This window comes from Ammospiza caudacuta, chromosome 4 (assembly GCF_027887145.1).
Source record: "Ammospiza caudacuta isolate bAmmCau1 chromosome 4, bAmmCau1.pri, whole genome shotgun sequence".
Classification (NCBI taxonomy): Eukaryota; Metazoa; Chordata; class Aves; order Passeriformes; family Passerellidae; genus Ammospiza; species Ammospiza caudacuta.
The window spans coordinates 796809-1040601 of NC_080596.1; the positions used below are offsets into that span (position 1 = coordinate 796809).

General features: G+C 43.2%; 5 protein-coding genes and 1 long non-coding RNA gene across 8 annotated transcripts; 3 read left to right on the forward strand and 3 right to left on the reverse strand.

Moving 5' to 3' along the window:
* Positions 1 to 28447: 28447 nt before the first annotated feature.
* On the reverse strand, positions 28448 to 34501 carry LOC131557219 (uncharacterized). The gene is made up of 3 exons (XR_009274712.1): positions 34188 to 34501; positions 33724 to 33818; positions 28448 to 28583 (listed from the first exon to the last, which is right to left on the reverse strand). It is a non-coding gene; the product is annotated as an uncharacterized LOC131557219 (long non-coding RNA).
* A 700-nt stretch (positions 34502 to 35201) lies between these two features.
* On the forward strand, positions 35202 to 37452 carry HAND2 (heart and neural crest derivatives expressed 2). The gene is made up of 2 exons (XM_058804066.1): positions 35202 to 35756; positions 36695 to 37452. The coding sequence occupies exons 1-2, from the start codon at positions 35202 to 35204 to the stop codon at positions 36791 to 36793; spliced, it is 654 nt and encodes a 217-aa protein (XP_058660049.1). The 3' UTR covers positions 36794 to 37452.
* A 78192-nt stretch (positions 37453 to 115644) lies between these two features.
* On the forward strand, positions 115645 to 123335 carry SCRG1 (stimulator of chondrogenesis 1). The gene is made up of 3 exons (XM_058803533.1): positions 115645 to 115680; positions 120233 to 120498; positions 122038 to 123335. The coding sequence occupies exons 2-3, from the start codon at positions 120260 to 120262 to the stop codon at positions 122090 to 122092; spliced, it is 294 nt and encodes a 97-aa protein (XP_058659516.1). The 5' UTR covers positions 115645 to 115680; positions 120233 to 120259; the 3' UTR covers positions 122093 to 123335.
* Positions 123336 to 124986: 1651 nt separating this feature from the next.
* On the reverse strand, positions 124987 to 132439 carry SAP30 (Sin3A associated protein 30). Its single transcript, XM_058803532.1, has 4 exons — positions 131856 to 132439; positions 130504 to 130626; positions 127787 to 127885; positions 124987 to 125746 (listed from the first exon to the last, which is right to left on the reverse strand). The coding sequence occupies exons 1-4, from the start codon at positions 132162 to 132164 to the stop codon at positions 125624 to 125626; spliced, it is 654 nt and encodes a 217-aa protein (XP_058659515.1). The 5' UTR covers positions 132165 to 132439; the 3' UTR covers positions 124987 to 125623.
* Positions 132440 to 143416: 10977 nt separating this feature from the next.
* HMGB2 (high mobility group box 2) lies at positions 143417 to 145814 on the forward strand. Of its 2 annotated transcripts, none has more exons than XM_058803715.1 (5): positions 143417 to 143641; positions 144062 to 144231; positions 144399 to 144544; positions 144632 to 144806; positions 145283 to 145814. In XM_058803715.1, the coding sequence occupies exons 2-5, from the start codon at positions 144082 to 144084 to the stop codon at positions 145430 to 145432; spliced, it is 621 nt and encodes a 206-aa protein (XP_058659698.1). In that variant the 5' UTR covers positions 143417 to 143641; positions 144062 to 144081; the 3' UTR covers positions 145433 to 145814. The 2 variants fall into 2 exon arrangements, with proteins under 2 accessions (XP_058659698.1, XP_058659699.1); XM_058803716.1 differs by lacking the exon at positions 143417 to 143641 and adding an exon at positions 143644 to 143651.
* Positions 145815 to 154715: 8901 nt separating this feature from the next.
* GALNT7 (polypeptide N-acetylgalactosaminyltransferase 7) lies at positions 154716 to 226336 on the reverse strand. Of its 2 annotated transcripts, none has more exons than XM_058803404.1 (12): positions 226155 to 226336; positions 195035 to 195489; positions 180579 to 180745; positions 173595 to 173725; positions 173282 to 173361; positions 170529 to 170711; positions 167467 to 167584; positions 165423 to 165545; positions 163171 to 163389; positions 160938 to 161036; positions 159536 to 159664; positions 154716 to 156917 (listed from the first exon to the last, which is right to left on the reverse strand). In XM_058803404.1, exons 1-12 carry the CDS (start codon positions 226278 to 226280, stop codon positions 156780 to 156782), a joined length of 1968 nt encoding a protein of 655 aa, XP_058659387.1. In that variant the 5' UTR covers positions 226281 to 226336; the 3' UTR covers positions 154716 to 156779. The 2 variants fall into 2 exon arrangements, with proteins under 2 accessions (XP_058659387.1, XP_058659388.1); XM_058803405.1 differs by lacking the exon at positions 170529 to 170711 and adding an exon at positions 170849 to 171031.
* Positions 226337 to 243793: the final 17457 nt, after the last annotated feature.

Consider the following 243793-nt stretch of genomic DNA (forward strand, 5'->3'; position numbering starts at 1 on the left):
AGAAGAATTCATTGAGCTGTGATGTCTCTTGATCACCAATGAATACTTCAAAATAGACTCAGGGGAGAGCTAAGAGTTAACTCAAGCATTCATTGTACAAATGTTCTAATAACAATGAATTATAAATGAAACAACCATGGATGGACTCATCTAGCAAATGATATATTTATTAAGTGTACCACTTGGGTTTTTTCATAGGTCAAGGTACCCCACCCCTACAAGCAAAGGTGGTAAGCTTCTCAAAGTGTCCTTAATCATTATGCTAACTATGTGACAGCACATTTGCTGAAAGCTATACAAATGGAGCATTGTGCCTGAATGGCAAATATATGCTTTCAGCACAAACAAAACTAATAGATTTTAAGAGTGACTTTATGCCTTCACTAGCAACTAGTCTTTAAAGAGTACACATCCTTAGCACAAATCCTGATGATGAAGTATGCGCAAGCAGAGCTCTTAAAAAGAGCACATTTGAAAGAGACTCTGCACAGCACAGCAGATTTCCTATTTGCTGTGCTTTCAGTTCACTCCTCTAACACCTCTACACAGAGATTTCACAGCAATATGCATTCACTTGAAGAATAAAGTGGGTCTATAGGAAATAAACCATAAATATATTTCCACTGTTGCCATTGTTTTGTAGGGAATGGTAGAGCTGATTGATAGCACCATTTTTTTGGCTCCTGACAATTTTTCCTAGTAAGTGCCACTGACTTCGCAGAAAACCCATAGAAGCTGGTTGGCAGCTGGCAGGCTAGATTTGTAAAGTGAATTTTGGGCAACTGTGTGCATACAGTGCTGTGGGGCCAAACTGAGAAGTACAAAAACCTATGCTCTCATAGAAGTCATGAATTTATCAACAGGGAGATTCACACCAATAAATTGGGCACATAGGCATAATACATACAATTAACTTTTTAAAAAAATTAACCAGAAGTGAAAAACACCTAACCTGTACTATTAATCAATGAAGGTTGATGTTGCCTTTCTTCTTGTTTGTTTTATTTCCTTATTAAAGTACAATGGAAAGGCTACTGCTTTACTTTCAATGTCATTAAAGCCTGTAATTCATTCCCCTGAAACCACAAAGTTTTCCTTTCTCTTTTTTTTTTTTTTTTTTTTTTTTTTTTTTTTTTTTTTTTTTGTCTGAGGGTGTAGATGTAAAACTAATCATCCAGTGAAGGCTTTATCCTTGTATGGTATGAGGAGCTGAGCTCACCTTTGGGTTGTGTCCAAAGAAAAACTCTACAGGGCAGAAATGTATTCCTGAGAGGCTATTAAACTTGCTCTAGGCATTAACATTGATAGTATGTTGATTTAGCTTCTGTCCTCTCTACTGCCCTCGTTAAAGTGACTAAAAACCTTTCCTTCATCAGATCCCACTCCTTTTTACTGAAATCCCTGCTACCTTCAAGATGTGGGAACAAACTGATTCTTGAAACTCTGAGCTTCTTGAAACTTCCTTCACTTTTATCCCTTATGGCTGAGTAATAATGCTTTCCTCGCTTTCTCCTCTTTTTTTGCAATAAAAAATTCCACAATGAGACTCAATGACTATTAAGACCGAGGCTGTCTTTTGTTCTCAGGACAGAAACCAGGAGGATTTTAGATATCTCATCTCTCAGTCATAGATTGAGAAATCCTACTTTTAAGCACAGCCTAATTCTGAAGGCTCCTGAGTCCAACCAGCAGCAACTCCACTGTGGATCACAGAGTTTGTCCTGGGACAAAAGTTCCCCACTCAAATGCACCCTAACTTTAGCTAATAGTGGCTGTTTGCCCTCTGCCTGCCCTTTGGGGCAGAGCAAGCAGTGGCAGCTGCTCAGGAACCAGGCACCAGCCTTTTTCCTCTCAAGATACCATTCAGCAAACATCTCTTTCTACAGGAGACATCTGAATGAGACCAATAGCTCTGAGCCATCTGCTCCTGACCTCTGCAATGTCCCTGTCCTGCCCTGCACTTTTAGGCTTGGAAATGCTGCTCGGGCTGTGCTGTTCCCCCTGAGCCCTGCACACTGGCATTGACCTGGCTGGGCCTGGCACAGAGACATCCCAGGGACAGAAGGGATGGGTCTGCATGCACCCAGACAGAATGAAGATGGCCAGGCTGCTGGGTGGCTGCTGGAAAAGCAATAGGAGCCAACCATGGGCAGCAGAGCAGCTCATGGGATCATATTTGATGTGAGGCCATGGGACACCCTTCCCTTGCTTCCAGTGAAAGTAGGCATGTTACATCTCTACATTCTCCCCTTGGCTTTGTCATTTTTCTTGCTTAATCCATTACATTGACTTACATCCTCCCAATCAACCACTTATGCTCCTTCTCTTGTATCTCTTTCTCAGGCAAATCCTAGCCCAAAATTCAAGTCCAATCCCTCCATCTTTCCATGTGAGTACCTAAAGCTTTCTCCAAACCTCCTGACCTTATCTCCCTTCACTATAAAGCAATTCACATTGAAAATAATTGTTGTTGTCTTATCTGATACTCAGCTCTTCCAGGCTGGCCAGGTTGACCCGCACTAATTCTACGTTAGATTTCTAACATCAGGCAAAATAAGCAGAGCATAACCCTGTGCAGAAGAGGAGCTGAACTCCTGCAGCCGACATCATCCTGCCATGGACTAGAGCAGTTTCCCAACGGCAAAAAGGCCTGGAAACAGCCCAGTTGGCTCCTGACTCACAAAGGCAAGGATTCAGTTTTTAGGGTGTCTTCTCTGCACACTTCAGGATTAATTATTGCCAATGGGCTAAAACAATATTAGCCATGGAAGAGGTATTCTAGATTGTTTTCTTTTAATGTCAGTTAATGATTTAACTTTTTCAAGGGCTTATGAGAAATGGACTCTTTATTCTGGAACAGGTATATAAAGTGATTTACTTTTATGTGTAGAACAGAAAAAAAAGACTTTTCATACAGTCCAAGTACAAATGTGCCTAACCCACATTTGGTGCCCCTCCTGCCTGTTCTTCCTGTGTAAGACTTAGTGCGGCATCATCTACTTTAATTTTTAAGGTTTTGGGGTTTTTGTAAGAAGAGCAACCAAGGGATATAGAAACATTCACAACTGAAACAAACTCTTTTTATTCTTGACTGCTTTAATCCCAACCTCTAAGAAAAGTCCCTCAAGCCAAGGTTTATAGTCAATCACCAAAAAAGTGGGGGGTCTGTTACCTTCCCCTTTTAATTGTAGGGCACAGGCCTTTAAGTTTCCATGAGGCTTTACCAAAATTTCTTCTGGGCAGAATTTCCTTGAACCTGGTAATTAAGACCACAGGATATGTGTTAATTGGCTTTGACATGCAGAATTATCTGCATTTACCCAAACTAATAACATCACCACAGACATGCTGTTTTTTAAACACATGCTTTAAAATCATCTATAAATTTAATTACTCTTCACATAATGCAAAGATTGACAAATGCTAGAAAAGCTGAAAGAAATTAAGGGAAATACACAACTTTATCCTTGATTCACTCTGTTTGAAATCCATTTTCTGAAAGACTAATAAAGCTTGGAAAATCACTTCTTTTTATAGTTTCTGTTCTGTTAAGATACAATTGCACTGGTAAAACATCAAGTTGCAGTCTTAATTTTGAATGGGATTGCTTCTCTGGGCTAAGGTCAATAATCTTAATAAAGCCAACATTTTAGTTGCCCTCTACACATTTTTTCTTGGTGTCTAGATATACAAAATGTCAGAAAGGAAAAAAAACATAGAAGAAGTACCTTGTATAATAGTAAAGGTAGAAACAATTGGGCATAGATGTCGAGAATAAAAGCATCTGTAAACATCTTAGTTTTAATAGTTTTTAAGTGTTTATATAACTTCTAATTTGAAAGAATATCATAGCTGATAAATCTTAACTAGATATGGGTAAGTAATAGGCAAAAATACTTTGACACAATTCAATTTAATTTTGTCTTTTAAATTAATCCACAAAATAGATGTTATTGATTTAAACAATATTCATTTCTCAAAATTACTTGATTAATATTATTTAAAATTCATAATCTGTTTTCTTCACCAATTACTTAGTAAGTTTTCCACATGTAGCATGTAAAACACAAAACTGGAAGCTAGTGTGGTTATGCACCAACCATATTTTTATGACCAAGCTGCATGATTTGATACGATTAACTTACCTTTCTTTTATGATTTATTATAATTTTTTGCTTAAGAGATCTATTTGTCTTTGCTTCATCTTCTCATTTCCATGCATATCTTAAGTCTTGTCTTACACTATTCTTGTGTGATGTAGAGGGATGAATTTTCCATACTTTATACAGCAAAAAAAGGCTTCAGTTAGAAGCACTGCAGTAGTAACAATGTGACCTGATAGGTGATTACAATTTTCTGAATTAATTTATCATGACAGAATTTCACATCCAGTTCTAAAAAGTTGTGATTATTGAATAATTTTCACTTTAAGAAGCCATCTTTCAGGAAATATTGTTCGTTAGAACATCCCCTGGAAAATGATACTTCAGTGTGGAGGCTGTGTAATGGGTCTGTGTATCTGTCTGGTCAGAGCTTCCATGTAGGTTTAATTGAAGGAGAATTAACAGTGTGATGTTTATTCATGTAAACATCAAAGCCAGTTATCACAAGGGGAAAAAAATTCAATAATTGTTAAACTTTGGTAATAACTATGGTGCTGCACTGCCTTGCCCAGTGTCTTTTCCCCTGCTCTAAATCAACTGGACAAAGAACAGCACACACTGGCATTTTCTTTCCTGCAGTAATTCTGTGCCTGCCACACTGAGTTGTGCCATTTACTGTGGCAGCAGCTGAAAGCCTAATGAACAGCTTTCCAATGTGCAAAGAGGAATGATAGTATGAAGATGAAGGAATACTGTAAATTGAATATTGCAGGACTTAAAGAAAAGATTAAAGAAAAAAGAGAGGTTTAGAAGTGAAGTAACAAGTAAAAGTTTCTGAGATAACTTTTTAATCAGAAAATTCTATTTCTTGGCAAAAAATATGTCGATTGCTAGGTAAGAATGTGAATAGGTTTAAGCACAAAATTTGAGCATAAATATGAAAGTAAGTAAATACTTTCTAAATGTTCTGCTGGGGTTCTGCCCTTGGGTTAATCAGCCTCACCAGAAGCTGGTTTGGCTGGAAATCCATAAGCCCTGGTACAGATGGGTGCCCTGTCCTGCCCTGTGAGCCTTCCATTTGTAGTTCTGTTCTGTGTTCTGATCCTTCCTCGTGTTTCACTCATACCACAAGCAGGCACAGCACCTTGACATGCCAGCCAGTGTCATTGGTAGAGCTGCTGGGAAAGAAGAGGGCTGGGAGAGGGAATGAGTATGTACTGACACACTTTGCCCTTGGTCTTCTGCCCTCATTTTTTCCTTCCTCTTCCATGATGGAGCTGCCTAACCTGACAGCTCCACACTTCACTGCCTTCAGATGTCTCTAAACTTTCCTTTGAAGCTGTGAAAATCATGCCATGAATCACAGCAGTGATGAGACATGAGTGCAGACAGACAGAAAAAGAAGTCTGATTGCCAGTCCTGTGCAACAAAAGACCCTCCCAGGTCAAAGAGGTGGATATGCTTTTCAGCAAGGTAAAACTAATGGGTGAAACCTTCAATTAAAAGCAGAGATTTTCCTCTGGATCACAGTGCTTAGGGTCGTAATCATCTCTCACAGTACTGGCCCCTCTGACTCCAAAAATTTAGACTGTGGTGCCTAAAGTGACCTCAGCACAAGGTGACAATCTTCACTAACTGTCAGAAGCCCAGATTTTAGTGCTTTTGTTTGGCCAACTTTCCCTTCAGCTGTAATCCTCGGGTTTTATCTATCCTTAAATTTGGTAGATGCAATTAAGAAGATGTTTAAAAATTGGTCATAGAATCATCTGCATCTTGAAGCTTTTGGTACTTCAGCACACAACTTCGAAAAGGCTGGGTGGCTGGGCCCAGGTTTGCATAAAACCAAACAGGTAGTGCACGACTTTGCACTGTGATGACTAGTTATAAATATAAAATATATATATATATTATGTAGATATGTATATTGTATGTGAATATGATTATATGATATATAAATTGGGAACTGAATACCCTAAAGACAGTGGAAAGAGGGGAACTGGCATTTGCAGAATATATTTCTATGTGCAAAGTGTAGTTTTGAGAACACACATCAAATTGTAACTTCCAATATCAATTAGTGCTCCTCATTTGTATAATAAAGTTCAAGGATAAAGCAACTGGAAACAAACCAAGTAATGTTTACATTTTGCCAGAGTTTTATAATCAATAAAACATATTTGCTGCTATTTACATAGTTGAATGGCACTACATTTATACCATGCAATTTTCTGTTATTTCTGTGTAAATATTTCTTTAAATCCAGACGTAAGTTCAAATTAGTTGTGAAAGAAACACTAAAATAAAATAAACTTCCATTTGGAGCTGATCACAAATTACTCTAAAACTGAAGAGCAAGCTTGTTAAAATGCAAAGTGAAAAGCAAATATTAAAACAACCTGAATAAATGAGGAAAAGTAATACACAAGGATGCCTTAAAAAAGTTTACCTTATTGCAATCGATTTTGAGGATTACAGGTAAATTAAAATTTGATAGGAGTTTTAATTTAAGCAACAAACATGAAAAGACACAGGAGTTTAGCACACCTATACAAGATCTGAAATTCCTACTAAAACAACTAAAAGCAGAATTTACTTCTTCTTCCTCTAGTTCTAGTTAAATTGTAATAGGTAATTTCATTCTTCCATCCTGTTTCCTCCTTGAAATCCTCTGCCAAAACACACACTCCCTCAGAGAAAACCCTGCCAAATTCTACATCATTTAAAAGCAAACTGTAAAACAAAGAATGGAAAATCACAATCTCAAATCAACCAGCTCATAATCTTCTTTCACTCCTGTTTGTCTGACATCATGTATCTCTCTCAGATGCAATCTTGTACCTAATTTAGACTGAAAAATCCCCAATGGTAACGACGGTTTATACCTATTTATTTTTCCATTCCACAAACATTATTATGTACAAATAATTAGCCAAATCTTCCAAAGTGCATGAAAGTCCTGGGGAACTGCAGAGCTGAGGTACAAAAGCTGAGCATGAAAAATCTTCTTCAGTTTGAGCTTTTTACAGAGTATGTTTTCAAACCACTTTATCTGGAAATTTTCATTAATCACATGGTAGATGGGTGTTCATTTCCCTGCATTCCTGACTTTTAGGTTTCAGTGGCTGGAAAATGGTATCCACAGAATAGTTAACAATAGTTTGTTTTGCAAACAGAAAGGTGGATCAAGTGGAATTCTGAAGAGATTCATCCAGGAATTGATTCTTGTCAGCCCTTCATGAGTTATCCAAATTATAAATTAAAGAATATGCATACACTTCTTGCATATATTTTATACACAGAAGGTGGCATCAAGCTACCAAGAACACAATGTAGATCAAAGGGCAAGGCTGGAATTCAAAAGTATCTCAATAAAATGAAGATGTTGTTGGGGAGACAATAGAAAGTAATTACACTTTTCTGAGTAATCAATTGCATAATAAGAAGGTGATATCCCAGACTGGGGAAACCTTTTAGGGAATGATTTGCTGGTTATTGTGGAACACAGGCTGAACATAAACTATCATTATCGAGTTACCACTAAAAAAAAGAGTGAGTAGATATTAACAAACATGCGGGCTATAACACAGGTGAGGTAAACCTCCAATTCTGCTCAGGGCAGGAGAGGTCACACTAGCTACACTGTTTCAAGAAATACAAGTACAGCTTAATTAAAGCACCAGGAAAACACACTAGATATTTCAGAAGTGTAATAATAATAATTATTAAAAATAAAACATTCGTTTTCTTGTGTAGTGGTGCACAGAAAAGAATGCTAAGGAAAGGCATGCTAATCAAATACATGGAAGGCATACATAACGAAGAAAAGAATGAACCATGCTCCATGTTGACAGCAACTAGAAAACAAAATGAGCTTCAGTCACAGCAGCAGAAAACTCAGTGAAAATTTGGAAACAGCTATTGCAAGAGAGAAATAAATATTGAAATAAATGTGCTTAAATACTTAAATAAATGTCCTGTAGAAGAAAGGAATAATCTCCGGAAATCTGTGAGTATATAAGCCACTGCCAGGAATGCTGGTTTTGATAGTTGAAAATATCTTGCACCAAAAGGTGAAACACTTGCCTCTTCAGACACCATCCAGCCTTGTGTTTCCTCTGGCTCCTTTTAGGCTTTACAGTGTAAGCTGAGATACCTTGTCAAACCAACTTTAGCACTGGCAACTTTAGAGTCCAATCTTTCTTTCTGAAAATGCTCCAGCTTTGTTTGTTTGAAAATTGAAGAGGAGGACTATTTTGGCATGGTGATAGCATAGTCAACATTTTCATAGTAAAGAAAAATGAGATTGTCATCATTTTCTGCCCATATATCCAACACATTTCTTCAGCTACCTCTCAGTCCCTGTATAAGTATTAATTTTGAACAGGCTCTCTGCTCAGGGTCATGCCCAGCTCAGAATAAAGTTCTCCAGCAATAGAAATCACTTGATTTCATTTTATTATTAAGGCACTCTCTCATGAAGGTGAGGGGTTAATGACACACCAAAGTATACAGAAATTTCTTTAAGGAAGAGATTAATCTTAAACCAACAGCTACAGAGAAGAACAACGATTGATCTTCTCACCACTCAGCAGCATCAGCAAAGCTACAAACATTTATTGTTCTTACTCCTCTGGGAGTTATTTATTGAGCAAAGGGAGGGTGGATAGCACTTGCTTTGAAGTGAAACATCTTTCTTGGATAAGGAGATATGTTGCATGAAACGAAAGTAATAAAAAGACAAAATGCTTTATTAAATCTTCTTTATCACAATATTGTGTTCCAATAACATGATCTAATTAAAGACGTATATGAACCTCTTTTCATCTGAAGATTAGTTCAGAGATCTTAATTTATTCTGAAACAAACATGCTGCTGAAATGTTTCCAAGATTTCCAGTGATGTATTCTTTCCATTTTCTCTAACAGGTGTTGATGCTTTAACTACCTCTTCAAGATTTGTTGTACAGGGAGGAAATAGAGACAGCACTTTTTGAAAGGAAGAGACAAATTATTTCTTTATTGTCAAATCAGCAAAAAATATACTGCCTAGTCATTTAATACAGAAAAACTTCATAAATTTAATAGATCTAACAGTGGATAGCTCTGAGAGTGGATCTCATTGCTTGCAAGTTCACTTCAGCTCTTTCCTTCATATGCAAGATGTGAAATATCAGATGTTCAAAGACACCTCATATAAAATATCTTTTGGAACATTGGGCTCCTGTGCAATTCCCTTAAGATCAGCATGTCTCACAAATAAGATGAATGAAGGACGATTCTAATTTCCCTTAGAATGGTACAAGCAGAAAATATTTTGCAGGTTACAGCCATTACCTTTCTCTTGAAGGACTCTACTAATTTTCCCCTAACACTTGCAGTTGGCTTAGCCCTGAGATAATAGCTACAATAAAAAGGTCTTCTTTTACTTACAAAATCAATTTCAACAAAGATTGTTTCCATTTCATGGTACTTGTGGTTCTGCCATGCTCGGTATAAAACAAGAAGATAAATCTGATTTATCATATTCAACAAATGTTAATTGTAAGAGCACTATAATATATTGCTTAGGTGTAGTATAGTTCAAGTCTCTAATAGTAAAAATTGAATGACAAATAAATGCACCCATTGCTACATACAGTCATACCTACATCCCAGTAATTTTTATGCTATGGAACTGTAAAGTGTTCATGAGAAGCCTGACTATGTATTCTGTAGCAACAGCTTTGCAGAGTGTTTGAAACATTTGAAAAATATTTTATGTTGCTCAGAATAGACCTAGAGGAGGTTATTGCCAACTGGAAGCAAATGTTTGTCTCCTTTTTTTACTTTTTTTTCTTGCCTAAAATATTCTTCTCCCTATCTTACACGTTGTTCCTCTTAATCAGGAATTAATTTTTTTTTTGCTCTCTGCATTCAACAATCAACAATCATTTGTAATTTTGTCCATGAAGATTCTACACTGAGAATAAAACTTTGGTGTAGTTTTTGTTTACTTACAGTCACAAGTATACTCCTAGTTCCCCTTTTAGCCCTTACCCACCATCATCAATCCTGCCTTAAGTCCTTTACTCTTCCTCTGTAATCTTTTGTTCTTGCTGATATTAAATATCCACGAGCTCCGTTCCTCCCGCTAAGCCCTCTCAGTGAATTCCTTATTATTGTACACTGTACTCCTTCTTGCAGTCAAACAGAGATCAGATCTGGCACACTTAGGACCTCATCCAGGACCATCTGTTTTATCGCATCTTTTATCCAACCTTATTAAGCCATTATTTAAAAACAGAAAATGGGGATGTATTATTAACTTCTGTAGTAGTCAGAAGGAAGACAAAAGCATTTTCTGCTTGAAGTGGTACAATATATCCACGTGCCAAGGCAATTGGAGTTACTGCAAACCCCTTTTACATAACGCAAATTAAAGCTCACCTACAGAATGTGTGAAGCTAAACAATTTTGAAAAAAGCAGACTGAATGGACACTAGAAGTCAAAGGAGGTAGCATATTTTTGGGATGATGAGTTGGTTATTTGTATTTCAAAAGTAGATTTTGTAGTTGTAATAAAAAAATAGGCTACACGTTACAATTCTGGGGAGAATTAACCACAAATAATATCTACATTAGGATAAGAGTGAAGATAATTCGACAAAGGAAAAACAGACATATGAGAAGAATGGGTCTTCAAATGTATTTATGTAGTTCTGCACACTGCAGAATAACTGCAAAAAAATAAAGCCCAGAAATATTTAGACTAGTGCTGAAACAAATGGCAGATTTAACTAATTATAGAGCAGAAAGTTACAGAAGTAGTAATTTCATACTGTTACCTTTTAAGCAGGTGAAATTACAATAAGTCACTTTATCCACACATACAAGTTAAACTTGTATTTTTTATTTCTTTTCCCATGCCCATCACCCAATGTATGTTCTTGATTTAAATATATGCCTTTGTTCTTGATGAATCTCCCTATGGATCCTGAAGCATGCACCAAAGTTAGTCTCCAAACTTCTGCAGAAGGTTGCTTTCACATATTGCATTAATTAATTGATTTTTGGTCATCAAGATGTATCAGGCACTGGGCAGTCAAACACTGGACAGGTACAGTCATCACTGGTCATCTCTCTGGTTGGATGGCCCAGCCCAGAGAGTGGTGGTGAATGGATTCACATACAGTTGGTGGCCAGTCCTGTGTCCTGTTTAATATCTCATTCAATAAGGAAAAGTGCCAAATCCTGCACTTCAGTCACAACAACCCCAGACAGAGCCACAGACTGGGGCAAGAGTGGCCCAGCAGAAAGGAACCTGAGGGTGCTGGCCAACTGCTGGCTGAACATGAGCCCGTGTGTGCCCAGGTGGCCAAGAAAGCCACTGGCACCCTGGCCTGTATCAGCAATAGTGTGAGCAGCAGGACCAGGGCAGTGATCTTCCCCCTGTATTTGGCATGGGTGGAGCCACATCCTGAATCCTGTGTCCAGTTCTGGGCCCCCCACTGCAAGAAAGGCATTGAGGTGCTGAAGTGAGTCCAGAGAGGCACCAAATGAGCCGGTGAAGGGTCTAGAGAGTAAGACATGAGGAGCAGCTGAGAGAGCTGGGGGTGTTTAGTCTGGAGAAAAGGAGGCTTAGGGGGACAGTTTATCACTCCACAACTCTCTGAAGAGGAGATTTAGCCAGGTGGGCATTGGACTCTTCTCCCAAGAAACAAGCAACAGGACAAGACAAAATGGCCTTGAGCTGTGCCAGAGGAAATTCACTTTCGTTATCAGGAAGAATTTCTTCACTGTTAGCATGGTCAGACATTGGAACAGACTGTCCTGGGAGGTAGTGGAGTTACCATCCCAGGAAGTGTTCAAGAAATGACTGGACATGACACTTAGTGCCATGGCTTTGTTGACATGTTGGTGATCACTCAAATGTCAGGCTCAATGATCTTGGAGGTCTTTTCCAACCTTAATGATTCTGTGATTAAAGGACACTGTACCACCTACAGCAATCCTGTCTATGCCACTTCCTACCAAACTGACGTGCCTTCACCCAGCTGGCCTGATGAGACATCTGGATTTTAACAGAATTGCCAATTTATTTCTGCAAATATTTTACTGTTTTCTAATATTAAAACATTGTAAATCTCAGTCAGCGAAACATTAAACAATTACTAGCACAGATAAAGAGTTCCCAAATGGTACTGATATACATCAGAATGGCAGGTTCAAAGACACGGGAGAACTTCAGTACATTTGATCTGTCATATGAGAATAGTGGTTCCAGGAAAAAAATCATCCTATCTCTTGCCAGTAGAATATCATACATTTATTACAGCCAGTGCCAAATTTACATTGCATTTACAGATATATGAAGAAAAGCAGTTATTGTCCCAAAACTGTTCCAGCTGTAGCGAAACAGAGAAATACCTTTTGTCAGGGAAAAAGAAAAGAGAATGACCTAGGCTTGAGGACAGCATAACCATAGACACAAAACTGGCAACAGATTGAGCAGTGGATTAACAAGTTCAGAGCTAAAATGAAAGCTGAAAAGAGATTCCTTTGAGTACATTAAAGACCTCAGCAGCATCTACAGCAAACCAGAGTAATTCAAACAGTGATTAAAACTCAGGAAAACTAAATAATCAGTGTTCCTATTTGTTGGTCGATAAGCATAGCCTAATAACTTCTCACTGGATTTTGGTCACTGGGCTCACAAGAGGAGAGGTCAATAGAGAGAAGTCAAGCTTGCACCTAGCCTAGGAAAAATAAGCATAAACATTTTTGTATGTCTTTTTGTGCTCAGCTCTCAACACATACCTGAAACACCATTTATATATGGCAAAAAATGGGAAATTTGTGTAGACACAAATTCATCACATTTCTAAAAGCTGAAGAAATGAAAGAATTTTCATCAGGCCACGTGAAAAACACAGTGCAGGTTCTCCAAGATCTTAGACTATTTTGGAGTAAATACTTTCCATCTAGACCCTATGAAATGTTCATTTCTCTCTCAGTGGAAGAATGGTAGCTCATCCTGCCCAAGAACAGGCTAATCCTGCAGCATGCCACAGCTGCCACTGCGTGCTCCCTGGGTGCTGCTGTTTGTCCAGCAGTGAGATGGATGCTGGTCAGCCTGACTTTACCAAGCCTTCAGCTACTCCACCACCATGCTTGCATGTCGCTGACGGACACAAAAGAACACAAGCACACCACCTCTCTCAAGGTGAAGGAAAAAAAGGGAAGTTTTATTCTCTGACTCCAATATTTATAGTTTTACAAAAGTGACAGTGGATTGGAAGGTGACAGTAACACCTCTGCAATGACACAGGTCAAACCAACAGTCCATCAACTCTCTCCTCCTCCATAAAGGAATGAAAAACAATGAGTTATTTACAGAAAGTGTGTGAGAAAGTTCACTACAAGAATGTCAACATCAGAAGGCTTAGAAAATCTCAAAAAACCAGGGCGACACTTGCATGCTCTCTTCCCCAGGCACCAGTAGCCAGGAGAGCAGAGAAACAGGGCAGCTCCCCAGCCTCCAGCAAAGCAAAGGGAAAACAGCCCTGAGCTTCAAGGGGCCCTTTCAAAAGGTTTGATGTCACCCTCTGGTCATCAGTGGCTGTTGGAGCAGCTTCAAAGTGCCTTAGAAACTGAAATGAAAAACTATGACAGAATCCTACTTCTACAAAAAGTACAAGTCTAATACTGAATAACTTGCACAGAAAAAATAGGGTTTTTTTTTTTAAAGTCCTATTAAAAATTGTATCTCTTCTTCACCGTAAAACCAGTCTTCATGTTAACAAATGAGCTTTTGCTTTACAGAAATTTTCCCATTTAAATTGTTATTTCCTGCATCATTTATTGTGTTCTTTGATCTTGGCCTGCCCCTTTAAATCTATGTCATCTTCTCGGGCTGTTTAGATAAATGTAGCTTAATAACTTCACAGTTTTATCTTTAAACACAGATAACTATCACACAGTCAGTTTGCTGCTAAGTTGGGAACAGCCACAAGATGCTATTTTTAAAACTTCAAAAAAGCCCTGCAAATAGCTGAAAGCACTGAAGGGATGCTACTAGTGGCTCTCACTGTGATTGTAAAAAAGACCTATAAACCAAGGTGAGACATCTTTTGTTATTTGAAAATCAGATATCAAAGAAAATATCATTACTTCATAACATCTCAGCTATTAAATAACTGCATTTCTTGTGCATCCAAATCTCAGATTTTATTAGTCAGTCTTCCAAGCGACAAATTAGGTCCCTCTGGTATTTATACATGACTTCTAAAAACATCTTGACCTGTAAATCTCATCACAAACAGTAACAAATATGTGAACAGAAGAACTAATATATAGCAAGGTAATTTTAAAATAATTATGCATTAAGCATTAACTTGAATTGTTTATTTTATAAAAAAAAGTTAGAGAGCTTATGAGTAAACTACTGAGTGAAAACGAAGCACCATCTAGTCTTATACTAGAGACAGGATTTCACAAAGAGGAAAGTTTTGGTGGCTGTATTACCTAAGATTTTCTGACATTAATGCACTCCACAAATGCATAAGAATCGAAAAAGAAAGGACTCAAAGCTTAGGTGCTAAATTACAGGTTGGAAGATTCTGCTCCATGTGGTTTCCACACATGCAGTGTCTTACACAAAGCTCTGTCATGTATTTTGAAAGCACTACATGGCACACAGGAAAAAAAGTTTATTATTTTATCAAATAGAATCTTTTGTTCTGACCTTTTTAAAAATCATGTTTGTGAATGGGCAGATTCAGTTAGTTCCAATTAAACAGGGTTAGGCTCCTGTTTTCCCTAGCATCACTAATCATTCTTCCTGCTACAAATAAGGCCAAATATACCAATCCCGACACAGATGGTCTCAGGAGGCAGCTTATTTTGAGGAATATATCTGCTGTACTTACAGAGTGAGAGAGATGCCTGCACTACCTAGATCTAGGTGCCCTTTCTGACAAAACTAAGCAAGACTCAGTGGTCTCTTCTATAATGTGTTATACTCCACAAATAGTAACCAGCAAGATGAGTCTGCTTCCATTCAGAGTGAAGGAAATGTTCAGCTGCAGTAAAGTATCTTTCTACTAGGTGTAAAGTAGAATAAAAAGTGAACATAAATACAATCCTCCCACCTCTTTGTGAGATACTCCTCTTGTTATGTTGTAAGGATTAAAAAGTTGGCATGATGGAGATCAATGATTTTGTTTACCTTGGTCACCACAATCATTTAACAAGCTGAATGACAATGGTGTTTCCTGGTACCCTCTAAGTTGTTATGTTCTGGGTTCTGAGTGAGAGTAAGCTGGCTAGATCAGCAGCTGAGCAATCCCAGAAGCACAGGGCAGGGGAAAGAAGAAAAAACACCTCTCAAATTAGCTTAGCCTGGTTCATGTACTCAAGTTCAATGTATTTCAAGCTGGCAAATCTTACCATTCTGAAATGAATAGGAGAATATAGAGTAATAGCACAGCCAATGAAGACACCTCTGTCCAGGAAAAGGGCACCAAAACTATTTCTTGAAGAGGACTGAAGCACAGGATGTTCTGGATGTTGTGGGCAAAAAAGAAGATATTAAGAGAGTTAAACAGTGGGGTGGGTTGAGCAAGGAAGATGTGCAGTCCGTTCTCAAGGGTTTTCAGGCCCAAGTGGACAAAGCCCTGAGCATGCTGTTCTGCCCCCACAGTTCATTCTGCCTTGGGACAGAGTTTGGGCTACAGAGCTCCATAAGCTTTTCCAGCCCTGACTCTTCAAGTCATCTGGTTGCAGATGACTGCAGATAGTAGCAATCAGTAGCATCTCAACAACACAATGATCATGAAGAAATCTCAAGTCATCTCAGACAATTTATAAACTCACTCACATGGGAAACGAGGAAACAGGTCAGATGTTTCACAGATTTTCCATCACATGCAAGCAGCTCACTTGGATGTGCAGGAAGAAACAATAATGCCCTGAAAAAAATCTAGCCTTGAGAGTATTTGTCTATTTGTTGGCATACCATTCTTTCTACAATGATTCTACAATTTGTTTACTTTTCACAGGACACTATAATTCCCATTTTTAAAGCAGAAACTAACAGCTGACTTTGTAGGAGTGCTGTTTGATTTTGAAGTGGAGAATAAGCAACGAGTTAGAAATTCATTTAGAAATTAGGAATTAATTTTTTAAATTAATTTCAAAATTAGTTAGAAATTATTTTTTTGTTTTTGCCTCTGATAAAGATTTGGCTGTAAAAGGAGGCATTGCACAATGGAAAAAAAGTTCAGAGACCCATCAGTTTGTAGTGAAGAGGTCATTTCTCAGTTCTTCTTGTAGCCTCAGCTTTATGGCAGACATTGTGCCATCCTATTTCCATGTGCAAGACTGCATCAAAATTACTGCTATGTTTTTCATATCATAAATAAATAGTAAACAGTATCATTTTTTTTAGTTAATCAGATGTGTATTTTAAATTTTGCTAATCCTTCACTGAGATTAAGGAATGCTGCTTGCCAACCTTTTAACAATATACAGCAACGGAAATATTCCATAATAAATACATATATGGACCCATTATTTCCCATTGGCATGCATATGCTTTCCATCATCTTATCATCCTGATAATCTCTCTCTGCCTTACTTAAACTATGTTTACTGTTATAAAAGGTGATACTTTTGTATGAGACACAGATAAGGCTCTCAGTTATGGCATGAATAACACACAAAATCAGCTTTCAAAAAGCCCATATTGTCAGAAATCTAGTCCGCCCAGAGGCAATGGAGCTGGATCACCTGCTACATAGGATTTTTTGAGAACTTGACTCTATCTGTGATTAGACATGCAGAAAAGCAGCAGAACTACCAGCTAAACTTGCCCTCTTGTCTTTTAATTTTTCTTCTGCTTCTTCTGCTTCTTTTAATTTTTCTTCTGATTCCTGAATCTGAATCTTGGTGGTTTTGCACTCACAAACACACATATACACACACAGATGCACACACACACACATGCACATACAGAGAGGTAGAAATGAGTTAAACTGTTTGAATAGACTCATTTGCTCCACTCACATTGAAACACCCCCGTGGTTGTTTTACAGCTTCCAGAAGAGACACATATCTGGTGTCTGCACACTAATTAATATATTTGTCTTCCCTTCCAGTGTTACTAATTGTTCCTTGGGCTTAACCTTAGACAGTGACTTAGTTAAATGCTATATTGAATTTCACCACTTCCATTTGAACTACCTTTCTGGTAGTTCACTGAAGGGTTTATAGTTATCATGAGTGACCAAAGCACTTGGATGTGCGTACTTAGGTCAGTGTATAGGCCTATACATGTGGGATGGGGGTGAAATCTTTTAAAATAAAACAGCTGCAGAAGAAATGGTCAAGCCATTGAAGGCAATATGATAGCTGCTATTAAATCCCACTTTGAGAAACTTCCTTTAGCTTTGATGATTTTTTTCTTCTCAAAAGTTGCTATCAATTTTTCACTGACCTCAGCTCAACCTCAAAGAATCAACCTAACTTGTAGTCTGCTCATTTTTCTTATGTGGGCACAAAAATAGTAAAACAGAAATAGCAAATTGTATTGGAACTGAAGGTAATCAAAAGTTGGGACGGTTTGGGTTTAAAAAATTTCATTAATTTTATTTTTCTTTTGTAAAACAAATACTCTGAGGTGGTTCACATCAGGATCCTTTTTTGTCTGAAGTTCAGGAAGGTAAGAATTAGTAGTTGGAGACTTTCTCTTTAATTGTAACCAAATGCTACCTTATAAGGGGTTGAGGATTACCATAAAGGTGTTCTCAGCTTTTCAGGCACTGTTGCTGTTCTTGAAATAAAAATAATTTGTATAGTGCCTACTCAGTATGAAATCCAAAAGACTCATAATCTTTATTTATGTTAACAGCATTTTATTAGGCATCCTTGTTATCGTGAACCCATATATTCCTGTTCAGAAGGGAAATTTCCCCATAAATGGATCGATGCCACAGAGCAACGCAAACTCTGCATCTCCTATAGCTGCAATGCCTACCTGATAGAGGAATCTGAATCTACCAGGACAAGTCAGGCACTGAGCATCTTTTTCTCGGTGCACATGGAGCACCTTGCAACAAGGTCGACAGAAGCGCCGTGCCAAGCAGCAAGCTCCCCGTGGCACTCGTGCACTACAGACCTTAGGATTTTGCCCCTCATCAAGACCTGAGTGCTTGGCCAGCATAGAAATCCCACATTTCAGCCTGAGAAATCTGTGCAGCGTATGTGCTCTCCACGCCACCCTTCAGGAAGCAGCACGTCCTGTTGCACATGCAGCGTTTCGCTGCTCTGCGGATTCCCCGTAAATCTGACTCCCAGAGGCTTTTCCGTGCGTGTTCCCAGGGACTGGGCAGCACATGGGCACCAGGGCCATCAGACAATCCCCAGAAGTGTGAGTCTTACTGTGCAGGCATGCAGTGACTTCATCACATGTGCATAATAAATATGAGGCGCTCTTAAAGTGTTGGCCTGACTATGAGGGCTCTTGCAGGCTTGTGGTTATCACCAGGCTGAATACAACCTGTTGTAGAGCATCCTGGGCAGAGAATCTGACCTGCCACAGCTTCCAAACAGCTTGAAATGGTAACAAGTGTATAAATTTATCAACATCTGCCCAGACAATGTTTCTGGGCTGAAAAAGAGAATGTGTTCAGGAAATCCAACCGTTTGGTAGCCTTTAGACTACAAAGCCTAAATTTACTAGGTTGTCCCTTAAGTTTACAGTCTCCTCTTGAGCCCTTGCACTTGCACCTCTTTTCTCACCCTGGGATAAGCGGCCCTCTACCCCCATCTCCATTGTCTAAACACCATTTTGGGGAGTGAAGAAAGCTGATTTTTCCCAGTTTGGAGGACATTTCTGAAAAATAACATCAGTGGAAGGATTGGCAACTCTTGCATTCAAATAAATACCTACAGCACTTGTTCAGGACTCTGCCTAATTATAAACTAAGAATGATTTCCAGGCTAATAAATATTGGCTGGAGAATTTAGGCTCTTGTATTTTGGCTTGCCCAAAGTGGCGCGCTCATCCCAAAATAGCAGAGAATCTCTGGAGCAGAACTGGAGTGTCCCAGGCTAACAATTTTGTTGCCCAAAAGACCAAGCAATTTTCATCTTGTCTCCTGTATTAGACTTTTCAGCAGGAGATTTTTAATGCTATTTTGTTTCTAAGGCTACATGTGTTAAGGGGTGAGATCTGAAGGAGCAAAAAAGGAAGGAAATTTTATATATTAGAGCTGGTGGGTTCACCTTTCTGATGAACTTTGTTGCTGTGGAAACAGTTCTCACAGGAGTCTCTTGCCCAAGAAAACTCTGCCTCTTCCACAGACTAATTTTCTCATCTTGATGAAAATCAGCACCTCGGGTGAAGGACTGAACTTTCCTGGAAGGCTGTCTGTGCTGGAGTTACCGTCAGTGGTTCTGCTGCAGTGCCCAGAGGTGTTCGACCATGGTTGTGCCACTGCCCAGGAAGCCAGCAAGGACTGTGCACAGGGAGTGGGGGGCACAGTGGAGATACTGCTTTACTTCATGTGGCAGATAGCAAAGCTCTGTGTAAGGGAAGAGGAATCACCTTCCACAGAATCAGACAGCCAGAAGAAATGTTAAATACTTGTACTGGGCATATTATTAATGGTTCTGGGACTACTCTGAACCAGCAGCACCAGATACAGTGGATTATCCAAGGACTGAGGAATTACAATGACTTGAAAGAGGGCCCACAGAAGGAGTAGCAGTGGTGATTGGTTTATTTCATTGCTAATACCAGTTCCACAGCACCACCGAAAAACAGAAGCCAGACTGTGGATTTGTGGTTCTCAAGGTGGGAATGGTCTTTGGTGTCCACAGTGGTGACCTTATCAGAGCAAGCATAGAACTGATAGAGCTTACAGCAAGGGCCAGCCAGGTTTCAAATAGGAAATGCTGCACAGCAGCTGCCATGGAGCTGGGACACAAGCAATCAGGTGGGTACACAGACCAGGGGCCCAGTGCCCTGTGGCAGGCACTGTGTGAGCAGGCTTGCCCAGTATCCCATGGGCACACCCAGGTAGGAGCAGCTTAAGCCTTAGCTTCAGCTCTTCATCACTTCCCCCACTTTTCCCAGTTTTAACACCATATCCTCTTCCCATGTTTCAGATCTTATCTATATTTTTCCTGTCCTTTCCTTATAGCACTTTAACTTTTCTTCAGTCTTCAGTCTTTGCTCTTTTCTCTCTTTATTCTTATTTCCTCTTCCTTTTTTTGACTCAGTTTCTGTCTCCAACTCTCTCTTCAAAGTCTGTAATCTCACTACCACTCAATAAATCAATTATTTTCTGCTCCTTTCAGTCTGCACTTTAATTACAATTTTGGCTTTCACCAAAATTCGTAATTTCTCTGTTTTGCATCCTCAAGTCTCATTTTTTAAATTCTAAATCGTCACACTCTACCCAGTTCCAAATGTCACCTTCTTCTCTACTGTTATGGTATGTGTTCATCTGATGGTGCCTCACTCACAACCTGCTCTGCTACTCCATCCCCTCAGTTCTTAAAGGAAACAGCATGCCATGATAAATTTACTCAAAAAATCTTCAAAGTTGTCATCAAATCCTCTGCAGTTCTCTTCTGTGCCTTCCCCATCAGGAAAAATTTATCTGTTGCCTACATTTTTTAACCTCCTGATATGCAAGAACTCTTATTGGTCAAGAAGTCTAAGACAAAGGCAATTTTGCCATGGAATTAATCAGGAATCCTATGTATTTTCTGTCTGGAATTGAAGGGGTTTGATTATCACAAGTATTTTCTGCTATAAATGTTGTGGAATAATCATTCTGTTGCAAAATTAACAGTAGATATAGAATGGGGAAATAATTATATTTTTCTAACCAGATTGTATAAACTTGGGAAAACAAAGCTTTGAAGTATATATGGCTTTGTAAGAAATTATCTATGAACAAATTTTAAGTCTGCAACTTTTCAATTGCATATCTTTCCATGGAGGATAAGAAAAACACCTGTTCATACACCTGGTGTTTTGGAGACCCTCCTCAGAGATGCCATGTAAAGTGTTGATGCTTGTAGTTCAGTGTGTCTGCTGGTAACAATGTGACATGAATCCATAGAAATGCTGCAAGAAACCAAGCATCTGACTCCTCATCCTGATAGGATCTTGAGTGCAATCCTTGATTTCTAAAAATCATTAGACAAATCAGATGTATTTGACAGTCTCCCTCAAAACCCTTTAGGAATATGATTTATCAAGTCTTGTGGGTGAAAAATGTTTATCTGCCTATGTCATGTTCAACCACAAAACCTTACCCTTTCTCTGCTCCTTCTCTCTGATACCAAATAATTCCCCTGGGCTACCATACCTCTCCTCTAAAATTAGAAATAAGGAGAAAAATCACTCATCTTTTCTAGATTTCTTGCTATTTGACAAGAAATTCTTAGATGTGTAAAGAAGCCCTTAATCATTCTTGATTTTTTTTTTTTTTGTGAGAGAAAACAACAACAGAGTGTAATTTCTGCACTTCTCTCAGATCAAAATCTTATCAATAATCAAAATTCACATTTCTTTTTGAAAAGAGTGATACCATTTTTGTGCATTCAGACTTCTTGTTAGAAATACAAAGACTAGATTTGTCCAGATAGAAGACACACCTGCTTAGAAGGGAATGTGAATTTGATGTTTATTTATGCTTCATAAAAATGACACAATTAGCAATGTAAATATGAATTATACTTTTCTGTCTTAACTATATAGAGGGTAAAATGAAAACTATATAGAAGGTGTAATTGGATGATGGTTGCATAGTGACCATTAGGATGTTTTTTATCTAGAAATGCATGTCAGGAATAACTGCAGAAGCTGCTGAAAGTATGAGGATTAAGAAAATGCTAGACTATCAAGGAGGTAGTTGCCTATTTGCAGACCAAAAATCAGTCATGAGTTCCAAATAAGAGTTTGTAAATGTCTATCTTCTCTTTCTTTCCCATGCAAGAGCAGACAGATTGTGCATAGGGAATAACAAGACAGGAATGTGAGGAAGAGTGGGGAGAGGCCAGTTTCAGGCGGGGATGCACACCCAGCTCCTCTGCTGTTTGCCAGATGGGTTTCTCAGGGCAGGTCCTGCAGCAGAGAGGAAGACTGAGCTCATTGGCACAGACTTTGCTTCCTGCTCAAGAAGCCTGTACACATGCTGCTGCAGCAAATCCACCAAACACACTCGACATAAAATGGAGGGGACTAGGACTAGCAACACAGAAATGAAAGGCTCCATTGTCCATTCATGGCCTCATAAACTATTAACTCCCACTTGAATTGTTCCATTCGATTCCCACTGTAAAATCTTCAGCTTTCTTTTGGTCTTTTCCCTTCACTTTATCCAACTGCTTGTGCAGGATAGCATTTTAGACATGTAATATTTTAAGCTGAAAGGTGTATTCCTCTGGAAATTCAAATAGATTGTACTGTAGGAAAATATTTCACAGCAGGCATGTGTTGTGTGCTACAGGGAGTGCAGTGTTTGCCTGAGTCCAAAAGATTTGTATGGAGACTAAGTAACAGAAAAAACATTTAGGAAAATATTTCTTAGTTCTTATAACATTGATTCTTTGGTAGGCAACTTTCTTGGTTTATGAAGTAATTTAGCAAGTGCTGTGTTGTAAATTACAAAGTACAGTACACAGCACTCAGGGTAAGGGCAGTTTTGTTATTATGACTGCCCAAGATCTGATAAACTATTATATCTGACTTTATAAACACTTTATTAAATATCACACTATCACAAACCAAAGAATGTTGTATAAAAGCAACTTGAGCAATTTGACATCCACTTTTTGTCATAAAAAAAGAAATATTCTCTTGATTAGTTTCTATGAAGCATAATATCTGTAAAATAAACAAGATAATCCTCATGTAAACAGCACAGGGTACACAGAGCACAAAAATGGACAGAGGCACAAAGAACATTCTTGGCTCTAAAGCCTGAAAGCAAATTTCTGCTTCACTTAATCTAGTTTAATAATGGTTTTAATTGTAGTATTTTTAAGTCACTGAAAAAACTTTTTTTAATTTTACCAAGGTTTGGGGTTTGGGGGTTTTTTTGTTTGTTTTTTTTTTTTAGTTGAATCTATCCTCCTAGATAGCATCCCCATGACTGCAGTGAATCTGCGTGTTCATGGGCTCCACTCACAAATAATTTCTGATACACTCAGATTTACAGAGTGGCAGATTTCTAAGGAATCTGAGTAAGAAAATGACATTAACTGCTATTATTCTGGGTAGCACCATGCACGCTCCTATGTCACACAATGCTTTCTCAGTCACACACTGCGTGTAGTTTAGGGAAATGTCCTCCCCTGGATTATCTTCCATTTTTCTTTATTCCCATATGATCAGAATCGATACTTCCCATTTGCAACCCCCCGTTTGGTGTTTTTCTCTGTTTAGAGTCAGCGTGACGGGCAAAAGCGACAAAACACCTCATGGAAATAGCACGGTACTCGCCGCAGCTCCACCTCTGACATTGGTGGCGCTCATGTCGTTAGCGCAGCAGTCGGGGCGCTGTGTGGCAGTCAATACACATCATTACTCTTTCTCAAACAAGCATGCCCAGCTCAGCTTCAGCGTTAGGGAGGCCGACACAAGCATCGAGGATATTCCCAGTGATCTTTAAGGGGCGTGCGAAAGGGAGGGGTTTTCTCTCACGTGGCTTTGCGGAGGAATTTGTAGCGCGGGGCGCCTTTAACCAGGATTAGGCGATGGCATCTGAGGCACGGGCAGCTGGGGCTCCGCTCGCCGCTCCCCTCAGCTGCAAAACCGCGTCGGTGAACTGATAACAGACAAGCGCTTCAAATCCTATTGCAGGCACAAACCCCTCTCCTCCTCAGTAGCTGTCTTGGCGAGATGGGGTGAACCCTGCCCAGTGTGCAGGGCAACAGGACTCCCATTACCTGCAGGGGTATTAGAAAAGTGTTCCCAGATGAAAGCCTTTATCCAATTTCAATTGTCCACTGAACAGCAACAACATTAAGAGCGACATTGTTCCGTTTGCTTCTGTGTCAAACAATAAGACGACTGTTTAGCATTACGTTTTGTTTCCCTGAGTAGCTGAAACTACTGTGGGAGTAGAGAAGTATTTACATCCAAAAAATCTGCATTCCTCGAAGCAGATGTTTTTAATTTTAATAACATCAGCCTATAGTAATGAATATCTGAAATATTCTGATCACTGAGTGCATGTTGCTGTTGAGGAGTAACGCTCCATCGTAATGGGTTTGCAGAAAACATCAGGAGCAACCAGGAGAAATAAACTTCTAACTGTGCTACCAAGAACATTTCTACATTTTTTTTTCTTTGAAAGCCATTTAAAATGTCCTCCTGTGCAGGAGAATGACATTTTCTTCACTGTAGATGTGGTATTATAGACCCATAGACCCATACTTGGAAAACTGCACATGTAAAATTTTTTGCAGTGTGTGCCTTTACTTTTCCACACATGCAGCCCAGATGTGCGCACGCACATATCACACAAAACGGGCATGTACTGTTTTTACAAGCTAGGACATATCTTTATGAATAGCACACAAATGGAGAGAGGGGAAGCCCTTTTGGACTGCAGGGTATGCAGGGCAGAGTCCCTGGACTCCAGGTAAAACAAGGTGCCTGCATGTGCAGTGCTCACTGTTCCCACTACTCTGTCCACAGTGCAGGCTGCTGTCGCCGTCATTGAAGTGACTGCAAAAAAGTGATTGCAGTCCTTTAGTGTAACAGAATGGAGCTCAGTCCAGGCTGCTTTTCTCAATGGAAAGCAGTAAAACCAGCCTGCACAGTGGTCTGCCTTCCCAGGCAAGACTGGTAATGGTAGATAGGCTAACTTGACTATGTACGATTTTTTTTCCACCAACAGTAAGCACATGCAAAACTTCAATTCATACAAATAGGCGCCACTCTGATGAAAAGTTGTCCTAAGCAGAACAACTTGTACTGATGAGGTTTGTATTTGTAAGTTTTTGTGATCTTTTTCCCATGGATGTCTTTTGTAGATGTTGTTCCACACATTATTTGGATTGAATTTGGATTGACATATCTGAACTGATTGTTCTAAAACATTTCTTAATAAAATCAGGGCTCTGAATCCACTTACCTCTTTTATTTAAATTTAAAAAAAAAAAAAAAGAAAAAAAACCCACAACTCACAAACACGGGAAAAAAAAAAAAAAACAATGTGACTTTCATTTAGCTTTATGTGAGAAAAAAAATTCAACTAAAAGGACTTATTTGAAAAGAATATGTTTAACTGCATATGCTGCATCTGCATTCTGCTTTCATAGCTGCTAGGCTTCAAGTGACCAATCTCTTAGAGTGCCTACTTTGTGCATGTGTGCAGGCTGAGATGGGAAAAGCTCGGCACTGTGTGTTGTGGAGCAAGTGTTTCAAAATCTACACTCCCAAATCACTGCAGCCCAGCAGCAGACCACTGGACCTACCAGCCATTCCTTGATCTCTAGGTGACTTAACCTGCATCTAGGTGCTCAGGGTAAGCAAAATCAGGAGTTAGTCATAAGAAGGAACTAAAACAAGGCATGGAGATAGGTGAAAAAAATATGCTTAGCACCTTAGATACAAATATGTTTGCATTATACAAAACACTTTGAGGATGTATTAATGGTTTTGGGTTTTTACAGTGGAACATGACTCTGAAAAAACATATTGGATTTAAATCCTCAAAGTGCAGAACTTGCACTTATTTCAAGGAACATTCGACTCTTTGCCACTTGGAAATCCTCTCCCTGAAGTACCTATCTTTATTTTAGCATGTGAATCATTCCCATTAAAAAAAAAAAAAAAAAGTCTCTTCAAAACTAAAGGTGTATTTTAGCTCTATGGATGCACCAATTATCTCAAACCTTAATAGTACTAGAGTAACTAGAAGGAAAGCAGCCTGATGTGCTCATTCTGAGAAGGAAGGTGGATCATTACTTCTGGCTAAAAGTTTTGTGTATCAGTAAACTATGAAAGGGTAGTGCCAGTGGCACCATAAATAATCAAATCACATCCGTGCAGTGATCAGATGTAAACTCTTGTGCCAGCATTGCTCCCATGGAAATCTCAGGGAATTTCAGTTTAATTTCTCATTGAACTGAAGGGCACAGAGTTGGATTTCTCTGTTCCAGGGGAGCTGGGAGGGGGACTATGGATTATTCTTTTCTCTGTAGGTATCTTTACATGTACCTGCAAAATAGTTGAGCCATAAAACCGTTGAATCCTTAAGTTTTGCTGCTAAAGCGAATCCATAAAAAGAGATTTATTGTCATATTTCCTCTTTGCGTTGCACTGTTACACTCCACCATAAAATATTCTAGCCGGTTTATAGCAAAGCAAATATAGCAGCTTAGTTCATAAACGCCAAATTCTTCTCTGTTACACTCGGGCTTTCAGACATGATCGAATTAGCTCCGACCTGTGCTGATGCCGCCGTACCGAGGCTTATCGAGCCCTGCGTGTTCAGAGGGGTCCGAGGGCAGGCACCGAGGCGGACCCGCACCGCCCGCAAGCCTGCGGGAACCCGCCCAGGCACTCCCAAATTTTATTCTTCCTGAGGAACATTTAAAGCGGCTCTGTACAGCAGCCAAACTAGAATAATCATCTGTGGAAAATACAACAAATCCTAAGAGGGGTTTAAGGCAGAGAGAGGGAGCGGGTGCGGCAAACGGACCCGACTGCTCGGGCTGCCCTGCGGGGACAGGCGGGCCGCCCGCCGGCTCCCTGACCCCGACATGAGCGGGCAAGGCGGCTCTGGGGAAAATCCCTCCCGCTGGAAAGATAGTGCCTTCGGAGCAGAAGCTGCAAAACACGCCAAAAAAAAAAAAAAAAAAAAAAAAAAAAAAAAAAAAAAAAAACCAAAATTTTTTTTTTTTTTTTTTTTTTTTGGTCATCATTTAGCCGGGGAGATTGCGGATGATTTTTTTGTTTTGGCGGACACCGCTGGCTCGGTGGCTCCCGCGGGCGGTGCCGCTCGGTTCCCAGCGCAAGGAAAGGGAAAGGGAAAGGGAAAGGTGTGTGCGGGGCCGTACGGCCGAGCAGGGCAGGCAGGGGCGGGCGGGCGGTCTGGCGAGGGGAACTCGCCCCAGCGCGCAGGTAGCCACAAGCCAGGCTCTAATTACTAAGCAAACAAGGTGAAATATCGAATCGGCCTCGCCCGTGACAAGATCTGCTCTTTTTGCCGCCAATTTGTTTGTGGAGCTCTATTTAAAGGCGCTTGATTGAGGAAACGTTGAAAATAGCAGTTAGGGTTTCCCTAATGAGACCTCTAGAGGAAAGCAGCGGCATTCAGGGGGCTGCAGCAGGAGGAGGGGAAGCGCTTAACCCTTTCCAGCCGCCCCCAGCCCGGCGGTGCCATGGGCAGGGGCCGGCCCGCCGCCTGCCCCCGGCCTCTGGGAGGGGTGCCGGGCCGTGCCGGGCCGGGCTGAGCATCCCCGGCGGCTCCCGAGGGGCGGCCCGGGTCCCCGAGAGGGGAACAGTGTCGGGGCCTGACCCCCCGCGCCCTTTGATGCAGTGGGCCGGATCGCCGATCTGCGGGCTGGTGCTTCAACACAGTAGCCCAGAGGCGGGCGGGGCAAAAAAAAAATTCCAAACGGCCCTTAGAAATGCCGAAAAGACAGGGAACTTACTGAATTAATAACGAGATGTGTCACAGCAACACGCCCTGCGCGGGGGCCTGTGGCACTCCTTCCCCTCCATCCGTCGCTCCCATTTCTGCTGCTGTGCGAGCCTGCCCCGACGCTCGTTCTCGCAACCTCGCACACGCTTCGGGCTCAATTAGCGCCTGTCTGAGCCCCGCGTTACACACGAACGAGACCTCCGCTAAAAACGTCCATGATATTTTGAAAGGCGCTAATGCCTGTGAGGGAATGTGGATCGCAGCCCTCTTCCGCAGGCTGCTTTCTCAATGTGCTAACACTTGAACCACATTGATATCTCCCCGTTCTCGATTTTATAAGTCAGCTTTAGCTCCGAACAACGGGGCTTGGCTTTGCAATGAGTTGCCTGCAGCCTGTAGGGCCCTGGGATCTTACCTAGAGCATCTGAACGCCCCTTTTCCCTGGGTGTCAGCCTCTGCTCACACGTGAACCTCTGCCTGTTGATTGTATTTATGTGTGTGCATGTGTGTATATATATATATGTGTGTGTGTGTGTGTGTGTGTGTGTGTGTGTGTGTGTATACACACACCTGGACGGAGATCAAAATAAACTTTTAGGGAATACCTAATAAAAAGTGAGCACTGTCTCTCCCTAGAGGAAGGAAAAGGTGAGCTGCAGAAAAACAAAGTGTTGACTTAGTAAAATAAGTTCTGCAGGGTGATATAAAGTATTTATTTTTGTTGTCGCATTTACACCCACTCCTTTTGGCCGCAGCTCTGTTCCCCTCCAGGTCTGGGGAGGTACATGGCATTCACCTCTCCCTTTTCCAGCTTCTTAACTTTCCTGAAAAGAAGAATAAAGAATTATATTTTTTTTTCCTTCTAAAGCGCAGCAAATAAATATTTGGTGTATCCACAAATAGGTTGTACCATCGCATCATCTGAACGAACAAATTACGGTATGCGGCCGTGCATTTCTAGTAAAATCTCCTATATTCTGTTTACATGATACCATTTCTGTTTGTAATTATTTTATTTTAATTTTATGTCACTTTTAACACAAGCCAGACCGGTTTTCCCTCCGTGTTTTGTACACAATGCTCTCTTTCTCGATAAGATGTTCTGTCCTATCTTTTCGCTTTTTTCTTTCAAAAAATGTTTATAGTTCCCCAAGAGCAATTCTCCAATATTTCATTCTTGCATTTTAAGGACTTGTCCCTGTCTTGCTTTATTTGTTTGTGTGAAATTTAGTTTGAAAGGAGATCAGAGAGAGCAGGAGGGGTTTGTAATAAGAGAATGACCAAGTGACCTAAAGGCTGATTATATGTCATTAACTGGAGACTTGGTGTATCCAAATTACCAAAAAGACCTCACTCAGCCAGATCAATTACGCCGAGATACGCATATAGGAACTGCCGCACGGGCTGATGCTGGCTCCCAACAAGTGTGCAGCCGGCATTTGTGGGACTCAGCTGCTGAATTTTCGGACGAGCCCGTGTGCCGCAGCCGAACCCGGGCAGGCGGGAGCGGGCGCAGCGCTGCGGGCACGCGGAGCGAGGGACAGCGGCAGGACCACAGCGACATTTTGGGGGTGTAGTTAGGGCCAAATTGCGGCTAATTTTCACTGCTCCAGAGGGATTTTTCTCCTAAACCAAGCGAGGTTACCTTTGATCTATGAAGGCTCCCTAAACCCCAGCCTCGTTAAATGGAGACTTTCCATGAAGAATGACAATAGAAGTGTTGATTTTTGTTAACCTAAACACAAAACGATGCCAGCCTAGCCTTCTCCTTCCTCCACCGTCTGAACTTCAGATGCTGGACGACAAAATATTCGTTAATGAAGGCAATTACATTCGCGAGCTATTTCGTCAGAGTCGAGCTCAAGAGCAAATTAAGATGTTATTTCCCGGGAATACAAACAAATATTAAGTGGGAAAATAGCGTGTTTGTCTGTTTGCGTGTTCGTGTTTATACACACGCGTGCATGTGTAGGAGATGCACTTAACAATTCCAATAAATAGAGACACACTGTGTTCACTGCAGACTTTTGTAAGGTCTTTATTACTATTCTTCTGACAAAGAAGGGCTCTTGGTTGGAACTCGTTATGTTTTCCTTTTCTTTCCCTGATTCCTGTCCAGGGTCTAAATGCAACTCTGGATGCTCAGTCACAAATATAAGCAATCCTCGAATAATTGCTTGCACATGCAGTGGTAAAACGCGTAGGGTCCTGCGCTTACTGCCAATCATTGCAACTTACGAAATGATCAGTGTCTTGGTGTCTTGTTTTTTCTCATCCCTGGTCTTCTTTTTTTCTTTTTTTCTTTTTTATTTTTCCCTCTTTTTTTCTTTTTTTTTTTTTTTTTTTTTTTTTATTTTAATACACAACGGCTGAGAGATTATCATGCCTGAAATATGTGGGCGTTCTTTACCGATAATAGTAACGTAAACCAGGGTTCCTTCACCTCCAAGGGCAGCGATTAATTCGGGCCTGCTGGGCCCGATCCCGCCCTCTGCCCAGGGCGTTGAAATACAGGTTGTGTGAGCACAAGAGAGGGTGCAAGCCAGGCCCATTAGGCGCAAGTCCTTTTCATTAACCCGCACTGACAGGTTGACCTCCAAATCATATTTCTCCGTGCCTCTTTTCAAAAATGCCTTTTCTTGTATGTTTATGCTCTTTCACGAGCTCCTAAGCGACGCCCCAGATATAGGATGCATGGCATCCCTGGGACACGGGATGGTCCAGCATCCCTGAATCCACCCGAGAATGATACCCCCTTTTCTGATACGCTTGGTCCCGGGTCAATGACATCATGCACTCTATAAATTCAAACCCGTCTCGGCTTTTCAAGCCGAGCACCGGGCGGCTGAGCGATGCGGTGGGCAGCCGGGGGAAAGGGAGAATCGGCACCCGGGCACTCAGGGAGCTGCGGGAGGGAGAGACGCCGAGGGAGCAGCACGGCCAGGGCAGCGCATCAAAAGCACAGGACGGGGTGTCCTTGGGGTGCTTCCGTGTGTCTGATTATTTCTCGGCTTTAATGAAAATTGTGGAGGGACATCCCGGTGCTGCTGCACGGAGCAGGGATGGGTATGTCTGGCGTAGGTACCGGGCACCTCAGCGGTGCCTGCGGCTCCCGCCGCTGCCCTGTCCGCATCATTGTCCCACGGGTTTCGGGCGCTCCTCAAAAGGAAGGTGCGCTCCAGCAGCAATGAGCGGGCTCGCTGCCCAGGCACCGGCGAGGCGCCTCTCTGCCCCTGGCCTGCTGCTCACAGGCCTGGCCCGGCGCAGTGTTCCCAGGTCAGCCAGCCCGGGAGTCCCCAGCAGATGTGGCTTTCCGACCACCCAGCGTCGGCATCTCTTCCCCGTTTCCATACGGTTTTCCCCGACCGATTCGGAGAAATTAGCTTAATTCGCAATTTAGCTTAATTCACACAAGCCCGGCGGGGAGGAGGGGGGAGCGCGGCTCTGTTGTTCTGTTATCCCAGCTCCCACCCCGCTCCCGGCCCGGAGCAGAGGAGTGACCTGGCGATAAGCGGCGCGGCGGCGGCGGCGGAGCGCCGGGCCAGGGCAGGGCAGGGCAGGCCAGGGGCGGCCCCGGCGGCGGGAGCGGAGCGATCCCCGGCCCCGCCGGCCCCGCCAGGGCTCCGGCCCCGCTCCCCGGCACACACCGGGGCCGAGGGCAGCCCCTTCCTCCCGCCGGCCCCGCCGAGGGCGGCAGGGCTCGGGGGGCGAGAACGCAGGGCACAGCTAACGATACAGCCCCCACGCGCACCGATTCCCGAAAAAATAAAAGAAAATAAATTCTAAGCAGCGGGTAGAGGAAGAGAAAACCAGCCTCGGCACAGTCTCCACCGAAATTTCTTTATTATAGCGGGCTAGGAGAGTCCTGTTTGGCAGCAGAATCCAAATAAATCGCCGCCTAACATGCAACTATTTTGGCAGGGAAATAAACTGACATAAGACTAAGGTTTCTTTTTCTTTTCTGTTTTTTTTTTTTTCCCTTGGGTTTTTTTTTTTTTCTTTTTTTTTTTTTTTTAAACCATATGATTTGTGCACGAAAAAAAATCTAATCAAATCAATAAGTGTAAGATTGGTATAAATGATGGTGCTTTTAGCGGACTTTGAGCATAGTATCGGGAAGGGTACTTTGAGCTGCAGCGTTTTTCAACGTTTTTCCCATCATGGCTTGTAGCCTTTTCCCAACAGAAAAGGCTATAACACATGATGGGAAATCCTGAGCATTTAAAAACTGAGGGAGGACAAGAGAGTTGCATTTGCTCTGAAACTCGCTTAATAAAACTCATAAATAACTGCTGGGATAAGAGGGAAATATATATATAAGATCCTTCTGGGTGCTTTATCTAGACATCCTCTTTCTCCAAAGTTAATTAAGCAATCACGACTCTAGCTTTGGAGACTGGTGTTCTGATCGATATCTCCTGTATATTTTATTACTTTTTCTCTGTCTCATGTTTTCCGTTTCCTTCATCATTGGAGATGCTATCAGAGCGACCGTAGTGTCTTGTCACAGAGCCTGTCACAGTTGCAGTCTAACCTGCAGTGTGTCGCAAAGCTCGTACACAAGCAGGGAGAGTATAAAGAAACACACGCCCGTTTACAAGCCAGTATAACTTTCCGGCCTCGACAAGGTCCAGTTCTTCTTCCCATCAGGAATATATCGCAGCAAAACAAAGCTGGAGAAACAGGGTGGGTTTCCAGGCTGCGCCCTGGAGACATATCATCCCAAACGGCGGGGACACGCTGCCTGGCCGCTCCAGGGCTCTGCCTGCACGGTCTGCCCACGGCCTTCCTTACATTTAAAAATCCACACTGCAGACACGTCCTTTCCTCGGGACAACACAATAAATACACGTGTGCTTGTGCATATATAGATACAGATATCCATCAGCTGGCTACAAGCATGTGTGTGTACGTATAAGATATATGTGTATATACATCAATTCTACATCTGGACTAGTTTTTCACTTTCGTACTCAGTTTACACCCAGACGCTCACACATATGCGTATATGCTTATAAAAACCTACGCCTGCATGTCTGTGCTCCGTGCGCGTCTCCCCTTTGGGTCCGGCTCCGCGCTCCCCGTTCTTGCCGAACCGCGGGGCCAGCACTGTCCCTCGCCTTTAGCATTCCCCCGAGGAAGCAGCCCCGGCTAGGACAGCAGGCTGCTCCTTGGCTGCCGGCCTCACCCGCGGGGACCGTCCGCTGCCTGCAGGGCATTCCCGGCCGGGAGCCGGCAGACGCACCCGCAAAGCCCCCGGTCCCAACAAGCGGCCCTGTACCAAGCAGCCCTCTCACACCGGGACCGCCCGAGCTCAGCCTGCCTCCTCTCCCCGGGCATCGAGCTGATTTTCGCTCTCTTCCCAACACCCAGCTCTTCCCCCGAGGCACCCCCGCAGCCTCTGCAGAGGGGCCGGACAGCGCCTTAAGCTGCTGCAGAAATTGGACCACAGTTCTTGCTGCCTTCTTTCGCAGACTCCTCCATCTCTATCTTTCTCCTTCTTTAATTTATGACCTCTCAGCTCCTGTTGACACAGTTTTCCACACGGCCTATGTTGCAGAACTGCGTTACAATATACGCCGAATCAGCCCAGGCGTCAGCCAGCACAAATAAGAGTGGGTATTTGGTATTTCGCAGCTATTTAGTAATGCTCTGCTCCATCTGAGGATGGCAACAAATGCACCTCGCCTCCGAGTTATCCATGAGCTACAGCTTGAGATTAATTTTTCTTTTGTAATATCTTCAAGCTTACTAAAGCAAAGCACCTAAATAGCTACAGGAGATTTCCTCCTTGGCCTGGATGCTAAGCAAACATTTAACTATTCCCTTTCGATAACATCTGCTTTCCACAGATGCTGGTCTTTTTATCGCAGAAGCAGGAATGCTGAGAAATATTTATATATTTGTTAGTAAAAGCTAGAAAATTAGCTCGGAACATGCTGGAAAAAATATTCGGTTACTTACCGATCATACCAGCTCAAAAAGCATGAGACCGACTTCAGGCGATTTTTGAGCCACTCGCGTGAAGGCTGGTGGAGGTGCACAGGACAGGCAGTAAACTGGAAAAGAATCAGTTAGAGTCGGGCTTATTGTTATTGTCTCAAAACAATTCTTACAGGGCCACCCCCGTCCAAGCCCCGAGCGCTCCCTGCCCCGGCCAGCCGGGTCGCCAGGCGGGTGACAGGCGAGGCAGAGCCGCTCCGCCGCCCTCCTCACGGAAACAGTGATCTCGTGGTGTGCATTAACAGCGATACGGCCAGGAGCCGGAGGGCTGCTGGGCATGCCTGCAGCAGCCGGGCACCGATGAAGTGCCCTCCGAGCCGGTTTAATTTGTTCCTCCCGGACCGGCACAAAACGCTTTGCCGAAGCAACCTCAGAGCCCATTCACATAGACTTTTGCCAATAAACTTCTGGGATCCATACTGTACCTGGTTTGAGATTATCCGATATTTAAGTTTAAACGAGTTTGTAGGGGGGTTTTGTTGTTCGGGGATTTTAAATTTTTTTTAATGCAGATTTTACTGTAAGGCATCTGCTAAACACTTGCATTAACCTCTGCCTCCATGATAATTTTTCCCCCCTTGTTTTAATTACATTAGGGATGCGGAGGGGCAGCCAATCCTAAAAGAGGAGCTCGGCAATTAGCAGAGCGAACATCAAAAAGTTTTATTGCGGAGGGCGGCGGGCTCCGCCCCCGCCCCGGCCATTGGCGGCCGCCGCTTCTGACGACATATATTAACCCGAGCGGCCCTAAACATGTAGCTGTACATGGAGATCGGGCCGGGGAGCCCTGCCAGTGCCCCGCGCCGCGCCGAGCCCCGCCGCCGCGCCCGGCCGAGCGGCGCGGATGCCCCAGAGGAGCGCGGGGGCGCCGAGCAGCGCGGCGCGGCGGGCAGGGATGCGAGCGCCCGCCCAGCACTGACGGCCCCGCCGCCGCGCAGGGCAGAGCCAGCGCCGCCCGCCCCGAGCCGGGGGCGCATGGAGGGGGGCCGCGTGTAAGTACCACCCGGCCGGGCCGCGGCGGACTTGGCGAGAGCGGAGGGAAGCAAGAGGCGAGGAAGATCCCAAGCTGGGAAGCCAAGCCGTTTTTGTTTTGGTCGACATCTCTCCGTAGTTTTGCTCTTTTTTTTTTTCCTTTTTTTTTTTTTTTTTTTTTTCTGTGCGCGCTTCCTCGAAGACCCGGCCCCGGGCGAGGAGGAGGAGGAGGTGGAGGCACAACGCATGAGCGGCGGCGGCGGCGCCCGGGGAGGGGGGATCGCTCGGGCACCCGCGGGGACTCTGCAGCAGCGCCCTATGGAAAGGCAGCGGGCAGCGGGGCAGTGCTGAGGGGTGAGCGGCGGGCAGCATCTCCCGCCGCTGCGACGGGGTGGGGGGCGGGCGGGGAGGGGAAGCCTTTGTTTTGGGGCCCGGGGGGGCGGGGTGGGGTGCTCTAGGGAGCGGGGATGAGTCTAGTGGGCGGCTTCCCCCACCACCCGGTGGTGCACCATGAGGGCTACCCTTTCGCTGCCGCCGCCGCCGCCGCCGCCGCCGCCGCCACCCGCTGTGGCCACGAGGAGAACCCCTACTTCCACGGCTGGCTCATCAGCAGCCACCCGGAGATGTCCCCCCCCGACTACAGCATGGCTCTGTCCTACAGCCCCGAGTACGCCAACGGGGCGCCGGGCATGGACCACTCCCATTACGGGGGGGTGCCGCCCGGGAACGGCCCGCCCGGGCTCGGGGGGCCCCGGCCGGTGAAACGCAGGGGCACGGCGAACCGCAAGGAGCGGCGCAGGACTCAGAGCATCAACAGCGCCTTCGCGGAGCTGAGGGAGTGCATCCCCAACGTGCCCGCAGACACCAAGCTCTCCAAGATCAAAACCCTCCGTCTGGCCACCAGCTACATCGCCTACCTCATGGACCTGCTGGCGAAGGACGACCAGAACGGGGAGGCGGAGGCTTTCAAGGCAGAGATCAAGAAGACAGACGTGAAGGAAGAGAAGAGGAAGAAAGAGCTGGTCAGTGCCTCGGAGCGGTTCGGGGCGGGACGGGGCGGGGGAGCCGCGCAGGGGAGGCTGCTCGGTCGCCCTTCGGCGCCCCATGCGAGCGCACCCGGCTCCTCTCTGGGCAGAGCCGCCGGGGAATGTCCATGGGGGACACCTCGGTCCCCCGGCCCCTGGCCGTAGCTGCGAGCCTAAAGCGGGACCGTGCACAGCCGGGAGCGGCCGTCGGCTGAGAGCAGCCGCGGGGAAAAGGCGGCCGCAGTAGGGGCCCCCGGGGAGGCTGTTCCCGGGCTGCTGCTTGTCCCGTATCCCAAACTCTGATCTCGCAGGAGGCAAGCCTCTGCTCTCTTAAATGGAAATGTGTCGGCATGATTACCTGCTAAGCCCAGCCCGGCTTTAAGCCTTCGGCAAGTCCGAGGTTCGCAGCGAGAGGCTTTCCTGCCTCTGCACTCCGCGCTTCAGCCTTTTCGATTTTTAACGGGAGGGTCGGTTTAGGCCGGGCAGCGCAAGCCCAGTTCCGTGCAGGCCCCGCGGCGCGCTCGCATGCGTTACCGGCTTTGCCCCGGTGCATACCGGTGCCCAGCTTCTCCCCGCACTCAGGGAGAGCCTGGTTTAGGGGAGGCCTTATCGCAATCCCCGTGGACGGCTGGCGCTTCTCAGCCCCCAGCCCCGCGCTCCGGCCCGGCAGAGCAGCGGGGTGGCGCGGAGCGGGAATTGCCCCGCCACGGGCCCGGCGGCGGCTTCTCCCGCGGCGAGGGGCCGTGGATGGAGGTCCCCGTGATGCCTCTCGAAGCCCGAAGGCCTCGATGGGCTCGGGTCTCCTCGTAGCTTTCGATGTCGAAGCAGAGCAGATGCGACCTAGAAAGGGGAGGAATATATCTAACTTTTTTTTCTCTCCTCTCCCTCTTCTGTTTCTCTCTCTCTCTCTCTCCCCTCGCATCCTGTCTCCCCAGAACGAAATCTTGAAAAGCACAGTTAGCAGCAACGATAAGAAAACCAAAGGGAGGACTGGCTGGCCGCAGCATGTCTGGGCTTTGGAGCTCAAGCAGTGAGCACGGCAGGACTGGAGGAGCCGTCCTCTTAGTCTCGGTAGTGAGCTCTCCTCTGAGGACTCTTTGTATTTGGAATAATCCAGTTTATTTATGTGCAATTTCTCCCCCAACCCCCCAAAATGTGGATATTTGAAGGAGAGGGAAAAAGCATTCCATATATGAAGAGGAAACTCCAGCTTGGTAAGGGGTAACGTCTCTAAATGTTTCATGAATGTTATTTGCTCTGTATAAAACACGTGGGGAAAACAGAACCGTAGAAAAGGAAAAAAAAAAAATCCCTCCCTGGCATTAGTGTGTATGTGAAGTGTATCTTTAATACTTGGCCTTTTGGATATAAATATTCATGGGATTATAAAGCTATATTTCAACAAAAGCAGTTGCACCAATGTTTCGATTGACTCGGTATTTAGTGTTGTAATTTTGTTGTGGTCGTTCAGTATTTGAAGATGTTTTCAACAGTTATTGGTTATGTGCACTTCCGTCCGTAAGGGAAAAAGTGGAATCTAATTAATATTGAAGGTGTAAACGTTGTAAGTACTCAATAAACCACTGTGTGTGTTTTTTACAAAACAAAAGCAAAAAAAAAGAAAAAGGAAAAAAAAAAAAAGAAAATCCAAATCTTTTTATGTTTTATACCTCAAAATGTTTTGAATAACAGCGTTGTTTATGGCTTTTTTTTTTCATAATATTTAAAATATTCGGAAGTAAACTAAATTATAAAGATGGCTCCTAATTTTATTTTTAAGCAAGTGACTGAATGAAAGGAGGGCTAGAGGGAGGGACGTCTCAGCCCCCCGTGAGTGTTGAACAGAACCCGGCAGTTCATCCGAATAGGAATTCCTTGTGGTGGTGTTCTCCATGCAGGGGACCCACTGGGAGCGGGAAGCGGACCCGGGCGCAAGCGGCGGCGGCTCGGGGGCGGCGGAGCCGCGCGGTTTCCGTGCGCGGAGCGCGGGCGGCCGCGGTGCCCGCACAGGGGCCGGGGCAGGCCGGGGAGGCTGGCGGGCTGAGCGCGGAGTGCTTGTGTAGCAGGGAATTTTACGTTAAGGAGGAAAGAGCGAACAAGGCAAGGGATTTGCGGGGGTCTGGGGGGGAGGTGGGGAGGGTGTGCTGTAGGGAATAGGTAAGATTTACAATGAGCTACGATGTACTTAATATTAACTTTGTGGTTCCTAAAACTCTCCTGGGTTGCACGTTTCCAGTACGCCACAGCGAGTATAATTATTTCTAACCTTTTTTTATCCAGCTGCAAACTGCAGCAGCTCATGCTGTCTCTTTTTAGTACGTTCATTGCTTCGCCAACAGGATCTTTCTTCCCTTAAATATTTCTCCCTGTCTATCGACTCCTTTACAAGGATCCCGGTGCCAGTCTGATGGCTTTTCTGCTCCTCAGTACCAGGGCGAGCAGCAGAGTTCAATGCTGGGAAATGCATGGCATCCTTCTGTATCGTAGGCATGCAAGGAGAAAATGAATGGTTTTCACTAAAGGAAGCTGGTCTAGGTGTTTTTTGTCCATTCCTGATTAAGGGGAATGTTTTCCACCTTTTCCGTAATAACATTAGGGCTCGTATTTTAACGTTTTACGTAAATCACCTCTGCTTAAACCAAGCTGGGTCTCTCTCCAGGTCCAGGGCTGCATACCTGCTGGCCTTCCCGTGCCACCGCGCCTAAGGAAGTGGTTCCAATCAGACCCAGCAGTAAGCGTAGGTAGATGTGCAATTGCCCATAAAAAGATAAGGGAGCCCCTGCGCCGCTTCGCCGCCCCTGCTGACAGTGGGGAGGTTGCGGGGTTACAACAACCAGACAAAAGTGATGTGCCCTCCCTCCCGTCGGGTCAGGCAGCCCGGCTCTGCTATCCGGCCTGGGTCTGTGTTTACAGACACTTGCCTCTGTTTATAACACTTGGGGAGAAGAATCTGCCCCCTTGTTTGCTTTTCCTTGCCTATTAGTTGCCCAGCTGATGATCTGGAGCTCCTCGCAACTCTGCGTTCCCTGCTCAAACAGGTTTTTTGTTTGGTTTGGTTTTGGGTTTTTTTGTGGCGGCACAGGAAAAAATAAAAGGGGTGAGGGGTGGCTGCGAATGCTGCGGTGGGGCACCCCATGGGCAGCCTCTCTGCAAATGCTGTGTCTTCCTTCCCTCGACAGAGTCAGCGGGTTGCAACTCCCCCGGGGGGTGCGCGGTAGGGCTGGCGGACGGCTCCGGTATCCAATCTCCGAACTGGAGAGAAATCGCCTGTCCAATATTTCCACATTAATAATTTTATGGTTTTGTAACGTCAGTTTATCAGAACAGGGAGCCCCTCTGAATCCGCTAAGGAGGATTGCTCTTAATTGCTCACTAACGAGGATGTTGCTATTTTCCCAGGAGCAGCCATTCCCGCAGCTAAATCACAGGAGCCCTAGACAGACCGGAGCCGACAAAAATGTAGGTTTTGACGTTAAAAGCTAAATGGGGAAGCAGACGGTAAATTGATGGTAGATGGGGATGTCAGTGCCCTGGCCTCAGCTCTGCGCCGGCGGAGCCGGGGCCTGATAACAGCGGAGAGCTGCGCTCCGCATCCTGCCCGCACCGGGGGCACCGGAATCCCGCCCGTCTCTCCGGTGATTCCTCGGGGCCAAAATATTTTTGGGAGCTTTTACCGAGGTTAAAGGCACGTAAGAGGAGGGATAGCAGCCTTTCCCACCCTGCAACTTTTCTCTGTGGGTGCAGGGAGGAAGAGAGAAGGGAGGGCAGGGTGGAGAGCACCCGTGTCGCTGAAGCCCTGTCCCCTCAGATTGACTCACGGATCCGTGTTTTAGCCTTGTAGCCTCTTTTCACGGCGAAGGGAGCGAGGCCCTCTGCTATCTTTCAAGAGAGCACAGCATTTTAATTTTTTTCTCCCCTTGGAAAGGAAGAGAGACCCAGCTCCCCCGGGTGCCGTCCCTCTCCCTTCCCTCCCGGGAGCGGCCCCTCGCTTCCCGGGGTGCGGGCCCGGCTGCGGCCCCGGAGCGGCGCCGTCACCCCTCGCAGGGGGCAGGGACCCCCCCAGCGGCTGCGTGTCCCCTGGGGCCCCGAGGCAGACAGCAGCCTGGATTTTAGAGCTCGTCGGGATTTTGGGAAGCGGGGACGCAGCGAGGGGCCCGGCGCCGCGCCCCGCTGCTGGCAGCGAGCCTATCGGGCGCTGGCAGCACCGAGTTTTGGGGGACTCTGCAACACGCGGGACCTCGTTGCTATCGGATGTGTACGCCATGCCTGCACCCCGGCAAGCAAGAGAGAAAAAAATGTGGTGAGGCTTTTTTTTTCCTTCGTTTTGCTTAGTTTTGTGGTCTGGGGAATTTTTTTCCACACACACTCCCCTCTGCCCCGTGATTCCCAGGAGATCTTCTTTGCCTCAAAAGACTATTGCAATAATTATTTCTCGTTTGATATCGTTGTCAAAGAGGTGCAACGGGGCCTCTCGGCCGAGCCAGACACCCCCAGAGCGAGCGCTGGGCCATGGCGGGATATAAACAGGACTGGGGGATGCCATGGAGACAGCATGAACTTGAAAGGTGGGCAGGGAGGTGGGGAGACAAGGTTAATAGTGAAACTTCTAAGCAAAATATCCTCCTTTTGCGCTTGGAAAACTAACCTTAATCCTCCTTTTCCACACGTACTCTCCCAGCGACTCACAAATACCCCCAGAAGAAATCTCCAAGTAGCAATGGGAAGGAAGCGCGTTTTGCACGCCTACAGACATAATCGCCTCTGCTGTAACAAAGGCTTATCAATGTTTTATATATTTTTAATTTGGGATTTTTCTTTTTCCCGCGGTCCATGAAATACATGCCTTTGCAAACTAGCTCCCATCTTTTCTATTTCTAATTGGCCAATTACTGTTCAGCTGTTTCAACTTGTCACATACAATGGCGAGTAAAGCAGAGTTGTTATCTGAATTATATATTCACATAAATTTTAGCAAAGCCGAGTGATGCGCGGGGCCGGCGGATTTCTGAGGTTCCCTGCGCCTGCCTCCTTCCAAACCAGCGTGGTGTGTGTCTCCCTCTTCCTCAGTTTTCCCTCCCCCTACCCCGTTTTCCTCTAGAAATACCATTGCTTTGATGATGCGATTTTAGAGCATTGATTACAAATTTATTCTCAGACACTATATAAGTCTTTATATCTGCTATTAGAGACATCTGGGAATGATTAGAGCCGTCCCTCCCCCGGCTCTGCTCCCTCTATCTTGCAGCGAGGAGCGAGAGACATGTTGACGTCAGATCAGACGGCTCGGAGCCATCCTGCTCTCCGCTTGGGTGTAATCACGGCCGCGCTTTCCAAGCCCGGCCGGGCCGCGGCACCAGCCGGGATGCGGGATGCGGGATGCGGGATGCGGGATGCGGGATGCGGGATGCGGGATGCGGGATGCGGGTGCGGTGGGACGCGGCACTCCGGCCCCGAGGCTCCTCGGCGCATCCCGGTTCTGAGCCCCGAAGGCTCCGACTCCTCTGAGTTTGTTTGCTGCCGAGGTTGTTTGTTTATTTGTCTGTTTGGGAGCTCGAGAAAGCAAAAGCCGTGCATTCCTGCTCCCCATGCACCCCGCTTCCCCAGCCCCCGGGCCAGCGCTTGCTTTATCTCAGCCCGATTTCTCCCAGCGCATTCGCTCACGGCGCTGTCTTCCAAAATAAATATCGAGCCCGGCACATTTCCACCTTGTGTTTTGGCAGGGAGAAATTAGCCAAACAAAGCGCAGCGCTGGCGTGCGGGCAGCCGCAGGCGCGCCGACACCCCGTTATCCCAAGCGGTGCTCAGGTTTAGGAGGAGCCGGGAGAGCTGGAGGCTGCTGCGAAACGAGACTGTTCCTAGCCAAGGGCAGTGCTGCTGGCAGGGAGATGGCTTTGCACCTGCTATTAAATCCTAATGAATCGCCTCTAATTGGGAGCGGGGGCTGGCTGACGGTCACGCTGAACAGCCAGCCTTGGCTCAGCGGGACACAAAACCATGTTCGATGCGCTTATTTTGACAAAATTTTTATTTTACGATTTTTTTAATGTTTCGTATCACTCTATTTTTTCCCCCCGAGGAGATTAAAAAAAAAAAACAACTGAATAAATGCAACTTAAGCCTCCACTGGCTGTCCGCAGTCTTGGACGGCTGACACTTGTCCAGCTGTACATCACAATCAGTGCTACTAGCAGGAAGGACGGGCGAGGGGGTGGATGAGAAAGCAGTTGATCTCGTCTCCAGAGGAAAAAGATAATGCTAGACAATTTATCTGAAGGATTAAATTCTCGCGGTAAAATACGCTTGCCAAGAGGAGGGAGAAAAGAAAAACAAAGCCCCATGTGACCCTAAAAATAAATTTAAAAATACTTCCATTTCTTTGTTCCAGCAGAATAAAATAAAATAAACCCCCTAAGATACCGCAACGCTCCTCTGTGTCTATCTGTAAATCTCGAAAGGAAAAGGAACATTTCCTTTCTGAATCAGTGCGAACGGTATGCTGTGGGCTCGGCTTCCCACCACAGCCGCCGGCCCAGGGAGTCGGGCGGGAGTAAGTGAATTTTTAAAATGCTGTTGAAGTGAAGGGAAAAAAACCAAAACATACAAAAAATATAACAAAAAAAACCCCAAACAAACAAAAATAAAACCACAGCAAAATCCTCTTTCTCCCTCTGTGGGAGACCCCTGACTGGTGGCGGCTCTGCGGCGGGGCTGGGGCTGTGGTCCCGGCACCTCTCCCCGGGGAGTCAGATCCCTGTCCCGAGGCAGGAGCCGTCTCCGCGCCGGGAGAGGCCGTGCGGATCCTGCCCGGGCGAGGGGCGGCCGCCCCGGAGCGGCCCTCTGGGAACAGCAGCGGTGTGTGAGCGGAACAATGGGGATCAGCGGGCCCGCATCCCCGAGCCCTTCCGCTGCTAGCCGTGGAAGCAGCAACAAGCCCCTCCGTTGCCCAAAGGACTCGGTAGAAAAATGTACAATTCGATTTTAATGCGGAGCAGTAGGGCGGTTTCGCCGGTCCCGTCTGTTGAGGGAACATGTGGGGGTAATAGAGAGGCCGACTCTCCTATAGGGGTCTCTATTCGCATGCCGTATGTGGCTATGGGCTGCAACAGCTGCTTATAATGAACTCCTTTAAAAAGATAAATACATGTGCAAACCCAGAGAAGCTTTCTAAAACTGGCCTAAAAGACAATGAAATGTCCTGCCAGAAAATACAGGAGGCGGAAGAGATTTTAAAAAAATAAAATAAAAATTGGGTGCTCCCCGCACAAGCCTGCAGCCTTGGCAGCGCTGCCCGCAGCAGGACCCGGGCCCGGGGGGCTCGGGAGGCCATGGGGGACGGAGGGAGGAGGTGGTGTCGGCAGCTCTCTGGCAGCGGCGAGCCGGAGCGCACGGCCCGGCCTTGACTGCCCCGCTCCCGAATCTGGTTTTCATAGAGCCGCGCAGTAATTACCTAAAGCCGTAACTGTCTCCGAAATTATTCATTAAAGTCATTCCCGGGAATCTGGCGTCGCGAGAGCCTGCATTTATGGCCTTTGCGCCCTCCGAGCGTGACAGCGTCTCTCGCCTTGCGTCCTCGGCTCGGCGGCCGAGCGCTCAGCATGGCGAAGAGGAAGGGGGAGACAGGGTTGCTCTCTCTCGCCTTCCCTTCGGTGTATTTGTTTGCGGGGGCTCAGGCTGCTTTCCCGCTTTTGGCAAAGGAGCGCGATGCAACCCGGCAGATACCTTGGGAGCGAGGAGGGTATTTTGGGGAGTTGCAGGGTTGTGCGGAAGATCATGTCTGTGCCCTGTGGTGCTGTCAGCAGTGACAGATCCCAGATGCCGTCGCTACTGTATGGCAGATTGAGTTTCTCAGCAGAAAACTCTCTCCCTCCCTCCCAAACGTCTTCAAAAACCTTCTCCAGATACTGCGGGTCACTTCGGCTCAAACGGGGAGAGAAAGGGGGCAAAAAAGGCTTTTCCTCTCTCCTCCCTCTCTCTTCCTCCTGCCGGATCTCTCTGGGGTGCGCGGGGGGCCATGACCGGGTCCTTGTGCGCCCGGGGGGCTGAGGGGTCCCCTCTCAGCCCCGTCCTTCCGGGAGCCCGTCGCCGAGCCCGGGGACCGCCGTGCAGGTAAGCGGGGGCGGCGGGAGCGGGGCCGCCGGCCGAGGCCATCCCGGGGCCGGTCCCTCCTGCCCCGGTCGGATCCGGCTGCCTGAAAGGAGTTTCCCGAAGCTGAGGTGTGCCCATGTCCCAGCCGCGGGGATGGGGTGGGAATGGGGGGACAAGGCAGACCCCTGGCCGTGTCCCACCAGCAGCCGGGACCCGGCGGGACTCGGGCTGTGGGGATGGCTCTGGGGACTCTGAACGGGGCACCGGAGGAAGAGCCGGAGGAGCGGGGGAAGCTGCCCGGCGGGAGCTGGGAGCACCCCCGGCCGGCTTGCCAGGAGTCAGGAGGACGGGCCAGCTGCGAGTCCACAGGGGCCGGTAGCCGGTGTCCCGGTAAGCGGCGGAGGTCGGGACATCCCCCCCTCTTCCCTCCTTCCCGCTTTTATTCACCTCTTAAGTGCAAGAGGCTCGTGTTTTAACAGCTCTGTCTCTCCGAGACTTATAATGAATTGCAATATTCCCGTTCTCCCACTGCCGTAAAATATTGATGTCACCCGAGTGCCCAAATCAGAGGCAATCGGCTGGAGGGTCTGCTGGAGCTCTTCTCCCCTTCCGTGCAAATGGGTCAGTGCTTGAGGGCTCGTTGTGGACCGTGGTTGTGTGGCTCTCTCCTCCCTGCCTTAGAGAGGCGATGCCCGTGCAATGTACGGCACCAGGGAGAACTCCTGTCCGTGAGCGAGCCCCCAAAACCCTTCTCAGGATCGCGGGAAGGCGCACTGGTCCCGTTGGGCGATTTTGGTGTGGCAGCCCCGGGGTCGGAGTAACCCCTTGAGGAGCGCTCCGGACCCCATTCCCCCTAATTTCCCTCTGGATGCAAGCAACATCATTTCGTTTGTGCCTGCTGGAAACGGCTCCAACTAACCCCTCTCTCGGTCCTTCCTTCCCCAAATGAATTGAAAGGCTTTAATTCAACCGCTCGCACACACCCTCCCCCCCACCCCTTCCCTTTTGTCTTTTTTTTTTTTTTTTTTTTTTTTAAGGCAACTCTTGCCTTTAGCAGCAGTATAATTGTGACCCTGCCTGATCCACAGAGCCTCCTGTTGGGAGCAGTTAGCTGTGGCTGCATTAGGCCAAAGGACCTCCCAAGTGGCGGTGGCCTGGGTGTCATAGCAAGGGACTCTGCACATTGTCCATTCTTTCTCATCAAAGTCCCAGGCACCGTGGAGCCAACATTTTGGTGAAGAAGGAAAATAGTAAACAAGCCTTTCCTCTCCCTTCCCAACCCAGCAGCCCCGAGATCTTCCTGGGACATGGAAAAGGGAACAAACTTTTTCATAACTTCAGTTCTACGGTGTGATTTACATTTCCGGCTGCTCTGTCAGAGTGGCAGTAATTTACAGCCTGATAAAAAACACTTTTACAACACCAGAACATGTTCAAGTGGTGGGTTACTACGCAAAATTTACTTTTTAAAATAAGACACGGACAAGAAAAAAAAAAAAATCGGTTTCCTGCCTTTTGTCCACCATGGCTTTTTTGAAGAGTCAAATGGGTTGAAGTTGCAGTGTAGGCAAAAGAAAAAAAAAAAAAGTAGGAGCAGGCTGAAGAAAATAGGCATGAAGTAAATCTGGGGCTTTTGTTTATATGCTGTGTATTATACGTCCAAGTCTGTCCTATTTCTCTAAGATTTTCGTTTAACGGATACTTAATATTATTGTGCTCTCTGGCCAAACCCTGCTAGTCTTACCCCAGGGATTGCTTTCATTTAGCCAAGTAGCTATTGTGTTTAAACAATTTCTTTCCTTTAATAATTCATTTCTTCTCGGGAGCCTAAAATCGAGTGGGTCTGGTAGCGTTTATGAAAGGGGAAGCATCTTTTATTCGGTTCTAAAACCGGGGTAATAGCGTTATCCCTTCTTGAGGAGCATCCAGCCAGGCTTCTTCACCGGGGCAGGGCAGGACGGGTCTGGAAACTAATGTACAACATCCCTATCCTGGTAGGAACGATAAAGTTTAGTAAATTACAAATATGTGAATTTGGCAGACAGTTAGGGATGAAAATGATCAAACGACTAAGAAAAAAGAACCAAAAAGAAAAAAAGGCAAGCAATGAATAAACCACATGTAGCAGTTGCTGCTTTCATGACTTTGGTAATTATTTACACCTGAATCATAGTTTACTCCAGCGACGGTTTCGAAAGTAAACCTTTAAAGAATTTAATTATTTCCAGTTTTCAGCAATAGAGATGAAAAAAAAAAAGAGAGAGAGAGAGAGAGAAAAGTAGGTTAGTGAGCAACTGCTGTCTCCCGAGCTCTCATAAAAGGCTTTATGTGCGTTTCCATCCCAAAGACACAAGCAGCCCTTCTGCGTCCCCTCCTCCCATCCCGACAGGAGCGCTCACCGTCATCCGTGCGCGCATTTACGGCCTAATGAGAGAGTCCTGCGCGTCACATGGGACGGTGCCCCTGTATATATATATACACACAAATATATATATATGTGTGTATATAAATACACACACACACACACATACATTTGCCTATGTGTGTGCGTTCAGTCGAGGCACAGCGCTGAAGCACGTGTGGGTGCCCCTGGCTCCTTCCTCGGGCTCTATAATAGCTCTGTTATTTTTGCTAAACGATCAGGATGGCTCTACGTGACCCTTCGCCGTTTAAAACCATTTTCTATCATTGCACGTGTGCCGGGGGGGCAGGGGGATGGACGGGGAGGGGGGAGGAATCGACAAGTCATTGAGAATAGCCGGGAGAGCCTGTGATGCACAGCGCGTTTTATCTTTATTTAGGCAGCACGTCGTTGGCAGGACGGCCTGAGTTTCCATGCGCGACAGGGGCACGAAGCACACCCATCCTCGGGGAGGTGCAGGAGGGCTCGGGCAGCGCAGGGGCAGGGAACCCTCTCTTTGCCCTGCTGCCGTGTCCTGCGTGTGAATTCCGCACTTTCTGGGGAAATTTCAAAACAAGAAAACAACAATAACAACAATAACAAAACAAAAAGGCTCTGTCTCCGTTGCCGGAGCTGCTCTGCCACCCTGGCTGGGGCTGTGCGGTGGTCTCGGGCAGCAGTCCCGGGCCGGGACCCGCTGTCTGTGCCCGAGCCCCTCCTGCCGTGGGCGCTGCGCTGAGCTGCCAGCTGCGAGGGCTTCCAACATTGCCCGGCTCTCCCCCCGTGAACCCACCGCACTCTGCGGGCCGGGGCTGCCTTGGCACCCTCCGTACGGCATCCTCGTGTGCACTGATCCCGGGCTGGCGTTTAGAGAGCTCTGCAGAAGCAGTTCGCTCTTAGGAAAGCGGCTCTGGCTTGGCTGCGGTGCGAGCCCCGGGGGTACAAGGGAGGGGAGACGAGCCCGTGGTTTGGAGTTCGGGCTCCTGCAGGCGGCCGCGCCCGTTCCCTGCGCCGGGAACGCCGGACGGGGCCCTCCGGGGTCCCCCGGGCACATCCCACGCACATCCGCGGGCGGGAGGAGGCGGTGGCCGGGAATCCCGGGGCTGCCCGCCGGGCACTGCCCGCCTCCGAGCCCCTTGCCTCTGCCCTGCCCGTACCTGGCGCGGCGGCGTCTGCGCTGCCGAGCGGGCGGTGCTAAAGGAATGGAAAAAATATCCCCACACAAGGGTTTTCAGCTTCCCCGAAACAAGCGGCAACCTCAAATCACTAGATCTGTGAGGATTTCGAACGCGCTCCCTCTCCCAGAGTAAGGCGCTGCTGGTGCATTAGGCAATAGCTGTAGGGATGTGTGGTCATAAACATGTGTGAGGACATGGATTAAAAAGCTGTGCATCACCTTGGGTTAAGGGCTCGCTCCTCAGGGTTCGTTTGGTCACTGGCTCCTCCTCTGTAAAACAGCTGTTAGAATTGCGCTCCCCCAAGGACAACGAGTTCAGGGTTTGTTTAAATTAATTTTTCTCCCCGCTCTTGGCGGAGAGGAGGTAATATCGTGCTGGACACAGGGAGGCGAGAAGAGACAGTAACTAAATGTAACTCATTTTCTAGAGGTAGATCACCTCAAACATGTGCTTCATCATGCTTTTTTAATTGTCATGGCCCATAATTGTAATATATGTCCATAGTCTTTCGTCATTCGCAATGCCATTACTCCCGTGCCTTTCCTATTTCTGAAAACAAAGGTATTTTTTACTTGTCCAACCCTAAGAAGACGTACCCAAACATAAGACTAAAAGTGTACATCTTATTAAAGATGGGCGGCGATGCTTCCCACTACAGCACCTCATTAAAATCAACAAGAAAATAAAGGTTGAAACATGATAAGATCATATATGTATTTTGAGTGTAAGATGTATGAGCATAGAAGGTGTTTAAAGTGGTAACATTTTTCTTTTGCTTTTTTTTTGTTTTGTTTTGTTTAAAGAAAAGCGGTCATTTTATTTAATGATCTACACACACGTGTGCATATGTATACATATATATGTAGATTGATGTATATAAATAAATATATTTCCTTCTCCCCGTGGAGAGCTCTGACACCTGTTGCAAGAAGCCCCAAAACAGAACAGAAGATCACACTGTAAATTCTTCCTGCGACTTTTTTTTTTTTTTTTTTAATTATAAGCACTCTTCTGGGACAAAATAGCTACAGGAAAACTTTATTAAGTAAACGTCCACGAAAATACCTTCGAGGTTGAATTAATTTTGTGTTGGGACGAAAAACGCGCCTGCTCGGCCCCTGTTTCCCAAGCAGGACGCCTCCGAGGAGATCCCTGACAACCTTTCCGCTATTTTATTAACATTCTATGCAAACTAGATGCTGAGTATGTTGCAGTATGTAGGACGAAAAGCACGGTAAAATTGGAAGAGCTTGCTGGGAGAGTCAGAGAAAGCACCATTTTCCCCTTTGCCTGCTTGGGGCTCCCTGCCGGGGCTATCCGCACCCAGAGCCCCGAGTGGCGGCTGCTGCTCCCGGGGTGCCCGCAGAGCCCCCTCAGCTCCGGCGGCACCCAGCGAAGCCGCCCTAATTCTTTCCCCCCCAGACGCTGTCCTGGCATTTAAAGGGCTAAATCCCAGCTCCCAGGCACACAGCTGCCGTATGTTTTATCCTATCAATTCATAACAAGGACGCATTTTGGAAAGACTCGGAAGGATATTTATTTTAAAATGTGTGCTGAAAAGATATATGCTGGGGGGGGAGGAGGGACAGGGTTGGGCGTCTCGAGTTTTGTTTCTAAGCCAAAACGGCACAGTTCGAGCTGTGAACAAATGGTTTCCAGAGAATAGATCTTTTCTCTTTCTTTTCCCTGCAAGAAGTTTGTTTGAAGTTCCCCGAGTTTTTAATGTTAAATAATATTAATACCAAAATGAATACTTCAGGCCTTCTTGTTTTAATTTTGAAAAGCTGGCGTGTGTGGGCTTTCTTTTCTTTCTTTCTTTCTTTCTTTCTTTCTTTCTTTCTTTCTTTCTTTCTTTCTTTCTTTCTTTCTTTCTTTCTTTCTTTCTTTCTTTCTTTCTTTCTTTCTTTCTTTCTTTCTTTCTTTCTTTCTTTCTCTCTTTCTCTCTTTCTCTCTTTCTCTCTCTCTCTCTCGCTTTCTCTCTTTCCCTCTTTCTCTCTTTCTCTCCTCTCTTTCTCTCTTTCTCTCTCTCTTTCCCTCTCTCTTTCTCTCCTTCATTCTTTCATTCTTTCTTGATTGCATTCTTACTTTCTTTTGCTTTTTTCCACTTTTTGCTTATCTCCTTCTTCTAGATTCCCCTCTTTATCACTTGCTTTTTCTCTGCCTTGCTCTCCCACCCTCTCCCTCTCTTCCCTCCCTTCTCTCCTCTCTCTTACTGCTCCCCTCTCTCACGCCCTATTTTCCTTCCCCCTTGTTTTTGCAAACTCCTTCTTTCAACCGGTCTGTGTTCGGGATATTGTTGCCGGTAGAAGAAATAAATAACCCAATAAATAAAGCAGACTCCTGTTATGACAAGTTCCAAACCAGACCAACATTTTATGGCTTAAAATAGCCCTTGAGGAAGAACAAGCAAATTTTAAAAAAGAGGCCAAGCGTTTAAGAGCAGGACGGCTGAGGTCGGTTGCGGAGGTGTGGGACGGGGCTCAGGGCGCTCCTTGCCCCAGCAAGCAGCCGTCCGTGCCCCGCACCCCGGCGAAGGCGGCGGTCACTTCTCCCGGGCAGGAGGGCTTGCAGGGGCAGCCCGCAGGGTTCGTCACCGGCAAACCCTCGGCAGCACCGGGAATGGGCAGCTCGGCAGGGCCAGCCGTGCCCTCCCCGCCGCTTTTCTTGCTTTTGTCTCTGCCAGTGTGTTAAAACTACTGCGAAAATAGCGAGGGGTCACGTCAGCTCTGCGTGGAGGCTGAATGCTCCGTATCACCTTCGGCTCCAGCAGCCGCCCCTTCCCTGCTGCCCGGGTGGGCAGCGACGGGAGCCTGGCACCGCCGTCCGCCCGCAGCCCTTGATACCCCGGCCGGCGCCTCTAACGCCGCCTCTGGGCGCGTTCTTCTTCAGCGATGGAAAGGAAAAATGCACAGTGTTGGTAGGGGGATTGTAGGGCGTCAGTCTGAAGATGGTTTGCTCCTCTGCAGGTCCTGGGAGGGTTTCACGCCGGCCGCGGGGAGCACCCAAAGGGGAGCGGAGCGGAGCTGCCTGCCGGACAGGGCCGGGGGCAGGGGGTGACACCGCGCTGGGAGAGTCCCCCCCCGGCCGGAGAGAGTCCCCCCCCGGCCGGAGAGAGCCCTCCGCTCCTCTAATCGCTCGCATGTGCCTGCCCTGAGCAGCCGCGCTCCGAGCAGCGGCAAATGCCGTCACAACTCGCGTGTCGTAAATTACAGAGACCTCACCCTGGCAGGGAGATGCCGGGGAGGCGTCCGGTTTGTCTGCAGCTCTGGAAGGCACGGGAAGAGCCGGCCTTGCTGCTTCCCTCACTTCTTTTTTCCCTCTCTCCCCCTCAGCCGACTCCTCCACGGAGGGTGATACGGCATTGACTCACCAGCACGCTTAGGTGTACGGGAGACTCGTTGTCTCTCACCCTCACCCTTTTTTTTTTTTTTTTTTTTTTCTTTTTTTGAGTTGTTAACTCCCGTTTATGATCGAAATGTTGCTCTCTGCGTTTTGTTTCGTTCTGGCTGCCATTGGTTGGCCTGGGTTTAATCAGGAGGAAAAAATGCTCGCCACAAATGTAGCTATTGTTTGGCTGGAGAGACGGGGCCGGGGCAGGAAAGCAGAGAGAACGGGAGCCCGTGGGTGACAGTGACGGTGGGACCAGCCACCCGCCTCACGGAGCGCTGCTCCTGCGCTCAGCCCTCCCGAAAACAGAGCTCCCTCCTTCCCCAGCCTGCCCGCAGCAGCGTGCAGGGGAGCCGGGGGCATGTTATCTCAGAAACATAATGCTAATAAATGTGCTCAGATGTTGGACATTCCCCTTGCCTGTTTTATAGGGTTTCGCTGGTGGTGCTTAATGGGCTGGGTCACCGGGACTGATGCTAGCAAGGTTATTAGGATTAAGTAACCTAATGAATCGTATGGCCATTAGCGGGCTTTGAAAGAAGGTAGTTTTCCCTGTAACCTGGTCTCCTGTCTCTTAACAGGGGCAATTATTTTTAACTGTCTCTCAACCACAGGTCGGAGGGGGGCTTTTTTTTTTTTTTTTTTTAGTTTATTTGTTTAAAACCCCTCTCTGATGCTTAGAAATTGATTTCTCCACAGAAAGAGCCTGTCATTTTATCTCGGCGTTTCTCGGAACCGCTGAGCGAGCCAGACGCTGCGGCCGCTCCCGCCCTGCTCGGCGGAGCAGCCGTGGCCGGTGCCTTTCCCCTCCGCTGGCCAAGAGCATCACCCGGGAGTGCTTGAGGAAGATTTGTACTTATTTTTTTTTCCCAGAGAAGGGTTTTTCTCGCTGTGTCTTTTGCCTATGCCAGGTAAGCGATGCGAGGCACGGTTCCCCTCCAGCGGCTCGCCCCGCACCGCTCCCTCCCGGGGAGGGCTTTCACCGCCCCGCTCTCGGTACCACCGCCGGGACCCGCCCTGGGCGAGCAGGAGGGCAGGGCAGCGACAGAGGCAGGCCGGCATCGCCGGAGCCTGCAGCTGCCTTCTCTCCCCGGGGCAGCATGGTCAGGGCGAGCGCAGGTTAGCAGGAGCTAACTCTTGGCCATCCGCTGTCTTCTATGGCGAGGAGAAACCAACCAACCATTATTATTATTATTATTATTATTATTATTATTATTATTATTATTATTATTATTTCATCATCAATATAGTTAGAATAATCATTTTCATTATTATCATCATCTTTATTATTCTTATTTTTTTGGACCCGAGGTTTAAGATTTTTTTTCAAACTTCAGTGTTTTTCTCCCTATCTCCCGCCCCCGCGAGAAGGTAGAATTTGAACACGGACACAGGTTACACATCGTAATGCTCCTTCGGGAGGCCGGGCTGGTGGTGTGAATATCCGCTTTAATTAGAACAAGTGCTAGCGGCTGATTCAGTTTGAACAGGTCTGGAATATTTGTACCGTGGTTATTTTCCAGTCCCGTCACGCTTTAAAATAACCCGGACGTACTGGTGAAACATTTAAAAAGGGGTTAAAAAACAGTATAAATAAGTTGTTGGGGTAAGAGTCCTTTTGTGCGGGCGTCCCTGCGATCCCGGCGGTGCCTTGGCCGCTGAGCCGCTTGCGGCGCTGGGCTGGGATGAAAGAACGCCGGGGCTGGGGCCCCGGGGCTGGAGCAGAGCAAGGCCCAGCCTCTGCTCCCGCAGCAAAAGACGGGAAGACCTTGCCTGGCGCGGCCAGGGCCCCTTCTGAGGAGCCGCCGCCGAGCGGCATCTCCCGCGCCCATGGCGCTGGCAGGGTGACAGGGGTGGGCAGGCTGGTGGCCAACGCGATGCCGTGTTTTCCACCCGTAAAAGCTCACGGTGAAGCTGCGAGGGGCATCGCACCTGCCGGGCTGTCTGGCTCCAGCCCCGGGAAGGGGCTGCTCCTCGGGGGCCCTGCGGTAGGAGCAGCGCAAGGTGTCCGCCAGTAGAGCAGAGGAAAGCTCCAGCCCGCCTGACTTGGAAAGAATCCACTTTCCCACAGCTTTCTCAATCCCCAATACTTTTCACACCCTGTTAGGGGTTAATACCGCCGAAACCGCTAAACGCTTCCATGCCTGAAGGTACGGCCCGGCCGGGGCTGCTCCTGGCGGCCCCCAGCCCCGGGCAGGACGGGCCGCAGGGCGGGGAGCGCCCCCAGCCAGCCGAAAGGGCCCTTTCCCCGCTGGAAATTCCTCGGATGCTTCGTACTTAGGCTAACACATCGCGCTGAGTTTCTGTGAAAGGGCTTCGGCGGGCAGGGAGGGGAGGGATTTCCCGGATCCCTTTTGGGGAAGAGAGGGGCGATGCTGCCGGATGCTCCCCGGGTAATATTTCAGATGCCAGTCTCGGCGTGGAGAGCTGGCTGGGGTCAGCTATGCGGCCTGGACTCTGCAACCAGCAGCTCCGGGCGGCAGGAAAGCCACACGGGGCTGCTGGGGGGGAAGGGAGGGAGGCTGTGTGCGTCAAAACAGAATGGATCTTACCTGTAGCTGACGGATTTTATTTTTTTTTTTTTAATGGGGGCTGTTTTTAGGGTTTGGTTTAGCCTCGCACCTTTCAGCCGCCGCCCTTCCCAGTGGGCAGGGGGTGCCCCCGAGGCAGCAGCCGCTCCCTCCCGCTCCGCTCCGGCGGTCGCTGACCTCGTCCAGCGCCCCCAGTCACCCCCAAAGCCAAGGCAGGGACAGGGCCGCTTTTTCCTCGAGCTCACAGGGACCATGCGATAACCGAGCGCTCACCGCAGGAAAGAGCCGATCGGGGGAGCATTTCCCGTCCTATTTTCCTGCTGAAGTAATGGCTGGAAAATGCCGGGTGAGATTTCTTGCCACTCCTTTCCAAACGTGCAAACACCGTCCCTAGGAAAGCCGCTCGGCGGGGGTGTCCCGAGCCCGCAGCAAGAACGCTGGTCTCCGAGAAGCACAAAATTCACCCAGCAAACCTAACTCTGCAATGTTCAGCGGTCAGGCCAGCTGTGCCCGGCCTTCCAAGCAGTGGGACATGTAGGCTGTCATTCGGAGCCTGAAGGGATTTGTCCGGCGTGTCTGTCTTCACAAAACAAAGGACTTGGGCCCGGGGTAAAGTGAGAGCATCTCTCTCTGCATCTGGGGTGCAGAGTTGCCGGGCTCCCCTCCAGCCTCCAGGCACCGTGATGTGCCTCTTCTTGCATCCCTCAGCTCATAATCAGCCTTTAATTTGCAATAGCGCTGGGAAGGTTGGGACAGCAGGTCCGTGGGCACCAGATGAGCGGGATGTACCTTTAGCTGTTTCATCCCCAGCCCCTGGCGAGCACTCAGCCTTGTAAGCTTAGCAGCATCCCTCAGCTTCGCCTTTGCTCTCTGTTCAAAACCCGTTAAATTCTTGTGGCGGGAAAGGGAAATCCATGGGTAATGCGCACTTGGCGGGACACCCCGCAGCCCTGATTAGGCTTTTTCCCTCACCGTCGGAAAACGCCCTGCGGGCTGGCTGCGGAGTGTTCCGCAAGGGGAGAAACTGCGGGTGCGGTGCCAGGGCAGCGCCCGAGGCACACGCTGATTCCCAGGCGAGGGACGCGATTTCCCCGGCCCTGTCCCTGCCCGGGACACGCCCAACCCTCCAGGCAGGTCCGGGCCGGCTGCAGCCTCTCCCCGCGTTCCTGGGGCCGGAGGAACCTCACCCGGGTTACATCTGTAGGGCTGTGCTTGCAAAGTGGCGGCTCTCCCGCCTCTCCTGGCTTTCCCCCATCGCCCGCTGGTTCCTGCTCTCGGTGCCTCCCTCCCCGTGTCCACCCAGCCCGATCCAAACACTCCTGGCCATCTCGGCAGGGCGGATGTCCGTGTGGTACAGAGCCACCTCCTCCCTCACGGCCCTCGGGCGTCTAAGTCCTGTCGCATCGGAGGACCTGCTTTGGGGGGTGCCACACAAGCCATGCAGACACCCTCGCCGCCCAGGTGTGACCTCCAAGGGTCTCTCCTGGCGGCCAGCTGCTGGCCGGAGACAGGGATAGGTGTGAACCGTGCCCACCCCGAGGATGAGGGCGTTTAATCTCGGTGCTACCATTTATTCCAATGGCACATGGGGTCCCAAGCCGAGAGCTGGGCGGACATCCAGGGAAGGGATGCTCTTTTCAGACCAGGTTGAGAGCACGGGGAGACGAGCACGGCAGCGGCGGACACCGCACACTGTCACCGGGGCCAGCCCCTGTGACCGGCGGGGAGCTGTCCCCGCTGGCTGCCCTGTGCGGGGCAGGCGGCATCGGCGGGATGCAGAATTCCCTGTGCCCCCCACAGCTTTCCTGCTCCCCTTGCCGGGAGCCGGGAGGGCAGGGTGCTGCCGCCGTCACTGCAGGGGCGCAGGCAGGGCGGGAAGGAGCCGAGCTCGTGCTTGAAGCCGAATATCGCAGCCACCCGGGCAGCAGCGAGGGGATCACACACACCCCGCTTCCCACCCCTGCCCCAGGGGCTTCCCTGGGCGGAGCGGCTCCTCCCCGCCCGTGCCTACACGCACACGTACCATTAATGAATGATCAATTATTATATATTAGATTGTTCCAGTTACCTTTTTAAAGAATAGTGAGTTAGTCCCGTAATTTTCCTTCATTTGTTTCATAAGCTTGCAGATCTACAAGCAGCACAGAGTGAGGACTATTTAAATACACATTTTACATATTACAAATATAAAATCATACACAAATATGCGATATATATGTAACCACATATCAACATGCATGCATAAATGCAGGTGGGAGCTTTACTGAAATGTTCCGGTTTGCTGATAGGGCAGGATGGGACGTGCGCTGCGGTGTGATGGGGTGTGATAAGAGTCCTTTGGATGGGGTGGGATAAGAGTGTCCTTTGGATGGGGTGGGATAAGAGTGTCCTTTGGATGTGGATCTCGCGGAGGGGTCTGCCCAGCTCCCCCTCCCAGGTGTGAGCTGTGGCTCGCCCCCTGCCCCTGATCCCGTGGGAAAGGGCCAGGATTTCCCTGGCGCTGTCCCTGCTCGGGCGAGGTGGGGCAGCGAGACACGGGTGCCTTGTCTGAGGGCCAGCACGGTGTCACCTCCGGCGCTTCCCGGCAGAAAGCTATCCCATTTATCAGAGGGTGCAAGGGGTGCCTGCAGTTGCGAGCAGACACCAAACACCCCCCTTCAGGCCTCAAGAAAAAATAAAAATTGTTCGAAGGAGAGAGCTCCCAGCTGACAGTAGGCAAACAGGATGAGATCTCTCCTGGGTGCACTGCGGAGACGCGAGGCTGGTTTTCCTTCGTGTTCTTTTTGCAAAACTTACTCAAGCGCCTTAAATTCGTTTCCAAAATTCGCGTGGCACAGTTCAGAGCTTTCAAAAACCTCGTTATAAAATAATAGGGAATTGCCGATTTTTTCCTTTTCTCCTATAACTATACGTTGTGGCGTACAAAAATTATGGATAAATCCTCCCCTCCTTTAATAATCTTGTATGAAGTCACCGTGTAACACAACAAAACAATGATTTCAGACCTGATTATTAGTTAAAAGAAATGACAAAAATAATGAGAGGAGAGGCGGAGAGGAGAGGAGAGGAGAGGAGAGGAGAGGAGAGGAGAGGAGAGGAGAGGAGAGGAGAGGAGAGGAGAGGAGAGGAGAGGAGAGGAGAGGAGAGGAGAGGAGAGGAGAGGAGAGGAGAGGAGAGGAGAGGAGAGGAGAGGAACTCCCATGGCTTTGATTATTAGTATTTTGCCGTCGGTGTCTCGCAAGGAGAGCCGAGCGCGGACGCAGAGCAAGGCAGAGGGAGCTGCCGAGCCCTGCAGGCAGGCAGGGAAGCTCAGAGCTGTTGAGCAGCGCTTCCTCTCCGCAGGAAGGTGGGGATTGCGGAAAGGTGGGGAGTGCTTTCCAGGCCAGGTACGAGCAGCCAGGCCGGATTCCCGCCGGGCACGATCCCTCTGCGGGGCAGCGCCCGGGGCACGCTCTGGCCTGCGCCTACTGGGAAGACAGCAATTAGAGACTGTGCTTCATTCGGGAGGAAAGAACCGCACTAGCAGCGAGAAACACAGCAAACTCCTAGTCATTAGTGAAAGGAAAACAAAAACAAAAAAAAACACAAACAAAAAAAAAACCACAAAAGAGAAACACCCCCACAAAAAAAAAAAAAAAAAAAAAAAAAAAGAAACATGAAAAAAAGAAAAACAGAAGAAAAAAGAAAAATACAAGAAGGGAAAAATAAAAATAAAAATAGAAAAATGCTGAAAGAAAGAAAAAATTAAAAGTGAAATAAAAATAAAAGAGAAAAAAAGAAGAGGGATAAAAAGGGTAAGAAAAAGGAAGGAAAAACCGTAAAAGGCTGCCTTGTGTGCTGGCAGCAGGTTGGATCCTCACCTGGGCCGTCTGTCAGTGCGGTGGCTGTGCGGGGCTGGCACTCCCGGCCCGAATGAGGGTCTGGCCTCACGCCTTCCCACGAGCCAGGCCCGACATCAAAGGCACAGCACAGACAATGTGCAGCGCACATGGGAGCTCGCAGGACTTTCCTGTCAAAACGTGTTTCCTGGCGTTTTCCTGCCCTATCAGACCTGGCTCCCCAGCACCCTCACGGCGCCACAAAGGAGCAGCAGGGACCTGCAGAGATGAGCTGTGAATACCAACAGCATACATACAGCTTCTCAAAGCGGCCCGGGGAGCTGCCAGTTTCCCTTTTTTCCTCCATGAGGATACAGTGACTTGCAGCAAATTAGTAGCCATTGTCATTCAGGGGTGGTTTTAATTATCTTTCTGGGCCTCTGCAGATTTAACTCATCTCCTGCTATTTTCTTGTACAAATTAGGTGTCAGCTCAAAGTCCACTTCCAAACTCATCCCTTGCAATCAATATCTGACTTTCTTTGCATCTACACTCCTCCAGTCAGCATCTAGTTCAGCCAAACACAGCAAATATCTCTACCTCAAGTCCAAAAAGCTGATGGATGCTCCTTTGCCCCTGCTTAATGACTGCATGTGGCATGTCCTGTGATCTGCCAGGGTCTGGAATCATGGACATGGAGCCATCTCACATTGGTTGCAATGGGAAATGGAGAAGGATTTTATGGATCTGGACTTTTGGAGAGCAGATAGGAGATGGTAAATGGAATTAAGACCATTTGGCTCTGCATGAGGATTCAAAAAGATCTTATAAATATTTTAGGTAACAATTTAAACAAAGTTCTGATTTAGGAGGAAACTGGGGATTTGTAACACATTTTAATGACTATTTGTTTCTACTTATTTTCTAAAATTTTGCATTCATTCACACTGTGTTATATTGAGAAGTTACAAAAAAAGAGCCGCCTGTTAGTGTGCATAAATCAACATACTGCAGTCTGAGCACTACAATAAATGCTACATATGTGTAGCATGAGTACCTATGTGTGCTCATCTCTCCTTGCCATAACAAATCTAGAGTAAAGCTAAGTTTTTGCAGAGATTCCAAGACACAGCATTCAGAAAGAGTCACTGCAATCCTTCATACCGTCTACACCTAGGAAGCTCCTATTACTTAACTGGGACACGAGCCCAGCTCTCAAACAGAGCAACACTGGGGATTGGGTGGAAATCTGGTGTTTAAATTTAGACTATCTTTTTCATATCATCATGTCTTTACCAAGTAACTCCCTCAGCACCAGGGAAGCCACTAAGATTCCTGAAGTTCTGCTCCACACATGTGCTGAAGCCTTTTGGTCTTGACAGGGCTAAGTGTATATCTTGCACCTAATCCCATCAGGATTCACAGGCAAGGTGTGCCTCCTCCCTGGAGGAGCCTGGGAGGGCAGCACAGTGTAATCCATGCTCACACAAACAGGGTGGCACCAGCAGCCCCACTTCTCAGAGCAGGCTGTTAGTCATGCAGGTATTGCAGGAGCCAGCAGTGTCCATCTTCATCTCTCCGCTCTGGGGGGTTCAACGACACATTTCCCATAATCATGCTGTGTAGCTTACAAAATATCAGGCATCTAAAGGATAGGGATGAGAAACAGTCTTCTTTCTCTTGGCACTGCACTAATCTCCATATCATGATTTATGATTCAGTCCCTCTTCCCTTCTCCTGTGGCAACACCAGAGCAGCTTCTGGCCAAACATCAGCATACTGTTACAGAGAGTGAGCAGTAGAAGTCTGACCCTCCTAAGGAGTTGAATAAGGTCCCCAGAGCCTCATATCTGTATTTTAAAAAAAGTATTTTTCAGTTTCTGACTAGAAATATTTATTTTCCACCACCCCAATGAAAGAAAAGACTAAAAGCCATTGAGCTGGGCAGACATTCCTGACAGACCTGGACAATGCTGAGATGTTTGCAGGAAAGTGATGGAAGATTTTGTTCTCAAGGGAAAAAAGAAGGGAGATTTTTAAGCCTCTGATATGTCAGTCTGAATCAGTCAATGCTTTGGCAAAGGTCCAAACTGGACTGCTTTCTTTGGGTTGCATGAAGTGGTGATGGACTTTTCGGTTCTGGGTAAGGACAGTGTGTAACTGTGCCCACGTGGCTGGAAGTGCGTCCTCAAAAGCACCAGAGCAGGATGCCACCTAAGGAGGCATCGTTGGCGTGAGCTGGAGTGCCCAGGGGGTGCACACACATCAGATACCTGTCCTTGGGGACAAATCCTGCAGGCTCTGTGCAGCCACCTCCTCTGCCACCCATAGATGCTGCTGTGTGCTCACTGTGGCTCCTCATCCTCCCTAGGTTGCTTCTTCAGAGCTCATGTTGCCCTTAACATTTGAGAAAAACATTCCTTGTAGTTTAATCTGGCCTCATGTACAGTCTTTGTGGAGCCAGGGCAAACTCAGCACAGGTGAGGGGGCCTTTGAATGTGCTCTGGATGAAGGAACCCAAAGCCCCAAAGCCATGCACCTGATATCTGCTGAGGCTGCTTGAATAGGCAGTAGAGCATAAGGTCTGAAAAGCACAACTTTTGAGACATTTGAACCAAATCTTTGAAGCAATAAAATTGAAACTAAAACTTTCTTCTGAACCAAATCCTTCCTTCTGTCACTAGATCCTGTCAAAGATGTTTACTCCAATAAATATTTTAAGAACCCAGGGTTGATGCTAAAACTTAAAACTTAGTGTCTGACACTGGCAATCACAACTAGAATTCACATAGCTGATAATAAGGGGAGGTTTTGGGAAGTGCAGTTTCTGGTAAGGAAAGAAAGTGGGGGAAGTATGGTTCATATGCCCAAAGCCTTAATCACCCCCTACCCCACCCCCATAAAAATAACCACATAATTTATAATCATTCATAGCAGTTGGAATTGTCCTGACTGTTAAAAGACTTTTTTCATTAGACAACCCTTTATTCCTTGTGAAGCATATTATTGATCTTAATATGCAGAAAATGCCATAGCTAGCAACTCAGAATGTCAGTGCCATTTTTGCTAAACAATGAGAATTGATGAGGTTTGGCAAGACATTAAAATATTTAACACTATAACTTTGAGAAGTCTTTTATGTGTTTGTACTAATAGGAAAATCTTTTAACAGGAAAAATGTTTTTCTCTGCTCCACTAAAAACTCCAGCTAGGGCTGATTCTGTTTGCACTAAACCCAATGGGAGGCCTGTTAACGACTTCAAAGTCAGTTCCAAGAGGAATTCCAGTGTGGAAAATCATGACTAGAAAAAAAAAAAATCATAGACTTTTAGTTACATGACTAGTGCCATTTAAATTAGCACTTAATTACGTGCCCTAACACTCCAGAGTGTCTGGGGACAGCACGTTTGGTGTAGCCCAGAAAGATTGCACGTTACCAGCCTGAATACAGTGGATGTGGCAGCTCTTACAGCAGCATGTCATCTGAGGCACAGGAGCAGGGCCAGGTGCCCAGGGAAGTCACAGACCTGTATCACTTACTGCTATGAGTCTACATTTGCAACACAGTTTTCTGTTTTTAAAATTATTTTAACTGCCCAGATCTTTTTTCCTATAGAAACCTGCCTTGCACAGTTCTGGTTCCTTGGCTGTTTTGCTGTCTTTACAGCTTTATGTGCAGAGTGCAGATTTTGGGTGAAGTAGTACAGGAGGCATCAGGGTCTTTGTATTTAAGATGAAAGAGTAAAATTACTTAGGCTAACTAGTCAGTCTAAATGAAAATTGTGATGAAAAGGAGATTATAAACATTGTATTTATCTTATCTTTCAGTACTGATTTTGTGTGAGGGTATCCTGATCTTGAGCACAAAAGTTTTTCTTTCCCGCATTTCTTTTAAAAGCTTTATGAGCAGAGCTCAGGGTCTTGTTGAGGCATCTTGGACATTTAAGAAAGGGCTGATACTCTTAATTTTAACCATAGAGTTCATAATCAGGTTTTCTTGAGGTGGGCAATTAAATTACAAGCATCAGGTTATTTGCAAAGATCAGAATTGCTTTTGTTCATTTGCAATCTTTCCTCTAACCCCAGAAGGCAACACCTCTTGTAAATGCCATTGAGAAAGGAACAAAATGCAAAATTGGTATCCTGTAATTGTATTTATTCCTATACACAACAAGCTAAAATGCTGGGATCTTTTAATAGCTTTTTCCATATTGGACTCTTTGTTTGGATGCGGTTTTCCTGATGTATCCTAGTAACACGTTTAGTTAATTTATATTGTGTGTATGTGCAGACAGATATACACACATCCATATGTATGCACACGCACAGTCCTCATTAAGGGAGTGTCGAACCTCCCACAGCAGAGCGGGGATTGCAGGGCAGCGGGGCTGGGAGGCACACCAGCCCCGGGGATCTGCAGCCCTGTGCCTCTGCTGGGAGCCTTGCTCTGCCTTGCGCAGCCCAGGCAGGACTGAAACCCTTATTTCTCACTGGCAGCACAGCTCCCTGCTTGCAGGCCCTCCCGGGAGGGTGGGTGCATCATCCCCCCTTGCGCTGGCCAGCCCCTTGGCAGCTGAGGGACTGTTGCAGGACCAACTCCAAATGCAGAAACATTTGGCAGATGATGAAGAAAAGAAGGATTCCACATTTATTTTGCACAATAAAACACAAATATAACCTATTTATCTGGTGTTAGAAGACTCATTCTTCAAGGATTCAACCCCGGCCATACCTGCCTTTACTAAAACAAGAAAGTGCTGGTTCTAAGGCTTACAATATGCACTCTTGGAAAAGCCACACAATCCTTATTATCTTTCTTTTTTTTTTTTTTTTTTTGTTCCAGGCCCACAAGTGGATCAGACCAGTCCTGCACTGTTGCATTTAATGTATAGCAAAACTGCCCTTGAGGAAGATTCTGAAGGCTTAAGGACTGAGGAGTTAGGACTGGGAGCTAAGGAAAGGACACGAATGACTTCCTTCATAGCTGGTTTTAAAAAGCCAGCTGCTCTCTGCAGTCAAGCCAAAATTAAGGGGAGATGGTCTGAGGTTTAGAAATAAGCAGGATAAATTTTCATGCCAAATAAGAAAAATGAGAAATTATCTTAACATATCGTAACTTGTCATAAAAATACACGTCTCTTTCCAGCTTTAAAAGACGGCTTTATAAATTCTACAGTCTTTGATTTGTTGTCTATTTTATACTGATTTTTAATTCATATGTTCTTAAGAAAGCATAATGAAACACTTGATGTGTCTATTGTCTTGATTAGTGCTTCATTGTGTAAGAATTTGGTTATTGAAACATACACTAAATATTGCACTGTAAATTGTGTTGTGACTTATGCAATACTTTTTAGTATTAATAGAAAAAATTCAAGACTGCAAAAATGATATTTAATTTTTTTATTTTATTTAGTTTAATAAAAAACTCACTTGACTGCACATTTCTTTGCTTCATTTTCTCATTTATTGTGTATATATTTGATGAAAAATATCTGTGTCTGTTGCATATCATCTATCTAACGCGAGAAACTGCTGCTGTTCTTAATAAGTTATTGAGAAAAATAAACCAGTTTGCACTTTGATTTCTATCACTCCTGGTGAGTGATTCTTCTGGAATAAACATAGCTCTAACACATGTAAACAACACAGGAAATTAATAACAAAATTCTTTGGATTTCTTTCAGACGCCACACACTTTATGTAAATATATGTGGCTTTCAATTTCAATTATTTTCCAGAAAGTAATAAACTTTGTTCATTAAGCATTCTCTTAAACTAAACATTTATTACTTTATAAGTGTTATTTCAACCAAATCAAGTGGATGTCCATGGTAAATTGGTGCAACAGATCTGTTCAACCATAGAAGCAGGATGGCTTCTTTTGAGTGGGGAAAACTCCAAGTTCTTATTTAAACTTCAAGGGAATGAGATGTTGCATAATATGTTGATTTTTAATGTGAAAAAATGTTGATAATTTCTTTAAAAAGTTCACCTACCTTTACTACATAATCTCTGTGGTAAATCTTGGGAAAAATCCCTTCAACTGGATGCAGTTTTATATCTGCTCCATGAGTCTTGGGTTAGTAGTTTTGCACAGAACTGGGTTGGTGGGTTTTTTCCCTACCAGCTGTGATTAGTCATTATTTTCCTGGAGGGACGAGGCAGTTATTTTTTCTGAAAACATAGCTCTTTTAAGTGTAACATTTTAAGATCACATAGACAAAAATATTTTATGTTTTCTGTACCAACAGTTAAAAAAACATATTGAGAAATACTCTCATGATTGTAATGATATGTGTTTGAATTCTGCAGAAGTTGTTGGCACTGATCTTTTTGGAGGCTTTGCATGCTTAGATAACCCACTCCCAGGAGTCTGGGTGTGCAGCTCCTGATGTGGAAAAGCCCTACCGCAATAAAAAGGTTTGGTGTGGGATGCAACAGCACCTTCATTGCCCTTCCTTACTTGAGGAATGAGGAGAAGACTCCTTGGGGACTCAGCCAGGGGGACAGTGGGAAGCAGCCGGTTCTCCACCCCAGCTTCTTGCTTTGGGGCTGGATTTGGAGAGGCCCCTGTGCCACTGCTGAGTGCCCTCTGCTCACAGGGGCTCACGTGGGCTGAGCCAGCTCCTTTTCCAGCAGGGGCTGGAGGAGGTGGGAGAGCCACAGAACATGGCACAGCCACAGCACATGGCATAGCCACAGTGCATGGCAAACCACAGTGCATGGCACAGCCACGGTGCATGGCACAGCCACAGCCATGGCACAGCCACAGTGCATGGCACAGCCACAGTGCATGGCACAGCCACAGCCATGGCACAGCCACAGCACATGGCACAGCCACAGTGCATGGCACAGCCACAGCGCATGGCAAACCACAGCCATCGCACAGCCACAGTGCATGGCACAGCCACAGTGAATGGCACAGCCACAGCCATGGCACAGCCACAGAACATGGCACAGCCACAGCCCATGGCACAGCCACAGTGCATGGCAAACCACAGGGAATGGCACAGCCACAGCCATGGCACAGCCACAGTGCATGGCGCAGCCACCACACATGGCACAGCCACAGTGCATGGCACAGCCACAGTGCATGGCACAGCCACAGTGCATGGCACAGCCACAGCCATGGCACAGCCACAGCACATGGCACAGCCACAGCCATGGCACAGCCACAGTGCATGGCACAGCCACAGTGCATGGCACAGCCACAGTGCATGGCAAACCACAGTGCATGGCACAGCCACAGCACATGGCACAGCCACAGCCATGGCACAGCCACAGAACATGGCACAGCCACAGTGCATGGCACAGCCACAGTGCATGGCACAGCCACAGTGCATGGCGCAGCCACAGCGCATGGCACAGCCACAGTGAATGGCACAGCCACAGCACATGGCACAGCCACAGTGCATGGCACAGCCACAGAACATGGCACAGCCACAGCACATGGCACAGCCACAGTGCATGGCACAGCCACAGCCATGGCACAGCCACAGCACATGGCACAGCCACAGCCATGGCACAGCCACAGAACATGGCACAGCCACAGTGCATGGCACAGCCACAGAACATGGCACAGCCACAGCACATGGCACAGCCACAGCCATGGCACAGCCACAGAACATGGCACAGCCACAGTGCATGGCACAGCCACAGTGCATGGCGCAGCCACAGTGCATGGCACAGCCACAGTGCATGGCACAGCCACAGAACATGGCACAGCCACAGTGCATGGCACAGCCACAGTGCATGGCACAGCCACAGCCATGGCACAGCCACAGCACATGGCACAGCCACAGCCATGGCACAGCCACAGAACATGGCACAGCCACAGTGCATGGCACAGCCACAGAACATGGCACAGCCACAGCACATGGCACAGCCACAGTGAATGGCACAGCCACAGTGCATGGCAAACCACAGCCATGGCACAGCCACAGCCCATGGCACAGCCACAGTGCATGGCACAGCCACAGTGCATGGCACAGCCACCGCGCCTGGCACAGCCACAGCACATGGCACAGCCACAGTGAATGGCACAGCCACCGCGCATGGCACAGCCACAGTGCATGGCACAGCCACAGCGCATGGCACAGCCACAGTGCATGGCACAGCCACCTCTGCCCCGGGGCCACCAGCACGCACAGGGTCTGCAGCCCTGAGGCCCCTAGGAGAGGTTTCATTGCTCTGCCCGTGTCAGATATCAGAGCACAACCTTGTATTTAACATGAGTGCTAGGCTTCTGGACTTCATCTCCTAATGAGGCACAGGCTGGCCTTGGGGGACACCGAGGCATCACGTGTCCTGAGCGCTAGCTTGCAACCAGCAGCACTTCCTATGGGGAAGACATGGGCCAGGAGTCTGCCGGAGGTGACACTAGCTCTGGCCACAGCAATCAAACATCAAAATGTCAGATACAACAAGTTTGGACTTCTTTTGGTTCTGTTTGGTTGGACTGGATTTTGTTCAGACGTGATTGATTCGTTGTCACTGCCTGCATCTCCATGATCGCCCCTTCAGCTGTGGAGCATGGCGTGCACCTACTTCAAGCATAATGCAAAATCTCATGTAAGCTTTTCATACAGAAGCTTCATCTGAATGAAACATGGCAGACCAGAGGGTATGCAGTATGCATCCTTGTTTCTCTTCGTAGACTGAAAAGAGAACTACAAAGAAAAAAAAAGGAGGGGAAAGGAAAAAAAAGAGAGACAAATTTTTGAAAATCTCTGGAAATATAAAGCAAGAAGTCAAATTCCAAAACCTCACAGGAAGCCAAATTTTCCAGGCACAAGAGAAGTGACATTATCCAAACAAAACCCTAACCCAGCATGGAAATGTGATGAAGAGTAAGGCTGGTATTTTCAGTAAAACTATAGACATATATGTAAATACAATCAAATTGGGAACACATTCTAGGGATTAAAGAGATCTGTGTAGCACTAGAGGAAAGGAGCAGCAGATGTAACTGCTAACAACAAAAGAAGTGATTTCTGGCCAAAGCTCAAGATTTTCTTGCACCCAAGCCCATTGTTGCAAATGAATCTGGACACAGGAAATAATTTGTAGTGACTTGTAGATCCAACTTCTTTTTGTTTTTGTTTGTGAACTAGCTACCATTTACCAACATGCTGACTTTTATAAATGAGCTTCTTTAGAGCTGTTCAGCAAACATGTGATGCAGATGGATTCCTATTTAGGCAGTGGCACTGCTCCCTTAAATTGAGCTGCTGCAGTGGCTGTGAGGGGGGCAGTGACCAACAAGCACTGATGACTGAAGATGAACAAAAAGATCTGTGTCCTGAACAGCAGATTGCCAGCAGGAGAGAAGCATGATGCTGATGTTCAGGCTTTAAAGAGGTCCCAGGCATCATGATTCATTAGCCTTTCTTGATGAAGGAGGGAGGTACCTGATGGAAGGGTACACTTAGGGGAGTAATGACCCACTTAGTGGGAAACAAGGCCCTTCAGGATAATCCAAATCTGATTGCAATTTCTTGGTGTCTATAGGGAGACGTCTCTGGACATCTTAACAGTAGATATTAAGCAAGCTATCAAAATTGGACTGTGCAATTAGGGGATTTTTCCGGGTCAAGATATGCACTAAATAAGTCACCTCAATTTCCACACATAGTTGAGAGCATCCTGAACACACAAGAGGAATGCTCAGCCAAAATTAAACTGGAAATAAGACCCACCTTGACAAGCCTCTTACTTTTACTGGTCACCTAAAAAATATCAACAGTATAACATTATCAATTTAACACTCCTGTTTGTGTGTTGTGCAGACCTGAATCCTGATGAGATAGGGAAGCCCACAGAAATGTTGTATTCAGTGTTCACATATACTTCCCAGGTTTTCACAGCAAAGAATGCAGTTTGACAGCCTATAAGTAAATAAATATTAGGAAAGCAAATGCAGATGACAAGGCCTTACTGCCTGCAACAAGAGGATTCTTGTCTCATTGTGGTGCAGTGAAAGACAGAAAGGGCTACCATGTGGTTTCAGTAGGAGGCAAAGAAGCAAGCATCTTTTGACCATTATTATAATTTTTAAGGGGCTGACAGCAGCAGATCTTCTAGATCTGGAAGGAAAGGAGCTATAGGGTGGTAACAAAGTGGAATTTCTCTGTTTCCCAAGATGTTCCAAGCTGATGCTGTAACAGAACAAAGCCATGTGCAGGGCCTGGCCTGTGCTGGGTGTCACTCTGGCAGCCTGGCCACTCGGTGCTGTCCCAGCCCTATGAGATCACCACCATGGGGACCTGGGCCCACCACCTCATGGCTCATCATCTTTACATTGAGGATGGCAGTAGATTAAGCAATGAAAAAGTAAGACAAATTTTTCTATTTATTATTCAGACTGAATAATAAATTGGCACACAACAGCTTTATTTTTGCAAGATCCTGTTCTGTCAAACAAAAAGCTTATATATAAGCTGAAGCAACTTTTTTATATATATATATATATATATATATATATATATATGCGCTGCTTTTTTTAAAAAGTCTTAAAGTCTGTGTTCAAGCATTGCTGTTGATGACCCAGCATGCTAAACACTTTTTAATATCTTATTACAAAAGCTTTTCAGCTTGTTTTAAAAAAAATGAAAATCTAGTTTAATATAAGAAGCCTGTAAAATTGCCAACTATAAAAGAACATCATACTCACTCTTTATTTTTTAAAATTATTTGAAATGCTTCTGAATTCCCAACATACTTATTGAGATCCAAGGTTATGATCTAAGAGAAAAGATATGTTCATTTAATTAAAGTAGCCTTTTACATTTTAAAAAGTTACTTTTGAAACATTCATATTGCCATTTATGAGCTTTGGGAGTACAGAGGCTCTGGGGAGAGCTAATGACATACAGATAGCCACGTGTTGCTCTCACCTCCACTGTTTCCCTGGGACTGATTCTTTGCTGCTTGTGCCATGTGCAAAGCAGTAATAATCTATGTCTGTTTTATGAAGCTGTCCAATCTTTGATTGCAAAGCACTTGATGTTATGTTGCAGATGGGAAATGGAGGCACAAAAGGTGAGCTGATTCATCCCATGGGTCAAGCTGGAGCCTAGTGGCAAAACTTGGCTTGAGCAGTATCCTGCTGAGTGACCTGTGCTGGGACCAAAAGCCTGCCATCTGACATTGCTGACTCCTCCACAACCCCTTGCTACTGCAAAAGCAAAGGATGGAGAAACACGTTGGTTGGTTTCAGTGATTTATACTGCATCAAAAAGAAAGTCAGCCCCAGTGCGTAGTCAGCATAATTAAAGGAGAACAATGAGAGACCAACTGGTGTTTAGTGAGAGATCAGATTGGCAGTTTCAGCTCAGCTTCAAATAGACAAGTGTCCTCAGAGCAGCACTCTGGTCACTCTTGGGGAACTGTACAAATGCAGCCACAGCACCAAGCAGCCACACAGCCCCATCAGCACTGAGTGCTCTTCCCTGGAATTCCATCTGATCCTACTACCTCGTCAGAGTACATGGAAACCTGAATACAAAATCCCAAACTGCACAACAAAATGGAGATATTCATATAAAGGGATCTCTGGCTCTCACCAGACAAATGGTGGAACAGTTTGATTTTCTTCCCTGCCTCAAAAGTGAAACCATGCTGACCTCCTTCAGAGTCACAGATGTACTCACGAGGTCTAGCTCCGTGCCTAATTGCCAGAATGCTGGAATGATGGAGCCTATTTTTAAATAACTTCCCTTCCATCTTTGAAATCAAAGAGGGAGTATGTGATGTAAAGAGCAGCCTAGGTTCAGATAAAGTTTTAAAACTTATAGGAAGGAAGTAAAGCACAAGTAAAGGAAGAGAAGGATGGCCTAGGAGCCAAGATAAGGCTCATAAATTCCCCAGGCTAAAGGGCAGAGGAGATGCCAGAGTGTCATTCTTGTTCATGCTCTGGGTCACTAAATTTTGCCCTATCAGACTACATTGAACTCAGACTGACTATGGCATAATTTGGATTGATCCCCATTTTATTTTGTCTCAGTCTCAGTGAAAAACTAGCCAAATCCTCATTGCATTGAAAGAAAATTTTCAGGAATGGGGGTGGAAATACAGTGAAAGTAAACAAAAAAACTTTCACTGGAACTGTCTGGGATGAGAACCACATCAGGGTCAAAGCTGGAGGATCAAAGACTGTATCTAGGGTGTCTTGTTCTCTAGAGGCTTGACCCACGCAGGGCTGTGACAGCTGGAGCAGACACATCCTCCCTCCAGTGCAGGGAGATCAGCACACCTGGGCCATGCAGCAGCATGGATGCAGGGATGCAGGCTCCCCATGCAGGGGACCAAGGTGCAGGCTGTGGGCAGTGTGTGCAGAGCCACAGGCACAGAGCTGCCTTTGCTCCTCACACCTGAGCTGCGCCACCACCCCCCAGGAGGAGCCACTCCTCCAAAAAGGCTGGGTTTGTAGCAGATTAATCTTTTTGGCTGTGGGGCACCCCAAATTTCACATCTTCAAATTCCAGGAGTTCTCTTCGTGCTTCCATGGTCTGCTACAACACGGCGCTGGTGAGAAAAAAGCAAAACCAAGGCAGAAGCCCTCCTCATATTTCTCTCTGTGACTGCTAACATTGCAAGAGTTTGCAGGGAAAAAGCAAGGAATGTATCAGATTGAGGCCAAACATCAAGGTTAGGCTGAAAAGTTAGACAGCCTTTGACTGTAAACTGGTTTGCTTTCTCTCTACATGCTCTCTCCTTCTATTCTAAATGCAGCACCTGGTGCAAGCCTGGCGTGCAGATGGCCCTGCCATGGTGCACACAGTATGCAGCCCTCCCAATCTGGCAGGCAGCTGTTTCACTTTCTTTTTGCCAGGCAGCCAGCTCAGGATTGTTTTTACTTTTCTTTCCCCTTTTCTGCTCCCTCTGTACTCAGCCTTACCCTCCGCGATGTAAATTGGAAGAGCAGATGTATAATCTGGGAAATTTTCCACATCCATCTTTTAAATAGGAAGGTGGATAAGCTAACTCAGCTCTTTAAGGCCCCATTTCGGAAAAAGCACTTTAGGCACATGCTTAAGTCCTGTTGATTTAGGAAAGGCAAAAAAGGCTAGTGATTTCATAGGTCTTAAACACATGCTTATGTGTCCTTCCTGAAGAGCAATATGCACCTGAACAGCGGCCCAATTATGCCAGCGCAAAAGGCACAAAAAAAAGCGTTCACTGTAAAATACACAAGCCAAGTAATGTCCTAGTTTAGCTCTTTACAATGGTAACAGTTTCATTGACTTTTTGAGGTCAAAGAAATGTGCTGACTCCAGAGTCTTGTTAGTTTTGAGGAGCTCAAAGTTATAAGAAAATATTTAAATCCTGCTCGCCCCCAAATCCTTCAAATCTCTCCTATGCCAATAAACTATTGCTACCCTTATCCCTCAATAAAACTTTATCAGTATTACTGGACCAGGCGCATTCAGATTTTAGGAAGGAGAAAATGAAAGTAGATAAAGATTCTTCACTAGGGATGCTTTCCCCCAGATGCTGAGATGAAATCTTTGCCTCAGCTGCTACAATACCACAGAGACATGTGGTACAGCACAGGCAATTTCTCTGGCCAGTCAACCAGGCTTGGAAATGGGCAACAAACTGGTGTGAGCTGCTCCCTGGAGGACTGAGGGAGCTGCATGCAAAGCAATGGTTGTCCTCTCCCACACATATTTTTGCACATTTTCCCCTCCCTCCCTCCATCCCAGACCCTGCATACAGTCTTGCAATCCTCTCCCCAGCAAACCCATTCCTACTGTTCCTCTGCACTAACAGAGGAAGAGATCCTTTTTCTCTGGTGTCACCCTGAGAGGCTGGGCTCACCTTTCTGCCCCCAGCTATCTCTGCTCACAGCTTCTCATCCTGTTATCAATGACCAAGAGCACCCTGCAGGCTGCCCTGCCTGGAAACACCTCTCAGTGCCCCACAGGGAATGCAAGGTGGACAAGTGCCCGATCCCAAGGCCCTCTCCCCAGGCTCCCCCAGCCCTGTCACTGGCTGTCTCCTTTGCCCTGCTGCCTTGGTGGCACAGGATGAGCCACCCTGCAGTGCCCCATCCCAAGGCCCTCTCCCCAGGCTCCCCCAGCCCTGTCTCTGTCTGTCTCCTTTGCTCTGCTGCCCACTGAGCTCCAGGCCAGCTCTGGTGGCAGGGGGTGAGCCCTGCATCTGCACCAGCTGCTCTTGGTGACACAGGCAGAAATCTCACCTGGGTATTCCTGATGTGGTGTCCCCAAATGCCTGGCAAACAAAGCAAAGAAGAGAAGCGGAGCTGGCTCCTGTGAAGCACAGCTAACTCCTGGGCAACCGCTGCTGCCATTTTCAGGGCCCTCTCTCCAGGGAAGCAGACTTCCAGCCTCCATGAGAGTTGTGCCACAGATCAACAGAGATACAAGTAAAGAGATCTGGTTTTTGTCAGAAGCCTGTTGGCTCATGATTTCTGCCAAGAGGTTGCTGTGCAGGTTTCTGTTTGACTTTTGCTTGTTTTATACTGTCTTTCAGGAAGATGTGAGGAAAGCAGAGAGCCAAGGCTCTCCTGCACAGTCCTGACGCACTGAACACAGGTATCAATAGGCACAAGTCAAACCAGGGTAGGAAGAAGAAATTTGGCTGGAGAAATTAGTTCTGAGGCAGTTTTACTTTAGTTTTTTTCCCTTAATCATAGTCTGTGGCAGATTATTAGAGATCATCTTTCACTGCAGCTGCCTATATTGTACTTGACCTATGCAGTAAGAATTTGGTCCCCAAGCCTGGAAGTCAGGCACCCTTGCCTAGCTCTGATTTCTCTTAAACAATTTTAATTAAACAAGGAAAGAAAAAAAGTGAACTGACAGTTTTGAATAATGAAGTGGAAATGGGTTATGAATACAATAAGAACTAATTAAACCGTGACGGTAGGAATATGTTGACTTTTTTTTGTCAGACTTTTAAATGAAATACATGTGCATTTAGGAGGAATTTAAATCTGCTACACACACTTTCCTTTGCAGCACAACTCATGACAGCTGTTAGTCACATCACTTAATGCACTACTGGCTTCAGACACCAGTGGACAGAGCAGGATAGGAACCTGTATGGGAGGAATCATCCATAGGAATCATGCTGGAGAAGTAAGTTTTACCTTCTGTCAGAGATGTGCTTGCACACGTGTGCACTGAATCTGTGGCACAGCAAGTACCATAAAGCCAAATCATTCCCAAATGCTAAGATGCTTCAGCCTGTTCTAATAAAAATATCTGTATCTCCCTGGCATGTTACTACTGAAGATGTGCAAATAACAATAGCAATGTATTGCACCGCAACAAAAATGAAATCACTGGCAAGGGACCGTCCCACAGACCACCTGCAGATTATATATCATTTCTTTTCAGAAAAGTTGGAGGAGAGGGGAAAGGGGATTATTTAATTCCACAGAAACTGAGGGCAGCAAGCTGAAAATGATACAGGAAATATTCATTCCTCATTCCCAAAGGGAGGAGCAAGGGCCAGCTCAGAAAATTAAAAGGCTTTACTGAAGATTTTCCTGGAAGAATTCCTCCACAGCTCCTTAATGCTGGTTTTGAGGCAAAGAACAGTAGGAGCACTGAAATAAGTGACCAAGACAGTAGCTGACCAAGTAGCCTCTGCCTCCCCTACCCAGCACTGTGAATTCCATCCTGTGTGAATCTGCACTCACAGACTCCCACTCACGTGTACATGGATGGCTGAGCATGGCCAAAATATTCCCAAGTACTGGCTGCCTGCCTCCCAGCTTGAGACTGACTCCAGACTTCCCAGATTCTTCAAAGCATCCCTCCAATTCCCTCACTCTGTGCTTGCTGCTTGTCCACACTGTGTTCAAGTTTATCATCTCCAGCAGAAAACATCACTGAGCTAGAAGGTCTGGTAACACCCAAATAAACCATCCTTTTCCATTTGTCTTATGGAGAGGATTGTGTGGTGTGGTTGCTGTGGACACTGTCAGGGGCCAGCAGTATATCTGAGAACGGATCACTTCATGCATTCCTTGCTTCTTACACATTTCTCTAAATAAGCGCCAAGGACACGGGAGGCAGAGGTAGGGGATCTGTGACCTGAGCCACCTCGATGAGAGCAGTGGGCTGAACCTGATCCCTGGCAAGTGCCTTGGAGCCTCTGCTCCAATCTTGTCCCTGCACCTTTGCTCAGAGGGATCCACATCCGAGAAGAAACCTTGGAAGGCCTTTTGATAACTTGCATTCAGAGTTCCACGAAATAATTTGGCCCATCTATGCAAAAAAATGTCTTTTTCGTCAAAATGGAAGGGCTGTATTTTCATGGAGCTCACTTGTGCACAGAAAGTCTCATTTATGAACCTACTACATGCAGTGAAAATGTGCCCTTTTTGTGAATAAAGCTCCAACTGTCTGCTAACAGTGCTAACACACTGACATCATTCTGCAAACATTTTCACGTAATACAGCCTCTGACAAGCTTTGTTTCCACTCGGGTCAAATTACTTGGAAAAATCACAATTTTCCCATTAAAGAATCATTTTCTCTTTAAGCAGTTTCCAGTGTACTCCACCCCACCAACTTCCAGTTGGAGCTGGCTCACTTTTCTTGGCCCAGCCCAATGGCCAGAGCCCAGGCAGTTCTCAGTGCCAGGTCAGGTGGGAGCCAGGCAGATGTACTCTGTTCAAACATTAATCAAGATTACAATTGCTTAAACATTTTCAATTCCAACCACAGTCTCCAGCCAACAGAGGTCAGAAAGCTCTGCACCTTGGTGAACAAGTAATTTGTGGAGACTTACAAAGCAACACTTTTACTTCCTGCATTTACTCAGATATTTAAAATCAGGTGAGTCTTGCAAAAGGGTTATTTGAACAAGTAAAACCATCCTAAGATACCAAGTAAGGTCCATCTTCGCTGGTACACTCTAGGTACTTCATATTTTCTAACAGCACTAATCCACTTCACAGAGACCAGTTTGTGACACAAATAAACCAAGAGGAACAATTTTGCCTCCAGTAGAAAGTTGTCACAAATATAAGTGGACTGGCAGTGGAGGCTTGATGCATGTTTTAAAGATGAAGAGTTAAGCTAACTTGTTGCCATGTAAATGGTCCATTGGCATATTTTCAGAAAGAGTGAAAGCTCTTTTTTTGTGGCTGCGTGTTGAACTGCACACTACGCTGCAAAATGGAGCTACAGGAACAAATCAGCTTATTTCTGTACATGTCTGCTTGAGAGTAGCTAGAAATTCAGAGCTGGAAATCAAGTTCAATTCTCATTTTGATCAAGTCTGTCCAAATTTTGGGAAGGCAACTTGGCCAAAAACATCTCTGCTCGAAAAAAATTCTGTGGGTAAGAAATTACTCTTTGTACATTATCTTCTCTGCAGGAGAAAACTTGGTTTCAAAAATTTTGGCTTGATTACTTTTGGTGTAGCTAATGACCTCTGCACCACTTCCTCTCTGAGATTTTCAAATTTTCACTCTGACACCTTTATACTTGATTCACTTCCTGAATTACTGAATAATGCTAAAGTCTTCTGCAAGTGAAAAGGCAAAGTTTAATCACCGTCCACATGCAAATGTGTGTCTTTCAAAAAGCTGCAAATGTGGACACATCAGTCTCACAAAGATATATTTTGCTCCTAGAAATAATTTGCTTCTATTAGCTGTTACAATCTGAAAATTTTTTTTAACACCACAATACAATACATATTTTCATAGGGGTTTTGCCAGCTTAAAAATTTATTTATTTGTATTACTTTTGTAGAAAGCAAGTAATTTTGCTCTCCCCACTCTACAGATAGGAAAATGCAGCTCAGATACTGTGAAGTGGTCATGCACTGGACAGATGGTGAGGCAGGGAGAGAACTCCTGCCTTCAGAAGCTGAGTATGATGCTTCAACATAAACCAAGCAAAGTTGTTCTGCCTAATATTTTTATAGGTCTGATGACAATGTGAATGGAGTTGAGATCCCTTATAAATAATTTCTGTAGTCCATGCATCCTATCAAGTGGGAAGAAACACCAACTCATAAAATTCTTCAAGCAAGAAAAATTGCACTGTAGTAAGAGCTATACACAATTCTAACAATTTTTTTTACTTTCTCTCCATTCCTTTCTGCACAATATTTGTATTTGCATTGCTACTCATATATCATTCTTCTAAATATCCTTTGCGTGAATAGGTATGTACTTTCTCTGTTTGTTTTTGTTACCAATGCGTAGAAGTTAGAATGTTCTCCTTTACCTAGAAAAAAATATTGTTATAGGTTGCTTCTATGCAAAGGTTGTTACTATGCTAAACCATGTTTTATTTCAATAAAAATTGTCCATAAAGATGGATGCAATGCTTGCTGCATAGACACATAACTTGCTTCCCTTAAGGAAAAACAGAAGTCACACAGCAGGGATGAATGGCATAGATACTGCCCAGAAGCACAGGTGAAAGAACCAGAATCATCCCTTATTTATTTGTAATGAAAGAATCAATACAATGTCTTAAAAATTATTAAAAAAAATTTATTTGGGTTACACAGAGGCAGGTGGATAGGAAGAGAAGAAAGAGAGGTGGGAGAGAACAAGGGAGGAAAGTGGGAAGGGAGGAAAGAGGGAAGGAGGAAGGAGGGAAAAAGGAGGAAGGAAAGAGGGAAGGGTTTAAAGTTAGCCACTACATCTGATCTAGGGGCTGGCTTTCTGGGATGCACAGCAGAGATCTAAGGAGACATGAGGAATGTGGCTTTGCTGTGGTGTTAAATGGCTTCCAGAACTGACCCTTGTCAAGCAGCCACAAGCATGGGCAGAGCCGGCACGCAGCTTCCTGCACACAGCTATGGAAACAGGCTGTGAGAGCTCTGGGCTGGAAATTAAAAGCTCCTTGGGTCTGTCTAGCTGCCTTGTCATTGATGGCCATTTGATCTTGCATTTTCAGCCTATATCCAGGCTTGCACTGAATCACATTGCTTTGCAGACAATCAGAGATACTCACATGGTGCTTTGCTAGCACACATTGGGAAGTCTTTAGTTAAGCAGCCCTGTTTAAACTGAGCAGCTGCTTCAGGATTAAATTCCCCATGGATTCCATACCCTTCAGTGTTATCATAAGCATTTATGTTCAGCACAGCAAGACAGGGAAAAAAAAGCACATGCAGATAAAGGTAATCAAATAAAGGCCCTTCCTCTTTGGATGCAAATCTGTGTCATCCATTTGTTCGAGACCTTTTGAGAGAAATTAACAACCCCTTAAAAGTGCATATTTCTTTCAAATTGTTCTAAAGGGACTATAAAAGAATAATTCAGATCTAGAAATTTACATTATAGGTATCTATCACTGAATCAGTCTTAACAGAGGTAGCAAAGGTTGTGTTGATAATATCCTTTCTTGACTTAGCTGAGGAGATGTTAGTTGATGTCTTTAGGGTTCTGGCTCCTTAAGCTTGCCCTTAGCATGCTTATCATCCCCTGGCAGCAGGGAGTTCAGCTCAGAAATTCAGAAGCCTTTGCAGCAGCTTGTTTTTCCCAAATGTCCTGGTGTGAGCATGGGGTCTGGAAGTGGGCAATACAGTCTGGTGTACCTGCAGCCTGACAGGGCCCACCCTCTTACAAGCATCCCCAAACTCCAGGCTAATGGGACACTCACCCAACTCTCAGCTAAAACCCATCTGTTCTGCAGTTTGGGACACCAAACTTCTGCCCAAAGTGACAGGAGTGTGCTGGCACCATCAGTCTGGTGGTAACCAAGGGGAAAGCCAGCTTCCTATCCAATGTAAAATAAATCCATATGCATTGTCACAGGGGGAAGGGATCAGTTTCCTCTCTTCCTCAACCCACAGCTGGACTAAAAATTAAGTTCCCATTTGCCTTTTCTCCCCAAGTCTCCTTGATGTGCTTGACATGCTTGGCTGCCCCCCTTCTCTGGCTCGGGTTCCTTGCCCACAGACAGGATGGGCATTGGGGCACCCAGCAGCACTGAGTCTGGGATGGCTCCTCCCTGCCTGCCTGCCTGAGCCCCATGGCAGGGTGAGAATCAGCGGCTCAGATAGGAGTTCTAGCCCAGGCCATGGTCTGAGCCAAAAGCAAACCAACACAAAATGTCTCTGGGACATATATTTCCATGTGCTGCTGACACCCCTAGAGGATTTGAACCCTGGAGATGCAGCCAAGCTCCAAGGGCCACAGTCTGTCCTTTGGCTGGCTGGGCTTGGCAGCAGCCCTGCAGGGCCACACGTGCACAAGTACACTACCCAGCCTCAGAAATGTTTGGTTGGCTCTGTACCCTGCCAACTTTTGCTTTCAGATCCAGCTCCATCTTCCAGCAGAGGCATATACAGCATCTTTTCTGCTCTCAAGGGACATAATGTATGGGTGCTCTTTCTTATCTTTCTTACCTGCTGTTGTGGGTACCAAAAAGCCTGTTCTTAGCCCTAAGCAAAATCTCCTGGCAATGCTCACAGGCTGGCTGGAGCATTTGGGTCACAGACTTGTTTCACCTATGGCTGCAGGACACACCACAAAGTCCCCTGGGCTGTGTCAGGCTCAGGTGGTCCACTTCTAATGAGGCTGCACTCCAAATGCACCCAGTTCAGTCAGCCCCAGATTGTGCTGTGCTCAGGAGTATGAGTCTTAACTGAGTGTGCCCTCAGCAGACACCAGAGTTAAAGGCATCCTCTCACCTCTGTACTGCAACCCTTCCAATATTTTAAGAAGAAACAGAAATCCTTTCTTGGTAAAGAGCCCCAAAAAGGTGTGCAACATGATATGGCCCCATGTGCACAGGATTTCCTGCCTGACATCTGAACATTGCTTAAGAATTATTTAGCCTATTTTTCCTTCTAGCATGTAACATGAAGTTTTCCATTTGTTACTACTTACAAACAAGTATCATGACTAATTTGACAAATAACTCCAGATTGAATACCTCTGCTGGAATTTTTCTTTAAAGCCTACGTCATTCTGGACTAGTTGTTGGAGAAGGAGAAACAACCTCCTTGACAACAGATAGAAAGGAGCTCTTAGTTCTCATTAGGAATTAAATAGATTTCTTCTGTACCTGTTTAATCCTGGCTGGCAACAAAGCCACTTGCCCACTCTCACCCCTGCTGGAATAAGGGAGAGGTGAGAAGGATAAAAGTGAGAAAACATTTGGGTTGAGATAAAGACAGTTTAATAAATAAAGCAAAAGCTGTGCAGGCAAGCAAAGCCAAACAAGGAATTTATTCACTCCTTCCCATGGGCAGGCAGGTGTTCAGCTCTGTCCAGCAAAGCCAGGCCCCATTACATGTAACAGTGGTTTGGGAAGACAAATGGAGCCACTGCAAATGTCCCTCCCTTCCTCCTTCCCACAGCTTCGTCTGCTGAGGCACTGCATGGTCTGGAATATCCTTTGGTCAGTGGGGATCAGCTGTTCCAGCTGTGCCCCCTCCCATGTCCTTGTGCATCCCCAACCTTCTCACTGTCATGGTGTGCTGAGGAGCAGAAAAGGCCTTGACTGTGCAAGCCCTGCTCAACAATAACTAAAACATTGCTGTTATCAATGCTCTTTCCAGGAAAAATCCTAAACATAGCCCTATACTAGCTACCATGAAGAAAATTAACTCTGTCCCAGCCAAAAGCAGCACAACCCATGCCCCCAAAGTTGGTTAAATACACGGGCGAAATTTTGCCCCCACAGATCAGAGAGATCAGTGGGAATTCCAGTTGCCAAAGTGAAAGGGTTGAGAATCAATCCGAGGTGAGAATTATGTTTTTCCAGGGGAATTATAAATTACCAATGGAAGAAAGCAAGCCTGAGATTTGTCTTTGAACAGAGACTTTCCTGAAGAAAATTCTCTTAATTTTCCTTTAACTAAGTATATCAATAATGAATACAAGACTAGCAGTCTAGTCCCATGATACTGAATAAATTACTACCCACTGGATCATAAATCAAGTGTTTGCATAATTTGGCTATTTACAAATCAAGTCTCAGTCCAGAAACCGCTTTTTCCCAATGCAGTCATTGTAGTTAAGAGAATACTTGGAAAACACAAGATCTCATCTATTTATCAGTTTCTTTTCAAACAGCTGTTCATATCTGTAGTAAAAGGGAAGATGCAAAATGTTCTTGGACTGTATTCAAAATATGAAAATTATCATAGTAACAGTGGGAACAACAAAAGCCTCATGAAGGCGATCCAGCTTTCTTTTCAGTGGCTCTCAGGACACAGATGCCGTTGAAACGGAGGCTCCCAGGAGGATATGTTGGTAGCCCAAAACCAGAGCACCTTTTCCTGCCCAGGGCATGGCTGCATATGGGGCAGCCAGCACATCTTACGGCTTGTGCCCAGCTCTGTCCTCACCTCCACAAAACAGTCCTGTGAGTTGCTCTCCACTTCTGGAAGGGCACTGGTAACATGTGCTGCTTCCTTCAAATGCTAGTTTAATGAAGGGTTCTGCTGCTAGAAAAAAGTGTGCTGAGAGATTTATGGAAAATTAGGCCAGGACTTACTCCAAAGCCAGCACTGACCTGAACTCCCCCAAATGTACCTGTCAGGGGACAGGGGGTGACTCCAGAGAGTTTCCATTTTTCTTCACACTCAGCACAGGAGTATTACTCTGCTCAGATAATCAGTTATGGGTCAGAGTCTGCTCAAAGTGGCCGTGGACCCCACAACCAGAGTGTTGCAGTATGCTGCTTTTCCACTCATGCAAATGGCAGGGTAAGGACCAAAGCAGAGGGTGAGCTTGCTTGGAAGCCGTGCCTCCAGGCTCATTCCGAGCAGATATGTGCAACCACAATATTGTATTTAGAAATACACTTGAGTTTCCGTGGTCATTTTTAAATGCAATAAATTAATGAGACCCATGGAAGCTGGAATCATCCACTGTTCTCATTTCCAAGATAAACATCTCAAAATACATTATGAAGAAAATAAAGCAGACCAAGTTGCTAGTAAGGTTTCCAAGTGTAGGTGGCTTGTTTTGAAGTTCCATTAATGTTTTTAAATTTGCTTTAGTGCCAGCCTGCAAAGCAAAAATATTCCAAGAGATAACATAAAGGTACATAGTCAAAGGAAGAATAAACCCATTATTCATCTACTGCAAGGCATTTGGCCACAATGAAGTAAGAGATGGAGAATGGAAAGTTGTTGACGTGTCCGGAAGATGGAGATTATTTTGTGGAACGTAGCACAAAGTTTAGTGCTATCTATAAAAAAAAAGGAAAAGATTGCTGGGTTGTGGGAGAAGGAAACCAGCTACCCAGAAGACAGAGGAAGCCCCACAGTCACAGCAATGTCATCCTGGGTTAATTTATACAAGTTAACCCATGTGCAGCCATGACCTTGGGCAGGATACACAAGATATTTACTTCTCACACCTGCAAATCTCTTTCTATCTCCTCTGGAACAACAATAAAACCCCTAGTTAAAAAAAAAAAAAAAAAAAAAAAAAGAAAAAGAAAAGAACACCTACCAACTATAAGATACTAGAGAGTGAGAATATTCTAATTTTTAAAACTCCTATTCATCAGCAGGTTATCTTCAACTTCCAGAGCAGCCTAGGAAGTGACCCACAATTTGCACTAACAAGCAAGTAAGCAATCCATTAAAAATCTAACTGAGGAGGAAAAAGGACTGCAAAGCTAAGGCTCAAAATGAAACATGTGAACAGGTTATAGGGGTCCCATTGAGAAATATTCAGCATTGCAAGGCTCCTGGGAGAAGAGCAGCTGTTGAATAATACAGCTACTATTTGCAATTCTTACATTTCAGCCTTTCTTTAATTTTATTTCATTTTAAGAATATAATGAAATAAACAAGGAATTTAAATCTGGGATTGCTGGATTATTGACTTATATTTTATAAGTGTTCACAAAAATAAAGGCAAAGAAATCTCCATCTCTTTGGAATCTAATGAGGGCAAGAACATAAAAAAGGGAAAGTTCAAATGTTGTTGAATGATTGTATCTTGTTTCTCCCAATTTATACATATATATAATAAAGTATGTATATGTATGATTTGTCTATAGCTAAGTCAGCATACTTTGTAGCAACATTTAAGAAAGGATTTGTATTCATTAAACTTCTTTCTAATTGTATTGTTATTAAAAGCCACGTCCAATAATTGTGTCAGTCCTGCATGAGCGTCTCACTTGAAAACATGCTCTACTCTCCTGTCTCACGTGTATGGTACTAGACACAATAAACTAACAAATTAAATAATAGCTAGTAATATTTGTCCAAATCTGATTTTACTGTCCTTTTTTTGATACTGCTGATCTCCAACAGCAGCTCCAGCAGAACAGTGCTACAGCTGAAGATCTGTGTAGGTGAGGTTGCAATCTCCGTGTTGGCTGGGGCAGCACACCTCCAGTCCCTCCAGAGGTGTTTGCTGGCTCTTGCTGCCAGCTGGGAACAGCCACATTGCCAAAGGAATCCCCCCACCCACAGATCCTGCAGGGAATACCTGGAGGAGAACAAAGGGAAGGTTCAAGAAGGGGTGTGAAGGTCTGACACGTGCCGAAATGAGTCTGTACAAACTTTTCTGAGGATAACAAGTCTCAAGCTTTGGCCAGCTATAACGAAGCTGAAGGCTCCCTGGCTGAGGGCCTGTGATCTCAGGGAAGCAAAGAGTGTTCCAGTGCAGCTACATAGCCTCCCATGAGGTGTGCTGCACCACTGATCCCAGCTCTCCACTGACCTTCCTCCCCCAAAATGCAGTTCAAGATTGTTTCAGCTGTGCTCTGACCGTGATCCGACACATACATCTAAAACCACTGAGCATCAGGTGCTAGAAAGAGTTCTAATTTTTGAAATAGTTATTGATTGACACAGTGTCAATAAATAAAACTGTTATGTTAACACAACATTTGACTGCTGTTTGACTCATAACCCCTCCAGGACTGTGCCACTAGTGGCTCAAGCTCCAATCCATGCTTTTCTGCTGAACCCTTACTGCCTGAGTCATTTACCATTCTGAGAAGCAGCTCCAAGAGGCTTGTTTTACAGACTTGCTGGAAAGGACAGCAGCAGGAGAAGGGACAGCAGGATTTTTAGAGGTTGTTGCTCTGGAGCTGAGAAAGTGCATGAAAGGGTCCAAAAGTGGCTCTTTAGAGTGATCCCTCTGCCCTCCAGGGCCCTGAATGGACCTGCATTTGTTTGTCCAGCATGCCTACCAGACAGGTGGCTGAACTAGTTATACATTGTGTTATTACAATAGTAATACTGATGTTAAAATGATCAGCAAATGCTAATTTCCAAGAACATTTTTTGAGATGGATCAGTTTCTGACTTCCAGTGCATTGTGCTATAAATCCCAATACCTAGCTGAGTTATTGCTGGTTTACACCAGGGTAACAGAGAAGATTTTGGTCTGGATATAGCCTGATGAGCAGTAATCACATCCTTCTGCTCCCATACCACAGGCCTCATCACTCCAGCTAAAGGAAAATTTTCATTTGTTTTGATTAATGCACAATTCTTGCTCAGGACTAATTTAGACCATGCAATGCTGAGAAGGTTCTAACCCGACCTTTCAAACACACGTGGGGGAGGCCTTTTGGAGAGAAGCAATTTATTTTACCTGTAGTTACCCCACAATTCCAATTTTGTGGAAATTTTGTGTCCTCTCACAGTTGAACAGAAAATAAGAATTGGAAAAATGAAGTTTTAGCGGTATTTGCCCTAGAAAGAGCTCAGCATTTCAAGTTCCCTACTCGAATACTTTATATCTGTCATGCATGTGTATTTTGGCATGCAGAGAATTATATTTCAAACCCAAACCACACATTTATCTCCAGTAATCATCAATCTTTGGTAGACTTAAATCTGAACTTCCATCTCATTAAAAAAAGCTGAACCCAGGTGGGGTTTTGTCTGGTTTTACGTTTCATTGTAAAAACATTGCATGCCCATACTCAGAAATACTCAGTGAACCAACCTTTAGCAGGCAAGGCTTTTTTCTAGTGGTCAGGGAAATAAGGTTCTGCTCAGCAGGGATGACAAGCGCACTGGTTTCTGTCCTTCCTTAAAATACTTATCTTAAAAAACATCAAGACTGACAATATTTATTGCCAAAAATAGAACTTTTAACCTATCCTAACATGTGAAGATATTGTGGTTTCCAAGCTGATACTTGACTTATGGGTTTTCTCCATAATTTTCTAGATCACACTTCCAGCTGATAGGCAGGATTTGAGTGCTTGACTCCTCTGATCTGCATCTGATATCTCTGGGTGGACACAGCAGGGTCTCTGCAGCATAACTGCATTTTCAAAATTCTCTCAGGGTCAGGGTCTTACTATTTACCTCTGGTACCCTCAGATTCTTCCTAATAAAAATTGTGAGGACTACACTCTGGCACAAATTAGAACATTAACACCCTCCCAAGACACGGACATTTGATTTTTCTCACTTCTGCACAAGAAATAATATTTTGTTCTGTTGGTTTGCATGCAAAAGCTGGGATTTTAAAATTACTGTTATTATTGTTATTTGAAAGGCCCAAGAAGAGAATTTTAAAAATATTTTAGGATGCGGGGGCACATATTTTCTTTAATTAATCCAGTTCATTCAGATTGGTGAAAGGTGTTTAAACCAAGGTAGAATATTTGACAGGCTTTGGAATCATGATCAAAAGTGTGTCCCTCTTCAGTGCAGGTTAGAAGCAAGTTAGAGCAGCAAAATGTTCCTTTACATTTCAAACACATCAGAAGGCATTCACACCATAGCACTGAAAAAGCAGAAGAATCTATGTAGAGTAAGGCTGCATTCTGTGCCTTATAAGTATCTTTGTAAGGTTGTCCATAAGGGAGAATTAAAAAAAAAATGTTTTAAGCCTCCTTATGCTTGCTAATGTGGATTTTCACTGATACAAAAGTGGAATTTGTCTTTGGCAAAGGGAATTATGCTCCCATCTACCTTCTGAGACTAAAGAAGAGTGATAAATAGCTCTTCTCTGAAGAGTTTGCCTTAAGAATAATTACCCAAGACCAAGCTGTCTTGCAGGATTGACTTTTGCAGTGCTTTCCAGTCTGTGGTATAGCTTTACCCCATCTGTATCACAGGCCAGTCCATGGAACACAGAAAATTTAGTTCTAAATAAGGGCATTATTCAATTATCTACAAGATAATTGTGTGACATTAATACCAGTGCTGTAAACCTGACATCCCCAAAAAAGAAATTTTAGTCCTATTCAGGTTTAAAGGTGCTTTCTTGGATTTGTTTTCTGACTGGTTCCTGAATCTGTAGTACACAACTTTTACTCATGAAGAACCAGGTACCATCCATGGAGTATCTGAACCATTGGCCCAGTAGTAAGCTTGCTTTGAAAATACTATGTTTGTAACAATTATAAAGACTTCATTCTCCAACATTTTAGTGGGGCTCTAGCTGCAGGTATGGTAAACTGATTATTGCTATTGTTCTGCTCTTTGTGCTGGGCCTGTGTAGCAGTGAAGTGATGCATAGAATACACTTCCAACTTTTCCCTCTATACTTTAACGTTAAAATTAGATAATTGTGGGCAATATCAACATAAAGATGTATTAATTACCCCCCCCAAAAAAAATTACTGAAATGCCCTATACTATGATGGTCCAACTTAAAAGTAGAGGATTTAACAACAGAAAATCAATTTATTAAGGCAATTCTTATATGTTCTGTTACTTATATTGACACTTATTTCCTTTCCTGTTGCCTTAAGAAAAGAAAAAACTCTTCTTTTCTTCAAAAGCACAATTTGTGCTCCAAAACCATCCCAAACTCTCACTGCAGTGGAGAAGTAGCAGCCAGAAAAACAGTACAGACCAGATTTGTGGTTTGTACCTCATTAGTGGGAATGATGAATGGGATCAGGAAGTCCCATATGAATTAGATGGCCTGAGTGATCTCTCCAGTGTTCTGGAGAGATGTTGTGTTCATAAACATGCAACCCAGTTGCCGTAGTGCAGAGATCCAGCGTTAGCACATGGGCCTTATTTATTTGCGCTGAGGCCTGGGGCCGTGTCAGAAATGAAGACAGCAGTGTTCGGGTTCTTCACTCGGATCACTGATGGCATTGCTGCTTGATCACTCTGAGTGGCGGCACAGCAGCCCAGTTTACTGAGCGCAGAAGGCTCAGGGTGCTCCAGTTCTGCACCCCGAGAGGGGCCCAGCTCCTGTGCACCGCTGTCTTGGCTGAGGCAGCTGAGTGGCTCCACAGCTGCTTCACAGGCAGCGCCAAGCTGCCACCTCAGAGGGCAGGGAATAAAAAGGGAAATCTGGCTGATATTTCAATTTCATCAGACATTGACAGCGCTGATCCTGGATAGAAAATAAATCTATGCTTCACAGCCCCTCATAACAAGAAAACAGGAATTTCGTTACCTGAAATATTCCATAATTTTACATACCAGAGCACGTGGAAATTTTGTGACAGTAGAGGATGACAGAACTGACTCACCATGAATAAATAATTCTGCATCCACCTTCCCAGGTTCCCATAGTTTCTAAAGCTTCCAATGTGCAAAAGTTTCACCATTTTCTAGAGCTTTAGGACACACTTACCTTCTATTTAATTTTAAATTTCTGTCTTTTAGGCCATTTACCAAAGAAAAATATTTGAAACTTGCACGCCTGATAATAGCCTTTGGCTCAGGTTTTTTGGCCATTGTTACTGACTTAAGGACTGACTGCTGAAATCTGGTTTGAGGGGAGGAAAGAAAATAGGAGACAAAACACGGCAAAAAGCCTGCCAGGCATAAATTTTGCTTTCCTGAATGTCTGTGCTTGCAATCAGCACCTTAAAAAGTTCTGCTATGATCATCAAGAGATGATGTCTATCAATCAGTCTTTAAACACTGTCCATTAGGTTCTCCTGTTGAGGATGTAACTGAATCTACAATTCCCTGAAGGCTGTTTTCAGTCCATTTTACAGCCAAAGGAGAAATAAGGGAAGTTCTTTTGCCTTCCAATATATGAAATGGTGGGGATCAAAGAGATTAGTATCATGGCCTAAAACATTATTTTTTAGAGCTATAATAGAATCTATACTGCTACTTCCCCCCCCCCCCCCCCCCCCCAGAATAGTTTAAAAAATGAATCAAGTCGCATGGTACTGATGTAGAATATATTTGCAGATGTCACCCCTTAGTATAAAGACTCGATTTCTAAGTGTTTTATTTTCTGGTACTGTAGGATTTTATACATTCATGCGAAATGCATTATATTATTCTCTGAGTTCAGATTTTTTCCAGATGACAGGTGTTACTTTTATGATGCCCTGAATGGAATGACAGAGTAAACTGCCCTGATTTATACTCCATCACAAGCAGTGATACTGCTGTCACGACTGCTGCTCTTTCTCATTACACCACGTCATGCACTCCCTGGCCTAGCAGTGAAATAAGCTGCAGCATTCCCAAATGCCAGCAACAGGAGTTGATGCCCATCGTGTGTCCTGCTCATTCACCCTGGGAACTTTTCCTTTTCAGACCTCAGTCTATAGCTCCTCTTACGGATGGTTTCCATTCCATTGCCTTATCTGGGGTACACACGGTATCTCATTCTTCATTTTAGATGTGCTGTTTGGAGACAAGCACCAAAACAATAAATCATGGGGCTCGGTTATTTTTAGGCCATATTTTCGAATCAACATTGAGACTTTTTCTGAAGAACCTGCACAAGGAACTTATTGTGTGCATACACAAATAAATGACACAATTCAATGGTTTAATACTATCTGCCAAGTTAAACTACTGCAGAGCAGCTGTGTACATTTAAAATGATCCCTGGCACTTCTGAAGAGTTCATAAATCAGCAGCAACATACTTTCTTCCAATTAAGAGGGTTAAAGGAAAAAATCAGAAATTAATGTGTCTAGGACATAAATGACATCTCTATACACTTGTGAATGTGAATCTGAAGAAAAAAAAAGAAGAAAGCACTAAAGCACTTCTTTTTACAGTACTAGGATTATAATAATTTTAAAATACCCATTTTTGTAAATGTTTCAGTTGTTGTCAGAAGCATTGTTTTAAGGAGGCTTGCTTGAAGCAAGCCCTTGACATTAACCCAAATCTATTGAAGAAACGAATGACAGTCATCAGCCAAGCCACAGAAGTACTACACCAATGCCTCAAACTGAGGCTCCTTCCAATAAGAGTAACATGAGAAATACACCCTGTATGGGCAGTCACAAGTCATCTCTTAGAACTCTCTCTGAAAGCAATTACTGAAATACTACTTATTGCTCTAAAGAATCACATTGTCTAGTTCCACTGTCTAAACTTTCCTGACAATCTGCTGGCATCATTTGAATGTCCAAAGTTGAAGGGCCTTGAAGGGAAGCCAAATAAGGAGCAGCTGAGGTCACTTGGTCTGTTCAGCCTGGAGAAGAGGAGGCTGACAGGAGACCTCACTGCAGGTACAATTTCCTCATGAGGAGAAGAGGAGGGGCAGGCACTGATTCTCCTCGCACAGGTGACCAGTGGCAGGACCTGAGGGAATGGCCTGAAGTTGTGTCAGGGGAGATTTTGGATGGATACCAGGAAAAGGTTCCTCACCCGGAGTGCGGTTGGGCACTGGAAGAGGCCCCTGGAAAAGGTCACAGCACCAAACTTGAGAGAGTTCAAGACGTGTTTGGACAAGGTTCTTGGGCACATGGAGTGACTGCTGGGGCTGTTTTGTGCAGGGCCAGGAGATGGATTCAATGACCCTTCTGTGATCCTTCCCTCTCAGGATACCCTGTGATTCTGTGGGCAGCAGCAACCACCACACAACTGCTCAGTGACTGTGCCATTGGCTCGTGTGCTGTGCTGTAGCAAACACTGGAAATGCAAAGGTGCAGGGGGATACAGTATAGGTAAATGAAGGTGATATAGAGTGTAATCTCATCCCCCAATGAGTTGCAGCTGGACCAATTACTAAAGATTAGGAGCAGGCCTGATCTTAACAGGCCACACCTGTAGCCAATAAGAACAGTGGTATAAAAGAGTGGATTGGCAGGATCTGGAGTCAGATGGCTGCTGCGAGGACCAGAAGAGTCATTGCTTGGAGGTGCTGCCTATGGGAAACCTTGAGGAGGTATGAAAACTCTGAGGCTATGGAGCCCTTGCACTATAACGAGAATAGAACTCTTGATATATAAGACAACACAAAGGCATCACTGAGTCTTTACCACCTATGCCAGTATCTTCTATTTGCACTTCTTGCCTTCTCACTGTGCTCCTGTGTCCTTTCACAGCAGTTAGTTGTTCTCTTGCTGTAGCTGGATCTTCTTCCCAATCATATTTGACGTAGTTTGTCTCTGTGACTACATGCGTTAAAAATCTGTGTTTACATCTAGTTTGGACCTCACTAAAGGAGGCAGAAGGAAGAATAAGCGCATTAATAAAAAAATATTTTACAATTTTAAAAAAACCCTCCCCTTCCTCCCTTTCTCCACTGAATGGTGTCTGCAACAAGCTTCCCACTTCTACAGTGCTGCAGGACACACTGCTCCTGCACAGATGCAATTTGAGGAACACATAGGTTGGGAGGGACCTCGGGCATTCACCTAGAACATTCTCATGCTCAAAGAGGGTTTTTAGAGCAGATAGTGAACACCTTATCCAACCAGGTTTTCAATATCTCCAAAGACAGGGATTGTACAACCTGTTCCAGGGTCTGACAACTCCTTATACTGAGTTGGGATTTCCTGTTTTCCAGTTTGTGTCTGTTGCCTGTTGTCCTTCTACTCTGCACACCCAAGAGGAGGACTCAATCTTCTTTATACCTTCCTGTTAGGAAGTGATTCCCAGCAGTGGGCATCACAGAAAAGAATGTCATTTGTACAGTTCATTTACTCAAAATCTAGTATTTCCATTTAAATACTTCCTAGGATCATAATTAGCTCTCTCTACACTTTAGAGAAAGGATATCTCCTTTCACTCTGTGCTCTGGCAGAGGGGAGAGCTGATATATGCCTAATTGTCAGTGTGTCTGGAGCAGGCTTGAATCTGTTTCCTGTTAACTAAACCATTATTGCACATTTGAAACACAGAATCCATGTTGAAGTGTGTCCTTTTGTTTTAAACTTATAGCAATGCAAGCCATTTTTGTGGTAAACCAAGCGTGGAATGGATAAGGTTTGGAGAACTGGGAGACAAGTCTGGGTCAATGCTGCTGCACATTGCCATAATGAGTCATAACATCATTTAGCTGTAACCCTTCAACCAGTGCATAAAAATTTCAGCATAGTATGATGCTAATTTAATAAGAAATAAAAGGCTGGCTTTAATACAGATTTGTAAAAGGTTTTGCAAAAATGCTGTATCATTTCTTGCATGGCATTATTTCCTGTGCCAGCAGTCTCTGGTGACAATGATATGTCTGACAATTCAGACAAGGAGATTTTAGGCCTGGAAAACTCTAGGAACTGAAAAACGAGACACTTCCAGCCAACAGCACAACCCTCTGGAAAGCTGTCAACCATTCAGGACTGCTGTGGTACACTTTGCATGTTCTTCACAGCTCTTCATTTGACAACAAAGAGTTCCTATTCTTCAGGTGAAAGTTGATTTATGTACATAATATGTGGGTGTTATGTGGACACACTTCAGGGGGGGAGTCAGGTGAATCCCACCCATCAGCTGGGAACATCAGTGTGTCCCTCAGGGCTTCTGTGGAGAGGATACTGCTCATTAAAATAAATGGTTTTCATGACTAAGGCTCTCTCCCATTGCTGCACTCTTTTCCAGCCTCTGCAGGAGCAGTCAGAGGATTTGCCTCTTCCATGGTTATGGGGACAGACCAGTCATGGTGTACTCTACAAGCGTTATAAAAATGATTGCTGTCATCTTTGTGTGGTTTCCCCTCCACCTTGGATCTAGTCAACAGAAGTTTCCAGAGGGGGCATCCTGTTGCCAGCAAACCAAACTGGGTAATGATGGGAAAGCTAATGGAGTTTGTAAGTTTCCAGTGACAGAGAAGTGGACAGACTGGGTGTATCACTAGTACAAAAGTAGCGGAGAGGGCTGAGACAAGAAATGGGCTTAGACACCTCAGTCGCCACTGTTAGATCCCTTTCTCAGCTGCAGCTTGCCCAGAAGCAGTACATTAGTACCTCGGTACCCCTGCAACTTATCAGGCCAGATCTGGACAGCATTGACCTGCTTTAGATAGAGAGCAGATAGGCACAGATAGGCCAGGTTTTTATGTAGCTGAGCCTAGCCTCTCCTGAATTCTAGCCAAAATGTCACAGGTCAGGAAACAGCACGGAAAGCAGAGTTCAGGTGATACATTGCTGTTTATATACAAAACTCTGGTTTCACAATATTTGCTAGGGTGGGCCCTGTAACATCAAGTTCAACTGCCTTCCTGCTTTTAAAAAAATTTTTACAATTCCCTGGCAGCTACATCTGCCAGGATTGCAGGAGGGCTCAGCTCCCTTGTTAGCCAGCCAGACAAACAAGCATCCAGAGAAATTAGTGCCCAGATAAGAGGCTGCAGGAGGCCCACAAAAACCCATCCTACCCTGTGGCCGGGCTTCCATTCCTCACCAGCAACAGTGCAAAGTGCCAAATGGTTCTTTGTGGTGCCTTCACAATTACCCACTAGGGCAGTGCTTTTTAGTGTCTTTACCCCCATTGCTGGAGATGCACCTGAGGATGCCATGCAGAGGGGAGCCTCTCCTGCGGCACTGCAGGAGGACAATGTTTAAGATCCCTGGTGCTCTGTGTCTAGATGTGCATGATTCCAGTTGCAGGGTCTTCTCTCCTAGGCCAACCCAGCTTTCTCTGTGCACTGCCTGGGAAGATGGAGAGCATGGCAATTGTCCCAGAGAGCAGGCACCTAAAACTCCACAGCCAGGTCCTCCTCTGGCCCTAATAGTTAGGAATCAAACTCCCCCTTGGGAAGAAAAAAAACCCCAAACGCCTAAAGTTTAATGTGATAAAATGCTTCATACTTTCCAGTAACTAAATGAGTAGGAAATGGAAGAATTTCCATTCTGGAAAGTTGAGGAATTGTTATTAGTAAATGCCAGTAATGCAGCAGAGTTTAAATTTCTGAGTAAGTCTGTGTTTATCTTGGGGAAGATAGTAGAGCTGATCTGTTTTCTAGATTTTCACGGCCCTGATGAAGTAATATTTTGCAAATGTTGTTTACAGTTTCTGTCTTAGGAAGCTGTATTATGTATATATGTATGTATACGTATATCTCCTTAACAAGACATTCTATAAGGAATCCAAATAGCATGTAGAAAGCTAAAAATGCTTTTGTAGATTATACATCTTTCTTTGCCAGCAAGTGTCTGACAGAGATAAGAGGTTTCTGTTATTTTTATGGTTATTTTTTTACTTTACTGTCACAGCCAGCAGGTTTAAGACACAAAATTTCGATTAAAGCACAAAATATGCAGACTTCCACATAAAGAGTAGAATGATAAACTCAAAATGCTTTGAAATTATCATAATTATGCCCAGTTTAAAAAAAGGACACACTTCAGAGCTGTAGAGCAGCACATGGCTAGATGGAAAGAAAATTCCACCAAGTATTTTATCAGCTGGCTGCCATTCTCTGTATGTGAGCCAATAAAAATGGAGAATTTTATTGAGAAGCAATAATTTCCTCTACATCAACTCTTGCAAGCTCTATTACATCAAACCCCAAATGTGCTCACAGAAACACAACACCCTTTTAAATGTTTTCCCAAGATATGATGCAGCCATTCCATCTATCATTTGGACCCCATCATTTTATCCAAACATGCTCAATACTGAGGAGGCAGAGGGCTGAGCTGCAGATAGCAAAAGGACTGCAAGCTTCATAAGGCTTTACATAATTTGTTTGTTTGTTTTTCATTTTGGGGTTCAGCATAGTGAGCTATCTTGGATGTGCTGTAACACAGCTCTAAAAGGTAATGGCAGGGAGAGCACAATTTTATTGAACAGCTCTTGTTACTCAGCGAAGGGATGTGAAAAGCTTTTCAACACAGGAAGCCGTAGTCACTCCCCTGACCAGAGGCATCACTTCAAACCAAATTAAATACAAGTTAGCTGACTGCAAGAGCAGCACCTGCATGTTCCCAGAACCAATAAGCTCTTGGTCTCTGGGACCTGACCATGTGAACCAAAATGGGAATAAAATAATTTCTGATGACCTTGGAAGGCATTAGACCTGGCCAGCAACCATTTATGCCTTTATTGCAAAGCTTTGCTGATGTGTGAATTTGAATATTCTCCCATTTTGCAGTTGGCTGAGATGGATAAGAGGCTGTCTCTTTGACTCATTCCAATCCATTCTTCATTTATTTTTTGTCCATACAAAACTGCACTAACTGCAGGCACTTAAAGGCCTCTGAAACGCTAACTCAGGAGTTTGGTGGAGGACAAAGTCTGTGCTATTGAAGCTGACTGAACCCATGGAAACCATGAAATTATCCAAGTCAGTGCCGCGCAAATGTTGACTTATCTCACCTGAAAAACCTCATTCAGCTCTTGTTCTTGTTCTAACTGCTTACCACAAAACTACCCATCAGGAAACAGCCCCAAACCCTGACTGGCTCCTGGAACTACATGTCAGCAGCTGCTCAGCAGCCAAGGTGCTGGGAAATCACACTGTATCCTAATAGGAGAGTGCTTAGGAAACTCTGTTCTTAGGGTCAAGAATTTACACTTGTTTTCATTAACCAAAAACTAAACTTTCAGTCAGGATTCTTTGTTTAAAGCCCATAGAAGGAAAGCCACAATGTTTTTTACAATATTTGTGGCCAAATATCTATCTCCATCAGGAAAACCCCCTCAAACCTGGGAAAATATGCAGCAGGAAAGTATGTCTTTCTTTGGTTTTGATCAAAAGCTTTTGATGCAGCTGAATCAGGCACCAATAAGTGAACACTGATCATACCAGGAGAAGGAAAATAGCTGTGGACACCAATATGAACAGCCCTGCTGTATCATCTTGTTTAATGATCCCCTGCTTTTCACTTGATATTTACCTCTGTGAAGCTGAGTTCCATCCCCCAGTGATACATCTTCCTTTCTTCTTCCTGCAGACCCAATATACATGATAAGCTTCATTAGTCAAAGCAAAGTTTTCTCCAATTTGTCTGCAGCTGCAATTCCTGTATAACATAAAATTAAATAAGCCATGCAGTGGCTTATTTAAGATTCCAACAGTACATAAGCAGAGTACTCAGTTTTCTCAAGGGTACCTAGCCTGACCATGGGGACAGGGGGATGGAGCCCTATCACTGAATCCCTGATCTGTCTTTACAAAGGCCCACAGTGATTTTAAGAGGTGCTGGCTCTGTTTTAGCTTGACTTTGAGCCTGTATTTCATGGTGAAATAGGTCTCCATGAGCACTGGCAGTCACAGTGTTGTCTCTGCACTGATCATTGCAGGTAACTGCAGTGCCACTGGCAGGAGAGGGCAAACAGAGGCAGTGAGAGGAGCTGCCATCCTGCTCTGCCTGAGAAGAGAGAGACAAAGAGGAGGAGATGCTCCAAACGCTGGGCTTGGGTGTTGCTTTCTCTTCCCTTCACCGGACTGAGCCAGATTTAGACACACAGTGTTCTGAAGGAAAGTTAAAAAAACAAAAAATTTAAAAATGAAAGGAGTTTCTGCAGAAAAATGTTGAAATTAAATAGTCTGGCTTTTCAAATGTTTCCTTCATTTTTTTGAGTGAAAACATTGCTAGGAATTTAACCTAAAGCCTCAGATAGTTTCAGTCAATCCAAACCTGCATTTCAGGGAATAGAGATACCTAACATATGTCAGTGCAAGGCTGCTGACCATTTTTCCCAACAGAATACTGGAGATCTCATATGTCACTGAGAGCTTAGAGTAAAACAAATTTCTTTTTGTTTTTAGCAATTTCCTTCAGTGCTCAGCGGATTACCCTGTCACACATTCAACAACTTGTTTTCATATTGCTACAAGGAATTGTGCTGTATGAAATTAATGTAATAAAGTGTATTCTCAGCTTTTATTAAGCTCTCTTGGCTGAGGAAATATCAATACTTAGTAGGAAGATGGGGGAGGGAATGTAGGCACAAAGGTTTCACTTTCCTCTCTTCTATCTTAAAAAAAAAAATTAAACTAAAGTATTTAGTTTCATGAATGACAGATCAATTCAGCTGGCCAGATTTTGCTGAGTACCAGTTGCAATCACAAAGATTTCAAGCTTCTTATGCTTTGAAGTTAACAGAGCTGGCACAGGCAGTGCTATAAAAAGAAGCAAATAACCTGAAAGAAATGTAAAGGCTACAAATACTGTTTAATGAAGTGACTTTGGAAACGCCTATGAGAGCAAAGTAATTAAAACCCAGGCAGTAGGGAGAACAGGAAGAAAACTGAGAAGAAGTAATTAATTTAAAACATTATGATGCTTCTTGTTGAAAATTCTGTAATTTTCACAACACAGCAGAAGCTTGAAGTAGTGCCTTGTCCCCTCAGGATGCTGATCTCTGCAGGATATAGACACCTACCCAATAAAGTATATATAATAGATGAATAAAAGAAACAATTGTTTCTACTCCAGCATGATGGTGTGAGGGTGAACTTTGATGGCATCCTAGTAAAACACATAACATTTATTGCTGTGATAAACTGCTCTTGAGGGAGTGATTTCCCTGCCCTCCCAGCTGGAGCTGTCGTGCTGCAATGACAGAGTGGGTAAGGAAGGGACGGAACAATAGAGAAGTCAAGGAGCTGGAGCCTGACCTTAACAGAGTGGGTGGTATTTGCTGCAGTCCAGAAAAGCAAATAACTCACTCAAAGGTGATAGATTTTACTGGGCAGTGGAAATAACAAAGCTGAGAAATAAAGTGGAGCAAACATGGTATGAAAGCATATTAAAGTAATTGAAGGAGGGGATTTACTTTTCAATAGATTTGGTTATTCAGGAGAGAGAGAGAGGAAAAAGCAAAAGAGGGGTGAGAGAACAGAGGAAAGAGGAACAGAAAACGAAAAAAAGAGAGAAGAATGAAAAAGGGGGGAAAAAGGAAAAAAGAAAAAAACCCAAGGCTCACAACTGCAAGGTGTTCTTGATTAAATGCATCACTCAGTGACATGTCCAAAACACACCAACCCGCTTCATGGAACACCTCGCCTGACAGCAAGGGTGTAATTGAGTAGTTGGTACTGGAAAATTTGTTTCTGTTTTCCCTTTTTGGGACTAGAGACTGCAGGGACCTACAGCCTACAGGAGCAACATCCTTCATGGTCTCTATCTCAGTCAAGAACATGCAGGAGCAAACCCAGGTTTCAAAAACACGGGGAATTTTCATTTAATTTTTTTTTTGTTTGTTTTGCACATGAGTATGTGTAGAGCTGGTAGTTACCTGTCTGTTTTACTCATTCTTTCCCATTGCCCTCTTTTCCTGAGCATGAGAAAGGGCAGAGTTCTACTCACTGATCTAAAAATTTAAGACTTGCTTTGGTACCAGTGACTTTAATCCAGTTGCATTTGTTGTGTGCAGACAAAACATGATATGGATTGCAATATGTATGTTGTGAACTTGAAAAGGTGTCAGTTTTGCAAAGCTGAAATAAATCAGTGACTTGATTGACTGAAGAGTGGTATTGTTCAAGGACATTCTGTTTGTTTAGCAAAATATCACACTTTGACAGGAAAAAGTAATCTGACTGAAAGAAGGCATGGAAGTTCCAATAAATTACAGATATGCAAAGAGAATCAAAGAAAAAAAAAAAGCATCAATGTAGTGAAGTTACAAATTTATGTCTCTCATAAATGATTTTAAAAGGAAGGTAGAGAAATTGATAAAGTATCCTTTGTCTATTCTGCAGGGGCTTTTTTTCTAAAATGTGTGTTATAAAAGATTCTTTCACTCAGTTTGAGGCACTTTTATAGGTCCTGTTCATATTGCATTAAAGTGCTTCAAAACAGAAAGGTATTTAATTTTACAATGTACTTTTGAGAAGCAGATGTCTCTTTTGCCTCCATGTTACAGAGGGGAAAACTCAGAGAAATATTCTGAGTCAATGCAAGATGGGATATGTACACTGATAAAGCACAATGAATCTGGAAATTTCTGGGTGAGAATGTGATTTTCTGGTCACCCTTTCTCCAAGAATAAAAGCAACTGCCTGTTTGAATCCTTTATTATTATTTTTATTATTATTGTTATTGTTATTACTACTACTACTACTGTACAAAGGTGTTGCTGGAGCCTACAGATATCGAAATGTCTTCAGACCAGCAGACAGGAAAAAGCTAATGCATGAGATGTTGATAGGGCATGACAGCTTATACACTGAGACACAGTCAATTCCCAGGGGATAAGGACCATGAAGCAGCTGCTGGCCCCTGCAGAGGCTGTGTTTTGTGGCAGATTCCAGTGCTTTGTGGCATGAATCAAACCTAAAGATGGACTTGACTGAAGAGAATTAGAAGTAGTGTTGCACACTGGGACTGGCAAATTGTCATCATCTTCAGACTGTTCTTTACTCAGGGTGATGAAAACCAGGGGCTGTGCTGATGGTCACTGAAGGGGTCCTCAGATTAGATGTTTCTAAGCACATTGAAAAGTTTTAACTTCCTTGTGTTCTAGACAGAATGATAGGGCAGGAGAATTATTCATTAAGTCACATAATTAATTATAAGGGTATGGCCGTATACCTCTGCTGTATAACTATGCCATGATTAAAGCAGTGTCTCAAAAAGCTCAGTGGCAACCAGCAGCTTTCTCATCTCACATGCTGCTCCATGATCTCCTCTTCCTCCCCAGGCTCGGAGGCATGCAGGGAGTACTCAGCCACCAGAATGCTCTGGAGCAGGCTGCAGCACCCACACTACCACACTGTGCCACTGTTTGCATTCCCAGGGGTGGTCTCCCCTTCCTCAGCAGCAGAGCTAGCCCAAATATCCTATCTTTAAAGGAGGGAGGGTTAATGTTAGTTGGGACTAGGGAACATTTGGAGAAGCCCAGTGAAAGACAAGGCAAACACACCTGAGATGTGCTGCTCCCCAGGACACTCAGAGGCTCATGGCAAAATTGCTTCTCACACACCCTTGTCTCCATCTTCCTTTTCCCTTACCTGTCAGCTTTGAGAATCCCACTTCTCAGAATATTATCCCACTTCTCAGAATATTATCCTACCTTTTTTATTGCAATTACCCTGCAGGTCAGCCACAGGCTCCTTGTCCTCCACTCAGAAGCATAGCATGGTATAAGCAACCTCTTCTGGAGAAAGAAAAAAAGAGAAGATCACAGCAGCACAAAGACATAGATGAGATGTTCTGTGCACATCTAAGAGGAGCATGACTTCCAGCTGCAGCAAGACAGCATTTTATTTTGCATCTCTAGATTACATTAGTGCATCTTGCACTGCAGAGGCAGAGCTAGCAGGTTGCTCATTCTTTGTGCAAACTGCAGACACCCACCAGGCACAGAGCTCCTGCAAGACCTCTTCCCCTTTGATCCCCACCCCAAATGGTGTGCTACAGCATAGCTCTGTAAACATCATCAGTCAAATCAGCACTTTTTCTGTCCAATTAATATAATTTTCTTTTTTTCATACTCTATTTTAAAAATAGATGAAATATATATGCTTACATATTTATTTATTTATTTATTTACCAAAGTAGTTTTTATTAATGAATTCTTTATGTCTTACAACTCTTCTGGAGCTGGTAATTTGCCAGAAATATTATAATGGAAATATGCCATGAAATGCTTTAAAACCAATTTATAATTAGTTTTTTGTCTTTGCACACAGTCATACAAAGACTTTAAGTGTGCCAGTTGTTTGAACCAAGTTCCTTTAATCTTTTCATCTGTACCAGAACCAAATCTGCACCCAATCTGAGCTGCACCAATAGCTGTGACTGCTTAGGTAAGTCATATAGTATCGTCTTCTCCAGTGAAAAAGCACTTCTCTGTGGAAGGGAGACATAAATCTCCCCAGAGAGTGAATTTCAAACCTCTGGGCTGCTGGACCACCACAATGCTTGCTAAAAGCAGACATGAAGTAAAGAGCCTGCATTTAGGAATGGCACAGATGGCTGAGACAATTCCTTCTCCCCTCCCGCTCAGCTCACTCCAGGTATTGTTCAGCCTTGGACACACTGACAGTCTCGGGGAACTTGTCCTGTCTGATCTGGGCTGGCAAAGCTGTTCTGGGCTCTGGTCCCTCAGCAGGACCCCCTGGAGCAGAGGGAGCTGCAGGTGAGGTTTCTGTAGGACACAGCCCCTCTTTCTCAGCCAGCAACCAGCCTGCCTGGCAGGGGAATCTCAGCACGGTGGGATGGTTTTCCCTTCCTGGTGGAAGGGGGACAGTTTCTCTGTCAGAAGCACTACACTGCAGCCAGTTCACTTTTAATATTATTTGTGTGCACATGTTCAGTAGGTCCTTGTGAATGCCACAGTGAGACTGTGATAGAAAGTACGTATAAACCAAAATACGCAAAATAAGTAATTTTTCATAATTCAATATGACATCCTTCCTTTAATTTAAACCTAATCAGGGAATAAGAAACTAAAACCAGCTGTAAGCATTCACATTACATCTCTCCAGGGAAACGTACATAAAGTTAGGATTTGTTTTCACCCAATGGAAATTTCGCGATTTCACACAGCCACTCTTTTTGTTTAAGCTGCTTCTTTATTACATTTTCCATAACAGAATTTACAGCCTCCACAAAATAAAAAGCAATTCTATGGCATTTTCCTTGCCTTACCTTCTCCTGCTCAAAACATGAGAAGATTAAACACATAAGTGTTTCTAGTAATCTGGCTATCTCAGCCATAAATTCAACAGGCAGGAAAGATTTTTTTTATCGGTAAGATGTGCCTGGAAACTCTGCATGGCCCAGCGTGGTACACACATTTCTTCTTTTTTTCTTTTTTTTTTACAATTCTTAAGGTAAATAAGCTTTTAGGAAACCACATCCAAGGGTGTTTTAAAGCTCTCTTCTCCCACCTACACCAATCTTGGCCAGCAGTGCAGAATTAAAACCCGTGGTGAGCTCAGAAACGAACACTCCCAAAACTTAAAATGTTCCACGGAGCAATCCAGTAGGGAGAGCAGGAGGGAATGCCAGCCCTGCCAGCACAAAAGCACACAGCCCCAGACCGTGGCCATTCCACAATTGCTCAGCTGTTGAAGGCAGCAGGGAGGGGCCAGGCTGCAGCCTGGGACAAGCAGAAGCCTGTATCCATCCAGCGGGAAGCAATAATCTGATTACAGCCCTCAGTCCCTCTGGAAGCTGGTCCCTACGGAAGCTTTAGGAAAAGTGCTCTGCTGTTGAAGCTTGCTCAGAGAAAGTACACAGTATTTGGGAACAGCGATGCCTCATGAGTCCAAAGTTAATGCTAGCAACAGCCTCTTAATCTGTGCTTCATAATCAGGCAGAGTGAAAGGCTGACCCAAGGCAAAGTTTAATGATCCAGGCTGGCAATTGGAGCTATTGGTAACAATTAGTTTTTCTGCAAATGCGCTTTCCATGGTGGGAAGTGTAACTATTAAATTTCCAGACATTTTTAACTACATTTTTAAAAATGTGACATTATCATCTATAAATGCTGCATGAGACCATTCCCTGAAGTTAAATGCAGGAGTAGTGGCAAGACCTTGCGGAGAAAAACAGCAGATGCAGTTGTGACATTTGGCTATGATCACAGAAATCACAGTGTTTTCTTCTTCACATATGGGAGGAACTTAGGGGAAAAAATTTCCCTCACGACAAAAGACTTTGAACATGACATTGTAGAGGAGGGAAATCACAATGTAACAAACTGGCATTGCCTGAGAGCCTGTTGCCAGGAGTGGTGCTGTCCAGGTTTAGCAGAGGACAGACACAGGTCTTGCCAGACTAATCCCCCAAGGCAGGTACCTGCTGAAGTTAAAATGAGCACAGAAACAGGGCCCATGTGCTGTGTTTGAGAGCCCAGGGCGCGACTTTGGTGCGAGGCAGGGGGAATTTTGCAGCCACCGATTTCCAGGGGAGCATCAGGCACGGCTGGATGCTCCTCCCCACGCCCGGAGGCGCTGCCTCTTCAGGGTTGCAGCCAGATTACACCAAGGCTTTGAATTTCTGACACACTCAGGGGACAGAGTGAGGAATGAAGGTGTCCCTCGCACTCGGCAGGACTAACAGCACCCCGCTGCCCCATGTCAGTGTGGTGAAATCCCCCTGGAGGTCACTGGAGCAGCACCGTGCACCTCTTACTGTACACCTGCAACAGTAATGCTGGAACTGAAGTGTTGACGTGCTTTTCACTAGGACAAAAAAGTGCTTGTTGTTGGAGTACAAGACAGTTGTGGGAGGAAGTGGGAATTAGGCAGTAGAAGGAAAACAAGAGAAAGACACCAGCTAGGAAAGGCCTGGCTTTGCCCTGTGTATAACAATTGCCCAGAGAGTATTTCAGGTTTTATACACATGCATCATAAAACCGGTGAATTTTTCTTCTGTGTTTGTGGAACCTCCTTTTGTCTTTTTTTTTTTCCAGCAGCAATTACATAGTTAATTCTAAAGGAAAATGAAAAGGAAAGAGAAATGGAGAAATATGAAAAGTAGACACTCTAAAGCATATTTTCCAAGATCATTAATATATGCCTGGAGTATACAGAATAGCAAATTTGGACTGGAGGCAAGAATTCATGGCCTCCTAAAATACAAATTATCATGTCTTAAAGATGTAGTCTAGAAGAGTTAGATTTCTAGTTAGAAAAGACAAAAACATTTAAAAAATTCAGATAGCACAAATGCATTTTAGGTATGGTAGTGCATAAGCTGAAAAATACTTCTGACCTATATAATAAAATTAAATTATTGCTAAATTAATTTGGAACCTATCTAGGCTGCAGAATTGTTCTTAAGAAAAATATATACACTTGTACATATATATATATATATATAATAGGCATAATCCTGTGTATGATACACAGACATTTATAAGACTTTGTCAACCACTACTGATAAGGTAGCTTCTCTCAAAAATCCTAATATGCATGTACCCCATGTAGTTCGAATCAGGACAAGTAAATCAAATACTATTCATGAACAAACACAGGTACATGCAATTCTTAAAACTAGTTTTATCTATTATTCGGACATTCCCTCTTGTGTGGGTGGTTGTTTTCTCTGTTTGTGTTTTCTCTTTTTTTCCTTTTTTTTTTTTTTTTTTTTTTTAAGCCTGGAAACTGCCACAAAGAAGTCTGGCAGCTATAACCTCCAGCTAACTACTAGCAAATGCTAACATGCTGTAAAGTGGAACGTTTATACAAGATCCATCTGGTGCATACAAGTAGGATTCCAAGATTTAAAGCCATTACATTGTGCATGTGCATTTACACCTTCACCAAAGTTGGCAAAAAGAGTAGATTTTACCCCATGACTCCAGTAGTAAAAGGAGTGGTGTGAAACATGTGCTGACCTACGCTCCTCCATCCAATTGTAGTTATTATATACTGCTCCTTGGCATGTTACATCCCAGGCTTCATGCCAGGAATAAATTAGTTCAGTCCTGAACTTGCCTATCAGAAATTAAATAGTACAAGAGTGAAACATGCCTATAAAGGATTAGAGTAGCTGAGTGTTTTCTTTTGATCAGTCTCACAGATTTAAAGAGGCACTCCACCGGGTCTGGTAAACCCAGCAATACTCCCATCAAAAGGACCTCTCAGTTGATTCTTTTTGCAATAACCGAGCAGTAAGGAGGGAAAAATGGCTTTGAGCTTTTTGCTATTCCTCGTGAAACTTAGACTTCCTCAGCCATATGCCTCAGTTTTTAGTCTTTTTTCAGCGGGTACATTCCCGTCCCCTCCGGCAGAATAGACCTGGGTTTGTCTGCAATATTTTGCGTTGTGTTTATAGAGGAGGTAGAAAAAAGAAATGTGAAGAAATTAAAACAAAGCATGCAGAGATCAATGACAAATCATTGATTTGACAAATCATTGACACTACCATCATGCAAAAAGAGGAGGGGGGAAAGATTGAAGGGAAAGGGTACATTTACACTAGCAGAGAAATTCAGGCTCCCATCAGAAGCAAGCCCCGATGCTTAAGGCATTCGCTCGTGCCCTCTGCCGTCTGTCCCGGCGAATTCCAGCGCGGACTGACCGCCTCTCCCGCGGAAAGCCCAGGGCTGTCTGTGTTGGGTGGGTGGGTTCCTTGAGGAGCGGGTTGGGTTTGCCCGGCTGCGGGAGCGGCGCAGCGGAGCTCCCGCACGGCCTCCCCCGCACCGCCCCGCACCGCCTGTCCCGCACGGCCTCCCCCGCACCGCCCCTGCACCGCCTGTCCCGCACAGCCAGCCCCGCACCGCCCCGCACCGCCTGTCCCGCACGGCCTCCCCCGCACCGCCCCTGCACCGCCCCGCTCCCGCACGGCCTCCCCCGCACCGCCCCGCACCGCCTGTCCCGCACGGCCTCCCCCGCACCGCCCCGCACCGCCTGTCCCGCACGGCCTCCCCCGCACCGCCCCGCACCGCCTGTCCCGCACGGCCTCCCCCGCACCGCCCCGCTCCCGCACCGCCCCTCACTTCCCCCGCACCGCCCCGCACCGCCTGTCCTGCACGGGCAGCCCCGCACCGCCCTGCACCGCCTGTCCCGCACGGCCTCCCCCGCACCGCCCCGCTCCCGCACCGCCCCTCACTTCCCCCGCACCGCTCCCGCACCGCTCCCGCACCGCCGCTCCCGCCCCGCTCCCGCCCCGCTCCTGCATCGCCTGTCCCGGCCCGCACCGCTCCCGCACTGCCGGCCCCGAGCCCGCTCCACTCCGCGCCCGCCTCGGCCGGACACGCCGACACCAGGTGGCACCAAATAACAAGTTTCAGCACCGTGCACTGGTTTAGCTTGTTCTGTTTCATGGTTTTGTTGGTTTTTTGGTTTGTTTTTTTCTTTTTTTTCCCCTAAATTGGTGGAAAGGTCCCGCAGAAATGTGTGATAGCGTAAAAAAATAGGCAAAAAAAAAAAAAAATCCAAAGAGACAAACAAAATCCCCCAACCAAAGAGGCAAACCCAACCAAACAGCTTTGTTTGTTTGCCCTAACAAACCTCAGAAATAATCAGCGGTGAGCTCACCAGGAGCAATGCCTTCCTCTAAGTGCTGACTGGGGAGGGATGGAGGGGCAGACAGGCAGACAGGCACAGACAGCACATGCTAAAAAGAGGGGGGGAAAGGTTGAGGGGAAAGAGTACATTTACACTAGCAGAGAAATTCAGGTTCCCGTCAGAAGCAAGCCCTGATGCTTAAGGCATTCGCTCGTGCCCTCTGCCGTCTGTCCCGGCTTTACCTGCCTGTGCAGATGCTCATTCCAGGACATGGAATGATAGTTACAGCAGTAACTATCTCAGCAGCTCACAAAAACCCACATATTCCTCCTGACTATCTGCTACAACGTCACCAGATTCCTGAGTGGAGCTCTCCTTGCCACCACCGTTTGATAACACTGCTCAATCAGATCTTACCATGCCAAAGAGAGCAAGGCCAGTGTTTTGGGGAAGGAGAAATCCTGCTTTTGGGGCATGGAATTGCACATGGGACATGCTGGACAGCCAGCAGACGTGATTTGTACCTGTGCTTTGGCCACCTGGACAGTTCATTCTTTGCAAAGCTGAAGTGCATAACTTTACATGCAGGGCACAAAAATGGGTCATGCTCTCAAAAAAGGGTGCTGCTTTCTCCCTACAGGATATTGCTCAGAAGACCAATGGCACAGGAGGATGAATTGGCTGGTTTGCTTCTTCACAGAATCATAGAATAAGCTGACTTGGAAAGGACCCACCAGGATCATTGAAGTCCAACTCCTGGCCCTGCACAGGACAGTCCCAAGAGTCACACCATGTGCCTGAGAGCATTGTTGAAACACTTCTTGAGCTCTGTCAGGCCTGGTGCTGTGACCACTACCCTGGGGAGCCTGTTCCAGTGCCCGACTACCTCTGGATGAAGAACCTTTCCTTAATATCCAACCTAAACCTTCCTGACACAGCTTCATGCTGTTCCCTCAGATCCTACTGATGGCCACCAGAAAGCAGATATTGCTGCTTGCCCCTCCACCTCTCCTCTTGAGAAAGTTTTAGACCCATTTTCCCAACATTTTCATAATAAACTGTAATTTTAGAAGCACTGTAACTGTGCCTGATATGAAGGCATTGCACCGTGGGTGTTTCACAGAACCATGAAACTATTGAAGGGGACTTTTGGAAGCCACAGACTGCATTTGTCTAGCTGAAAGAAGGGTTAACTTAAGCTAGACCAGGCAGTTCAATGTCTTCTGCTATGAAGTTTTAGAAACCTCTCAGGTGGAAATCCCACAGCACCTCTGCTTTTTTCAATCAATATAATGAATAATGCTATTCTGGTTGGACTCTGTGTGTGTGTGTGTGTGCACAAGAAAAGCACACTCAAAGACCACCATGTTGGCTGTTGAAAAGTCACAGTACTGCTGCAGGTGTACTAATGGCAAGGAAAACCTGATTACACAAGGTTAATAAAATTATTTTAATTATTGTCTTTTACATGTGCAGGTGTTCCATCTGATATGAATGATTTAATTTCATTTCCTTTGCAGGATGCAAAGGGGAGCGATCAGAATTTAAATATTCACAAATTCCATAGGACAGAGGCTTCTCATAAACTCATAAGCAGAGACTTAACCAGTTTCTTACAGAAAAAAAAAAATTAAGGTGTTATTAGAGACTGTCCAACAGATGAAGCTTGGATATCCCAGCTGAGGGTTGCTCTCCCTCAGAATGAAAACACAGCCTGTCTTTAGCAGCTCTCAGAGGATTCACATCCCCATTGCCTCAGGGCAGAGCAACAGGGAGGGCTGGGCTGTGGGAGGCAGCATAAAATAGACATTATCTCTAAAATATGGATGTTTGTACTATACACACACTCTGTATGGCCACTGTGCTATCAGACTAACCCTATGGACAGATTCACATTTATCCTGATGTAAGTTCTCCAGGCAATGGAAAGTCTGGGGTGTGATCAGCACTGTCAGAACAAGCAAAGAACCAGCACAAAGTCACACATGAGCCACCTGTCTGATCAGTGAAAAAGGTTGTGTTCAAGTCAGGCTTTAACTAATAAAAACAGCTTTAAAGGAGAGTTAGTTCTGAATGAAGTCAAACAGCCTGTTTAAAAATGTCATTAAGGAAAGCTAGTTCTAGATTTTAATACTTACCTGCATTTGAAGATGAAGTTGTTCAAAGCTGATTATACAAACCTCATTCACTGCCTTCTCATGTAGTGATGAGGTACAATTTCTGCAATCTGCTTCTTGTGATGCCTTTTTTTCCTTTCTTATTTGCACTGCTGGGGTACAATTTAAATCACAGCTATCAGAATCTCTGCAAACTAGATGTCTTCAGGCCATCAACTAGACCATGAACTTTAATTTATTTTTTTAATCTTAATGAATAATCAGGTAGGATTACTTTTAATTTTAATTTTGTTTTCTTAAGTGGCAGAACTGTCATCCTTCCCAAATTCAGTACCATTAGGGGTTCTCTCTCTCCACCACTGAACAGACAAAGTGCCCTGCTGTAAATTCCTCCCTTTAAGCAGAGGTTCAGGAAGGATGGAAGGAGTGATGCAATTCTGCAGTCTTCAGGCTTAATACCTGCAGGTCAGGATCACTGTTCAGGGTGATGGTGATGGGTATTAGAAATTGAACACCAGCTTCACTAAATGGTAACTTTTTCTCCTGTGGCAGTTGCATTTTTCTACAGCGGCCATTAATATCTAAAGCAAATAATTATTTAGGTTATGTTTTTACTTTTCACAGGGTGAAAAAGTTTAAAGAATCTCTTTTCCTTACTAGCCCAATCTCCCACTTTCCTACTCTGAAATTGTTTGGCTCACCAACAAACAAATTCTGCTCTCCCTCCATCCACACATAGTTCCATAAAAGACAAATTAAAATAATTTAACATTGCTTACATGAGGAAAAGGTGGCAAGATTGCACACCAATCACACAGTATGGAGAACTGGGGATCAGATTCCTCTGATAAAAGATCAAGGGCGTATTTCTACAAAGCCTGAATGAAAAGTTCAAGCAAATCAAATAAAGAACTTTTCTCAGAGAGCTATTTGCATGAACATGACAAGACCATGTTCTTGTGTATTACGTGAACTTAGACACTTTCAATGACAATGATACTGTGTTTGCCTCCTGGAATCAAAACATTACTTTATATTCTACAGAAACTTGCTATAACTTATCACTTTTCTTTGTAAACAAACCCAACTAATTTTCAAGAGATGTTTAATAACATGCACAAAACTAGCTCTGAGAGCCCTGAAAACCCTAGTATATTTAATCCATAAGATCTCACATGATGGACATAGACTTTATACCTTCCTGAACTCTATAGTCTTTCTTTACATTTTAATCTTGTGCAGGAACACCTCCTCCATCATCAGGCAACTGTATTACACGTTACACTTTATTCTTTATTCACAACCCCTTTTTGTTAGAAATCTCATTTCTTCAGGAAAGCCATCAAGGAAGGAAGTTCCTCAGCATTCTGACTGCCCCTTTCACACATGTCTTACATACTTTTAACAATGCTAACAGACCAAGGGCATCAGTTCCAGGGAGCTGGTGTGGGGTAGCATTGTCCCTCTCCTCCATTAGCCACCCCAAGCAGAACCAAGCCTTGGGGTTTAAATTTAAGACAGCCACTGAGCAGCCAGTGCCAAAACAACCCTATAAATGACATGTAACCTCTTCAAAGCATAAACTGTGAAAATAAAAGCCCAAAGGAATAAGTGACTTTTTAGAAAAATCATTACCCACCTAGTGATTAAGCTTTACCAGCTAGAGATAAGTGGTGGTCACTCCAAGGCTGATTTATTCCTCTCAGAATCCACCTTTGGTATGCTCTGTGCTGTTAACAGCATTCATAATTTTACATTTTAAATGCCTTGGGCGTCTGGGTGGTGTTGTCTGAGCTTTACATGTGATAGGACAGTGATAGAACTGGAATAGCAAATAAAGATAAGAAAAATTAGTAAATCAGCTATGCTTAGGTTTGTTTTCCACATTCAATTAGACTCATCAACAAGTCATATGAAATCAGAAATGAATCCTTATCCAACAGGAGAACTTATGAAGTCATTAATTAGGTTAGATATAACATGTAGAATTTAAGCAAAGAAAAGAGCATTGCAGTAAACACTTCAGGAGTATTCAAACCATAAGACTTCACACTTTTCATGAAATCCAGCTTTATAGAATACAATTAACAACAAATTACTTTCTTACTGGATAACTAAAAGCCCTCTAGAACTGGCAGAATGAGAGCTAGGATTTATGTAAACCTTTCTATGTTTATTAAGTTGGTGAGAAAGCAAACCCAAGAAATTTAATGCAAAGAGCCTTCAATCATGAATTTCTCATGATGACTTTATAAACGCTGAATATTCAGCGCCTAGAAGTCAATTTGCTGCTTTGAATGCCAATTATTTCCAGGTTTGCCAAACTGTACAAGCTCTTTTAGTGACAGTTTATATTTCAGGGTACAAAACCAGTCCCTTTTGTGCATGCTAATGTGCTGGTACTGACAAAAGCAATCTGGTAACGCTGACTCTGAATTACACAAGTTCAGCAGTGAGGAACAGCATTGACAAGAGGGGTTAAAAGGAAGTACGACTCAAATAATCATTTTCACTTTAGTTGTGAATCCCAGGGAGACATTCCCATTACAGCACAACAAACCCAACAAAAATATGTAGGAAACAGGGACTGGGTAACCTTTTGAACTGTTTTAACCGGCCCTCTCCCTAATGAGCATGCCTCAAGAAATGTGAAGAATTCTCATGCTTGGGTTGTCACCCTGTGGACAGAAAGACTTCTCTGCAATTCTTTTTACTATTAAAATAGAAAACATAAACCAAAAAGAGCCACAAAATGTTAATCATCTAGTGGGAAATCTACTGCAAATGTATGTCATACAGACTATTACATTTTTATGCTAAGATACATGCACAAAAGCCAGATGAAACTGTTTCTATAGTTTACTCCTATAGAGGTGTCTGGCAAATCTGACGATGAAATATTTTAAGGAGAAAGGCAATAAGCTCTTGGATGACCCTGCTTGGCAGGAAAGTTGGGCCAGATGAGCCACTATGGTCCCTTTCACCCTTACCCATTCTGTAACCCTCTGTAGGAAGTCCTGATTAATTTGGTGGTGAATGGGCTTAAGGGGATATATAGAAAATATTAATTTTATATAAACATTTACATAAATACACACATGTCAAATTATGTTTTTTATTGTCCATGTGTTGTGTATATCTTAAGCTTAATAAAAGCCAAGGTTGCAGAAGACAATAGTAAATAGTTTACTTGCTTTTGCTTTATGTAAAGCTGTCCTTTTTCTTGGGCAACTTATTGTCAAAACATGCTGAACTCTACTAGTTCTGTATTGAAGAGTTGAATAATGTTCACCCAGCACTCTACTGTAAGGTCTTGCTAACACAATCAAGAGGCAGTGCAAAGATTATAAAGCAATAATTCAGTTTTAGATATTCTGAACATGATGCTTTAAATCTCTCTTGAAGCAGGGAGAGTCCGGAAAGCATTTTTGACAATGCTTTGGATTAAATTTTCAGTCATTCCAGCAACCAAGGAAGACTGCATAAGAAGCAGCTGAGGACCTGTGTGTACACATATGTTATATACTACATAAAAGATATCTTGTGAAGATGCATATTATTTTCAAACCTTGTAAAACAGAGATCTACTGTAAGATGATGTACAAAATTAAATGCAAAGTTAAAAGCTCTGCAAACTGTCTACAGTGATAACAAGAAACATGCGACAATGAAGTAGTCACCCAAGTACTTTTGAAGGAAGTATCAAGACCACTGCTCATGGAAACCAAAATATACTTTATTGACTTAAGTATCACCAAAAGAAGCATATAAATACATCATTTTATGACTTGTTTTCCTATTGAATTAGCATATATAAATATTGAAAAATAAACTTATATCAGAAGAGTAATACACTTAACCGTAGTGACCAAGGGGAACAATGTAAAAAGTATTGATTGCAAGTTCTACACTCCAGCAAGAGAATAATTGTCATCCCTGTTCAGCTTCTGCTCAGAAATAAAGATTGATTAGATGAAATTAATTTTTCCACAAATAACATTCTTTGTGGACTTTTCTGTATTATGATGATGGTAAACTACACAGTAAGTGATCTCCTTTAGCAGTTAAAGCTGACTAAAAATCAGCTGCACTGACATATGTTACAAATAAGGCCCTGTTATTTTTCTCTGTTGAGTGTCAAGCCTAATATCATTCAAAAAAAGGTTTCAGCTGTGATTTACAGTTTTGTTACCCAAAAGTCTAGGACCACTCTTTCTCAATGCAATTTGTAGCTTGTACATATAAGACACTGAAGTTTTGTTTTGAGTGCAGAATAAAAGTCTGAAATTAAAAGTGATTTCAGCAAAATTCCTCTTCATTCATTACATTAAAGAATAAAGGCAGTATTTATTTCACCTAGGGCCCTCAGTATACTTAACCCAGCCCTTCCAGCAGCAAAGCACTCTGTCTCTCTTCTCATGGAGAATGAGAAGTGCTCCTTCTGTGGAGATGCTCCTCCGTTGATTTCCATCCTCTGATAGAGCCACGTCTGCCTGAGAGCCAAAGGCTTATCTTTCTAAAATATGTTTCAAAGAGCTGCAGAATGCAGTGTCAGCCAGCAGCAGTAGTGCTTGGGTGAAACCTCCAAATTCCTTGTGGGGGGCTTCATTTGGGGTACACACATAGGTGTAATGAACAAGTCTCTACAGACTTCATCTCATGAACTATGAAACACCAGAGACACCATTAGCTCTATCAATACCAGTGGACTTGCTAGCTATTCTGTATTATCCCCAAGCTGGTAGCATTTGCTATCAATAGCTGTAGGATTCATAAAGACCTGAAAAAAAAAAATACCTGCAGCTCTGCTCAGGAGCTACAGCCCTTTACAGGTACAAAACCTTTGTAAATAAATTTGAAGCTACCAAGGGACCATGCAATTGAAGCTAAGGGTAATAATTCCTTGGATGAAAGAGTCCAGAGGGACAATTTTGCAAAAATAAGGCAAATACTCAAGAATTGTAACTATTACTCTATGTTAGTTATTAGACAAACAAGTCCTTTTCCTGTCAATAAAGATCTAAAATGAGCTCATTATTACCTATCAACAAATGAAGAGGTTCTATTGAGATTCAAAGGCAGAAGACCTTTCAGCTTTTATACCCCAAAACTATTCCTGGCAGGAAAGGCAGGTGGAAGAACATCACTGTGAGATGAACTGTGACTAAGTCTAAGAGTCATTCAGCTTTTATCACAGCATCTGCAGTTTTCAGAAAGATTTTGGAAAAAAACCCTCATCAGAGGCTCCTAAGGAAACTAAATTTTCTATTAATACTTAATGTTCAGAAATTAATGATGCCATACACAATCACTTGCCACAACACAGGGAAGTTGCTGCTCTTCCAGGGCATCTGGGCTGTGACCTGACAAAAAGTGATAGGGACAAATAGGGAGTTTGCAAACAAAAGATTTGCTTTGTAAAACCACAGTTACACAAGCTCACTCAAGATGGTGCACTCGGTACAGGTGATTACAGCTCAGAGCCTATGCTGCACTGCTAGCTGATTTTCATTGGAGTGAGGAGCTGAAATCACAGAGCAGATGAGGTTCAGAGAGACCTCTGGAGACCAAGCAGTCCAACATTCCTGCAGGCAGGGTCAGCTACAGCAGCTTGGTCTTAGCCTGAATTCAGCTGAGGTTTATATCTCTGAGGAGATCTCCACAGTCTCTGTGGTCACTGTTTTATCCTCCTCACAGATAAAAAAGTTCTTTAGATTTTGAGGTGGAATCCCCTGTGATCAAGCTGGTGTCCATTGCCTTTTGTCCTGTCACTGAGCACCACTAAGGAAAGTCTGGCTCCTTTTTTGCCCAACCCACATCAGGTATTTTTAGATGGAGAGATACACACCAGATCCTTTCTCCAGGCTGAAGACTCCCAGCTCTACCACAGGCTTTGTACAATAGATGCTCCAGTCCCTCAATCACCTTTGTGGCCCTTCACTGGTTTCCCTCCAGTTCATCCACATTCCTTTCACACTAGCTCACTCAGATCTGGACTCAGCACTCAGCGTGTGTCTGACCAGTGAAGAGGAGAAGGATCACCACCCCAGCTTGCTGACAGCACTCCTCCTCTTGCCAGGGTACTGTTGGCTTTCTTTTCTGCAAGGGTCCACTGCTGGCTCATCCATGCAGGCATGGATTTCTAGACATCACACGAACAATATCTGTGATGGCTGGGCATAGTCTCTCAATTAAAAATAATTTTTCAATAACACATTCAGACTCATTTGCCAGCTTGAGACACCAAACTTTCTATATACACGCTTAAAACATTGACTCATTTGGCCTGTCTGAAATTAATGCTTCATTACATCAGCAGGTTCTGAGTATACTGCATCCTCTTTGCCTTCAGAGAAAAAACCAGCAACAGCCTGAGCATGCCAAGAGGCCATTGATCTGAGGAAATACACTAAAAAATGCCTTTGATAGCCCAGTACTTTGGGTTTCCATTTTAACCAAGCACAGATTGCAACCTGCAGAAAAAAAATTGTGAAAACTGACAGTAAAACCAGTAAGCCAAAAATCAGAAAGAGAGAGAGGAAACAAAGGGGTTTTGCAGAAAACAGCAGCTGGAAGTAATGCAGTGCCCAAAAACAAAGGCATGAAATAGAAGAAATGCTGGATGAACAAGAAGTACAGAACAAACAATGAAGGTGTTCCAGAAAACTCAGGTGAATCCCCCAAGCTAATGCAAGTACAAGGTATAAAACAAATTATCAGATGCAAGAATTGCAAAGGCAATTGTAGAGTATTTAACAGCACACTTTCTTTAAAATAAAAGAAAAAAACAAGTGAACAAATGAAAAAAAATTACACAAAATAAAAGCGCAAGAACAGCTTCCAATTACTTTTTCTGACCGATATAATAAAATTTGAGTCATGAAAAATGTGACATGAGGGGTGTAACGTGAGATACATTCGTTTTACACTTATGTATATTTGCAAAATGAACACATAAGACTTTTATCTTTTCTTAACAGCCCATTGTGCTGATGATAAAATCCCAGGTCCCTAACCCGCTGTGGTCTGTAACAAATGGTGACAGCAGTTAATATCTTAGCTCTGCTGGCACTGTCATTACCACTGGCATTATGTCTCCATTTATGCATCCCTACAATACATATATTCCTTTATAATCTTCAAGTACAGTTTTAGACTGCATCATCTGCCAAAATCAGGTTCTGGGGCTCCTTACAGATCTCCTCATATGAGCTCTATGTATGAATGAGCCAATTAACTCAAAGGTAAAGTGGTATCTTTTAAGGAGATTTACTGTGAGTGGAGATGCATTGCTATTTCTCACTGTCAGCCTGAAAAGAGCTTAGTGTTGGTATCAAGGATACAAATAAGATGCAAAGTGGTTTTCATTGACAGCAAAAAGCTAAACCTGTGTGGTTCACGTTAAAAATGCAAAGCACATTTTAGAGTGCACTGAGTACTTAAAAATAAAAGAAAAAAAGGAGAAAAATATCATTTTCCCAGGGCATGTTACACAAACTTAGTCTAGAATAATGCTACATGTCAGAGACAGCCATGCTTTTGCAGCTGAATTTTAACGCTGCCTTTTCTTTCTTCTGTCTCACCCTACCAGGGGCCATTCTCCTTTGAAAACTACTTCTCTCTTACAGATTGCTGCTGCTACCTTGTCACACCCCCTCCTGCCTCCATCTGCCACTGCCTCCTCATGGGCCATCACTTCTCACTGACTTCAGCCTGGGGAAGAGGGAAAAAAACCCCAAAGGAGCTCTGCTTTGCATCCTACCTCTAATAATGCCATAGCTCTCCAGACACAAACAGGGATACGTGTACATCTAAAAGATTGTCTCCAAATAAAATGAGTCAAACACAGCTCAGGATTTCTCTCTCTGCACAGATGAAGGAGGGTGAAAAAGCAAGATTTCCTTCTGGTTCTCCTGTAGATCCCAGATGCCATGGCAGGGAACAAAAAGGCTGCTGCAGTTTTCAATGGCCCTCTGTCAGAGCTGGCGCCCTGCCAGCCTGTGCCAGACACCGGCTGCTGAGCCCACCGGGATGTGGGGCTGGGCAGAAAGGCCCAAGGAAACTGAGAATGAAGAAAAGGCCTTCAGGGCTGGAGAGACAAGGAGTGAGACAGGCAGCAGAGAAACAGATATTCAGGGCAGTGGGTCAGGGGCAAAGAGGAGAAAGGGAAAGAAGGCAAGATCTGGAAGTACTGCTATGCACTTTCTCCCAGTGCAGGCTCCCCAGCCCTTCCAATCATTTCCCACACCTCTCTTTTAACTCCTTAAAGAGCTGTTTTACAGCAGTCATAGTGACTTCCTTTTGGGTTGCATTTCACTGATGAAATTCCTCAAAACTTTCACTTCCTCCAGATCCCACTTTGCTTCTCAGTCTCTACTCCGTAGCAGCATCACAAGGGAGAAAACTTCCTCTCCTTCCTGGAAGTTTTCAGTGACTGAAAATATCATACATGGAACTATGGAGGAGAGCAAAAAAAAAAAATAAAAATTACCAGCCAAACACCAACTTTGTTTGAACTGTCTTTTCTCAAAATGCAGCAAGACATCTCCTGAAGAAAACTATCCCTCACATACTCCAATTTACAGACAAAACTGCCAGCTCACTGGACTGCTGTCCAGACAGGGCTCTGAAAAAATGTTCTGAAAACACATATGTTCCCTGGAAAACACAAGAAAACTTAAAAAGAAAGCAAGTTAATAATCCTAACACACTTTTATTACACCTTCTGACAAAAACTTCAAATTATCCAGACCAGAATTTATTTGCAAGTAACTAAAAAGGCATTCAAATCCAGAGCTTCGGCACGCTATGCTCTCTCTCCCTTCTCCAAGTTTTATCCCTGCTGCTGTGCTTGCCCAGCAGGCTCCCAGCCTGTTCCCTGCTTGCTCCCACGGCCAAGGCTGCCCTGGAACACCGCGTACTCCCGCAGGCATCACCGTCATCTCATTTAGGGCACGGAACGCTGGGGCCACGCTCTGCACCAGGGAGGAATTTCTGGAGCAAGGCAGAGGCAGCAGCAGGCATTTTGTCACCCTGGAAAGGCAAGGCTGTCCTGCTCTGACAGCTGCTGCCTGCAGCTATCTCCTCCCTCCCCTTTAAGGTGCCATGTTCGTGTAACCACAGCGGCACAAATGTCCTTCCTCACGTTTCTAACCAGAGGCAGAGGCACAGCCATGCACCTTGCTCCTCCATCCCAGCTGCCCATCTCCAGCACAGAGGGGGAGCACGCTGCTGGATGGGAGCACCATGAGCAGGCAGGCTCAGTTTCCAAAGGTTTGCTTCTAAATAGGTGTGCCATTTACCCATTCCCTTTGCTGAGGCAGCAGAACATGGGACGTGCACTTACAGAGGCCTCACTTCTGAAGGAGGGTGAGCAACCACCAATAAATCAAGCTGAACAAGCACCAAGACATCAGATTGTAAACTGAGCCAGCTGAGCTGGGGCACCTTTTTGCACTCCTAACAAACCTCTGTACTGGAAGCAGACCAACAGACAGAGAAAACTAAACTCTTACAACATAACATCAGAATCAAAACAACACGCACAAGAAAAATATAAGAATTACAGCTCAACAATCATCCTTCTCTATTCCCATGGTAAAATAGGTCCAGGATGGCTGCAGTAGAACAAGAGATAAATTGCAAGAGAAATATGAGGACACATGCTTCACCCTCAAGACTATTTTCTCATTAGTACATAATATTTCAATTCCATTTAAGATTCTTGTTTTTATGGTACCAGATAATTTGATTAATCTGAAATTAGTCTAAAATAACTTCCTCTGAAATACTCTTCAATGTAATGCTTTACCTCTTGATTAAACATTGTTCAGCAAAGAACTTGATACGTGGCATCATTGAGCATGCTGTACTAGAAATCTGGTTAAAATAATCAAGGGGTTTTTTTTATTATGTCATTTTCAGAAAACTTGAAAGGATCCCAAAATCAAAACTTAAAGCACTGCATGAGGTTGTTGAGTAGGTCTGTTCTTGTCCACCAAATGCAAAATAGTACACCTGCATAGAAACCATGTTTTTCTGGCTGCACAACCCCAGAAAAATGTTCCTTCCCATTTCCCCCAGCCTGATCACACTCCAGAAGCAAGACACAGGTATTCCACAGAATCTTTCCTCTTCTCTTGTCCTGGGTGTTATTCTCTTGTCCTGCTTTGCTCTTTGAGGAGACACCTTTGCATCAGAGCCTATCCGAATTACCTGTTTCCTGCTGGAAGGGATGTGTTACATTTTTGCCCCAAGACTGGGCTGGCAGTGACTGAGAGAGGAGCCCATGCTGTGACCCACTGCTGGAGAACAGCGCTCGTCACTCACAGGCAGAGTAAGGACAAACAAAGGGCTGTTTGTACAGCGTCTCCCATCAGCCCTCCCTCCCTCCTCTCATCCCAGCTCTAGCTCTCTCTGGGCACATCTCACAGGATACAGCTGCCAAGAACGTGGAAGGGAGTGAACCAGAAGATTAAGGTACGTTTTGCTACTGCAATTATCCTTGTCTACCTGCTCCTTCTAGTTACAGATTACGGAATTAGAAATACATATGGGAACATGCAGAAGAAGATTTGGGAGAAGCTGTTATATTGCAGGCAGCAGGTACCGTTCAAGGCAGTTGCATGGCTGGGATCCAGATCAAAATAATTCTTTTACTATCTTGCTTTTCTTCAAGGTTGGATACTCCATACGAACATCTGAAGTCACTAAATATACTATATTGCCTCCCAGTGCTCAACATAATATGGAGAGAGGTGTCTTCACAATGAATGGCTGTCTTAAAGAAAACTAACTGAGGTTTCATGAGAACTCAGTTTCTGGAAAGAATCATGGTATTGATGACAATTACAAAGCAGTAATTCAAGGAATTCGTTCTCAGTGGAATAGCTGCTGTCCTTACAGTGCACCAACTGTTCAAGCAAAATAGATGTAACAATTTCTTTTAATGGAAAAAAATCCTTCACAATATTATCAATTATGCAGTTCTTGTGTAATGATTTTTTAGTAATGCACTAATAAACCTAACTATCAAGCACTAACACCTAAATACTAAATACTCGGCATTTTACAGGTGCTTGTGAAAGGCAAATTTGACAAATAAATAAACACCAAAATACATTTCATTTTGAATAAGTGAAACAATTTTAATATATATATGCTTTTGAAGTGCAACTTGTTAACCTGGCACACGCCACTGGACAAACTGGAAAAGAACATACACCAAAAGTGTACACATTAATGTATTTCTTGTTTTCAGCATTAGGCAACTAGAAATACAACCTATTTAAGGGGGAAAGAATGATATATTTAATGAAGGATTGATATTTTTAATGGTTGATGGACCCACCTAAAAATATTTCTGTTTTCCCAACCACGCAGGATCTCTAGAAGTGCTGAAACACACATTTTGTGCCATTTCTCAGTTTTCTCTCTTTCTAACACCTGAGCTCCTACTGATACTGTGTGACCTTTAAAGGACATCACTTCCATGAACTATTACCCTGCTGTTCTTGGACAAGGAGGCTGAGACTTGGGGTTTTCTCTTCAGTGTGATTACCTCTGCATCTAGCGGATCCAAAGATTAGATGGTGCCAAATTGCCTGGCAAGATCCTGCAAACACTCTCAGCTGAACAAGCAGAGACAGCACTAATTCCTGACTCATCATGCATATTCCCAAACTAACCATTTTCCTCTAGGAAAAGCTCCAAAGTATTTCAAAGCACTTGTATTCCCAGGTGCATTTGGTGTTAAATCTTACTTACACCACGTCAAAATAATCAAAATAATTAAATGAAAAAAATTTTTGCAAATACAAGGAGCTCATTTTCGGTATTTTTATATGGCTCTACTCCTGCTAGAATTTGAAATGATAAAATCTTGATAGAGCAAGCTGGTCAGGCTTAGCATGCCTGGCATTGCTATCTTTTCAGAAGGCTTTATAAAATAAAGGACTTTAAGAGGATTCTTGCTGGCAATGAACGAGTCTCTGAGCCACATTAGTGATTGGATTCGTTCATTGAATTTTCCTGACTTGTTTTATGAGAAAAGCCTATCTTCTGTGCTATGCAACAGCAGACAATGCCTTTGACAGTCATTTTGAAATAAACATGCACATACTAGCTCTGTTCTTCACCCAGGCAATCAGTGACACTCCAACATCTGTTCAGCAGCACTCAGGAAAAGAAGTTGCAGCAGTGTGTCAGAGAGAGATGCTGCATCTGAAAGGTCTGCATCGATCCTGTGCAGGGAGCTGATGGAACACTGAGCTCCTTGGCAATGCTTCATCTGCAAATAGGGACTGCGCTCCCCCAGGAAATAAATACCCTTTTGAAGAAAGGCCTTTTCACAAAAAGTTTCTGTTTGGTTATGATCTACAAAAAAAAAAAACAAACAAAAAACAAAAAACAAAAACAAACCCAGAGGAAATATTTAAGCAGAAACAAAATTATAATATTTTTTTCTGAATAATAACAATGTTTATAATTGGTAAAATGCATAACTGGTCAGAGGAGCTGTCTATCCATAGCTGTCCTGCATGTTGACTTAGCTAATACTGATTTTGGCACCCACCCATAGAAAATCTTCTGATGACACACTACAGCAATATCCTATTATTTTTATTAAATGGCAAGTAGTGAGTTACCTTAAAAATCACCTTTAAAATGTAGGCCATGATTTTTGAATCTTGCAGTTTGACAGAGTACAGAGAATGCACCTATTTTCAGGATGAATGTGCCTATTTTTCAAGAAGTGAATTCCTACAAATTTTGAGGAGGTAGGCAGCTGGCAACAGAGTCAAATGAGCATTTAAGTTGAACTCCAGGTAGGGAAAGATCACCAGAATTATTAGAAATTTAAAAAAATTCACAAGAGCAAGGTATCATGAATGCCTCATCCTCAGTAGAAGAGCACAGAATAATCCAATCAGAGGAAGCAAAGGCATAAACCCCCTGCTTCCTAATTTTCTCTTTCATGGAAATTTTCTTCCATTAAATACTTAAATAATTAAGCCAAACTATTTGAACAGAAGATTAAATTTTACTCCCTGACACTGGCATTTATCTAGGTATAGTATCAATAATTTTTTCTCTTTACGCATTAGACTTCTCTGAGCAAAGCCCTCATAACTTAAGTGTTTATACTCCTACAAAATAAACCCATGAATATAATAATACAGATTCTACACTCAAGTCTAAAAAACACCAGGCAATGTTTACTTTATTTGAGTAGTAGTTTTGAAGTCTAAAACTAATAAAGACAATATGTTATTCAATACTGCACTCTGAGGTAATTAAAAATAGATCCCCAAGGCTCCATAACTAGTAGTTTATAGGAGTCTTCTACTAAGAGTTCCCATACAAGTTCATGGAAACTAAAAGGAATTATTCAATGAATTTTGCTTCTACAACAGAAGCCAAAAAAAGCCCCAGAAGAGCTTATTCTCACTTCACTCATGTTCCTTAATATATTGGCCACTTTTTAATGTTTTATTTTGCTACTGATGTTCAAAAAAACCCAAGTTTAAATATAAAAATAAATAACCAAAAAGCTTTGAGTTTTTGCATTTTATCCCTAATATGAATTTCAATTTCCAGATTTTCTTACATTTTATTCATTGGCTGAAGAAATGGAAGATAAGATAGCTATAGTGGCAAGAAAACTACCTGAGAAAAATGACTAAAAAATACTGTAGATTTATATATTTAAAATTTTACTGTTTGTTTTTCAAGGGTGATCTCAACATTTTTTACAAAGTAATTCATATTATAGTCACATCTACAGCTGGCATTTTTTTCCTTATCTAGATAATAGCTCTACCATCTTAACTTCACCTTTGATAGTCTTTGATTAGATATTGTCTTGCACCTTCATAGTCTTTGATCAGATGTTGTCTTACACATTGTTATTTTTGGGTTAGGCCATTCTAATCTTCAGCCCCACAATGAAGACCAGAGCTGGCCCATAACATTGTGTCAGAGCACCAGTTCCAGAGTGCCAACAAGATGAAGGACAGCAAAGTCTTCCTTAAGTCTTACACAAGAAAAATGAGTATACAGGGAGAGTGCTGGGCAGAGCTGGTCATTCTTTATTTTAATTTTCTGAGCAGAATTCCTGTTTAAATTCAGTTAAGATAACAGGTCCGTTTTGTTTGAGCATAAGGAAAGGTAAAAAACCCACTCTCCTAATATCAATAAAAATTCAGCTGAAATATTGTTCAAAAGCCTATTTTGAAAGTGAATGCAAGTTCAAGGATCCAAAGCTTTGTGGCATGGTCAGACTGTGCAGGGCAGCACAGAACAGCAGAGCCCACATTAAACAAAACATTGGAAAGCCTAGTGGCTAGCAGGAGAGTTTTGCAAGGGATAATTTATCCCACCTTTTAAAAAGCCAGTTAAACCACAATGACCTCCAGTAGCAAGACTCAACTAAGCAGTCTGCAGTACTAAAGAAACCCAATAAGGAAGATTCTCCTTAGTGCTGTATGATACCAGAGGCCAGGACAGCAGCACGTGGCACCACTGCAGACACTGCGTAATGCCTCAGCTTCTCACGCAGCCCATGACACAGGATTCAATCAGCAAAAAGGTTTTCTACAACTCTGATGGGGAAGGATGCTATTTATTTTATGTGAGTGACTCTTGTTTTGACAGGCAAGGTGGCCAGGGAGGCAAGGACACCCAGCCAGACATTTCCCCCTGGTTTGGTAGCAATCGATACAATCACTTACATCGCCAAAAGAACACAGCCAGCTCAAAGCAATTTTCTCAAGGCGAGAGGCCAAAGAAACAACAAAATTGCCAGCATCAGAAGCTTCAATTGGCAATGAAAGGATTCCCAAGGTTGTACAGAAAGTAATGAATATCAATTCTGCTGCAATATTATTTACCTCCTAGGAGAGTACACTCTCCAGCACTCAGGCTCAAATGACCGAAACTTCATAGGAAAGAGAAACGCAAGGCAGGAAGCAAATGAGGGAAAGAGCCCTGTTCAGCAGCAATAGTGTGTCACATACCTGTTTCTCTTTAGCACCCTGCTGTGGGAAGCCTGGCCAGCATGAAGATGCTCTGGGTGCTGCTGCTGGTGCTGAGCTCGGTGCCGGGTGCCCCCGCGGTGCCTGCCCAGCGCCACTCGTGCCACAAGCGGCTCCTCCGGGAGCACGGCTGCCACAGCGTCCCCGCGGGCACGGACAGCCTCCGGCACGTCCACGATGCTCTGCCACACCACTTCTGGGAAGGGAAGGGCTGCCAGGTCATCTGCTACTGCAACCTGAATGAACTGCTCTGCTGCCCGAAGTAAGATCACGCTCATTTCATGTAAACTCACATAGTTCTTCACAACTGCGTGTTATGTTTCCATCATTTTTATTTCCATCAGTTTCCATACACAGAATAGGCTATCATTTTAAAGCAATTCCTCACTTCAAATGGTTTGAAATGATATCAAGATATAGCCAATTTTCTGTTACTGTCAGTTTTGAGGATTTGTTTTTCAGGGGCTCACCTAGGACTTGCTTAGCACATTTTGTAAACCTTCCCGTCCTATTAACAGGGAATTCGGCATTTGAATCACCCAACTTTTGAGTCCTCTGTTTGATCCAAACTAAGAATAACTACATCAAACACTTATTCTGAGCATTTTACAACGAAGAAGTTTTCAGGACCACAAAAAAAATCCTATTTGGTTCCTGCTCCATGGAAGAGAACTGTATTGCTATTCTAAACTGCATGCACATAAGCTGAACAAGTAATTCTGTAAAAATAGCTGTTAAAGCAGAAAAAACAAAAGAGGGGCACAGGGGTTCACATACACTTGTATAAGGCAAAGCAAAGATTGAGCCCAAGAACACCAACACCTCCCTGGCTTCCTTGCACTGCCGACAAAGTTGAACAGTGAAGTTCTCACTGAATTTTGGTTTTTGTTGCTGTTATATAGAAAGAACATTACTGAGTTAAAGAAACACCATCAGCCCATACTGGTTTTAGGTAATAAAATGTATCAAGAGGTGTTATTTCATTCAGCTCTTCAGCAACATCTTTTCTTCAGTAAATTTGGATTACAAGTATCAACAGTTCAAAATTTACTAATACTTCAGAGGCACCATATTGTGATGGCATTATATATGCAAGCAAAAATTATTTTTTTATATATGCTCCTCTTAATACTCATTTCTCAAGTCTCCTAATATCCAACAAGGACAACTTTTCAGCACTCCTGTAGGGGACTCAAGTTGAATCAAACGGGAAAGACTTCTAAAGATAAAAACTTCAAACTGAGAGCAGGGTTTAAGTAAGATTTTCATCTTTCACTTTCCCTAAAACCAGATATGGTGTCCTCATCCTGAATCACACTTTGGGTCTCTAGCTTCAACCCTTGAGCAGCATAGTAAAGCCTCTTCCTTTGATAAAAATATGGAAGAAAATACTCCTTCCATCACCCTGAGGTACACAAGACCTGCTTTTATCTGTGCTCTCAGGACAAACTGCACTAAAACAGTATGTGTGCACATGCCAAAGTCCTTTATTTTGATAATATAACCTATTCAGTAAGTTTATTTTCTTAAAGTTAAAATACCAGGGTGGAGCTCTGCCACCCATTCAGCCAATGAAGGTTTGGCCATTGCTCCCACAGCAGGCTGGCAGAGGTAGAAATGCAGGATCTTCATCCAGACCTGCAGCTGCATTTGCATTGCTGGAAGGACATCCCACAAACACAGTAATCCCACATATATCATGATACATGCTAAAAAATATCCACAGTGGGAAATGCATGTCATATTAAAGCTCTAATAAACCAGTGATCTAATTGTTTAAATATGTGATCCTATCTTTCAGGGATATTTTCTTTGGACCAAAGATATCTTTTGTGATCCCCTGCAACAGTCAATGATTTGAGTCTGCAAGTGAAGATAACAGACATCATTCTACCATCATGTAATCATGTTTTTAAGGGTAAAACAAAACTACACCAACAAAAAAACTTCCTTTCTAATCACAAGCCATTGCCTCATTTTATACTGTAAAAAGAATTTCCTTTATAGAGTATCAAATACCTAAGAAATTTTCTTTTCTAATCTGGTAGCTGACCTAATTTCCATAAAGCCATTTCCATGGTTTAACAGACTGTACAAGCTCTTAATGTATCCTAATATTGCATACCCCAGCAAAAAGCATAACTCTTCTTACTCAGCACAATATCCTTAGTTAGTTTGGACAAATAAACTTCAAGCCTAAGCCTTCATGTTGTTAGGAACATGACTCTCACAGCAACTTATGGCAGTGCAGCTTCCTATTCCATTATTGCCATCACACTTTTAATGCCATTTTAAGCTGAAGCCACTCAATCCCCAGCACTTCTGAAGTAAAGCGCCCATGTTCTCTTAAGGCATCTTAAAATGCATGCACATACAAAAGGCCTGTACTTCCATATCTGAAAGTATTTCACTGAAATAAAAAAAAAAAAAGAGTAAAAATTGACATCAACAGTACTAAAGCACACTTGGGTCTTGTGTCTACCTGGTCACCTGCCTTGACTGTGCAATCTCTAAACCCTTAAATTGCTTAATCTTAGCAGTGAATGTTTAAAAATATTAGAACAATATATTTTTTATTCAAGCTCTGAAATACAGTACTCCAAAGCAAGTTAAAATGCTGGCCTTTTTAGGCTAGCCCTGTAAGGCAATAGCTACAGAAAACACAGAGATAATCATCTTAATATTTAAGAGGTATTGTGATCTATGAGATAGATACAGAGAGATAAATTTTGACCATTATATGGCAATCTGTATTGGCAGGTGTTGAGAGGTGACCACATAATTTTAAGCAGTCACCTGAACAAGCCAGGCTTACAGGCAGCAAGCCTGACTTGCTGCTTTACACAAATAAACTCTTTAGCTATCAAGCCAGTCCCATGGAAAGTGTGCAGCACTGAAGGAACTGTGCAGTCATCTACCCAAAAAATGTACTTGCACTGTTCACCCAATACCCTTAGACCTTGGCCCAAACTGCTATCACCAGCTTACCATGCTTCCTTCGCGTGTCAGTATAAAAGATCACCATGACTGTTCTTGTTAGTAAACGAGGGTTGGATACTGGGGCAGGGGGTGATTATACACAGCCAATAATAAAGTAAATCTGTGTGTACTATTTTTGCCCTACTGACTGTTTAACAGTTTGTCACCAGGCTTTTTAAGCCTCATTTGTGTAATTATTCAAGCAGAATAATTTGGGCTTCCTAGCAAATAATCAGCTGATAGTAAAATAAACCCCATAACTCTGGCAACCCAGTGAAAATATCCAAAGTCAGTGCTCTGCAAAAAAAAAAAAACAACCCAAAAACCTATGGTATGTGCTCTTGTGTAAAGTCCTCTACAAGCTTCTAGCGTAGGTAAACTTCTGTTGTTTGTGCCATCTAGTTTCTACAAGAATCATGTTGTATATGCCTGGCATTCACAGCTTGGCAAACAGCTGTAGCAAAAAATGTTAAGGTAGATACAAGGCTGGGTACTAAAGTTGGTGGCTTTCAGTTAAAATTTCTTCCAAGACTCCTGGAAAATCCACAATCCACAACTTTGCCACTTTCCACAGGCAGCAAGATAGAGTCGCTTAAGTTACTACTTTAAAACTGACAAATAGAAACTTGCTTTTGTTTCTTTCCCTACTCTTCCTTCCCTCACACAATTTCATCTACAGGTCCTGCCAGGCCTAGGTGAGAACATTCAACCCTGTCATGCATTCAGAACAAAACTCTTTATCCTTTGGATGTCCTATCCATGACTAGGTTCCCTGGCTTTTTATGCAATTTGCACTTTGAAGGTAAGAAGCTTGAAAGTGTTCAAAGGACATTTAGTAAACAAATTGACAGTCCCTATAGTGAAATGGCCATGAAAACATACCTTCAAAGAAGCAGCAATTTTAGCTGTCACTAGCTAGATATCACTGTCCTGAACTTAGGCCAGCACTGCAGAACTGTGTTGTGGAAATAGATAAAGCAGTACAAGTGAAAGAAATCACACCATTGGGAAAGCAGCCAGTCTGAGGTTAGGGTTTATCATCATTCAGTTCTATGCAAGCCTCACAGGTCAAAAAAAGCAAAGTGAAGCATCTTAGTTGTAGTGATGCCTGCAGAGTAGTAATTTTCAAAAAAACTCGAAAGATTAACATCAAGCAGATTAGATCACAGACATACTGCTTTCTTATTTTTCCCAAATTAAGGAAAAGCTTATAAACATCTGATAAGGTTGGGAGTTGCAATGAATGCTAACTGGACCAGCTGAAGCCATGTCCTCCTCAGTTTTAAGATAAAAACTATTTTCCCTCAGCTGTTCATTCATCCTACATGCTTAAGTAGAAAGAAATAATTTTCCATACACCACACATTTAGATTGACAAAATAGTTGCAATACAAGAAGTCATTCATAATACCATCTTCAACATCAGAGATTTCTAAGACAATCAATTAAAAGCCTAAGTATTGCTGGATATTATTCTCCATAAGCTACCATGGGTTCTGGGTTTATTGAGAGGGGGTTATTCCTTTTAGACAGGCCTGAGCTAATCCATGCAATGGAAAAGAAGCAGTGTGCCTGTTAGAAGAGGCTGTATTGACCCCACACAGGCTCAGCTCTCATTCTCCAATTAAGTTCTTAGCAGCAGTCCATGCAGACAAATGGAGAAGTCAGCAGGTAAAGGATTTCTTACTGAGTCAAAGGATTTCTCAGCACAGCAAGCTGCAGCAGTCTCTTCATCTGTACTTACAGCTTTGAAATTCAAGAGCTGCATTTTTTTCCATTTTAATATAGGAGCAGGAAGGCCTCAGTGCTTGGAAGCACGTATCTCAGCAATGACACAATGAATAAACAAATCAAAAAATCCTCCAATACTTGTTTCCAAAGGGGGAAAAAATTGTTACTCAGCCATTTCTGCCCAGCTAAGAACAGAACTGGCACTTAAAACCTTTTACCTTAGGAAAAAGAACTTATTGCCAAGTCTGCTACAGTTTTTTTTTTAAAGGCATTGCATCATAAGCACTTGAGGCACACTTATAAATATATCCTTGGCACGTTTCAATTGAAAAATATTTTAATATTATTACATAGTTCATTAAAGCTTAACTATTAGGTACAAGTATCATAGAATCACAGAATATGCTGAGCTGGATGGGACCTGTCAGGATCGAGTCCAACTCATTAAAATTACAGACACACCCATCTGAGCAACAATATCAGTGATATTTATTTAAAATACTTTTGCTGAGGAAATTTGTTTCATAAGGGATGGTTTTCAAACAAATCAGCAAGGTTATGAAAAAAAAAACAGACAAACTCTCTCAGGAGAAAAAGTTACAAAGAAAGCTTTTGCATATCAACAAAACCTCAGTCTTTTCATTTGCAGCCTGAGTCTCAGTCCCAACCTTTTCTGCCTAATGAATCCCACTATCCATCTTTAGATCTGGTTTGTTCTTGTCATTCTTCACTGAGTAGATGAAGTATGTTAAGGTGTCCTTTTCATTCACTGGAATTGTCCTAAAGTGGCAGCCAATTATCTATAAAGGAAGAATGCAAGGAAATTAAATAATCACTCTTACATGCATAAACTGAAGATTCGTATTTAAATGTACTACATTCAAGTTTAAAAGACTGATTAAGAATTTACAAAAAAGGAAATTCTGCCTCTCTTCAGAAGTCTTCAGTAGTCATAAAAAGGTAAACAGGAACTATTTTACTGATAACTGTGAACTAAATGTAGGAGATTGTACCCCTAATTTCCAAAGTAAAAAGCTGAGAATTTTTTCAGGGGAAAAAAAACCCTCAAAGCTATCAGAACAATCAAGGGACTACCATTACATTTGTTTAGTTAGAGCTTGAATATAACAGATAATCACTACAGAATATCAACAGTGACAGTACAATTATGAGAGGCTACTGCTCTCCACTCAACTTGGGAGGTGGTGTCTGCATCAAATCACATACAGAAACACTTAACACAACACAAGAATTACCAGAAATTTATAACTGAACATTCAGCACTTCAAAACAAAGCTATTAATGAAAATTCACCATGCTGTAACCATTGAAATACAACAATCCGTAAGCAGTTCTTGAATCACTTGTCATTTCATCAGTCTTTCCCTTCATCAAAATAAACACCGGCTTTAAAAGAAAGTTGCAAAATATTGTAACTGAATCTGTTCTCTGGCTCTTTGCCAGACTGGTAGATTAAAAGGATGAAGTGAAAAACATGGGACTGCTCACTTAAGCACCACAGGATATGTGTGGGATAAATGAATAAATGTTCAGCCTAACTAAAAAATTCGGAAACTTTCTAAACTCTACCCCAAAAGCATTCACAGAGAAGCAGTTTGACACAGTAATTTGATGAGAACTTCCAGTAACAGCTAGAGCAGTGTCCATGGTCTGTTGGGACAGATTGCAAGGAATCAAATGTACTGTGTATTAAGGAAGCTCTGTGGCTACAGCTCACAAATACCTGCAGGTCAGTCAAATCAAGCATGTGGCAGAACAGCTTTGCCCATGCACACCATGCACCACTGGAATAACCCAGTGCAAGTATCCTATGAGAGGTACCTATAGCAGACCCTGCGAAACACCAGTTGTGCAGGACAAAAACTGGCTGTGATTTTTCAATTCACAGTCCTTCTAACTCAAGAGCTAACCTAGATATAAGAAAACGGAAGACTGATTTTGCATTCTCACACTTAGTGGCAGCAGGGCTATTCCTTTACAGTTCAGCCTTGAGATCACCCACACCTTTAAGAGCCTTGTTTTTAATCCACACAGATTAAGGAGAGATGAAAACAGTGTCTGCACTTACATACAGCTGAACGTATCACTGCACAAAAGTGAAAAATCAGTAGCTATACCTTCCTGTTAAGATCACCAGCCCTTCCACTTATTTACATCAATGTGCTGTGACTGCACCTTTGCAGCACTGAAGAACTCCTATAAAACGGCACTCATGCAAAGCAAAGATGCTATCATACAGCTGCACTGACATGCAGCTTCAGCACTTTTGGAAACAGTAAATTCCATGTAATTCCAGTTTTCTGACAGCAGATTCCAGTGGTTTTAACAGAATTAATTATCAGCAGAAGCATGTTTTTTCAGGCTTCTGTACTTTACACATACAGAAACCTACGTTTGCAGTAACTAGCTTTTTAAAGCAAAGTCTGAACTTCACCGGAACCTCACTGACAGCTCTCAGTTTCTAGTTCTTTCCAGCAGGACATTTCAGGTGAAGCTATGATTGATGCACAGACAGAATAAACCCATGATTCTATGACATTCAGGGGCATGAAGACCATCTTACTGCTCCAGCTTAACACTGTGTTTACAAGCAGCACACACTCCTTTTGGAAGATGAGAGTCCCTCCTCTGGAAAGAGCTTTTACTTTTGATTTACTTAGCTCAGGAGCTGTGGCCAATGAAGGAAGCTAGATAAGCAGCTCCCTTTTGTTCTCCTAAAATCCAGATTATATAGGCACTTTATGCAAGGATCACAGTGCATAGAAAACCACATGCCACAGCAAGTTGCATTTTCTATTATGGGAAACACTCATACATACTTCAACAAGCTGTGCTTTGTTAAGGCCCGGTCTGGTCTGTAGCTTGAAGTGTCTTTTGTACCTTCGAAGCGTGTTTACTTGTAACTGATATAAATCAACCTAGAAGAAAAGAGGGGGAAGGGGAAGAAAACAATCTAATATAACTGAAAAAAATTCAGTCATTAACAGTTCGTCTCGCAAAAGCATTTTGGAAAATCACAGATACACAAGTGTAAACAGTCAGCTCAGCAGATGTCATTTTGACAAAAAACAAACCTTCCAGCAGAAAGGAAAATAGCCCAGCTCAGTTTAAGAGTGTTTTGTTGTTACTGAGCATGCCTCTACCTCCCTTTAGCTGTGGACGTTATTTTGAATTCACTATTGTATTTGCATCCATTCTGGAATTTTGTTTCCTTCCTACTTCCAGCACGATGACACAAGCCCAATAGCAACTTTTATATAACATCTATAAAAATGCTAATCCAAAGGAGGATCAGCATCTATACTGTATATTCAGCCATTATTTCATTACCCTGTACTGTAATTTAAGCCATTAAATCTTATGAAGATTTCATACAAGACACCATGCACCATGAAAGATATCTGCACCATGAAAGAGCACATATTAGAATCAGGACAGAGTCCAGAATGCACAAGTATTCTTGTCTTTAGGTGACGAAAGAAAACAACTGGTCTTGCTCTCCAAATGTATCCCTGCTACACAAGCAATATGCAGGAGTTATGTGCATGGGCATAAACGTCCAAAATTCTTTCTCAATGTCATTCAGCAGTTGAGAGAATTACACAGAGTCCTCTCAGGGATACAAATACACAGCCTTAATCCAGTACTCTGTCAGTTTTGAATCCTGTGTACTCTGATCAGTCACTTCTCCCAGCAACAGCTTACCCTTCCCATCCTCCCTGACAACCTAAGAGAGCTTAATCAGATGACTGAGTGGGAGAGCAGGCTCAGAAAGCAGGCTGAGTGAGAAATTCTATTAGGTCAGTTGCAATTACAGAAGTATTCTCCAAACTCACTGCATTAAAGATTGATGAAGGCATTCACCTTTGCTTTAAATTCATTTAACAGCCTCACTGCAGAACACTTAGAACAGCAGTGCTACTGCACACTTGGCAACCTGGCCAGGCCTGAAGTGAGGTCACCTTGCAAGATAAAGGATGGTATCCCTTAGTGTTTCTAAAGTTTACATGGCATTAAATTACCATTCCCAAGCCACAGTGGGGTAGCCACCCTTGCAGCATCACGCAAAGGACGAGCAGCAGCTTTTCACCAAACCCCAGAAGCTACCAGTACTGCAGGAGTTTCTTTTCCTCCTGTAGGAATCGTTTCCAACCAGTAAAGATGGGCATGACTGAGATGGAGCAGGAGAGCCTTACAACTCTTCAGAAGAATGACACTTTTTTCCTTAGCAAACTGGGTAATAATTGAAAATAAAGGTGGTCAAGGGCAAACAAGTATCTAAGGCATACCGGAATTACAAGGAATGAACATACTGCCCTTGTCCAAACAGCCAGCTGACACTCCTCAAAAACAGTTCCCAGTTTTCTTTTTTGTAATACTACTGTTAAGGGAAAAAAAAGCTTGTTTTCTTATCTGGAGATATCCATCAGTTGTGACATGTTTTATAATCCTGGCATAAGGAAACAAAACAGGCTTCCAGGAGAGCTGCAATGACACAGTGTCGGAGAGCTACCTGAAGTCACTCATAGCACTAGCTTTAGACAGAACTTTCCAAGAAACAATCCCAGATATTTAACAGACAGACAACACCACCCAGCATCAAACTACTTGCAATCTCCTAAAATCCTCTTAGCCAGAGCCTCCAGACGGGAGCCTCGGGCACAGATTCCTGAACAAAGTTTCCTGCTTACTTGCTGTTATCTGCAGATGCTGACCATAAGGATGCCATTAAATTAACACTTACAGAGCAATTTCTGAAGAATGTTTAAACAATCCCTCTCAGAAGGGACCACGTAGGCATAACAGCCTCTGCTCAAAATTAACACTGTGGAGCACCTGCTAAGCAACGTTGTAGCAAAAATAACCCAGAGCACGTGTAAGAAAAAGAGAGCCTTATGTTAAAGACTGACCCATTATACCATGAAAAAAGTTGGATGCTTTAGTTCCCTTATTTTAATGGGTCAGATTTCACTGATGTGCAGGGGAGAAAATAGGTTGAAAAGCCACGGTATTTCTCTACTCCACTCCTTCACAGCAGAGCTCCCCAAATGGCTCTTCCCCCCACAGCGGGGCAGAAACAAAGCTGCCATCATTAAACTCTCATCTTTAAAGTGACTAGGGCAATGGAATAATTGCCAAGAACCATCTGCAATACATTTAGCACAACAGGGACAGGACAGAGAAGCATTTATATCCCAAGCATTATGTGCAATTCCCTTCAGGTTGTGAGCTCCTGTAAAACATAAGAGCTCGAGCGCCAAGGAGGAGGAAGCTGAAAACAGTAGATTTCTGAGAGAACCATCAGACACTTAAAAATAGAGACTCTTGTTCATTGTACTCTGCACCATTTAATCACAAAACATTCCACAAAACTCAGGTAAATTCTGTTGTATTAAGAACAATGCAAATCAAAGATCTTCCCTTTCCCACATGCAAGATAAGCTGTAAAAGTGGGAGGGTGGTGTTGGTGCAGACTCGGTGTCATTAAGAAGCTTAACACAGTAACTCGAAAAACCCCAAACAACTGTTTAGCTACCTCTGGAGTGTCGATGTCTTGCACTGGTGAATCACCATCATCATCGCTGCCTTTCCTCTTTCTTCTATTTCTCACACTCTGAATTAAATTTTTGTGGAAGTCACAAATGTACAGATGTCTTGCCTAGAAGAATAAAACGGCATCTTTCAATCAAACCCACGGAGTGTATCCCCCAGACTAGAGTGCACGAAGACAGACAATGCTGAGCACTCACAGCCACTTAAACTGGGTTGAGGAAGCTTTTTTACCGGCTTCTTCTAAAGGGAGAGCGCGCTGCACTGCTGCAATGGGCCGATGCAGCAGTGCCAGGCTGTGGAGCCACGCAGCACAGCCCGCCCTCCTTCCCTCCCTCCGGCCGCGCATCGCACCGCGGGGCCGGGCAGCACGCAAACAAAAAACAACTCTCCGCGTTCTCTGCAGGGCTGAGAGAGGCTCTCATTTCCCCAGCTATATCCGCCCCTCCTTGTTTTACTTCCGCTACCCGGCGTGGTCACGCAACACACTTATTTTTACTTACTTTCTTTTTAACAAGTTTCCCTTTCGTGGGGATCTGCACGCTTTGGCAGATCTGGGCCCGGGGCTGCCCGGAATCCCCAGGTCCGCGTGTTTTGAGTGCAGAAGAGAGCACGGGGCAGCGTTGGGGACGGGCTGCACAGCGGGGCCGGGGTCTCTGGGGGAACACGCAGCCCCGGCCGGCGCAGGGCGCTCCCGCCGGCCGCCCCACGCTGCAGCCCGCCTTGCCCTCCCCTCCCGCGGCACCGGCGAGGGCGGGCGCTGCCCCGGCTCCCGGGCAACCCGGCCCGCAGGAAGGCGGCCGGCCCCCGCCCTGCCGAGCCGTGCCGAGCCGCGCAGCGCGGGGCCCGATGGCTGCCGAGCGGAAGATGGAGCGGCACGGCAGGAGACGCGCGGCGCCGCAACACGAGGCGGGGCCGCGCCAGCAACACAGACAAACTAGCGCGCCGGAGCCATGCAGGCTGCGCTCCGCTCCGGCCGGCAGCGGTGCTTCCCGGCCACGCTCAGCCCGCTCCGCTACAGCGGGGCACACGCAGTCGGTGCCCGGGCTCCTGGGGCTAGAGGGGACCCCAGGGGCAGGCAGGAAAGGCGGGCGCTGTCCCCCGCCCGGAGGGACTTTCAGCCAGCGCTCCTGCCGCGCCAGCCAAACTCGGCCATGCCACCGAAAAGAGCTGGGAAGGGGAAACGAACACTTCCCCGCCGCCAAACACCCTTCCTTCCCCACTAAACTTGATTAAAAGTCCCCCGGCCAACTAAGACACAGACGCAGCGACCAACCGGCCGCTTTTGTCCGCCCGCCCCGCCGGCTGCCCTGGCGCGTCCCCCCCTCGCGGACTTACGCTCTTGTCCAGCTCGATCTTCACCTTCTTCTGCGAAATGCTCTTCTGGATGCGCTTGCTGAAGCTGGCGTTGCCGGCGGTGCGGCCGCATCGCTCCCCCTCCTCCCGCAGGCAGCACAGCTGCCCGGCCCCGGGGCCGCCCGCGCACCCGCCGCCCGCCGAGCCCGCGGCGGCGACGGCGGCCGGACCCAGCCCCGGCGGCGCTGGCGGCGGCGGCACCTCCACGGCGGAGCCCGCATTGCCCACCACCGGCGCGGCGGCGGGGTCTGCCCCGCGCTGGGTCACCTCCTCGGGGGCGAAGCCGTTCATACCCGGCGCCACCGCCGCGGCCGGCGGGATCCCGCCCCGCACCAAACTTCCCCGGCGAGGCGCCGCGGCCCGGCGGGGGGCTCCCCGCTCCCTGCCTGCCTCGCTTCAGCGGCGGCACCGGGGCGCAAGCCTGCCCTGCAGGGCGGTCAGCCCACGCGTCGCGGGAAGGACCCTCCCGCCAGCAGCGGCCGGCCGAGCCCCGCGACTACCGGAGCGGCAGCGGCAGAGCCCCGCGGGCCGCCCCACTTCCTCCTTCCCCCCCTGTCATGTGGAGACTCTTCAGCTGTTTCCTATGTAACAACAGCAACCTGCCGCCCCGCCCCGCCCCGCCGCGCATGCCGGCTGCCGCGCGCGGCCCCACGGGAAGCGCAGTCCCTGCCCGGGGCACCGCGCGGCGGCGGGAGCGCGGCCCGGGCACCGCCGGGGGCAGGACGCGCTGCGGCAGCCGCTGCTTTACCCGCGCCGCGCTCCGCTCCCTCTGCCTCCCGGTCTGCAGGCTGGGCCCGCTGCAAAGCCCCGCGCGTCAAGCTCTCTTTTTCCCCCTTCCCGCGCCTCCGCCGTGGGATGTGAATGTGGAAGGGCGGCCCCGGAGGGTGTCGCGGGTCGGAGCTGCCGACGGCACGGCCGAGAGCGTACCCGCGCTCCTAGAGAAGCGACGCGGGGCCGGCGGCCTCCGCCGCCTCTCGCGGCGCCTCGTTGTGCCGCAGCGGCTGCCCCTGTTCACTTGTTCTCGCTGTAGTGTTCTAGCCGCAGCCGGCACTGCTCGGGCTGCTCGTTCCGGACCGTCTGTCTCCTGCCTTCCCTCTCGGCCTCTTGCTTCCCTGGCTCCTTTCTTTCCCGCTGACTGTCGGCCATGGCCGGCAGCGGCTGCCGCTGCCCGAGAGGACGGGCGGGCTCTGTGCGGGGCTCCTGCCGCCCCGCTGCGGGAGGCAGCTCCGCGGGAGCCGCAGCGCAGCCGCCGGCTCTGCGTCTATCGGCGGAAAACCAACGGAGCTCCGGCCTTTGTTAGAGCTGATTTTACAACACGCGTAGTCAGGGCTCCGTCCTGTGTTCCTGTGCAAAACCCTCTGAAAACAAAGGCGACTTAGAGTGAGAGTTTCCAGTTAAAAAATCCATTTAAAAGGATTTTTTGTTGGTAAAGGTGACTGTAACAACTGAAAACCCTTGAGAATGCAGAATTATTTTCGCTAACGATGAACCAAGCAAGACCTTGCTGTGCACACACAAGGTAAAATAGACGCTCTGAGAATACTTGACAAAAGCAGGTATTTTTAGTTTTGAGGCTTTACAAAGCTACGTAAGAGATGCGTTGGCATTAAATCATTTAACAATTCAGCTGTTGACAGCAGAGTGGCAAAAGCAGCAAGCTCTGATCTACTGTCCTTTCAAGCACATTCAAAGGAGGCACAAGGAAGGGAGAGGTTTTGCTTTCCCTTTGAACTACCGCAAATATTCCCTTAAATCTCAGAAGCGGCATCTGAGCTGAGCGTGCTCAAAGCGCAATGATTTAATCGCTGAAATATTTGACCGTATCGCTTGCTGTGCATTTCCAACTTGAAGGAGAGAAGTAGCAGGGAGGCTGGTGAATAATTCAAGGAGACACAGATCCTGCGTAAGCCAGAGTTCTGCCTGAGCCGGGAACACGATTATAGAGCAGTTTCAGTTTGTGCTGCAGATGGCTCCTTAATCTGATTGCGTAACCTGGTATTAGAGAATAAGGGTCGGTCCCACAGCCGCAGCTGAATGAAGGATACAGTAACTGAAGCTGCGCTGAGCTAAAGTCACAGCAGCTATCCACGGGACACGTTTCAGTGATTAGCAAAGGGAATAGGAGAAGAGGTGGAAAAAATACTGAGCTCTGCTTTGTTGTCAGCCAAGTTGAAGACTGTATAATACCTAGGTTATTTCCACGCTCTGCTGCTGAGCAATCTCAGGCAGCAAAAGTTTAACTGACGTTTTGAGTTCCTTGTGACTTCAAACTTTTGAAAACTGTAATAATGTTAAGATAAAAAAGAACAAAAACCCCAATAACAATCATAGTAGACGTTAAAATCTGGGAAAAGTGGGACAAGGGTGAGTTCCAGGAATTCTTCAGTGGAAATCTGGGTCATGAATAGCAATTTCTAGACTCTTGGACTATGTCTTTTGAGGTTCTTTTGGTTTTTGGGTTTTTTTCCAGATGGATTTGACCTTACTCTGAGCATAAAATATGTCTATCTGGGCCTGGCTGTTGTTGTTTGGTTTGATGGAAAGATCACTTGTGCATTTTAAATGTTTCTGATCCTCTTTGTACAGTTTGGGAGCAGTTAAAAGCCTGATTATGTTACCCAGCCGTGCTTGCCAAGATGCTAATTTATAAGTAATTTCAAGTAAAGTAGTATCATAGTTTCATGATTAGGTCACAATAAGAGAGTCGTGGGACTTAGAAAGATGGTTCTGTTTCTGCTGTAAGCTGCTCATTTTCACACCTGTGCCTCTTTGTGCCCATAAAAACATTGCTGTGGCTGCACAGCAAACTCTGTTGGGTTACAACTAGGCTAGCAGCAAGAAAAATCGTTTGGACTTTCCTGCTCAGTTGCAAGATGCCCCAGCACTCAGGATGGTGCAGTAGGAGGGCAGGACTGTGTGACCACCTCATTTGGTAGGAATGCCTGCATACAGTTACAAAGAAATCATGTTACTTTTAATCTTGCATCACATGTGGGATGAAAAATACAAAGAGCTGCAGCTACATGGGCTTATCACAGTATGAAGCTTACTTACTACAAAATGGATTTGCAAACCTTCATGAAGCTTGGGCTACATGAAATGAAAACAAAAATCATTGTGGAGTATATTGTCTAAAATTACAATTTTTTAACATAAACTGTAGTACTGGGTACCGTAAGTATTCAGCTATAAATAAAGCATGTATGGGACAAATTTTAAATTAACACAAAAACATGCAGTATTGCAACCATATACTGATTAAACTTCAAAAATTAAATCAGTTCAAAGGAAACAGGAGCTCCAAACCAACTATCCTGTACATGACATGTCACTAGTACTCACAGCAGAGCTGACTAGTACAGAAGGCAGCAGTAATCTGTATCCCTTGGGGGTGCCAAGAACACAGCATGGATGACTTGTGAGTGACATGCAGAAAGAGCAGGAGCTACAGCATCCCAAAAAGTCTGGATTCACAACTCCAAGGCTCTGAAGTCAGCGGGACTCAGTGGCCCCTCCTGGCACCGAGGCAGGCCAGGCACAGGTGGGAGCCCAGCAGCTTGTTCTTCTCTGAGATGCCATATGTCCCAGCTCCTGTTAGCTTTTGATTGATGTGTTTTGTAATTTGAGAGAAAAGAATGATAATCAGATACATCACCTTGGATATATTGCAAGCACATTGCTGGTGATCACTCCTGGAAGATAAATGTGGCTCTTGCAACTTTGTATGCATTTCCATGGCAAAAAGTTCAGCTGGGGAGGATGATTCCTTCCCCAGCAGGTACCATTCACTTGAAGTCCAAGGGTACGTTCATGCACTTGTGTTCAGCACCTGAAATTATCCTGTTGGCAAAAGGAATAATAAGGAAAACTATTGGTAGACATTTTTCTCAGCAAATACACATTTTATTTGGTATGTATTATAACTACTTCAGTGAAAAAAGATTCCTTTAAAACACTTGAAAAATTCTGCAAATTCCATGACACACCCTCATCATTTTAATAAAAAAAACAATCTACTTGATAAGCAAGCATTCATAGGCTGTGATAAAGAACACTGACCAAATCTCTCCTTCCTTACCAGAAACAAGTGCTATTTTTTTTATTTTTTCTTTTTTCCTGATTTTTTTAATATCTTATTTTCTTTTCCCACTCCAGCACCACCTAACCTGCTACTGCCTCTTGCTCTGCTTCTAATTTATTGCCCGAATTTGTTAAAGCATAGACCCAAAGCATAGGAATATTGGAACTTGCCTACAGACAATTTTTTTTACTTCTTTACATATTTTAGGCTAGGATAGTAAAGTATGATTTCACATAATTAATTGTATAACAAAACATAATCTGTATTAGTACACATAGACCTCATTGTATATGGTTCAAGAAGTACAGTAATGGAAAAAAGAATCATAACTTTAACCAGAGTTATCTCCAGGTCTGAATCCAGCTGAAGCCAGTCTTTTTTTTATAGGCATTTGGCCTTGTACAATGGAAACTCAAGATGTATGAAAGAGTATATATAACAAAAGCTTTTATTTAAAGATTTAAAGCAGTAAAGAAGGTCCAAAACTACACATTTTGTTTTAAGAATAATTTAGGATTAAAACTATTAAACCCATGTACTGTAAGAGCTTTAAAATTTTGTAATGGTTTGTGCAAATTCTCTTTCATAATAAGCTATTAGTTACAGGAAGCATGGGAGGATCTTCTGGTAGAAGGCATCGTTCTTATGTGCAAAAATAATGTTATGTTCTTTGTTAAATGTACTTGACAAATTATTTGTTAGTGGACTTAAACAATGAAGGATGTGTTAGGAGAGGAAGTTCAAGTACAATGACCACACAGAAGCAAAGGAGCCAACCTCCAGCTTTGCCTTAGGTACCCCTCAGTTTCAACACCCCTCCTCCTCCTCAGAAGCCTCCACTCAACCCAAGCACCTCTATCGGCTTATTTCACAGTCACTCATCTCCTGTTCATCCAGGTTGCTTTGATTAACATTTTGCTTCATATTATATGAGATTGCACAGTTAGAAAGAGACTCCATTAAATCATCACTTATGCTCTTCAGAAATATAAAGCAGCTATCTGAAACATATTGTGGAAAAGTATCGCCCCCAGAGGTTTTGTGTAATGCAATAAAAATTTAACTACTAGTAATAGACCAATGTAGTATAGTGCTTAAGAATTATTCTTCAATCCTTTGAAATGAAATAAAAAACTTGCTCAGATTTTTTTCCATGGAAGATAAACTGTCATATCTTTTCAGTAAATTTTGCTGGTCTCTAATGCACTCTTGATGCCACAAAAAGCACTGCACATACTGTACTCTGTGCTACAGCCTTGCATTTTGTGAGCTACTGTTTTCTTGTTATAGGAATTCAGATTTGACAATGGCTTGGACCTCTTGCTTTGTATAACACATACTACACTATCTTCAGATTTCAGGTTTTGTCAGAGGATCCTAGAGTCTACAGGGCTCTGTTACACCACCATATCCTCTTCTGATACATATTCATTTTACAGAAAGGAAAACAGGAAAGTTCTGCAGCCTTAAGAGCCTCTTTGAGTGCCCTTGTCTTTGCAGTACAGTTATAACCATCTCTAGGTCTGACTTAGCTCTAGTTGAATTTAACAGCTGGTTTTAAGTGCCTCTTGGGAGCAGGTGAACACTTCTTCCATCAAACCATCAGTCAGATACTTGGATTCCCTCAGTAAAAACAACATAGTCTGGTACTAATGCAGACACTTTCATAAAAATAAATTAGTAAAATTACAAGTGCATTTGGGGTTTAAATGCTTTCCTGACCTCCTGCAGAGTTCCTTCTGGATAAAAGATACAGATAAGATTATATTCCAACAAACTCAACCTCCCCTGATACTGTAAAGTTCTTTAGCAGTATAGGGTAGGGTATGCAATGGGGTGCTAAGGAAATGATACATTTATATCATCAGGTGCTGGAATATCCCATGGGAACCGTGACTAAAAATGAGGCTGATGATTCAATCAACAATTTCAAAACTTCATCAGTGTTTTCTTTCTAGTCTCAGATCACCTGTGTATCCTGTGGTCATTTCTATGACACACATCACAGCACTAGTTGCCAGAAGTAACAGAATAAATTATTCTCCCAACAATGTCTACATGAACAATAATGCATGACCAACACTTGAGACCCATTGAAGTTTAATGAGACCCATTGAAATGAATTTAAGCTTTTTCCACTGTCTGAATGCAAGACAAAGACCAGTATGGTGATGAACATCACAGTGCTGACGAGGTGCTTGGTTGTTACCAGCCAAACCTGCTTATCTCTGCTGGCTCCTTCCTCTTGCAGCGCAGGACACACAGCCTTGTCAGCTCCCACTATTCTCTTCCCCAGAAGAGTTTAGAGCTGCAGTGACATAGCAAACACATCCTGCTGGCGGGTTCAGCCTCAGTTCAAGTTTCTAGCCCACATGACCACAGAAGGAAAGAGTTCCTTAGATTGGACAAAGGAACAAACAAAGCATTCTGGTTAGTCAATATTTGTAAGTCACCGTGGGTTGACAGGGACTTCATTCTGGCAGCAGCAAGCTCCAGCAGCTACTGTCAAACATGACTGTTCAGAAGCTGGACTGTTACTACAACCTCTTTGCATCTCCTCACTGGATGTCATACCTCCAGGGTCAGATGCAGTCCAACCCTTTTTCTTACAGCTTAGAAGGAGAAAAAAAAGTTCTCAAACTATGCTCTCCAACTCACAAAAGACAGAACAATTTTATTGGCAATTAAATTTAATTTCTTAAGAGTAAGTTGTGTATATGTTTCAGGCAAAGTACCAATGTTAGCAACACTGGAAGAGTTTGGAGGTGGGGAGAGAAGAATAGAAAGTTTTTTTTACCCATTTAAACCACATTCTTGCTGCAAATAAGGGCTATCCACATTTTAGAGCCCCTCTAAGCTGCCTGGGAAACTATCCACTATATAAAGACAAATTGCTGCTTTCTTCTCACACCTGTAAAAAGAGATTAGCAGTATAGCAAAACAAAGAAACTTTCAGATATCTTGAGAGGAAAATGTTGCATGAGTATTACTTTGAATGTAAACAAGAAAGTGAGTGAAAGCCAGGTGAACAGAAAAGCAAAAACATGTTTTAAAAATTTAAAAGCTTGTAAACTCAATGCAAAAAAAAAAAAAAGTTACTGACAAATTAAGACTGAAAAAGTTCAGGTAACAATTATTGTGATCAGGAATTGCTATTGTTCCTGATATTATCTGTGTTAGTACCAGACGAGATTTGCTGTGTTTATTTCTTAACATATGACTGCGGCAGTTTGAGCCTTTGCTCTGCAGCTGTCCCGGATAGTGTCTCCTGCAGGCTGCCTTTGTTTTAGGTACTGGGTACACAGCACAAAGTCAAAGCAAGCTCTGAGCTTTCAGACTAACCCAGCCTGGTATAGCTAACACAGCTGCATTTGCCTATGAGCTGCTTAACTGGTTATGCAGGCTTTACACTGGCTCACAATAAAACCCTCGTGTTTAAAGGGTAAATATGTTTCATTTTTACAACATACATATTATTTACATGTTCTACAACACCAAAAAAAACCAACCTGGGGAATTTCTAACACACTGTCTTAAATGTAATTCTTTAAGATACTGACAGAAATACCAGCTTTGTAAACTTTTAGGCAGCAGCAGTTATATGTGTTTTTATCAAAGTTCAAGAAAATAACTCCTTATAACTGGTACACTACAACAAAATAAGTTTTGTGTTGAACTTAGATAAGCAGTAGCTTAAATAGTTTTGATTTTTGCTTTTCATCCTAAAGGTCCCACCACATATCTAGTGAGAGATGCTCACAAAAAATAAGCCTAAAACATTGTTGCTGTCTGTAGACTTTGTAACTCGCATTAAAAGGGTTTTCAAAGCAGTGACCTACTTAAATGTTTTGTGTCTTGAATTTTAATCTTTTTTTTCTGCAACAAAGGAACCTGCTGATTAAAACTAAACTTGCTTTCTTTCAACATCTTCCATTCCTATTAGTGAAGTTTGGTTTGATTAAGCAGTTTTACCTTGCATTCATTATTCATCCACTGATTTTTCAGGCCCGGAAAAAGAAATTGCCTGTCGGTTTAGAGTGATAGCCTTCCAAAGCAGAATTTTGCTGCCTAATTTTAGGCCACATTAAGGCATATTCCATCCAGGAATTTGGATAGTAGGAGATTTTCTGGGAAGTGACAGCAGGCCTTCCTTGTCCAACTCACTGAATTAAAACTGACAGCATCACTACATAAATCCACCAGAATGCAAGTTTGGTCAGAGCTGAGGTCACACAACTGTAGTTTGCAATCTCCTCAGCTGAACAGTATCTGTTGTAATGGAGCTGCTGATGATTTAATTCAAATAAAAGGCCTTTGTTCCTTTCTTCCCTTGCTTTGTCCACACTGACACCACTGTCCAGAAAAGCTCTAGAAGCAGCCCACAGAAGCCAAGAGATACAGTATGACAGAAAGCAGCATCACTCCAATCACACATTTTTGTTGTCCATGACATACTTTTCTTTAAATCCAATTCTCAGCTCCGTAACCTGGTCTCACCCATCTGGTCTGTTCTCTACCTTCTATCCAGCATTTCTAGCCTCACTGCTTATCTCTCTCTCTTGCAGTTTACTGAAGATTAAGCCAAGTTAACAATAGCACCCCAAATTGTGGGGCAGATTAGAGACTCAGAAGGGCTCAAAGCCAGGGAGCTATAAAACCAAAGAGCCATTCCATGAGCAGAATTATTCACACTGAAGTAACTCCAAGTCCCGGAGTCTGTGCTTCTTCCCCACAACTGTCATGCACATGTGGTTAATAAATTAACCACGCGTACCGACCAAAGTCAATACTGCATAGATCACTGCTTTACAAGAGCAACAGTGACTGAATCCCTGGAGACACAGATTGTGTTTTTGTCTGAAAAGGAACAGTGTGGAACAATGACAAACAGTGACAGCTTATTGTGGAAGCACAGAAGTGCTTTTCCAGGCACGAGGGCACTGGGAGGAAGGCACAGCTTTGGGAATGACAAGTTCCTAACATCAGCATTCTTGTGTGGTGGGGCTTTCAGCATTGGCACTGCTGTGGGCAGCTTCCAGTATCATGTTCAAGCATGGAAAATTCTCAATACTGCCTTCCTTGTTGGAGGACAGACAGATGTTACTTTGATTTCTCATGTGCCCTGTGTTGTATGAGACAGCATGATGTAACACACTGTGGGTCTAGCAAAGTGTACAAAAGCTTTCATTTCCAGGTAAGAAAATGTAAAGATCCTAATTTCTTTCTTAAAACATTTGATTAAATTATTTGAATGGCAGATCTCATTTTTTCCCATAGCAATAATTACACTTTCTCACCCCACCTGCTTTTCCACAATAATTTTCTTCATATTCTTAGAGCAGATATAAAAACAGATGCAACAGTGGAAGCCTTACTGCAATTACATCACAAAATTTCCAAAGAGTGTTCCAAAGTAATTTTTTTTCCATGAACGTGCTATATTCATGTTAAAAGAGTGAAAATGTTAATAAAACTTACCTAAAACTTTTCCCCCCCACCTCCCCTCCAATAACTGTCAGAGAGGTCTAGGTCAGTCTGGCATACAAGGAATGCTTTTACACCACAGATACCAATGGCTTGGATTCACTCACACCAGTATTGTAAAATTCTACCATCTTCTACAAAATTACTTTATTAACAAGAACATACTTCACAAGTAGCTTCTATACAGAGGTAGTTCACCACAAAGTAAATGGGTGACCCATCTGGCAGCTTAACTCATGAAATAAAATAGTGCTTTCCGTGTAAAATATGAAGTAAAAGCATTTTTAAAGCCACATGACTAAACAACTCTCTGCAAAGTGGACAGACAGACCTACATAGAACTCAGAACATTCATTTGCTACAGAGAAGCAGTGGAATACAGCAGTAACAAGCCCAAACCAGAACATGAAACATTCCCCATGTAAATGTTTATTTTAGGAGGTAAGGAAGGCTAAGCTTTATTTGTATGCTAAACACTATCAAAAGTACTAGCCACATTAAGTGAACTGATACAAGGTTTTGAATAACTGGCTTGTGAAGGCTTTGACATCTGCAGAGGGAATGCATAATCTGTGGGTTGCTCTGGTAATTTACCTGCCAATTACCCTCTTCTGTAGGGGATTTTGGCTTTTAGGGCTGCAGTTTGGGCAAACACACAAAGCTTAAAATGAAACAGGGATAAAGGAGGCATTAACTACCAAATTAGTGAACTGCTGCACGTGAACCTATACTTGTCAGAAGGAAAGGAAGAAAAGCTTGAAGCACTGCACATAATAAGTTCTTTTACTGAGCAACTCTGAACTGGGGAGACTGGAGATCAAGACATTGGCCACTGTCACTCCTGCAGCTACTCAATACTCTCACATAGCTTAGGGATTTGTTTTTTCTTACCATCGAGGAAGGTTAACATGATGAAAGTTCTACTGAAGGCACTGCATCTTCAGTAAACAAAGTAATAACCTGCTTCTCACTAGGGCTACAAACTACACCTGAAAAAAGAAGAGTGTTAAAAACCACTTAGATTACTAAGAATATTTACCCAAAGTTGAAAATTGGATTAAAATAATAAGACAGAAGAAAACCAACGTCAGCAAAACCAGTATAATGTAGTCTGGGGTGACATGGCAGTGTAAGAGACTGTATGGAAACTTCAGTTCTCTGCCCAAACCCAAAGGGCCAGATTTGCTACTAGCGGTACACTTGAAAGCATTGATGCAAACCACGGGCGTGGCTTGCATTAAGACCTCAGTTCGACCGAGACTGGGTCCCCAGCTTTCCACTGCTGCAGCTTGCGCTTAACAGAGAGCGCCAGGCTCGGAGAGCCGACACCTTCCCTTCCCGGCCTGAGTGAGAGAATGCAGCGCTCACAGGCAGCCCCAGGCTCTTCCAGGCCCCTCTAGCCGGGGAGAGGGGAGCAGGAGCTCTCTCTGCCAGGCATCGCTACAAACCACACACTCTCCTTCCGCGGGGGAACCCGCACCGCAGCCCCTACCCCGCGGCGGGACGGGCCGGGCCGCTTGGGGGAACCCCCAGGGGCTCGCCTGGACACCGAACCCAAATTTCAGCCCAGTTTTACAGCCAGCCGCTCCTGCCCGCCAGACCCCCGCCTCACAGAGGGAAGGACGGGGGCAGAGGGCAGCGCTGGTGCCCCGGCCGCCCCGAGCCGGGCAGGCCGAGCTGAGGGGCAGAGCTGAGGGAGCCGCCGCCAGCCCCGCTCCCTTTGTATTTTTGAACCACGCTGCAGCCCCCCGCGCTCCGCCCAATCAGATCGGTCGCAGCCCCCCACGGCCAATGGCAGCGGCCCCCGCGGTTTTTTAAACCGTCCCTCTCCCCCAATCGCCGCCCAGCGCCCTCCGCCCAGCCCCGCCCCCCCGCTCTCCTCGCCCCAACCGGTTCCAACGGGTATAAGCGCCAACGACCCCCTCGCGCTCGACCTAGCCCGGGAGTAGCTCGGCCGCTGACGTCAGAGCGGCAGGCAGCCAATCCCATCCAGTCTCCGCGCCAAGGGGCGGAGCTTCGGGCAGTTTGAACGTGCGCGGCAGCCAATGGGCTGTGGCGGGGGGCGGGCTCTCGGGCGCCGCGGGTCGGGTTGCTGTGGCGGGCAGTGCCGCGGAAAACAAGAGGCGGTAAGAGCGCGGCCGGGCACCATTCGGCAGCAGCACCCGAGGGAGCAGCGCCCGCGCCGCCCGCTCCGCCCAGCCAGGCAAGGCCCGGTCCGCAGGGCGGCAGCGCTCCGGTGGGACCAAGGGAGCGCGGGGGGGGGAGCGGACACCAGCGGCGGTCCCGGGTGCAGAGACAGAGAGGGGCTTCCGCGCCTGGCGGGCGGCACGCCCGGGGCTGAGGGGAGGATTCCTGGCGGGCGGTGGCGGCTCCGGCCCCGGCGGGGCGGGCTGGGGCGCGGACGGCGGGGCCGGGCGGGCTGCCCGCCGCAGCCGCCGCGGGGGGCGGGGAGAGGCGGCCGGCGGGGAAGGGGCCGCGGGCCCGCGGGGGGCGCGGGCAGAGGGGCCGCGGCGGGGGCGGGGCCGGGCGCGCTGGGGCGGGAAGGCGGCGGCGGGCGGGAGGCGGGAGCGGCCTGAGGGGCGGCCCCGCCTCACGCCGCCTCCCCACACGCCGCCGCCCGCAGGGACCCGCGCCGACCTCGCCATGGGCAAAGGCGACCCCAATAAGCCGCGGGGCAAGATGTCCTCGTACGCCTACTTCGTGCAGACGTGCCGCGAGGAGCACAAGAAGAAGCACCCGGACTCGTCCGTCAACTTCGCAGAGTTCTCGCGGAAGTGCTCGGAGCGGTGGAAGGTGAGCGGGGCCGAGCCGAGCCGTGCTGAGCCCTTGGCGGGCCAGCCCCCGCCCCTGCTGCGGGCTGCTGGGAAAAGATCCCTGGGAGCAGCTGCTGCTTAGGCGTTAGTGGGTCAGTAGCTGCTTTATCTCATCCAGCCTCTTCTTTCCCCTCCGTGTGCCCACAGACAATGTCAAGCAAGGAAAAAGGAAAGTTTGAAGAAATGGCTAAAGGAGACAAAGCTCGCTATGACAGGGAGATGAAAAACTATGTTCCTCCCAAAGGCGAGAAGAAGGGAAAGAAAAAGGACCCCAATGCTCCTAAAAGACCACCGTGAGTGTTTCTATGACTCCCTTCCCCCACAGAAAAAAGTATTCCAATAGCTTGATACTTAACTTTATTCACTGTCTCTCGATGTAGATCTGCGTTCTTCCTTTTCTGTTCTGAGCACCGTCCGAAAATCAAAAACGACCATCCTGGCTTGTCCATTGGAGATACAGCAAAGAAATTAGGTGAAATGTGGTCTGAGCAGTCGGCCAAAGATAAACTGCCATATGAACAGAAGGCTGCAAAGCTAAAGGAGAAGTATGAAAAGGTACAGTAAAAGTAATACAACAAATTTAAAGTTGTGGAGCTCACTGTAAATATATGACTTGTGTCTTGCACCCACACCATAAGGGGCTTATAACCCTTAATGCTTTCTGTCAGCCTTTAGAAGACACGGAAAGTTTGGCAGGGCAGGTGTCTGGAACCCTTACAGTGAGACTGGATGTGGGTTTGCATGTCTAGAGATTTTACCAGCAAGATGCCTTACTACCAGAAAACAGGTCACCTGCTTGCTAAAATAAATGTAGTCAGACTCCAAAGCACCATGGTCATAAAATTCTTAAAACTGTCTGCATTGCATGTTCTTTTGTTTAGATTTAAGCATGAAAGTCCCAAGGTGGAAATTCTGCTGTTTTGCATGCACTGTATCTGACCTGTGCAGTACAGTAGCATTGAAATACCAAAGCAGTGCAGATTTATCTGCAGTGTTCTAGTGCTAGCAACTTAAAAGCATTTTTCTTGCAGGACATTGCAGCATATCGTGCCAAGAGCAAGAGTGATGCAGGAAAGAAGGGCCCAGGTAGGCCTGCAGGATCTAAGAAGAAAGCAGAACCAGAGGAGGAGGAAGAGGAGGAGGAGGAGGAAGAGGAAGAAGATGATGAGGATGAAGAATAAATGAATGTCCTGCTGTAAAGATTTGTGCTCGGGATCCAATATTTTGCTAAGAATGTGAACTCAAGTGCAGCTCATTGTTAGCTTCAGTATAAAAATCTGTACAGAATTGTGTATAGGTCATGTGGTTCTTTGTAGGGAGACTTCAATTTATAATGTAAGCAGTAGCCAAGGGCTGCTACAGTTCGGTATGGAAAAACAAAAGTTGTTGAATGTTTCTGCTGTTTCTGCATATTTAATGGTTTTATTGAAATTCAGTGACTGATAGCCAGGTGTTTCTTTTTAGCTAAGTAAAAGGTAGCTTAATAGCTGATCTTATGTTTTGTAGTATTTTGTTGCATTGTATTACTTTTTTAACAGTTTTGTAATAAAACGTTGTACATGATTCTATTTGTGTTCATGATGTTTCCGAGAGGCTGGGCACCCCCAGAATGCTGGAATCCTCTGTGGGAACATGCAGTGTTCCTGGGCTCTTGCTGTTACTGCAGAACTGGCAAATCCCTTAGGCATTGACTCCTGGAGCTTTTGCTGCCACTTCAACTCCTTGAACTGATTTCCTCTCCCACTGCCATTCCTTAAAACTGATGCTTTCCTTACAGTAGCCTTTGCCTGTGTTACCTTGTGGTGAAAAAAAAATCTCTCAAGTACTGAAGTTCTGGATAATTACTCCTGGATTATCTTTCCCCAGGCTGCTGAAGCACAGGCCTTTGTTTTGCTTTAGGAGCTGATAACGAGTGAATGTTTGGAACTTTCTCTTCCAGAGCTCAGGGTCGCTGGCCTTGGCTGTAAGACAGATGTGGTTAGAGGCATGTCTTCCCAGATGTTGCTACTCCTTCCCTCTCCCCCTGGCTCTAGTATTACTGGCTTCTCATAAAATACACAGCTTGCAGAAGTGCATGAGAAATGTTGGAATGATTCCTGCATTTGTAAAGAACAAGTGCTCCTGATGCGTTCCTGTTCGTGGTTGTAACAGTGTCACCAGTTACGCTATTCCTTGGCTCTCACTTATTATTTTACTTCAATATATATAAAGGCTTAAATCTAGGTACCTAACAATATTTTCAACTGGGGAATTTGAGATCCTACAGCTAAACTAAATAGCTCAAGTTTAATTTGTTGAGCTAAATACCAGAAAATAACTTCTATTAGCCCTTGAAAAGCCCAGCCCTGAAATGTGTAATGTCTAAAACATTAAGTAATATGAAGGGTAAGCTTCCAAGATTTTGTTTAAAATGTGTCCCTCTTGCCCATTAGCTTATGAAGTAAGTTTGTGTCCCATCATTGTACTTTGTGTAAGATAAAAAGTGTTTTCAGGACTTTACTATGGTAAATGTCACTGAATAGGTTAAAGATAACAGCACTTTCTGAAACAAGAGGCTTGAGAAAAACAGTATATTCTTGTGAGCATGGAAATTAAGTAACTGTAAAGGCAATTCAAATCTTTTTATACTGGAGTAGGTGTTAATCTTTGAGAGCCTTAGAAGCCCAGAATTTCTTTGTCCTCCCTACCATGCCCCTGAGATATTTAAGTGCCATCAGAAGGATTAGCTGCTGTTTTACATGTTGGACCTGCCAGAGATAACTTGGCAGAGGTGAGATCAATAGCTCCATTTTTCAGGCTCAGATTTCCTGAAGCCACAGGCATAAACCAGAAGTGGGAGGCCGAACAGCACCTCCAGCGCTCAAGAACATTTTTTGCTGTAGAATTTGCAGTCCTACAGCACCTGTATTCTTAACTAAAAAAATCTATCTAGAGGCAATTCCCTGTTACAGTGTGTATCCAAGAGCATGCTGATCTTGTTACCACATCTGTTCAGACTTCCCACATCCTCTCACTTCCAACATTCTCTCCCTGGGCAGAACAGTGATGCTTCATGGAATCTTTCTGATAAGATTATTTAAATTTTTTGCAGTGGAGGGGTAAAGTCAGAGTACATTGACTAATTTGATTTTTTGAAATGTTTCGGGTTTTTTTTTAAATTGAAACAAAATATAACCCTTCAGGTGTCCTTACAACTTGCACACCAAAAACTCTGCACCAGGCTGATCTATCAACTGAGAATGTTGCTATGACTAAAGATAATGGACATTAAAAAAACCAAAAAAAGATATTTTGTCCTTTTTGCAAGAAGGATGTTCAATATAAGGCAAATGGAAAAGAGTACATGAAAATTAGTGCTTTCAAATTAAGCTTCAAAAAGTATGATGTGTCAGGTCAGGGATTTCATATAATGCCCATTTGTGAGCACTTGCTGAAAGGAATAATAAGTAATCAAAGTTTAAGGGGAATGTTCAGTAAAGATAAGGCCATAGAAGAAAAGCTAAATTAGTTTTTCACATCACTGCTCAATACGGACAAACTTAGGAAATAACTCACTGGAGGTGAACTGGGAGATCTAAAACCAAAAGTAAAAGGCATGCCCAAAATGGTTTGCAGGCACTGGGAAGAGCTCTCACATTGCACTAGACATTCAGCATAAAGATCCCACACAGTAAAGCAGACCAAAAGTCCACCAAAAATCAGTCTGAGGTGGATAAAGAGGAAGAATGAGAGAATAACAAATGTAGGAAAGCAGTTTTAGAAAGTTCAAGTTATTTCTAAACCAGAAAGCCAAAAACACCCCGCACATCAACAGGCCAGACACAGCAACATGTGGCAAAGCAAAAAAAGAGCATCAGAGCAACATGAGAAAACAGACTAACAACTTTTAAACACATCTGTCGCGTCTGATCTTAAACCAGCAACCAAGCCCCACGCAGCCACTCGCTCCCCAAACAGTGGGATGGGGGAGAGAATTGGAATGGTAAAGGTAAACTCATGCCTTGAGATAGAAGCAGCTTCATAATTGAAGTAAAATAATAATAAATGAATAAATTATACTAAAAAGGAAAATAACAAAAAGATTTAAAAATGCAGATGAAGTGATGCAAATGAAAAACAAGCAAATAATGCCCAGCCAGTTTCCAAAGAGTGTCCTTCAGCCAGCTTTCACCCCAGTTATATGCTGACTCTTATGGCATTGAATTTCTGTTTGGGCAGTGGTGGGGGTCACCTGTCCCAGCTGTGTCTCCTTGCAGCTCCTTGTGCACCCCTGGCCTCCTGGCTGCCAGGGCAGCATGAGAAGCTGAGAAGTCCTTGGCTAAGTGTAAACACTGCTCAGTGACAATGAAATCAACATTACCCTCCCCCTAAATCCAATACACAGCACTGTACCAGCTACTGGGAAGGAAATTAACTCATCCAAAGCCTGTGCATCCACAGAACCAAGAGGGCTGCCAGGCTGTCCCAGGGACAATGCATGCTCAAGATACAGTAGGAATGCCTGGAAGAAAACTTTTTAACCTTGTAGAGGGGTTTCAGGCAGTTTTCATGACAAAAATTTTTAATGGAAGAGGCATGGTGAAGCATCTGTCTCAAATCCAAGTGTAAAAGAACTTGAAACAAACTGACAGGACAGATGGTATTCATCCAAGAGTTCTGAGGAAATTCAAGTGATGAAATGGCTGAACTTTGAACCGTACTTTATATTTTTTTTCATTTAAAACTGTCTTAAGTGCTAGATGAATGGAAGGTCACAAACAAAACACTAATTTTTAGAAAACATTCAGTGGAGATGCAGAGAGCTTTTGACCAGGGTTGTCCACATGACAAGTTGGTAGGAGCCACAGTACAGCTGAGAGCTGCTGGACAAATGGCTAAATAGAACTTGTGATTTCACAAGGGGAAATCATGTTCCATAGAGCTGTAAATATTCTTTGAAGAAATCTGCAAACCTTGAGGTAAAGCAGATCAGGTAGGTTTGATCTACTTGAGCTTTTCTGGTCTACTTCTCATAAAAGAAGTAAAATCACCATGGAAGATCTTGCATGAATAACAAGAGCTAACAGTGAAGATGTGCAAGGCCAGCCTGCAGCCTGAAGTGACAGAGCAGTAAAACCAGCACGTGAAATTGTATTACATGTTAATATGTGCTCCCCTATCACATGGGAAGGGGGAAAAGCAGGCCTAACATTCAAGTTTTGGGTAATATGGGGTAATATTACATTAGTCTGGAGGAGATGCTGGAGCTGTAACAGATAACTCTGTGAAGATATAAAGAATGTTTGCTAGAAAAGCAAACAGCATGTTAGGCATTATCAGCTAAAAGAGTTACAAACAAAACAGCTAAAAGAGTTACAAACATATTCAGTATTGCCTTATCATTTCCCTAGAGGAATTGAAGGTTTCCTTTTTCTTAGGTCATAGAAGAACAAAGCCTATTTACAAAGCTGGTCTTATTTTTCCAAAGCTAAACCTATGGTCTGGAAAATTACAAATATGCATATGTGTGTGTGTGTCCTGATTAGAACAGCTACAGACCTGGTAACTGCATAGATTCAGTATATATAGGCTTTAAAACTCCTAGAACACTAATTAAGTTGCAAATGATTGTGGAGAGAAAATCAGAAAAAGAATGAAATAGGAGTTTTACCTTTGATTAGCCAATGATGTGTTGAACTTTTTCATAACAGTTTATCATAGGCATCTGGTCTATAACACTGGTATACATAATCTAGTATATATTGTTCAGTCATGGATTATTTGCTGTGCTAGTGATGGTTGCTGATCCCACTTCACTTGCCTTAGCATAGATTTTTCTGTTTGCTTTCTCATTGTGCCTTCTATTTCTTTACACATCCTGAAATACCTAAGTGTTTGGCCAGCAGGCTCTGCATTTCCACAAATTGCTGGGCCTCTTGTTTGAGCTGCATCACCACCCATCTGCTTTGCTGAGATCCTATTTGAATCCAGTGTCAAGAATCCCATAACAGAGCCCAGATGCTGAGCTCCCTGCTGCATTCTCCAATGCACACAGCCCCTCAGGGATGCATGAAATCTCCTAACTGTGGAATAACATAAGATTCAGATCCACCTGATTAAAAAAATTACTCCCTACACAAATTCCTCAAATTACATAATTGTCACAGGGCAGCACCAAATAGTTAGTGAACCTGTAGATTGCTCTGATTATCCTGCCATCCTGAAACCAACTATTTCCCTTAGCCTCAATGTTGGAGAGGCTCATGATATTCCAGGACTGAATATGAAGTCAACCACCAGAAAGGTAGCAGATCCAGTGTTCCACCTGTAAGTTGTATGGCTATTGTCAGAATTTCCTGGCCCAAACATCCAATGGTAAAGTTTGTACCCATAAATTATTTCTTCAGCAGAGCTGGAGGGATGGTTGTATGGACAAGACCACAACATTCTGAAGGCCCTTTGAAAAATGAGTAGTTATTGATGTTATTGTCAGTGCTGCTACCTTGAAAGCAGCTCCTGGCTGGCTGAACTCTGCACTGACCCAGCACTGACTGCCCCTTCAGGAACTAGGGCTTTTAACAAGCCTTCAAAATTCACCTATATCGGCTGATTTGTCAGGAGAGGAGTGCACTGCAGAGCCAGCATGCCTCTTCAGAAACATTAAAACTTTTTGCATAAATCAGATGACACATGACTAAAGTCTGCCTAGACTGAAGCAGCAGTTAGAGGAATTCAGTACTAATAAATAGAAATGTCATCTCTAGTCAGAAAGTGTTTGAGTTATATAATGCCAGAAAGCAAAGACAAGGTCATACAAGTATCCTTGCAGCATCCTTTCACTCTGCCCTGCACTCTTTGACCACACTGATCCTTCTGACCTCTGAGTGAGATAGGCTGCTGTGCTACCTGGACTTTTGATCTGATCTTGCATGTGCTTAATGTTTTAATGTTACATTCAGTTCTTATCCGAATTCAAAATATTTTTCAGCTTGCCCACGATAATTCTGGAACATAGACCATAAACCATTTCTCTTATACTGACTTGGAAGATAATGGGATAATGTTACAGAAAAAAACCACCCAGGAGTTTCTTATCTCCAGCTGGAAATGGCCCGTTCAATATCACTTTCTCCTCAAAAGCTTTAGTATCAATGGCAACCAGACCCCACTCTGCTACAGGGTTACACAATTGCTTTCCTCAGCAACACCCCACACCATCTTACCTTCCCTCCCAGATGGCAGGACAGACAGCTTTCCTTCCCACTGCCAGGTTGATCAGCTGTATCTCCAGAGATTCCTTGGCATCTTCAGGACAGGCAGGACTTCAGTGCATTCCTCAGGGCAATCAAAAGAGCAGCATGAATAGCAGCACTTCCAGCACTGGCCATGCTTTTTCTCTTGGTCAGCTTTTCCCAAATCTCTGCTTCTTATGAACTCACAAGAATCTTCCAGAAAGCTTCTACTTTCATCCAGTCCTACTTTTCTTCCGCAGTTTCCGCCGTCTGAGAAATAAAACCACAAAAACCACATTTGTAGTAGCCGTGTGTTTGGTAATTGTGAGGGCTCTGGCAAGGTGCTGCAGCCATCCCCCAGGCTCAGGCTGGCAAAGCTTGCATTGCCAGGCAGGGTTTGGGGTCTCCTGTGCAGAATGACACAGAGGGACAGAAGACATTGTACCCAAAGACCAACTCCTGTCTAATCTCAGGGCTTCTAGAAAGATACTGCCCTACATTATTTTCCTGGGGAAATCCTCCCACAAATTTCAAGGGGAAAGGCTTTATTTTGATTCCTATTTCCACCTTAGTGCCTTCACATGGTTCAGAAAGACCATTGCAAGCTGTGCTTCTTCATCTGAAGGCTGTGGTTTAACAGCAGTCTGGGCATGCTGCCTTCTTAGTTGACACACACTGCCACCAGCAGCCCTTTCCAGGGAAGTAAAATATCATCTCTCCCTTCATTTTCCCTTTGCCAGGGACATTCAGCCAGAAGGCTGCTATTGCCATCACACTCATCTCAGGCACTTGTTTGGTTTTTATTATGAGTTAGAGTTATGCTGCATCCCCCACCTTTCTGTTTCTTTTTTTTTTTTTATGTGCAGGAGGCATTACTCTTGCAAATGAAACATCATTTGAATGTTAGATCACTGGAGGCAGATCTGTTTTCACACTGAACAATTGCATTCACGAGAGCTGCTGGACACACCCAGCCCTCAGCCCTGCTTTAGCTGCTCTCCACATCAGAGAGGACACTGTTCATGTCCCTAAAACAATCATGTTTCTTTGATTAGTAAGAAAAAGTAAGGCTCTAACATGCAAACAAACCTTTTCATCTTGGTGTTCCAGCAGCTCTAACTCCTCCTTAAAGACTTGGACGCTTGTCACCTTCATTGACCTGTTGACTGAAGGAACATGCATTTTCCATCAGTCAGTTCAGACCCATCAGCCAGCACAGATCACTGCTTGGCTGGAGAGGCTCCATCCACACTGATCAGAAAAGCCACAGAGCAGTGCAAGGAGGTAACAATCCCAAGGGCTGTGCAGACACCTTAGTTTTAATATCACCAGGCCCCCCGTTATGTGGTCATGGAACACTTCATTAGTTCCTCCATATAAAGAATGGTTTAGATTGTTAAGATTTTAAAAACCAAAGGCAACTGAGCATTACCTGGGTTACCGGGATATAAAATCCACATGAGCTCTTGTTCCTGCTTTCCCACAGCAGCTCCTGCAGCCGAGGGTGACGCGGGGGACAGCTCACAGCCCCGCACACACCTGGGGCACCAGTGACCGAGGCTCCCGTGACAGGAGGGCCAAACTGCTTTCAGACTTCAGGGTCACTCACAGTTCATGCTTTGGGTTTTATTCAAAACCCAAGGGAGCCAAAACCACCTGCATTGTTTTTGACAGCCTATCACTTTTTCTAACAAGATTCGTTCTATGTAGAGAGTCCTTTTGTATATTGCCAGCCAAGCCACACAATTTACAGATCCAGCACTGCGGTTCAGAGGAGTCTTGCAGGGTTGGACAGCCAGAGGACCAAGTGCTGGCAACCACTTCTGATGTTCCCTGAAAGTACTTATTACCCTGGAAGATAGCCACTGACACTTCTCAGATTATTCTCATCAAAGTAAGCAGGGTAGGATTTCAGAACACAGCAAGAGCTAGCATTCTCATGCCTTTCACGGGAATGAGAACAACCAGAAATAGAAACATTTCCAATTTGTTCTCCCCTATTTCTTTACACCTATTACAGCTGATGGATCTAAACTCACCAGCAAAAAACATGCAATAAATGCTTTTACAGAAACAAAGTTTGTGTTTAAAAGTGTAGATAATTTCTTCTTCATGTTCTTAAGCTCTCCTTATTACTTTGCCTCCATAGATTCTTGCATAATTTGATGTTTTTTAAAGTAAAAGGAAAATTGTGCTTTATATACAGCAAAAATCTACCAAAGCATCTTTTGTGTTTTTTTACAGGCAGCGGTATGTTTTGCTTTTTCTTGCAAGAAGGCTCACAGATCAAGAGCATAAAATTTTAACATCTCTGGCATGCTATAATAGATCTCAAGTTTCTTGATGTAGTTTTAGAGCAGTAAGTTGATAAGTTTTGGCTTTAGGGACTGCAGTTTGGAGGCAAATGGTGTGGAAGAAGCAGGCAGTAGTGAAGGAGACTGACTGGCAGTAGGGAAAGAGAATGCACTGATTCTAGGAACCCATTAGTGGGGACAATGTCCTTGGTACTCCTGTGGGTTCTGCTGTAGATTGTCCTGGTGCCAGCATCTCTGGTAATAAAGAAAGATGTCCTCTCCTTCCCATTGGTCCCTGTTTCCATGCATAAAAGTGTGTTGCCTACATGAATAGTCTGTGATATAACTCCAGGGTTTTGTCAAAAGAGCTTTTTGAAATCTGAATACTCAAAAGTGCACTGACAGATATGGCTGGGAAGCAAGAATCCCATTTGTAAAAAAAGCCCTGTAGATTTCAGGACTTGGGTTCACTCTTAGAACTTGTTTCTTTCATGCCCTGATTTAATTACATCCTCCTTTGCTAAGGAACCTTCTCAGGAAAAAATGAAGTTAGGTTCAAACATGTTTCTTAGTGGAAACATAAATGAACTAAGATAAGACAGTAAAAACAATACAAACTAGACCTGGCCTTTGGTTCTACTCTCAGGTTGATTTTCTATGAACATATTAAATCTACCTAATTATATCAGGCAGGTGATACAAAAATCAAAATATGTCCACGTGTCAGTTCTTAGTGGGAATTTAAATTTTTCATTTCACTGGGAAAAAACCTGAGTCCCCACAGATGCAACAAAAGGTACCTAGATAAAACTTAAAATAAACTGCATTTAATATTTGTAAGTTTGTAACATTGAAGTTTCCTAGATTTTGAAATATGGGGGTTTCTATAAAGGAAATAATCCATTTTTACTCTGAAAAGTATAGTAAAACGAAAAATTCAAATATTTTATTTACTTCACCTAAAAAACAAGCAACCCATGAGTAAGATATACATAAGTTTCCCAGATTTTTTCCCTAATAAATTTTTTAAAGATTTATACAATTTCTACAGAAACACACAGTGTATCAAAATCTGCATAAATCAAATTTATAAAATGTGTAGAAATGCATAGTGATATTATCATCAACTTACAAAGCAAGAATATGGGAATTATTTTTTTCCAAGCCGGCTATAGTAGGAAAAAGTCATTACAGCAACAGCTTCTTATGATCTCATGTTTTGTAAGGTTTCAGTCTCACATACAGATTCATATTCACACACAGCATCAGCTTTCAATGAATTGCACATAATACCCATTTAAAATGCACACCCGCACAATCTATGTGCCACCATTCTTTCTCTTATGCATAGTTGTATGATTAAATTAATCTACCCAACACACAAATGGAGTCAGTTTTCACACACACAAGGAACAAGTACCAGCACAAAACCTTATTTTCCTTTTTTTTTTTCCAGTTTCTCCCTCCTTTATTTTCTATTTTTCATAGCTCCGAAAGGATAGATGAGAAGTTTAAAGAAACTAGGAAAGATCCCAAACTAACAGATCCGTGCTGACAGCCCTATCAAGATCCAAGTCTGTCACCAAACATGATACATAACCCTTGTTAACATCAATGGAAGCTGCATGCAATGCTATTCTAGACCTCAGGGAAGCATTTAGTCACACTTAATTGTGTGACGTGTTATAGGGACAACAGTTATGGAATCAGTACACTGATGTCAACATTTAAGGTACAAAATCTGGACAAAGGAAGTGAGGATAAGTCATTTCCTCTCCACCTCTCTATTTGTTCAGAGTCAATATTTATATTCCTAAGGGAGTTTGCATCAACTCCTTTCCAGAACATTTTTAGAAACAACTTCTTCTCATTCTACTCTGTACACTGTAGCACCAAGCAGTTGGTTTTTCGTGTTTGTAATCCCTCCGGAGAAGTTGTGAATGAGATAAATAACAAGAAGATTAGTACCAACAAGTGTGAATTCAGAATTTCCATTTCTCTTTTGGAACGAAAATCTGGCATCCAAACTGGCTGACAGATGTCCTTGTGATGAATCAGGCAGATGTGTTAAGTAGCTGGATGCTTTTTTCCTAATTATAAGTTTTAGTCCACCTCTAAGTGATTTTCATTCAAAATAGCAGTATAAATGAAGTATTTGATTCTTTCCAAGTTTTACATAATTGTGCAGCTTTTTTTGTTGTTGTTGTTTATTTTAATTATTTTTATGTAAGGCATGGTTTAAACAAGCAAATTAGTGCTTACAAATTCTTAACTGGATTTGTGAGGGTGCTTACCTCCATCAAATTGCACCACATTAGCACTAAAGTGGACAGTCTTCCTTGCACTGTACCAAGCACCCCGTCGAAGCAGAGCAGCCAAACTGGCAATAGAAATTTGTCTTTGTTAGCACACTAATTACACAGGGTGGTATGGCAGGTCCCGACCCCTGGTGACAGCTCAGAGCAGCCCACTGCAAATTTCCAACAAACGCTTCCCTTGTGAAAGAGAGAAATGAAAGAGGCACTAAATATGTTCAAATTCATCTTCCAAAAAAGCAGCATGATTGTGAGAGAAGGCCACCCTGGCTAATAACCTGTGGCAGTGCTTAGTAAGATGTAAAATTAAATAAAAATATACAACAGGTTGATAATCACCAAGTTCTATGAAAATCTGATTACTACAACCTCTTCAAGTGTGTGTAAAAAAACTGCCTTCAGACCCCTGAGTGTAATCCCAAAGAAGACGACAATGCTTTTAACTATGTTCCTATGAACCATAGCTAACAGCACATTAATTTACCAACATCTTGAAACAAAAAGATGTAAACATCTACAGAGTTTAAGGTAAAGCAGTTTTGTAAACATTAACTGCGGATGATAATGTTATTGTAATAATCACAGTTCCTCTATGTCCTTCATCCAAGCCAGGAGGCTCACAGCTGTACAAAGTTAATAACTGCAGCAGTTTTCAGGCTATTTTCAGTCCTGTACAAATGAATGCGTCAGTAGGTAGGTTTTGTCTGTCTACACACTAAGGATGTTGTTCATTTCCCATTTTTGTGTTGCTTTACTGGAGTCACACTCTGAAATGAAAACTTGATGCAGGACTTCGGAGCGATCCAAGCACTTCCCTGACGGAATGTGAGTAAACCTGTGCAGATTCTGAAAGACAAAACCACCAGGAAGATGTGTTGGGTTTATTTTCATTTGTTCTGGATTTTTTTTAACATTTCTTTACATCTGCAATATAGTGATTTACAAAACCAGGTTTCAGCATCCCAAAACAGATCAGTTCTACACTCATTTTACTATTTGTTAAACATAGCACTTTGCAGCCTTCATATTAAATCTTTGCTTCCTGTAGGTCCTCTTGAGAGACCTCCTGTTTCTCTTAGGCAACAAACTACTAACAAAATGAGCAAAACTCTATCTAAAATGCTTCTAAGCCTTTTCATCCATCCTGTAACCAAACCAGAAGATTAACTCTTGAGGACAGCTCTATGAGGACTTCACTGGGCAGCTCCTCCTCCAGTCAGCCCTCAAGAAAACAAATGTACAACACCAACATTAACACCTCAGGGGTAAAAAAAGTACTAACTTGACTCCCTGTTTGGCTGGCAGAAGGAAGAGTAAAGAGTATGAGAGTTAAGTCTGGCTTCCAGAGCAGCAGGAGGCTGCCCAAGGAAGCACAAACCTATTGCACCAGGCACGTTCAGGCTGACTCTGGCACATCTGTCTCCTTCCACACCCACCATGCTGCCATGCTCCAGTCTCCTGCCTTTGGTCTGTGGCTCCTCTCCTGCTTGCTGACCCCCTGTGCCAGAGGCAGCCCTGGCTCTGACTGGCTGCATCCAGTGGGGAGGAAAGGGAGCAGCAGCAAGCCCATGGCACTGCGGGGGCTCTGCAGCCCTGCCCTGTGCACACACACACACACCCCTGGCATGGGGACCCCCTCCATCACCCCACACATGTGTGCACAGCCACAGATCAATACCTGGCTCCTGCTGTGTGACCAGATACAGGGGTCATCTAGCTGGAGAGAAAAATGGGTGTCTAAACAAAAGCAACAGGCAGACCACCAGCAGCCCTGTTCTCGATCCCCGCTAGTGCTCAGTGCTCAAGCAGCACGTGTTACACTCAGCAAACTGGCACACTGCTTGTTTCAGAGACAGCCAACAGACCAACCAGATAAAATCTCCTTGCAGCCTTAATTTACAAAAGGCCACAACATTTTTCAGCAGTCCACAAGTGTCTCATTCCTCACACCTTCAGCGTTAGAAGAAGCAGTTGTACCCTCTGCACTGCACAGCAGTGTGCCCAGTTCCTGGTATTTGGTTACACACCCTTGGTGGTCCTTTCATTCTCACCCTCCCTTTTTTTTCCTTCTAGAAGCCGGTGTTTTGCTCTACAGCCCAGACTGTGCTTAGTGAGCTTCCTTATAACTTGTGGTAATAAGCAAACAATTACACAACCAGTGCTAGTGCAGAGGAAATGGATCCTGCATAAATGAAATTCTTAGAGAGAAGCCAAGTAACATGCTGGGACAAACTAGAATGGCTGGAGAGTTAAAAACTGCTACATATTATTCTCCTGAAATATTAAAGCTGAGGTTGGCCCTTACCTGCCACTGCTTACTGATTTTTACATTCCAGGTTTAAAGAAATTTGTCTGCCTATTCAGCACAAGGAAGCTGAGCTGGATGGAAATGGCATTATGGTACCTGATATTTCCTAGCTCTATGCAAACACCAGAAAATGTGGAGTAGCTTAAAGGATAACAAATAGATTTCACTGCACTCAACTGTGCATCTTTCAGACAAACAATAAAGAATCCAGATAACCAGGTTATGAATTAATAAATATGCAATATGCTAGCTATATAAGCTGAAGAAAATTTTACATGGAATAGTTTTGTAGATGTAGAACCAAGCTATATGTGGCTATATCCAAGGATAATTCAGTCTCATTTTCTTAAGACACAAACAGAAATAGAAACGTAGGCATTTTTTAAAGCAACACTAACAAAATTTACCTGAATAAAGAACTTACAGATGTAATGACTAAATAGACTGTAGCAGCCCTCACATGTACATCAGCCAACATTCCAAGTCCTTATTAAAAATTTATAGATTTTGCAACAGCATTATACCAGTACCACACCCAGGATTAAGAACAGAGCATGTTATTGTTACTAGAGGATGCCTAACGAACAGGAAGTGAAATACTGAAGAAGACAAAGACAACATGAAAAGGCAGAGTAATCTTACATTTACCTGCTTCTATGCAGGCTTAAAAATATCTTGTCTTTAAACAGAGAAACACTTCATTTAGACTGTCCAAATGAGACCTAATACTGGCCCTAGCTTCTAAATGCACTCCAGCAGAGACTTTCTTGAAACAGAGGATACAAGCAGAGAGGCTGATGGCACTAAAAGCCTTTATAAAGCCTGTCACTAGGAGCAGACACGCTCTTTGCTTCCTCTGAGACGTGCTAACTCCTAATATCTCTGTGGCAACAAATGCAGCCTCATGGAGTTTTCCTTAAAGATTTTGCTACAGAAGACAGCAACTAGATTCACTAAATAAAAGGATCTTTCACTAGAGGAAGTTTCTCTAGCATGCGTGTATTTCTGTGAATGTGCCATTAAAAATTTACTCAATTCAGTTAACCCTGTCACAGATCTTTAATTTCAGATACACATAAAACAAATTTTAAAGCTAAAAAAAACCCACTGAAAGGAAATCTAAAAGTGTATTTTCTTCCATATATCTGTTGCATACCTTGAAGAATTGCCACTCCTTGAATTCATTCTGATTACAGTGTGTAATCATAATTTTGGATCCATCTGGTCCTTTAGTTAAGCACTGATCGTACTGCATGAGCTGATTGGCTTCATTGATTCGGAAAAGCTAACAAAAGAAAAAGCCATTTTCACAACAGTTGACTCAATGAGCATTCTATAAACACTGCAAATACAATGAAATTACAACATTCAAAACATTTTCTGGTTTTATTACACCTGTCTTTCAGGAGGGTTCTTTATTTTGCATAACACACTTTTACTATCATAATACTAAATGTCATGGTTAACTTTCCTGTAGGACTTAAAAGGCCAAGAACTTAAATAGAAAGACAAAAATTGAAAGGGACTCATATTAAGGAGACTTCTAAAAGTGTTTAATTACAGACCTTTGTATGATTTGATGGCCAAACAACCCATTATCTTTATAAAAGCCTGGTAGCAAGTCCTTGATCCTGGACAGTAACTTCATGTGAAGACACTAAAATTTTGGCATTTTACCCATGGAGGAAATCAATCTAATTCATCCAGATACAAAGAGATTATCCTAGCTACTTCTTACAGAATAATTGCTACAGGGTTTTTGGGTAGCATATGAAGAAAATGTAGTTTAGGGAACCTTTTCATTAAATATCAGAATAAAACAGACATTTCCAGGGGCTACTAAGAGCTAAACCATATAGGATTTCTAAAAAAATCATCCTAAATGCAATTTTATGATTGCCACAAAAAATTGCCTGGTTTAAGTTTACATGGGCTTAAATAAGGACTTTAATTCTGAAAAAATTTCCAATCAGAAAAGAAAACATAAAGACAGAACAGCATATCTGTGTGGTAGTGTGGGCAGGTTTGTGAAGATACAGGTCAAACACAATAAAAGCTTTGATTGCTATCATCTAATAGTAATTATGTTCTGTCAATTAATTTGTAAATGAAGCAGAGATAAATTTCTGCTCATTTTCTTCTCTAATGTGGTGGAAGATGAGTTACTGCACAAAAGTGTTTTAGCTTGGACCAAAACAACTTCTTTACATACTTGAGGTGCAGTAAAGGTTTTTTTCCTGAAGGATTAATTATTAAGTAAAGGTAAGTGGTGAATCAGGAGCAATGCTAAGAGCTGAAGCAGTGATACTGGTGCTTTTTCATGTACCACTTTCCCTGAAGAATGGATTATGAATTTGCCTTCAATTTCATACCATTTATGTTTGAAATGGTATTTTCAGACTGCTGGACTTTAGCAATGCCAGTATGCTTACAGAAAGCCCTAATTCCCACCTTTGTAGCTGGCACCTAGGTGACGATGTGCAGGCTTAACAGAAAACCTGCCTGTTATCAATCCACAGCACGCGCTTCTCCTTCAGACTTGCCTCCAAGCTCCTTACCTGATTTCCTCCCATTCTGTGGCACGGCCCAAGCTCAACAAAGCCACCATTGGTGTGCCCCATGCTGTCGATGCAGTAAGAGGTTTCAAAGCCTCTAATCTGGAAAAGAGGTTTTGCACTCAGAGTTAGTCTCAAGGGAAAAATAAATACTAAGGAGTTCAGAAAATTCTCACTTAGCTCTCAAACCAGAAACAGGTATCTGACAGAGAGATTAGACAAACCTGTGTATGAAATTTAAGTACTGATGTTAACTGTTCTGGGAGATGGAGCTTCAACCTGCCCGTGCTAATTTGCAGGCTATTCCATGACCCAGAGTATGCTGATAAAGCCAGAGTTGCAAAGCTCAATTCCAAGTTAGTAACACCTAAATATAGGACTGCCGAGTATTTTAATTTATGCACTCTCCTATCAGAGCATGTTCCATCTCCCAGGTCTTCATAAATAAGCTCAGGAGCTCAGGTAAGTCGCTCTCACTTGTGGATGAAGAGAAACAGGATGCAGAGGAGTTATGCACAGCAGCAATTACCCACAGCCAGACACAGCCCACTGACCCAGCTGCTCAGATGGACCTTCTGCAGCAGCAATTACACAGGAAAAAAAAGAAATAAAATTGATGAGGGACAGGCACAGGGATAAAGAACAGAAGTCCTGTCATAAAGCACGTCTCAACTGCTGATTGTCTCACTCCCTTCTCAGAAGGGCCAACAAGCAGCCTTACAAAGACTTTATGACACAAATAACGTTTTTTCCAGACCTATTTTCATTGCCAGAGCCTCTTTCCTCTTTGTAATGGTATAAAAAGTCTGAAGGACTAAGCTTAGACTCTTCCAGGGAGTGCTAGGGAAGATGAACCCATACTTTCCTACCCCAGAGTGTGGAAATGCAATCAGTGTGGTGTTACAAATTGGGGGAGGAGGGACAGGACTTCTCAGATGGAGGATAACTAGCAGCCTGTGAAGAAGAGTTGAAGAAAACTTCAGAGAAGTCTCTGAACTCAGAATTTTCCTGTTGCTTCACCAGACCCACTTGCTTTTATCAGGGATGATTTCCTGCAAGGTCACCAGTATTATTTTACACTTTTCTGATGCTTTCACCTTGGTGAACAGCAATATTTAGTGTACCTCCCAAACCCTTTATGTAGGTACCTGAGGAGGTCTAAGGCTCATATAGTAGCTGATGCTTTGTGCTAGCTTTTAGGTAAGAAATCAAGGTGGCATTGTTAATCTGGTCTGTCAGACAAAAGATTATTTGTACCTCCATTCACCACACACATGCTCTGTATCACTAATTCTAGCATTAAGAAATTAGAGGTGACGCTTGGTGATAGGAGACAGCAGAGATCTGTATTTCCTAATGTGCTTTTGAAGCTGCAAACCCATGTATCATCTTCATCATATCTTGGGGAAGAAGGTTGCTAAATTTGGGGGGACACAGGAGTTCTCCTCAGCTAGCAAGAAGATTTTCTTAATTTCCCTCAACAGTCTTCAAAAGTGAAATAAATAGGAGAGACAGGGCAAAAAAATAATCAATTGCAGAGGGGGAAAAATTTGAAAGCAGGCAGGAGACCTGCAGTATGTGCTTGCCAAGGTGTGGGCTAAATGCCAGAATGAGACAGGCAGAGTTCAGTGAGGGGTCCTGCACTCACCTGTAATATGCCAACTTTCTCTGCCAACCACTTGAAAGTGCTGCATTTGCAACCACATTCTTAATTTAGTGAAGTTAGAATTGTACACACCGATGTTGGAAACGATGGTGACAGAATCATATAAAATCATTACATGCAGGTAAGGAACTAGCTGAGGCTGTAAATGCGTGAGTACATGCCAGTCTAGCAAACACAGGCAGAATAAACTCCACCTGGATTTAATGATCTGTTCTCTAGGCTTTCACACAAAAGATATTTTCACCTATTAATCTTCACCAATACTCCTATATGCAGGACTCAAATGTTTTCCTTTTGAAAAAGCTTAAATTCTAATTATAGAAAAAAGTGCTTTGGACAGGGCTAGACATAAATGATCCTTCAAGGATCTGTGGAACTAATTAAAAAATCACACCTGCAAAAGTAGATATAATTTTTTTCCTGGGTTACATCTTTATAGCTCTCTGGTTAGTATCATATAGCTTAGTGCAGAAGTAATCAAATAGCCTGTTCACATGGCAAGTCACAACTGCTTCCTGTTGAATTCACAGTTTTTTACAAAAAGCTCCTAAAATACATAGGTGTACCTACCTCTCCCCAGTCCACGTTTTTGGGTGGTAAGGGGTAATATGAAGTTATATCATATGCTATTTCTTCCATAAACCACTTAAAACTCTTGCAGTTGTGATCTTCACGGAATTTCTTCAGCTCAGATATATCTCCGTAGGGCAGCGCCTTTGTCTCCGGCCGGCTGGCATAGAAGTAATCCTTGTATTCATCCCACCACACCTCTACAACCCTGACATAGTTCTGTGAGGAATAAAGACACTGCTGTGACCTCAAAGCACACACAAACAGGCCAGAAGCAACTCCTTGTTAATAACAGACATTTAAGGATTTATCCTCTTAGAAAGTGACAGCATAGTATTATTATATAGCACTAATAATCTGTCACTATCAGCACACTAAACAAGACACATTAATATTATTTTCAAGGGATAGTTTAGGACTGAAGCCAGCAAATTAAATTGGGCTGCTTAATGAGAATGCAAAGTCTTTTTCTAAGATTAGAGATTGTTTATTTGAAAATAAAGACTTTTCAGTTATGGGTGCAATAAAACATTGCATTTATTTGCCTCTGTCAGAACTGCAATTCGTGGTTTCTATTCACCTTCTACAATTTTTAATGAAGAGAATGATATGCATTGGTCCACTAACAGGGAAAAAATTCAGTCTTAAATGGGTCAGCTACTTGGAGAAGGGGGAAAATTGGATAGCTTACTTGATAACAAGCCTCTTCCTCACATCTTATTCTCTTTGATGACTCCTATCTCTATATGATCTGCACACATTCTAGATGCCTCACTTTGTTAAATTCTTCTAGTGTCAATTACCTATGTTAACAGAGTCTTAAAAGATTTGACTGAAGGCACAAATTATTGAGACTTTAACCCACATCTGGCATAAACCGAACAAAGCTATAAAAAAAGGACATTTACTATGAGGACAGGAGGGTGCCTGGAGAGGGGGAAAAGCTATTTCTACATCCTGCCTTGTACAGAGACGGAACTTCATATTTAAGAACACTCAGCAGTGCTTTTTACATTCAGTAAGCAGGCCAGCAGACTCATGTAAGGCGTTAAGATATTCAACAAATATTTTTGATCATCTTTTAAGAACACTGAAATGATTTTTATTGCTTCAGACAAGGCAAACTAGCATCTTGCCTGCACTGAGCAATAGACCTATCATTTGATATCCTGTTGCCCATTCCTCTGTCTCTAACCCCGGATGTGTCCCCCTGGGCTCCCTTGTACTGGTCCCAGTCCTTGTTTCACCAAAATGTTCATCAACTCACATTAATGGTAACAACTATCCTGGCATACACACCCCCACAGCCTCCCAAAACGTCCCGCGTTTTTGGGGGCTGTGGATGCCAGGATAGTTGTTACCATTCAGCTAGGCTGGGACATTGCCTTTGGAACTAACTGTTAGGTTGGCTCAAGCCATACTCTATAACCCTACAGGTATTCATTGTCTAGGAAGATTGTTCTGGGATTGGAATTAATCACAAAGAGCTGGGTCTTTGGGAGTGGGATTTACTGATGGCAGAACAGAGCCCAAGAGAAAGCCTAAACTGGGCAATAGAAAAACTTAACAGGAGGGTTGCCTTTCTTCCTGCTGGTAGATGGAAACTGATATAAACAGTTTTTCTTGATTCAGATTCTCTCTTCAGATATAGAGCTGGCTCATTTGCTTTCTGGAATTGATGTCTAATTTTAATTTCAGGGCTTGAATAACACTTCTACAATCTGCAGCGTACCTGTGGAGCTGCAAAGCCTCATGATGTAGGGCAGAGCATACCATCTTCCCAGGTGTCATTTGCTGCTTCTTAATTAAAAAGTGCAGACACAAAAGTCTGAGAGATGCTAGATTCCGGAATTCACTAACTTGGCCTAGTATCATATCCATCTTTATCAAGATAAAAGAGGATTTCAAGCCCATGATATCTCCAGGAATGTGTAGAGTTGTTCATACATACTTGGGCACAGTGCAGCAAAGGCTGGAGGTGACGACATTAAGTAATAGGAAGTGCTTTTGTACCTCAGAGATAGCAGGGCAAAGCTTTAGAGCAAGAAAGTGGGTTCTAGGATTCTCTACTCTTAGTAACAGTGGGATTAACACAGATTTCTCTCCTGTGGGGATGACCATCCGAGTCTAAGATACTAAATCACTTTGGATGAAGAGCTCTCTAAGCTGTTACTGGTAATTTAAACGCATTTATCTAAAACTGTTCTTATCTGAAATCAAAAACCACCCTCCAGGTTGCTTCAGAACTGTACCTTTAGTGTAGGAGAAGAGCCAACGTAGACAGGGGGTGGATTTCCTTGCCAGCCCTGCAGACGGTAGATGTGTCCAACACGAGAGCAGGGGACAAAGAGCAGCTTTCCCCCACACTGCCAGATCTGCAAGGTAAAACAAAGGTATTATCAATATATATACACAGGAATTTAAGACAGACAAACAGACAATAAATTATGGAAGAAACATCAGCTACGTTTCTTACTATACTATCATATGTTTACATACTTTTTACTCCAGATGTAAGCATAAAGAAAACAGGTCTTTGAAATGAGAGGTATACTGAGTACACTTTCAACTCAGCCAGAGTTACTCAACTAAAGCAATTTTTAAAAAAGCTTTTTAAAAAGTTGGGCATCTCCTTCCATCACTATTTCAGAACAACGGTAATGAATGAGTGCCCAAAATCAGGAACTGGGTAATTTTTATTACGACAGAATTATTGATATTTTTATTTTATTGAAGTAATTCACATGCCATCATTAAGATGGGTTTTGGTTAGATGCCCATTCACATTTAAGTTTTTCTTAATAAATATTAGTAGGAGATAAGGATGTGTTAGGTAACTCATTGCTCCAAGCAGAAACAGATATTTGACTATAGTAGCTAAAAATAAAAAAAATATTTGAACTATTTGAAAATAAAAAAATTCTGAAACCATTCTGAAATTCCCTCACTCCCACATATCTTTGGATAATCCCTTAATGGGGAAAAGAAAATATACTAAAATCAGAATTTAGTTGCTCCTAGTTTGGAGAAGTTTAATTGTAGCACCAAATTCTGATTCAAGCTAACCTTGTGAATGTTTCAAATTAGTCTAAATTCCAGATTAAAAATATGATTTACCAGTATTAGGAAAGATGGGCAGAATATCTTATTGTCTTCATTGCATCATGATATTAATTTTCCTAAGTTTCATCAAAAAATCTCCTCAGGTATGCAAGGATATTAATTTTATTTGCAATCTAGGAGTGATAAATGTTTAGTTCTTCTGAAGATTGGTTGTGATCTACATGAAACCACTTTGGAGGTGTCTACATAATGAGCATTTCAATCACAGAACTACTGTAAGTAATTTCAACCATGATTTTGATCTAAGCAAGATGGAGAATTATATGGATAAAGACCCTGTGTGCATAACCCTCAATAAATACCCTTTGCATATGGATTTACAGCTGAGCAAGTGCACTCAGGGCTTTCCTCTAACTCACAAAGAGCTTTCCACTGTTATTAAGAGTAAAGAACTCAGAGCAAGAGTAACTAGGGGAGCTCTGAATGTACTTTTTGTAAAATTCAGCTATGATTTCACAGATTGCTGCTATAAGACATCTTCACTCTGGTCTATTAATTGCGCCTGATTCCTGCTGCCTGCACTTGTGTCATCACAAATACTGAAGCTACAAGAAGCTAATGACGATCATCTTGTGTTCCCTGCAAACTGAAGAGCATGCACATGCCTGGGAGTGAAAGTAAAATCCTCCCTGTGATTGTGAATGATGCAGTTAGCATTTCAATTATGAAGACTTCTCTCGAAGAAGTTCTTGAAATGCTGAAAAGCATATAAAATAATTTTTCACTCACAAAAATGGCAGGGAGGAAGCCGATTACTTTTTGTTGCACCATTATATACTCTCCAATGCACATGCATAAGCTGAGGACTATGAGGACTACTTGTTCCCTGATATTGCTTTCATTGGAATTTTTTTTCTATACTCACTATGAGAACATTCATAAAATTTCCAGTCTGGTTTTATATTGGACATTTGTGCAGTTAGGGGTGCAATCCCAAACTGTTTACAAAATCTAGATTATGCATCATTTGAGTTTCAGCACAAAGCCACCTCTCTGAACACTTCTGTCCCAAAGTCCACAAGGAAACACTGAGGAGACACATCTCTGTCACATCCCCTCACATCAAAACCTGGGCTTCATGAGGAAGAGGTGGGTCTGTCTAAACTCCAAACAGAAGTATTTACAGAAAAGAAAATCTATTTAATTGAATTAGTTCTCAAATATTGGTGTTACCTTGTAAGAAATTTCAAAATTTTCACCACCCCAGATTTGAAGCCCTGGATCATAGAGACCCAGCTCAAAGAAGAAATCTCGTTCGATGGCAAACAATCCACCAGCCATGGCAGGAGACCTGCGGAGAGGAAGACAGTGTAACTCCTTCTGCCAAAAGGATACAATAGCACTCAGAGAAAGCTTTAGGGAGGAAAGCAATTCAGCTAACATGTAGTAAAGATCAGGTAAATGGCAATACACTGAAAAGTCATAAAGCTTTGTCATCAGCTTGCAGCAATTTTCTGAAGTGACATCTATATAATTTTTAGGGAGGTCACAGTTTCTTATTATGTTGCGGGTTTTCTTCTACAAGTAATTTATTTAATTAATGAATTTGATGATAGAAAATCTTGGTCTGAATTTTCCATTCAGGCAGTCAACACCTTTCTATTAAAATAAAAAACAAGATGAGAATCAGTGTGATGAGATGTTTCTCTCTTAAATTTTTTTATAGTTTTTGAGATAATATGAAACTGCAAACAAGTTTATGTTCTGAAGGGCTGCCACATTGAAACACACCGTCTATTAAACAAGTAACAGAGCTTTTCCAGCTTTCTGATCTTCTAGCTCCTTTTGTCCTATTAGGAGGCACTTGACACTATACTCGGTAAAATTTTGAAGAGTGTCTAGATAAAGCAGTACAAGGTTTCCACTTTGGTTTAGTCTTTTTGCTGTTACCCTTTTCCTTTTAATGGCTTTGTAAATCCCTTCCCATATGCCATGATTCAATTAGCAAGTTTTAATGTGTCAAAAAGATGCTGTGGTCTGGATTACAGCTTGTGCTGGTTTTGGCTGGGGTAGAGTTAATTCTTTTCCCAGTGGCTGGCATGGGCTGTGTTTTGGGTTTGTGCTGAACACAGGGCTGATAATGGGGAGATGTTTTTGTTATTGCTGAGCAGGGTTGCACAGAGCCAAGGCCTTTTCTGCTTTTTGAGCTGCCATGGTGGGGAGGGGACACAGCCAGGGCAGGTGACCCAAACTGAGCACAGGGATATTCCAGACCATGTGGCATTGTGCTCAACATATGAAAATTGGAGGAAGAAGGAGGAATGTTTGGAGTGATGGTGTTTGTCTTCCCAAGTTCCCCATTGCATGTGATGGGGCCCTGCTCTCCTGGAGATGGCTGAGCACCTGCCTGCCCATGGAAGCAGCGAATTCATTCCTTGTTTTGCTTTGCTTGGGTGTGTGTGCTGACTCTCAGCATAATTAATTATTAGTTTAGTTGCTGTGTAAATTAGGTGATCACATGCCAAAGTACTGCAACATGTCCCTTTCTACTTGCTGCCTACAGTATTTTCCCCCAACACTGTTTTTGCATCCTGGGGTTAAGAAGCCAGAAGACGCAGCAGGGGAAAGCACTTTGCACAGCACAGCACCACAGCTTTCCTGCACTTTGGGTTTTCCTCAGCACCATAAAGACTTGGCAAGTGGAGAAGCCTCAGACACTGCAGTTTCAGGCTTGGCCTCCAAGATGCTGCCAAGTGTGTTAAAGAACACAGTAAAAGCCAGGTAAGCTCAGCAGTGTACTTCATAGGATACAAAGAGGCAAGCACTGTTACTGAAAGAAGGATTCAGCCCTGGGGCAATTCTCACGTTGCAAAAACGTTGCCTCGCTGCTTTAAGCAGTTGAGGATCTTTTTGTTCTCTTTTTAAGCTAAGCAATCTTGGCTATGGTTTCAGCAAGACTTTTACTTGGTCTTACTTGCCTTGGTATTGCTGCAAGAAAAGGCACACAGCCTAGAGACAAACAGATGCAGGGCATGTCTCTTTTTAAAGGAAGCACTGTAAATCTGAAGGTATTATTAAAAATAAAGTCGTCTTTTAAAACATTCTGAGAACATGTGTTCTGTGTTTCTGGGAACAGTTTAAACGATTTTAAGACCTGTTTGGATGGCAAACACAGAACACTACAGCGATGTTTGAAATAGTTTATCCCCCTCTAAGTGAATATTACAGTTCCAATGTGGACAGCCTCATCAGAAAATGGTATTATTTAAACTGTACACAAAACAGATCAAAGCTTCATAACTTTGCTTGCATGTGTTGCCATTTTAGCAAAGAACAATCATGGGTGGGGATAGGGAACTACCAACATCAGCTCTTACAATGTTTAAATCATATATAGAAGCAAGAGAAGATATTAGATTCTGAAGATGTGAAGATTGCTTTCAAATGTAGTAACACGATTAGTTAAGTGTGAAGGGGAAAGTAATAAAAAACCAGCAGAACCACAGTCTCCCAGTATTGCAAACCCATCCAGAAACCATAGTTTCTAAGCTAGGGTTTCTAGGCAGTTTTTGTTTTCTGGGAAGAAAACATACCCCACTACAAAGCATAATAAAAAGGCAGGAATTCCATGAAAATTATTGGAGTTTTCTCACAATAAAAGGTGTTGTTTTTATCTTTCTTCTTTTTTTTTTTTTAATGTTATGTGTATTAAATTAAAATTCTTAGGAAACATCTAGCCAAGATTCTTAAACAGTGTGCTTCTTTGTCAGATGTGATCCATTGTGAAGCAAGTGGCAGATATATGACAAAAGGGATTTTTTTTTGATACACATGCATAATCCTCCAGCTGTATGCATGCATCAGGCCATGACAGCAGGCTACAGATTTTATGCATTACCATCTATCAGAAATACTTCCAGCATGCTCGTTATTTCAAGCCAAATTGTTAAACAAGCACTGCTGTTTCCAACAGTGCTTGAAAAAAATATCACAGCTTATTAAAGTTTTCCCTGGCAACAAAGGGAAATATACAATTACACAATATTTTGCCAAAGAGAACCCAGAAATTCTAATGTGCACCCTATTAACCACACAAGAGCAGGAACAGAGAGGCAACACAGGGTAGCAAATATATTTAGAGTGAATAGTCAGTTGTGGCAAACAGGTCTGACTAAACAAAGCAGCTAGTGTGGTTAGAAACGTGAAAGTGCTCAGGCTAGAAGTACATGCAAGTTTTAGTGGATCAATATTGACTTCAGAAAAAAAAAGAAACGGGTAAGTGATTTAGTGATTACCGATACGGTTCAGTTTTTGTCTTTCTGCTTTCCTTCTCTCTCCTGGTCAAGGGAACCCTCTTCCATAGCATACTCCAATCCCACGCTCCTCTAGCAAACCCATCTTCGTCACCACCCCCTTGAGGCACAATCTTAAAAGAGTTGCCATCTATGACATCTATGAGCGGCACCGTGCATGTGGTTCTGCGGGCGGCCGGCGCGGGTACGGGCAGGGCACGCGAGCGCCCGCCGAGGTTCGTGGGGAGACAGGGGGAGGGAAAAAGGACAGGGTTTAGACAATCATTCCTTAGGATTCACAGTAGGTAAACAGCTCTCTTTACCGATAAGGCTCAGTTTTATGCTTTCGTTTGGACTTTTCCTTGTGGCTTAACGGAATTCGTTTCCATAGCAAACTCCAGTCCCAGGCCCCTCTGGCAAAACCATCTTCATCCCCACCTTGTTGTGGCTCAATGGAATAATCATTCCCATCTATGTAATCTATTAGAGGTACAGTACATGTAGTTCTGAAACATTTATAGAAGGGAAAGAAAGAGCAAAATACAATTTAAGAAGAGTAATCTGTCTAATCTGAAATTCATACCTTTAATTAAGTTTATAGAACACTGCATATAAAAATTCACTTGTAAACATACTATAAAAAAAAATTAAGCCTCATTAGAAGAAAAAAGAAATGGTCTTTTCTTTACATTCTTTAAAGATGTTCTGAAAACAGAAAAGTTAGGTCTGAGGTGCTAATATATCAATTGGTTTATCAGTACATTTTCCTTTACGTGGACTTCTTGATACCAGTCTTCTAATAAAGCACTGCTGGAGGCAATGGAGGAGACCTCATGGGGCCAGGGTTCTCACAGTATTGTTATTTCCTGTAATTTCTATGCATATCAGATCTTAGCTGTCAGCAAGTAAGATAAACACTTAGCTTTTACTAGTGTTAACACAGATTTTCATTATACTGTCCTATTCAAATGCCCTGAAAACCCACCAAGTTCTAAGGATAAAAAAACATTACTAGTGCTCCTCTAGAAGCAGTTTTCAAGACAATTCTTCCTGTTTGATTTGCAATACCCTCCTCATTGTGATCTATCACACACAATATTCACCAAGGAAAAGACATTATCTTGTTTTTCCTCCCACATATTTCAAATGAGTTTCCCAGTGACCCAGGCTGGAGCACTTCCACCTTTTTAAAAGAAGCTCCAAGAGATAGGAAAGGCAGGGGGGAAGAGACATGTTAACACCTTGCTGTTCTTTGAGGCAGAAGCAGCAGCAGGCAGCACCCTGGGTACCAGGGCATGGAAGGAGGCTGCCAAGCACTGTCTGCTGGCACTGTGTGTCTCAGCACCTCTGGTCATCATCCTGCAGCCTTCCCCTCTGTGGGCAGTGCTGGAGGATGCCTCTAAACCCCCCCTTCTCACCAGTCTTTGTTGTGTGAAACAGCAATACACACTCAGTGGGAGCACACAAGCGTTTCCATCTTCTCCCTAGTATCCTGTCTGGGTTTAGTTACAGGCCTTAAAACACACAAACCCAAATTCTTCACGACAATTCTGGTAGCACAGCAGGTTAACAAATAGTTTTTAGGATTAAGGAGCAATTTTATGGGATTAAAGAGTTTAATGCTGTACGTGGTTTCCTAAACACACATAGCACTGACCACACAAGCCAAGAGTGCAGTGGCACACAGCAACAACGGAAGGAAGGAAGGAAGTGTCGGAAGGAAGGAAGGAAGGAAGTGTCGGAAGGAAGGAAGGAAGGAAGGAAGGAAGGAAGGAAGTGTCGGAAGGAAGTGTCGGAAGGAAGTGTCGGAAGGAAGTGTCGGAAGGAAGTGTCGGAAGGAAGTGTCGGAAGGAAGTGTCGGAAGGAAGTGTCGGAAGGAAGGAAGGAAGGAAGTGTCGGAAGGAAGTGTCGGAAGGAAGTGTCGGAAGGAAGTGTCGGAAGGAAGTGTCGGAAGGAAGTGTCGGAAGGAAGTGTCGGAAGGAAGTGTCGGAAGGAAGGAAGGAAGGAAGGAAGGAAGGAAGGAAGGAAGGAAGGAAGGAAGGAAGGAAGGAAGGAAGGAAGGAAGGAAGGAAGGAAGGAAGGAAGGAAGGAAGGAAGGAAGGAAGGAAGGAAGGAAGGAAGGAAGGAAGGAAGGAAGGAAGGAAGGAAGGAAGGAAGGAAGGAAAGCCCTGGGGATGTCTCTCCTCTGGCACCCCTGACAGGCTCCCAGCAAGTGCCAGGGTCAGGGGCACAGACAGCTCCAGCCTGGCCTCCCTCTGCTGCAGACAATGCTCCAAAGCACTTCAGAGGAAACAAATAAGATCATACATCAAGACCAAAGATGAGAAAGTTATAAACTCTTGAGATCATGGGGGCTTTAAACTCCTATTAAATCAAAACATTTATTGCTACTTTTTCTGTACCAGAAGCCATACTTTTTTGTTATTTTGTGCAATCATGCTCCTTATTCAGCTAGAACATTTCAATATCAGTGTCTCAGATCATTGTAAAAGACAAGGATTACATATAATCTGCACTAGACAAAATATTCAGTATGCCTATTAAATTAAACTGCCTGGAGATTAATTGCTCTGACTATATTCCTTCCTCATTATGTATCTTTTATGCTGGGAGATAATATAATCATCCCATGGAAAATATTGATGTCTTTTGATATAGATATAAAACATATCGACTGTAGTTTGAAAAGTGAGGATTGTTACTGTGACTTTTACTTTCTAAAAGGCCAGACACTGGAAGTAACAGGAGAACATTACCTGTCCTTAGATATAGGAGCTATAAGTGGTGCATACCAATTAATTCCCACCTCACAATGGGCATCAAGGTAAACCAAAACCTACAAAAGGAAAAAAAAAAGTAACTTATATTTCTGTATACAACATTGTTACTTAATGAAGCTTCCTTACATTGAGATACATTCATATGATAAACAAGAAAATTAAGATTAGATGAGGGAAATTAATCTCTTCTTAAAACAATATCAATAATTTCCACATGTCTGTTGAAGCCACCACAACCTTTCTCCCCAAAAAAGCAAAAAGACAGACTTGTGAGTGAATTGGCTCCTACCTGTCCAAGTTTAGCCTTCTGGGCTCCAATGCTTCTAGCTTGGATCAAACCTTCCCTCCTCTCATTTCTAAATACCTTTACAAGGCCATTCCACTGCTTTATGTAGTCATCCAGCCTCTCTTGTAAGTGTGCTACCAGATAACAAAGAAAAAAATTGGGGAGGTTTAATAATAAAGAGTGTTGTTCTCTTAATATAAGCCAAAAATATCTACAGACATTTACAAGAACCTTTAATCACCTACTCACAAACACTAAAACTGAGGAGATCAAGACCACTGACCTCATGGCACAGGTTTGTGTCTGGCACATCTGAAGAAACAGCAGCTGAAGGGGTTGGCCACCCCACAGGGAGCTGGGTACACGGTCACTTCTACATATCACAGAGTGGCTTTCAGCTTTTCATCTGTACTCCAAGCAGCCAGAGAAGTGTCCACACTTCAGCACACATCTTTCCTCATCAGATGATGTCACACGTACAGCTGAAGGCACCACTTTTCAGGCAAACATTTCCCTTCACTCACTTTCACCCTCACAAAGTTTCTGTCAGTCTATTAATAATCTGGAAACCTGAGGCAGAGTCTCAACATGTTCAAATTATTGCCCTCCTTCATCTAGATCTGTTCCTTCTTGTGGAGGTTTTAGGATGATCTTCTAATGAGATTAATGAGAATAATTGGAGGGCCAGAAGTGCATCATACTGAGGAGACAACAAACCTTTAGCCAAAGGGACTTCCATCAGTAAAAGGATGAGTAACCACACAAGAATCAAGATGAGCTATGCTTAAAGGGTTTCAGATTTGTATTTGCAGATTTGTATTTGTCTGGGCCAAACCTCTCTGGAAACCACATTCCTGCCACACTGTTTGAGAAAAGGATCCTAATGTTGCTTAGCATTTTTGCCCAGATGATTCTGCTGAGAAAGCTAATGAAGGCAGAAAGGCTGGTAATCAGGTGCCTGCTGTTTGTGGCTGTGCTGATTTAGCTGCTGGTGTTTGTTAAAAATCTATTTTTGTACTCAAAGGTGTAAGGTTTTCTGTTTCTGCTGTTTAGGTGTTCTGGAAAGGCCCAGGGATGGCCTTGGAGAGCCGACGCTTCAAAGGACGAGGAGAGACTTCTGATCTTGTCTCGGTCTCGGTGTTTATTAATTGTTTATCTAAAAGATTTTCTTTCAGCCCGACAGAGGTCTGCACAGCAAGTCAGCCATGGGCACACTCCGCAACCCCCGGGGCGGTCACTTATCTTTATACCCGAAGTTACGTGTACAATATTTATCATTTCTCCCCAATACCTTCTACCCTTATTAACCGGTGCACTTTTAGTAATAACCAATCCCAAAGTGCCACCACCACCACAGAAGATGGAGGCCAAGAAGAAGAAGAAGAAGAAGGACAGGACACGCCCCAATTCCTCCATCTTACTTCTTTAGACCCCCCTGTACCAAAATCCTAAACCCTGTGTTTTGCACTTTAACTAACTTATCCCTTCACCATTCACCCAGTGAATTCCTCCCAGTCCTCATACAGGTCTCATCTCCTGTGTAGGATCAAAGTCCAGCCACCAGACACTTCTGGCAACATTCCAGGATTCCCGAGCCCCCCAAGGGTGGTCTCGGCCTCTCTGCACCTCCATCCTGAGGTGCTGAGATCCCACACAAAGGCTCAAAAGAATTGCCTACAGCTTCAGTTTCTCTCAGTAGGGAACCAAAACAAGCCACCAAATCTACAGCTGAGGCACCCATGCACTGGTTTGCTGTGCACCAGCTCCGAGGGGCTGATTGCCACTATTGCCACTATCCCTGTGCTTGGGGCCTGGGAGTGGCTGCCTGGAACAGAGGCTAGGCAAGACTTAGAGAACAAAGTTGGCATTTACGAAAGGCCTTCTACAGAGACACCTTGGGCAGCCCAAGCCTCCAAGAGAGGCGACACCCGAGGTGGATGATGGTCATGAGTTTTTCAGACAGATATAAATTTGGTCCATTTAAAGATCAGGGGTTAATGCTCCAATTACAGCTTCAAGTGATGAAGTCATATTCCCCCAGTTTGCTCCTCCCCAGTTCACTTTGGTTTATACTTTTGGTTTATACTTACTGAGGCTGTAAGGCACCCTTGAATCTCAGGCCCAGAGGGATTGTTTTGTCTGACCAAAAGTGAAGACAATTAACTAACACTTCATATGGAGTTTAGAGTTATGCACTAATGCAGTACAGGATTTGAGAAATATAAAGGCTAAAATCCTAAGGCATAGTGCTGATCCAACAGGATGGGGGGGACATGCAGAGGAGGATGTCCCTTTCAGCAGCAACATGCCAACAGGTTACTTCAGCAGAAACACTTCCTGCAACCTGAATGAAAATGATGAAGTCTAGAGACTTCCACAACTTATGCTTCAGTAGGTTTTGTATTCTTGTCAGCAGTATTAAAAAAATACTTTGAAAAAAAGCTACATGTAGTTGAAAAGGAAATGGTGTTTCTTGGAAATGAAGTTTCCAATATTGAAAATTCAGCAATTCTACCAAAGAACAAAGAAATCACTATCTTTTGATACTCTTATTATCCTTCCTCTCCATCTTTATAAAAGAAAAAGTTTTCTCAACCAAGTTTAATGTATTCTCCTTTCCCACACACATTTAAAATTTCTTTTGTAAATCATTGTGCATTAGAAAAACTTCAAGGTTACACAAATGTCAAACCAGAGAAAGAACAATTTTATCACATATGCTGTATAGAAGAACATGCCATGTAATAAATAGAGAATATATTATTTGATAGCTGTGATATAAATTTTTATAGGATAAAATCAACAGAGTTTTGAGGTCATGCTGAAGTGGTACTAAGAGAATCTTTATACCACACCATTATTTATGCTGCAAATTCCAAGTATGTGTTACAGAAGGACTGTCGGGAATGTTTTAAAGATTTAAAACCTGAAGTTATTTCCAGCTCTCCTGCCTATGAAGCCAAATGTTTTACTTATCAAATGTTCAACTATGTAAGGCTCACAGGGAGCTGTAAAAACCTGTCATATTGATTGTGTAAAGATTTTCTACAGTACAAGTCTCAGGACTTTGCAGTCCATTATCTGAAACCATGCCAGGGTTAGCAGCAAGTGCTGTTTCCCACAGGAAAGCTGAATTTTTCCTCCTTCCCATACTACAAAGCCTGCATGACAGTAGTGTAAAAAATCCGGATACTTTTACAGTCAAAAATATTGTTTGGTCAGCATTAAATTCTGTTCACCTAGAATGTGTATTTATGACATCTGTCAACAGCCTTACAGCAATCTGGTTTTTTTTTCAAAAATGTATATTTTACCTTTCAAAATATTATAATCAGCAATCTGGCCTTCCCCTGTTTGAGTTCCTCTCTCATGTCTAAGTGCATGATTAAAGCATGAATCAGCGTCTTTTAAAAACACATGGTTTCTCCAAAGGATCTTAGGCACTGCAGATTACAAAGGGGGAGCAGCAGGAGGAGGAAAGCAGTTTTTTTTCCCCCTCAACTCATGGACAGCAGTCTGAGAACCAGAATAATGGTATCAGAGGTGCTCCCTAGAGCAGCTGCCTGCTGCCTGTGAGAACCCTGGGCTGTAATGCTGCTAAGGTGGGCTCTCAGCTCCAACACAAGCACTGATTGCTGCTTCACCTTCCCCAGGGCAAGCACCACTACACAGCTTAACAACAATGCTGCTGCCTGCCCGTGCTCATTACTTCCCCTTTGGTTATCTCGTGGGATGCTGCACCAGTTGGAAACACAGGGAACAATAAAGAACATATAAGGAAACACAAAAGCTAGACAAAGCCTTTAAATGCTACTAGGAGCACTGGTATTTTTTACCTGACAGCCACCCTTTACAGGTGCATGGGCTACAAAAGCAGTTCCAGCTGAGATACTGGCTCTGTGCTTCAGAAAACAAGCAAGCTGGGCCCAAATACATAACAAGTGCTGGAGACCGATACACACAACTGTAATTGTAGGAAGCTTTAGAAAATACAGTTTTATGAATTCTCACTGCCTTTCCAGAACAGCTGTTTCCTTCACACAGATGGCATTCACAGAAGAATAAACTGCTTCTATTGAGAATAGAAGAAAAATTGGGGGAAAAAACCTCCCCTGTGAAACAGCCTGGCCTCATTGACACTGTGGTAGAAATTGCTGCAACATTTCTTGGACTCTAACATGAATTAATACAGAGGTCTCCATAGAAAATGGAGATAGAATCAATCAATTAGCTTGGCAATCTTCTTGTTACTGCTCTCTTTGTGCTCTGACATAGAAAAAAACACCAGAGTGGAAATCAGCACATATCTCTGCACAGTTCTCCACAGTCCAACCCCGCTGTTTGCAGGAGAGATAAAGGAAAGAGTGTCATTCAGCTAAAGTACTGCTCCCAGCCGACTTTATACTAAGAATTATAATGGAAAGGACATTTTCCAAGCATTGCAACTGTTCCTCCCTGTAAGACACAACATATATAAGCTTCTATGCAGCTGTAACTCCCTTCTGATGAAACAGGATTTCTCATAAGGAAGGACAGGCAGGGGTTTTTAGGAGCCAGCCTTTAGAAGTGTTTGCAACTGCTGTGCTCCATTTTAACTTCATGTCACTTGAGAGGGCGGTAGCTAAGAAATAAGGATAGCCACTCTGACATGAGCAAACATCCAGCCAGCCCAGCACGTGTGGCTCCAAGAGCAAAAGGTGGTCTGCTGGGTGGAAAGGCTGACATGAAGTGCAGCCTGAAAGCAGGTGGGGAAGAAGAAAACCCAGTCTCTGTGCTGTCAGCATGACTTTTCTTCTGGCTGAAAAAGCAAAAAGCTACCAGAAGCTCTGCTGTGATTGAGTGTTTGTATTTTGCAGCTCTCCTAACGACTGGAGAACTCTTCAGGCAGCTTGGCACGCGTTGCAGCCCATACTAGTTCATCCTTCTCTCTAAGGAGAAAGAAGTAGAGCAAGATTCTGCTCTCTTGGCCATTTTTCATCTAGAACGTAAACTGAACCAATGAAATTAAGTTAATTATATTTACCAAGTAATAGCCTAAAGCACTTTGAAGAATTATTATGGTGAACTAGTGCAATCGCAGTGAGGTGTTCAGAGTAATTCCAGTCCATGCTTGTCTTACCAGCCACCCATACCTGAGAAAACTGCACCTTGAGCTTTCTTAGCTTTCTTTATTGAATTTTCTGATTTAAGAAAGTTATCTGGGAAATTGAAGTGTGAGAAATGTAGAGTCAAGGGTCTGCTGATCTTAGGTGCAGGCTAGCTGTGTCTGCTAACCATTCATTTATGAGCAGAAAGCAAAAAATTCTGTACTAGGAAAAAAAATCTTTAAAAATACTGCTTTTGTTTAACAAATGTCATATATTGGGAAAATAGTACAAGCTCTATGCCAGACAAACTCAGTCCATGAACAACATATACACAGCACAGAGTCAGCTACAAGTCATGTGAAACCCAAATATTGAGACCTATCATTAGTAAAAAATCTGGTAAGTATTCTAGACACAATCAGTGTCACAGTTACTTTATACAGCTAAGTCAGTCCTTGAACAGCTCTGAAGGAAAGCTATGATCCCAGCTGAAAAGCTAAAACACAGCATATGTCTGCTGACTGAGTTATTAAAATTATATCCCTTAGGAGAGAAGATATTTTTGGTTTATAGCATGTGTGTATATCTAAGCCAAATTCTCAACAGCTGTTAAAGGATACAGAAAACTATAATTTAGCACTCAGTGTCTTTACTTGACTAAGCCAAATGTAGTCAAGTTTATAATACAGGTAACTTGCCCCCTCCTGTGAAAGCAAACAAAATGATATCTACCTATCTATAGGAATGATGCATAAAATAACACACAATAACTATTTTTAATAGTGGCTTATACTCAAAAAAGGCTACCTCAGCTATGTGATGAGATAATTTTTAAAATTTGTAGTGAATACACCCATAGAAAACAGCTCTGGAACTGGAAGAAGTCCAGATCATTTAATAAAAAGGAGAGTTTCAGAACAGTCATCTGTTTGTTCTGCCACCACACAATCCATGTGAAAACAAAGATGAGGGTATCCTGTGACCATACTTGCCTTTGCTCACAGCCATCACCAACATTGTCTGGAAGAGACTGTTATCCCACACAGTCAAAATCATATTTTTGTGTCTCCTCTTTTTCTCTGTCAATATCTCTTCAAGAACCGTGCTGCAACAAAATCTCAGCTGCTCAGAAAGAGCAGCTTTGATGCACTATTTTGAAATTTGTTTAAAGTTGAAAAACAGTCTGTTTTCCCCTATCTCAATCAACTTCTCTCTCTAGGAGATCACTTTCATTTCCTCTCTGTATTGAGCCTTGTATTGCATTAATGCTGACAATACCACCATGAAAGAAAAAAAACAAACACAACAGTATATGCTTACATTTATAATACAAGTACATTACATGCATCCTGACAATAAACCAAGATCAGAATGTAAATTACAAAGGAAGAAGAAAATCTCTGGACTTCTGTTGGCAGGACTCAAAGAAAGGCAGAAATTAAAACATATTCAAATTCTTAAAAGCTTTCTTCCCTCAATAAGAAACAATAAGCAGTTTAATCTGATGTTTAATTAAAAAGGGATGTTAGAAATGAAGAATATATTGAAAATTAATCTGGATAATTTGATAGCCTAGGTAGGTTTTTATCATAGTTAAAAAAAGAGACATCTGTATTACCTTATGCAATAAAGGAAGCCTGTTACTCCTAACAGGCTTAACCCCTTTGATACTCTTCAAACTTCTTGTTTTCACAAGAGCTAAGAGAGACACTAGCTATCCCAGCTTTCTTCTGCAGAGCACCCAAAACTGTGGTAGAGAACTCAAAGGACTGTGAAGAAGCAATCTTTTCTCCCATTAGTCAACTCAAACCATGGCAGGCAATAAATCAAAAGAAAACTATTTCAGGAAAATAAAAAAAATTCCTTTTCTACAAGGAGTGTGTTAATATTTCAAACGTACCTTTGTTGCTAAAATCATCAATCAAAACAATTTCTGCCAAGTATTTTCTTGGTGTTCTCTTGATGACACTGTGCACTGTCCTCATGAGCGTGGACCACCCTTCGTTGTGGAAGACGATGACAACGCTGGAGGTGAGCAGGTTGTCATCATAGTGCCAGTATTTGCATCTGCAAAAAGAGTTGGTTTTATTAGTTTTCACACTGGCATTTACAGAACTGCTTAACAGCATCCATGTGCAAATGAAATCTTCACTGACAGCTATCCTTCAGAATTAAGAGAGACAGGATACAAAAGGTAATACAGCTTAAGTGCATCACAGATACAGAAACAAATAAAATTAAAAAGCAGACTGTCAAATACAAATAAAAGCAGACTGGTCCATTTTCAGTGGGCTCCTTCCTTGAAAGATATAACACATGGGGAAAAAATGTAAGAAAAGAGAGAGATTAAAAAAACCCAAACAAAACTAGTGCAGAAAACTCAGGTCTTTTTTCCTGAAGGGTCAGAGATGATTTAGGAACAAGCAATGTGAGTACTTCCAATACCTTCCACACTTTCCAATACTTCTAAATCACATTTATCAACAATGGATTTAATTTCCCCAGTTGCACCCCTAAGTGAGACTATTCACTCCCTACAACCAGTCCAAGTATTTCCTTAACTGGAAGTTTCCCTACCTGATCACTAGCCCCTTTTCCAACTATAATAGTATAGTTCCTATCACCAAACATAGAGACATGGCACTTTTGATTTCAATGGGAAAAATCCTTCCTTTTTTCATCTTTCAGCAAATGAAGTCTCAACTAGAGAGATCCTGATTTTCAAGGACAGCTGTCAAGTATTAAGAAATTATTAGTTACAAAATCAAGCTCCTAAACTTACAGATGCACACGCCTCCCTAGTTGTAGTTCTCTTTACACAGTAAAAAGCTTAAGTGCACAGAAACATTGCTGCTTTTGAAAAGAATTAATCATCAGAGATCACTGGAGTTTCTGAAACTACATTCAGTTAAACATGGAAAGAACTCACATAACAGATCCACAGGTATCTAAAGAGTTTCTCTAGTGAAGGATGCATGTCACTTCTCAATGAATCAATATGCATTTATCACCTCACAGAAAATAAAAGACATTGGTGGAAATATACTATTAATTTTGTTTCTGTGGGAGAAGAAAATTACAGAATCAAACCAGACTATAACAAAATTTTATCTAATAAGGCATTTCACTTCTTAGGTGTGCTGTAAACAACCTCTGAAACAGCACAATCTCTAAAAGTACAAACTGCTGACTAAAATCCCTCAGCCCAATAGTTTTTATGCCTGAAGTAGCTGCAGCTAATCATAGTTACCAATAAAAAAGTGCTAGACTGGCTGTTTAAAAGGTTCGGGCCATGGATGCCTTCCTTCTACAGATCCTTCTCAAAGACTGCAGCTGATTACAGGTGGCAGTACTAACATTTGTAGCACCAGCATTTAAGCTGTCAACAACTTACTTAGCAGCTGCAGAGATAAAATGGATACCCTCCCTAGGTGTGTTAAGCAGGCTGTGTAAAAGGAAGATTTAATATGTTTCATAACAGATTTATAACAGAACAGTGTTGCTTCACACGAATATTCTCAGTATTAATTTTGGTGATATGGTAACGTTAAAAGGTATAAACAGGGTGTTACACTTTCAAAAAACCCAGCATACCAGCTGAATGCCATTCAGGAGCTCCATGCAGAAGGTAGCAGAATTGCACTTTTGTCTCAAAGGAGAAGGCAGGAGCTGATGCAGCTTGCCCTGTGCTCCAGACCTGCACCTGCTGCAGTTTAGCTAGGAAACATTTTTGCTTATTTCTGAATAAAAAGAGAGGGACAGCTACAATGTTTCATTCTGCCTTCAAGGACGAAAACAAAGAAAACCTTGAAAAAGAACTCAAATCTTTTGGTTGCTTATTTCTTCCACTTCCACAAAAATTTAATATATTCTTGAAACATAAACCCAAAGGTCTAGACAGGCTTTTTGCTACATAGCCAACTTAAATCTCCTCAAATTGAGTGTTGCTAAATGTGCCCTTTACAAGCAGTGAAGCACTACATTTATATCTCTAGTAAGATCACGCTTCCAGCTTTTTCCAGACACTTTATTTCACTTATTAGACAGTCCACAGACCAACTCATCAAGCCCATAAACTGTGACAGACTGCAGTAATTCCTGTGCACAATCTTCTTCCTCATCAGGAATTGAGAATTAGAGGTTTAAAATAAAGTGGTTGTTTTAGATATGTGCAATTAATAAATGTTTTAATCTCTGCGGCTGTTTTTTTCAAGAAATGTGAATGCTGCTGAGGTATTTGAGTGACAAAAGCCAATGCCCTAATTTCCTTCAGATCTGCAGGGAAGGAAGCAGGCAAAGCTTTGCTCAGTGGAGCCTTTCCTCAGTGGAGCAGCACTGACATCCAGTGGCTGGCACACCACATACCAAGAAACCGTAAATGCACTTTCCTTCTGTTTGAAGCTGGATTTTACAGTACGGGTTTCCCTGCAGATTTTAGGCACCAAAAAAGGAAAACAATATGCCTGAATTTCCAGGAACCTCTTCATTTTTAAAAGAGAGAGTAAAGTAGATATGAATGTTTATGCAAAAGCTTCAAGCTATTGAAAACTGGCACAAGTAGATTCAAAGTACAGAAGGGTCTGTGACAAAGAGGATTTAAATGTTTCAACCTCTAGCTTCATCCCGTGGGTGCTTCATCCCCTGCCCACATACCAGCACAATGCCCTTTCAGATGTAGCCTGCAGGCCAGCTGTAGCAATACACTGTAAACCAAATTAGTGAACAAAATCACTTAAAAAAGGTATTTTGAATTCTTATTGATGGAGCTGAGAGGATGGCACATTGCAGCAGATATGCAGGAATGACAAGGCAGCATCCTTAAGCCAGGCTTGCCTCTAGACACTTCACATCACCTTTCCTGAGCCCTGTAAAGAGCTATTGCACGGGGAAAGAGGAACAAGCAAGCACAGATGTACAAAGGGCTTCCCTGGGCAGCGCTGCAGGGAAGAGCTGCTCTGTTTGTGTGCTCTTTCCTTGGGGAACTCATGGGAGAAAGGAAACAACACCTTCAGATCAGTCCACGAATAAAAAATTTCCATTCCGCAATCAGCGCTGGCAGTGCTGGGGAAAAACAGGACTGACTCACCAGTGAAGCAAGATGAAACCCCTCAGAAGGCACAGCTGTGATCTAATTGAGACACGGTGAGTAATGTTTTTTCTGTCTATTAGCCTGCATACTTAGGATGTGAATTAGTTCTACTCCCTCTCCACCCCTGGAGGGAACAGCTCTGCTGGAGCCTGTGCCACACCAAGGCCCCTCATCCCTCAGTCACAAACTGCACCAGCCAGGCAGAGAGCAGTGCTTTCACAGGAGACACTCTGCACAAGAGCTGAGCATCTGGGCTGGAGTGCTCCTTGGCCTGAGGAAATTCTGCTCCTACAGCTTTGTACTCCATTCACTGGCTGCTCTTAGGATGTCCTGGGGCCCCACAGTTGTGATTGTGGGTACATGGCCCAAGGCTGGCATGGCCATACAGGCTCCCTGTTAGCTACCACTGAACATGCAGATATAGACTCAAATTTCCTCAGGCTCAAAAAAAAAAGCCAGAAGTGGAGTCTGCTTTTCTTGGAAGAGTAATCAAACCACCAACAAAAATGCAAAAAATTCAAAAAAGCTGAAAAAGGAGAGCACCTCCACAGCCATTTAAGGGTGAGCCCCATCAGATAGACACTTAAGGGCAATTGAAGATCTTGAGCCAACAGAAGTGTTTCTCCTGCCATGCTGACCCCCTGACTGTGCCAGCATATCAGCACCTAAGCTTCAGAAGAAGTAAGAGTATCATGACTTTGTATCATGACTCTCCATCCTGATACTATTTTCCTCCTGCCAGCTCTCTAACTTGCACCTGCCCGTACCAAGGACTCACCAGTATCCTCTGGATTTTAAAGCGCTGTACTTGTGTGGTAAGAGCAAAATGTACCAGCACAGATTCCTCCAAGAGGGCAGGCAGCTGCCATCACATTCCTGTAATCACTGCAGTAGCCAAAGGAGCTCCTGAGAAGCTAATCAGCTGTTGCTGAATCAGTACAAAGCTGAAGGTCTCAATGTATTATTTTATTTTTTATTATCCTGAAATCATAACCAACATTAAAAAATGGAATTTCTCTTCTCCATTAATATAGAAATGTTGACAACTTTAAATTGCATTTTGAATTTTATTTCATGTTTAAAGTGGTATGAAATTCATAGTTGTATTATCATCTATTATAATTGCTTTATAGAACATGCATTTTTCTCAACTCTTCGAGAGAGTCCAGCACAAGCAAATCCCAAAATTAAGTTAGGAGATCTGCTTTCATTTTCAGTTTCCTTTTCTACTAAGTCCTGTTCTTATCTTACAAGGGGACAGGCATCCAGCTGACAGCTTGATGTTTATATACTTTTACTACTGGATTCAGTGCTCCTTGCTATTTTAAATCCCCAATTTATTATGACTACTGCAGTGAACTGAATCTAACCCCTAGGAAGATGGATGGGAAATTTTTTTCACAAAACACCTTCAAATGTTTGCTCATCTGTATGGTTGACATCCCCAAGGTCATAGCTGAGCCTGGCTGCTTAACACATGCAAGTCAGAGGGATCATTGCCTAAGTCTAGAGTAGACAGGATAGACAGAAACAGATCACAGAATTTCTCTGTTAGGATACCACAAAGTAAATCTAATGCTAATACTGGATTTGCTACCTATGAAGCCTTGTGGGGCATTTTTGTGCATCAGCAACATCAAAATGAGATTATAGCAGTGGACTTACAAAACAGGGTTTCTGGAAGAGAAGTAAACAGACAATTCAAGAAAGACAAATTGATCAGCTGAATAATTTTTTTCCCTTCAGCAGACCGCAGCAAAACCTCTATTACACACTAACAAACAGCTTAAACCTATGCTGAAACAGCATTTGCTATTTTAGAATAGCTACAAGCTTTGCTCATTTCCATTCCTGAAGTAACTTGTGAGGCTATGTAACTACATTTTATTATTAGTGCCCTTGGAAGCAAAAGCTGTACCTACTGTTCCTCTGAAAGCATCATGATCCAAATCCAGGACAAGGTTTGCACAGAAACCCAACAGTAGGGGTAACAAGAGATTGAAAGGAATAACATTTGCAATTTTTCTAATCACAAGATTCTTGCCCATACTATCTCTTATCCAACATTGAAAAACTGAAGCAGTAACAACACAGGGCAGGAAAGCTGGGGTACCTAGGTGGGTAAAATAAAATCTTTTCCTTAGGGAAGGGGAAACTCCCATAGGAGGAGATGGAGCAAAGGCCCTCTGCTTTCCTGCCTTGGTTCAAGGAGAAGAAGACCTCACAGCTTTTGAGGCGTTCCGCAGCCCTGTGACAGACTGTGGGTATTGCAGGGAGGCTGTGCCTAATTTTGGATTTATCAAACTTTTGCAGGCTTTACCCAATGTAATAAACATCTAGATTAGAACTTGAGGCTGTGAGCTCAGTCTCACAGAAATACTGTATTCCCACCACGCCTTGCTCATCAGATATTGAACCTTGAAGTTCCTACCCATGCTTATCCAGGCTGCATCATAACTTGTATCATACATATTCATTTCAATGCTCTAGCACAGTACAGTCAGCTTAACAGGAACAAGACAGAGCCTAAGAAGTGCATTTCATTTTTCAGTTTCACATTCAGGTTACAATTCATTTGACAAAATGATTCCTCCATGTGCCCCAGAATTCCTACGCTGCAGGTTGGCACCTGGAGGGTTACACAAACAGCTGCAGGAAATCGCTCCCACTCTCCTCTGCCCTTCCACTGAAGTCAAGGTTTAACTCAGAATTTAAATATGCTCCAGGTGCTGTGCTTTATATATGTTTTTGTTGAGTAAGAGGTCATGTTCAGAGCTTGGCCATCTCATTTCAGATGCACACACAGAGAGGTAAGTAAATCCAGCTACAGATAACACACCTGGTGCCTCTGTCAACCTCTTTGTACTCTCTGGGTTAATTATTTCTCCCTCAAAACTCAACATTTCAAATGCTAGCAGCCAACACTAAAGAGACACAGGATCCATTTTCTCTGTAGTTTTCATTACTGGGACCTGAAATATTACCAGAAAATGCCGGGTTTTGCTTTAAGGTGAATGCCTGGAATTTAAATCTTTCCTGACCACATGAGATGTTCTCACAATACATGCCTAATTACAATTTAAACATCATTTTTTTTCTCCCTTCAGCAGTCCTGCCAGCAGAAAGGCAGTTGATAATCTGCAGTAGAAAGCTAGCCTTCCTGATTTAGTGTGACCACTATAATTCACCTGATTCTTGACTCCAGCTATCACTGAGGTGCACAAAAATTTATGTGCACATTATAGAAATAGTTTTCTTTGTTACAGAAGAGTTCAAGTGTATTATGTGGCATTGGAATAAAAGTTTTCCCAGGGTGCCGTGTGAAATTAAACCAAGTCCCTAATGTTTCATTTCCAATGATAGAGATACCAAAAGTAATTACTGAAATCCTTTTTCTTGTAACAGTATCAAATATGTAATTTGCAAAGTGCTATAATTAAGGAACTAATCACATTCCTGAAGAAAGCAGGCTCCACTCCAGAGCCTTTGTATTCAACATTCTTAGCTACAACGAGATTGACTGGACTAGTAACTCCTTACTGTAAGAGAACATATTAAATTCATGTTATTTGCCCAGAGTAATAAGACTGTCCATTTCCAATGAGGAGCTAAGACTCATCTGCCTTACTTCATTACAAGTAATCAGTTAAAGCTAAAGATTTTTTTTTTTAACTCCAGTCAAGCACTAACAATTCAATATTTTGGACCATAAAAAGTGTCCAAGTTGGCACTATCAAGCTATGATAGTAAAAATATCTTTACTAACAGCTCTGCCTTGCTATCACACAGCTCTGCATGTATGTATTCTTACTAAAGTTATAAGTCTATTTTTGGCAAGAATTTCTTTTTTTAATGTTAAAAATAATTGAAAAATAAAACAAACACCCTTTAAAACTACATGTGCGATTTAAAAAAAACAAGCCAATTCTCATTCCCTTTTGCTTTATAAAATAAGCTGCAAAAACAGTTGTCCAAAAATACCTTTCTGTATGCACACAACATTGTACTCAAGCAACAAAGAGTTACCTTTTCAGATTTTTCAACAAAAGCTCATTGCCAGTTGTTCTGTTTGAAGTCAAAGGTGACCGGTGGCAACAGATCCAATTATTCAAGTACAAATTTGTATGGCCCAGGGGTTATGCCCTGTAACATCTACAATGTCCTTATAAAGGAAAACTCAAACTGGATAATCCACAGAAGGAAAAAACACTTAAAAATATTTATTCTGCCACAATCATACTGACAGATGTGTGTGGGTGATGCAGCTGAAATTCTAGCTCACTCTGATGAGTAGACAGTAGCTATTTATTGTCATACTGAAAAAAAAAAATCTAGAAGGAGATTAATTTGTCTCATGCCATAAACATTAATGATGTTTCTTCTCCCAGTCAAACTATTCCAGATAAAATTCCTTCAACATCTGTCAAAAGAAGCTGTCAAAAATTCTAGCTTCAATAAAGTCATAAGACTAAAACCTTCTGGGTCAGTAAGAATACTTTGTAAGCAAATCTTCCGAGGACTGGATAACAACAGCATATCAAGTCTGAGCAAAGCATGTTGAGCTTTAATGCTTCCTTTCAGCCTGCACAGTTAATTACCCTGGCATGAAATCTGATCAGCACTACAAACATCCCTGGCTTAAGGGCTCTACAGAAGTGCAAGTTTGGTAATAAGAGAAATAGGGAGTTTCACAGTGCATCACTTAAAATATAGTGTAAGAAAATGCTTCTTGACTTCAAAAGTGCAATAAGCATGTCTCCAACCCAGCAAAACACAGGAATGGAAATGGCAGGTGTGGACTGGAGTGTTCTACTGTGAAAGTGGACTTCAAAAAGGAAAACCTACATTGATTCTCAGTGCTTTTGAGCTAGAAGTACAAAATGAGGACACTGCAACTAATGCATCCTAGATAAGTATTTTTTAGAAATACTGAATACAGATTGCTTGGAACATCTTGCACTGCTTTGGTCTTGTGTAACCAGGTGCAGCTCCTGTGAGCCATACACTAAACAGCCTCTTCTCAGAGCTCTGCATCTGTGGCATCAGTGGCTTTGTCCATCAGGCAGCTTTCTCTCCCCTTTTGATTCTTCCATGCATCATTTACACACCTCCTTATATCTGCCATAAGAAGTTAAAGATTTTGGGTGCGATAACTTTGTCAAAAAGGGCCCAGGAGTGGCATCTTTGAGGATAACCTCCCCAAAACACAGGAGCCACCCATTCCCACATCCAATAGGTCAAACAGGCATGGCAGAAAACCCTCCTAGCTGCACCAAGAACTCCAGAAGGTAACTAGGGAAGGTAGAGGCATGGACTGGCTACCTAGAAGGAGTACAGAAATAATGCCTGAGCCCATGAAGACAGCATTAAAGGCAAAGCTTTGTAGAGTTGAAATCCATAAGATGGAAAGGGCAATGAGAAGAGCTTGTAGGCTAAAGAAAGACTACAGAAAACATTAGTTTAACTATAAAAGGGATGAAATTTTGTGTCAAAGGACACATAAAAGACCGAGACACTCAACATCTGATTTCCTTGATTGTTTACTTGCAAGGTTTGCTGTCACACCTCCCAAGTCCCTGAGTCTAGGGGCAGCCTGCAGGAGAGAAAGAATATCCACCACAGAGGTGAGTCAGGGACCACTTCCCTGGACATACCACAGCAATGGGATACAGACAGCCCAAGTCCATGGGACTGGATGGATGGCACCAGAGGGCACTGAAGAAGTTTGCGATGTCATTGTAAGATCTTGCTCTACCATATTTACAAGGTCCTGGTGCTTGACAGTGGTTCCTGAGGACTGACCAAAACAAATTCCTGCCCACCTTCAAGAAGCAGGATCCAGGAAATGATGACTTGGAATTCATTAGCACTGGGTGAAGTTTTTGGAACTGATTAACTTTAGCTAACTCTCTCTAATCCATGAAGGACTGCTTTCTGCCAGAATAAATCAGAGCCAGTTTACTAGAGTCTAGATGTGCCAGGGATTTTGTTCAGCATGAGGACAAGGGGAAGCCATCAACAGAACCACACAGAAGTATTGGATGTCCAAGAAAGACTAACTCAGCACCTATGAATGGAAGATTCATGATGTGTATGGAAGAACCAGAGCACCTGACAGGACAGAAGACACAGGCAGGAGACACCTCCTTTTGAAAAGGGGAGCTGTGAAGAAGGGAAAGACAGCATGATTAAAAACCAGATGCTGCTAGCAGTAAGACATACATTCTTTAAATGAACAGGATGGTGTCCAAAGAAGAGAAAGAGAAATGAGCATTAATTCAAGCTAAGCGCATGTAAATAAAGAGGTAGAGTAAAAAAAACCAAAAAACCACCAAATCCCTCAAAACCCAAGTTGGAGAAATAGCTTACTGAAGTATGAAAGCTGCTATTGAAATAATTTTTTCCAAACAGCAGAAGTAGGATGCCTGCCAGAAAGTCTGTTGGGCTGATACATGACCAAAATGAAAAGAGACCACTTCAGAAGCAGGAAATCTAAATAAAGTCTTTCCATTGAACTCCCAGCAGTGCCCAACGCCAGATACCCTTAGAATAGAAGAAAATAAAGGGCAAGTACACAGTGACACTTCTTACTAAATAGTCTTGTCTTCAGATAATCTGCACCATAGCTTCTACTAGAATTTTCTGCCATGCTGCCTTACTGCCTTTTTTAAAAATAAACCCAGTATTTCCTAAACAATGCATCATGAATTAACAAACTCTTGTACTGAACTGCTGACTCCAGTCTTACACAAACAGAGGAACACACAACACCAATTTTTATCGAAGGGCTCTGGGGTTCTAAAGAATTGCAGACCACTAAGTCTGACTTCTGTGCTGAATAGAAGCTAGTAATAAATAACAAAATTAGTAAACCATAGACACAGCTTTTGTGGAAAAGTATTACCATCATTTGGTAATAGAAAAGAAAAATATTACCATCTTTTGAAGAAATCAAGAATTTTGTGGACATGAGTGAGGCTATAAATACAGTAACTGAATTTCCAAAACATTTGGTGAGGTTCTTTGTTTTCTTTACAGGTACAGTTCTTCAAACTATGGCAGATCTCTTAAGGTAGTAATTGCTGAAATTGTAAGCAAGTTTGTGACTTTAGCAGCATAACTGTGCTGGGACCTAAGCAGTCCACCTCTTCTTCCAGGTCATTGCTGAACAATAGGAAAGTTCTTGGAGTTGCAATTAAAATTACTATAAACAGCTGCAGAATAATTCAGGAATGCTATCTAGGAAATGAGCCAGCAGAAGAGCTCAGTGCAAGTGGAAATGATTGTATATGGAGTGTTAGACCACTCAGTGCATAGCCTCAGTGACAGATCTTAAACTCTGCATTTCCACTGGAGGAAAAAAAAGTTAAAAAAATCTTGGAGTCAAATGTGGAGAGGTCTGTCAGAATTTTAGCTCAGAGTTAATGAAAAGGGAAATGAAATAGCAGGAATAATAAGGATGGAACATGAAACATTCCTGTAGGAACTTCATGGAGCTATCTCTGATATTCCCACATCACAGAGGCACATAGCAGTATCTGTATCTGGGAGAAGAGGTTAAAACAAGCACCACATTCTGCAGTCACTGACTCAGGATGTCATTAATTTCAAGACTATAAATGCATTCAAAAGACAAGTCTGTGCACAGAAAGAGGTCTCTGAAGCATGACAACCCTGTTGCAATTTTTGGCTCCAGTGCCCCAGTGCACTGGTTGCCAGGAATGACGCTTATCCATTCTTGCGTGTTTTCTCACCAGCATATGTTTTTGGCCAGAGCTAAAGTTGTCAGGAGAAACAATCACTGTTCAAACCCAGTATAGATGAATTTTTAAAAATTAAATTTTATTTTAAAATACTCTGGGGAGATGGATCATGTACTGGTTAAACAACTCAATTCTTGTTATTCTTAGCAGCAATACTCCACAGTTATCTCTTGGGTTTACTTTTTTTTTGAGAGGACACACCTTGTTACCCAAGAGCATTCACCCTCAAACCTAGGTCCCTTTTCATTTCCTGGCACAGTGTATTTATCTTGGATCCAAAATAATCCAGAAAATTTATCACTCTATTTTTACTTCAGCTCTACCTCTGTGCAGGCTCCTGAATACAAAAAGCAGGGAGCAATTAAATTAATATCCTTCTTCCCAAAAGCTAACAATTATTTTATTGCAGGTCTGCTAGGAAGTAGGGATAATATGTAAAATCCAGTATAAATGATTGCTCTTAAGGGTCTGTCACCTATCAGGATGATAAATATAGATCAAAAAAAGGTAAAAATCACCAAATTTAAAGAAAAAAGTTTCTTCCAGCTACTGTACAGAGGTTTAGACAGGGCCTGCTAAGCCTGCTCTACTTCTTTGCTGCTAGAAATAAGGTGGAAAACAGGTATTTCTCTACTAATCCAGTTTATGTTCCCCCTGGCATTCTTTCAGAGTGCTGAAAGACTGCAGTGAGATGAGCCATCTTCTAAATTTTGTACAGTGACTTTTAGATACACCCATATATTCTTGATTTTTTAACCAAACTTATGACTCGCTCTATGTCAACACAAGTGCTGGGCATCAACACTGAAATATATTGGTTAAAATCCATAAACCAAGAGTATGTGGTACTGGAAAAATGGAAATAGTCTGATGTACCTGATGAAAAACTTGAACACACCATCCAGTGTCATTCCTCCCTAGGGGATACAGCAAGAATTAAGGCTTTTTACAGCAGCTGAGACTGCCCAGAATCACCAGCAAAGTTCCTCCTGAATCAATAAAGGCAGCTGGCAAAGCATCCTGGCAACATGTCAGACTACAAAGTCAAATCCAAGCATAGCAGAATTGAATTTCCCTTTATTGGCATTTCTTTCCTCTTCTCCCTCCAGCAGGGACAAGCCCTGAGGCTATGTGGCTTTTAAGCTGAGAGAGACAGTTCTTGCAGCACAATTTCACTGTTGCTAGCACAGCCTGGGAAAGCATTTGGCAAACTTCACTGAACAAACCTGACTGCACTGGGTAACGCTTCAAAATTCTGATGCTCGAAGAAAGAGAGGGCTGAAGGGAGCTCTACCTACCTGTGAACCAATAATTCAGTCTTTACCAGAAAGATCTCCCTCAATTAGCAATGCCAACTTACAATTAACAGCAACAACAAAAAATTACTATATTGCTCTTTGGCAGGATTCAAGTGAATGTTGAGTGGCTTTACCAGCCACAAAAGTCTTTTTAAATAGATCAGTGGAAGGAAAAGAAATGGTGCATCCAATAGGTAATCTGCTACCTTTTGCTGCATTTCTCTCTGGTATTGGGGAGAGCAGGAAAGTGAGCATGTGGGAGCCTGAAAGCATAGAGCAGTATCAGCAAATCTCTCACTGCTTCCCCCTCCTCTGTTCCCAGGAGACACACAGAAGCTATAAACCTTCAACCTACTTAGGCAATTGCAAGCATCTCAAGCATTCAATACATAAAGTAAGGGATATAATGTTGTCTGAAAAATACCTTCTGTTCACGTTGGTTTTTTACGCTGTTTTGTTTGCTTGCTTAGAACACGAAATCATTAAATACTAAAACCTAACTGATTTGAGCTGGTGGCTTTGACCTCAACAAAGGCTTATCTGCAACTGTGCTTGAAGGAAACAGTTTCCAAAATTCACCACTTCATGGCTGTCCCTCCTCTTCCTCAAAGTATTTAATAATTTTTGGGAATATCTATTTATTAATGTCCTTCAGAACAGAAGACAAATTCTGAGATCACGTTTTCAGGAACCTACAGGTGTGGAACTATTTGAGAGATACCACAGGCTGTCTGATGCTCTTCACCTAAAAATGAAGGAGAAGGAATACTTGAGTTCTGCTGCCAGAACTCAGCAGGGCAGAGCCAGCCCAGTCCCACCTGCATGTGTCACGTTGCCACCTCAGATTTGCTGTCCTTACAGAGGGAAGAAATGCCTCAGCACAAGCAGCAGTGTCTAAGGAATAACCTCCCAAAAAGAAAATGCTGACCTACACAGGCTACCCAGAACATTCCTTCCCTTTCAGAAAGATCTCTTTAGTACGAAGGACCAACTTCTGAGCGCAGCAAACAAAGAAAAGCAAAGTGCACCCCAGGACAGCTGGCACTTCCTTGCTACCAACAGCACACAGGCATGGTCCTCTCCTCTGACTGCCAGGGAGTGGAAACCTTTAGTCAGTCACCTGAGGAACACAGCACAAAGCAAAGTGAAATGCTGTGCTCATATGCTTCATTTGCTTTCAGGGAGTGCACACCACATAGCAAATTCAAGCAGCTGCACATGCATAGGTATGAGTCAGACCAACAGCTGGCCAGTTCTCTCCTACCTCGCAAAAAGAAAACAAGACCCTCCATAAAGCCCAGAGCAGACCCCAGTAACCAGCCAATGAACACCAACAGATTATTTACCACACCTGGAAACATACAGCCCAGAGACTGGCACCCAGTCCAGCGATCAGCATAGCTCCATTGCTGGGGATGAGGGGGAAGTGAAGACTCCAAAGTACTTAACATCATATCTAACTTCATACACTGCCCACAAAGCCCCAACCAAAAAACAGACTAAAAAATACCCTGCCATTAAATCAGTTTGCTCAGAAACCCATCCCTGATATTTAACAAGGAAAATTATACCACATGCAGATTAACCTGAGAGCAAAATTGCCTTCAACATATATCAAAAGTCAGAATAGACTGTGTAGACCTGTTAGTAACTCCTGAGCAAATGTTAGCAACTTTCCAAAATTTTCCCACAACAAATTATACACCCTTTCAGCAAGTAAATAAATGTTTTTTCTAAGACTGCTTCCCTCTTTAGGGCAAATGCTGTGAGAAACTGTTGGAAGATTACTCCAATCATCACTAGGGCAGATCCATACTTCTGTTACTGCAGGTAAACAGGCCGTGTTTTAAAGAGAACAGTATTTCTTTATTTCTGTTCTCTATTTATGCTCCATTTTAAAGGCATCAGGGCAAATCAAAACTGAGTAAACTAACTAGCAGAGGGATGTCTAATAAAGATAATCCTTCCTGAAGGCAAATCTTATAAAGTTATGGATTAAGAAAAGACATGACAATGAAGACTATGGCTAGCCATGGAACATACAAATCTATGCAATTTGACACTAAAACAGATGACTCCAGAGATAAATCCTATCTAGATACTATAAGTATTCATGGAAGGAGTCATTGCAATAGGATTAAGAAGAATATATGGAAACGTGGTATAGTACAGCACAGAACCAAAAGAAAACCAAAGGTTTCCTTACTCTTCTTGGCGCAGGTCATTGACGCTCCGGTCTAGTGAGATCATATCACTTGCCACCATATTAAACCCAAACTCCTTAATGCTGGCTTGAACAGATTCTTTGTAGTCTGGTCCTAAGACATATGGCTTCGCCTCCTCTCCAGGGCCACCAACAACTCCATGAGGCTCAGGCTCTTTGGGTTCAAAATTACCAAGGACTCCAGGTCGTAACACAGGGTCTGGGTATGAAAATGTCTGAGGTTTGAATGTGAGATACTGCCTCTGGAGGATGTTTTGCTGCTTGTTATCAACACCATGCTGATTTAGTTCATTTTTGGCCTTGTTTTTCCTTCGAATGGATTCCAAGTCCACTTCCACACCTTCAACATGAGGCCAAGGTACCACAGGTTTGAATTTCTCATTTCCGAGTCCATGGTCTCCTTTGTTTGGCAGGGGTCTGTTGGCTTCTTTGTCATCCTATATACACACACAGAGAAACAGCAGACCATATCAATTGATGATCCTTTATTTATTTGTATCCAGTAGCTTAATGCACTAAGAGTTGGTACTAAATATATGTTGAGCAAGCATGGAGGAGTCTGTTGAGGGGTTCAATGAACACATTTTACTAAAGCTACTACTGCTGGAGAACATCACCAGCTGTTGTCCACACTTACCTTGGTGAGCTGGTTCTAGAAATGACCGAGTGCCCAAAGAATTCCCAAAGACCAAATAGCCATGCAGGACCTGTATAGCTGAATGTAGTTTGAACTGTAGTTCAAACTGATGTGCAAGGGGCACTGACAGAGTGTTTTATGAAGGAGAAGGTGACACGGAGGCAAGCAGTGCCACAGCCCACAGCATGGCATCCTTGGCCCCACTGTTGGACAAGGAGTGCTTCTGAGGCTGCCCTGGCTCAGACCTCTGCAGGGTCCCGTGGTTACTAGAGACCTCAGAAGAAACCAGCTGGCTGGAAACCAGCCTCAGCTGGGAAAGAGAGCTGTAACCATGAGTAATGTGGCACACTCATCTGTGGCAGCCACGAGCCAAAAACCATTCCTGCCCTCCACACACACCCCTGTCCCCCCAGCTCACTCCCACCAAGCTCCTCCCTCTGCTGCAACAGCTTTTTTACAGCTGGGAGGTGACACTGGTGGCACTGGGGACAGCAGGCAGAAAGGAGATCAGCTGCATGGACACAAGCAGTCCTGCCTGGAGAGGCAGTGCTGGTGCTGAAGAGAACTGCCATGGCCATTGGCATCTCCTGCATCCTTGTTTGAAACAATTTAACCGCACTCCTCCCTCTCTCCACACTAAGAAATTTGAAGTTCTCACTGAGAAGCAGGGCTGGCATTTTGAAAACTGCTCAGCATTTTCAGTGATCAGTGGGGCTGGTGGGGTTAGAACAAGGGTGGGTGATTTTGGAAAGGCTTTGACGTGTCTGAGTGTGAAGTCTCCAGAATACAACAGCAGCACCCATGAAAGCACTCCAAAACTCACAATCACAACTTTTTCCAACACTACTGTCCAAGAGTATGACAGGGAAATGTTGCTGAAGGTTCAGATATCCTGCTTAAATTGTTTATTTGTAAGCAGGACAAATGTTAGATTATTCAGAAATCTGCAGAAAACAACACACATTTTAGCAATGTCTCAGATTCAAACAAAATTTTGAGATCAGAAGGATGTCACCCATTCCAACCTGCTGAAGGCAGGTTCTCAGTGAGGTGGGGTTTCTCAGAGGCTTGTCCAGTCACACCCCTTTGTCCAGTTTCTCAGGACAACCTGTTCCAGTTGCTTGACCCAGTGAAGGTTTTTTCCCTCATACTTCAGTAAAAGTTTCTCATATTGCATCTTGTCCTCTCAGTCTGCATGCCTCAGAAGATTTTATTTCCTTTGCTCTGCAACTTCATTTTTTTAGGGTGAAAAGATGCAATTAGATTCTCCATTTGACTTTTTTCCAGCCGAACCCAGCCTCCCTAGCAGGTCTTTGCTAGGTCCTCGCATCTGTGAACATCTCTCGTGTGTTGGGGTAGTGTGGGAGGAAAAAGCACACAGAGCTCCAAACAGCTAAGCTCTTTCTAGGGCACCCACCCATTATGCACTCTGCCTTTACTGCAACAAGGGTACAATCCTGACTCATGTCCATCTTCAATTAAACCACATAATACTTCCTACTACATCACACTATTTTCCTTACATCAATCCGCTTAAAAAACCTGCAGAAATTAAGAAAAACACAGTATACAATATTTCTAGGTTAACATGGTAACAGTGGGAGTCAGACTGGCTCCAATTCAAAATAAGGAGCTTATTCAAGAAACATTCTGAGTTCTCTGTTTGTTATAGTTTAAACAGGGAGGACATACAACATGCAGAAGTGTTAGAATATTCTGTTCTTCCATCATCATTTTTTCAGGAAATCAAAAGTCAGTATTGGAAAAGGGAAGTTTAGGGCATGTGAAAAGGCATATTTTGCAAGAAAGTCAAAGGCTGTCATGGATCTAAATAAAGCCCTGAGAGGACTTTTGAAGAGAGCATCATCTCACACTTACCCTAGAAATCAAAAGGAAGGCTTTGCCACTAGACTGTCAGAACACTGCTGAGCTCTCAGCTCACATCTAATTCCTGCTCTGAGTGCGGAGGCAGCTATAAAAGCCAACAAAACAGGCAGCATCATCAGGAAGGATGCTTAAAGACAGCATAATTTTGACTACATAAAATTTGATGCATTCATGTATTCAGTAATATTTAGTTCTGGTCTCCACATCTCAAAAGGAGTCAGAGAAAGTACAGAGTAGGGTAACCAAAATGAAGCAGAAGGTAGAAAGGTATCTTGGGATGAAAGACCAGAAAGGCCACTCATTTTTCATTTCCAAGACCCTGCAGCTTGGAGATGCAATGGCTGAGGGGTACACAACTGAAGTTTAAAATATCATTAAAGTCATGGTTAAACCCAAAGGAAACTCACTGTTTACTGTGATGGATGACAGGTCCATAGGGGGACTGTAAAAGGGTTGTGAGAAACCCTCTGAAAATCTGAATTAAACAGCTGTAGATGCTGGAAGAGTCCAAAGGGAAGGCAGCATAGAAAGTAGCCAGGTTTACACACTGCCACACTCAGTCAACCACCCTGGATCATCAGTCTCAATCAGACAGGAATTTCTTATTCCCCTGGTTTGTGTGGAATTAAATAACCTTTCATTACACTTCCATTAGCTATAAAACAGTAATGAGCTTCTACTTTGCCAATTCTTTGACTGAAGCATAACACCTCTGAAAGAAATTTGTTTGTTTTGCTGCTGTCAGAACTGACTTATCCTTTATTAGGATAACATTAGTATCCTAACATTTATTAGGATTACATTTAGCCTCATTGTAACTGCTATGCACAATTTGCATTATAATGCATTTATCTGTAGTTTCCTTCTATGCACTAAATATATTCCATATTCCATATTTGCTGGCATGGAAAAATATTTCATAAAACAAGGAAATTAAATACACAGGCACACTCATTGACCCCATTCCTCCAATATCTATGCTCAGAGGACAAATCAGATAGAAAGCATTTGTTGTGGGTTAGCCCCTGCAAGCAGCTCAGCATGACACAGCTGCTCACTCCTTCCTCCCTAACCCTGCACACAAATCTAAAACACAGCAATTACAGGGGATGCTATGAAAAAAATGAACTTAATCTCAGGATTTTATGGACATTAAAAAAAATAGAAGAGGAACTAGCAGTGCTTAGGTGCATGGTCATTTCTCCACAGATAAGCGAAACAAGGATTTTCCAAATACTGTCTGGAAAAAAAGCAAAGTCAAACCACAATCAGAGAACTACTTCAGTCACCATATAAACCACAATGCCTTAGTTAGGAGCTTCTAGGCCTTCCCCTCTCTTTTATGAATTATGACCCACACCCTCTTTTAAAAAAAAAAAAAGTATATTAAAAAAAAAATTTAATCAGTGTTTGTCCTTGATTACAAGTTTGGCTCAGGCAAAAGCAGTCATACAATAACAGCTAAACTAGAAGGCATGTGTAGGAAAAAAAAGATAAAGCACAACAACCTTCCCAAAGTGGCAAAAATAAAAGGTCTGGAAATTATTTTAAAAGCTTTGAAGGACATAGTAGCAGCAAAGTGAAAAAGTGAATGGAGGGCTCAGAAGAAGTGAGCACAACATGCACCTGAATACAGCACTTCTAGATTGTCCAAAAATGAGGGGACAGAAGCAAACCTACGAATTCTCTCACATCTGACGACAAATAACAAAACCAACAAAACCTCATTACATCTTTATAAAAAGGACACATAATACAGGAAAAAGCTTTTTCCACAGATCATTATCTTTTCCCATAGGGTTGGACCTAGGATTCCCTGCCAGCCTCCTAGATCCAGTTTGGTGCATGCTTCTTTATTTTTTGAATGCTTTTTTCACTTCTTAGGGAAATATTTGTGAGTAACTGCAATGGGTGTTTCCGAAACAGTGACGTGATATAAATAAAGTCACTATCTTACTTGCAAATAAAAAAAAGGGGGCTATTCATTGTCATTTTACTTCACAAAATAGGTGCCTTATTGCAGAAAACAAGAATGCAGTTGAAGGTATAGAAAACATAACTGGTTCCCTTTGAAAACACACCTATAAATTATACAAAGTAAAAGGAAAGACTGTGAGAGGTCTTAATAAGGCTGCAGAATCAGTCATCTGGTGGGGGGCTGGAGCTGTAGCTGGCAATAAAACTGCCAATGTGAAAGTTGTATAATCTGCTTTTCTTCAGTAACTAGTTCAAGACTGGCAACTCCCTAAAATTCTCTATTAAATAATGTTTGAAAAAAAAAAATTTAAAAAAAGTGGATTTGCTTGAGAATTTTCTGTTGAGAATTTCAGAATAAATAAAATAAGCAACGATTCCCTCAACACAGTTGTCTGACTCTCAAAGGGTTCCATCCCATGAGACTTCACACCTCCCACCCCTGCCATGGTAGCCTCCATTCGAGCAAGCAGAAATCACACCTACTACAGCTGGTCCTGCAGACCAAAAACACACACAAATGGAAAAACACCCAGCTTCTCAAACAAGGATAAAGACAGAACTTCTGCTGTCACTTAAAAAAAAAAAAAAAAGCAAAGCCTTTAAAATCACTACAACTTTTTGCACAAAATAGTCTGTTTCAAGCTCCACATGCAGCATTGCTTCTAAATCATATTTTGTTAAATCTTCCATCAAACAATTTTGTCGCAAGATGACCCTGCTGACTCAAATTGAGGCTGAAGTTGGACTGTGAGAGTTCCTACGTCAGATATGAGCAATGACATTCAAGCCATCTGGCTTGAAAGGGCCATTTGCTGTCACAGTGCCTGGGCAAAACAGCCTCCATCCTGCTATGACTCCTCTCAGTACATTGCAGAGTGATGGAATGCTGCTTACATGCTCAGTAGCTCCTACAACGACTTTTAAAACTTGTGGAAAATTAGAATAGATCATTTATGAGAACTCCAGAAACACAGAGACAAGTACCATTTGACACCAAGTTAGAGAAAACTTTTGAAGTTTAAAAATGCATGCTTGTAAAATTAACAGATTGCTAAATCCCTCCTTTGCATGCTTTGTGCAACCCAAGTGAGAAACCATGCTGTTGATGGTGTTTGTCACCAGCAGTTTCAGGAAAATAGAATTCTGTAAGTTATATTTTTACTTTCACAGTCACCCTCCATTTGGACATATACTGACAATACAAAAGTCCATTACACAGTAAGTGCTACCTCTCCATAGTAGATTTCTGCTCCCTTAAATATCCTGGGGGAAACAGAACAAACTTAAACAAGATCAATTCAAATCTACCATCCTGGAATAAATTTTGGTACACAGAACTACCAGGACTATACAGCTTTGAACCACAAACACACTGCAGTGATGGCATCTCTGAAGAGCAAGTAATCTAATCCTACAAGAAAACAACCACATCTGTTATTTTTTGGAGTCTTCAGCATGAACTTGGTCAGAAGCCACATATGAATCACAAGTCCAACGAAATAAAAAGAAATTTGATTATATAAACAAGCAAGCATTACACTATATGCATATTTACATATATATAAATATATAAAATATATTTATATATTAAAAATATAAATATAAAGATATTAAAAATACATAAATGTTCTACTCACTAAAAAATACATAACACTAAAGTGTGAATGAGGTGCAAGAGCCACAAGCAGCTCTGGAGAAATGAGTGTTGAGCAGTACTTTCATACTGATGTGTTTTGTACTCCCACTTATATCTGAGGAATGGCAAATAAGAGATTGTGGGTGGGATTTTATTTCTTCTTTTTTTTGAAATTTAATTAAAAGAAAAGCAGAGCAACTTCCTCCTTCACCCGTTTCCTAGATTTCACAGCATCTATCGAGCTGATTGACGCGTGATACACTGCTCATTGCCCAGCACTATCCTTTATCCAACTTGTTATTTTGTTTTAGATCCCAAGTAGCTCTTGGAGAGGAAACAGTTTTGCCAGGAATAGATACCTGTAATAGAGCTGCTAGTCGTCAGCACTGAGAGAAATCCCTTTCCCACTCACTCCTTATGTCCTGTGTGATAAGGCACAAGAAGGCAATCGGTAGCACATGTAACCTCTGCAGTACAGAAGTTACTGAGTTTTCAGTGGATATCAGCAGACCACAGCCATTAATATTGACTCAGCCCACTGAGAGAATAGTAAAGTAACAGCACTTCTGAGCCCCCAAATGACCTGGGCTAGCCAAGGCAAAACAATTTAGTGGGGAGTAAGATAAACAAGTTTATTCTATTTTATAGCTGACATTTCTGAGATAGGAGAGCGTTGCTTGTGGAAAAGTGGAGTGTCCAAAAATAAGAAGGGCACATAGTAAAGGAGAGGAACTCTTTGTAGAGATGTGAATTTGGTAACAGCTCAATGTTCTGCTGTAATGAAGGAGTTTGACAGAATTTAGCATTCAAGTTCCAACTGCATTAATCTACATGAGCCTCTGTATCACGGATTCCTATTAATAGATAAAAACAACCTCTTGTTATCTAGTAATGAGTCTAAAAATTAACAATATTCACTAACATCTAAGGCCATCTCTGCTGGTCTTTGAACCTGTGAGGTCAAGAAAGACACTGAGGAAGATAAGGCTTAGTTCATCAACTTTATTTCATTTTTCAAATGATTGCTCCAAGAGTTCCCTGGGCAAAAAGACCCACTAGCTCTTCCTGTCCTCTTGGATGTCATCTACTTTGTCACAGCACAAGCATTTATCTAGGACAGTGACTTGAGGCTAGTGCTGCATACTGCCACGCTCTGCAGCCAGCACTTCACAAGGTCATCCACGAGGCACAGCAACTGCTACTAAGGTATGGAAGCCCTCAGATAACAAATCCTATGGAAGAAGGAACAATACCTTTTTCAGTCGAAATAACCCAATTCCCTGGTTGTTTACCTAACAGAAGGAACATAATCAATCCTGAGTTCCACCTGTTTACTTGCAGAATATCTTGTTTAAAGACATGCCCACATTTGGATGTCACTATGATACCCATCTAAGCTTCCCATTTAAATGAAATTGTTCTGTTGTGACATTATCTCTCACTTGCAAGGGGAGCTAATGATACTTCTGTCATCCTCTTTGGCCTTGCTGTGTATGTGTCATTAAAAACTCATGCAAAGTAATGCAATCCTGCCACAACTGCTCTTTCAACTTGCACTGCTTTACCCCCTGTCCCTGCTCCTCACTCCATCTTCCAGTGACACTGCTCTCCCAGAATTTACTGCTGGATATGTCTCTCTTGGAGTCTGGATCTTCTACAAATGCAATTGTGACATTCACGTGCTTCTGGTCCAGACTCAGCAATCCCCATTGGGAAGTTCAGACACCTCCATTGAAAGCAGAGGCTACCCAGAGAGCCGGCCAGAGTGCTTGTGCTACATTCAGTCTCATAAAAATGCTGCCATTGGTCACCCAAAACTTGCAAACTTCACACTCTCACCTTCAGGAGATTTCAGAGCACAAGAAATGACAGAACATGGCCTGTACCTTACCTATGTTACATGATGGCTCCTGAGGAGAGGTGCAGTACTCCTCCAATTCCTGTGTGACAAGCAGTTTCACAATTACACTCTGCCTGACTGAAAGCAAGTAAAAATAAAGACACCGAGTGCCTCAGAACAAATTACTGTAAAAAATAGCAGTCCAAATGTCCTCATCTTCACTAGCACTCAGTGCTTGGGGAATATTGAACCAGCTCTTAAACCTACCAATCTCCTTCCTGATTGCTTGAGATACAACTCTTCCTTGGCTTTTACACATCCCATCCTGCCATTCCTGGGCCCATCTGTAATTCAACAGTCACAGTGTGCTAAAGAAGCCCTGACAAAGATCCATTTCACTCAAAGCCCCCACTTATGCCCAAGAACTTTGCAGAGCAATCACAGACTTATAGAATGGTTTGGGTTGAAAGAGGACCTTGAAGACCACCTAGTTCCAGCCCCCCTGTCATGGGCAGGGGCACTTTCCAGGTTGCCTGGAACTACATCCAGCTTGGCCTTGAATACCTCCAGGGATGCGGTGTCCACAACTTCCCTGGACAACCTGTTCCAGCATCTCACTGCTTTCACAGGAAAGACTTTTTTCCTACTCTATGGAGAGTGGCTATGGAGAGTACCATGTAATCTGGATAGTAATTAATGAAATCTAAAATAGAAAGTCTCAGATAAATACCTGAATAAACTGATATCAAAGAAATCTGACCTTGATTTTGTAACTTAAGGCTAGTTTTGAAGCAAGCAAAACAGTCTCTTATCATTAAGATTACAATCACTTCCAAGTAAAAGAAATATTCTTAAACTAAATTGCAAATGAAGCTGCTGCATTACCTAAGGGGATGTATTTCAGTGTCTCCCACACTCTAGAAATGAAAACATGTTGGCACTAGTAACCTGTGCAATAAAAAGAACACAAAACCATATCTCTGCAGCTGCTTGCTGCAGAATAACAGAAAAGCTGTTAGAGGACCCTTGATAAGACAGAAGTATGATCCAAAGCCTCTTAAATCCTCTCCTTACAGACAACACACTAAAGATGACAGAAAAACTTTAAACTCAGAAGAGCAAGAATATATTACAAGTTTATTACAACTAGACCAATCACCATTTTCAGTAGAAGAAAGCTGAAGCAATCACAGAAACACAGAATGGCTCGGGTTGGAAGGAACCTTAAAGATCTCTCAGTTCCACCCCCCTGCCATAGTCATCTCCTACTAGACCAGATTGCTCAAAGCCCCATCCAACCTGGCCTTGATCACATAGGACAGAACACAAAGAAGCACAAAAGCAAGTATCTTCCCACACACTGCATCTTTTCAGGTGTGGTTTTGCTCCTTGCTAATTAAATGGCTTCTTTGTTTCATCCTAGTTCAATTTGTCTGGTCCCCAAGGAACCAGAGACCACAAGAGACCTGCCCGCACTGATCCTGGCTCTCTTCTTGACACAAACTGGGGAAAGGCAATACTGTACATCACACAAGCTAAGTCAGCTTAGGTTAAGTACTTAAGAGTGATCTAATAAACCACCAGCTGACCCAGTGACTGCAGAACAGTCTGCCACCAACAGCTTTTCAACCACCCATAGCCTTCCCTCCTTCTCTGCCCAACAGATAAATACATTTCTGCATGCTGCAGCCTACATTGTCATTAGGATGTATTTAGCATGGTAGTTCAACTACGAACTTCTGTAGAGTATCACCCACATTAATTCATTCTTAAACAGACTGCAGTGACTCAGAGCTCCAAGCAAGAGAAAAGCACCTGTTAGTTATATTTACCCTCAAATACACCATATGGGTTACTACACCATCGATGAGACACCACACAATTAAAAAAACCCAACCAAACTAATTTGTATGCCAGTTGACTAATTTCATGCTAAATCCAGCCATTTGACATTTTACTGTATTTTAGTTGCTCAGAACGCTGTTGTGACAACAGCCAAGCCCCACGAAGAGGCTGAAGAGAAGGAGAGCACCAAGCCCTGGGGTACAGCTCTTCTACTGCAGCACCACGGAGAAAATCTGTTCCAGGTAAGCAAAGCCCAGCAGACTCTGACCCATCTTTACAAAATAAAGTCCAGTTCCTTGTCTAGTCTTGAGAGCAGAGACACTGAGGACCCAATCAATTCCAGTTTTCCTTCTTTTCCTGATGCCACTCTCCACATCAAGTCTCAGTAGATGTCAAGTTGCATCCACACACAGAAAGGCCAACACCTATTGCCTAGAAAGTTAAACCTTTTTTCACTTAAAAATATAATGAAAATAATTCTTTTTCAACTCCTCAACCTGGAGGGTGCCTTGCTGCACAAGAGGATCAGCAAGGTGACTTGCTCCAGAAGCTGATGTGCCAGCAGCTGTAGGTATCACAGGAGGGCTAAAGCAGCACAAGAACAAGGCATTTCTGAAAAACAAGCGCATGAAACTGGCTTCTAGGGACACAGCCAACTCCAGAACACTGTTTAAACAGATGAAGGCAATGGGAAATCTCCAAATACTCAGAATTCTGGTCAATCTAATCAATATCATCATTGCTCATTTTTGTAAACATTTACTGCTATGTACTTAGTTCAAACGCCACGTTCTGGTCTCCTTTTCATTTCTCTCAAATTTCCAGTCTTGTTTACAATGCTGTGATGAGGACGATGCCATTACTTACCCTATTTGAGAAGGGCAGAAGGTGAAGGTAAGAAATTTTTCCAACTCTTTCTTCCAGGCAAAAGACAAATATCAGGAAATCTCTTTGAAAACTCGACTGCAGAAATGATGGCACAAAATGCAGGATGTTTTTATCCTGTCTCCCTCCTCCAAATGTGATTAGGAGCACCACATTTGCCCAGGGCTACGTGGCTTGGAGCAATAGAATCAGATTTTGAAAACAATGTTCAGTCAGAATCATACTTAAGCTGTAGCAAATTGCTTCACAATACTTTGAATAACTAACACCTTTTCAGCCTATGATGCAAGAGAAAAAAGGGAAATATATCATAATTAGACAACTGTCTACAGCTTTTCTTTTTTAGAGGGATTTTATGAATGCTTAACTGGAAAAATTCTGAGTATTAAGAACACAATGGACAATTGCATCATCTCTATGCCGAGTTGAGTGTAAGATGTAAAAGGGCCTCTAGATTTCAGGTCTTCATGACTCCTGGAGTATGTCTTACCCTCTTTGTTAAAAAATGAAGAGGTTAAGAATGAAATTTTTTTACTGTCTTTGCACTGCAATGAGAGGCTAGAAAAAGAGGACTTTTTTTTTAGTAATGTAGATATGCAACTTTATTGATTAATAAAAATTAAGAGGAAAAATAGCCTGAGTACTTGAAAATAGTATTGTATTGATGTCTTAGCTGATCCATGTATATGCTGATCCATGCAGTCTAACTTTTTCTACAGTATTATTCTACTGATGCCACATGTTTACAGTGTCACGTGCTTGGCAAACAACTCCTGCAGTTTTTGCAACCAAATGGAAGAAAGAGAAAGCGGACATGAGAACAGAATAATTTGCAGCAATATTGCCACAATCCAGAACACCAACACCTCTCTCACTTGGATGTTTTCTCTGGTGATTTCTCATTTCACTCCTGTGCTCTGTGATCCTCAGCAGCACCACCCTGTGTGCCCTGCCCAGCAGCTCGTCTCAGCCAGTACCACTCTCACACTCAGTGCTTTGCTACAATTGCTGAGAACTTTATTCCACAGCCCTTAATAGCTCAGCAATAACAAACATCTCCTTCCCGTCCCAAAAACCTCCTTCATCCTTTTTTCCTGGGAAGCTGGGCTCTCCAAGATGAAAAGGCTTGAAACACAGCATCACTCAAGAGCTTCAATACAAGATTTGTTCTCATCACTACATTTCAACATTAAATGAAGCTTGTGACCTTTCCAGTTGAGTCATTGTTCCTTCCACATTCCGTTTCACTCTAGGAATATCCTTCATTTTATGTATATTTTTCAATGAGATCTTAAAAATAGAACTCATGTTTATTCATACGGACGTTAGGAATTATTAAGAATTTCTAAGATGTCCTCTGTCCATTTCATTTTCTTCCAAAAAGCAAAAATTATTTTTCTTTTCCTGTGTAACACTATTACACAGTGGACTAGGAAATAGCAAGGCTTTTAATTTTGCCAAGACAAAACCCATTTTATAAATGTTCTCTATAAATTGAAGAAAGAAATAGATAAAACTGTTTCTTTTGGACTGAAACAATCAAAATTTAAGTAATTAAGTTTTAAGCTGCAGAGTTAAGCAGGTAAAAACAAGCTGTGCTGGTTTTGGCTGGGGTGGAGATAATTTTCTTCCCAGTGGCTGGCATGGGCTGTGTTTTGGGTTTGTGCTGAACACAGGGCTGATAATGGGGAGATGTTTTTGTTATTTCTGAGCAGGGCTTGCACAGAGCCAAGGCCTTTTCTGCTTTCCATAGTGCCATGCTGGGGAGGGGACACAGCCAGGGCAGGTGACCCAAACTGAGCACAGGGATATTCCAGACCATGTGGAATCATGCTCAGTATGTAAAGTAGGGGGAAGAAGAAGGAAGGGGAGGAGCATTTGGAGTGATGGTGTTTCTCTTCCCAAGTTACTGTGATGGGGCCCTGCTCTCCTGGAGATGGCTGAGCAGCTGCCTGCCCATGGGAAGCAGCGAATTCATTCCTGTTTTGCTTTGCTTGTGTGCTTGGCTCTTGCTTTCTGTATTAAACTGTCTTTATCTCACCCTGTGCGTCTTCTCACTTTTACTGATCCAATTCTCTCCCTGATCCCACTGGTGGGGGAGAGGGGGAGCAGCTGCCTGGGGCTTGGCTGCTGACTGAGCTTAACCCACAACACAAGCATTCACTTTGTAAAAACAAAAGAGTTACCATATATAACCCATAACTTTACTATAGATAAAATCCAACTTCTATTACTTTTCAGAAAAAGCTTCAGAAAGAAACAAGAACTATCATCAATTGTCACATTCTATGTGGCTGATGCCAGCTTCTCTGGCTCCTCAGGCATCAACAATGAACACTGCACTGGTTCAAGCCTGCAGAGGAACTTCATTGTTGTTCCTCAATCATCTGGGACAGGTGGATATTTAAAAATCATGCATTTCTTTTATATAACTCAGCAAGTAAATGACATTTACAATACAATAAATCCATCACTAATGGACACGCTTGATCAAGAGATGCACTTTTCTGTGCTGTATCTTGTCTGCCTCAATTTTTAGAGAGAGATATGTCAATCTCATTTCATATTTCTTGCTATTAAGGAGCAAACTGCATGATTAGATTTTCATTTATCTTGAAATACTGTAATCATTCTCAAGCTTTACCATAGTCTACTTCTGTCTTTTTTTAAATTGCTTTTTAGAATTTGATCAACTCTACCATTTTGAAAGCTTCTTCAAGGAAACAGCCAGCTAAAGCAAAAAACTGCATTGTACACAACTTATACATACAGTCCAAAACCCGCTTCTACAAGTTTCATCTGAACTCCCAGAAGATTTCCAAAATTCAGAGTATTATTGTAATTTCCTTGTGTACTGCTTGACTAGACAAGAGAAGGGAAATAACTTGTGATCAATTGTGTTCTCTGTGATTTGATCTCATCTTTCCTTGGCCCTTCATTCCTGGTCTTTCCTACATAGGAGAACGTGTGTGGTGTTTGCCAATAAATTAGTTATAGTCTACTGAACCATTGAGGTAAGACAGGTTCTTATCTGCACCAAATACTTCAAAAAACCCCAAAAATCAACACAGCACACACATTTGAAGCATAAAAAGGAAAAAAAAAAAAACCAACCCTGCAGCAACACTAAACTAATAAAAAACCAATATATTGAACAGACAAATCAATCTTGGTAAATGGACTGCTCTTTCTGTGACACATACAGCTAGTGATATTGTTTGTTTTGCTGTGAGGTAAACATGATGAATTTAAAAATCTATCTTATAGCCCTGCTTTAGAAGCTACATAATGCGTTAGCACAGCTGGGATATCCGCATCTTTTAGATAGCCAGCAAGAATGCTATAATATAATCCACAAACTTCCTAAATGGGCTCCACTAAACCAGCCTGTGCTTCCAGCTTTGCACATTTCTCTGCACTTGCCACGCAGTATCTTTTATTTGGAGCATGGAAGCCACTGTGGGCACCTTGAGACCACAGGGCTGATCAAAAAGGTGGCCATGCTGCACCTGAACTTCAAGTAATGCACTGCCCTGATATTTACTCTGTCAGTGCAGATGATCCATGGTGGTGCCACAATATAAACTTGAAGCTGTGTGAGACTAATGATCAAAACATCACTCTACAAATCAACACTGGGAACTGACATCCCACTGCCTTCTCCTAACACAGCACCAAGGACTAACTTCTAGCCCTGAACATCTTCTGAGGGACTTCCTTTCATCTGGCAGATCCTGAAGAGACTTTTAACATGACCTTTGTGCTTCCAGCTCAGGTACACTATGGCTGGCATTTCTGACCTCACACCTGGGGAAGATGCCAGTGGACAGCATTCTCCCATCTGCACTGACTCCCTAGCAATGGCGCTGTAGCATTCCGCTGTTCAAATCAATGGGTGTACAACACACACAAAGACACCTGAAGGTCCTTCTTGGTCAGAAAAAATGGAAGTCAGCTTTCTCAGCACAGTGCCTCTGTCTGCAGGATACTCTCAACCAGCATAGCAACACGCATTTCTCTGCAGCAACACAATCTTTTCAATAAATGTTCACTTCTTGTTAGCACATTTGTTATGAAATCTGAAGTCCTGGCAATTCAGACTCTCCATGTAAATACTGAGAATGGAACATTGGCTAAAAATTGATCTCAAAATGTCAGTGAGCCTTTCCTCAGGGTATAATCACCCCAGTAATGCTGTTTCCATCTGGAGTGACTTCCACAAGCCCTAGGCATGTGCATTACTTGTGGTTTTCAAACAGAGCTGCTAATAAATGCATTTATGAAAACTGTGCCCTTCACTGGCTGCATCTTCCATAGAAGAGACCTTACAAAGTCTACTTATGATCTATCCAGTTCATTAAAAGGGTGTTTAAACTGGAACACAGTTCACTGAATCAAGACCTTTACGTGCCAGCCTTGCACTTCAACTTCTAACAAAGACAATTTTGTTAAAGCCTGTCAGAAAACTCAATTCAAAAGCTTTCTGCAGTCCCTGGGAAAGAGAGTCTGTTGTCTCTAACACAGCAAAATCTGGCCTGTAGCTGGAAAATGAAGAGTCAGTAAGGCAGTTCATACTTTAGTCTGACTGGGGAGTGAGCCAGTGCCTCCCAGGAGGAGGAACTGCAAAATAAGAAAATTGTCAGTATTGCAATCTCCAATATTGAAGAGAAGCTACATACATCAGGCATCAAATACCACAGAAGGATGAACTGGCAAATGTACCTGGACAGGACAGTAAACAGTACAGGACTGTTTACTGTACATCAAAACAGAATCAGCAAAAGAAACCAAAATCCACAAGAATGATACTCTAATCAAAATACACTCACACACACAAATCCACTGTGTTTTGCTACTGTTCAATAAACTGCAAAATTCTTATATAGAAAATGGTAAAAGAAAAGCAATATAAAAGAGCTTCTTCTGTAGGAGACCCTACATTCCCATGTTGTCAGCCATGCCAGCATTACTACTGTCAATAATCAGTCACCTTTTGGGATGATGTGCTTTCTTTTGAGAAGTTCTTACACACAAATGACAACAGCACAATATAAGAGCTCTGTTTAAGACTGCCATATGCAAGTTATCCAAACAAACATTTTCTCAATACATGACTTTATCATCCGATACAGACTTGGGCAAATATTGTAAGTTAAGATAGAAAAAACCAGATTGATTCACTCTTGCACTAAATAGTTCCAGTAAATTATATAAATAAAGCAAAACAAACAAGACAAAAATTCCACCACAATCTGAAAATTTTCACTTTTCAAATCACTTCAATTAAAAAAATAACAGCTTAAAAATAAGGTACTAGGCACCTTCCCATTTTTAATAATTTCAACAGAACATGAACAGCATAAGTCTATGCATTAGCTGTTGCTTCAGACAGAGTGTTTTACCTGGATATAGCGTATTTTCCTGTTGTTTAGTATAGCACTTCCAGTTCTGCAATTCCTGACAGTATGGCAACTGCAGATTTGTAAGGGATGTCAGATTTATATAAGATGTAGCAAAGGAAAAAAAAAACCAAAGAACACTTGCCCATTCTTCCTACAGAGTGAAGAGGCTCAAAGCTAACTTTCCCATTTGATTTAAAAAACAAAGTTTGGAAGGCTTCTGAATGTCAACACTGATACATTACAGGGATGTTTATCTCCCATCACTGCAGATATACAGCAAAACCCGAAGGGGATATTTTCCATCTCTGCTGCAATGAGAACTGTGGAATAGCAGAAATATGAATTACAAAGATGCACCTAGTTCTTGCAGACGATTTATGAAAACTGTATCTTTTAGCTGCTGCAGATGAGCTGCCTTTAAATTTTTGTTTTTACTAATTTGTTTTGGATTTAAACCTTTGTCTGACAGGTGCTGGATATTTCAGGCTGAGGCTATGGAGTGGGATGGCTACATTTTTGCAGTTTACTTCCACTCCATGCATTTCTGTCTGCGTGCCAACGCGAGCACCTTGACACCCTTTGCAGGCTGAGCTGGATCAAGGACTCCCCACAGACAGCTGCGCGAGCACACCAAATGGATCTGGCATCCATGAACAGGGCACACAGCAGCGCTGAGCTAGCTCAGAACAGGAGTGGGGCAAGCTGAGGGGTAGCTGAAAACCAGAGTGCCTGGAAGGCGCAAAACACAGAGAACCCTGCTGCCTGCCCAGCTGTCCACAGCCATGACCTGGGCACAGGCACACAGGGGCTCGGGGCTGCCTGTCCTCAGAGCCCCTCAGCACCCCTGAGGGACAGCAAGCACATGCAGAGTGGCAGGACAGCAGCTGCCTGACTTGGGAGGGTTGGTCCTTCTGTACCTTTAAAACAAGACTACACAGCTCAACTACAACACTACACTGAGTCCAGAGGAGGGCCAGAGGGATGGGGCATCTCTCCTATGAAGGCAGGCTGAGACACTGGGGTTGTACAGCCTGGAAAAGAGAAGGCCTTGGGGTGGCCTCAGAGCAGCCTTCCAGTACCTGAAGGGGCCTACAGGAGACAGGGAGAGGGACTTCTTACAAGGACAAGGGAATGGCTTCCCCTGAGGGAGGGCCAGTTAAATTAGATATGGGGAATTAATTCTTTACAGCAAGGGTGGTGAGGCACTGGAACAGGTTGCCCAGAGAAGCTCTAGATGCCCCATCCCTGGAAGAGTTGAAGGCCAGGCTGGATGGGGCCTTGGGCAAACTGGTCTTGTGGAAGGTGTCCTTTCTCATGGCAGATGATTTTTAAAGTCACTTCCAATCCAAACCATTCTATGGTCCTTGTGAACAAAACAAACACCAACAAACCTTCCCCACCAAGTTATTCTCTTTAAGCATTTCTCCTCTTTTGGAGGAGACCCACTTGGCTTTGCTGAGAAACCAGAGGCACAAAAGGCAGAATACTTATGGTCCTAAAGCATTTAGGGTCGGATACTCATGGTGTATTAAGAGCATCAGAAAAAAAACCCAGCAGAACTGCTCAGCTGAGTGGTTTATTGAGCCAGCACACCCAAATCCTGTATCAGAAATAATCTAACTGGAAATAATCCAAGTAGGAGAAGCCCACAACAGTAAAACAGATGGAGTGGTCTGGGTGAGGGGTGCTGCTCCTCTTCCCCAGGAGCCCATGTGTGCTCTTCCAGGGATTCCTCTGCTATTAATGGTAATGCAGGAACACTGTTATGCTCCACAAAACAAAGTATGTTTCTGTTAAGTACTCTTAGTGATATGGATCTCCCTTTCTTCTTTCAAGCCAAATCTACACACATAGGATTATTTTATCTCTTACTACAGAATGAAAGAGAGAGTTGCATGTTCTTAAATTCATGGAGGAGAGGCAAGATGTGTATAGCCAGAGGCAGCCCTCCACTAGGAGAGGGCACTTCTCTGTTTTCAGGAAAGCTCTGAGTATCAATAGAGTTTTCATTAAAATATATATCCATAGAACTGGTGGCTTTTCACAGCATGATGATTTGAACACTATTTCTACGTGTCCAGAATTACCCTTTCCTTAGAAATGTCAGGCAGAACTCCCTTCCATGTTCTTTTTCACTCTTGTATCCAATCTTTTATGCCACTCCAGCTAGATAAGAAAGGATATTAGGGAATGTGTCAGCCTAGTGCTGGTATGTCTTCAGTCTGCAGACAAAATAAATTAAGGAACCAGAACTTTAGAATAAACACATTAAGGTAAAGGAACATCATGGAAGTTAACACGCACTGGGATAAAATCAGCACCAGTTATAAAACATTTGAATTGCCAAAACGGGTCTTTTTCATTTAGTTTAAAGTTTCTTTGAATACTATAGACAGTTCAGTATAAAAGCATTTAAGGAACATTAAGAAGTGACAGAATTAATAAATACATGTAGGGCAGAAAATGGACTTCCTACAGGAAAGCTGTTGGGGTTTGATGTTAGGCTATGAATAGATCTACTAAAAATACACTGCTGAAAAGTTTCCACATGTAAAGCCAAAGTGACTTACAGAATATCAGAAATCTTAACTTCCTCATCAGTAATACTCAGCTTTAAAATAAATGCCCATGTATTTTAAGAAATATATAAAACATATGATGCTCTGCAATACAGAAATCTCAGCCTGGAGAATAAAACAAGGAAAAAACCCAAACAATTATTTCTGACATGCAAAAGCATTCTTATCAATGAACATGTTAAGGCATCAGAGTGAAGGTTATTTTTTTAAGTGAATAAAAAATATTTTTAAAGCATATTTTATAGCTAAAAATTATAATGAATTCTGCTTGCAACATTATGCCTTTGGTAACACTAAGTAGTACATTATGGTTGCTAGATAAATTATAGATAAAAGTTCTGTCTGTTTCTTAGAAATTAACAGCTGTGAAGCCATTCTTGAAAAATTATGATTGTTGGAATTAGATTGCAAACAGTATTTTGACAAGTTATCAGTACAGAATAAATTCTTGCAAATATATGAGATAAAACATGTTCAAAAATCTGTTCAATTTGCCCCTCCTTTACAGCAATGCTAACTGGCCAAGTCTATCAGTAAAAACTTCGGTGCTTAATGTTTAAGGCTCTTTAATCATAGACATGAATTGTAGAGTTTGAAATGAAAATTCAATTTTTGCATAAAACCCTTAGCATGTGACAAACCTGTAGGAAAATATATTGCCTAAACTATTATCAAGTCAAGAGGAGAAGTCTGACCATTTATCTTTCTTCCTTACTTCCATGTCACTTAATACCTTACTGCAATGCAGAAAAATTCTTAAGCTGTTGAACAGGGGGTTGTGAGAATAAGCTTAATTAATTCCCCAAATTCCCACACAGAATGAATGATGAAAAAAACCAGAATGAACAGGAAGAAAAGAAACAGAGTAAAATGAGGTATTCATCCTTCAGATGAGGATGAGATTGGAATAAGAACATGAAATAATCAAGATATAAGCAAGAGCAGTGCAGCTCACTGCACTAACACGGACTTGTGCTGCCTGCAGTCAATCAGTGATCACCATCAAGGCTCCTTGCAAGGGTCCAACCATGCCTTTGTCGCCTGATGCAAACATGCAGGATTATTTTATAAAGTTTATTTTAAGGAAGAAAACCACATCCTTGTTTCCAGTAAATACAAATGTTAAAAACTGAGCATCAGTGTCTCACACACCTCACTGTGAGTCGAGCAGCCTCTCTCTTCTCTGCTTAAGGGCAAAATCATAACTGGGTACCTCTGATTACCTGCAGTCCCTGTGTGCATCTCACCACACACACACATGTGAGTCAGCTTTGATTTAGAAATTATGCACCTCTGGGAAATATTACCAAAACAAATGCCTCCCAAAGAGGCACAAGGCATCTCTCAATCACAAGATCTAGGCGTATGAGAATCAGAGAAAAGGGGACATAGGACAGATGAAGTGTGCTCAAGGACAACAGATTTCAAAGAATTCTAATTATTTTTAAAGTAGGCCAACCCCCAGGACATATCCATTTCATCCAGAAAAATTAATCCAGCCTGCTCCCTGCCATCCTCTTTTCCCAAGGCCCCTCAGGCATACACAAAGATTAAAAGCTACATGAACTATCCTGGCAGTCTGCTCCCTTTTATCACAACAGCTTGACAACTCCCCTGTCATCACCAGTCTTGGTAGAAGATAATAATGGGAGCAAAACTTGTTAACTCCCTGAGAGGTGACTGATGTGCCTATTCATGCAAAAGGTAAGCCTGCTCTCCAAGACAAACTCTGCATCTTGCAGAGATTTCTCCCCCACTGTTTCTCTACACAAAATAATGGTGATGACTTTGACACTTTGCACACCTACTCACGGCTCTGTCAATGAGCACTCAAGGGTCTCATCATCCACTGCCAGATGGGCCAGAATAACCAACTAGAGTCGCCCCAAGTTTGGCATCAAAGTCTTGTCCCAGACCTGATTCCAGTGTCATGGACAGCTGCTCTGGCTGAGGATGGTTGTCAGATGATTTGAAGGATGACATTATGCCTGGAACTGCTCAAAGAGCTTGACAGCCTCACTGGCAGGTTAACATTTCTTGGCCTTTCTTAGCCCAAACTTTCCTGTAGTGTTTACATAAGTAAAAAAATAAGCACATATTTAAGGAAACACAGTGAGGGACAGAAGACTCACCAAGATCACATACATATGCATCCAAGGAACCAATTCCAAGTCTTGCTTCAGACACCCAGGGCTGAAATACCTCTGCAGAGAGTACTCGATAGTACCTCTTTACTAACTTGGTAAATCTAATGCTGTAGGAGTACCTTACTTGCATCGACTGAAATGTCAGAATTTGGAGCTGAAGATGTCCAAAAAGCTATCCAAAAGGAGCAGGAGATTCTTACCACTCACCAACAAGAGCTGAGGCACAGGAAACCCATGAAGCATTGTTCTGCATTTGAGGGCTCTTGGCTAAGAACTCTGTGATTAGAAGTGAGTGATACATTTCCTATGGCTAGAATCTCATATTCCATCAGAAGAAGCAAACAACAAAACCCCACCTACTGCACCTTTCTGTCTCTGCTGTTTACTGAGACACTGTTCTCATGCTGTCACTACTGCAGGTCCTGGCTCTGCACAGGCAGAACAAACTGCACAGAGGGGACGGAAATAAGGGTGGAAAACATGGAAGGGGCGAGGAAAAACCAATATATTTCATAGCTGTGTTTTAAAGCTTCTCATAGACTTGGAAATGTTAGAATAACACTGTGGGAGATGGAATAGCAGAGGCAGAGCAGGAGAAGCAGTCCAATAAAAGCAATATATTACAAGCCTTGAAGAGCTGACTTCAAGGCCTCATTTAACTGAGAGTGTAGCAAAACTTGTTTCAAGACTAAAGCGTGCAGAGAACAATTAATTTCCTCTGAAGACCCCATTATCTTAATGCTTTCTTTCTTGATCCTCTTTTCTCAATTGGAAAAAAGAACTTTTTTTAAGACGTAGCTTCGTTACTTTTTTAAGGTTTTGCTTCAAAATGTTATTACAGATGAGACATTTTCTACAGCAAATTTAAAACGGTAAATAATTCTCTGCCATAGATAGAAATCTTAATAAATAACTCAAAAGAAAGACACTGCTTCAAGATCTCAAAACCATAAAGGCAGGAACTGAGAAATAAAATAGGATGCTATGCTTTGGCCCTTTGTTCATTTATTAATGCTTAAAAAGAAAATGTTTTACTGCAGGTTAAAACCAAAGCAAATTTTAATCCCCAAACTGTGGCAAAAATGCCTGAATATGAAAAAGACTATACTTGATTTCATTAAAAACATTGTATTTTCTCCTAAAACAAGAATTTAAAATAATACCTTTCTGCCTTATTAAAAAGATCAACTCCAGTCAGAACAGTTCTTGCTGAGCCATTTTCATTGCCAATTTCTTAAAAGACAACAAAAATAAGTACGAAACTTTGTGGGCTGAGCACCATCTGCTCATGCTGTAATTTCATTAACAATTATATTTTGAGACTGACACCTGTAAAGCAAGTTTTCCACATGTAAACTGGTATACTGTTTTTACCTTTTACCGTCCTTCAAATCTCTCCTGCTGCTCAGAGGTTCACACATCAGGGCTGACTGCCGCTATTTGCAACTGAACGTTCACCAAGGAAGTCAAAGGAAAATACACTGTAGCCTAGGAAAGCAAGAGCAATACTAAAAAATGTTACTGCGTTCAGGGATTAGAATGAGGGATGCAACAAAACACCATAAGAGAAAGAGCAGCATGCAATTAGTTTACTATAAGGGAAAGAAAAAAATAAAAGAGCAATTTGTTCCCTTGCAAAGAGGCATGCTTATGCAGGGAGAAACGGGCTTAATTCCTGATTAATACAATTATTTTTAAAGCATCATCTCTTAATTACAAAAGTAGTCATTTATGTTTTAGTAATAATGTCTGTATGCAGCCTGGTAAGAAAATTATTTCATTTCCACATGGGAAATCCATGGATTTTCAGAAAATAGGAATTTTGTGCTATAAAATGCACGTGGAAGGAAAGCAACAACCTATTTCAAAAACAGTTTACACTGTTTTGGGTTTTTTCAAATTTCAGAACTGCTAATTCAAATGATATTCCAATGAATAAGCAAACATTTCAAAATTATTTGATCCCAAGCAAGGGGAACACAACAAGGATGTTTGTTTGAAAAGCAAAGGTAGAATACAAGTATCAGCTTTCTCCTCCATATCTTTGTACAGCTATTAACAACAAAATACCTTTTCCACAAAAACACATATCTCCCCCGCAAGCTCCTTCACAGAGGAGGAGGCTATAATTAAACTGATAAATCCTAATCTGCCACAAAGCACAATCTTAAACCATTTAAGTTTATAGAAACCCACTGAGTTTAATTTTTAATTCTACAACCTGTATTAATCTGAAAATCCAGAAAAGCCCCAAATCCAAGCCTAAACAGTAGCAGAGGCTGTGAGGACATGCATGCTGCTGGCTGCTAACTACTCTCCTTTGCTGGGGGCATCTTCCTTCCTCAACACACCCCCTAAGCACCGCACTTAGAACTGGGGGGAACCTCACCCATCAAAACCGTGCCTAACCTAAGGCACCGTGAGGCAGAGGTGCACTGCTAAAGACAGATTCAAGCAAGATAAATTCCCTTTGATTCACAAAAATATTAAGGAGAACTGATGGAGGAGGTGGCCTTTTGACCAGCATGAGTTCTACTGGAGTTGAAGCTGACCAGAACTGCAGGGGACAATAAAATGATTTCCTTAAAATACATTGTCAAAAGGCAATGCAGAAATGACATCAGCCTGTTACAGGAGGAGCATGGTGACCCCACAGTCAGGGATACTGACAAGGTGGAGATGTTTAATGCTTTCTTTGCCTCTGCCTTCAACACTGATGATGGACTACCCTGACTGTGAAAATGTTAAACTGCCAGTTGACCCTGAAGACCTGAGGAATCTGCTGCTCCACCTGGATCCATATAAATTTATGGGGCCTGATGGGATTTATCCAAGAATGTCATCACAAAGCCTCCCTGGGTGATTTTTGAAAGCTCTTGGGAATCTGTAGATATCCCAGTTGACTGGAAGTTGGTTAACAATGTTCCAATTTTCAGAAAGGCCAAGAAGGAGGACCCTAGAAACACAGGCCTGTCAGTCTCATTTCAGTGACTGGTAAAGTTGTGGAGGTTATTCTGGGAGGTAATGAAGAATGCCTGAAAGACAACACAGTCATTGGTCACTGCAAGCACAACTGCATGAGGGGAGCAAAACCCTGCTTACCAAATCTGATTTCCTTTTATGACAAGGTAACCCAAGCAGTTGAACAAGGGAAGCCAGTCAATGTAATCTTTTAGGATTTTCCTAAAGCTTTTGGTACCATCTATCAGCATCCATCTGGACAAAACATCCATCAGACAGCTGGAAAAGCACCAGTGGTGACATGACCCGAGGGAATGGCCTAATGCTGTGTCAGGGGAGGTTTAGGTCGGATATAGGAAGAGATTTTTCACCCAGAGGGTGGATGGGCACTGGAACAGGCTCCCCAGAGGAGTGCTCACACCACCAAGCCTGTCAGTTCAAGAAGAGTTTGGACAATGCTCTCAGGCACATGGTGTGACTTTCAGGGACTTTGCAGGCTGGGAGTTGGACCTGATCACCCCTGTATGCCCCTTCCAACTCAGAGTACTCTGTGAAGATTCACAGAGTATGTTGCTAATTCTAATGTTGCTAATTTTAAACTAATCGTCCAGAGCAGACATTTGTTTTCCATACTCACAGAGTAAATCTAGTAATTAAATATAACTGTTGCCAGACTTAAAGTCCTCTCAGATTATATGGCCTAGTTACTGTAAAAAGCATCCTCCCAGGCCCTCCCAAGGTAGAAGTCAAACCTATTAAAGTAACAGCTTATCCTGCCCTATTTCCACTTGGCAGTCTCCCGTAATGCTGATTTAATATCTGACAAAAATAGGACAAAGACGCTGTCATTTTTGATTAGAGAACGTCAGCTCAATACAAGCAATTTCAACTCTGCTGAGCCTGGGTTAGGGAAGGTGAATGCTGCTTGGCCATTTGGAGAAAAATCTACATATCTACTTCTGTCCTCCTGATGACCCAATGAGTTTTTTTGCAATAATGAAATTTACTAGCATAGAATTTCTACTACTTTAGCTTAGCCATCCATATTCAGTAGCTTTAAAACTGAAAGTTAACTATTACTTGGAGTTTCATTTAAAAGAGGAATTTATTACATGTTATTTTCAATGCCCCACTATTTGGCCCCTAAGCAGCACAAATTACCACTTCTATTTTTTTTCTCCCAAAAACACAAATTACAGACTACCCAATTGATGGTGCTGATCCCAGTTACTGTGGTGTTACTCACAGTTTATTCATTAGGTACTGCAACAGATTAATAGTTTAACCTGTGTGATCCCCAAGACAGATACAACTGCTACATTTCTGTTGCATTATCTTACCTAAGTGTGCAGGGTCACCTTTCATCCTATGCTGAGGATGCTGCCAAACATTCCCTGGATGCCCTAGATCACTCTGCTCCTGCAATGGGATCCTTGAAAAGCAAATGCCAGTCTTAGCTTAAGATCTTTGATTTTTCAGCTGTTCAGTTCTCTTACATTATTCACAAACGGTAACACCTGGGGCTAAAATAGGACAAAAGGAATCTTGTCACATACATAAAAACTGCCCTTTGAAGAGGAGCAGACATATACATAATTAACAGTCTTGAGATAATGAGTTCTTTACCTAACTTAATACAATGGTTTTTGAATGACAAGAGGGTTCAAGAAATTTTGAATATAATTTATATATGTGTACTAAATTGTAGGTATCATACAGGCTTTCTTTTTTTCCCCATTTTTTCACATCTGTGGTCATTGATTCTGCAACATAACTGGAAGCGCTTGTCAAAATTATTTCCCTTTGAATATAATAGGGATTGGGGTTTTTATACTCTCCCAAGGGTGTTAGATTTTTACAATCTTTTTCAAAGCAAATTTAGATAAAAGCACATATTAAAAAAATATAATTTAATATCTCAAAACATTTTGCCTATTATTGTTGCTGGCAACATAAAAATTCCTGTCAGAAGTGAGGATTACTTTCTAAAATAGCAATACTTTGGCTATAGCAAGCTCATTACCTCACTGTGCACAGTCTTCAAGCCAAACTTGTCGAGCATGAAAAGTTTGCCAAGGTGTTAATTTCTGGTGAATGTCACACAAGAAGTGGTGACTTATTACAGCTCTGATTGTAGAAGGCAGTGTGGCTATATCTAGCCCTGCACCTGAATAGAGCTTTTCAAACCCAGCTGATGAATGATTGTGTTCAGCTTTCAGATAATGCCAGAGTAGCAGAACTGATGCAGTGTCCTTTGTGTTGGTGTCACTCAATTACAGAAAGGCAAACCAGTTTTAAAAGTGACCTATGTATAGATAACTAAACATAACAATTGGAGAGAGATTATTTTGTCATTTAATCACTTCTGTACCACCAGGCATCAAATTTTTACCAAGTTCAGAAAGCTCACATCCCTTCACTACTGAACACTACTGCCCCTTTTACATCTGATTTTTTATCTCATTCCAATTCCTGCCTTTCCTCCAGTAATGATATCAACTGCAAATTGCTGTGTCTCAGTTTCTGTTCTAAGCACACTTACTCCTTAAGGGAAAGTGAACAATTTCCTCTGGGACTTCCACACAAAGAATCTAATTTAAACCACAATAACAATTGAAATTCAGTCTGCAACTTGTCATTAAGATCTCAGTGACAATCAAGCCAAGGTATACAGGATATTAGCAGTCCTTAAAGTGGGGAAGAAGAGGTGTCACCAAAAAGCTCAGAAAATGTCCATTCAGCTTTTATTTCTTCTTATTTTTCTAAAGCTTTTGCCTCCACATCATAAATTCTCCATCTTCTATTGACCATGTGGGAATTGTAATGTTTAAACTTGGCAGTTGGTGAAGGTCCACAGCCCCAGCTGCAAGATCATCATCTGGTTTCCTGAACTAGAGGGATGTGCTGCAATTGCCACCTGACCGGGGCACTCAGCAAAGCCTCCTGTCCCTATCCAAGGGCAAGCACTCTTCCCTCACTCTGGCATGGCTGCCCTGGCACCTGGCAGCAAGGACAGTTAGCAGCCCTGGCAGGGAAATGGGAGTACAGATGTCTAAGGGCAGCAGACTGACCCCACAAGCTCCTGTTGAGCACATCTGGTACCAAAGACATGCACACTTTCAGGGGTGGTAGGAGGAAGGGGACAGTTGTTGCCCAGCTACTCATGCACGCTTTGAAAAAACCCTTTCAACATGGTCCAGAAAGTCTGACAACTACTGATAAACAAATAAGACCTAAACAAAATCCCAGTAAACCATGTCACCTACAGACACAAAATTAAATGCCTTCAATATATGGCAAGTTCATGGGTGGCTCAGGTGTTGTGGTTATGGAAAATGCTGAATTTACTGCAATGCTTCAAATCTGAAGCACCAGGTTCCCAGATATAAGGCCAAGCAGCCAGTGCCAAATTTTCCGGAAGTTCTCATTACACCTGTGAACAGGACAGACTATGGAATTTATTTGTGGGTTTAGCAGTCTCATCACTACATTTCTGCCTTGTGCAAGGTCAGGCACACATTTCCAGCAAATCTTTGACTACCTTACTAACCTCCTTCTGGACCCTAGGAACACACTGGACACTCTTCCTTACTGTCCTTCATATAGACAAATGAATAGGGTCATTTGTAATTGGTCAGATCTGGAGAGATAAAGTCGACCTACAGTACATTTACTCCTTTAAATAAGCTTTCAACTTTTCAGTAACAAATCTTTCTTTACTGTTTCAGCCCATTGGTTCTGCCTGCTGTACTACCTACTCCTTGACAACAGCAGCTTCAAGGCTGTACCTCTGAGGCTGATCATTAGCAACACATCTCGCTGGAGAACAACAAATACTGTAGCTGGGATCCCTACAGCAATCTTGTTACCATGAATGGCCTCAGTGGTGTGATTGGAACATGGTGTGACTCCTGAGGTGTCCTGCACAGGGCCAGGAGCTGGAACTGATGATCCTGATGGGTCCCCTCCAACTCAGCCTATTCTGTGATTCTATGATTCTCAGTCATTTCCTGCTGCCTCCAGAACTGTGACCCCTTGATCCAGAAGACCAGAAGGTATCAGAAAGCATCCAAAAGACACAACATAGTAATCAAATCAATGATTCTACCCAATTTTTCCTCACAGCCTTGCAATCCCTACTATCAGATAGCAGGTATCCTTACTTACACAAAAGCAGACAAGCACTGCTTTAAGACTCTGAGAACAGACCTTCATATATTTTCATTGTTTCAATTTGATTTAGATTGGAAACTGAAAGTTCTTAAGGATCAGAGTTAGTTTGTCTTTAGATACTTCTGAAAATGCAAATGAATACTTCATCTCTCACTCCAAATCCCACAAGAACTTTTTTCTCAAATGGATTCTTGGAGGAAGTTCCAAGTGAGGTTACCCAGAGAACAGTTCGGTCCTCCCAGCTTCTGCATAAGCATCAGTGAGGGTCTTCTATTGGAAAGAAAGGCACTGTCTGCAGCTATGTGTAATACTGTTAGTACCACTTGGTTGTCATTTCCTTCCTACTTCTCCACTTTCATTTTTGTTTTGAAACCTCTCTGTACATTAATCATTTTAACTTTCTGAAAGGCCTCAGAAATCTTTTAAATCAGTAAAAAAAACCCACCACAATATTTGAAAGGATATTTTTTTAAAGGTTCATATCTATAACACTGAAAGATTTTCTGTATTGCCTATTGTCTGCTGCTGTGGGCAGGGAAACATTGAAGGTTATAAACATAAAAAAGAACAACACAGCAAATCTTTTCATCTTTGCATCTTTAATGCTTTGTTGTTATTAAAAAGTGCCCAGGGTTACACTGCAGAGAGGAAAAGGATACTGCCTGAAGTTAGCTTAAAAAGCTAAATTCTATTTTAAGCTGGTACTGTCTGACAAGGGATTTCATATTTGTTGGTTAGAGCTTTTAGCACAAGAAAAGGGAGGAGGGTGCTGTACGGGAGGAAGACTTATCTGTCAGCTTTAGCTTAACAAACTTTTGGGAAACTGACAACAAAGCAAACACACATTTCTGCAACTGAACAAAGAGCACACCACTGCACTCCTGAGAAGCAGCCAAGATTAAACTCCTACTTCCCTTCTGCTGAAGCTGTACCAAGGCACACACTGCTCCCAGGTGCTGCAGGGAGCACACTCCAAGATATCAGCTGCTCCTAACACAATGCAGGGTATGCAGGTCCTAACCTCTGGACATAATCCTGGGCTCTGACAGCTTCCCACTCATATGCCAGAGCACTACTAGTAGCAAACAGTCATTACTGTTCAATTCATAACCCTTACCTGAGCAGCTTCTGAGGTGGAAAGCACTCCAACCCAAAACATGAACTCAGTAATAACAATAATGTTCCACAGAAAATTATGAAGCAGCATGTATTACTTTCATATATATCACAAAGGCAAGTAAACAGCTGATCTAGCTAATTAATCAGATATTCGGTTTAGATTTCATTTTTGACAGTGTTTACTTAATATAATTGTATTTGTTCTCAACAAAGACTGAATTATTTCCTGAGATGGCTGTCACAAATATTTCCTCCTCAGGTCAAGACCAGGTAATCAAGGGGCTTTATCAGGGGCGGGACTGTAAAAAGTCTTGCAATTCCTTTACTGGTACACAAACCAGCTAAAAAACACTCCTTAATTAGACCTCACATGTGAATGGAGTGAATACAAGGGCTCAGCTGAAAAGTCTCAGAGCAAAAGCCTTTAGGCTCATGAGAAAGGCAGCATGATGCATTACAGCACCGAGTAAGCTGCCACAGCACAAGCACACCAGGGCTACAATACTTCAGTGGTCACCCCAGAATAAGCATCTGAGGATGCTCACTACACAGCAATGTAAGCACAACTTTCTTTCCCCGAGATTGTCCCTTTGAATGTCTGTTCACAGTCCTTTCCTGAGCAGGAAAAGTAATTTGACCAGTTTTGATGCAAAATGTCTACTGCCTGATATTTTCTTCAGAGGTATACAAATAAATTCCTGAAGATTTTTCCACACACAGAAAATCCCACATTGTGTCTAGAAGAACAGATTACAGAAACTTCACCACTTAATAAACTGCTTATCTTCAAAAAAACCGCTGTGGCCTATTATCTCACCAGTAACTGCCAAGATACAGCAAACTGTAACAGCTTCAGAAGACAGAGCATCTGCTGAAGGAGTCCAAAGTCATTTCTAGTTTTCAAAAACAAGAGTTACGTCAACTCACTAGCACTACACAATTATCCAAAGCAGCCCACTGAGAGGTCCAAGATCATTAGTGAACATATAATAAAAGACCCCTTTTTAAGATAATCACTGGAAAATTTTATGACTTTACCAAGATTATTTTAATCTTGGCTAATCTTACTTCAAGCAGATCTCTTAAGTCCAGTTATGCTCCTGAGCTCTAAAACATCTGGTGAAAACGGAAGAATTACTTTGACTCCTTCTAAGACCCTGGTGTCAAAAGGTCAGATTATTTTCACCTGACTAATACAAGGCCACGGCAAGACTCATACTGCAGATCTGTTCGTCTGACCTCCTGAAGCCTTTCTGGAAGTTAGCTGAAGCGCTGCCCGCCTCGCATATCACCTGTGCTCCCACCATTTCGGCATGGGAGACCTGCACCACCAGCCGGGTAAATCCAGCGCCTTTTGGCTTTCGGTGCGCTGCTCTTAAATTACCTGATCGGCTGCTTCTGCTCGGCCAAACGTGCCCTTTGGTTAGCAAAGCGCCGGGAAGCCGATCCGCGGCAGCCAGGTGAGTTGGCGAGGGAACACCTGCAGCCTTTGTTGAAGCTCTGGGGGACCTTAGCGGGACTCTCACCCAGGGGACACCGGCGCGGTTATTGAGGGACGGAAAGCCCCCAAAGGGAAGCCGATCCCACGCGTTTCGGGGGCCCAGGGCACCGGCGGCGGGGAGGTCCCGGGGAGGACGGGCCCCGGCGGGACGCTGCCCGCACCACCGCGCGGGGGCGGGGGGGCTGCGGCGGCTCCGAGCCGGGCGGGGCGGCGCGAATCGGAGCTCGGTCGGGCTCGGCCGCCCGGGGCCCCTCGGAACACGGCGTCCCCGGGCCCCGCCGCGGGCAGCCCCAGAGCGCGCCACCGCCCGGACAGGGACGCCGGCTCCGGGGGCCGGATGGGGCCGGCCCCGCCGCTCCGCACTCCCCTCTCGGGCCTGCAAGGCTCCGCAGGCCGCAGCCCGGGCAGCCGCCCCCCGCCCGCCCGCAGCCGCCGTCGGTCACATCCCGGGCGGCGGCCCCGCCACCCGCTCCGGCGCGCCCGCCCCAGCGCCCGCCGCGGCCGCGCACTCACCCGCGTCCGTCCCGGGAGATCCGGCTCCTCGGCGCGGGGCGACAGCGAGGACCAGAGCAGCAGCAGCCCCAAGAAGCTGCCCGCCAGCAGCACGGCGCGCAGCAGGAAGCCCAGCTTCAGCCGCATCCTCCCGCCCGCCCTCTGCCTCCCGCCGCCGAGCACTCGGCGCCCGGCCCGGCGCACCGGCCGCCTTCCGCCCCCCGCGGCACCGCACGGCGCGGCCCCGCCGCCGCTCCCCCGCCTCCCCCGGCCGCCGCTGCTCTCCGGCAGCCGCCCGCCTGCGGAGGCTGTCCTCTCGCCGTCGCCGCACGTACAAACTTTTTTTTTTTCTTTTCTTTTCTTCCTCCCCCCTCTTTTTTTCTCCCAGCCCCGCGCCGCCCCGGTAGCCGCGGGCTGCGCGCTGCCTCCCCGCCGGGCGCAGCGCCGGGGTGATGCGGAGCAGGAAGTGGCCGCCGCGGGAGCCGCGCGGTTCCACGTGGCCGCCCCGCACCGGGGAGGGAGCGCCTCGCCCCGGGCCGCCGCTCGCTCCTGCCCCTGCCCCTGCCCCCGCCCCCGCCCCGCTCCGCGCCCGCCGTGCGCTCCCGTGCACCTGCTCCCGCCCGGAGCGCCGCCAGCCGCGCCCGCAGCCCTCCGGGAAACGGGGGAGAGGGGGCACACCTCGAGCGGGGCTTCGGCTTTCCCGGCTGCGTGAGCAGCGCTGTCTGGGCACCGATTTGTGAAAATTCAGGTGCAAACGTTTAACTTCAAGGGGTTGTTATACAGGCGTAGGGTAAGGCCCATTAATTGTTGTGTGCAGCCTGGGCAGAGTAGAACTGGAAAGTCAACAGATTTTTCTTGGGGATCGCAGATTAGGTACAAGATTACAGAGATGCTATCAGCCCCACAGCTTGCGTGTTATTTTGTTACTAATTTTCTGCACTAAAAGTCAGGCATCCTATTTCCTCCTTTGAAGGACTGCCACACGTGCACACATACACACACAGAAACGTGGTAATGTAAGCTCTCCCAAAACCAGAGTGATGCAAAAACAGTACTTCCAATGCAATACTACTTTTGGTTTTTTCTGAGTATTCAGTACTATCCACTTGCTCCGATATTTTTCCATTCTATTTCTTACATGCACTGGAGGGTAACAGATCTATGGATCTTGAACTTTCAATGATAAGGACTGCAGAAACAAAACAGGATATTACACCTTGAACAGGATAACTTTGGAGGAAAAACTGCCCACACCTAAGTGACCTTTGTAGTTGGACACACCTAGCCCCAGTTTGTTTATTCATATAACTTGTGCTATAGCACTGCGTGATGTCTTTCTTTTTTTTCTCATTCTGTAAGATCAATGTATGAGACGTAGACAAATGCAGTGTTTAAGGCATGAGCAGCAGCTCTAATCCTCATAAGTGTTTGCACAGCCCTGTGACTTCCACAGGAGCACAGAGCTGTTTTCCTCAAAGCCCCCTCCCTGTGTGCAGCTGCAGCAATCACACAAATATCGCAACACAAAGATTTAGGTGACTGTTTTCAGGTAGGCAGCAACATCTGCACAGGGCTGGGAGGGACTGTTAGGGTCTTTTGGATGGGAAACACACAGAGTTGAGGTGCCTAGCTCTGAACAGATCCCCTGGCTTGCTGAGCCCAGAAGGAAAAGGCAAGCTGGGGCTGTAAATTGGGAAGGTCGGTAGGCTGTTAGGGAAGTATAGAGGCATCTCTCCAACTCTTCCTGCAGTCTTTAGTGGAGGCCTTACTGCAGCAAACAGTGCTCTTTCCTCATGTTGTTTCATTCTTCATGTTTCGCATCCCTTTTTAATGTCCTGTGCTGTTGCTCTCAGCACACTCAAGGAAAGTGAGAAGAAAAATAAAGCTAGTTATAGCACTGCATGGAGGGTAGAGCCATGGGATGTGACACTGCTCTGCTGCTGCTCCTCAGAGCTCAGAGTGGTACGGACAGAGCCCTCTGCATGCAAGTTGATATGATGACAACTCACATTTGTTTGTAAGGCTGCCTGCTGGAACCAGATTTGGGTTTGGGTTTTTTTTTTTTTTTCAGATGGAGGTGTATGTTTTGCACGAAGCCATAGGCAAAGGGAAACCACACATCCGTGATTTCACAGAGAGCTACACCCTTGGAGGATGATAAAAGCTTTGTCGTTCTGGTTTTAGATAGCCGAAGTCTCGCTGTCCGTGAACTCCCCCATTAGCTATCCGAGGACAATGGCTTCTGTACCAGGAATTTTAACCCCCCCAGCGTTTGTTTTATCCCGAAGGAGAAGTAGCCGATGCCCACTGGGAGGCAGTACGGGCCAATGGACAGGGTGTTCGTGCCAGCCAGCCCCTCTCTCTGCCGCAGCCACCCATGACAGCGGATTGGAGAAGGCGTCATGTTTTTGTTTGACCACTCTACCTGCCTGCCCTGATTCCTCAACAGCGAGCATCTTCTACCTTTTTTCTTCTCACGCACAGGCCATGCAGTCTGACTCCAGAAGTATTAGATTAATACTGACCTTGGAAGTGTTTTATTTCAGTTGCATCCTTGTTAAGGATGTGCTGAAGTTTCAAATTCTGGACTTACAGCTCCTCCTATGTAGTAAAGTGCCTAAGAAGACCTATAGAACACATTTTCACTCTTGTAGAATTTGTATCAGCTGAGACAGAAAACTCAAATTAAATTTGGCTTTGGATTGCCTCCAGTACTATTCAAAGCCAGTTTTCAAAGTCTTTTACAACCTGGAGAGAAAAAGATGGAGGGTTAAACAGAGGCTTTAGTCTCACTCAGTTACAAAATGTAAGTAAATATAAATTTATATATTAAAATATAAGTATATATAAAAGAAGTACATAATATATAAATATATATATAAACCATTATGCTATTACTATAGAGGCAGTATTAAAACACAAATCTGTTATTAGAGAATTAATCAATCTCTGTTAGACTGATATTTAGTCATTCAAATGTTTCAAACAGGCTGGCAACTGTCACAATGTTTGTATCTGTATGTGGACACCTACTGCTTGTCACATAGAAATCATATGTTCACTTCTCCACGTATGACTCCAAATAAATGTGCAATGGCATTTAAGTCATTACAAAGCCTTGCTGCTCTTGAACCAGAGACCTAGGATGACCTGGAGGTGAGGTATCCGATTACCAATCCCCTAAGCCATGCAGTTGCCTTATTGCAGGGGATTTGGGGGATGGTGTCTGGAGCAGGGTCACTAACCAATGTCAAAACCTCATGCAGTTGCTTGCAGAGGAGAAGCATCTGGATGTGGATCTGCCCCTTAACTCTGTCCTGAATACCTGGCCACAAAAAACTACTCTGCTTGTTCAGAACATAGTGTCTGAAAGGAAAATCCTACAGACTTTTGACCTCTCAAGGTAAAAATCATGTTTTACAAAGTTCCATAATACAACAAGCTGCTGTAAAGACTTCATTCTACATAAAACCTCACATTTTGCTCATTTGAGAGGTTTCTTCTCTCAACACATAGACAATCTTTCTACTTAGTGCAGAGAGCACAAAACATAACTTTTTTTTTTTTTGTAATGTAAATAGGTTTGAAATTAAATATTTGAAATTAGCAACGGTGTGCTGGTTTTGGCTGGGGTAGAGTTTATCTTCAGAGGGGCTGGTATGGGGCTACATTTTGGTTTTGTGCTGGAAAGGATAACACCAGGATGTTTTGGTTGTTGCTGCTGTTGCAGGGCTTGCCCAGGATCAAGGCCTTTTGTGCTCCTCACCCCATCCCACCAGACAGGAGGCTGGGGGTACACAAAGCAGTGGGAGAGGACACAGCTGGGACAGCTGTCCCCCAGTGACCAAAGGGATATTCCATATGGCACCTATATGGCACCATGCTCAGTATATGAAATGGGGGAAGAAGAAGGAAGGGATGGGGACATTTGGAGTGATGTTGTGTTCCCAAGTCACCAGATTTCTTGGACATGGCTGAACACCCACCTGCCTAAGGGGAGGGCTAAATGAGTTTCTTCTTTTGCTTTGCTTGTGTGCATAGCTTTTCCTTTACTTATTTAAATATCTTTATTTCAACCCAAAAGTTTTCCTACTTTTACCCATCCAGTTCTCACCCACATCCTGGTGGGGGTGAGTGTGTGAGAGGTGGTGTGGTGCTTGGCTGCCAGCTGGGGTTAAACCACAACAAATGGATTCTAGACCTCAAACAGTTACACTTTCCTTAAATGTTTCCAGATATAACTACCAGCACTTCATTAAGTGCGGCATTTCCCTACATGATGTACTCGAGCCTTCATGTAACAGCAAACTTGGTCATGCTTTGATTAAAGAAAGTGTTGGAAAGTGCCAGCTGGCAGAAAATAACTTGCCTTCCTAAACAGAATACTCTCAACACAAGCAACACCTTTGCTCCAGTGAAACCTTCCAGCTCCATGTAATCTCTTTTCCCACCCTGACCTTGCATTTAGATGGTCATCTCTGCACAAAGCCTTTGCTGCTCCTGCACTGTTACTTTGGATCCGGCCCTGGACCCTTACAGAAAGCTCGTGCAGTGTCTAAGCCCTACAGCACATTTATTAGTACTGCACATCGGAGTCCTGGCGCGTCCTGGTGGAATCCAACACACACCTTCCCCCTAGTTTTCATCTCTGAAGGCAGGAACTCAATGTGTGCCTGGAGCTGCCTGGCCAGATCTCCCTTCCTTAATTTTAAGCTCATTCTCCCTTCTGACACCACCCCCAGCACTGAAGGATTTGAAGAGAGATTCTGGATTAATGAGGTGGTCACTGCAAGGAATAATCCAAAGGGCACAGTTTGGCATACATTATGATGAATATAAAGTTATGCCCTAAATATTTACAATGTGTGTATATTTCACCTCAGAGTTGACAAAAAGGAACTGAAGTACAGGATTTTAAATTCTTCCTAATTTCTGAGACTGTTTTAAAAATACTTTAATCAAACAAGTACCTCCAGGGAGTACTTAATATATGCTGTTGCAACTTAGATTATGATTGCTTAATCTTCACTGTTTTGTGTTCATGATCTCCAGTCTTTAGTACCATTCTTCCTGTAATTCTCAATTATTCTTTTTTTAAGCCAGCAGTTTAGCCATGCATGTCCTACCAAAAATCATCCTTCAGTATTTCAGCATTTGAATAGATGCTTTTGGCAGAGCGCTGTTCGCCTCCTTTGCTTTTCCTGTCACTTTTATGAAGAATGTGTTATGAAGTTCCTGTCATTACATTTAGCCCCCATACTCCTGTCATGCCTACTTAGTCTGTTTAATTCCTGCAGCATCACCTCTAGCTCCTCTTCTCTTTTCCCACACAGCAGCAGTAAGCAAGCTCATTATTTTGTACTGGTCTGGATTCTACCAATGTCCTGAAGATTGGAATGTAAAATGATTTTTTTTCCAGCTGCCCTTTCTGATAATGAGTACCAGTCAATGCTTATGAACTATGTTGTATTATTAATACTGCTTTTGTCTAGAAAAAATTAACTTCTTTTGCACCTACAAGTCCTCAAAATATCCACACTGATGAGTGTTGACAATTCTTGACAGATTTAGATCTCATTAAAATAGTGGATGGGATGGTCTGTTACGTGGGCGTTTCATTTAAGTAGGAGAAGAAATGGAATGATTCTGAGCATGGTTTTGCCATTTAAAAAGCAATATATATATTTTAAATTACTTTTTGGAGAAACTTACCTGCATTTTGAGCCAGACAAAAGTATGAGTAGTCATATACTCAGCCCAGTCTCAGGTCTGGAAAATCTCCTTTTCCAAGGTGCCATATTTCTGAGCATTTCAAGCAGAAATTAAACTTGCATCATTTCCTGAATCTAGGGCAGAGAAAATTGAAATAGGTTGCTGCAATTTCTGTTATGCTGAAAAAATGAATGTTGTAAACACCCACAATTTCAGATGCTGAGTTATTTTTCTAAAAGACTTTTAGTGGAGTTAATTTGATGAAATTGTCAGTCTGAACAAGAACCACAGTGACTTTGAGAGAAAAAATGGAAAATTTTACAACTGTAGATTAATTAGATTTTTGAATTTCTTAGGAATTTTGTTATTTAGTGATAAATTGTTGAGAGTTTAATAAATAACCGGCAACTTGAGTGTTATTAATTCAGTATCATTTATCAGCTATAAACCTTCAATAAGTTTGACACAACTCTTTTCAGGATATATTCTGCCATGAGGTTCAAAATTAAACAAAACCTAACTGCTGAAGATATGAAGCATTTGTAAAGCATTAGAGAAGTTAAATAAAGCCAACATGTCAAATTTGCACAAGATAAAGCCTTATGAAGTTGCACAGGCAAATAAAAAAGACATTCAAAATTGGTTGCATGGAAAAGTGTGGATGTACAACAGTTACTAAATGCTAAAACAAGGATATGTTTTTTGTTCCTTAGCTTAGTCACTGTTCCAGAAAGAGTGGCCTGCCTCATTTTACTTAAATGCACAAAAGGTCCATGAATAATTACTGGAAAAGACAACCCAGTAGATAGATTTATACATTGAATAACATTGCAGAGTTCTGCCAGGCTCTGATTTTCAAACTTGGGTCCTGGGGAGTGGGAGTGCTGTCTGCCACAGAGAATGATAGCAAGACTACTGCCATTAGCCATATGAACTTTGTGGGATATATCACAAATTGGCAACTGCAAGTTAAGTATCTTAGTAGCAGTGAATCACAAAAGCATTGCTTTTGAAATGCAATGAATTCTTCTTTTGAAGGTTAAGAAAGCTCTGAGGTTTCTTAATTCTTTGCAGATTTTATAAGCTGTGAGTTTGATGTTATTGGTGGTTGGAAACAAACACCACAACGCTGAGCAGCCTCTTTTCTTAGTAAGCTGCCATTTGGAGAGAAATTCTCAAACAGTAGATTATTTCTATTATGTATGGTCTGACACCAAGTTGTATTGATTAGTAATTCAATGAAATGATTCTGTTATAAAAAGCATGTTTTGTGGGAATTGCAGGCAATAGCAGCTGTTGTATCATAACACTGCATGCATTCAAGTCTTCTACTAAATAGAATCATAATGAAATAGATTTCATAAGGGCTTCAGTACACCATGTAGTGCAGAATTCTGGGGAAGTTTTCCCTTTTCTCAGGTTAAAAGCTCCAGACAGATATCCCTACTTGGTATGAATTAAATGATTTCTAACTTTTATAGCTTTAGCTCGGGTATCAATGTAGATAATTCTTTCAATTTTTTTTTAGTATGTTTTCCATCTTTTTCCCAAACTTAGAGCTCAACAAAAACAAACAAAAAACCAACAAAAAAACCCCAAAAAGCCAACCAAGAAATCCAACTAAAATGCCCCCCTGCAAAAAACTCCAAACAATCCCAAACAAACTCAACTCTCCAAAAAACCCCAAACCCAACCAACTTTAGAGAAAAAATTATTAGACATGTCAAAAAGACATTGAAATGAAAATAAAGAATTGTAATAAAGTCATCATCTTGGCAAGCCAAACTCCACTGCTTTTCAGTCACCCATGACAAGAAAGAGAGATAATGGCAGGATCTCATCCATCTTCAAATACTGCAGGTTTCCAGCTCACTGCCACTCATCATCCTTTTTCTAATATATACCAGAGTGCTCGGTTTGGCTGGGGTAGAGTTAATTCTCTTCCCAGTGGCTGGCATGGGCTGTGTTTTGGGTTTGTGCTGAACACAGGGCTGATAATGGGGAGATGTTTTTGTTATTGCTGAGCAGGGTTGCACAGAGCCAAGGCCTTTTCTGCTTTTCAGTCTGCCATGCTGGGGAGGGGACACAGCCAGGGCAGGTGACCCAAACTGAGCATATGGCATCTTGCTCCATATATCAAGTGGGGAAGAGGGAGAAAGGGAGGTACATTTGGAGTGATGGTGTTTGTTTTCCCAAGTAACCATTAGATGTGATGGGGCCCTGCTCTCCTGGAGATGGCTGAGCACCTGCCTGCCCATGGAAGCAGTGAATTCATTCCTTGGTTTGCTTTGCTTGTGTGCTTGGCTTTTGCTTTCCCCTTTAAACTGCTTTTATCTTTTTTATTATTTTGTTGATGAATTCTCCGGTTTTTACCTTTCTGATTCTCTCCCTGATCTTGCTGGTGGGGAAGTGGGTGAGCAGCTGTGTGGGGCTTGGCTGCTGGCTGGAGTGAATTCAAGACAAAATGTAATGATTTAAGAACTAGTTGGCTGAGTAGTCAAATTAAAAACTTTTCTAAATTCCCGGGTGTGTGCAATTAGCAAGAAGGACATCTCTAGACTACTTCTATTTTTACTCTGGCTTAACTGAATCTTTGTTCTGAGTAGTTTGATCAAATCAGGGACATCACTTAGGTTTAGATATTAGAGTTTACAGAGTAAGTGGAAAACGGTTGATTTACAGTTTTGTCCTTAAGAAAAAATTACTTATTTCAACTTGAAAAGCGTCTTTATAGAGCAGAAGACTAATCTAATTAACATGATTTGAAATTAAACTGAAGAATCACTGATTTATTCCTATTCACTGATCCTTTGAGTAATGAAAGCTGCTCCTGTAAACCTTAGGCTGAAGTGAAGTTTATTTCATTCCTGATTTACTATCAACAACTCTGACATTTGTATATATCCCAAAATGAACACAGCATCTGTGTAATTAATTGTTTTCTTTCTTTTTCCCTCCAAATAGTGCTTTGGGACAAAGAAGAAATGATAGGAAAACTTCATATTCAATAAAGTATGGTGATTCACTGCAGGACTTCTGTAGACTGTTGGCTAACTGCTTGAAAAACCTGGATGACTTACTAACCTCCAAGATACAGAAGTGAACATGTGTTCAAAACATTTTAGATTTAAATAAGCAGACTTATAATATGAGTAAAAATGAGTGTAACAATTTGCCTCTCTTTCAGGTTTATATCCAAAGAGTCTCTCCAAACTTGCCCTGCTAAGTCTTTGGTGTCAGGGCTGATTAGAAGACAGCAGGAGATAGAGGCACTGTTCCTCCCAACATTTAGGTCAGCTCTGGTGCTCTCTCTTGTGTATCTAGGCCACGTCTAATTAATCCCAGAATATTCCATCACTGCTGGATTACCTCTGTCAGCTTCTCCCTCAGAAACCTGGCAGCAAAGATTTTACCTCAGGTGAAGATTTTCCCTTTTCTAAAGGCAAATGGTAGTGGTTTTTTTAATTGTATAAGTACATAGTGTTTATGCAACAATTTACAGAGCCCTTAGGATGTGAAGTAGTAGAGGCAAATAGCTTCACTTGAAATTACTGGAATGTTGCCAGACTTAAACAGAGCCAAGATTTCACCCCCAGTTGTTTTAAGGATGAAATTTACCAGCCTTCTCATCTCCAAGTTTGAATCTGCTATTCAAAAGAATCACATACTTTTTCCTTTTTCCAAGCCAAATGTGAATACAAAGTGCTTAATCAAACTAAGATCAGAAAAGATGAAAAATCTAAAAAACACAATAAAAATTCCACCTAAAAGCCTACTGGACGTCAGCAAAAGTTAAGGAACTAAATGGTATTTTTGCACTTTAAGCTGCAGCCTGCAGCCTGCCGTGGTCACTACTAGAATTACATAAACAGTTTGCAAAGACACATAACAGCTCTTGGGGGTGCTTAAATCAGAACAAGCCAACACTGTGGAGCAGTGGATGTGCGACTGCAAAAATAACCCAGAGAAACCTACTGAACTAAGGACACCCTGCACCCTTGTTCTGTGTACCACCGTAGTGAAGCACAGAATCACAACACTAAAAACAGACTGTTAATTAGCAATGCAAAATTTAGATGCAATTATGCAAGGTGCTGGCTGTCTCAAGCAGTGCCACATTTGTATAATGAGGGTGAAAATTATCGTGACTTTTGGAATCAATGCTCAGTAAACATGCATTCATCTATGCAAAGAGCCAGTGGATTTTTTCTTATACCTGATGGTAAAGTACTACATGACAAGACAATTTATTAGTTGCAGAACAAGAAATACCTGCTATTGGAGATGTATTAATATGAACTTTAAAACACAGGCAAAGAACTGCCCAGGCATTTCTGCAGTGGGTGGGGTATGTTTTTAAACTACACCCTCCACTGCTCAAATTATGTCCTTGCAATCTCCTTTAGTTAAACATCAAAAGGATTTTCACTGCATTTTGTACAGGATTGTTGTCAAGACCTTCATTTAAATGCTTCTACTGATACCTTCAAGATTATGTAATATTAAAAATGTAAATAAGATGCAGATTTGTCACATACTCATTTTCCTTTCCTATCTAAGTTGATTACTAAAGCAGGAAATGCTATTCATAAATGCTCATTACTAACACACTAAAAAAATCCATATAGCAAAACTTCTCAATTTTTTTGAACATCACTAGAAAAACAGTCAGATCTGTATCAGTCACGAGTTTTGTCCGAGTTAAGATTTACCCGCCCTCCACATGTGCAGCTGTGGGTCACTGACATACTTAGCACCCGTGTTTTAGAAGTCATCTTATGTTTTATCTCATATTAGAAGGAGGAAGGCAGATTTTCTAGACATAGGGTGAGTGCACCTGCAGCAAAAGTACAATAGGTGTATTGCAATCCATAGCCAATGCAGTGAAATTGCCAAATCCTGCTGTCTTGCATTTAATGTCTTAGCCTGAACACAGATAGATAAAAAAATATTGCCATTTTGACAGGTGAAAAATTTACACTGGCTGGTGATATGATATTAAAACCATTCCAGCTTAGTGTAAGCTCTCACAATTCACATTTTTCTTCCACCAAGGTCCCTTCCTATGATACTGGACTTCACCAGAGGAGAAGGACTCACATACAGCCAAATCTGTGGCTGTACCTAAGAGTCCTTTAAGCATATTTTGCTCTGCCTGAATTTCAGTCATGCAGCTCAACTCAGAGCAGAAGGATGAACTCGATTTCTACTGGTGTTTTTAACTGTGATAAGCTTCCCTGATGCTATGCATTAAGTAAGATACCAAAATAACGGTGTGGGACAGCTACCATTATTGAGAGATTATAGCATCTTTGTCCTTTTGCTTTGGAGACGTACCCCTTCTTGTGCTTCATCATCCAGTTCAGACTCTGTACAAACTGTGCTTTAATGGTGGTAGCAAGATGAAGACCCAAAAATGCTTTCTAATCTTATAATTCCCCATCATGTACAATGCCCACTAGGCTGCTAAATTTTCACCATCTTTTTTGTGACCAGCATCTCAAACTCATCAGCCTTAAGCAGCAGAGCAAAACTTACAGTTGTTGGAGTTATCTATAGTCTTCATGACTGCATCTTGATAAGAGAGAAAGGTGTGCTATTTGTGTGGATTCTACAGGGTCTAAACTTGGAACACTATTGCCCTGTATGAAGCAGAAAAACATGAAGTTGTTATTCAAAAAGCGTATCAGTCATGTTGGTTTAAAAATGCCCTACATTCAAGAATGTGGATTTTAGACTCAGCTAGGCACAATTTTCCTTGTAACACCTACAGAAGTTAATTAAACTTTGCAATCCAGACAGAGATGCACTATTAGCTCAGACAAGAATAATAAATAACTTGCACTTTCTGAGAGAATGAGTACATATAGTACATGCAAAATGTATGCTATTATTTTAAAAAGAGGTTTTAAGTTTTTATGAGTGCTTGCACGATTTGCATTGTTGTTGAAAAATTAAAACAGTTCATTGTATGCCTTGAATGCTAGAAATTGCTTCATATCATAATAATATCCTCTCTGACCACTCAAAGCTTTCACCTAGTTGTTCCTTTCCTTTTACTGCCCTTTTGTTAGTCTGCCATTCTTTTCTCTCCCTCAAAAAAAAAAAAAAAAAAAAAAAAAAAAGAAGATTGTTTTAGTTTTATATATTATGAATTCCTCATTAGGCTCCTGATACCAGGATTTCAGTTTCCTGGTCAGTTATCTGGGTACAGTTAAATGATTCTCTCCATTCAACTATCCACAATAATTGCCAGTAGGAAGACAAATGTTTCACCGTGCACCACGGTGCATGGAAAGGCCCAGCAATAGCATCAGCATTTACACCTGTTACACAGCCTAAGATAAAGCCAGATCTTTCTAAAGCTGGTGTCACAGCCTTCTCCCTGCTATTTACAGGTATAGGAGGAGCTTCTCACAGTGACCAAACAAGTCTCCAGCACTTTGGGTGATACCAGTCTGTCACTGATGAAACCTGAGACCTGGTATAAAATGCAAACAAAAGGCAGAACCACTCAGCAAATGGATGTCACGGTTCAAGAACTTCTGACAGTCAAAGTCCTCAACAAATACCTGCACCCTGCCTAAGTTTATGACTTTGATGTTCCTCAGCTCTGCATAACAGCACATGCCTTCATTACACCAATCCTTGTATTGTGCACCAAAACCTGAGCTCTAAAGAAGTGGCAGAAATCAAGCTAACAAATCTTTGTGTAGCCGTCTGAACACAGCCAGCTTTCCACCAAGTCTAAGCTCAGGGGTTCTGGGGATGAGCATCCCGATAAGCTTTGAGCCAAACTAAAAAAAAAAGAAGTACACAGGTTCTCTTTTCTTTTGACATAATAAAGGCCTGGTATCCATTGTTGGTAACCTCAGATCTGAAGCTGTCCTGTCCAACTTCTAAAATAAAGAACATCATTATGTAAATTGATCTGCCCAGACATCCTCAGCAGATCCGTCTGGTTTTCTTCACTCTCCTGTGATTGTTGTGTTTCAAATTCAATACATTATTTTATGTATCCTGCTGACAATGTTTATTTTTAAGAGCATGAAACTCTCAGTGCTCATCTATTCTTCCTTAATGCTGACAGTGCTCTGAACATGGCACTGGCTCTCTGAAGCAAGGCAAATGAAGTAGGAGTCATCTTAGAAATGGTTCTGCTTAACATCAGGACAGAGATTACCTTGCCTTCTGGTTTTGAAATTTCAGTATGCAAAATGCAAAAGGATCCTAGGAGCTCTGCAGGCTTAGCACAGAGTACAAAGTTTCCATGGTGTTATGCTGACCCAGTTCAGCTTTTTCCTTCTCTGTTGTCTTTTTGCTTGGTACACTGTCTATTGTGTATCCTTGTCCTGGGTTTGCTCAATTGCCTAGCACAGGCCAGTCCAGGCTGTTATTAGAGCACCTACAGGATGGGGCATGTATTTGCATGTCTCTTAATCCTGGAAGAAACTGAGACCTCAGGCAGGCACACACGTGCACATGCAACCTACTTATCCAGGATTTCAATATGTTTTCTATAGATACGGAACCCCCGCAGGAATTTCAAAGGTGTATCTGCACTAATTAGAATCCGTATCATTTGCGTGCCAGAGCTTTACTCATCACCTCAAATTGCCCTCATCCACCCCAATTTTAGCATTCATATCATCCTGCTTTGTTGTGAAGACATTTGAAAATGAGTTTCAAGCTCACAATCCATCTCTAAAGCAGTAATGAATCCTGTGACAATTTTTTTTTCAATAAACCAGCTTGCATAGCAAGTCACAGCTTTTATTACTGTTAAATTTCTTAATTCTGTAAGACTCCTGAGGCTGAAATACCTGCAGCTGTTCAGGACCATTGACTAGGTATTTAATCTCTGAGAGTATAAGAACCTTTTGTGCATCAAATTCTGCATACTGCTTTTTTGGGTAGTATTTTAATAAGCTTTCATCGCTATTTTTGCCCCATCAGTCTTAAGGTCCACAGGCAAGATGCTGAGTATGTATAAATCATGCAGCTCGAAATACATCAAAGAAACTATATACATTTGTCCCAGGATTTGGCTTCTTACTTCCAGGTTTACCATGTTTTTCTTTAACTAATCTTGTGAATGCCTTAACCACATCCACTTCCTACTGTATTCCTCTCAATATTCCTCTCAATCCCTTTCAATTACCTCCTTCTTTACTTATAACACACCCTCCCCCAATTATTTCCTTGTAAATCCTTTTAAATCCTAATTTTTCTTCCCCTTCTTTCCTTTTTTTTTTTTAAATTTTTAAATTAGCTAATTGCTAGAAGCATTTGTAACTCTGAAATCATACTTCTGAATGCATTGTGGTATGTTGACTCTAAGGGCTAAAGTTTCTAAGCAGCTTTTAGAATAATGAGATTTGTGGGCATGACTCCCTTGCACTGCTATAAAGATTTACTCTTTAGAGTTTAAAGATTTTTAAAAAATCGGTTTCTTTATGCTGCTGACTTGTAAACACTGTGCTTGGAGCATGGATCCTTTACAGCACAGTTAGCCTTTTCTCTTTCAAGTTAGTTACTGTGCTTGAGGAGTTTGTGAACATCTACCCTTAACTTTAAAACCTGAGGGTGTGTCATTCCTAGCAGCAGCTGATAGTCGCTGCAGTTTTTGTCCAATTTGCCTCCACTCTGCACTTAGCATTTGTGTACATAAAATATTTGCACTACACATTTCTTTAACAGGCAACTCATTCTCGTTCTTTGCCTGACCGCATTTCCACTGATAGGTGGCAGCAACTTGTAGATATCTTATGGAAAATCTCAGTTCCAATCAAAAATGGTAGACTCATGGGCCACATTTCTCAGGTTAGCAATACCCAAAACGTTAATCTAAGATGCTTGGTTTTGCAGACAGCCATTGCTGACATTCCATAGTCCGTTATACTCTCTATTATTATTTCCCATCAAACTGCCTGGCAGTACCTCACATGTAACTACTGCCTGCAGTCAGCCTGAGCTGGCGGTGTGGGCTGGGTTTGCTGGGTCTAACCTCGGATCCCTTTGTTTGCCTTCGCAGTGATGCTGTAGCACAGCAATATCAGCGTGCCAAAAGGGTGAGGTGGCTTCACCCATTGCACCGGCTGGTGCCCGAGTGTTTGCATTGCCTCAGGCCAGCCCGGCACTCCTGCACCACACCCGCGGCCGTGTGCGCTCTCCCTGGGTGCTGAGGGACATTTGTCAACCTGAAATCCGACATCCTGATGCAATCCAGGATACAGCCATGTATTACTGCTTGTTTTCCTTCCTTCACCTCCCCTGACACAATGAAACCACATCTCATACTGCTGTTTTCTTCTGAGCTAGTCAAAGCATGTGTTGAAGCCCCTTGCACACCAAAAATGCATATTGTGCTACTGCTTCCTCAATATATCACCAGATTTTGAATGCCACGGTTTTGCCCCATCAGCAGCTTATTGGTTAGCTGATGCCATTCATCATGAACTATGGGAAACATAATTACAAAGAACTGGAAAACAAGAATGCTATGCAAGCCTCCTGGAAGGGAGGGAAGAGGGGAAAAAAAGCTATCTAGTACACGTATAGTTTTTCACACATGGCCTCGTCTCCCTTTCACTTTCCTCAGGAATTAGGTTATAGTCATTTTACCATGACCCTGTTATCATAAAGTTATACATATGCCCAAGTAATTTGATAAGCAAGGTATTAAGGTTTGTGCTGTGTCTGTCATGCTGCCCAAAGCTGCATAAGTATATTGACTTTTCCATAATTAAAACAGCAATATCCATTCATTGAAATTAACTGTTTGCTGAAGAAAAACATAACCAAAACTGTTAACTGCAGACTTTTACAGACCCTGGAAAATGTTAAGGTTACAAGACTAACACGAAAATCTGAAAGGCAGGTAGAAAGGCAAAGAATTAAAAAAGAAGTTAAGAACTGTTGAGTATTTCCACACATTAAAGTGTTTAGAAGGCTTCATTTTTATCTATTCCTTGTACCAACTATGCTTTTATACTTCTTTTTCAAACCCTTTACATCTTAGTAATACAATTGTCACACCAAGCATTTGTAGGTATCTTAAAGTGTTTTCATTTTGAAGAAAAAAATTTTCCTGCATTCAGAATCACCTGCTTGCTTAGCATGCACTGGGAGTAGAGAAGGTTGCAGTACTGATGACGTGTCTGAATCCTCAATACATTTCCCATCCAGCACCTGCAACTTCTCCCCTTTAAACACAGAGAGTCTGGGGAGGGGTATGGTAGTGTTTTTTTTTTTTATTTTTTGCTTCATTTGCTGCCCAGTGATGTGACTTGGCATGGCTGCTTTAGGGGAGGCAAAGGAAAGGTGACTGGAGTCAGGCTTTTGTTCCTTGGCCAGCACAATGTTTCAGGTCAGTGAGCCACGGCTGCCTTTGCTGCTGTGCATTCACCTTCTTCCCTGTATTAACCCCAGCAGCTTTAATACACCTTTTTCTGGGGACAAAGAAATGTTTTTCTTCCCAACATAGTTGTTGTCAGATCTAGTTTTTACAGGTTTAAGGAAGCATTACACAAATGCTTTAAGCAGGTAAGAGTGAACTCCTGCAATTATATATAGCCTTAAGCATGAAAGGGTGCTGAAAGAATTGCAACTTTTTAAAAAGATTTTCACTCAGAAGGTGATCCTGCCGGGATCTGGTAAATTGATCCAATGGTTCCTACAACTCCAGGATGTCACAAAGGGTGGGACCAAGCTGTGTCTGAGAACCTCAGATCTGGTACTGTAACAAGCACTCCCAAAAGCAGTGTGCTGTGTTTTATACCTACTCTGCCAAGTGCTGGACTGGGACAGTGCAGAACAGAAACCAAGACATTTTCTGCTTTTTGAGCCAGCTCTTGCAATTCTGGGGCTTTTTCCTTAAGGCCTCAGTCCTTACAGCCTTGTAAATAAATTCTAGCTGTGACAACTGAACAAAACCACAATCTTCCCATCCTTGCTTCCCAAGCCCTGTCACCCTCCAGGTCCCTCCTAAAACCATGCAAAGTGCTTAAATAGCCCTAAAGGCAATCAAAACATTAAAAATATGCTTTATGAGATAAACCGGAAGTTTTGCGTGCTCACCATTGGCAAACTATTTTGTCTTTTCAGCTTCAGACTTGTGCCTCTTTCTCTTTCTTTGAGGATAAAGGGTTTCCCAGGGTTTCTAAAGAACTCTGGTGACCTTTTCTGGACTCAGCTGGCTTTTTCAGCAGGCAGCACTTCTGTTGCCATGGCAGTGGGAGCCAGAGCCCCAGCTCTAGGCTGGGGGATTTCTTCTGAGGCATCGTTGCCACAAGTAATAGAGCAATTGGGTGAGGATATACAGATGCTGCCTGGGTTTTCTGATATGGCTTATTTTGCTACAGATAGGTAGCTATGGCATTTATGAAGCAAATTACTTCTTGGTGAATTTTGTCAGGCAAAAGGTCCACTTAGGGACCTCTTCTATACTTAACTTCACTATGGCTTGAGAATATGTGCTTCAAAACAGTGAGTGGTGGTGCACCCTGTAAGGGGAGTTACAGCAGCTCCATCTTTTTGGGGAGAAGCCAAGTGCCAACAGGCATTCTCCTTGTAAATGGTATTTAATTAAGAACTAGCAGACTTCTTGTCCCCCTCCACATGAGCAGCTGCTGTTCACAGTCTGAGTCACAAACCACCCTGCTCTGCAGAGCCACAGAACTTTCACTTTGCAGATTGGAACATCTCCATGCAAGCAAGCTCATATTTGATCCTTGCACACAGCTGTCACCATTACGATCAGTAAAGCTTAGAGAGAGGCCTGCAATCCACTTTTGTGACCACATGCACTCTAATGACAGCAGTACAAAATTCCCCTGTTCCAGTTCACTCAGCTTACAGGACACAGAAAGACCAAGAATCTGCCCCAGGGCTATGCACTGACTGCATTCTTCCTAGCCTTTCTATGCTCCCTGCTCATATCTCCCCTC

Coding starts and splice junctions, on each gene's coding strand:
- SCRG1 (XM_058803533.1), top strand. CDS start 120,260: ATGAAGATGCTCTGGGTGCTGCTGCTGGTGCTGAGCTCGGTGCCGGGT. Junction 120,499..122,037: donor GAACTGCTCTGCTGCCCGAA/GTAAGATCACGC, acceptor CCTATCTTTCAG/GGATATTTTCTTTGGACCAA.
- HAND2 (XM_058804066.1), top strand. CDS start 35,202: ATGAGTCTAGTGGGCGGCTTCCCCCACCACCCGGTGGTGCACCATGAG. Junction 35,757..36,694: donor AGAAGAGGAAGAAAGAGCTG/GTCAGTGCCTCG, acceptor CTGTCTCCCCAG/AACGAAATCTTGAAAAGCAC.
- SAP30 (XM_058803532.1), bottom strand. CDS start 132,164: ATGAACGGCTTCGCCCCCGAGGAGGTGACCCAGCGCGGGGCAGACCCC. Junction 130,627..131,855: donor AGATCGAGCTGGACAAGAGC/GTAAGTCCGCGA, acceptor TTATTCTTCTAG/GCAAGACATCTGTACATTTG. Junction 127,886..130,503: donor AAGACATCGACACTCCAGAG/GTAGCTAAACAG, acceptor CTTTTCTTCTAG/GTTGATTTATATCAGTTACA.
- HMGB2 (XM_058803715.1), top strand. CDS start 144,082: ATGGGCAAAGGCGACCCCAATAAGCCGCGGGGCAAGATGTCCTCGTAC. Junction 144,232..144,398: donor AGTGCTCGGAGCGGTGGAAG/GTGAGCGGGGCC, acceptor GTGTGCCCACAG/ACAATGTCAAGCAAGGAAAA. Junction 144,545..144,631: donor AATGCTCCTAAAAGACCACC/GTGAGTGTTTCT, acceptor CTCTCGATGTAG/ATCTGCGTTCTTCCTTTTCT.
- GALNT7 (XM_058803404.1), bottom strand. CDS start 226,280: ATGCGGCTGAAGCTGGGCTTCCTGCTGCGCGCCGTGCTGCTGGCGGGC. Junction 195,490..226,154: donor ATCTCCCGGGACGGACGCGG/GTGAGTGCGCGG, acceptor GTGTGTATATAG/GATGACAAAGAAGCCAACAG. Junction 170,712..173,281: donor GCTCCTATATCTAAGGACAG/GTAATGTTCTCC, acceptor GGCCGCCCGCAG/AACCACATGCACGGTGCCGC.